The sequence below is a fragment of the Callospermophilus lateralis genome, unplaced genomic scaffold, assembly GCF_048772815.1.
Source record: "Callospermophilus lateralis isolate mCalLat2 unplaced genomic scaffold, mCalLat2.hap1 Scaffold_84, whole genome shotgun sequence".
NCBI lineage: Eukaryota > Metazoa > Chordata > Mammalia > Rodentia > Sciuridae > Callospermophilus > Callospermophilus lateralis.
Window position 1 is genome coordinate 1,518,231 of NW_027516477.1, and position 288,358 is coordinate 1,806,588.

The following is a 288,358-nucleotide window of genomic DNA, read 5'->3' on the forward strand; positions in this document are numbered from 1 at the left end:
TACATCCCCAGCCTATTATAATAGAGTGAATTATATTGACATTGAAATATCAACCAAACCTTGCAGTCCTGGAATAAATGTAATTTAGACTTGGTACACTTATCTTGTTTAAGCACTGTTGGATTTGTTTTGTTAATATTGTGTGTCTTAGGGCTGAGAATGTAGCTCAGTTTGTAGAGTGCTTGCTTCACATGCACAAGAACCAGGTTCAATCCCCAGCACCACACAAAAAAAAATTGTGTGTCTTAGTCTTTTAGCTACTACTAATAACAGTACCACAGACTGCACAAGTTATAAAGAAAAGAGGCTTATTCTGACCCCCAATTCTCTAGCCCCAAAGGTCAAGAAGCTGCATTTAGTGTCAACCTTCTTGCCCATAGAACCCAGAGGCAGTGCAGGGGTATCACATGGCAAGAGATGGAGAATGCAGGTGTGTGTGTTCTGGTCTATCTCCTTACAAAGCCACCAAGGGGCTCCATGTTGATGGCTTTATCTAACTCCTTGCTTCTCAAAGACCCCAACTCTAAACAGCACAGTTAGATTGCATTTCCACCTCCTTCATACTGTCTGATGAGGACTAAAAATCAGCATGACTTTTAAAAGGGACCAACTGTATTCAAACCACAGCATTATGTTAAAAATTAAAAATAGCTATTCATAAAAATAAATTTGTTCAGTGGCTTTCTTTTCTTGTAATATTTTGTTTGGTTTGGTTTGGTTTGGTCTGGCTTTGGAATCAAAATGGAGCACAAAGAATTGGCCCATAGAGCTAGGATTTGTCACAGAGTAGAACATGCCAAGAAAACAGGCAATTAAAGAAAATGTAAAGAAGGAAACACACACACATACACACACACACACACACACACACACACACACACACACACCATAGCCCAAACTTAGCCAAAAAGTTTGACCCAGTAAGGGATATGCCAGAGGCAAGAATCTGCAGAGCATGGCATATTATAATGTTGCTATCTTGTTCGAGGACAGTGTACCCATCCTAGCTTTCACGCAGGATAAAAGGTCTCTAGAGAAAATGAAATAAATGACACAAAGAGGAAATCACGATGCTCGAGATTCTGATGAAGTAAATGGGGATAAAATCTGCTTCTGGGGGTCATCAGGAGAAGAGTATCACATAGGGCAGAGGAATGTGGCAGAGCTCATCCCTGGGACCTACCATCAGGAGAAGAATTCTCATCACAGGAAGTATCTGAAGGCTCCAAGGAAAAGCAGAACCCTTTGCTCCATGAAGCAGTGATGAGAACACAGAGGAGACCCGGGCTGAGATGCAGAGTCTGGAGAATAAGGTACCACTGGCCTGATCTCACAAGCTGGGCTTGCCTGCTAGAGGGGTAGCTGTGATGTGACTTTCATATGCTGTCTCAGTTGAGCCATGGTGTCCAGATATGTGGCCACACATCCCAGATGTTTCCATGACAGTGTTTTCAGTTGATATTAGCATTTAGATGGCTGGACACTGGATAGAGCAGATTGACCTCCATAATGTGGGTGAACTTCATCTAATTAGTTGAAGGCCTGAACAGAAGACTGGCACCCCCCTCCCCTGGCTGTGACAGCACACTTTCCTTCACACTTGAACTGCAACATCAGCTCATTCCTCATTTTCAGCCGTTGACCCACCTTGCAGATTTTGGACCTAACAACTTCCATAATCCACATAGCCAATTCCTTGAAATAAATCTTCCCTAAATATACAGTCCTTCCTCAATATCCACAGGGATTTAATTCCAGACTTGTATGAATATCAAAATCCACAGATGCTGCAATCCCCCATATGAAATAGCATAGTACTTGCATGCAACCTATATAAATATCCTCCTTTATACTTTAAAATCTCTGGATTGCTTAAAATACTGTCTATAATATGAATACTTTATGAATAATAATAACAGATATATTGTATTCTTTAGGGAACAGTCAGCTTGGTTCAATCTGTGGTTGCAGAATCAATGGGTATAGGGGATCTATTGTAAAAATATACTCTATTGTTTATGTTTCTCCAAAGAACCCTAATACAGAAGCTAACAAACTTTCAGAGGAAGAGTCTTGATATTTTTTGAGTGGATAAAATGTGACTCACAGAGTAGAAACTGGTTTCACAGCACTGTAATCAGTTAGATTATTGCTCCCTTCCTATAAAAGAAGTATATGGGTTTTCTCATTGTCAGATGATCTTCTCAAGTATTTTGGGGGAGAAGAATATGTTCCTGATTCACTGGTCTTTGGCCTGGCTGTGTGACATATTTTGGGCAAAAAGATGTCAGAATTCAAGCATTTGATGTATCCAACAAGACACCACTTGCAGTTGCATGGTTGGGCTTGGCTGCTGCTTCAATCCAGACCCCAGAACAATAAAATAGTTGGAAAAAATTTAAACAGAGCCCACATCCTAGAGCCAAATCCAACTTAGGCCAGCTGAGTCCAGCAAAACTTCAGATGATTTGCAGCACTTAATTTGCCTGAGCAAAACAACAAAAATTTACATTGTAAGTCATGAGATATTGGTGAGGTTTATTATCACAGAAAAAGTTACCAAAATCGGCTGGGTGCAGTGGTGCACGCCTGTAATTCCAGTGGCTTCCAAGGCTGAGGCAGGAGGATTTCAAGTTCAAAACCAGCCTCAACAATGGCAAGGTACTAAGCAACTCAGTGACACTCTGTCTCTAAATAAAATACAAAACAGGACTGGGGATGAGTGGTGGAGTGCTCCTGAGTCCAATCCCCAGTACCCACCTCCCCGCCCCCCCAAAAAAAACTTACCAAAATTGCACTTTGCATTTGTAGCTGAGCATTAACATACACTATCACTTTGATTTTATTTTCAAAATAATACTAGTCTTTTAAACTTTCTGCTCTGTACTATTAGGGGTACATATTTTCTGCTCCTCATATTTCCATAAAAGGTAGGAATTTGTCTCTATATACCTCAGGAAGAAAATTTTCAAGGAGACTTAGTACTTGATTGGTGAATTCATCCTAGAGTCACATAAGATTAGCCCTGGCAAGGTCAAAATACAGGAAAGAAAATATCAACAGTAATCCCTGATTATCTGATGAGACAGGGGAAACATCTTTGAAAACATGAGTTTAGGGAAGGGCTTTACCAATTTGTGAAGTCTTAAAGAGATTTCTTTAAGAAACCCAATTTGCTTTATGGAGACTTCCAGTTGATATATTAATCCCATCCAGAAATATTCCCACAGACACATCCAGAAATAATGTTTAATCAAACAGCGGAACACCTCACAACTCAGCAAGTCAACATGTAAAATTAACCACTACAAGTCCCCTCGCCAACTTGGCAACCATCTCCTTAAACCTCACTTAATCTCTAAATAACAACAATAACGAGGCCCTCATTCCACCTAACGTGATAAAATTATCTTGCAAAAAAACTGAAAACACTCTAGCCTCTAATTCTAAAGAGGAGGTAAAAATCCTTGAGTTAAAACTTCTTTATATCCCACAGTTTACTTTCATGCTAATTCAACTATACTTAAATATTGTGATAATAAGTAATACATTTTGTGTTATAGGATAAAGAAGTAAAAATGGGGAAAAAAGCAGAGATATTGTGTATATGTCAAATATCTTTATTTTCCTCCCTTTATGGCACACACACCTACACACAAATACATATTCATACAAAAAGAGAAAGAGTATTCAAAGCATTTATCCTCACCAGCTCTGAAATACAAAAATTTTCCAGATCATATCTGCAAGGCCAAACCTCTACCCTGAACTTTTTTGTTTTGTTTTGTTTTTTGATACCAGGGATTGAACTCAGGGGTGCTGGACCACTGAGTCACATCCCAGCCCTATTTTTTGTGTTTTTTTTTGTTAGAGACAGGGTCTTACTGAGTTGCTTAGCACCTTGCCATTGAACTCGTGATCCTCCTGCCTCAGCCTCCCAAAACACTGGGATCATAAGTGTGCACCACAGTGCCCAGCTTCCCCTAAACTTTTAATGAATCTCTTCACATGGAGATTCAGTATGTATCAGACTCAATATGTTCAAATAGAGCTTCTGATAGTTGCTCTGCCCAAAACCTGTTCTTCTGGAAGATTTACCACAGGTCAGTAAGTTTGATGTGTCTTAGGAAGGGATAGAAAACCCATGTGGTTGGAATGAGCTGATAGGAAAGACATAGTTTGGAGACATTGAGAATTGGAGTTTCAGATCACAGTAATAATATATATATATATATATATATATATATATATATATATATATATATATATATATATATATAATAAATTGAGTAGTGAATTTTTTGGTTTCCCAATACATATAAAAATTATGTCCCCACTATACTGTAGTCTATTAAGTATGCAATAGCAAGTATGTCTGAAAAGCAATGGATGTGCCTTAATAAAATATGCTTTATTGGCACAAAATGCTAACGATTATCTGAGCTGTTGGGAAAATGGCGACAATGGACTTGTTTAATGCAGAGTTGCCACAAATCTTCAATCTGTGAAAAGAAATAAATAAAACAATATCTGGGAAACACAGTTAAGCAAAGCAAGTAAATAAAGTAAAATAAGGGGAGGGGAGGGGAGGGGGGATAGTAAAGGATAGGAAAGGCAGCAGAATACAACAGACACTAATATGGCAATATATAAATCAATGGAAGTGTAACTGATGTGATTCTGCAATCTGTATACGGGGTAAAAATGGGAGTTCATAATCCACTTGAATCAAAGTGTGAAATATGATATATCAAGAACTATGTAATGTTTTGAACAACCAACAATTAAAAAAAAGAAAGTAAAATAAGGCATGCTTGTATGAGATAAGATTGGGAGAGTAAGTTGGGGCCAGGTCATGCCAAGCCTCTTAAGCCAGAATGAGACATTTACATTTAACTTATGCACAATGGGAAGCTCTCAAAGGGATTTAAGCAAGGTTTGGTAACCTGATTTAAATTACAACAAGTTCTAATTACCTGATTTAGATTACTACAACTTCTAATCATCAAAAATGATTAAAATTTCACCAGATAGTAAAATTTAAGAGAGCCTTTTTGGAGCTGGAGATGTGGCTCAAGCGGTAACGCGCTTGCCTGGCATGAGCAGAGCTCTAGGTTCTATCCTCAGCACCACATAAAAATAGAATAAAAAGATATTGTGTCCACTGAAAACTGAAAAATAGATATTAAAAAAATTCTCTCTCTCTCTCTCTCACTAAAAAAAAGAGAGAGCCTTTTCAACATAAAATAGGCAGAAAACATGTCACTTCTGAGATGTCTATTTTCTGTACCCCACCTTCATTGGATCTCTAATTAATATATTTTTTAAAATGGAGGTGATGAGCTTTAAATTCCACTTATGGAGAACAGATAGATTGGACATTCATCCAGCCAGGGGCACTCAAGAGCAGTATCTCTAAGTGGTACCTCAGCCGTAGGCTGTTTCCTGTGTTTCCAGTTCCATAAATATGATTTCATGAATGCAAAGGAAATTCATTTATTATTAATAATTGAGCTGATACAATCAACCTTGTAAAAGATGAATGAATCATCTCTTTATTAACTTGAAAATAAGAAAACTGTCTGTGGTTCTTTTGGTTGGAAGCACAAAAACCAACATAAGATGAACTCAACCAAAACATTTTAAAAATTATTATGAACTCCCAGCAGTCTGTCACAGAGCCTAATGCCAGGAATGCTGTCGAAGCCCAGGAAAAGAAAAGAAGTGGAAAATGCTGTCCAGGATGTCTGTGTCTCTAATGTATGCTGCTCCCTGTGCACATTTCATTATTATCTATCTCTGTGAAAGGACTTCCTCTGGTTCTCTGATCCGTGTGGTATGTGCCTCCTCCAGGTCCTAGGCTGACTGACTAGACAATCAGCTACTTGGAGAAACTAATCTACTTTTGGTCACAGTTCTCAATTCCTGGAAAGGACTAATTGATCCAGCTTGGGACAGATGTTCCAATTAACTGTCATCGGGAGGAAGGACTGTGTTGTTTAAAAATGTTTGTGAAGCTCTCTCCATGCACATAGTTGGGATAGTTTTTAGTGGAAAAAAGGCTTAGGAGGCTATTAAAAATAAGCATCAAAAATATAGCTAATTAGTAGTGAAAATATAATTAGGAACAATCTCACATTTCCTGATTAGCACAGAAAATATGTTTAGAGGTTTTTAAGAAAGCCAAATGATAACCAGAAAGACTTTAGTGAGCCTTGCAGCAGTGCAATTGATTTCTTCAAACAATCTTCCTGTGTTTGTCCTGCTACATGTGCTGGAAATATACCATCCTGATCTCTGAGTGCTCTAATACAAACCACGTCTGTTTCCTATTAGTGTCGCAGTTGGCTGAGTTTGGGTGAGAGACTCTGTTCTACCCTCCCATTCAGAAATCAGGCTCTTCCATGGTTGGACTCAGCCTCCCTCATGTATACCTGGGATTTTCTCCAGTCAGTCAGCAGGCAGGGAGAGAGTTCATGGTGAAGGGAAGCCTCTGCCAAGGATGATAAATTCTTATTAGACTTTCTAACACTCTGTCAGACTTCCACCAGATCTTGCTTTCAGTGTGGGAATCGCTTTGTGTTGTTGTTTAGATATGAGGTGGCCCCAGAAGCTCTGGGTGAGACATTGCAAGAAAGTGTATAGGTGAAATGATTGGGTAATGAGAGTTTGAACCTGGTCAGTGCAGTGATCCCCGATAGGGATTAACTGGGTGATAACTGTAAGCAGCGAGGGTGTGGCTGGAGGAGGTGGGTCATCAGGATTACTTTTGGGTATATATTTTGTGCATGATAAGAGGAGTGTCTCCTTCTTCTTCTTCTTCTTCTTCTTCTTCTTCTTCTTCTTCTTCTTCTTCTTCTTCTTTCTCTCTCTCTCTCTCTCTCTCTCTCTCTCTCTCTCTCTCTCTCCCATGTTCCCAGTGGCTTTCCTCTACCACACTCTTCCACCATGATGTTCTGCCTCCTCTTGGGCCCTGAGAAATGGAGTTGGCCATCTGTGGACTGAGACCTCTGAAACCGTGAGCCCCAAATAAACTTCCCCTCCTTTAAAATTGTTCTTGTCAGGTCTTTTGGTCATAACAGTCGGGGGGGGATTAGCTAAAACATTCGGTCTCTGGCACAAGCATTTTTAAGGTTGGCTCCCAGGAGTAGTCTTACTGGGTTGGGATTCTACAAAACAAATTTTATTGTAGAAATTAGGAAGAAACTAAAGTTATTTTTGTGAAATTCTAACCCTATTCTGCTCTATTAAGCATAAAGGGACTTTTCAATTGAGAAACTGATGTGACTCCATTTTTAAAAATAAATAAATAACAGCAGCTTCTACCTCAAGGCCTGTCTAAGGAAGGGGGCGTGACCCTTGTCCTTGGAAAGACCCACAGAGCACTCCTAAGCACATACCCACCCTGCTGAGTTGTTTGTCTGTAAATAACAGGAGAGATCTGAGGCACCAGGTGTCCCTGACTCAGTAAGGCTAGGTAAGGGCCCAAAGCAACCCCCTAGCAGCCACCAATCAACATGAGACAGAGAAAGTACCTGGGATGCCAGATGACCCCCCAGTAGTCTATGGTGGTTGATAACATGTTGGGAAACCATGTAGTTTAGCATGTACACCCCTTGTGGCCTAAACCAATCAGTTCAAATGAATCCCCCTCTTGTACTAACCTATCACCCCTACCCAACTTGTTCCTGCCATTGAATGTGCTAATCAATGTTGAGAGTTATTGTTTGATTTTCCTTTGGTATGGAATGATATGCTGTGTGATGTTATGACGCATAGTGTCTCCCCAAAACCTATAAAATATCACTGAACAAAGGACCGGGACTCACTCCCTGGGACCGCTGTGTCGGGAATGGTTGTGAGTCCAGGCTGGAGCTTGCAATGAAGACTCGTGTGATTGCATCGGATTTGGCTCCTGGAGGTCTATTGGGGTCCCACAAATCTGGCATAACACAATGACTCAATCAAGGCAGTTTAGTTTGCCCATGGATTAGAGGTACAGAATCTTAGTCCTTAGGGAAAATCAGGAAGACTTGTGAGAGCTGATCGTTTAAAGGCAAAGTATGTTTGAGGAAACAGGATAGATCTCATAATGTCTGTTAAGACTTGTTTCTCTTTTAAAAAACAATGTTTCTCTACCTATTTTCCCATTCATTAAACTATTTGAGCTACAGTGGAATAGCTAGTTGGGAGGTGGAAACACTCTCCAGTATCATTAGTAGCCATAGGATCCCACAACTAATATGGAAGACTCTAGCACCCTCTGTTAGTAGTTGGTTAGATTTGATCAGTGCATGTTGCATGCATGTATTGAAATTTCACACTGAAGACCATTAATAAGTACAATTAATACACATTAATCAAAATGAATTTTTTTTTCCTAAAAAAGTGTAAGAGTGGCAGAACTGACTTTTAGTTTCAAGCTAGAGCAGGAAATAGGAAGAAAGTTCCCCACCTAGAGGAGATAGCTATGTTACACATGTGGTTGCATTTACAGGCAGGTTCTCTTTTACCTAATCCTGTGTAAAATAAAAGACATACCTGTTATGGGCCAGGCTATACAGGCAATGACCAAACAGACTGCATGTAAGAAATGCTTCTCCCATAGGAAAGTCCCACCTCTGTGCCCATTAATAGTTACCTAGCACAACATACTTGGCAACACAAATGAGCAATTCTTATCTAATGTGAAATTGTTCTCTTTGGTTTCCATTTTTCTTGGGCAATGTACCTTGTCAGAGATTGATTGTGTAGACATTAATAACCATTCTCTAACGTGTACTGAACTAGGGTCATTTTGACCCACTTCCCTTCTGCTTGCTTGCTGCTGTGCCAACCTGGAAAGTCCCGTGGGAAATACCAAGGTGCCCACTGCATTGTCTCGCTAACTGCCCAATTCAGTTTCTGTGCCTGCTTGCTTGCTGCTGTGTCAACCCAGATATGGTTTTTGTCTTTAGATATCCTAAAATGCTCAGGCTCAGGCTGTTCCTTGCAGAGACAGTTATGGGTCCTGTGGGGGGCAGTCACTGACTGGCCAGCTAAATAAAGACTCTTCAATTTGGTACAAAACTGAGACTTGGTGTGTGTTCTGAGTGACCTGTCCCACCACAATTCCTGCTTCCCTGTTGGCGGAAAGAGCACATCACACAAAACAGCAACTGTCGAGATTGTGAGATCTGATTTATTATGCAGTGTAATCCTCAGCATAGCGTAAGTTTGGACTTAGCCTCTGAGTCTAGAGTGGCTGATTTTTACAGTTAAACCTTTATTGTCTCCTTAGTGTCATTCTGTACCTTAGGTTTACAGGTCTCCATTAATAAGATAAAAATGGTACTTTTTGATTGGTATATGACACAACTGTAGCTCTCCCCATCTTCTGTCCACCTCTCTCCTGCCTTTTTCCAGGAACCAAGCACAGTTTTCTTTGGATGCATTTCTGAGATTCCTTTGGTTAAACGACAACTATGTTGGCAGGTTGTCCTGGGGTAGACGACAGAAGTATTTCCTGGGAACCATCAGAAGGTGAAATATCTTTCTCTGATGTTATGAAAAGGTTCAGGACTACAGATGGCCGCTGTGCTACCCTCTTGAAATGGCAAACTGCCCTTTTCGAGGACAGGCAGAGAAGTGTGGGCTCACTGTTATGATCAGCTGAAACTTGAGATGAAGATTTCAAAAAGTCTCTGTCTCGTCCCCCACCCCAGTTCCAAAGATTTTTCTCCACACGCTTCCTTTAAAATGTTCCCTCTGTCTTTTTCATTCCTGTAATGAGCAGATGAAGATCTTGCCTTAGCAAGGCCTGTGCTTTTGGTCAGAGCGGCCAGCCTGAGGATTCCAGGCAGGTGAGGAAGGGGCAGGCAAGGTCAGAAGCGATGCCAAGAGAAGGTCTTCTTTCCCAGCAGGGAAATCAACAACTATATCTCAGGACAGGTGGCGGGGAGCATGCTTGACCCCAAGAACAAGGTGTCTCCACAGCACTCAGACTCCTGAGAGACTGAGGTCCAGTGTGACCACCAGGATAATCAGGGGCCCGGGGAACAAGCAGGGGCAACTGGGGCCAGTGGGAGCCAGGTCAAGCATCAAGGCCCAGATACTGTCCTGTAAAGAGAAGTGGAACATGTAGTAAGGAGCGGGGAGAGGCCTTGAATTATTCCATTCAAGCTAAATTGACTAAGGAAGTAGACTGGTGCTCAGAACAGGAAAGAGCTCAGCTACATGGATATCCCACACCGGTGGATGTCACCTGGGTCAGAATCTGGTGTAGTGACCCAGGGGCCAATTGAACCAGTTCCCATGTGAGGCACAAACTGTACAGTGGTTCCTCTGTATCCACAGAAAATTGGTGCTAGGACCCTCAAGGACAGCAAAAAAAAAAAAAAAAAAAAAAAAAAAGATGCTCTAAACCCGTAGGTAAAATGACATTGTAAAAATTTTCATGGAACTGAAGCACATCCTCCCAAATATTCTAACTCATCTCTAAGTCACTTATAATACCTACCACAATGTAAATGCCACATAAATAACTGTTATGCTAAATTGTTTAGGGAGTAATGATAAGAAAATCCTGTACATGTTCAGGACTGATGTGATTTCTTTTTTCAGTAGAGTAATTGAATCCTTTATTCTATTTTGAAAGAACATCAATATGGAATAAATAGCCAAAATGTACCAGAAATAAAGTTGGTGACACATCAAATATGCATTTTTCAATTCACAATTGGTTGAAGCCACAGATGCAGAAGCCACGGAAACAGAGGGCTAACTGTGTTCATGTCTTACACAAAAGTCTTTGAGGGACAGTGTCTATTTTACCGATGAAAACCCAGAAGTTCAAAGTAGTTTAGTGACTGCATAAAATTTAACAATTTCAAAGTAGCAGCAGCAAATGTAAGCGTTGGCCTATTGCCACTAAATCTGTCCTTTTCTAGGCATTAACTGTTCCCCGTATTTCTTGGTTAAATATCAGCTCTTCCCTAGCTGCAGCTTTATAGCTAAGCCAAAGAGACCTTCACGGTGGGTCCCCTCTCTAATTCCGCTTGTGTCTCTCTTGAGTCAGCCACCCAGAGACCCAGAGGCTACACTACAGGGCTTCCTCCTGCATACTCCCTATAGGGGTCTATTTCAGATCTTATTCTCTCCAATAAGACTCCCAAGGAGGGACTGGGGTTATGGCTCAGTGGTAGAGTGCTGGTCTTGCATGTTTGAGACCCTGGGTTCGATTCTCAGCACCACATAAAAATAAATAAGCAAAATAAAGGTATTGTGTCCAACTACAACTAGAAAATAAAAATATTTTAAAAAATTAAAAGAAAGACTCCCAAGAACATCCTCAAAGTGCCCTTGCCCATAGCCTCACTGCCACTGGAAATAAAATCTGGGGAGTAACAATAAAAAGAATGAGGTGGGAGCATCTGCCATGGTTCAGACTTTAGCCTTTGAGGACTGAAGAGAACTAACCCTGAATTGAGAGGAAAGCTGGGTCGTTATGGTTCTGCTATATGATTTGAAAACAATTTTGATGATTTTGAAAAGTGGCGTATATCCTTTCACACTTTTGTTCACACTTAATATAAAGATGTTCATCCAATAATTTTCAAGACACATTCAAACTGTATTCTTTATTATATACCAGCCCAATTCCTCTAGAAAAAAAAATAAAAACCAAAATCAAAACAACAACAACAAAAAACATATCAGAAAGCCTCAGTCCTATCCCCAGAAATAGTCACAGGGTAAGGAAGAACTATGAGCAGCTCTGTGGCACAGGCAGAGCCACCCTTGTCCCCAGACTTCACCCCACCAACCCTTCTTCCTCCATTGTCCTCCACAGCAGCCCTACAGGACTTACCTGAGCAGATCACAGCCACATCTTCTTTATGGGTACAGTCATGATACCCCCAAAACCTGTGCTTGCACTGCTCCAGGGACTCCTCCTGCCCCGAACAATGAACGTCATCCAGCCAGATGCGGCCAACCCCAGGGCCGTAGGTTTTCCGGGCTTTGAAGGGTAGAGTGAGGGGTTCCCCACAGCTCAGTTGCTTGCACACCACTAGGTCCTCCTTTTCTCCCCAGCCATCGTCACAGACAGAGCCCCACATGCCCTTGTGCAGCACTTCCAGTCTCCCATAGCACTGATTATCTCTTCCTACCAGCCTCAGGTCAAAGGCATCTGCAGGGTGGAGGAGGAAGTTGGAGATTGAAGAGAAAAAGGGAAAAGAGAAAAAAATAAGATCATGGGTTGGGGTCCTGGCTCTGCGGTAAAGCATTCTCCTAGCACGTGCAAGGCCCTGGGTTGGACCCTCGGCATCACATAAAAATAAATAAATAAAATAAAGGTGTTATGTTCAGCTACAACTAAAAGTTAAATATTAAAAAAAAAAAATCATCTGCGTCCTCCCCAACCAAACCCCATCAGGACATCTGAAATCCTCCACGTGTTTCTGTGACTGCAGTTGCTCTCCACCACTCCATCAGCTTTCAACCCCTGTGGCCAGGTATGTTCCTTCAGCTAGGATCTTTTTGCTTCCTCCACCTATTTTATAAATCTAATATTTATGAATGGCTTTCTGGTAGTTTTTAAAAATCGAAGAACAGATACAGAGTAATGTGCTGTGCTCTATCATATGGAATTCAGTATGATAACAGTTCATATTAATATAGGACATAATATCACTTAAAACATTTTAAGCATTTCACATTCAAAGAAGTTATTTTAAAAAAAAAAAAACTTTCTTTTTTTTTGGGGGGGGTGGTATTGGGGATTGAACCCAGTAGTGCTCTACAATGGAGCTACATTCGGAGTCCTTTTTACTTTTTATTTTGAGACAGGGTTTTGCCCAGGCTGGCCTTGAACTTGGGATCATCCTGCCTCCGCCTTTCAGGTAGATGGGATTCCAGGTGTGCACCACCGTGACAGCACTGAAAGGCAGTTATGGTAATTGCCATTTTAAAAGAAGATAATTGACAGTCAGCACAGTAGGTTGGCGGTGATCCTCTGGTGCAGGAGTAGTTCTCGTGAATAATGCTGAATAGAATTCCATTTAACCTCACCCATGACCTTGGTCTCTGGATGTAGGAGCATCACCTTCCATTACCTTCACATTCCACCCATGCGTCCTCGTCATGGGTGCAATTGTGCTTCTCCCAAGGCCCAGAGGGGCAATCCTGAAGGGCTGCTTCTCTTCTCGAGCAGAACATCTCCCTCTCCCAGATGGGACCTTGGCTCTGGGCAGCCTTGTTACAGTGCCTATGGGTCTGCAGGGCCCTGCCGCACCCCAGTTGCCGGCACACCACCTTCGCAGCCCGGAGGTCCCAGCCCATTTTGCACATGGTGCTCCACTGGCCCTCATACTGCACCTCCACTCGCTCCTTGCAAGGCCCAGGGCCATTGACCAGCTACATACTTTCTGGGACTGGAGACAAATCTGGGTCTGTGGAGCAAAAACAGGAAGGGTCTACTCCCTGCAAGCACATGGTTGTCTCAGAAAAGGGGGCTCACTGCCCAGGGGCTGTTTCTGGTGTTCAGTACCCTGTGCACTGGAGTGCGAGACACTGACCAAGAGATGCTCATGGAGAAGTGAGGGAGCGGATCAAGGAAGCGCATGCTCATCCCAGGGCGAGTCATTATCGTGGGATTTTACTCTTTCAAATTGTTTTCCCGTTCAACTCCTCACTGCTCTTCACAAGAGGCAGAGGCAAAATATATATATATATATATATATATATATATATATATATATATATATATATGAATGAGACATTTATATCATATTATATGTATAGTATAATTATATGTAAAACTTATATTATTATAATGATGTTACATAAATAAAAATATATAAGTATATTTATAATTATAATATATTATAAATATAAATATAAATGTTTTTACATGTTATAAATTCATTATGTATTATATATTAAAATATAGCATGTGTATTTTGGTATTGGGCATTGAACCCAGGGGCACTCTACCACTGAGCTACATCCACAGTCCTTTTTATATATAATAAATATAGTATATATTTTAATACATAATTACAATGTATCATATATTATCATAATTACACACAAAATATTTAATACATTATTATACATATATCTATGTATAAATAATGAATTTACATTAAATATTATATCAGACATTATAAATAAAATATGCATATTACATAATTACTACACATGATATAATCCATTTATGTCATAATTAATATATAATAAATATTGATCATTTTATATAATATGGAATTATAATAATATATAATGTATATAATGTGTGTATTCTATGTCATTATAACTATATTATATATGTTGTTTGTATATTAAATATATGGAGTGAACAATTCTGAGAAAGATACCAGGAGAGAAGAAAAATCAGGGATCTGGGGCGGGTGGAGAAGAGGGAAAAGAAGAGAAGAGAGAAGAGGGAGGGAGGAAGAGAGAGAGAGAGAGAGAGAGAGAGAGAGAGAGAGAGAGAGAGAGAGAAATCGAGAGCGAGCATGTGCGATGAGCAATAGCTGTGGACCTTACAGTTACTGCTAACTGCCCTGGTGTGTGTGAGGGAGAGAGAGAGAGAGAGGGAGGGAGGGAGAGAGAGCGCGCTAGCGCGAGAGAGCGAGTGAGCAAGCGAGCAGAAAAGAGGTGGAGAGGGGCGGAATAAGAAAGAGAGAGGAGGAAAGGAGAGAAGGCAGGAAGAAGGCAAGGGACGATACAACCATGCTGTGCTGTATGAGAAGAACCAAACAGGTGGAAAAAAATGATGAGGACCAAAAGATTGAACAAGATGGAATCAAACCAGAAGACAAAGCTCATAAGGCCGCGACCAAAATTCAGGCTAGCTTCCGTGGACACATAACAAGGAAAAAGCTCAAAGGAGAGAAGAAGGGCGATGCCCAAGCTGCTGAGGCCGAAGCTAATGAGAAGAAGGAGGAAGCCCCCGCTGCCGACGGGGTGGGGAAGAAGGAGGGAGAAGGCCCGGCTGCCGAAGGGGCCCCAGCCAAGGCTGACGAGGCCTGCAAAGCAGGAGACACCCCTTCCCAGGAGAAGAAAGCGGAGGGCGCCCCCGATGCTGCCCCCGAGCAGGCGGCCACCCAGGCGCCTGCCCCCTCGGAGGAGAAGGCCGGCTCTGCTGAGACAGAAAGTGCCACTAAAGCTTCCACTGACAACTCGCCGTCCTCCAAGGCCGAAGACGTGCCCGCCAAGGAGGAGCCTAAACAAGCCGATGTGCCTGCTGCTGTCACTGCTGCTGCTGCCACCACCCCTGCTGCAGAGGATGCTGCCGTCAAGGCAACAGCCCAGCCTCCGACGGAGACTGCTGAGAGCAGCCAAGCTGAAGAGAAGATAGAAGCTGTAGATGAAACCAAACCTAAGGAAAGTGCCCGGCAGGATGAGGGTAAAGAAGAAGAACGTGAGGCTGACCAGGAACATGCCTGAACTTTAAGAAATGGCTTTCCACGTCCCCACCCTCCCCTCTCCTGAGCCCTGTCTCTCCTGCCCTCTCTCAACTCCACTCTGAAATTTCCCTTCCTGTCCTGCTCACGTCTGTGAGTCTGTCCTCTCCCGCCCACTAGCCCTCTTCCTCTCTGTGTGGCAAACATTTAAAAAAAAAAAAAAAAAAAAGCAGGAAAGATCCCAAGTCAAACAGTGTGGCTTAAAAATTTTTTGTTTCTTGGTGTTGTTATGGCGCGTTTTTGGTAATGATGATCCAATCATTTTGGGAAATTCTTGCACTGTATCCCAGTTTTTTGATCTGGTGCGTGTGGCCCTGTGGGAGTTCACTTTCCTCTCTATCTCTCTGTTCCAAGTGTGTGTGCAATGTTCCATTCATCTGAGGAGTCCAAAGTATTGAGTGAATTCAAAACCATTTTGTTTTCCTCCTTTTCAATGTGATGGAATGAACAAAAAGGAAAAAAATTCAAAAACCCAGTTTGTTTTTAAAATAAATAAATAAAGCAAATGTTCCAATTAGCGTAACTTGCAGCTCTAAGGCTCCTTTTTCAATCTGAATATTAATAAATCATGAGAGTAATCAAAAAAAATATATGTATTATCTATTTATATATAAATGTATATGTATCATTTCTATATGTACACACATATCTGCATATATGTGTGTATATACATACATTATACAGGTAATTAGATACATAAGCATATATACATAAAAGGTTAAAAAAAATCTTTGTTTTTAAGTAGGAAGGTGGCATGTTCTTTATTTTATTTATTCATTTTATGTAGTGGTGATGATTCACCCCAGTGCCTCACGTTCGAGGCAAGTGCTCCACCCCTGAGCCCCAGCCTCAGCCCAGTAAAAAGCATTTGGATTCAATGTTGACATTAACCAAGTATTCCAGATTAGTGCTTCCAACCCTCACCAATCCTCAGTCTTTCTAACTTATAGTATTAAGGCAAAAAGTGATTGTTTCTCTGATAAATTCTGTGGGGAGACAGAGAAGGAGGAGACATAGACTCGCCTCTCATAAATCACAGGAGGAGAAAAGATACACAGAGACACAGAAAATATTAAAAGTACATAGAAAGCAAATATTTGCTCTCTCTGTGTATGGAAATAAAGGAATATAGATCCATGAATGTGTCTATCAGTCTATCATCTCTCTTAAATTGTGTTGCTTTCCTCTGAGCATGCCCTGTCTACCTGACCAGAGGTAGACTTCTTGAGAACTGGAACTATCAAAAAAGCACAGATTACATCTTGGGGGCTCATTTCTTCACCCACGACCTCAGGCACAGCCCCAGATATAAGATACACCAGTCAACAAGGATTTAGTGGTTGCTGGATCTGTGCATATTTTTTTCATTTCTAAAAATAAGAGAAATACCTTCTCATTTCTATTTAAACTTAAAAATAAAAAAAGCACTAATACAACCAAGTAATAGTAACATTCTAAGTGAGGATGATCTATCTCCAGAGTTGATGGTTAAGGAAGTGTGGGTGAGACGAGAGGACAGGGAGGCAGTTACCGCTGTGTGGAAGTCCATGACAGGGAATAAAATCCAACAAGAGTGGCCAGGGCGGGGTATGGGCATCGGGCAGAGGGCCCTGGAGCCTTGCCCTATTTACTCTGGCAAATTGCCCTGGCATCCTCGTCGTTTGAGCAGCTGTAAACATCTTCGTCTTGGTCACATTGAGCCAGGCTGTCTTCCATTCCACTGCACCTGACCCCTTGAATGAGGACTTCTTGCCCTTTTTCTGTGTATGGCCCATATAAACGACCACTGGGGGTTTTCTTGGCTGCTCCACAGCCCAGCTCCCGGCACACCACAGCCACATCATTCAGGTCCCAGCCATCATCACACACGGTGCCCCACTGGCCGTTCCGTTCTACCTCCACTCTCCCTTCGCAGCCGTGGGGACCCCCCACCAGCCGCACTCTAGATGTCTCTGCAAAGAGACGGGATGTTAGCTGGAGATCCGGGAGGAGTGCAGAGGATGCTCAGGGACACTTCCACCCTGGACAGAAGGTGTGGGGAGTAGGGGACTAGAAAAGAGGGGTCAGAAGGGAAGGGGAGGGAGAGGCACTTCGGGACCCCATTTCTGAGTTCTGATTCTACCACATCTTTAATTGCACCCTACCAAGAAATTCCCCTTCAAGGACCCAGACATGACTGTAGCCTTGAAGATTAAGGGAAAGATCAGTCAAAGAGCCGGCAGAGTTTTTAGACTCTGATGGTCAGAACCAGAATAATCCATAGAGATCATCATGTCCACCCCTGTATCCCACAGAGGAGGGAAAGGATGCTCATGGAAGTGATGATCCAGGGGTCACACTGTCCAATAGTGAAAGCCCAGGACAGATCAGCTCCAAGTACTTAACTAGAGGATTTCAGGGGTCCAGGTGGGAGAAAGGCACCTCCGGACAAGTTCTGAGAAATTAGAACTCTGGGTATGGAAAAGATGAAGAGAAATTCTTTCCCTTCCACCACCACACAGAAGTAGAGGAGAAATGGCTGTGTCGAGTGACGAGGGAAGAATGCATCAGACATTAAATATTTGCTAAGCACCTACCATGTTTGGGGTATTGTTTTATGAACTCAGAGAACAGTGATGAACAAGAAAGAGAGGACTTCTATCCTCAAAGAGCTAATATTTAGAGGCTTAAAACAATCTCACCAAGTCTACGGTAGCCTCAAAGCAAGAGAGCAGAGAGCTGAATTTGCCACAGATTTGTGTAATGGGACCATTAACTGAGAGACATGTCTGGGGTTCTAGATAATGTCACATTTGGACTTGTGGTCTGTGCCCTAATGGAATATGAACAGCTTAATAAGGGCCAATGTGGGTGACATGACTCCTTAGGATTTCCCACTTCCTGTCTTAACTCTACACAAACTCCCCCAGAACATGAAATCAACCCAGAGGAGTGGTTAAGTGAGAAAACTCCAATTTGACTGATTTTTAAACTACAGTGAGAAGTTTGTGTCTGGTTTATTGATTTGTTTTTGCTTCATTTCCTTAATTGGTGGTGGAGGAAGGGATATAAAGAATGAAGATTAGCTGGAAACGGTGGCACACACCTGTAAGCCCAGTATTTTGGGATACAGAGGCAGGAGGATTTTTTTTTTGAGAGAGAGAGAGAGAGAGAGAGAGAGAGAGAGAGAGAGAGAATTTTAATATTTATTTAGTTTTCGGCGGACACAAAATCTTTGTTTGTATGTGGTGCTGAGGATCGAACCCGGGCCGCACGCATGCCAGGTGGGCTCCCTACTGCTTGAGCCACATCCCCAGCCCAATTTCAAAATTTTGAAAAGGCTGGGCACAGTAGCCCATGCCTATAATCCAGGCAGCTTGGGAGGCTGAGGCAGGAGGATTGTAGGTTCAAAGCCAGCCTCAGCAATTTACAAGACCCTTAACAACTTAGTGAGACCCTCTCTCAAAATAAAAACTAAAAAGGGCTGAAGATGTGGCTCAGTGGTAAAGCACCCCAGCGTTCAATGCCCCAGTACCAAAAAGAAAAATTAAACAAGGATGGAGATGTATCTCAGTGACACAGCACTCCTGGGTTCAATCCCTAGTACTGAAAAAAGAAACTAGAGATAGAATTTAAAATCATTTTTAAAAGTTAAAAAAAAGGTTTATACTTTTTACACATTTGAATTTAAAGCTTACTTATCTGAATAAAATATAATTCAAGAGAGTCACCCAGAAATGGCTTTTGGGTCATTGGATTTAGATTAGAGTTTGGATTGTTATTATTGTGTACTCTGGAAAGAAGCTGCCTTCAGAATTATACACAGGTTATCATTTTATTTTGGATTGTAAAATTCTCACTTTCAATGAATTTTTATTTTTTTCCTTCTTTTTTGGGGGAGTGAGGTACTAGGGATTGAACTCAGGGCTACTCGACCACTGAGCAACATCCCCAGCCGTATTTTGTATTTTAATTAGAGACAGGGTCTCCCTGAGTTGCTTAGTGCCTCACATTTGCTGAGGTTGACTTTGAACTCTCAATCCTCCTGTCTTAGCCTCCCAAGCCAATGGGATTGCAGGCATCCACCACCACGCCTGGCCTGAATTTTCAGTTTCTATGAAATAGACAAGAGCAGTTCCCAGGAAAGAAGAAATAAGCAGTGATTGCAATAGTAATAACAACAACCACCACAACAAAAGAAATTCAGCTGGAGGAAATAGAAGAGCTGGGAAAAGATGTGAAAAGAAAGAGTTGAGGGCTCCCCAGAGTGGCGTGCCGACACCAGCCTGCTTTATCTGCACAGAGCTTGAGAGAGACCCAGGGGTGGAGAGCAACATCCCTGGGAAGGGGGAGGCTGTGACAAAAACAGTTGTCCTCCCACACTGGCAGTGAGGGACAGCCCTGAAGACCAAGAAAAAAGAGCAAGTAATTTAAGTTTCTGGACAAGATCCCGGAAGGGGAACTCTAAGGAATCAAATTGCATCCATCAGGGCAGAGGATCTGCCACACCAGTAGCAGATTTTGTAGCTGCCTCTCTCTGGCAAAGGCACCACCATCCAGTGAAAGCATAGACTGGAGGAACGGTGGAAAAGCAGCTGATAATCCACAAACAACCTCCTTGGCTTTGGACGGTCACAGCCTTCCACTCCTGCATACTTATTCCACGCTCCCTTGCTCTCCTTGGGTGCACAAGGGTGTATCGCCCAGATTCCTCCAGGAGGCAGCCGGTAGAGGCCGAGCTCCATCCTGCCCTCTACTGGTGAAGTCATGAACTTCACAGAAGCTGACGCATTTCTAATTCAAAAGTGCCAGGAAGACTAGGAGGAGGACCTGGATTTGCTGTAACCCATCAGGGCACAAGAAGTTCATTCTGGAGTTACACCCCAGCCAGTGAAATGCCTCTGGGCTTTTTTTTTTTTTTTTGAAATGAAGCTGTCTCATTTTTTGGATGCTGGCCAAGCTTCTCTGGCCACAGAGGCCAAGTGGGGAGAGAGGTTCCTTGGCTGGATAAAAACCATTCAAACCATTCTGTGCTCTGGAATGGAAATCCACCCACAGAAGACTGACAGAGTGGGATGGGAAACCTGAAAAGAAAGGCACTCGGCCTGTTTGGGACCATAGTCTCTTTTCATAGCCCAGGAACCTTCAAAATCTCCCCTCTCCTAATCCTAGAGGCCTCCTGTCAGGACTCTTCCCCCCACCCCACCCCTTTGAAGTCTTACCTAAGAGGCCAGGTCCAGCGCAAATGACTGAGGGGAGAAAAAAAGAGGAGGTGAGTGAGATCATTGAGTAAATTTTAAAAAAAGGAACTCTTTAGGGCTTTATTTTTTAAAAATAGAACTCTCTAGAAGGCCCTTGCCAAACTTAGGGCAATAGATAGAGAACCTCCAAAATCCATCCAACTGTCACCTTCTCGTCCTGGGTCACAGTGTCCTTTGATGACCGCCCTCAGAGAACACTGGACACTGACTAGAAACCAGAGACCAATTCTGTCACAGTTGGCCCGGCCCTCTCCCACTACAGTGGCATTGCTTTCAGCCCAGGTGAGGATAGGAGGGTCATAACTGCTGAAGTAGAAGTGTGGTAATGCAGAAAGGATTTCTTGGTTCTGCATAAAGGAGCAGGGGGGGGGGGCAGGGGGGCTGGAAAGATGCCCTGGTGGGGAAAGTCAAGGTAGCAGAGGGTCAGTGCAGAGAGTGGAGGGGAGTGGCAGGATCTGCCAGTGTTCAAGGACACCACCACTGTTCAGACTGGAGTTGGCAAACTCCTTCTGTCAAAGGCCAGATACTAAATATTTCAGGCTTTGTGGCCATAGGGTCTCTGACACAGCTATTTAGCTCTATCTTTATTTTTTTTTAAATTTTTATTGTTGGTTGTTCAAAACATTACATAGTTCTTGACATATCATATATCACACTTTGATTCAAGTGGGTTATGAGCTCCCATTTTTACCCCGTATACAGATTGCAGAATCACATTGGTTACACATCCACTGATTTACATATTGACATACTAGTGTCTGTTGTATTCTGCTGCCTTTCCTATCCTCTATTATCCCCCCTCCCCTAGCTCTATATAATATGAGAGTATCCATGTCCATGTGGATACATGAACACAGTTGTGTTCTGATACACCTTGATTTATGGAGACACAGATTTAAATTTCATGTAATTTTCATGTGTCATGAAATATTAGATTTTTTTAAAGAAATTTTCCCCCACTGTTAAAAAATACAAAAGCCATTCTCAACTTGTAGGCTGTAGTTTACTGACACCTGATTATAGATTAACAGGTCAGAAGCAACTCAATGTTGAGTTTGGAATCTCCACATTTAAGTATCCAGTACATCTTTGGAACATCGGGCTTCTTCCTATAAGATCTCTGTATAATTGGATCCTTTTGTCCATTAGGCTCCCTCCTAGTGCTGTAAAGAATCGTGAACCCTGTGACCTTCAGTAGTCCGTGAGACCTTGGTATTTGCTACTGTAGAACTCACCTGCCACCCCCTTATATGTTTCTGAAAGAGTGACTGAATGTCTTTGGAACTGCATCCTATGGCTTTCCCGGCAAATCCAAATATTTTAGTGGTTAACCTGCAATATTTTCTTCTCTTAGTTTCTAGACTCTTTCTCATGAATCCCATGCCCTCCATCTTTCTCACATGGCTTCTCTCAGACTCAGTGAAGTCTTGTCTACAACTCTGGGAGACTCAAGGCAATATTGTACATATGTGATGAGCTGTTGCATAACCTCCCCCACAAAATTACACATGGAAAGGAAAGTGTCAAGCCTGGTGCATAGGTGCAAATGGTGGGTAGCCAGTGAGAACTGGGAGCTCCTCTGCAGGGTGAATAGATGCAACAGCAGCTGCAGACCAGAAAGAATCCATGGGACTGCAGATGAGCGTAGGAGAGCCAGCAATGCACCCTGAGAGGCAGCATCAGCTGTAGGGTGCAGTGGGAAATGCAGGGATGCTAAATATGGCAAGTGCCCTACACGGGACACCCAAGTGCTACATTGAAAGACTGTATGGGATTCAGCAATGCCTAGGCCATCAAGGCAATAAAAATGAATGTGATCAACTAGGATAGAGGTTTATCTGATGCTGTTAGATGCCCTGTAATAGTTACCTTATGAAACACCTCCTTTAAAAGAAAAAAAAAAACTCTGAGAAACATAACATTAGTCTTACTGTATAGATTAGGGAGATTTCAGAGATATATGGTAATCTGCAAATTCATAAAGCTAAGAAATTAAAGAGCCGGGAGGGTTGAGGATGCAGCTCAGTGGCAGAGTGCTTGCCCAGCATGCCTAACACCCTGGTTCATAGTCCCAGTACAAGGAAGGAAGAAAGGAATCCAGGGGCCAGGATTAAAACCTCCAGATCATTATGCCAATTTGTAGACTCGCCTAGGCAACAGGAAATTGGAGAAAATGAGAGAAACATTATGTGAAGCACCTTTCAGAGGAAATTAGACAAAATAGCCAATGAAAAGTAATTGTCTTACATCAGTACCTTCTTTCCTTGCTCTACCTGTTGCTACTTAGCATCTCATTAATTTGTCTTCTTATAATAGTATATTTGGGGGAAACAATGGAAAAGAGGAATGGGGAAAAATGTCATAAATCTGTTGGCATAACTATGGGGCAATAGAAAAAATATGGCAATTAAAATATATTATAAATTGGGTATGGATTACGGGGTTTTTAGGGCTTAGAATAGTTGCCAGGTATAGAAAGAAAGGAGAAAGCCATCCTTCAAAGATACTTGAATCTGGGCAGAGAAAAGATTCTCCTAATGAAATTTCCAGAAAAACCCTAAAATCTAAACCTACAGAAGCAAAGGTACTCACCAAGGATCAAGAAGAGTAGCGGAGCCATCACTCGGGTTGAAGTTGACGAACAGAAACAAGGCTGGTAATAAGCCCCCAGACAGCAGTGCTCAGTTTGGGCCACAAGTGTGCTCAGAGTAGGAAGAGAGGCAGGTCCCCTGTGCTGCAAGAGCCGTATCAGATGACCAGAAGCCAGTGGACTCAAGGGTCAGAAATGATAGAGCTGGACTTGCTGAATTCAGCATGTTCTAGATGAAGGAATGTGGCTATAACTGTCAAAAAAAAAAAAAAAAAGATGCTGAAACAAACAAACCAGTCTGTCATGTCCTGGTTCTGCTGCAAGTCTAGCTCCAACCATCTCTGCTCCTGCCGCTTGCCCTTCCACAGAAAAAGGAAAGTGCCCGAGTGTGGCCCTCTCTCATTAGAAGGTCAGGTAATGCTTAGTCTCTAAGGATGATTTTGGGGTGAAGTAGGAGAATTTAGATTTATTTCATAAATAATATGGAAGCCGGAGGTCATAGAATAAATGCAGAGATCCCCCTGAAGCCATAGTAGAGTCAAAGTGGTGATGTCCACCTGCAGAGTTGGCTTTCTTACCTTCCCACCAGCTTCCCCACGCTGGCCAGAGGGTCCAACAGGTCTGCTCTGCCTCTGTGCTTGTGCCCATCTTTCAAAACTGAGTGGCAACAGGTCCCTGTGGTGATGGGCATCCTGATAACTGAACTTGGCTCAAGTGTTCTTTTTTTTTTAACTTTATTTTGTTTATTTAATTTGTTTAAGTGGTGCTGAGGATGGAACCCAGTGCCTCACACAGGCTAGCTAGGCAAGCGCTCTACCACTGGGCCACAACCCAGCCCCTCAAGTGTTCTTTACATCTATGATGGACAGAGATTGAGTAGCAAGACCCTCAGTGTTGCCAGGGCCCCTCTGCCTTGTTGTATTATTAAGCCGAGCTTGAAAAGTGATTCAACTCCATTAGTTAAACATTCAACATCACATGCTAACACAACCCCTGCTATTTCAAGCAGAGTCATTGTCCCTCTACAGTACAATATCTTAGGTTCTTTATAATACTCAGGTCACTTGACACAATGCTTGGTTTGTTGCAGGCATTCATTTTTAAGCCTGTATTTCTTATTTACTTCTCTTATGTTGAAGAAAAAGTTTGGAGCAGCCGTGAGTGCCCGGTGACATGCTGGGTAGGGGGAGTATATCAATGAATGAGGTATAGTTTAGCACACCAAAAGAAAAAGGATTATTAATTGCAATCACACATAAAAACTACTGTGAGACTGGAAAGTATAAGATGCTTTGCAGACACAGTGGGAAAAATGATTATCTCTGCTTGGAGCTAATTGGAGAAGAGTTCACTAAGAGCAGGAATTAAAGGTGAGTAGAGTGGATAGTGAGAATATATATATATATATATATATATATATATATATATATATATATATATATATACACATACACATATGAATGCAATGCATATGCAGATAAATGCAGCATTATCCATTTAAGGAATGACAAGTGGTTTGGAATGAATGGATCACATACTGCTGGTTTAGTGGTGTTATGGAAGATCTATTATGAATGGGTTTGTAAATGCTAATTACTAACATTCTTCCCTCTCTAGTTTCTGTAGCGATGCAGTAGCAGATGCAGAATTTAGAAGAAGTTCAAAATAGTGGCAACTGGAACCCAAGATCCTATGCATTCAGCTCCATCCTTTAGGAGCCTGATGTGGACAACTGACTTCACACTTGAAGGATGAAAGCCTTCATATGACCTGTGAGCCCACAAGCCCACTGGGGAGCATAGGTCTCATGATACAGAAATATATTTCTCCCCCTCTCGCTTGGACAATTGAGTGAAAGAAGTGGGAGGGGAAGATAAAGCACTTTGCCCCAATAAAATATTTTACAGGGGTTGGGGATATAGCTCAGTTGGTAGAGTGCTTGCCTTGCATGCACAGGGCCCTAGGTTCGATCCCCAACACCAAATATATATATATTATTTATTTATTTATTTTACAAGAACATTAAGAAAGGGAAACGAAGCCTCTGCAGCTGGAAAGGACATGATCCCAGAGGACATAAAGCCACTAAAGGGTGTTAGGCATGTGATGTGGCTATACAGCATGTAGGAGGATGTGGGATGGAGGTAGACCCTAGTGAGTCACAGAGACCCAGGAGGAGAGCACTCAGTACCAGTCCAAAGGTGCAGAGGAGAACTCAATCAGAAGGTATGAGACTTGCCTGACTGTCGCGGTGTCTGGCGGTGAAATGGGCAGTAAGTCGCTTCATGTGAGCCAGGGAGGCTGTATTAGGCTAGTAACCAGGGGAGTGGAGGAGAATGAAGATGGAAGATTGAGAAGCCAAGGGGTTAAGGGAATGGAGAAGAGCTTCTCAGTAAGATATTTGCCCAGAGAAGGGTGCTGGGTGAGGGGACACAGACTGACTGGGGGAGCTCAAAGCTGTGTGGTGTGGATAATTATGACAGCAACTGAAGCCACTCTCTCTGATACTATCATGAAGGCAAGCTCCACGTCCCGCTGGACTGGCATCAAGGTGAAATCCCTCCGGCAAATAATGGTGTCCATTGTTAGTGGGCTTCATAAGAACAGTGGAGAACATCTGAGTTGTTCCTCTGAACAGTCCCTGTGCTAGGCGTGCCCTAAATGGTTGACAGTTCCATGAATGCATAAAGAGTGACCAGGTGGTGAGCATTGGTGAGCCCACAGATGTTCCAGAAATGCCAACTGTGGGCCCTGCTCCTGCTGTGTTCTATGGTCTGCTGGGACTGACATCCTGAGATGTTTATCAGGATAACTGGGCGTCTCCTGGAGGAGTTTTCTATGAGCAATGATCCAGAAACATGATTTTGGTGGTTTGGGTTGTTCTTTCCTGTGTTCATGAACCCCAATGAACAACAGCACTGATTTCCTTCTGTTTCTCTCATTTGTTAACCTGTCGCCTTCCCCATAGTGACCATAAGAGCTAAAAATTATGAGGAATAGATCTGGGACTTAGGATTCAGAGAAATTGAAGAGTCTTCAGGCAATTAGAATAAATGTGTTCTGTGGAATTACTGAGGAGAAAATACCACTTATGTATGGAAATCACCCGGAAACATTTTTTTTTTTTAACTAATCATGAGAGAAAAAAAAAATGAAGACAGAATAGGTTGTCACTGTCACCATAGTTTTTTGCAACTGTACATGTTGCAGTCACATGCATGGCCTGTTAATAGGCACTCCATTACTTATGGATGGTTGATTATTATTAATATTAATATTCTACACCATCAAATTTAAGGGCTGTTTATTGCAAAAGATTCTAATCAATCCTAAGAAGTGCTAATGACTTCTTAAAATGCCAGCAGTGACCCTGTCATTCTGGATGCCCTTGTGGATGCTGAGGACAGACAGGATAGCACTGTGGTCTCCACCAGGGGCACAGGAAACTCATTACTGTCTCCTATTTGACAGGTGTTTGCAATGAGAGGTCCAGGAGGAAGGAGGACAGGTGACAGTAGTACAAAGAGTAGAGTCTTCAGGGAGGAAAACCTATCAGCCTGGCTGCCCACTCTGCATCCAGCTAGCTGTCTATGTCCTGCTGGCATGAAAACTGGCCTTCACTGTCCTCATGTCCCCAGTGTATTCAATTCTGGAACTTCAAGCTGTACTTTTCTGGACTTAACTGGAATCATCCCTAAACAGAAGCATTAAGCACAGAGGCCAAGCGCCTGGATGTTAGAGGTGGGCAGACCCAATTCCAGTTCACTTCAGTCACTTACCAGCTGTGTGACCTCCAACAAGATACTCTGACCCATTCTTGGAATTTTTGTTGAGTAGGATTCATACTTTTTTTTTTTTTTGCTAAGATGATCGGTTTTCATTTCTGTCTTTTACTAAATATACATTTAACTAATTTAATCTTGCTTAATCCACCTTTGTGTTCCTCTTTTCACTGGAAATTCAAAAGTGATAGCAAAGCAAAGAGTTTATACATTGGCACCTCAGAGAAGCACCAAGCAGGCAAGGCTGCCCCCCTTCCAAAGTGAGTTGGCCTTGCACAGGCCCTGCAAGCTCCAGGGCAGGGCTGCCCTGCTCCTGAATTTAGACTGCATGAAAGATAAAGCCCAAATTAACAGTCCACATTCTGATCATGTCAGAACAAATGGCTCAGTGTAGGGCCATGGGAAGAGAGGAAACAGGAGCTTTCTGAGAAGTTGGCCTCCGACTGGGAGGTGTCCCTGAGGTTACTGGACCTCACTGCACTATACTGCTTCAGCCTGGAGGGGGTAGGGGTTGTACCAGTGGTGACATGAAAGTCCCCTAAGGAGTCAGATGCACCGTTCACCCCGGTGCTTCCTCCCTAGCCTTGGGAATAATGAGCCGTGAAACTCCAGTCCCTCCTCACCCAGGGGTTGATGGTTTCCTTCATCTGCATGACCAAGTGGACGGTGTCTGTGTATCCAGCCCTGAGTCCTCTTCTTCAGGGTCTGCAGATCCCCTTCTGGGTCTGCATCAGTCCTGTTGCCTGTGACCTGGGCAGGAACAGCTTCCCTTTCAACTCCTCACTCTGCTTTTATTAACCAAAACGTGGTTGGAAATGGAAGAGAAGACAGAGATGGGAAGGATGTCTGAAAGCATGTAGGCGAGGAGGAATTCAAGACAATGAAAGACTAAATTTCCTGTTGCTCTGGGGCTTGGAATTCAAGCAGTGAAGTGCTGCGTCTCAGCAAAGGGTGAAAGACAGGATTCAATGGGGTTCCGTATTGGACAGTCTCCTAGAGACTCAGGAATTAGGGTCCTTGAACAAAGAACCAAGCCAAGTGTTGTGGCAGCATTCCAGCAGCGCTGGTTCATCACAGAGGGGAGGGACCACACACACACACACACACACACACACACACATACACACACACAGAAACACAATGAACAAATTCTGCTGGAAAAACCTATAGAACAGAAAAGCAGCCTCAGCTGATCCAGAACTGAACTGATCCACAGGCTACCCAGTGAGCTGGTATTTGAAAAGCAGCCTGCCTTTCTCAGTTGGCAAGTGCAGAACTGGGGCAGGAGCCATGCGGAGGAGGCAGGAGCCTGGGAGATCACAGCACACGTGGCCATGTTGTCTCAGCAAGCCCCTACTGTGCGGCCTGTGGTGTACCTAGAACATGAGTGAAACAGGCACAGAGAAGATTGCCCCATGGGGATTCAAGTCAGAGATACCAAGAGGAGTGCAACTCACTTCCTTTGAATCTGGGGCCATTCAATGATCAACTGAAGAGAGTGAGGAAACTGAGCAGGTGGGCGTGAATACCCTTGGGGATGAAGCCAGGAAGGATTGTATTCATGGCAGCGGAATGTTCCAGACCCTTGGAGGATTGGCTCCCTTGCTCTGGCAGTAGAACTCTTGGGAGGCTTCTGAGATCCAGACTTTCATCAGAGATGAGCCTCTGCCTGCTCCCAATCCAGATCTGCTGATCCCATCTCTCTAGACTAGATACTACCCAGCCTTGTTAGAGCTCAGTCCCAGCTGCTGAAGCTCCCCACTCTGACCTCTGCAGCAGCCCCCCGGGAGCGCACCCACCAGGTTGGTCGGGACCAAACTCCAATAGACAGTACTTTTCATGTGACTTCCTAATGGAGAGAATTTTTTCGTTTTCATTGAGAATCGTGTGTGTGAATTTTTTCGTTTTCATTGAGAATCGCACATGTTGATTGATCTGTGGATATAAAAGCCTGTAGGACAAGGAGAAAGGACAGCAGCCTGTGAAAGTCCTGCCAGCTTTATTCTCAGAACTCTCAAAGCTGGTAATAAGATTTTCAATGAAGCAATATTAATTTAACCATAGCTACTGATTATCTCCTAGGCATCAGGCACTGTCCTTAGCTCTAGGAAGGAGGAGCATATGAGTTCAAAATAAATTAATGACAATCTTTTCTTTTAAGACCCAAGTACCATATTTTCAATGTTGCAATATAAATTTATGAATTTTAAGAAAATTTTTATCCCAGATGAGAAGACAGTGTTCACTGTGGGCTTGCTCTCTGACTTTCAGATCAGAGCTCTGCAGATGTGGCAAAAATGGTGAAGCTTTTGATAGTGAATCAGGCTTCTGCCTTTTCTTTCATGAATAACTGGTGTGCACGGTCCCCACTGCTAGCTCCAACCTGGAAAAAGTAAGTGTGTGGTAAGAAAGTTTTGTTTCTAGACCCTCACTGAGTTATGTCTCCCCCAAAAGATATGCTAAAGTCCTCACTCCTGACCCACAGGCTTGCAAAAGTAATTAAGATATCATTAGAGTGGAGCCTAATTGATAAGAATGGTGTCCTTATGAGAAGGGGACACGTAATACAGATAGCAGGGGAAAACACCAGGTGACAATGAGGCAGAGACTGGAGTGGTACATTTATTTATAAGCCAAGAAACTCTTGGAGACAGCAGATACTGGAAGAAGCCAGAAAGGATCCTCTAATCCAGATACAAATGGCTCTGTCAATACCTTGATCTTGGACTTCTCTGGGGAGGCTGCCAGCATCTTGCCAGGGGGTCCTTCTTCCTGCCCAGGAGGGTGTAAGCCACTGGAGAAAATAAATCAGAAATAATTAGTGAAGAAAAGAAAGACACAGAGTCAGAAAAATAGTTTTAAAGCAGAGCCCCTGATAGACTCAGCCCAGCAGGAACTGGGGTTGGACAATTAGAAAATGGCTCCTGTGGTTTATTTAAGGGGTTATATCAAAGGCAGAGATAAAGTTTCAGCAGTGAAGTCTTGCTTTGTGATGTGTTGCAGTCAGCAGGTTGATGGAAATCTTGGCAGATCACACCCATCACTGAGGGGCTATGTGGCTACAGCAGGTCACCCCATCTCCAGCGCTGTGTGGGACCAGGCAGAGCTGAACAGAAATTCACATGTACGTGGGACTGCCACAGGAAGTTCCCAAACACCAGATGTTTCTATTCAGTAGGCTGTGGTGCCAATATAGGGTAACTAAGAATAGCAACATGATTTACATGTTCCTGCAACTTAACAGAACAACGACTGCTAGGGAAATCTTGGGGGAACTTTCTACTCAAAGAAATAAAACATTTTTATCTTTTCAGGGAAGGATGATTTGAATTGTAGATGCACATGAATTAGTATTGATGTTTTTGTGGTGGCTGGTAACAACAGGGCAGTCTTTTTCCCCAGTTGTATGGAGAATATTATGAAGGCTCTAGGCTGCTCACCTTGCATAATTCAGCCAGCAAGTGGACCTCAGATCTGACCACATCCCGTCCAAATTTGGAGGCTTTGATAATAATGTCTTGAGTTGGTAATGTCCATTTACCAACTGAAAAATGCATTCTACTGAGTCCCACCTAGAGAGACACACAGCAAAGTTGGAGCCACATTCAGGGCAGGATCCAGCTATGGAGGCTCAGATCCGAAAACCTGTGTCCCCAAGGACTGGTTGGGCTCCCACCCACTCCAGTAGACTTCCTTCTTTGGCTTTTCTGTTTCTTCTAGGGTAAATCTGGAACATAAAATGATCAATAAATCATTGTCACAGTGAAGCAGATAGTAATGGAAATAGCAAATATTTGTCAAGTCCTTAACAGGTGACTGACATTGTTCTAAAAGCTGTGCATGAATCAACGCACTTAAACTTCACAATACAGGTTGCATATCCCTTACCTAAAATGCTTAGGACCCGAAGTGTTTCAGATTTTGGATTTGTTTGCACTTTAAAATATTTGCATATACATAATGAGAGATCTCAGGGATATAACTCAAGTTTAAACACAAAATTCTTTTCTGAAAATATACCCTATACTAATTAATATCCTGAAGGTAATTTTATACAATATTGTTAGTGTGCCTACATTTTGGGCTAAAACCTGTGACAGGTTGAAGCCAAAATGCAGGCACACAAACAATCTGTCACTTGAAAACAGGTGCAGAATTTCCTACACGTAGCATCATGTCACAGCTCAAACAGTTTTGGACTTTGGAGCATTACAGATTTGGGAATTTTGGATTAGATGTGTTTAACTTGTTATTCTCATCTTTATTATTTTAAGGTAAGTAAAATTACTGAAATGACCAAGAGAATTTCTAGCCTTCTAACAGGCCCAGAGGGAAGATCCTTCCATATATTCAGGATTGGAGAAGAAAACTTAGAAATCAACTGGTCCGAAGCATGTACAGCTAGAGGAATGAGAAGTTGTGCTCCGTTTGTGTACTCTATGTCAAAATACATTCTACTGTAAAATTAATTAATTAATTTTAAAAATTTATCTTTCCATGTGAAGAAGAACAAGGTTCATTATTCAATGAAGGAAAATACTGTTGATATTTGGAGGGTGGAAGAAGAAGAGAGAAAAAAAAAATGTAAGGGATTTTTGAGGTAAAGAGTTCTCCCCATTGCCCATTTCTAACTCTTCTGCACCCCTTGAAGGGAACCTGATTGTGGCTTCTAGCCTGTGACTCATGGATTAAGCATTCTTGGTTTAATTCAAGTCCTTTATCTCCAAAGGGAAACTGGTCCAGAGACATGTAGTGACTTGGCAGATGTCACACAGTGATATGGTGGCACAGTTCTGGAGCCCTAGATCTTGATTCTCTCCAGCACATCATGGTAGTAATCACCCACAACTTGGTACACAACACACAACCACAAATGGATCTACCTGGCTTTGCCTTAACTGCTCAGTAAACAGCCAAATTCTAACATAGAGGGAAAGTGGAGCATTGGTACAGATTTTTGAGAAAGTGACCACAAATATCCACTTTTGACCCTCTCCTCTGTGTGTATTTCAGTCTTGCTTGCTTTTACACTGCTTCCTCTAAGACATTATGCAAAATATTAACAGCTATTTTATGGAAATATTTATTTTACTGTGTACTCTGGGACAAGTTAGAAAATCTCAACGGGAGCCCAGTTTTCTCACTTGAAAAATAACAGGTATAAAGAACAAGAAAAACTCAAGCAAAACTCACTCTGCTAAGGTCTGTTGACCTCTTTCCACCAGTCGTATTGTTCACATAGATAACCCACACATAGTTCATGGAACATAAATTAAGCACTTTTTATTCTAACAAACTCTAGGGGAACAAAGTCCAGAGTGTAGAATCTTCTTGATCACTCATTCAACCTCTATTTATGATTAAAACAAAACAGAACAACTCTCAATAAACTACAAATGAAAGACCTATCCTTAAGTTAATAAAGAATAACAATGTGATCCTGTATTAACGTATGCAGATCAAGAAAGAATCAAAGAATTCTACCTACTTGCCTTTATGGTATTGTATCATCTGCACTTTAACATTGTATCATCTGCGCTTTAACACTGCAATATCATAAGACAAAAATGATAAAGGACATAAAAACTGAAAAAAAAAGCAAAAGTATTGTTATTTGAAGACAACATGGTTATGTTCACAGGAAGTCTAACCTTCTAAAATGAATAATTTAGCAAGGTTGGAGGACCCAAGACCAAAATACAAAATCATATGGATCTCAAAATATTAGGAAAGATATTGAAGATAATATTTCATAACAACATCATCATAATAACATCAAATACCAAGTATCTAGGAAACAATCTCATGAAATATGTACAAAACCTCTACTTTAATTTCTCAGAGAAATTAAAGACCTAAATTATAAAGAGTTATTCTATACTCATGGATGGGTAGACTCAACAATGTTAAAAATGTCTATTCTCTCTAAATTTATCAAGATTCATTTCAATCCCTATTGAAATTTCAGCATGCTTTTTTGAACATATCAAACAGTGAGTTCTAAAATTTATATAAGTTTAAAGGCTTACAATATCCAAAATAATTTTTTGAGAAAAGATGACAGTATGAGTTATTGTTGCAAGGATCAACAAATATATCAATGGAACATAATAGAGAGTTCAGAAATACCATCAGTTGATTATAAAAAAAAGGTGTGAACTCAATGCATTAAGGAGAAGAGAGATTTCTTAACAAAGAATGTTAGGTCAACTGAATATCTGAATGGAAAACAGGAACCTTGGTCTCTTTCTCACTTAATATCATCAACATCATCATAAAAATAGTAGCAATGACATTAGAGCTATGAAGAGGAAACTAAAGTTCAGGAAGGTTAACAGGAAGGTTGCCTGCATCACTTCCCCACTATTACCCCAACCAAATTTCTAAGAACTGACCAACAGTACTATGCCATCCCATCACTGCGTGATGGAGAAGAAACAGTTATGAAGACACTCAAGCCAGTCAATTTGTGATACGTATGAAGGTCTAACAAAAGGTTGAGATGAACAGATGGATTCTGAGAAACATGTACTTCAATTATGTAAGCTATATATGTTTCCCATTATGATGTCTGAACAGTTCATAACAATTAAGATGCAGATTTTTTTGGCCATTAACACAACATTTTGTAAATTGTGTAAAAATAACAATAATAATAGTAATTGAGATGGATCACAGACCTAAGCACACAGTTCCATAAAGCTTCTAGAAGAAAACATAGGAAAATGTCCTGGTGACCTAAAGGTAATCAGAGATTTCTTAAATAGGAAAAAAAAGCTCTAATAATTTACAATAATTTGATAAATTAGACTTCATTACAAAATTTTCCATGTTAAAAAAGAAGACAATTTAGAAAAAATAGAGAAGCCATAATAGGGAAAAAGATTGTTCCTAGACTATATAAAGATTTCCTACAAAACAAGAATAAGAAATGAGCAATCCAATTAAAACTGAGCAAAACTTTGAACAAACACTTTACAAAAGAATATATATGATAGTCAATAATGAAAAGGTTCTTAATATCATTAGTCATCAGGGAAATGTGAATTAAAGTCATAATGAAATATTCATCATACCCACCAGAATATCTTTAATTAAAAAGACTGAAAACAGTGTTGGTGAAGATATGCAGCAACTGGAATGCTCAGGCATTGCTTAATGGTAATAAAGTGGTACATTCACTTTGAAGGATTCTCTAGCATTTATAAAGTCAAAGATGCATCTACTCTGTGACCCAAAAATCCCCTTCCCAAATATTTATCCCAGATAAATACATTTTGTCTTCAAAAATACTTGTACATGCATGACCAATGTAATTTTGCAACCTGTGCACTCAGAAAAATGAGAAATTATATCCCATCTGATTCAAATGTATGATATGTCAAGATCATTGTACTGTCATGTGTAACTAATTAAAACAGATTAAAAAAATATTTGTACAAGGTGGAGTTGTACCACTGATGTAGAATGTTTTAGGTTCAATCCTCAGTACATCAAAATAAATAAATAAAATAAAGTGAATAATAAAATAAAAAAAATAAAATATGGCATCCAGCTACAACTAAAAAAAAAATACTTGTACAAGAATGTCTACAATGACTTTATTCATCATAGCCCCAAACTAGAAACTACCCAAATGCTTAACAAGATATAAATAAACTGTAATAAATTCATACAGCGATGAAGTATCCAGCAACTTAAAAAATGTAATGACTGATATATGCAAAAACATGGATATTTCTCACATTTTTTTTATCCATTGAAATAAACCAGAACAAATCAGAATATGCTATATGGTTTGATTTATATGATATCCAACATCAGGTGAAATTGATTTATAGTATCAGAAAGAGTATAAAAACCAGAAGGAAGTTGTTCTAGGGTGAGGAATGTGTACAGGACAGAAAGAATATAAGAGAACTTCTTGGTGTGAGGTACGAGTACTCTGTCAGAGGGTGAATAGGCACCTTGTGGTCAAGATAGATCCAAGTGTAGACAGATTATGGATGTGTGTACATGTGTGTGCATGTGAAATAATGGGTCAACTCCATAATGATTAATTGATCATCCAACTTATGCACTAGGTACTTCTGAGATACATTAATGAATAACAGACAAAACCCCTTTGCTAATGGAGATCACATGACAGAGAGCAAATAATCAAATTCATTCCCTGCATCATTTTTTGAAACAGGTAACAACTAGACATAATCTTTATTTTCGTCAGAAGAGGGAAGGTTAATTTTCTTACACCTGTGCAATGAAACAGTATTCTGTGCCAGGTGTGGTGGCACACACCTGTAATCCCAGTGGCTCAGGAGGCTAAAGCAGGAGGATCCCGAGTTCAAAGCCAGCCTCTGTAATGGTGAGGTGCTAAGCAACTCAGTGAGACTCTGTCTCTAAATAAGATACAAAAATGGGCTGGGGATGTGCCTTGGTAGCTGAGTGCTCCTGAGTCCAACCCCTGGTACCAAAAAAAAAAAAAAAGACATAAAGAATAGTATTCTACTATAAAAATGAATACATAATTTGTATACCAAATTAGAATGATCTCTAAGAGCTACTGTTTAAAGAAAACAAGATGCACTACAATGTCTATGGATTTTGCCCAGAGATTTTTTCAATTAACGTAACATGTTACCGTTTTATAAAGGTAAGAGAAGCAAATGTGTGTACTTAGCTGCTTATGCATAAAAATTCTTCAAAATGTTATCTAAGCAATTAGTAAGACAGGTTGCTCCCAAAGATGGGAACTAAATAGTTCAAGATAAGAGTGCATGCCATCTTATCCATTTTTAATTAAAAACTATATAAATATGTAACTTATTAGCAAATAAATATAATTTAAATTGTTTGAAGTTTTTCACAATCGTAGAAACACACACACACACACATATTTCTGAATCATCTTTAAATCTTTCATAGCTAGCTGGTAGGATGATATGTTTGTTTCTAAACTTGGCTCTGCCTAAGTTCAAAGATTGGTGAGAGTACACTGCCCTCTGCTGGTATACACAAAACCTTTTATTTTCCCTTGAAGGAGAAAGCCTAGCTGTTGACCTACTCAGGCAAGGCTTATGCAGGGTAATTTTTTCCTGTTCCTGGGTCATCCATATAGAAGCATCCTGCAGAGCACAACACCAAGGAGACAATTCCATTGAGCATAACCCAACCCACCCAGGAGATGCACAGGGGACAGATTGCACCAAAGTATGTAGTGTCCCAAGGCTGCCCCTAGAGTGCAGGAGGGGGATAAAAAGATCTGAGAGTAAGTTCTAGTTCCACCTGAATCTTCCACATATACCTCCTACAACTTGGGCCCAAATTCTTTGTAAGGCTTGGAGTCCAAGCTCTCCTAACTGAACATGTATGCTTAAAATTATATTTTAGTTTCAATTCAATCAGCCTTTTGATAGGCCTGACATACTGGCCAAATTCTCTCAATAGATAAAGATGTTGGGTGAGTCAAATAGTTTAAATGTGTCATGGCCAATGACTTAGGAAAATAAACAGAGTTTCATGGATTCACTCAGCATTTATTGAACACTTACTAGGTACCCTCAATTATGCCAAGATGTGGCAATTCTATGGAGAGTGTGATGAGGTCCTGCCTCTAATGAGACAGGCACCTAAACAGAGTTGTTAGATCACATAAAGGGTGGAGACCTACCTATCTCAAGCTCTGCTTATGTGTACCAAGACTAAAGAGCTTGTAGGTATCTGTGGAGAAGCTGGATTGTATACAGAATTTGAAGAATCTCTTGGTTGAGAAGTCAACCTGCCCTTACTGGTGGGATTCAGTTTCTCAGCATTTCGATGGAGTGATTGGACAGAAGTCTGTTTCCATATGTCATTCCTCTTTGGGACCTACATAATTCCCTCTGCGGGCTCATCTTCCATCCTCTCACCTCCACAAAATTAATTACTGCATGTAAAAAACCATGAAGTAATCAGTAAGGATGTAGAAAATGTGAGCAACTCAACCAATAAACTTGATATAATAGAATTTATGTAACACTGCACTTAGCAAATGCAGGATGCCTTTTTCAAGCGTATACAGAGTATATTCAAGTTACATTCACTTTATGGCCTATAAAATGGGCATCAAAGGATTTTAATCATCATAAAGAAAATTCTCTGACCACAAAGGAATTAAATTAGAAATCAAGAGTGAAAATATCAATGAAAAATTCATGATATTTTGGAATTAAGTTCACACTTTTTTAATAAGCCATAGATCAAAGAAAAAAATCTCAAGGGGAATTAGATATTAAAAGCACAACATGTCAAAATTTGTGGATAGCAGCTACCGCGGAGCTGAGAGGAAATTTTCATAGCTTGAAATGCTTAAGCAGAAAGATCTATAATTCAATATCTCTACTTACATCTTAACCTAGAAAAAGTTCACATAAAGTCAAAATAACAGAATGAAGGAAATAATAAGGGTAAAAGCTGATGATAAGATCTCTGTTGAGGTCACCTCATCCTCTATGCATCCTTGTGCACAAGGTCACCTTCAAGATGGTCCCATCTGGTTCACAATGACCACAGGAAACATGTATCTTTCCTGCCAAACTCTGAATGAACCGGCTATTCCTAATGCAGCACTGTGCTTTCATGCTGTTATTACAGAGAACTCCAGCCATTTGCTCATGTTCATACAATTTCAGATGTGAGTCAGATAGCAGTTCCAAGGCCTTTTCAACTCCAGAAAGAACACGTTCATCTTTGTAGACAAAGAGATTTTCTGCAGCCTCCGTCATTTAGTCTGAGGAGAGATGGTGGAGGAAAATGGAACACATAAAAACCTCTTAAAAGGAGTTCTTTACTACTAATCCATTTTTAGCAAATTCTTGGCCTTATCTTAGACGTCTAGAAGTTCACGAGGGCAGAAAGCGATTTCCCAATCTCTGAGCATTTCCTACATAATTGGTCTGTGACTTATTTTCCTTCACATGTGGACCAAAAATTATTTTCCTAGGTCTGTCAAAACTTCAATACTATGCATGGTAAAATCATGGTTGACAGTTTATGCAAGCAAAGTAGATGTTATTAGTTGTATAGTAAGGAAAATCGAGAAGAAAATTATATCACTTCCCCCCCACAACAAAAGGCAAAATAAGTATTCCTTGGACATTTTGCTTCTCCTTAATGTTCTCATTTACAATGTGGTAGAAAATAAGCCTTGACCTTCACCCTGACTCAGGTAGATAGATGATAGGTAGGTAGAAGGAAGGATGGAGAGAGAGAGATAGATAAAGAGAAAGAGAGAGAGAATGAATGAATGTGTGGTAAGTATATTTTTCATCAGCTCTGTCACCTATTAAAGATTTCAAAAATGACCACAAATTTTTTTGCCCAGACATCATGGGTAATTTGTCTTGAAACCTTCTCCCTTTGAGGAATGGCATTTTTCTCTACCCTCAGAATCTGGGCTGCCTTTATTATTTGCTTTGGCCAATGAATGGTAGCAAACATGCTGCTGTGAGCAGAGTCTTGGAAAGTACTTGCATATTTACAGCTGCTCTGGGGAGCTCTGTTGTGTGGAAATACCATCGAGTTGGCTGATGGATGATGAGAGATCTGTGGCTCACCACTCTTGCCCCACCCCCCTTGACAGTCAGCCAACTCATGAGAATCAGAGGTAACTATCTGTCCTACAGCCAACTGCAGAGTGAGCCCAGCTAAGACAAGAACGGTTCTGCTACGCCCGGTCCAAGCTGCTGACCTATGAAATTATGGACTAAATAAACAATGGTTGTTGCAAGAGTTAATAAACAGTGATTATTTCAAAGTGATTGGCTCCATGCCGATAGATAACTGATAAGTCAGGTTTACATGCCCTTAATAAGTGCAATATTTTCAAGCATATTAAAGAAGGATGAATTCTTTATTACACTAAAAATTACAAGGAGACTATAAATAATTTTTTTCCTGTCACCTAAACTATAGCATTGCCAAGATTCTGCCTTTCCCTAATGATTATTTATCTTGGCAAAAGTCAGGGTTTATTTATACCTGTCTTTACATGGAACCTAACACCATGATTGACAGACAGTTGCTAACCTGCAAATACACTGCTATTATTTGGATGTAGTCTGTTCCTGTCAAAACATGTAATTTGGTTGCTAATGTACAGTTCTGGGGATCGGTGTTTAAGAGGTTCTTAGGCCTCTAAGAGTAATCAATGTTTTCCTTGTGAGATTGTATTAGTTCTCACTGAAATGGATCAGTTTTCTCAAGAGCAAGTTGTTATAAAGCAAGGTCCTCTCTTTAACCACCCCTTGCCATTCTGTCATGCCCTTTGCCCATGTGACGGTATCTGACATGTTAAGACACAGAATGAAGGCTTCACCAGATGATCTTGAACTTTCTCTCCAGAACCATGAACTTTTTTCTTTATAAATCACCTAGCCTTAGATATTCTGTTATAACAACAGAACACAGACTAAGTAAGACACATAATATTGACTAAATTTATAGTGTATGAGTAAAAAATGAAAAAAGACTATTTTAAGTGTGGAAATAACTAGGAAGGTCGAACACAGTCTTAGTCATTTGTATTTATAGGCTCTACTTCCATTCTATCTTTATCTTTTTAATAATGGATGCAAAACACTGAGGACTCCTCCACAGAGTTGGGGCCTTTAACTCATATGATTTCATCTTTTTACTCCATTCCATTCTCCTTCTAGAAGATAGCAATGTGCTCTGAAAATAGCAGTAAATGTCGTGACCTAAGGGAAGTGACAATTCCAGCCCACACAGTGTGGAAGGAGAATGGCCATCCATCATACAGGAGATGATCAGAAGAATCCATAATAATGGAATTCCAAGAAAGTTGTAATGAAAAGTAATTGGTCAAACTAATTAAGAAGAATTCAACATTTTCTAAGAGAGGAAACACTAAATTAAGCACCAAAAAGCAACTAAATCTTATACTTAGATGCTAGGTAAGATGTATATTTGTGTTCCCGTATATACATCTCATCACAGAACATGGATTTAGCCACTTTTAATGAATTCCTTCACTGCAGGGGCAAGATATTGCCAATAAGACATGACAATACCCTGGTACATTTCTCAATCCCAGAGCAGATCCATATTTACTTTTTCTCTCCCTCTCTCTCATAAGCCCCTGAATTAAATAGTTTACTCTGGAGTAACCAGAGCAGGAGCTTTACTTCATATGAAAATGATAATCTTATAGAAGGTCTAAATTTAGAACAAAGCCTGTCAAACAATCCATATTGGAGCACAGGGAGTGGCTTAAGCAATCGAGATTAATAAATAATCTAAATACACCATGACCAAGCAAGCAAGGCTTATACGAGAGATTTGAAGATGGTTTATTTTGAAAAATAGATTAATGTGATTTGGCATAGAAATAGAATTAAAAGAGATAAATGTGATTTACCTTCATAGATGATGAAAAAAAGCCATTGAGGAAACAATATCCATTCTGCACAAAATCTCTTGAGAAAATAGGAAATCATGGGTAATTTTTTAACATGTTAAAAATATTTACCTAAATCCAAAATGTAATGAGGAAGCATTAAGAGCAGCCCCACTAAAATCAGGAAGAGTGCCTTGCTCAATGCAAGGCAGGACAGGGAGCAGCGGAAACACACCTGTAATCCAGGTGACCTGGGAGTCTGAAACAGGAGTATTGCAAGTTCAAGGCCAGTCAGTCTGGGCAGCATAGCAAGAGTCGGTTTAAAAAAATAAAATAAATTAAAAGGGCTGGGAATGTAGGTTAGTGGTAAAGCACTCCCAGATTCACACTCCAGTACACACACATACACATACACAGAGAGAGAGAGAGAGAGAGAGAGAGAGAGAGAGAGAGGAGAGAAGGAGAGAAAATTAATTTAGAAGAACCTGAAGGAGAGTACCTGAGATCCCCAATCCACACCCTGTATTTTGAAGAGACAGAGGACAGTGAGGAAGGAGGTGTCAGGGGTGGGCATGTCCCCACATTCCTAGTGGCTTCTGAGGCAGCGTCTCAGTGACTGAGGCCCCTCCCTAGAGACTGGGCACAGCCCCAGCCTGTTCTGCACCGGGGTGAGATGCAGGTGAGGACCCTCCCTGGGACTGCTCCTGCCATCCAAGAAGGACTGAAGGAGGGACCGTGAGAGAAGAACTGTGGAGGAAAAGGAAGGAAGGTGGGTAAAAAGTAAGAACCGAGAGTCAAGAACCACAGAGCAAGGAGACCGTCTGGGAGAGGGAAGTGAGAATGGAGATAGAAGGGCAGAGGAGCAGGGGACTGGAGAGGCCCAGGGAGGTGAAGGCCAGGGGGCCCGGAGGCTGGGCCTCTGCAGCACAGGGTGGAGGGTCTCCGGCCTCATTTAAAGGGTCTTGAGCTTTTAGGTCAAAGAAAAGGAGCGGAATCTTTGGGAAATGGAGGGTTTATGAGAGGATTAGTACTGGGTGTCGGAATCAATGTAGAAGGCAACCGAGGTCAGGGTTCAGCCTCTCCCACAAGCTAAGGCTGGTCCAGGTTCCACTGAGCCACTCCCTCCAGCAAGCAGGCCCCAGGGGCTGGACCCCTGCCTCGGAGGACCCAGGTCAGTTACCCCTTCACGTCCTGCTTTTAAACAGACCTCAATGCAAAGAGATCTGGGAAGCGCTGGGCAGTGGTGAGAGCATCCTCTACCCTGGGACTGAAAGAGCCAGGAGGAAATCCAAGTCTTCTGATACCAGGCAGGTGCTCCTAGGAACACTTCACTGCTTCAAGTTTAATGAGCTTTTATGTTCCCTTAGCCCTGCCCCCTCCTTCTCCATTAAAACGGAAGGAAGGAAGGAAGGAAGGAAGGGAGGAAAAAGATCCAGGTGTAGATATTATTATCCTTCCAGAATCCAGAACCATCATCACAGGTGACTCTGCAGGTTTCTCTGGCACTTCCAGGTGGTCTGTCTGAGCCCGTGAGCCAGGTGAGCAACCCGGATAGGGACAGGCCTGGGCTCTGTCGAATGCTCTCCACAAGGCACCTGGCTCTCCTCTAGTGCCTCTGTGAACGTCGGAGTTGACAGACACTTTACAAGCCCAGGTGTGTCCCCAGGCCCCAGGACTGCACCTTCCATACAAACCTCAGGCCACACATGAGCATCTGTAGGTCCCAGGGAGCAGAGAGTTTTACTCACATAGGAACTTTCTAACAGCACATAACTGTGTCCCCCATTACCACAGGTACCCAAGATAAAGCTGGATAACCACCTGGCAGCCACGTTCCACAGGGCTCTCCATAATACATAGGATCCTTTTCAACTCTGGTGCATGGCAAAAGTGGACTTGAGTACGTGGAAAGACAACCACACTTTTGGTTAAGAAGTCTCATCATTGAGTTAGGTTGATATCAAAGTTCATAAGACGGAAAAGGAAAGACTCTTGCTTACAGTGTAAATGCTGAATAAATACCATGTGGCAAATGTTCAGAGATTGCCGAAGGACGGGAAATCATCACATTTTCACCCTCATGGTAAAGATGGGCTTAGGCAACCAGCAGAGTGAATGTGTGAGGCAGAGCATGAGGCTTGTTGGTCTTAAAGTATCTCCCCTGAAACGACTTATCAGGGGAAATGACATCACCTGAACTGGATGATGAAAATCGACATTGTTGGAGGAGCACTTGGGCATCATGGGCCTCAGCATGGAGAAGAGCATCACCTTCATAGTTTTCTGGCTGAGAATTCATACGAAACATCAGATTCAAATTAAGACATATCCTGGGGGCTGGGGTTGTGGCTCAGCGGTAGAGTGCTCGCCTGGCACATGCAGGGCGCTGGGTTTGATCCTCAGTGCCACATAAAAATATAATAAAGATATCGTGTCCAACTACAACTAAAACAAAATGTTAAAAAGAACAATAAGACACATCCTCAAAAAAGAAAAGAAAATGGAGACAGGGGATAATAGTTTTTAAAATACCAATGATATGGAAAAACCAAACACTGTTGAAATGCTCCAGATTGAAGGAGCCATAACAGTTAGAGGAGTAAACGGCATCCTCCACTGGATCCAGGAGGGGAAACTTTAATAAAATACATGACTCAATAAATTAACAAAAGTGCAATAGTTGTGATAGATTTCACCATGATCATCTCTTTATTCCATTCCTAACTTCTTTTCCAGGAAGAGTGGCATTTCCCAGTTGATAAAAGAAAAACAAGGGCCCCGAGAAAAGGAAGCAGACACTCACACCCAGATAACATGGGACAAAATCATGTGGGTACACAAAATATTGGCAGGTCCTCATGAAGAGAGACATTGGGGTTGGGTAGGACAAAGAGGAGGGACTGGAATTTCACGGCTCAGTATTCCCAAGGCTGGGGAAGAAGCACCAGGGGTGAGCTGTGCATGTGACTCCTTAGGGGACTCTCATGTCACCACTGTTACAACACCCCTTCCCCCAGGCAGGGGCAGCAGAGTGCAGTGACGTCCAGTAACCTCAGGGACACTTCCCAGTCTGGGGCCAGCTTCCCAGAAGGCTCCTCTCTTCCCATGGCCCTACCCGGAACCACTTATTCTGACATGATCAGAATGTGAACTCTTAACCGGGGCTCTCTGAGACCTCTTTCATGAGTTTAGCACATGGGGCCTGTGCAAGGCCAAGTCACTTTGGTAGTGAGCCAGGCCACCCCTGCTTGGAGCTTCTCTGAGATGTCAACATATTAACTGGCTTTGCTGCCACTTTTGAATTTCCATCGAAAAGAGGAACACGAAGGTGGATTAAGCAAGATTAAATTAGTTCAATGTGTATTTAGTAAGAGGCAGAAATGGAAACTGATCATCATGGGAAAATGAAGTGTGAATCCTATGCAAAGAAATGAGGAGAAAGGGCCCAGGTGTCTTGTTGGAGGTCACACAGCTAGAGAGTGACTGAATCACAACTGAAATTGGGTCTTCCCACCTCCAGAGCTCAGGCTCTGGGCCTCTGAGCCTTAATGCTTCTGTTCAAGGATAATTCCAATTAAGTCCAGAATAGCACAGGGTGAAATTCCAGGGAAGAGCACCCCTGAACCATAGGGGCAGCTATTTAAAAGTTAATTTTAGGCATTGCCCTGACAGGATTAAGGAATGCCTAGATTGCTAACTGGTAAACATTACTTCTGGAGGTATCTGTGAGGGTATTTCCAGAGGAGACTCCTGTGAGCAGGTGGGCCGAGTTGGGAAGATCAGTCTTCAGTGTGGGTGAGCATCGTCCAGTCAGCTGGGGACCTAAATAGAACAAAAAAGGAAAGAAAGGATTTCTTCTCTTTCTTTCTGTCCCAGAGTTGGAATGCTCTCCTCCTGTCATAGGACATCAGAACTCTGGGCTTTCTGGCTTTGGGACTCCATCCTCCTGGGTTATCAGGCCTTTGGCGAAATCAACTTTCCTGGTTTTAGGGCCTTTCAACTTGGACTTGGATGTACGACCAGCGTTCCAGGGTCTCCAGCTTGCAGTCTGTCATGGAATTTCTCTACCCCCATAACGATGTGAACAAGGTTGTTTAATAAGCCCTCTGTCATCCATTTATCTATCTATCTATCATCTATCAGTCACCTACCTGTCACATCTCACCTCCATGCATCCTATTGATTCTGTCTCCTTGGAGACCTTGACAGACCAGCAGGACATAAACAGACAGATAAATACACACAGGCAGCCAGACTGACAGGGTTTCTTCCCGTGGACTCTACTCTTTGGGCTGCCATTGCCTGTCCTCTTTGGATCCCTCACTGCAGATACCTGAAGAATAGGAGAACATTACGGCTTTGTTGAAGGAGGTCACAGCTCAGATGTCCTGTGTGCTCCTCAGCATCCACGAGGGCCCCCTGACTGACAGGGTCGCTGTGGAAGTTGAAGTCTCCTTAGGATGTCTTTCCCATGAGTAATGAGATTTTTTTTTCAATAAGCAACTCTGATATTTAGTGATTTTTTTTAAAAAAATCATTAATAACAGCCAATTAATCATAAATAATGCAGAATCAATTAATAGGTCACGTGGCAACACTTCCTGGAAACCCTACCTCTCTCCCCCAGCCCATATTAGCCCATGTGGCCATAATGGATAAGGAGCACAGTCAAGAGATGCCATTTCTAGGGTTTCTAAAAATTTGTGGGGTTCTCTGGCTGTGAACACATTATTCGTTCATTCATTCATTCAGCAACTGTGTATTTCAGGCCAAGTGCTAGGAATATAAGTGGGGAGCATTTAAGATAGATGGTTTTCTCCTCCACAGCCTAGTAACTGACATATGAGATCCATAGAAATTTAGGTAAAAGGAAAGAGGCTTAGGGGGCTCTGTAAGTTCCACACTTCCTTTAGGTTACTGGAAGTAGGACAATCAAATGGGGAGGGGGGTGGTGATTGGGAGCATAACATCTCACTCAGGTGTGAGCCGGGGGAGCTCCTATCACCAGAAATTTGGGAACTAATCAAATATTGTTGTGGATGGGAGTTTACCTTGGTGCCAAATAATTTAGTGCCCGGCAGAGTGCCTCCCACACTGATGTGTGTCAGATAGCACTGTGGTCTTGGCAAGTGTCTACCTCCACACAGCTTGGGACACCGCCTCCCACTGAGTCCCATGCCATTTGTTCTAGCTAGCCAAGTCTCAGTGCTGTCCTCTGCTCACTTCCTTAAATTCTGCAACTTTCACCTTCACCCTCTCCCAGTCTCACGACCTGGGCTTGGTCCTTGGCCAGAACGGCTCTGTTTCTGAAATGTTGAATGCTGCCATCGAGACATCTGAACACAGCTTTTAATTCCTTGAACTTTCTAACACACTTTCTGCTTCCACCATTTATCAGCCCGAGTTTACTCATCTGTAAGCCTGAAACCATGATTGGCAACTCGAATCGCTCTCTCAACTGGATCCCAACTTATTGGACATTTGGTTGCATGACAAGTTGTCTTTTAGCTCTCTTTGTCTCAGTACAACACCAAGAAGACAATAAAGTGAACGTTTGCATCTGAACATTTTTACTGTTGCTATAAACCTTAAGGAGTCAACACCTGATACCATTCTTAGCCTTAAAATTGAAGCCAATGTTTTTTAAGACATTCAAATGTCAAGGCATCAATCCTAAGCAAGGGTATCTTTGGCATTTTCTATACTTAGATCTAGCTCCCATGCTAGCTCTAAAACTCCTTATAAGTGTAATCACACTCTATTATTAGAATTCACCTAAACCGCCTTGAAAAATTAGAACCACTTTCTTACATCTGCAGTGATCCTTCAGTCAGCAGAAATGTAAAAGTAAGTTTTCTAATATTAGACTTATCTAATCCAAAATCACATGAGAAAATCGATGATCCTGATAATCTCTCTTGGGGCTGGGGTGCATCTCAGTAGTGCAGTGCTACCTAGGATGAAAAGGACTGAGTTCTGTCCCCAGCACTGCCAATAATAATAATAATAATATAGCTTAGAATCTGTGTTAATGCCAATCCAAATGCTAATCTTAATTACCAGGCAATATACTGACCTCAAGGTTATTCTAGAAGATCCCTGTCGAATGAGATTTGTAATCAGATGCCCTGGGTAAAAATATATGAAAGTCTTCAACAATGACAACTTTCTTAGTATTCGGATAAGGTAATTGCTATCTCTGATCTCCATCTGACCTATTGACAAATAAGTAAATAGACATTAACCTTTCCAATTCAAGTTAATTTCAGCTATCTCTTAGTTTTTTGGCTTGATCCAGTGGTTTTCCTTCTCACTTATGAGGATGACTCCAAGATCAGGGGCATTTATGCAGTGCAAGAGGGCAATAAATTGGGGACCTGGTCTTCAGCAGTCATTTTCTATCCATGTCGGCTTCTGGATCATGGCGTCTGAACTGCAGCAAAATCACCCCTCCGTGCTGACATCCGTTAAGGGGTCCATATTCTCATAGGCCTCAGGTCATCCTCCATCAAATTGGCTTCCTTGTTCTCAATGTGGCCCCCACAGGAGATGCAATGGGGTTGCCATGGGCTCACTAAATAAAGGTTCCTGCAGGGAGGGATGCTATCTCTTTCGCTCACCATTTTTCCTCCAGTATATAGAATAATACTTGCAATATTTTTCTGATAAATGTTTGCTGACTAATGGACTCTTTGTTCTTTGATGTCCCTACAGCGCCACCTCTAACCTACTATGCCTTGGTCAAATGGAGAACTTCTGTCAGTCTGTCGCTGCCCAGAGCTCTAGAAAAGAAACAAGCATGAGCTTTGTATTTCCTACAACTTATCTGGAGGTTGTGTGGAGCCTACCAGCCACAGCTGTGTTCTCACTTAGTTCAGTTGGGCAGATGTTGGGTAACCACAGGTCATGTTGTAACTGAACCCCAATAATGTAGATCTCTGCTTTCTCATCAAAACCCTTTTTACGGGGCCTGGAGTTGTAGCTCAGGGGTAGAGTACTTGCTCAGCACATGGGAGGCCATGCATTGGATCCTCAGAACTGCATAAAAATAATAAAAAATAAAAATTAAAAAAAAATTTCATAAGGAAGCTCCTTGGAAAAGTACAGATAAGCAACCCTCAGAAGTATTGATCAGTAGCACAGATCTTTAAAGACTGACTCTAGAGGAGGTGGCAAAGGGGAGCGATGGTAAAATGTGATAGATATTGCAAGACACAGCACACAGCAAAACCTTCTAAAATTCGCTTTGAGAGATCTCTCTTACCAAAGATCCCTCATCATAACACTCTTTTGCTTCAAATCTCTTTTTTCCCCAAGTCTTCCGTTTCCTGATCTCACTCTAGATTTCCAATCCCAGTCTCCTCACTTCTCTTTTCCACCCTCCTACCTTCCAGAGTCTTCTATTGCTCGTCCTTATGTGTATTCAATTCTCCTCTCTTCCTTGGGAAGCCCCCAGAAGCTGTGTCTTCTGATCTAGAGGCGACAGTCATGCTGTGTCAATATCTATAACAGCTGTGCACCTGTCAGCTAACAATACGAAGGAAAATTGGGAAGTAATTAGTTGAATACAATCTATTAGCAAAGAGGTCTGGTAGAGAACAGGTGAGGGGTGGTCATAACATCCAACCAGACTTGGCATTTTGTTGAGATGTAATTTGTATCCAAGGACAGTGAACTGAAAACCCAGCTAACTTATAGGACATGGATTTGGGGTCTCTATTGGTATGAAAAGGTCTCAGCCAAAACCTCTTCTCTGTATGCAACATTGGTCCAAAGGCACAGGAAAGCCGTGGTGCTGGACAGGGTGTAAGAGATGGCTCGTTGCCTGCCAGTCAATCTCCCTGTCTTGTTGAGTAACATCAGGGAGCAGCAATGTGACCAGATTTCTCTACACCCCTTTGTAGACAGGGATAGCTACATGACTATGCTCTCAGCAACGGTATATAAATAGAAATTGATGGGTAGTACTTTTGAGAAAACCCCTTGAAGAAAATGGATTAGTTTAACGCAACCTAGACATTTTTTGGTTCTCCTTCCTTCTTCTGCCTGTAATGAGAATGTCATAGTGGCCACCTTGAGGCACTCTTTAGGATGGAATCTATGTACCAAGCATGACACAATAGAAAACTAAGAGGAGCCCAGAACATTGAGAGAAAAACTGATGTCAAATTCAGTAGAAGGTAGATCAAGTGGAAAGGACCTGCAAGACCAATTAGATTTTGTGAACCTCTCTGGAAAGATTTAATCTTGGCAGAAATAGATCTTTTTAGTTGAAAGAAAACGCATTTCTAACATTTCAAAGCCATCATTATTCTAGGTGTCTGTAACTACCAATTTAGCAAATGCCTGATATTTTGTGACTCTGAATTATATCAAAATGCAAAAATGTTTCCTTTAGTGATGAAGGGGCTCTAGTTCAATGAAGATAAAAGTAAGAATTGGGATATTGAAATAAAGAAAATACATGTCGTTTAATATTTTTCTACTGGAGAAATATTTTTGTATATTTAATATTTTGAGTACATAGTTAAGAATATTTGGCATATTTGAGTACTTAATAAATTAGTAATGAAATTCTAAGTCTAAAATGTCTAATAAACAAGTGATTTAGAATTGTGGGCCTGGGGGGAATAGCTTAGTGGTAGAGTGCCTAGTGTATGCAAGGCCTTGAGTTTAATCCCCAGCACCGAGGGGGGAAAAAAAAGAAAAGAATTCTCGGAGTTTTTTAAAAGAAAAAAAAGTAATATTTATTTAAGCTCCAATATATGTTTTACACGTGATTCTCCAAAAGTTCCCTAGTTAAGAAGAAATTTCCATTATACTTTAAGGAAAGAGACCCCAATACTCTAAACTGTTGGCATATTTCATGAAGAGAGCTTAGTTTCTTTAATATACCATGGGTTCAATCTGATATGGAAATGAGGACTCCTATTTTTTATTTTCCCTTTCAATTTATTTCTCATTTTCCCCTTCATTTAATAGTTTATGCAAGTTCTTATTTCTTTTCTGTTTGATATCACAAAGAATAGAATCCACAGAGTAACCAAATTCAATGGGGGCAGAAATCTTATCTCTGTATTTATACAAATGCCCAATGGTATGTATGACAACCGACTTGTTAGATGCTTTCAACAGCAGAAAGCGAAAGGACCCTTAGAGATATACATATCATAACGGAGTCAAAGCTCCAAAGCTCAGATAGGAAACTTCTTTGGGTAAACGTGGAGCAAACACTGCAAAGCAGCACAGTCTTCTCCCAGCCCATCTGAATGATGCTCCAAATATCTCTCTCACTATTGAAATCATCTATTCTCTTGACCAATTAAGTTTAAGTACACTAAACCAAGAGATACTTGCAGGGAAATTTTTTTCCAACAGAATTTTGATTTTTAAGCTGAAAATTATAAAAAGAATTTTACTCTTTGCAAACATCATGAGAAAAACTTAGTAGTCACTATATAAATGCAATTTCTTTGATTTGTGATTACCTAAGTACATGAAAAGATCTGTTAGACAATTTGCTGGTGAAGAAATCAAATATGGTGCATTAAATTTATAAATATACTGGGAAGCTGTCTAGGAAATTTAATTAACTAAGCTGTAAATATCCCCCTTTATAAGTACTTATTAAATGTTCACTAACATAAACTTAATTTTTAAGTATTGTGTTTTGTTTATTGCTGTTGTTAATCGACACATTGAAAACATTTATGCCATAAGCATCTGAAAATCCTGTATATTTGCCTGTGACACCCTCAAATACACTACAAAACTCACTTCACACTCTCCTTGGATTATATTGATCAGCTTAACTGAGCAATAAAAAGAAAATGAATTTTCTGTAAAAAGCAAGGATGGGGGAAAAGGATGAATACTTTGTGTATTAGTTTCTGTCTCTGCTAACTTCTTACACATTGAAATTATTGTCACTTTTCAAAATCAAACGGAATCACTTAGGGTCCCTTCAACTTCTAATTTTATCCTCATCTTTGATATGATCTTGTTCTTAGTGGGTCCACCTGACTCTTTCCTGCCTCATTTTGCTGTCATTTAGACTGACTTGGCCTAGAAATGTCTGCCAAATTTGCTTTAGACAACTTTAGCTTTTGGAAATTTGTAACAGTTTTGATGGAAAAACACACTAACTGGAATATCTGGCTGCTGTCACAGGAATGAGATCTGTTCTGTCCTCAGCAAGATGGCGTGTTCGCAGAGCTGAATTCCCAGTGTGGGCCAGCAGATGTCGCTCTTCTCCACACTTCTCACCCTCCCACATCTTGTGAAGTCCTGGATTTGTTACCAAGTCTGTGACACTGGTGGGTACATTGAAGGTGCCAACTGATTCTCGGAAGGTTTACTTCATCCCCAGTATTCCCATCTTGGCCAATCTGTCAACCTCAGGGGCAAACTCAGAACTGGGACCTTTTTCTTCCTTTTCTATTACACATTCGCTGAGCTTCTCCTGTTTAGGGTAACACATGACCCATAATTACAGACCCAAACTTTATTTATTGGTGCACCTCACAACAGCCACTCAGTCCCCAGAGGGACTGGTCTTAGTTGTTGGGTTGGGCCAAAGGGCTACTGTGTTGAAAATGCAGTCTGTTTTCACCCTTCAATCCACACAGAGGACTTCTATGACCCTAAAAGGTATAGGGGTTTCTCTCCAAAGGAAAGCAAGCAAGCAGTTCTGTAGCAGCAGACATCAGCTAAGTATCCTCTAATCCAATTTAGTTCAGATGCTGCCGACCTGGAGATACTGTCAGATCTCAAGGTTGAGCGTTCAGTCCCGAAGACTATCACACACACACACACACACACACACACACACACACACACACTAGAGATAACAATCACAACCCTCAGGTCACTTTATCTGTGCTTTGACTACTTGAATATAAATCAGGTTTTCCTCCTTGGGTTTGATTAATTTTCTTGAGGTGTTCACAGAATTCAGGGAACACTTAAATTTACTAGTTTTTTGTAAAGGATATTACAAAGGATACAGATAAAGAGATGCACAGTCAAGGTGTGAGATAAGAGGTGAACTACCATACCCTTCTTCAGGTGTGCCACTCGAGGAAACTCCATGTGCCTAGCTAAGCAGTAGTTCTCTGAACCTAGTTCTTTGAGGGTTTTACCTTGGCTTCCAAACATAAGCATGACTGACTTAATCATTGGCCATTAGCAATCACCTTAATCTTTAGCCCCTCTCCTGTCCCCTGAGGTTGGGATGTGGGACTGAATGTCTCAACCCTACAATCTTGGTTGGCTTGGTGTTTCAGGTGACCTGCCCACTGTGAAGATACCTAGGGGCTGCCAGGCAGCAAGCAACGCATTAGCCTATGAAAAGACACCATAACTTCAGAGATGTCAATGAGTGGTGTGTCAGGAAGTGAGGGTAAACACAAGTATATTTCACAGTATCACAGATCCCCAGAACCATCCTCCTTCTAAGAAAGATTGAATTCCTTACAAAATTGGATATCCATGGAAGTCAAGTTTAAACACAAAACATCTAACCTGCAGAGGGAGTTATTTCCCTTCATATCAATGAACTCACCTAACAATACAACCCCAGCTCTCCACCCACCACGCCCAGGTCCACCCTGCTCTGTGTCTTCCGTGGCTATTACCAACATCTCACAGTTTTCTCTACAATATCCCTTCAACTTTTCGAGGGTACATTAAAGACCATAACAGTGCAATGGGTACATATTTCTACTTATTTATATATAAATGAGAGGCCAAGGTAGTCATGGTGAAGGATATCTCTTTCCTAACTCTCCATAAAGGAAGAAATTTCATTGAATCATGAAAAGCAAATTTACTTGATATTCCTTTCCTTTTTTCTCTCTCTTAAAATTGCACTCAGCACAACAGCTATTCCTTCCAACACTTAAAAAAAGCTCTTTAAATAACCTAGTTCCCCTAGCTCTATTTTTTCCACCACCTCTTCTATCTCTAACCAGCTTCACTCTTTTGTTTAGATTTTTTTTTTTTCGCCATTACCTCTGTACCCTTTCTCAGGGAAATCAATCACTGCACTCTCAGCTCTGTTTCTAGTTCTCTTCCAATTATTGTCTTGATCAGTTCCAGACATTGAGCAGAGCAAGCAAAGGATTCTACTTAGAAAGAGGAACAAGAGGAGAGGCGTGTATACTTACATTTCAGTACTTTCCTAGGCACAATGCAGTTAAATCAACAAAAATAAGTGTAGAGGATAAAATGCAATGATCATAGGTCATTTGGAAACAAGAACATTGCTAGTGGCATCAAAAAAAATATTGTTTTCAGGAAAAAATAAAGTTTGCAATATATAAAAAGATTTGTTCCAATTCTTTCTGATTCAGTAATCTCATTTTAGACAGATACCCTCAAGAGGAAAATAAATGTCATAATGTACAAAGATATTTGAAACACTGTACAGTGACATGAGGTAACAGAGGATGTCTTAAATACCACATCAGAGTCACAGCCAAAATCATTATGAAACATACACATCAGGATGCAGCCCAGAATCTAAAGAAAAAAATAAATAAAGCATTTTCACTTTGTAAAATAGAGGCAAACAAGATCAATGGATAATAGAAGGAATAAGCTAGGACCCATTTATTCCCAACAGGTGTGACCCACCCAAGAGTCGTTTATAGATTTGTTTCAGCCTTGGTAGCTCCCTGTTCCCAATGAGGAGCCTTGAATTGCAAGTTTAAAACAGGCAAAGGAGAATAATCTAGAGCCAGATAAACTTGTCTCAATGAGTTGGACGTGTCAGGAGTAAGCAAAGGTAAGTAGTAGGTAGAAAATGAAGAAAAAAGAGAAAGGAGAACAATTTAGTCTCCCTGAGCTTCCAAGATCTGCAGTCCAGAAAGTTCACCTTCTCCCCAGATTCTGGTAACCAGTTATCGATACACAGTCTCAGGTCCCATGCCCCCCCACTACTTCAGCCTCAGAGAATCACCATCCTGCACTAGAATCAAAAGTTAAGGGCTGGGGGATGTACCTCAGTGGGAGAGCACTTGCCTAGCACAAGTGAGACTCTGGATTCCATGTAGGACATGGCGATAACTCAGGCTTTTAACTTAGGAGCTAATAGAAACAGACACTGTATACCAGCATCCAGCATTTAATCATTATTTCCCCTTGAAGGAAAGTCGGTGATAATTGCCTGAGAAGTAACTCTTTTAAGTGATCTAACTCATTCCTGGAAATCCCATTCACTAGTTACTGCTACTTCTCCTAACGTGGTTTCTGTCCCTGGATGACAGACTCAAAGGAGACTTACAGATCTTACAGTGCTTCTGTAAGATCTTCAGAACCACCTTCTGTCCCAGGAGTGAGGAAGGGAGAGGAGGGTTACTTGGCTTCCCCTTCAGGGCTGGCCTCTCAGCTCAGAAGTGTTTCTCTCCCTTTGGGAAGCCACGACAGCTTCGTTCTGAACCACAGAAGTTGTGCACTGATTCTGTACCAGATATTGACTTCCTGTGGATCTCCTCTGCACAGGCTGCACTGTTCTCTGCCAGTGATTGATTTGCACCATCTTTTTTTCTTCCTTTCTAGAGCCAGAGCCCTTCGCAAGCAGATCTGAAGAAGCACATGGAGCCTGATCGAAGCTGAGCTGTGATCCCTCTGCAAATCCACAAAGTGACGCTGCAATAAGACGGGACCTTCATACACTGACAGTGTTCATTCTTTCCACCAGCATGAGGCATTTGTGTATCCAGGGCTCTAGGATGCATGCATGATCTGACAGTAAACAGAAGAGAAAAGTCTTTGCCTATGGGAGACTTATATTCTAGTGGGAGAGACGACATAAATAAAATACATAGTGCTTCATGTACTGTTTGGTTTTTTTGAAAATTTGAAACAGCTGGTTTTAGTATTCATATTTTAAAAAACAACCCACACTGTAGTCAGAAATGATTTGTTTGATAAAGAATTATGAACTACCAATGTGTATATCTGCCATAGTGGCAACTGTACAAGAGTTCGTTTTCACAGAATAACAGGTCTTAAAATATGTGTACTCATCTGTAACTATAAAATTTTGAAATGTTAATTCCTGCAGCAGGAACTTATGATGTCATCCAATGTGATTTGCTATAAAAGGTTGTTGGACTTCCCATATTTATTCCAATTAAATGTACTGAAAATTCCAAATGTAATAGAAAAAAAATTCAATCACAAAGATGGATTTAAACATTTCTGAATAACACTTTATCCTAACTTGTGAGTATAGGAAATTTTGGTATGCTACTTATAGGATCTTCTTAGTGTTGCCTTTCCTTGGACTCCAATCATCCTAACAAATCTGTGTACAGGAGATCTGACTAGAGTATATAACACTTGAAAATAGCATTCCATTGTCCTAACATCTTGAAATATCTATATATAATCTTATTATATTGCTTAATCAAGAAATGCCAAGTTTAGGGATTTAGGATATGGAATGTTTGGTTAAGTACTTACCAGTTTCTCTAACTAGATTTCAACCTAGCCAGGAGTTGTATAATATTGGACCTGTGTGTTCTTTGCATAGGCATGAGGTATCATGACACATTACAATTTTTTCTTACAAAATTTTTTAGCATTTTGCTGAAAAACATGTTTTCTCTTAAGTTAATATATGGGAATGTTAGCATGTGTATTTGGAAGCAGACCAAAAACAAATTTTTAAAAGGAAGAAAAAAAAGAGTATTTTGAAAAAAAAAAACAAAACAGATTCTGGCTTTCTTTGAGTATTTATAAACTGCTGCTAAAATACTCTTGAATGTGGTATTTAGGAAGGTGCAAATCAGTAGCATCTATTTTTTTTTAATTTATAGCCCTTTCTAAATAAGATCACAAGAAACTGCCTTGTACTTTCCCTTCAAGTACTTTAGATACTTCAAGGTTTGATCTGAAGTGCAGGTAAAACTCTTTCATTCTCAAACTTACTAAACTAAAAGTTAACAATACATTGGATAGTGAGCAGAATACGAACACACAAGTACACTGTCCAAACAGGAGCGTTCTTGGGCCCAGAGATTAAAGAATTTGAAACAAGCATTTTCCTGACTTGAAAATCAGAGCTCTTCTTGAGGTGAGTAGGCTTTTAATACCTGAGCTAGAAATTAAATGCAGAAATATGAGAGAACACTATTGTGATCTTGAACATAAAAAAAAAAAACAGCTTAAGCATTACAAATAAGGTACCGTGATAAATGAGTTAGTGTAGCTTGGTTACCACACTAGGCTGCACACTAATCAATACAGCTGCTTGTAATTTCTAATCTTAAAGAGTTTGGCATCCTATTTAAATCCTCTATTACAATAAATTATGTAAACAGTGTTGTTCTATAACTCAGATTATAATGCCCATCTATAAAAATAATAGTTCTTTATATCAGATATGCTCAAAAGCCAAACAACTCCTTTTTTCTCTGTTTATCAAACCTGACAATTTTGAAAATACTTCTGGCATAAAAATGCTGAATACGTTTATCCAGAGTTTCAGGCCCATTTTCAGTAGGCATTTTCTCAAGAATGATGTGTTGTGCTGTATTCTCTAATCATATGGCCAAATACCCTGTTGTCTTAGATTTTTCAGGGGCAGGAATAATTAAAGAAAATGGGATGGAATCTTGCTATTCACTTTCAATACTAACTTGTGCTTACATTCACTATGTTCATTTTTACCATACATTAACAACAAAAATACTAAAGAGAATGAAGAGTGTTAGCTGAAAAATGGAAGTTAGTTGCAGTAGTCGGTACATGCCTGTAATCCTAGCTACTTGAGAGACTGAGACAGGAGCATCCCAAGTTCAAGGCCAGCCTGGGAAACTGTCTCAAAATAAAATAGAAAGGGCTGGAGATGTAGCTCAGTGACAGAGCACTTGCCTATTATGCCTATTTTCTGGGTTCAAGCCTTAGTACTGGGGGAAAAAGAAAAAGAAAAAAACAAAGAAATAATCAACCATAAAAATTTTAATCTTTTATTAAAACTCTGAAATAGTAACAAACTGCTCACCAAATTGAGGTAGAGGTAGACCCTAATGTTATTCCATGTGTCAGAATTTAGGTCTATCAAAATATATAATCTTGAAAATAGAGCTGACCACAGGGAGAAAATATTAAGAAACCATGAACAGAACTTCCAAGAATTATGTGATTACATGAAAAGACCAAATTTAAGATTAATCAGGATAGATGAAGGTGCAGAGATACAAACCAAAGGAATGCACGATCTTTTCAATGAAATAGTATCAGAAAAATTTCCAAATCTAAAGAATAGAATGGAAAAATCAAATACAAGAGGCTTACAGGTCCTGTAAGGACCCCAATTTGTGCAAAATTGCAACAGACCCACATCAAGGCAAATTATAATGAAAATACCTAGCATACAGAATAAAGATGGAATTTTAAATGCTGTGAGATAAAAGCATCAGATTACATCTAGGGGTAAACCAATATGGATCTCAGCTGATCTCTCAATCCAGAACCTCAAAGCTAGGTGGTCCTGAAAAAACACACCAAGCTCTGAAAGAAAATGGATGCCAACCAAGAATCCTATAACCATCAAAATTAATCTTCAGAATTGAAGATGAAATTAAAAACTTCCACAATAAGTAAAAATTAAAATAATTTGCAACCAAGAAGCCTGCACTTCAGAATACTCTCAACAAAGTATTCCGTGAAGATAAAATGGGAAAAAAAAAGTGAAAACCAGTGAAGGGATGAAGTATGCTAAAGGAATGGTCAATCAAAGGAGAAACTAATTCAAATTAAAAACTGGAAATAAACCAAAATGACCAGAAACACTAATCATATCTCAATAATAACCTTAAACATTAATGACCTAAACTCATCAATCAAAAGACACAGACTGGAAGATTGGATTAAAAACAAGACCCAACAATATGTTATCTCCAAGACAAAGATCTCATGGGCAAAGGCATTCACAGACTGAAGGTGAAGGGATGGAAAAACACATATCCCTCACACAGATCCCATAAACAAAAAGGGGTTTCTATTCTCATGTCAGATAAAGTGGACTTCAAGCCAAAGTTAATCAGAAGGGACAAAGAAGGACTCATCATACTGCTTAATGGAATTTCACATCAACAAGAGGTAACAATTATAAATATTTATACCCCAAACAAAGGAGCATCTACATATCTCAACAAAACCTTTTCAAATAAATGAATGAATCAAATAAATCACAACACAATAATACTGGGTGACTTTTAGCACCACTGTCATATTACTAGAGAGATTTTCCAAACAAAAACTTAACAAACTATGGAACTAAATAAGACGATCAATGATTTAGACTTAACAGACTTATATAAAATATTTCATACATCAGTGAGAAAATACACTTTCTTCTCATCAGCACATGGATCCTTCTCTAAAATATACCATACTTTATGCCAAAAAGCAACTCTTAACAAATAAAAAAAATACCCTGCTTCCTATCAGATTATTATGGAATAAAATTAGACATCAATGGCAGAATAAAAAATAGAAGCTCCAGTAATATCTGAAGACTAAATAATATGCTCTTGAATTACAAATGGGTAACAGAATAAATAAGGGATGAAATAAAAATACACCTAGAGGTAAATGAGAATTGTGATACAACATACCCAAATCTCTGAAACTCCGTGAAGGCAGTGCTAAGAGGAAACTTCGTTGTATTGCTCTCACTGATAAAAAAAATAGAAAGTCAACAATGAGACTTACCATTACATCACAAAGCCCTAGAAAAGAAAAACAAATCAACACCAAAGGCAATAGAAGACAGGAAATAAATAAAATCAGAGCTAAAATCACTGATATTAAAACAAAAGAAACAATTCAAAAAAATGACAAAACAAAAAGTGGGTTCTTTGAAAAAATAAATAAAATTGATAAACACTTAGTCATGCTCATGTACAGAAAGAGAGAGAAAACTCAAAACTACTAAAATTCATGATGAAAAAGGAAATATCGTGACAGACACTACTGAAATAGAGGAGGTAATTAGAAACAATTTAAAAAATGTATACTCCAAAAAATAGAAAATCTTGAAGGTAATGACAAATTTCTAGAGACGTATGACCTACCCAAACTGAACCAGGTGGGCACACAATTTAAACAGATCAGTCTCAGGCAATAAAATACAAGATGCCATCAAAAGCCTACAAATCAAGAAAAACCTAGGACCAGATGGATTCTCAGTTGAGTTCTACAAGGCCTTCAAAGAAGAATTAACCCTAATACTTTTCAAATTATTCCATGAAAAGAAGGGAATCGTTCCAAACTCATTCTAGGAAGCTAGTATCACTCTGATACCCAAATCAAACAAAGATACATCAAGGAAAAAAAACTTCAGACCAATATCCCTGATGAACATAGATGCAAATATTCTCAATAAAATTCTGGCAAATTGAATACAAAAATATATTTAAAAGATAGTGCACAATGATCAAGTGAGGTCCATCTCAGGGATGCAGAGTTGGTTCAACATATGGAAATCAATAAATGTAATTCATCACATTGGTAGACTTAATGACAAGAATCATGATCATCTCAATAGATGCAGAGAAAACATTTGACAAAAATACATAAATGGATATTCATGTTTAAAACACTAGAAAAACTAGCAATAGTGGAACCATACCTCAAAATTATAAAAAGCTATCTATGCCAAACCCAAGGCCAACATCATTCCAAATGGAGAAAATTTAAAAACATTCCCTCTAAAAACTGGAAAAAAACAAGGATATCCTCTTTCACCACTTTTATTCAACATTGTCCTTGAAATGCAGTCAGATCAGTCAGAAAGAAAAAAGAAATTAAAGGAATACAAATAGAAAAAAAAGAAAAACTATCACTATTCGCCAATGACATTATTCTATATCTAGAAGATCCAAAAATATTCCACCTGGAAACTTCCAAAACTAATAAATGAATTCAGCAAAGTACCAGGAAATAAAATTAACACCCATGAATCAAATGCATTCCTATACATCCGTGATGGATCCACTACAACAAGAGAAATTAGAACTACCCCATTCACAGTAGCCTGAAAAAAAATAAAATATTTGGGAATCAATCTAACAAAAGAAGTGAAAGACCTTTACAATTAAAATGACAGAAAACTAAAGAAAGAAATTGAGGAAGACCTTAGAAGATGGAAAGCTCTACCATGCCCCTGGATAGGCAGAATTAACATTGTCAAAATGGCCATACTACCAAAAGCACTATACAGATTTAATGCAATTCCTATTAAAATCCCCAATGACATTCCTCATAGAAATAGAAAAAGCAATCATGAAATTCATTTGGAAAAATAAGAGACCCAGAATAGCCAAAGAAATGAAGCAGGAGGCATCACAATACCAGACCTTAAATTATACTATAGCCATAGTAACAAAAAGGACATAGTATTGGCACCAAGACAGGTATGTAGACTGATGGTACAGAATAGAGGACACAGGCACAAACCCACATAAATACAGTTATCTCATACTACACAAAGGTGCCCAAAACATACATTGGAGAAAAGATAGCCTCTTCAACAAATGGTGCTGGGAGAACTGGAAACCCACATGTAGCAAAATGAAATTAAACCCCTCTCTCTCACCCTGCACAAAAATCAACTCAAAGTGGACCAAGGTCTCAAGCACTAGAGCAGAGACCCTGCACCTATAAGAAGAAAAAGTAGGCCCAGATCTCCACCATGTGGGCTTAGGAACTGACTTCTTTAACAAGACTCCTAAAGTTCAAGAAGTAAAATCAAGAATCAATAAATGGGATGGATTTAAACTAAAAAGCCTCTTCCCAGCAAAGGAAACAATCAATAACATGAAGAGAGAGCCTACATAAATGGGAGAAAATGTCTACCACACACACCTCAGAGAGAGCATTCATCTCCAGGATATATAAAGAATTCAAAAAAACAAATAATCCAATCAATAAATGGGCAAAGGAACTGAACAGACACTTCACAGAAGAAGAAATATAATCAATCAATAAACATATGAAAAAATGCTCATCGTCTCTAGCAGTTAGAGAAATGCAAATCAAAGCTACTTTAAGATTCCATATCACTCCAGTCAGAATGGCAATCTTCAAGAATACAAGCAACAATAAATGTTGGTGAGGACATGGGGACAAAGGTACACTCATATATTGCTGGTGGGACCTCAAATTTGTGCAACCACTATGAAAAATAGTATGGAGATTCCTAAGGAAACTTGGAATGCAACCACCATTTGACCCAGTCATCCCACTCCTAGGTTTATATCCAAAGGACTTAAAATCAGCATACTACAGTGACACAGCCACATCAATGTTTATAGCAGCTCAATTCACAATAGTTATACTATGGAACCAACGTAGGTGCCCTTCAACAAATGAATGGATAAAGAAACAGTAGCAAATATACACAATGGAATATTACTCAGCCTTAAAGAAGAATGAAATTATGGCAAATGGATGAAACTGGAGAATATTATGCAAAGTGAAATAAGCCAACCCCAAAGAACTAAAGGATGAATGTTTTCTCTGATAAGCGGATGCTAATTCACAACAAAGGGTGGGGTGTGGGAATAGAGTTATTTTGGACCAGAGAGGGGAGTGAAGGGAGGGGAAGGGGTATGGGAGTAGGAATAATAGTAGAATTAATCAGACACTATTACCCTATGTGCATATGTGATAACATTACCGTATAACTCTACATCATGTACAAACTGATGAATGAGAAGTTGTACTCCATTTATGTAGGATGTATCAAAATGCTTTCAACTGTCTTGTATGACTAATTAGAACAAATTAAAATACATATTCAAAAAAGTTTTTATGTCTTTCACTTTAACCTCTGTGTATTTTTTCATCTGATTATATAAACATGATTCAATCTGAAATGTATGTCATGAAAAATAATTAAAAGTTCATTTAAATGATACTTAAAATTCTTAATTACTAGCTTAAATATATTTATAAAAATCTACACAATATTTTAACTTCCTTATTTTTCTGTAACACATTTGTTTTTCCTCCAAGTGTAGAGAGAAAAAGGGTCTAGATGATGTAAACGTACACAGTATTGTAACAAAGACATCTGGAGCATAACCGTAGGCCATGAACAGGAGGTTTTAGCACAGTATCTAGATCTCCTCTTTGAAAGTTACATATGATCTTTGATTCACATCAAACTTTCTACAGAGTAACGAACTTCCCTTTTAGACTTCAATTCCATTAAACAGAAATCTATTTCCGTTTTGGACCACATACAAGGGCTATGTGATCAGAGGGTTAGGAAACATTAGGTAAGACCCAGTGAGTGGTAACATCTTTATGACGAGGTAATGGAATCCCCTGTTCAACCTGTAAAGCAGGTAAGTCAGTGAAAGTGTGACCTAGACATCCAGGAATGGCACCAGCACAACTGTGCAAGCAGATTTACCAGAAGCACTTTTCAGTTTGAAGAAATGTGTGAGAGACATGTTGCCTCTTTCCTCTTCCCCATTGGAAGCCCAGTTCTTCATGATCCTCTGGAATGATGACAAAATGACATGTTCCTGTTGATGGTGTACTATTAAAGTCCCTACAAAACATAACGGAGGTGCCACAGTACAGATCACATGTCTAATGTGAGCCAAGCTATTGCCATTTGAATGAGATGAATGTACCCACATTTTGGACACCCATAGAAATGGGTATTAGCAGCACATTTGTTTTTTGATTTTTACTCTAATTTGTTATATATGAGAGCAGAATGCATTACAATTCATATTACACATATAGAGCACGATTTTTCATATCTCTGGTTATTTACAAAGTGTATTCACACCATTTGAGTTCTTAGGGTAATGATGTCCATCTCATTCCACCATCTTTTTTATGTCCCTTTCCCCCTCCCTTTCCCTCCCTCCCCTTTGTCCCATTTAGAGTTCATCTAATCCTCCCATGCTTCCCTTCCTAACCCCACTATGAGTCAGCCTCTATACCAGAGAAAACATCCAGCATTTGGTTTTTTGGGACTGGCCGGCTTCACTTACCATTATCTTCTCTAACTTCATCCATTTACCTGCAAATGCCACGATTTTATTCTCTTTTAATGCTGAGTGATATTCCATTGTGTATATATATCACAGTTTCTTTATCCATCTACTGAAGGGCATCTAGGTTGGTTCCACAGTTTAGCTATTGTGAATTGAGCTGCAATAAACATTGATGTGGCTGTGTCCCTGCAGTAGGCAGCTTTTAAATCCTTTGGGCACAGACTGAAAAGTGGGATAGCTGGGTCAAATGGTGGTTCCATCCCCAGTTTTCCAAGGAATATTCACAATCCTTTCCATATTGGTTGCACTAATTTGCAGTCTCACCAGCAATATATGAGTGTGCCTTTTTCCCCACACCCTCGCCAACACTTATTGTTGTTTGTCTTCATAATAGCTGCCATTCTGACTGGAGTGAGATGAAATTTTAGACTGGTTTTGATTTGCATTTCTCCAATTGCTAGAGATGTTGAACGTTTTTTCATATATTTCTTGATTGATTATATATCCTCTTCTGGTAACTATCTGTTCATGTCCTTGATCAATTTATTGATTGGGTTATTTGTTATTTTGGTGTTTGGCTTTTTGAGTTCTTTATATAACCTAGTGATTAGTGCTCTATCTGATGTGCGTGTGGCAAAAATTTGCTCCCAGGCTGTAGGCTCTCTATTCACCTCACTGATTGTTTCTCTTGCTGAAAACAAGCTTTTTAGTTTGAACCCATCCCATTTAGTAATTCTTGATTTTAATTCTTGCGCTATAGGAGTCTTATCATATATGATGGAGATTGGGGCCTACTTTTTCTTCTATTAGCCTCAGGGTCTCTGGTTTAATTCCTAGGTCCTTGATCCTCTTTGAGTTGATTTTTGTGCATGGTGAGAGATAAGGAATTAATTTTATTTTGTTGCATATTCCAGTTCTCCCAGCATTATTTGTTGAAGAGGCTATCATTTCTCCAATGTATGTTTTTGGCACCTTTGCCAACATAAGATGACTGTAATTATGTGGGTTAGTCTCTGTGTCCTTTATTCTGTTATATTGGTCTACCAGTCTGTTTTTTTGTGCCAATACCATGCTGTTTTTGTTACTATTGCTCTGCAGTATAATTTAAGGTCTGGTATAGTGATGCCACCTGCTTCACTCTTCTTGCTAAGGATTTCTGTAGCTATTCTGGGTCTCTTATTTTTCCAGATGAATTTCTGAACTGCTTTTTCTATTTCTTTCTTTGTGTGTGTGTGTGTGTGTGTGTGTGTGTGTGTGTGTGTTGCTGGGGGTTGAACCCAGAGCCTTGTGCATGAAAGGCAGATACTCTACCAATTAAGCTATATCCCCAGCCCCTGCTTTTTCTATTTCCATGAGGAATGTCATTGGGATTTTGATTGTAATTGCATTAAATCTGTATAGTGTCTTTGGAAGTATGGTCATTTTGATAATATTAATTCTGCCTATCCAAGACCAAGGTAGATCTTTCCATTTTCTAAAGTCTTCTTTAATTTCTATCTTTAGTGTTCCGTAGTTTTCATTGTAGAGGTCTTTCACCTCTTTTATTAGGTTGATTCCCAAGGTTTTTTTTTTTGAGGCTATAGTAAATTTGATATATTTTTATAAGTTGTATAGTTTTCCTTGTTTCCCTTTCAGAGGACTTGTCACTGATATACAGAAATGCCTTTGATTTATGGGTGTTGATTTTGTATCTTGCTACTTTGCTGAATTCACTTACTAGTTCTAGAAATTTTCTAGGGAAATTTTTTGGATCTTCTAGGTATAGAATCATATTGTTGGAAAACAGTGCTAATTTAAGTTCTTTTCCTATACTGTATCCCTTTAATTTCTTTCATCTAATTGCTCTGGTCAGTGTTTCAAGAATGATGTTAAGTGGAAGTGGTAAAAGAGGGCATCCTTGTCTTGTTCCAGTTTTTAGAGGAAACACTTTCAATTTTTCTCCATTTAGAATGATGTTGGCCTGGGGCTTAGCATAGATAGCTTTTACAATGTTGAGATATGTTCTTGATATCCCTAGTTTTTCCAGGGTTTTGAACATGAATGGGGTGCTGTATTTTGTCAAATGATTTTTCTGCATCTATTGAGATGATCATATGGTTCTTATCTTTAAGTCTATTGGTATGATGAATTACATTTATTGATTTCCGAATGTTGAACCAACCTTGCATCCCTGGGATGGATCTCACTTGATCATGGTGCGGAATCTTTTTGATGTTTTTGTATTCGATTTGCGAGAATTTTATTGAAAAATTTTGCATCTATGTTCATTAGAGAGATTGGTCTGAAGTTTTCTTTCTTGGATGTGTCTTTGCCTAGTTTTGGAATCAGAGTGACATTGGCCTCATTGAATGAGTTTGGAAGTGCTCCAGAGCACAGGGCCACAGCATGGGTAGGGACAGCCTCCCAGGCAGTGCAGACGAGCATCCTCTCTCACTTTCTTGGGGGTAGAGATGCCCAAGGTCAAAAGTGCATGTACCAGGCCCGGCCTCCACTGGACACTCTTCCCCACTCCCTGCTGGACCCAAAGGCAGCCCGTTGCCTGGAGTGCAGGGAAGTTCAAAGGCAGTCGGATGTCAGCAAGGGACGGGAGTGGACGGCCCATTCACACCCATCTCAGTCCAAGTAGAAGATGGTGGAGAGCGAGACAATGGCCAAGGTCCACCACTCTCTGGCTCTGCAGCTCCAGGCTTGGCTTCCTTGTACCTGCAGAAGAAAAAGAGCCGGAGGGAACCCCAAATTCAAGGTCGGGGTGCACTGAGAAGCTGGCCATCGTGATGTGGCGTGGCAACTGAGGCGGGTTGCATGCCACCTACCTGCAGCACCGCGCGCCCTGCCAGGCAACACCCTGCAGCACAGCTCCCGCCACCTTTCTGCTCTTTTTAGTGGTGGCTGCCTGAGCCTGGACCTGGAGGGCATTGGTATCAATCCTGCGGAGGGCCCTGACCCAGGCGGCTAGCTCCGGTAGCTCTGGGTATTACAGTGGCTGCCTGGGGCCAGCGCCAAGGACAAGCTCAGCCTGGGCTCGCAGCGCACATAGCTGAGGAGACCAGCAGCCAAGCAGCCACCTGGTGTCCAGTGGAGACAGAGAAGACTCCTACTGTTTAATATTATTTTAAGAGACAATAAGTACAGTCGGCTCCAGAGACTGAGGCAGGAGGAACACAAGTTCAAAGCCAGCCTCAGCAACTTAGCGAGGCCCTGTCTCAAAATAAAATATTAAAAAAGGACTGGGAATGTGGCTCAGTGGCTAAGCACCCCTGTGTCCAATCCCTGGAAAGGAAGGAAGGAAGGAGGGAGGGAAGGAAAGAAGGAAGGGAGGGAGGGAGGAAGGAGATGAAGAGGGTTTGCAAGTCCACAGAGTGCATCAGGCAAGACAAGATGATATAGGCAGGACCTCACAGACCATTGTGAAAACTTCTGGGCTTTTACGCTAATACTAGTATTTTTGAAGAGGTTGGAACACAAGACTAATGCATTTTCTCTCAATCCACCTTCGACTGCTTGAGTTTAGTCTTAGAGCAGTGAACATGTGATTATACAACTGTTCTGTTAAGCAATTTGAAACTAAAGATCAAAAGCCTTAAAATGGTCAATGCCCACCACTCATAAAAAAATAACAAAAATCATATTTTTGAATAGAAAAAAAATAATGGTAATATAGCTCAGAATAAGATTAACAAAAAATTGCAGAACCTATGCAAACAGTTTTCAAATTCTAAAGAGTTAGATGAAAGGAGATTTAAATAACAGCAAACCCCATTCTCAGCCTCAACGGTATAAATTTTATGTATTTATTTTTCACACATATTATTTATATAGTTGCTTGTTATTTATTATGTATTACCTATGCCTATGAATTTAATGTTATTCTTATAAAGATGAACAAATTGGACTTTTATACTAAACAATCTCATTCTAAAGTTTGTATGAAGAAATAAACTTGTAAGGATGATCAGGAAAACTCTGTAGAAGCCCTAAAGCATACAAGTCCTATGATGTGTGAGAGTGTATTTAAAACATGGGCTGTCTGATCTTACCACTCTCATTCAATGACATGTTCAGTTCTAAACATTGCAACAAGCCTGTAACAAAAGGCATGCAGGTGGGAAAAGAAGAAATAAACCGCCCCTGTTTGCAGATGACATAATTAACTACTTAGAAAATTCTCTGGAATCTACTAAAAAAAACTCTTAGAACTAACAAGTGGATTTAGAAAGATGAAGAGATACAAGATGACACAAAATCAATTGCATTTCTATGTACTGAAAACAAAAAAAAGTGGAATCACAATATAAAAACACAAACCATTCATAATAGCTTCAAAGGAAATGAAATAGTTAGGCATCAATCTAATAAAGCATACCTGATCTGTATGCTAAAAACTACAAAATTCTGGTGAAAGAAATCAAAGCCAACTAAGTATTTGGAGAGATATGCTGTATAAATTGGAAGGCCCAACATAGTGAAATTTCAATTCTTACTACATTAATCCATGGGCTCACAAGTTACTATCCAAATTCCAGCTAGGTCTCTTAAATTTTATTTTTTTAACTGATACATAAAATCATAAACGTTATACATATTAATGGAGCAACATGATGTTTTAATACATGTTTACGCTGTGTCATGTTTAAACCGGGTAAAACACACCTATTTTCTCAAACATTTATCATTTCCTTATTGGCAAAATTTTAAAATTTCTTCCTTCTGTTTTTTTTGGAATTATAGTACATTATTGTTACATACAGTACATTGTTTCTCTGCCTTTTGGCTGAGATGGAGTTCAGCAATTTTTTTTTTTTTTTTTTTTTTGTAGACCAAGCATTGATTCGGGAAGATTCAAAAATAGTGTTGAAGGAAAATGAAGTAGAAGGAATCACTCTTTCCAATGTTAAGCACTACTTTATAACTACAGTAAACAAGACTGTGTGGTATTGGCAGAGGGACAGATGACATACAGATAGTGGAACAGAATAGAGAACCCAGAAATAGAACAACACACAGCATTCAATTAACATGTGATAAAGAAGAAAAGACAATCCAGTGGGGAGAAATGATCTTTTAAACCAATGATGGGGCAACTGCACATCATGGGCAAAACCAAACCCCAAAACCCTTATGTCACTCAAAGAATCATGGACTTACATAAGGTAACCCATAAAATTTCTAAGAGAAAATTGAGAATAAAACCTTTATGACCTACAACTAGGCAAAGAATCCTTAGATGAGACAATAAAAGCACAATTCACAAAGGGGAAGATAGACAAATTAGACTTCATAATAATTTTAAACATTTTCTTTCCAAAGATTCCATTAAGAAGATTAAAATAGGGGCCAAGCCGCAGAGGGGGCCGCCACCGCCTCCTGCCTCCTCCTGGTCTCCTCCCCCTCCCTGGTCTGACGCTGCCTCCTCTGGAAGGGTGTTTGGAGGGCAGCGGCCGCCCCAAGCCGGAGCCCCGCAGCGCTTCTTATGATCAGCTCGGTGTAGTGTGTGTCTCCTCCTACCGCGGGCGCAAGTCGGGGAACAAGCCTCCGTCCAAAACATGTCTGAAGGAGGAGATGGCCAAGGGCGAGGCGTCGGAGAAGATCATCATCAACGTGGGCGGCACGTAACATGAGACCTACTGCAGCACCCTGCGCACTCTGCCTGGCACCCGCCTCGCCTGGCTGGCTGATCCCGACGGCAGGGGCAGGCCGGAGTCCGATGGGGCGGTGCGGGCAGCAGCGGCAGCAGCAGCGGCGGAGGATGTGAATTCTTCTTCCATCTGCACCCCAGCGTTTTCGCCTACGTGCTCAACTACTACCGCACTGCAAGCTGCACTGCCCCGCCAACGTGTGCGGGCCGCTCTTTGAGGAGGAGCTCACCTTTTGGGGCATAGACGAGACCGACATGGAGCCCTGCTGCTAGATGACCTACCGCCAGCATCGCGACGCTGAGGAGGCGCTTGACATCTTCGAAAGCCCAGACGGGTGTGGTGGTGGAGCGGGGCCCAGTGACGAGGTCGGCGATGATGAGCGGTAGCTAGCCCTGCAGCGCCTGGGGCCGCACGCGGGAGGCGGAGGTCCTGGCGCCGGTTCCGGGGGCTGCCGCGGCTGGCAACCACGCATGTGGGCACTCTTTGAGGATCCCTACTCCTTCCGGGCGGCCAGGGTGGTAGCATTCGCCTCCCTCTTCTTCATCCTGGTCTCCATCACCACCTTCTGCCTGGAGACTCAGGAGGCCTTCAACATCGACCGCAACGTGACGGAGCTCCACTGGGTGGGGAATATCACCAGTGTGCGCTTCCGGCGGGAGGTGGAGACTGAGCCCATCCTCACCTACATCGAGGGCGTGTGCGTCCTGTGGTTCACACTGGAGTTCCTGGTGCGCATCGTGTGCTGCCCCGACCCGCTGGACTTTGTCAAGAACCTGCTTAACATCATTGACTTTGTGGCCATCCTGCCCTTCTACCTGGAGGTGGGACTGAGCGGTCTGTCGTCCAAGGCAGCCCGCGACGTGTTGGGTTTCCTGCGCGTTGTGCGCTTTGTGTGCATCCTGCGAATCTTCAAGCTCACGCGCCACTTCGTGGGGCTTGCGCGTGCTGGGCCACACGCTCCGCGCCAGCACCAACGAGTTCTTGCTGCTCATCATCTTCCTGGCCCTGGGCGTGCTCATCTTTGCCACCATGATCTACTATGCAGAGCGCATCGGTGCCAGGCCCTCTGACCCACGGGGCAATGACCACACTCACTTCAAGAATAGCCCCATCTGCTTCTGGTGGGCTGTGGTCACCATGACAACACTGGGCTACGGCGACATGTACCCCAAGACGTGGTCTGTCATGCTGGTGGGGGCGCTGTGTGCCCTGGCCGGAGTGCTCATCATCGCCATGCCTGTGCCGGTCATCGTCAACAACTTCGGCATGTACTACTCCCTGGCTATGGCCAAGCAGAAGCTGCCCAAGAAAGGGAAGAAGCATGTGCCACAGCCACCCCAGCTCGAGTCACCCATTTACTGCAAGTCCGAGGAGACCTCGCCCTGGGACAGCACCTACAGCGATACCAGCCCCCCTGCCCGGGAAGAGGGTGTGGTGGAGAGGAAACGGGCGGACTCTAAGAAGAATGGTGACGCCAAAGCAGTGCTGTCGGACGAGGAGGGAGCTGGCCTCACCCAGCCCCTGGCCTCTGCCCCTACCCCTGAGGAGCGCCAGGCCCTGCGTCACTCTGGCACACGGGACAGAAACAAGAAGGCAGCTGCCTGCTTCCTGCTCAGTGCTGGGGACTATGCCTGTGCCTATGGCAGTGTCCGGAAAGAAGGCAATGTTGAGCCGAAAGCGTGCATCCCAGTGTCTCACACCTGTGCTCTTTAAACACAGAGACCTGCCAAGACGCCCTCTCGTCCAACTATGCCCAGGCTGAAGTCCTCACCCTCTCTTAAAGCGGCACCAACGTGAGAGAGACAGGCAGACAGACAGAAAGCCAGAGGCTTAGGGAAACTCTGGAACCCAGGCACGAATCTTTCACTGGGAAAGACTCAGATATCCTTGTTTGCACAAGACTGGTGGAAAACCTCCCATGCGACCCTCGGGGCCCAGAGCCATCTGGGCCTGATGTTCTGTTCTACTGTACATTGAAGAGATATATATGCACATATAGTATCTATATTCATACATACTATACTCTTATGTGTAGTGCATGTGCTATTGGTGGTCTGTCTTCTTTGTAGGCTGTCTCCCTGAACCCTCTCCCCACCCCTAGTTTCCTATCCTCTTTCCCACAAAGATTCCTTGTTTCTTCTGACTGTGTGTGGGGAATGTCACAGGAAAAGTGCACCTGAGAACCACCCATCTACCTGGGTTGTCCCAGGACACTCTCTGGGGGTGTTTACCCTGTCAACAGGTGGTCTGTTGAAGTCTGTAGGCGGCCAGACTGCCCCCCAGGGTCACTGCTCCACTAGCCCACCCCCACCCCAGGTTGGGGTTCTACCTCCCACCCCACACCCCAGTTCTGGGGGGACTTCCAGGGGCTCCTCTGCAGCCTCTTCCACTCCTTCCAACACCCCATCTGTGTCTTTGATAGAGGGGGGCATTTTGTCACTTTCATTTTTGATTTATTTGTTCTGTCTCCTTCATCCATTTGTTTTCAAAGATGCTGCTGGGCAGACGGGCAGGAAAGGGGTCTGTCTGCTCATCTGGCTCAGGGGTCTGAGAAGGGGACACCTCGGGCAAGAGGAGACCAGTTGCAATACTGTACTTCCTGGCCAGTGGCCAGAGGATGCGTGCAATAGCAAAGGCCAGGTGACCCCTTCAGCCTTGGCCTCGGCCCTCCCCCCTGACCCTCCCTGGTGTTGGTTAAGTCCTTCTCTCAAGCTGTCTCCTCATGTGCGTCTGAGGCACGCCTAGGCCGGGCCCTGCTGCCCTGTCTGCATGCCTTCAACTGTCATGCTGTGCTCGAACCTCAATAAAGACATCGGAGTGTCCTGTTGCTCCTCTAAAAAAAAAAAAAAAAAAAAGATTAAAATACAAACTACAGACTGGGAAAAATGCCTTCACATCACATTTCCAGTCAAGGACTAGCATCTATAATATATATATATATATATATATATATATATATATATATATATATATATTTATATTTAAAACTCCAAAATTAAACATTAAAAAATGAAAAATTCAGTTTAAAGATGGACAACATAGGCTACATCCAAAAGGATGTACAAATGGTAAATAAGTACATGAAATCATCAGCCACAGGAGGAATGCCCGTTAAAACCACCAACATCACCGCACACCTACTAAAATGAGTCACGTTTAAAGGAAAGTAATAGGGACACTAAATGCCAGTGAAAATATGGAGAAATAATATCACTTGTAAATTATGGCGGTAAAATAAGTGGTACATTCACTCTAGAAAATAGTTTATTAATCTTTAAACTATATCCATTAAAAACAGACTTGCCCTATAATCCAGCATTTGCAATTTTAGGCAAAGAAGTGAAAACTTATTTTTGAGCAGAAAGTTGTATATAAATGTTTATAGACACTTATTCATAAGAACCCAAACCCCCAAACTACCTGAACGTCCTTCAATGGGTGAATGGTTAAACAAATTGGTCCAGGGCTGGGGTTGTAGCTCAGGTGTAGAGCGCTTGCCTAGCACATGTGAGGCACTGGATTCGATTTGCAGCATCACATAAAAATAAATAAATAAATAAAGATATTGTGTAAAAAGAACTGGTACATTCTGTGATAAGAAGGAACAAACTAGTTTATAAACAAAAGCTTGGATAAACATTTAAAAATTATACTGAATGAAAAAAAACAGTATCAAAAGGATGTATACTACATGATTCCACTTATACAATATTTTTGAAATAGCATAATCTTAAAACAAAGAACAGGTAGGTTAATGGTTTCCAGGAACTAGGTAACAGGGATGGAGATGGTAGTTGTGATTAGAAAAGAATAATATCAGAGACCCTTGTGGCAAAAGTACTGTTAGGTATCTTGACGTGGTAGTTACCCAAAGCTAATAATTGCATAGACAAACACACACACACACACACACACACGTACAAATAGATGCACATATAATGGGTGAGTCTTAGCATGTTCTGTAGATTATACCAATACAAATCTCCTGGTTTTCACACACACTGAAGTTGTGACAAAGTATCTGACAAGAACCATTGAGAGGAGGAGAACTTTATTTTGACTCGTGGTTTCAGAGGTTCAGTCTATTATCAGCAACTTTATGGCTCTAGGCCTGAGATGAGGCACAACATCCTGGCAGAAGAGCATGGTAAGGAAAGCAGCTTAGAACATGATGACCAGGAGGTGGGGGTAGGGGGACAGGGAAGACGCACCCTTCCAGGGCACACTCCCCAGGGACCTACCCCTTCCAGCTATGCCCCAGCTGTTTGCAGTTAAGAGCCAGATGGTCCACTCAAACCAGGAGGCACTGGTTGGTTTATGGCTCTCATACCCTAATCCCTGTACCTTTGATTATTCCTGCATTAACACAGGAGACTTTGTGGGACACTTCATATCCAAACTATAACGCTACATTAAAAAAAAAAAAACTATTACAATTAAAAGTTTGGGAATAGAACATGAATAAAAACATCAATGAAACCAAACAGAAATTCCAGAAATATGCCTTAATGTAAACCATGAATCAGCATAGGACAAAAGCAACCTGTCAATTTAGTGGAGAGAAAACAAGATAAATTCATGATCAAATTCAGAATACTCTCTTACTAGCCATATTAGGTGTCTATAAATCTTTCAAATCTCTAGTCTGAAGATGAAAAGTAAAAATGACCGACAATGACTACAATTATAATAAGTCACTAAGCAATACACAAAATAAAAAGATGTAAATTATTATGAAATTATAAATTGGTGGGGAGTAAACGTCTAGAGTATTTGTATTCAATCAAAGCTAGGATATTATCAGCTTTAAAGATCTATGACAACTATGAGGGTTTTTTAACCGTAAGTTCCACAACCACCACAATAAAAAAAAAAAAATTACTGCAGATACACAAGTGAGAGAGAGAGGAAACAAAGGTTAGCATTATAGGAAACCACCCAACCATGAAAGCAAACAACAAAAGAGGAAAAACGTACAAAAGCCCAATAAGACAATTAGAAAACTACTCACAAAATAACAGAAGTAAATTCTTACATACAATAATAACCTTGAATTATAATTTCCAATTAAAAGACATAAAGATACACACACACACACACACACACACAACCTCACACAAAATGAGGCCTAACTATGTACTTCCTTCAAGAGACTAAAGGCAGGGGATGGAAATAGGAAAGACAGTGGAATGAATTGCACATACCTTTCCTGTGCAAATATATGAATACACAACCAGTGTAACTCACATCATGGGCAACCATAAGAATGGGATCCAAATTGGAATGGGCTGCACTCTATGTATGTATAATATGTCAAAACACACCCTACTGTCACGGATACCTAAAAACAGTGAATAGGAAATAAGAAACTAACTTCACCTGAAAAAATATACATAGACTGAAAATGAAGGACTGAGAAAAGACATTCTATGGAGATGAAAGTCAAAAAAGAGCAGAAGTGGTTATATTTATATCACACAAACTAGACTTAACGTAAAACACTGCCAGAAGAGAAAGATGATTATATAATGATAAAAAGGTCAATTCAGCAAAAGTATCTGGAATCTATATGCACCCAACATTGGAGCACCCAAAATATAAAGCAAATATTATTGTATCTAAAGGAAGAGACAAAAAAAAAAAGAAAGATCAAGGAAGAGTCAGACTGTAATACAATGATAGTGGGAGACTTCCACACACACTTTCAGCCATCAGAAGATCATACAGACAGAAAATCGACAAAGGAATATCATTTTTAAGTGCACTGTATGCCATCTGGATTGAACAGATATGTATGAAACATTTTCACAAAAGCAGCAGAAAACACGTTCTTCTTTTGGACACGTGACATTCCTCAAGGTGGACCATATGGTAGGCCACAAAGCAAGTCTCAACAAATTTAAGATACAAAATAATTTCAATATATTTTCTACACACAATGATATGGAACTAAAATGCATTCCAGGATAAACTCAAAAACTCTGCAAATTTTATAAAGAAAATTTTAGGGGATTAAAAAAGAAAAATTTAAATTCCTTGAGACAAATAAAAATGAAAACATAACATAGAAAATCCTATGGGATACAACCAAAGTAGTTTTAAAAGGGAAGTTTGTTTGTTTGGTTTTGGTTTGTTTGTTTTATAGTACCAGGGATTGAACTCAGCAGCACTTGACCACTGAGCCACATCCCCAGCCCTATTTTGTATTTTATATAGAGACAGAGTCTCCTTAAGTTGCTTAGAGCCTCGCTAAATTGTGGAGGCTGGTTTTGAACTTGTGATCCTCCTGCCTCAGTCTCCTGAGCCACTGGGATTACAAGTGTATACAGCCGAGGGACGCAATGAATGCCTACATAAAAAAGGAAGAAAGACCGAGTGCAGTGGTGCATGCCTGTAATTCCAGTGACTCAGGAGGCTGAGGCAGGAGAATCATAAGTTCAAAGCCAGCCTCAGCAACTTAGCAAGGCTCTCAGCAACTTAGTGAGACCCTGCCTCAAAATAAAAATAAATAAAAATTAAAAAGGTCTGGGGATATGGCTCAGTGGTTAAGCACTCCTGGGTTTAACTGGTGGTGGGGGAAAAATAAAAAAGGAAGAAAGATAGCAAATAAATAATCTGACATTGGACATCAAGAAATTGGAAAAACTAAGCCTAACCTAAAATTAGTAGATGGAAGGAAATCATAAATACCAAAGAAGAAATAAATACTGAAAGTATACAAATGATCAATAAAACAAAGAGTTGTTTTTTTATAAAATAAAATAACAATTTTTTGAACAGTACTGGGGATGGAACCCAGGGACACGCTACCCATGAGCTACATCCCTGATTCTTTTTAAAATTTTGAGACAGGCTCTTGCTAAATTTCCCAGTGTAGCCTTGAATTGTGATATGCCTGCCTCAGCCTCGTGAGTCACTGAGATTACAGATGTGCACCACTGTGCCTGCCTAATGTCAATAATTATTTAATTAGACTAAAGAAAAAAGAGAGGAAGAAATGAAAAATGAGACATTTCAACTAATGCCTCAGAAATACAAAGAATCATAAGAAACTGAGATATTGGAAAATCTAGAAGAAATGACTAAATTTTGGGGTACATATAAATTAGCAAGACTAAACTATGAATAAATATAAAACCAGAACAGATCAAAATGAGTAAGAAAATGGAATCAGTACTAAAGAATCTCCCATTAAAGAAAACCCAAGACTTCTACCAAGCCTTTAAAGAAAACTCAATACCAATTTTTCTCAAACTATTCCAAAAAAAAGTTAAAGAGGAAGGAAATTTACCCGTTCTCCAAGGCTGGTGTTATCTGATACAAAAACCAAGCAAATGCACAACAACAAAAGAAAACTACAGACCAATGTCCCTGATTTAAAAAAATGCAAAAATTGTCCACAAATAGTCAACAGAACCAAGAGATTATTCACCACGACCAAGTGTGATTCATCTCAGGGGTGCTAGGATGGTTCAACACACACAAATCAATTACATTAACAAGTGAAGCACAATAATCATATGATCATTTCAATAGATGAGAAAATGCATCTTTGCAAAATCCAACATCCCCTCATGACAAAGATTCTCAGCAGGTTAGGTATAAAAGAAATGTACATCAGCACACCAAAGGCCACATATGAAAACCCTCTCACTTAAAGGAGAAAAGTGGAGTGATTTTCCTTTAAGATCTAGAACAAGACAAGGATGTCCACTTTCACCAATTCAATTCAACATATTACTGGAAGTCCTAGCCAAAGCAATTAGGCAAGAGAAATACATAAAAGCCATCCAAGCTGGAAATTAAGATGTCAAACTGTCACTTTTGCAGAAGGCAATCTTATACATAGAAAATCCTAAAGACTTTCAAAAAAAAAACAATAGAATAAATGAACTCAGTAAAGTTGCAGGATACAAAACAAAGTATACAAAAATCAGAAGCATTTCTGTATGTCATCTGAAATAGAAATCCCTTTAACAATAGTTGCAAAAAAAATATTTGAATAAGTTTAACCAAGGAGGTGAAAGGTCTCTACAATGAAAACTATAAAGCATTGATTTAAAAAAAATGAAGAAATCACAAATAAATGGAAATATATCCTGTGTTCATGGATTGGAAGAAGTACTATTGTTAAAATTCCATACTATCCAAAGTAATCTACAGATTTAATGCAATCGCTGTGAAAATACCAATGATGTTATTCACAGAAATAGAAAAAAAATCCTAAAATTTATATCACAAATATATATATATATATATAAATATATATATAATGACAAAAGACCCTGAATAGCCAAAGAAATCTTGAACAAAAAGATCAAACTTGGAAACATCACAATGTATGATTTCAAAATATACTACAAAGCTGTAGCAATCAACAATTGCATAGGACTGGAATAAAAATGGATGCATAGACCGAGTTAACTGAATAGAGAGCCCAGAAATCACTCTGTACATTTAGTCAACTGAGGAGAATGGAGAGAAGGAGGAAGAAGAAGCCGGAGGAGGAGGAGGACAAGTGTTGATTAGGATCTGAGGAAAGTGGAGCCCTGCACTCTGTTGATGGTAGTGCGGCACAGCACAGTGGGAAACCATATGGGCAGTTCCTCAAAGTTAAACACAGACTTACCATATTGTGCAGAGATTCCATTTCTGGGTATTTATCCAAAAGAATTGGAAGTAAGGACTCAAAGAGATATCTGGACACCCTAGTCACAGCAACATCATTCACAAGGGCAAAAGCAAAAGCAACCTAAGCATTCATCAACACAAGAATGGATAAATAAAATGCACACACACACACGCGCACACACATTAGTTTTAAAAAGGAGGAAATTTTGACATTTGCTCCATGAATCTCAAAGACACTATGCTGAGTGAAATAAGCCAGCCACAAAAATACAACCATTGTTTGATTCTACTTGTATGAAGTACCTCGAGTAGTAAAATTAATGAAGACATGAAGTCTGACATAATGGAGACATAAAGTTGGAAACAAATGGGTTTTTTTCACAATATAGCAGCGGGGAGAATTGGAAATTACTATTTAATGGGTATAGAGTTTTAGTTGGGGGAATGGGAAAGTTCTGGAAATGGAAGGTGGTGACCATCACACAACAATGCGAATGTACTTACCGCCATGGAACCATGTACTTAATATGTTAAAATGGTGATGTTTACATTATGTATATTCTTACCACGATAAAACGTTTTTATAAAGGGAAATGGAATTAAGTCAATACACAGAAAAATGGAGGGGAAAAGAGGAACGGGAGGGTCACTTCATTACCGCTGGCCAGGAATGGAAGTCCAGATCCCTCACATGGTCTGCACTGATATAGAGGGCACTGAGGGTCTTTCGGACAGCCAGCAGGGATGAAAGTTCCTGTTCCAAGTTCGTCATTTTGTGACTGCATCCCTATAAGGAATGGGGTGGTGTCACCACTCTGTAATGAGGGTGGCAGTCTAGGACTTCCACTGTCTTTCCTGGCATGGGTGGGGATGGGGTCACAGTTATGTTCTGTGATGTTTGCCTGGAATAGAGTAGTTATTGTCCTAAAGTGTTCTGTCTTGCTAGGCTGACCCTCTTTCTTGCCCTCTGAGCAGAGGACACAGGCTTTTATCTGAACCCATGGTGTTAGAGGTTGCTTGGCTCCTTCGGGTCCCAGTCTAGGATACGTGAGGCCACAAGAACATCCAGGAAGCTCACACAGTGCCATTTTGGATGATACTTGTCTGCCTTCTTCTCTTTCTCCTCCTCCTAATATTCAGATTATTCTCTCAGAACTGGGAAATAATGTGTGTGGGACACATTCATCATCCTTCAATTGGGCAGTACAGTGTCTAGTAACATACCAGATGACCAGTTCAAATTTTTGCCAACCCCCAAGAAAAATGTAGATCCGCAGTGAGAGAGGTTCCCACCCACCCTACTCAGACACCTGGAGCTTGTCATTGATTTACCCTCTCAGGTCAAAGTCTGCCCTTTGAGCATTTTCCCCAACTTTCTTTCCTTTGAAAAATCTCCTCAAAGGACTCCAAACTCACCAAAAGGGTGTTGGTATATAAGTAAAGGTGTTGGTATATATAGTCTTCTCTGGGCATGGTGACACATGCCTATAATCCCAAGGGCTTGGGTGGTTCAAAGCCAGCCTTAGCAATGTAGTTAGGTACTAAGCATCTTGGTGAGGCCCTGTCTCAAAAGTTAAAGGGAAAAAAAAGGACTGAGGATGTGACTCAGTGATTAAACATCCCTGAACTTAATTCCTGGTTAAAAAAAAAAAGAGTTGAGTAAACTTCAATATTTAATTCCCGGAGGCCCTGAACTCATCCTTGTAATGGAGTCAGGTCGGATTTTAATGACAGAGGGCACCAAAAATTATAGTAACTTGGTCGTAGTAACACACGACATGGCTTCCTGAAATCTTGACTTGTGCATTTGCCCATGGTCCTGCTGATCATGGGAAAGGGAGACTTATGTCCTCTATCAGTTGACCTTGCTTTGATTTTACCTGGGTCCAGACTGACTTAATAATACACCACATTGGGACCATGGGGTGTAATCCAGTGGTCGAGAATGTGCTTTGCACGAGTACAGCCCTGAGTTTGATCTTCAACACATACAGAAAGGAGAGGAAAGGAAAGGAAGGGATAGTTACATTGAGGATTTCCTATATAGATGCTGTTTTTGTTGTTGTTGTTGTTTTGTTTTTAAAGAACTAGAGGGCGGATTCCCAGGCAGCTGCAACTTGCTGATGTGTTCCTATTTTCTTTCCCTGGTAGCAGAAAGATGGCTGTGAACATTAGTTAAGATCCGTGAACTTTGCCTTGGGTATCTCTATTCTAAGGAGTGGTCTTGGATACTCACTCTTTCAAAATGACCTCAATTTCCTAGGTAGTTTCTACATGACACTTATTCTGTATTCTGAATCAGAGCTTTCGTGTTTATACCTGTATGCTATCCTGATCATCTTTAACCAGGAAAAAAGAGGAGTCCCTATTAGTGCATGGGGGCTTCAGAAAATTGAGGGTTTGGACTATTACTATGAATACGATCCTGTAGTCAGCATCTCAACCATGAATCTCTCCATATGCACTTTAGGCCAATAGGCAGACCCAGAGTACAGCCAGGAGAAGACGCTCATCAGGGCAACCATCTGCTATTCACATGTACCACCTACTCCAGGTTGACCCTTCACAGCTTGTGCCAAACCTAAAGACACCATTCTACTTCACTCTGAAAATCTTTATCTGTCCGTGTCAGTAACTTGGGTTTGGTGGGGCGCAGGGCACCACTGTAGAATATGCACCTTTGGAAACCAAATACATCAATCAGGAAGTCTGTTGCCTAGGATATTGTTAGAGACCCTGGGAATGATTTATTTTCTAATCAAATGTGCTGTGATTCTGCAAGAGGGATGGTTTCCCATTCATTTGTATCTGCTCTCTGGAGCTTCCTAGTTCCTCTGCTCACAGACACGACAGGCCTTCCCAACATCACTCACCCTCAAGGAGAACTTCCCCTTACCTTCCTGCGTCTTCTCATTCTCCTGGACATCTTCTTCAGACTGGAGACACGAAAGCAATGCAGGTGTGTGTGGAGAAAATTTCTCAGAGGGGCAAGACTAAATATCTGAGAAGTCCTGCTCAGGCGAGTCTCTGAGTCTTCCCTACCACCCGTGTGTATATCGTTACGTGAATTCCCCTCTCTCAGTTCTTTTGAACCCCGGGATATTACGGTGGCATAAGTCAGAAAGCTACCAGACAACTGTGCCATGGCTGCTCCCTGCCTATTTCCTCTTGCCAAAGGCTGTAGGGATGAGTTTTCCTAAGTCAGAAGTGCTAGGTGGACATATGAATCCCTACCTCCCACATCTGCTCACTCTCCTGGGGGAACAAAATCTGGGAGGACGACAGGACATCTACAGAGGAAAGACGCATAGGCAGCTGCGGCATGTTGAAAGTCCATTTTCTGCAGATGAACAAATGCTCCAAAACTCTCTCTGTTTTCCCCAGCGGGGGGCTCCTCTCCAGTAGGAATGAAGGATACTCCGGGGAACAAGAGCCACAGCAGCTCTGAAAGGTGAGAGATGCTGTGCTCTCTTGCTTGGTGAATGAATTGGCAAAAGCATATCATTTTCCCCTCATGGTTTAAATCTAATGTAATTAACCAAGAGAAGAGCCTACTTTTATCCACTGCTAAGAAAGTTATGTTTTTCAGAAATCTGTCCTTTGAAAACGTAATGGATCATCTCTGTCCTGCCCAGCCTTTGCGGCTAGATAGCAACAGATGAGGAGCTCTTAATCTGATATCCCCGAAAACTTTGAACCTCCAAAATTGCCTCTAAAAAACTCTTAACCTTTGTGTATGTCTGTTTGTGGGGAATAATGTGTCTCTGTATTACATCAAGACCTCAAAGGACCATATAATAACAAAGAGCCATTTTTCTAAAGAGTCACCAAATTTGCAGCCCGTCCACTGCCGGACGGGGTCATGTCTTACAGTTAAAACCCTGGGGTCTATAGAATGTTCCAGTGGTATCCCTTCTTTCCTGACTACAGTCCTACCACTCATTCCCTTCTTGGTCACATAATCGAGTTTTTCTCAAACACAGCTTTGATTTGAACCACTTTCATCTTTCTGTCTCTGATGAAAAGCTCACTCAGCACATTCACTGTCCACTCTTCTAGAGGGCAAAACTTCAAAGGGGTCACAAGATAGCGCACATATGGATGCAATTTCTTGAGCCCCCTCTCATCTCCCATGCATAGAGCAAGACAGAGTCTGTCCTCTGGGCTTCCCACTGCCCCTGGGCCCCACAGAAACACATCAGAGAGAAAGGCCTGCACCTCGTAGCTTGGACAGGCTCTGGTCTGCTTCACCTCTTATGCTTATGTATTTATCTCAGGGCAGAAGGCCTTGGAGGAGCGGTCACATCACACAACTAAAGAGAACTATTTGGGGGAATTTGAGTCTGAAATCACCAGTAAAAAGTATGAATTTGTCTGGTTTATGCTTCTGTTGGCATAAACAGTGCTGCTGACCCAGGATGACTGATTGAGACACCCTTTTGGGCCTGACCTAAATATCTTCTTAATCGTACCTCAGCACCCCTCACACTGATGGCCTTGGGGGGAGTTGGGCAGATTCCAACATGAGGGGGAAAAAAAAGGCTCTTGCTGGGCAAGTAATCCTGGTGCTGGTGAAACAGGTTTTTGCCCGTCAAGGTCTATGGTGGTCATTCTCCTCCTGAGCTGCCCAGCCCACCCCACCCCAGATGCATTCTCTGCCCTTCTCAGCTGCTCTCATGCATCTGGCAGGACCTGGTGCGTGGTTGGACTCTATCCACAAGAGACACCAAAAGGGGGTCAGACATCAGGAAGAGAGTCAGAGTGTCTGTGTCCCTGTCCCGCTCTCTCTGGGAGCAGCTGCACCCTCCGCAGTCACAGCGCCCCCTACAGTCCTTCCTCAGTGGTCAGTTTTCACTGGGTTTTTGTAACCGTCCCTCCTCCTCCGGCTTCTTTAGCACTGAGGGTTGTAACGACTTCACACGGTCGCTGGTCTCTGCATGGTTCATTGTTCTGAGCCTATTACTGTAGTACTGCCTACATTTCTCTTGACTGCCCTTTTGTTAAAACTCTTTACTTCTTTCTTTACTTCTTCTTCCTTCCACCACCACTACTACTATTCTCCTCCTCCTCCTCCTCCTCCTCCTCCTCTTCTTCTTCTCCTCCCCTCCTTCCTTCCTTCTCTCTTATTTGGGGCTGGGGATTGAACTTCATGCACAAAAAGCTATACTACCAGCTCCGAGTTCCTCCTTTTAACTAAGGTGGATTCTCTTTCCAGCCTGATACAAGAGCTCTCTTCCGAAATTTATTCTTAAACTTTGGAGTGTAAGAAGACAGACCTGATCTCTCCCATTCCTATGTGTGTTGAGGTCTTTCAGATCACTGTACTGCTAAAGCCTCAAGTAGCCATAGGGTGGTATGACTTCTTCCTTCCTATGTGTATCTGGCTGAAACATTTCATGAAGACATGTAACTTGGGTTGAGCAGAATTTATATCTTTCTGGGACCCCAGACAATACATAATGCCATCTTGCACCATCCTAATCCCATCACCATCTCTAACAAATTCCTATTCGTCTTTCATGTGGTCTGGCTGGAGCTCTGCAGAATAGCATCAGTGTTGGCATGGTATCATAATAATGAAGACAGCATTAAAAAATGTGCATCTTAAGTAGCAAAAAGAAGGTTTCTTTTTGAAAGAGACCAAGCAAGTGTTTTGATTATTAGCAAGTCCAGAACTGAGCATTTGCAGACAGAGCTGAAAGAAGTAGAAAGCGTACCTATAGCAAGAAGACATCTAGCCTTTTAAGAAACACTTTTATCAATTCACACACATCTGAGCAACTCTGTCAAGGAGAAGAATATTCACTTTCTCAGCACTCATGGAGTTTGGGTGGGGACAAAGCTAGCTACTTCCTTTTTTTCTTCTTGATGAAATCCCTGCTGAACTACAGGGCCAAACCCCAGCTTTATCCAGACAGACAGCTGCTCTGCAGACCCGAGCTGCCCCTGACAGTATCTGGGAGAACATCTTGCCTCCAACCTCATGCTGCTGTGGCTACAGCTTCTGTTCCTTGGTGAGTAGGCTGCTAGAGCAGGACCAGGTTGGACCCAGGGGAGAACTCTCTGTTCTGGGGCACAACTCTCTCTGGTGCAATGAGTAGGAATAGATTTCAGGTTCTGACTCAGTACTAGCAGACATTATGCAACTAGGTATTAAGAAAAGCAGGGTCTCAGGAAGTCAAAAGGACCTTGCATCCCTTTACCAAATACCAAATACATCATTTCTGCTTTGATCTCTAGGGAAATTGGAAGGCTTCTTTAAAAGAACTACAAAGAAATTTTCTATTGGGGTGAATTCCATTTCCAGCCCACATGGATCCTACCTCCCCCATCCCCACTCCCACTCCATGCTATCACATTTTGGGCTAAATTCTCACCTCCCTGAACTTTTGGATAGGTTTCATATCTTGCTGATCATAGATGAGATGATGGCTTTTGTTGTAAATACGGCCCGTATAGAGACATGAACATGAAACTAGGTCCAGAATTGGGATGGAGGGAGAAGCAGTGTTGATGAATATGAAAGGCACCCCCTTTTCCTTTGTGACCTTTCCTGGGCTCCGTGTGACTCCCAGGTAGGCAACGTGTCCCAGACCAAAATAGTCAGGAAACAAAAAAAAGGTAGGAGAGGAGCAATAAATATTAAAACTTCTCAGGATATAACCAATAAAATGACAAGCTTTTGGTCACGGGTATGGACAATGCTTATGAACTGGGATAGTAAAATGAATATTGGGTTCCCAGGGGTATTGTTTGTCAGTGGGGGAAGGAGGAAAAAGAAATAGGTGGAATGAGGGAGGGGTGTACGGGAAGGAGGTGGGGAGAGACAGAAGGAAAGAGTGAGATCATGGGGAAGTGCTCAGAGGGTTGTAGCTTTTTTAAAAGTGTGAGGATCTCGGTGATGTGCACTGATCTCTCCGACTCTGTTCCCCACAGCTCCCGCCAGTGTCCAGTCCGGTGAGTTACTCTTTGTTTTCTTAGATCTCTGGGAATTAGATTCACTCTACCAGGCCTGGGAGGGGTGGCCTGTCCTAGTCTCTTAGCTGAGGGCTGCAGGGATCTGGGCCAAGACTAAGGTGGAGAGAAGGAGGATGCAGTGCCTCTCTCTCCTCCCCCTCGTCCAGCTACAGCAGGACCCTCCAATGCCACATTCATCTCTGCTTGGCTGCCTCCTTATTCCATGGACAAGAAGACCCTGCCCTGAGTTTGACAAAGTAACACATGATTTTCCCTTTCCTGTTGAGCCCTGAGATAGGAAAGAAGATAACTGTGAAGGGAAAGCAAAACACGCACTGTGTGGTTGGGAAAACTTCTTCCTGGTTCCGGCTGTAGGGGCTCAAAGTTCCCACCAGAATCCCTGGAAACAGTGAGGGGAAGCGTATTTACAATAGAGTAGAAACAAGGGGCCAAGGAGGCTTTTTGCAGAAAACAAGAATGCCCCTGCATCTTCTAATTGGATTGTAAACTCTTCCATGCCTAACCTGATTTTCCTTAGAATTCTAATATAGTGACATAAAGAGAAAAAATCTGGTTTTATCTGAGACTGCTAAAGCACATTTTCTCCTTTATTCATGCCTTTGAGAACACATCCATTCTCTAATAAGCAGCGGGGTGAGGCTTGTGCAGCGAGGCTTGTAACTTTAAGCAAGAAGGTCCTTAAATTCGTCTCTGGAGCAGCCTCGTGGGATCCAACAAATTTCCTGAAATTATGATAGAATGTGTATATATGTACAGTTGTGCCTGCATCTAGGGAAGGGGTCTGTAGGTAAAATGTCAAAACTCAATGACAGGGGTGGGGCTGTAGCTCAGTGATAGAGCGCTTGCCTTGCATGCATGAGGCCCTAGGTTCGATCCCCAGCACTACATAAAAAAATGAATAAATAAATTAAAATAAAGATACTGTTTCCATCTATAACTAAAAATAAAAATAAAAAAAAAACCCTCAATGACCAATAACCAGGTATCTTAACGGTTAAAAACTTATTGCAGTTCAGGAAAACCTGGTTTTAGCATTTCCCCCTGTCTCTTGCCCTATCATTACTACCAACTTGGTCACATAAATATTACTCCTTAAATATTTCTTTAATCAAGCTGATTATATCTCTATCATCATCACTGAAAAATCTTTCCCACTGTCAATTTGGAGGAAGAACATATTTGGACTCCCATACTCCTCTCTCTTTATCTATGCTGTCCCCCTGCCACCCACCCCCATTCCCTATTCTACTGGCAGAACTTTCAAAGTGGTTAAATGATGTACAGAAGTTGTCCTTGAACTCGTTTGATCACTTTGCACTATTCAGAACAAAAAAAAATTGAGCCTGTGTCTTAAATATATTTAATAGATACATGGAAATAGTGAACCTGGTAAAGATGTGCAAACCCAGAAAATTTAAAAGATGAGAAGATCTATTATCTACGATGGAAGTTCAAAGTGTTTTCTCTCAATTTGGAGACTGTGACCGAGACCTTGCTGTGAGAGGATGATCTCTCTTCGGAGACAGGACCCTGGGCAGGGTCCCGCTACCCCTCCTCCGTAACCTCATACCAGAGCACTGAGCTCAGCACACAGCCTGCACAGCACTTGCATGCCATGTCTCCTCCCTGCAGCAGAATAGCCCAATGTTCAGGTGTGGGATTAGGTGTGTTTATTTTTTTATCAGAACAACAAACATTTTCCCTGGAATCCCACGATTCCAAATTGACATTTGAACCCACATTTTTAGTTCTGTTGCCAACTGAAATGTCCCCCCAAAGCCCAGGTCTACAGGGCTGGGTCTCAGAACAGCATGGTGTCTGGCTCTCCTTCCCTTCTTCAGGAAATGGTCTACAGGCTCCTCCGACTGTTCTTCCTTTTCCTGCTGGGGGCAGAGCCAAAGCACCAAAGCTGCTTATTATTTCCCTAATGAGTACTATCTCCCAAGGGGAGACTATGACCCAACATGTGGAAGGGCCCACTTCCCTTCTCATAGAGATCATCCAGACCCATTCATGAAAACGATTCTCAGAGTCTCTGAAGAAAGCATTGCAGAGGGAACTCGGGAGATTAAAGATGTAGGTCCCCGGGCCAGTGTCTCAGTGACCCGGTTTGCTTCATGCAGGGAGAATATCAGAGAGAAGGCCTTTGGGTTGATGGTACCACTAAACAGAGTCTCCAAGGAATGAAACACGCAGAGAGAGTTAATTATGGCTCCTGTAGGGACCCGCAGTCACTTGGAAGGAGATGCTAGTGGGATCATTTCAAATCCATATTTATTCCAAGTGTTTATTGCTGGGAAGAATGGCATCAAAACCTGTTAACAGACAGAAAACTAACAAGATGTTTGTTGGACAGACTGCCAGGGAGGTGGAGCTCAACTTTACTTAGCGGGGAGGCTCAGAGAGCCAGCAGGACCCAAGGCAACTGCAGATGCTCAGACTGACTCACAATAGAGCTCTGTCCCTTCCCCTTATAAGCAGAAGGGAAGGCACCAGGGCAGGGGGCAGCCTTGTCACTGGGTCCCTTTGCTTCTTTTGTAGGCTGGCTGAGTATCAGCATACCACACAATGTCTATGAAGGAGACCAGGTGGTTATAAGATGCTCTGGGGAAACAAATGACAGGATAAATAGACTAACATACTACAAGGATGGCTTTCAAATATCCACTTACCATAATGCCACAAGCTACACCATTTCAAATGCAAGACGCAGTGACAGCGGCTCCTATTTCTGTAAGGCAGAGAGGACATTATTCCCTCCTATAGGTGTGACAGAAGAGACAAGAACTACGTGGCTCATTGTCCAAGGTGAGGCCCTCACTCTTGGAGTGGATGAATCTGGGAAGGATTAGGTGTTTGGTGGGAAAGGGGGGGCAGGAAGAGAAGACCACACATGGAGGGAGATATGGTGGGTGGGCTGAGAGTCCTTGAATCTGGGTCTGTGTGTTGGGTTCTTTGGGGCCACTTCTCATCAGGAACTCCACAGTCCACAGATAATGGGTAGTCTCTGTGTCATCTCTCCCTCCAGAGCTGTTTCTGACCCCTGAACTGAGAGCCAGACCCCTGCGACCCACAGAGGGCTGCTCCATGATGCTGTCGTGTAACACCCAGCTGCCTTCAGCGAAGTCATCGACCCGACTTCGATACTCATTCATCAGAGATGGCCACACCCTGAGGTCAGGCTGGACCTCAGCAAGGGTTAAGATCCCAGCAACACAGAAAAAAGACTCGGGGCATTATTGGTGTGAGGCCAGGACAGCGTCTCGTCGTGTCTCCAAGCAGAGCCACCCATCCTATATAGAAGTGCAGAGTGAGCATCGACAGGCTGGGGCGCCTGGGCTGGGTCAGGCAGGGATGAGTCAAGCAGGGAAGAATGGGGCACAGCCTGGACCACGGGCTCTCTTCTCAGTTGTGCTCCCCAATCCCTATGGATGAGGGGGCTACCGTGATCCACCTGGGCTCTTCTCTAATAATCTCTGCAGGGATATCATTTCCCCATAACTTTGCTTTACCTGTCAGAGAAGCAGTGATAATAATAATCCCTCTCTGGAGCATTTATCATGAAATGAGCACTCACCAGCAAACCAAGAAGTAAATAAAAAATCATGGTGTTTTGTTTGCAAGAAGTGACCCAACTAGGATGCATGTTTAATGGAGCAATGAAGGCACTAAGTAACAATAATAATTAATAATGAAAGAAATGATTACAACAACCCCCGGCACTTATAAAAGGATCACTGTACGTTTTGCTCAGTTCTAGGAGAATCTCTCTGATGGTCATAAATATCTGCAACAGGGAAGACTTATGCACATTCACCATGTAGAAGGCACTTTTCAGAGCATTTTAACATTTAATAATTATAGCAGCCCTATGAAACAGTACTGTGATGAGTGACTGTAATGTATGCACTATTATTATCCCCATTTTGCGAATGAGAAAACTAATGCCTAGAGTCATTACAAGACTAACTGAAGGGAATCCAGAGCTGCAACTTGATCCTGGTGGCTCTGGTTCCAAGTGTCTGCACTTTTAATCCTCTTGCACCACTTTCTACCTAACAATGGCCGAGATGTTGAGATATTGCCGAACAGCTTCATAGCGAGAAGTGCTTTCTATCTGCATCTCATTTAATCTTCATGAGAACTCTGCGAGGTTAGGATGATTACCCACATGTTTATGTTTGAGAAAAACGAGGATTGGAGGTATTGACTTTCCCAGATCACACGGTGAATGAGTGGCAGAGTTGAACTGTAACTTGCGTCTGCCTGTCTCCCAAGGCTGTATGATCTGCCACCACTCCTACTGCCCCCATGCACCAGGAGGTCAGGAGAGAGCACGTCATTGTAGACACTGGACATTAGTAAGGATATGCGATTGTTACTGACTGGAACATTACAGGGTGGTCCTGTATAACATCCTTCAATATATTATCTTCCCACTTTAAAAACAAACAAACAAAAAAAAAACTCAGGCAAGTGGAGTGGACTCTCCTCTGCCTAAACATTGCATTCAAATATTACTTGCCATAATGCTCCAAAGGTGGTACTGGACTCCACCACTGCCCTGCCTTCCCCACACTGTCTCCTCTTGTGTTCCCGCAGGGGTCCCTGTGTCTCAGGTTTCCATGAAGACCCAGCCCCCAGGGGTTCAGGCAGTTGAGGGGGAGATGCTGGTCCTTGTCTGCTCCATGACTAAAGGCACAGGGGTCACCACATTCTCCTGGCACAGAGAGGACACATCGGAGAGTCTGGGGAGGAAGACGCAGTGTTCCCAGAGAGCAGAGCTGGAGATCCCAGTCGTCTGGGGGAGCCACGGCGGGGGATTCTACTGCACAGCCGACAACAGCTACAGCTACGGCCCCTTGCAGAGCCAGGTGGTGGACATCACTGTGAGGGGTGAGGAGCGTTCTTGCAATCAGCCAGCCAGCGACTCCCAACGGGGGTGGGTTTCCTCCTGCAGCAGAGGGTGCTCTAAAGGAAATGACAAGGCTCGGGGCAGAAGGTGCATGGGAGGGCCATCGTTGTGAGGGTGAAGGGGGCAGTGCCAGCCGCGGAGGCACTGAAGGAGGCTGAGAAGGTGGTCAGGAGGCAGGTTCCCTGGCGTGCTCAGAGGCATGTGTCCAGAAGTCTCCATCCGAGCTCACCTGAGCTCCGTGGGGGAACTGTCTCTGTGAAGTTAGATCAGGAGGGGCCACCTTGAGAAAGGCTCAGGAGGGGAAATTCTGGAGGACCCTCCAGTGAGAGTGAGGGGTGCTGTGATTCCCACCTCCCTCTCCAATGGCACCTCTGCCTCTGCAGTTCCAGTGTCACATCCCATCCTCACGTTCGGTGCCCCTGGGACCCGGGCCTTCATAGGACCTGTGATGGAGCTTCACTGTGGGGACAGGAGAGAATCTCCCCCCATCCTGTACTGGTTTTATTATGAGGACGTCACCCTGGGGAACAGCTCAGCCCCTTTTGGAGGGGGAGCCTCCTTCAACTTCTCCCTGACTGCAGAACATTCTGGATCCTACTTCTGTAAGGCTGACAATGGCCTGGGCGCCCGGCACAGTGAGCTGATGCAACTCAGTGTCACAGGTAGGACCAGCAACGACTTGTGCCCCCTTTCCATTGGATTTCCCCTCCCTCCAGTCAATCAGAGGTCTACCCGAAGTCTCTCAGCTCCCCAGGCCCTCCAACAGGTCTTAACGACGTCACTGGTCCAAAGCTTACAAACGCCTACTATCTGTTTCCCTTTCACCTGGATAACAAAATATGCACAAAACAGATTTGCAAGACACTGTACTGGGGTCAGCTCAGTGTAAGGAGAGGGGTGGGTGAGCATGGAAAAGAGAGGAAGGCATTGCTGAGAAAAAAATCAAGGAAAGACCTTGCACACCCAGAGCTTCCAGTGAACAATTAGATACAACCAACTCTTGTAAATACCTAAGGAAAACGTGGGAAAACCAGGAGTGGAGCACTTCCTGGGGTTTAAATTTTTACTAGGATCACCTCATTTATTTGTTGGTAGAGGCTGAACCCAGCTAAGCCTGCACTCTACCGCTGAGCTACCTGCCAGCTCCTTTGCATCCTCATTAAAAGTGAGTTTTCTACTTTTAAGGACAGGTTAGCCTCAGAAGAACAATTTCAGGAGTTTCCACAGTTTCTATATCCTGCAGCGATTTAAAACAATGTTGGAATTATCTGCAACTTAAAGAGTCTTTGGAATTAACCCCAACAACTTTCTAAAGCCTGCTAGATTCTTATCTTCCTTGTTCAATCTTTTTTTATTAGTCATTTCAAATTTTCCAACGCTTTAAAACACAATTTAAGCCAGAAGTGATGGTGCCCCTTGTAATCCCAAAACTCAACAGGCTGAGGCAGGAGGATCACAAGTTCGAGGTCAGCCTCCACCACTTAGCAAGGCCCTGAGCCACTTAGCGAAAACTTGTCTCAAAAGAAAAAAAAAGGGGGGGGGGCTGGGGATGTGGCTCTAGTGGTTTAGCACACTCCCGGATTCAATCCCTGGTACCAAAAAAAAAGGAGAGGTGGGGGCTGTCAATTCCCAAATGCACCTATAACTTTTCTGTTTGCAGATACTCCTCCAAAAGTCCGCTTGATGAATGGTCCCCACCACTGTGAAGGGCGGGTGGAGATGAAACAGGAAGGTCACTGGGGTACTGTGTGTGATGATGGCTGGGACATGAAGGAAGTGGCTGTGGTGTGTTGGGAACTGGGCTGCCGAGCAGGCAAACACACACCCGCAGGTGTGTTGTACCAACCGGGGGCAGAAGAGGCCCAGCCTGTGCACCTTCAGGAAGCCCAGTGCAATGGGACAGAAAGGACACTGGCTGAATGTGACCAGACCAAGACCTTCAACTGTGGACACAAGGAGGATGCAGGGGCTGCGTGTGAAGGTGGGTGATGGCCGATGGGAATCGTGGGCCAACCAGCTTCTGCCATAGGCTGCTCCCACCCACTCGCTATCGCCCCTTGCCCCTTCAAAACATGCACCCACTCTTGCGTTGTGTGAGATCAGGGCCAAACCATCAGTTCACATTAGGTTTCCCCAGAGTCATAAAGGCCTCTCCTAGGTCTCCGATGATTACTGCCTTTCTGTCATCTTATTAATAACACAAACCATTCGTATTTTTATCGCCATGGATTGGGGCACAAGGCCCAGAAAATAATTATGAAATCCTGGAGTTACATGGTCTGGGTGATTGTCATCAAGGTGACCCCACTTCCTTTTTGTATAATCTCTTCTGTTCTTCTGAGCTCTCTCCTAAACAAGCCTATTCGTCAAAATCAAGCCCTGGATTCTAGTGGGAGAGAATGGGGGTGGGGGGACATGTTGGAAAGACCCCAGGTCTGCCAACTTAGTCACGCCACCAACCACAAAGGACAAAGCTCATTGAGGGTGAAAATAAAATGAGACCTCTGACGGTGCCAACACATCCATACAGCCAGGGAGACTGCTCTCTCCAGTCTCAGCTCCCAGCCTCCAGGGAACCCTACAAGCCAGAAGTAGAGAAATAGACTTTTAGAGGTTCTCAGTGAGAAGAACCTAAAGGTTCCAGCGGCCCCTGCCCACTCTGAGGAACTGGTAAAGGCTGCAGTTAGTTCGGGGAAACGGAGTCAGTATTGGGCTCTGAAAAGGACCTAGAACGTGGAGTCCACAGTGCAGAGCCTGAAGCCCGCATTCCCCACACACCAGCCCTGGAAGCAGCCAGCTTCTCTGAGGCTCATTCTCCTTGTCACAAAGTGGGATCATGTCTAATCCAACTTCCCTGCCCAGGGGGGGTAAAATCCACACTCAAAGACGTGGTGTGCAGGACCGAATCTGGAAAGTTCAAATCTGGCTAATTCAGAGCGGTCAGGAGGAGGGAGGAGGTCCGAGGTTGGAGCTGACCTCCGCCATCCTGGGTCTCACTTCTTCTTGGGAGATCCCTTGAGTTTTTTCTGGAATATCTGACCTGGATCTCCCCCTCCTGATCCGCTGGTCTCCTTGTCTCCACCGCGTTCTTGCCTAGTTGGGCCTCACAGGCCTGGTTGGTCCCACAGCTCCGGTAGCTTGTTCTGTTCCCTTGGGCAGAGGCATCAGCCTGAGATGGACAAACAAGGAATAAAACTGGGGTGGGCTGGGCCCCCAAGTCTGATAGAGACACACATCAGCCACATTTCTAATCTTCAGAAGGAACTGCTGTTCTGATCCTTCCAAAAGGTTTTTGTAAGTACGTGGCTATATATGAATGAATACATACTGCAATTGATTGTTCTGCTGACTGCACATTGTTTTATATCACTTACTAGATGTAGCACTGTGGATACTGGGGAAGACTCCCTAGAGCCAGCACCGATGTGGACTCAGGGTGCTCCGTGAAGCAGGCGTGGTGGTGCAGGTCTGTAATCCCAGCGGCTCCGAAGGCTGAGGCAAGAGGATCGCAAGTTCAAAGCCGGCCTCAGCAAAAGTGAGGCCCTAAGCAACTCAGTGAGACCCTGTCTCTAAGTAAAATACAAAATAGCTGGGGATGTGGCTCAGTGGGCAAGTGCCCATGAGTTCAATCCCCAGTTCAAAAAAAAAAAAAAGAGAGAAAGTTTCCCTGAGCATGACCCTTGTCATTTGGAGTTTTTTTCTGTTTTGTTTTGTTTTTTGTTTTTTTTTTGTTGTTGTTGTTTTGTTTTTTTTGGTTCCATGAGCTTAAATGAAATACTTTTTTGTCTGATTGACAATTTTTTACTCTCTCTCTCTCTATGTGGGGATTTTTTCCTCTACTAAGAAAACCAGTTATTCAAAACTGCTGGGATTGTACTTCTGTCTTTCTCCGTGTTTAGATCAACTAGTTTGTATGTCTTCAAGAAGTAAAAATTCTACCTTGTTGTGTACCTTTCTGAAATGCAGATTCAGGATTTAAGTACTGCTCAGAGCTATGGAAAAGATAATCAGATCAACCATCTAGCTTTTACACACTGGCAAATGATCAATCTAAATAAAACTGCCAAACCTTTAAGGATCTTCTCGTCCATTTTTTGGAATGCTGATGTACATGTGTACTGATGTTGGTGATTTGTCTGTGGCTTATAGATAATGACAGCTCCCATAAATTAAAAACTGTTCAATTAGCCCAAATGCCTTTTGATTCTCATGACATAAGTAAATATTTAACAAGTTAAACTCGTTGGTGAAATCAAAGTAAGGATAGCTTTAAGGTCACTCGCACATGAGCTGTGGACCTGCCAATCAACCAGGGAAATATTTGTCTCTGTTAAACGTTTAACATACAACGTTCACTGCTTTCTATATACAGCAACTTTTAGGGTTTTGGCAATAAATACATAAATAATTTTTTTTAGTTTAGCAATGAAATGTTAAGAGAAGAAAGTCCACAGATATAGAAAAGACACACTCATGCGCATGTATACACTTACATACACACATACACTATGTATTTACGTGCTTTCTTGAAGAACCATTTTAGTTTAAAAAAAATTTTGATTTTACACTAAATTTAGTGTAAAAATTTTTGCATTAAAGTTTTTTTTTTCTTCTTTTTTAGTTATATGTGACAGTAGAATGCATTTTGACATATCATATACCTCCGATTCTTGTGGTTGGACATGACATGGAATTACACTGGTCATGTATTCATATATGAACATAGGAAAAATATGTCTGATTCATTCTGTCATTCCCATTTCTATCCTCCTCCCTTCTCCTCATTCCCCCCTGTCTAATCCTGTTAACATATACTCCCCTGTCCCATTGTGGGTCTAGCATCCACATATTAGAGAGAACATTCAACCTTTCACTTTGGGGGATTGGCTTATTTCACTTAGTATGATAGCCTCCAGTTCCATCCATTTACCAGCAAATGCCATATTTCATTCTTATTCATGGTTGAGTAGTATTCCATTGTGTATATGTACCACTGAAGTTTTGGGTTTTGCTCTTAAACTGTCCTCTCAAGAAAGCAAATCTCGGGGCTCGGGATGTGGCTCAAGCAATAGCGCACTTGCCTGGCATGCGTGTGGCCTGGGTTCAATTCTTAGCACCACATACAAACAAACATGTTGTGTCTGCCGAAAACTAAAAAATAAATATTAAAAAGTTCTCTCTCTCTCAAAAAAAAAAAAAAAAAAAAAAAGCAAATCTTGATCCCAAGAGGCTTTTTATTCTAATTTTTCTTTTTTTTTTGAGCATGCAAATGTAAAGGACAGAAAAGGCTACTTGCTCATCCTATAAGCCCTCTACACTTTGATGTTAGTGTTTAGTAATGTTTACTAATATTTACATCTCAAAAATATTTGAGTGAATTGTTTCATTTAGAAATTATTAATTAAATTTTGCATCTGTGTATATGGAGAGAAGAAAAATAGCATACTTTTTTTCAGATTAGACATCTGTATTGACAAATAATTTATAGAACATATTATGTGCTCAGTTTTATGTGGTAGCTCTTATTTTTAGAAAAAAGTTCAAAAGTGATTTGGGTATTATAATTGGAATTATATTATAATTTTATTACTATCATTGTTTACTTTTAGGAGAAATTTGATATTTTTATACAAAGCAATCTTTAAATCCAAAAACAAGATTCGCTGTTCCACTTATGTTGTCTTTAACTAGATCACTCAGCAGTTATCTATTAATTAAACTCTCATGAATTTTACCTATTTCTTGTTGATTTTACTTTAGGATTTGTATACTCTTGAAGTTATCATTTGGAATATTTATTTCATTATATTTCCCAGTTGTCTATTTTAGCACATGGGATAAATATTGGGTCTCACCCTGGTTGATTCTTGTTCCCAAGTATTTCACAGAGTTATCATTTCTAATATTCTCAGTTAATTCTCTTAGGTTTTCTAAGTGTACGATCATATCTATGGAATATTCCACTTTCTTCTACCAATATATGTACACATGCTTCTTTCTCTTCCTAAATGCGTTGGCTGATCTTTTTTAGAACAATGTTGAATAATTGTGATGATAATAGGCACCCTTGCTTTATTCATAGATCTAACAGGATGACTTTGAGTTTCACCATTAACTGTGAGGCAGCCTTCTAAAGTAAGAGATGTGCTTATAATATCAAGAGATTATCTACTATAAAGAGCACTAAAAATTTTGTTTACTATGTATTTGGAAGTAGATATTGATTGGCGGGGTGAGGGGGTACTGGGGATTGAACCCAAGGGTGCTCTACAAATAAACTACATTCCTAGTCTTTTATTTTGAGGAAGGGTCTCACTAAGTTGCCCAGGCTGACCTGGAATTTGAGATCCTCCAGGCTTAGCCTCCTGAGTTGTTAGGATTAAAAGCCTGTGCAACCATGTCTGGCAAGATGCTGCATTTTTAAAACATCTTCCTGGTGTTATTTTTGCTCCTTTTTCATTTATTATGATGAATTATATTAACATATTTCCTAATAATAAGATTTGCAACCCAACCTGAGTGTGATGTGTATTAATATTCTGCTGAATCCTATTTGATATTATCTTATGTAAAAATTTTTCATAGATGCTCATAAAGAGGATTTATCTGCAATTTTTAAATTCTTTCTTTGAAAAAGCTTTGATAACAATGCTATATTGGTTTTTATTATGTTAGCAGGTTTCTTTCTCTATGATGAAAAAATTTAAATATGTCTACATTTTTTTTCTTGAAGATTAAAAAAAAATAGTTAATGTGATATCTGACCTGATATGCTTGGAGGTGTGGCTTCCTAATAATATTTTTGGTGTTTTTCATGACTATTATTCTACTTATTTAACTATCTCTTCTTACATAAAATTTGGTAATTTGTATTTTCCTAGAAAATGATCCATTCAAAGTAGGTTTTCAAACGCTGTATATTTCTTCATTCTCCCTTCCATCTTGATTAGGCTATTCAATGGTGTATCTATTTATTTTTCATGGAAAAGCCTTTGAGTTTATTCATATATTCTATTGTGAAGTTTTGGATTGTTTTATTCATTAGTATCTGCTTTTATCTTAATGGGTTTTGTTGATATTTTCTTCAGTTCTTGACACCAATGCCTATTTCATTCATTTCTAGTTTTTCCTCTTGTAACTCTTTCCAAGTGTTTAATGAATTTCCCTGGGAACAATTTTAGTCGTATCCCTCAGATTTGGATATGTAGTGTTTTTATTATCATTTTGGGGTCTCAATGTTTCTTTTTTTTATTTCTCTTTTGTCCTCGAAATTGATTTAAAGAGGTATTTTTAATTACCTGTTGATAAGATTTTTCCCGTAATTTTGTGATTTTTTAAAAAATAAAAACTAATTTGATTGCATTTGTAATCATCCCAGATCATCTTTCTGACCTAAAAGATGGCTGACTTGTGCAGATGATCCACGACTACTTAAAAGTAAGTGAGTCCTCTGTTCCTGGGATCCAGAGTTCAGTCTTCATCATACCATTCAAATCGAACGCTTCCTCATTCTTCATCCACTTGATCTGCTCCGTCTAAAGGTGTCATCTGTGATTGTCATTGTGCTGAGGTTTATTGCTCTTTGGTTTCCTGCCTGCCTAGGCATCGGGTACTTTGATGCCATAATATTTAATTCCAGAGATTTACGAGGCTTGGAGACCTACATTTTAACCGCTTCCACTTCGGTTCATTCAGTGCTGTTTTTCTTGACAGATCTTGTCCATCCCTTTACTTTTAATTTTCCAGAACCACTTTCTTTGAGATATGTCCCTTAAACATAATGTGTGGTTGACTTTGGGCTTTGTGCCAAACATAAAATTCCCTTTATTTTATCCCACGATGTCTTTTCCCTTCCTAACACTTTTTGGTTTTGTGTGTCTTGTTTTCCTTCCTTTTCATTTTGTAACCTTGTGCAGCGTTGATCCCTCAGTTCCTGGCTCACTGCCATTCTTGGTCCACGCCAATTTTTATCTCTCGTTTCCTTTATCTCCGTGTATCTTTATTCACTATTCCCTTTTCCTAGCATCTCAATCATTGTAATGTGTTTGATGTGTGTCCTTCACTTATGTCTCATTTCTAGGGAGCCTAAAACATCTATTTCCATATAGGATTGAGCTACACTTTGCACTATTTTTGATCTCCCTGTGTTCTGTGCACATCTAGGTTATTGCTTCTAACTTTGCACATTACTCCCCCATGTTTTCCTCATTCAGCCACCCAGCAGTGGACCCCTCACTTGCCCCCAACCTGTCACAACAATAACCACTGGCAAACTTCTGTGTCCCATCCTGGGTCTGTATGAGACTTTCCTTTCTCTCCTACCCTGGGGAAGGACTGGTAGAATGGGTCATGCCAGCTGGTCCCCAAAGTGGCTTCTACCCCCCAACAGAATGTGAACATTTCCTAACCCCAAATCCCAACTAGCCCTTGGCACCATTCAATGCTCTAATTTTGACAATCAGATGGGATAAAGAGAGACATAGAATGGGTGTTGGTTGCCATTTTTCTGATTATAAGCATCTTTGAAAATGCTTGTCATCTCTTGGGGCTTCCTCGTCTATGAAATAACTGCTTTATGTCCTCTCCCCATTTTACTAATAGAAGTTCCGTCTTTTCCTGGTTGATAACACAGGAGCTACTGTTTTCTCTAAATAAGTCCCTTGTTTTACACTTAGTAAACATCATCTCCCACTCTCATCATCAGCCAATTTTGTTCAGAGTGGCTTTTGCTGAGCAGACTTTTTTTTTAAATTTTTTTCTGAAATCAAATTTATTAGTTTTTTTTGTCCTTTAACTTGTGTTTTTAGTTTTGTTTAAGAATTTGTTTCTTCCAGGCTAACAGTGACTTGGGAGGCTCAGGCAGGAGGATTGCAAATTTGAGGCCAGCTTGGGTGACTTAGGGAAACTCAGTGTTAAAATAAAAATAAAAAAGGCTGTGGATGTAGCTCAGGGTAGAGTGCCCTTGGGTTCAATCCCCAGTGCTGTAAAAAAAAAAGAGAAGAATTCCTTTGTGACTCAAAGTCACCATGACATCTTCCCAGATTCTCTTCCTTTAACTTTATAGTTCTCTTGTTTATGTGTTTATCTTCTAGGGTCTAACCTTTATATTTGATTTTAGGCATATGTCCAATTTTTTCTCCATAAAGTAATCCAATTTTCCCAGTATCAAGTATCATCCATACATTTCCTGTTTCTTGAAGAATCACTTTACACTGGGCACGGTGGCTACATGCCTGCAATCCCAGTAACTCAGGAAGCTGAGGCAGAGGATGAAGGCCAGCCTGGACAACTTAGCAAGAGCCTCAACAAACTTAGCAAGACTCTGTCTCAAAATCAAAAATAAAGAGGACCTGGGATAGAGCTCAGCACCCCTGAGTTCAATCCCCAATACCAAAAAAGAAAAAAAAAATTGTTAGTGTTCATATATATGTAGGGTCTACTTATGACTCTCTGTTCTGCTCCACTGGTTTATTTGTTTGATCTGATACATACATTATTGACTTATGCACACATTGATTGTATTGCTTCTAATCTGTCTTAGCATCTAATAATAGAAGGCCCTTATTTGTTCTTTTATATCAGTTAACCTTGCCTCTGATAGATTTTTGTTATTCTATAAAAACTTTATAGTTAATATATTGCATGGTTCAGAAAAAAATCTAGACAAAATTTCCAGTGGAGTTTTACTGAATTTATCAATTAATTTGAAAGACGCAGACTGGTGATTCTTTCCATATCCCTGTTCAACCCCCCTATTTGGCCTGTGAAAAAGACAGATGTGTTCTGGAGAATGCAGCGGCCACTCCAGATGTGGTTTTGTTACATTCAATTCACTTCCTAGGAGCATCTGCTGTGTAGCTTTCGACCGGGAAAGTGCCTTTCCCCGCTTTTATTCCTGGTAGTTGAGACCACCAAAGGCCCTTGAAATTCACTTTCAGTCTCCTAACTTAAGAGTTGTGACAACTCTCCAACCCTCTGCCCTATCACGGACCTTACTTTCTCCACTCCATAGATATCCTAGCAGCCTATTCTATGAATGAAATCATGTTGATTCAATCTGAGAACAAAGAAGCAACTCTAGACACTGTAGCAAGACACATGCAAGCTGAAGGGCGGTGAACAAACTCCATCTTGGTGAAATTTTTGAAGGTCCAGGGTTTTTTTAGACACTTCGAAACATGACTTCCAAGACAAAGGACAAATTTTAGAGAAAAACCATTTCCTTCTCTGTATATAACTCTTTTCTTTTTGAAAAACAACTTCTGGCTTTGTTACAAGGCCCCAGTATAAACTGAACCATTGTCCATCAGCCACTAAGTTGCGTGAGTCCTTGGCTGCCTGTCATGAAGTGGTAATGACTTGACTTAGTAAACCAAAATTTTCTCATGCACAGCAAAACCATATTATCATCCATCTCCTGTGATAAAGACCAGAACAGGGGCCTGAGATTGTGGCTCAAATTCACCCAAGTGACCTCAGTTCAGTAGCCTGCGATGGACGGGGGCTACAGAGAGGATTTTAAAAAGCAAACTAATTAATCTGAGGGCCACACAGTCTATCTCTGCTGGAGACACTGCAGCTCTGTGACACCTGAATGTTTGAGTATGGAAGAAAAGATATTAACTACTCAGACATCCCTTAAGAATGAAAGGAGGTGTTTGGGTTTGAGTAAAATAAAACACAACCAATAACAACAAAATGCTCAAACTTTGACAAGTCACCACAGGCTCCAGTGGCCAAGTCCAACCATCGAAGAAACATCTCAGAACCTTAACAACTTTTAAACAAGGAAGACCTAAGTCTGGGACAAGCCAGGCTCAGTGGTACATGTCTATAATCTCAGGAACTCAGGAGACTGACATGGGAGGATCTCAAGTTCAAGGCCAGGCTGACCTCAGTGAGACCCTGTCTCAAAATCAAAAACAGAAAGCACTGTCAATGCAGCTCAGTAGTACAGTGTACCTAGGTTCAATTCCCAGTACAAAAGAAGGAGGAGCAGGAGGAGGAGGAGAAGGAGGAGGAGGAGGAGGAAGAGGAAGTTCAGGGCAAATTTAGCTCTCTTTATGGGGCTATAATGGGGGAGAAAAGGAGCTGCTTTGTGGAAAGAAGGCAGAATGACTCTAATGGGAGAAAGCTCTTCTTCTACAATGCCCTCCGACAACATCTTTGAAAGGGAGACGTAAGTCGTATTCATTGTACCCTGTAGTCTGTGTGTCCCAGGTTCTGGCGCTGAGGACATTTTATGCTTCTCACCAGAAACATGAGTCCTACTGTGCTGTAAAAAATGTCTGGATCTTCTCTAGAGCTCATCTGACCTCCTATCCTAAAAGCCAGATGCTAATAGTCCCTGAAGGAGAGTCCAAGAACCCGATCTTTCCAGAGATGAGGGATCCACCTTCATTTCTGCCTTGTCAGAAATGGCAGAGCTCGGGCTGAAGCAAGCTCATTGGCTTCCCATTCTGGATACAGGGGGTGGGAAGGCTCCAGGTGTACTGATGTCAGAGAGGGGACAGAAAGGTCACAGGGTGTGGGAAGAGCGTCGTCAACTATCTCAGATGCATGTAAATAGTGAGCGTCTGAGGGCCTGTCTGTCACACTGAGGGTGAGCAGAAACAAAAATATTTGTTTCTTCTTTTCTGTTTTGTTCCTAAAAATGGGGTACTCCTTGAAAGCAGCCAGGTCATATCAGCCATCCTGGTCTCCTCTGTTTTTCATTGGTGCACAAAACTGGGGCAGATATGACATTCTAGTAACCTTAAGATTTAAAATGTCTCCACATTCCTGTATCTTTGTCCTCCCAGTCAGTAAAACCACCATATATTTTCTGTAGTTATAGAGCGTTCATCAGTTAGCCATAGAGGTTGTGGGATAAGTAGGTAGGGTAAGTAGGATGATTCCTTCTGATACCAAGCTGATAATCAACTAGGAACCCCACTCTATAAACCTGGGACAACACAGGAAGAGACCAGAATAGGCTGGAACAGAGAAAACACTCCATCAAGAAAATAGTTAGTCTTGCTGGGTGGGTTGGTGCACGTCTGTAATCCCAGCAGATCAGGAGGCTGAAGCAGGAGGATCATGAGTTCAAAGCCTGCCTCAGAAAAAGTGAGGCCCTAAGCAACTCAGTGAGACCCTAAATAAAATACAAAATAGGGCTAGGGATGTGGCTCAGTGGTCAAGTGCCCCGAGTCCAATCCCAATCCCCCTCCCTAAAAAAAATTAAAAAAAAAATGAGGAAAGAAAAGAATTAGTCTTGAGATAAATTGGGAAAATAGGAGAAGAAAGATGAATTTGGGGTGCTCAATAGTAACCTTTAAATCAGGGTCAGCAACCTCCCTCATGTCTACTCAGTGAGCTCCCAGATGCATGCCTAGTGATGTCTCTGGAGTCACCCACCCTGACCTTCCTGAGTTCCCAAATGCTGGGAGCCATCAGCCAAGTAGGTATGACAAATTCCTTGCCAGCTTACTCCCATGCTGTCTAGTGGAAGGACTTCTGAAAGGTGACCTTGCTCAAGGACCAGGGCAGGATCCGTGTTTAGGGTGTTCCCCCTTTAGAATAGGGCAGTTTAGCATAATAGGAGAGTAGGGTGTTTCCCCTTTAGAATAGGGTGGTTTAGTAATAGGAGATTAGGGTGTTCCTCTTTTGGAATAGGGCGTATCCTGCTGCTGAGTTCCTCTTGAGTGCTTAGGGTCAGACAGTATTTTTTGAGAGACAGAAGCCCATGTGGTGTGGATTTAGGCAGGAGTGGATTTGGGCGGATTGGATTTGTGCAGAGAACCTGGATTCCCCCAGAACGTGTTTGTAGACGGCCGGTGTGAGTTCGGGAATAAAGAATTGCTGTTTGAATCTACAAGCTGTGTGGAGACTCGTGATTTGTGCCCAGCCGAGAGACTGCGGCACCCAAAGTGATCTGCATCGAGATGCCACATATTTCCTAATGAGGAGATAGGGGTTTTGCCTTCCTCCACAGAAATCCATTCAAAATGATTCTAATTTCAAGTAGCAGATTCTGTGGTTTCTCCCAGATCCCCTGTCGGCAGTAAAGGACTCACTTCTTTCCGATTTCTGGGGTTCTACCAGCAGATAGCCTTCAGTTATCACCCCTTTTTAGGCAAGTGTCTTGGCCACTTCATCCAAAGTCATCCTCCCTTTGCAGAGCAATATCAACACTAGGCTATAAAGGCAAGGCCCCGTCACCCCACCTCAGCACCACCTGGACAGATTATCCCAGAATGCAGGCTGTGTATGGGGTTGGCTGAGATGAGACCTTCATGATGAAAACTCAGCTTCGTTTTCTCCCCAAGAGCTTCGTCCTCTCCCTCTGACAGTTCTTGATTCTGAGATACCCTGGAATACACGTCCTACCTGTTCACTTCCATCTCCACACCTACCTCCCTGAAAACCCAACCCGCAACATCTTGTGCTCCCCCAGTGATCTCCATGTTGATGCTAATGGTCAAGTCCCAGACCAACGCCCTCCCCAGGGCAGGGTGAGTGCTCAGTGTCAAGGTCCCAGAGGAGGCCACATTCTTTCAGTATGGAGAGGGCAGGACAGGTGGGGAGAGGATGCATTTCCCAAAGAGAGAACTCAGGATCTGTGTTGTAAGAGAGACTGACCTTGGGAAGAGCTGTGGCCATATTTTCAGGGGGCAGAATATGTACCACTGTGGAAAAGCACATTTACATTCATTCACTCAACCAGTAATTCTCAAGCGAGGGCCAAAAGTATCTGTCAACAGATGAACAGATAAAGAAAATATTGCATATAACACAATGGATGTTTATTGATGTCGTGGTTTAGATGTGAGGTGTCCCCAAAAAACGTTCGTGAGAAATGATTAGATTATGAGAGCTGTCGTCTAATCAATGGGTTAATAATCAATAATTAATTAATGATGGACTAATTATTTGAAAGGACTGCTTTACTGGGTAGTAACTGGAGGCAGGCAGGGTATGTGGCTGAAGGAAGTAGGTAACAGAGGGTCTGCCTTTAGGGTTTGTGTTAGTCCCTGGCACCTTCTCTCTGCCTCCTGGCAGCCAGCCGTGAACTGAGCTGCGCTCTTCTGTGGCACCCTTCCACCACCGATGCTCTGCCACATCTCCAGCCCAGAGCAATGGAACCAGCTGACTGTAGACTGAACCTCTGAAACCATGAGCCAAAATGAACGTTCCCTAACACAATTTATTCAGCCATAAAAATAGAACTAAATCGTGTCATTGACAAGAAAATGGATAGAACTTGAGAGGCTTGTGTTAAGCCCAACAAACTAGACTCAGATAATCAAGAGTTTCACGTTTTCTCTCATATGTGGGAGCTAGAGAGAAAAAAGGAGTGTGTGTGTGTGTGTGTGTGTGTGTGTGTGTGTGTGTGTGTGAAAGAGAGAGAGAGAGAGAGAGAGAGAGAGAGAGAGAGAAAGGTCTCTCAGGAAAACAGAAGGACGACTAGGCTATATTAAAGTAAAAGAAAGGGATCAAGGGGAGGAAGAAGGAGAGAGGAAGGGTAAGTATTGGGGGGTCATTACATTTGTGTCTATATCACAGTCAATCCCACTTTTATGAATAATCACAATGCACCCATTGGTAAAATCAATTAAAATGCTTAAAGCTTCTGCAGTCACTTTCTGTCCTTCAGTTCTCAGCAAAAGAAACAGACTCACAAGACAATATAAACACTGAGGGATTCATCATAGGAAGGTGGCCTTGCACATTTGTGAGAACTGTTAAAGTCTATGGAAGACTAGTTCTCAGTGTGATGGGGCAGCCAAAGTCCACAGGCAGGCAACTGAAGGAAGAGAAGATACATGCACCTCTGAACATGAGCTGGAGCCCACATCAGTCACCTCCAGCTGACAAGCCATGATGAGCGTGTCCTGCAGAAGGTGACACCCTCCATCACTAAGCTAAACATGAAGAAGTCCAGGAGAAAGAAGGTGGGGAGAAGACTGTGGGAGATGGAGTTGCTTCCTACCACTAGCAGCAAATAAAGCTAGCTAAAATGAGAATGAGCTGCTACATTCTTGGGTGTGGATGACCCTCTAAGTAAGAAAAGAAAGTAGCTGCTACATCATCTCCACCTTCCAAATATTGTGCAAGATGTCTCCTGGGGTCCATGCTAACCTGGGACTATGCAGGACAGGGAGCTCTGGGAAACACAGTTCCAATCTAGAAAGTTGACACAATATCTGCTTAGCACATTTCTCATCCTTGCTCCTACTCTATCCCCTAAACTGGAAACATGATATCAAAATACCATGAATTTTGTTAGATAGACTTGGGTTCATCTCCAGCTCTACCAGATATACACCTTTAGGAAAATCAACTCATTTTGTAGAATCCCTCCGTTTCCTCTTTATAACATGAGCATGTTAATTCCCATGCGTCACTAGCAGCACAATCAATCTTGGAGGTTCCAGCAAGGGGCGATAGGGGGTTAGAAAACAAAGACTCACAGGTGCAGATTTTGAAGATAAATAGCTGGGGTCAGGTGGAGTGCTGCTCTCTGATGTAGAAGCAGATCTGAAGAGTTACTCTAGCAATCCTTATTTATACCTTTGTATTCAGGGAAGTCACAGAACTAGAAACATCTGTCGCTTTTCCACAGTGGCAATGTGCAATGTTAGGAACTTTCTTTAAAGCTCCAGCAAGTTCATTGTTTAAAGTTACTGTTGAGCAGGCAACAGCACTAGTAAGAGAGCTGGTGAAACATTGTGGCTGTCTAGCAGAAGAGTTCCTCTATTCTCAGGAACTTCGTGCCCCAGATCAAGGTCAAGACTGATAAGACTCCTGCATAGAGCTTCCTCACGCAGGGCTAAGCATCCTGTGCCCTTGCATGGGAACATTCCCAGGCACTAGGCACGCCACAGCCATAAGATCATCAGAGACCCCAGACTCAGACACTGCTCTTCCACTCTCTGTCATTGCTCTCCACATTCCCATTTTATTATTTTGTTGAACTTAAGTTGGACTTGAGTGTTATGACTTAAAATTCCCTTAATAAGCATGAGTCTCATTCCCTTCCTCCTTCATTCCTTTTTTCCTTCCTTCCTTCCTTCCTTCCTTCCTTCCTTCCTTCCTTCCTTCCTTCCTTCCTTTTTTTCAGTGCTGGGGATGAAACCCAGAAACCTAACACATGCTAGGCAAGCACTCTGCCCCTGAGCTACATCCCCAGTCTTTGTTAGTTTATTTTGATACAGGGTTTCACTAAGTTGCCCAGACTGGCCTCAAAACTGACAATCCTCCTGCCTCAGTCTTCTTAGTAGCTGGGATTACAGGCCTACACCAACACACCTAGCTTCCCTCTCTTTCCATGAATTACTTACTCTCCAAGAATCTAGCAAGGACTGAATAATACCTTTATCACTCAATCCACACCTGTCATCCTTCCCTCCTGAGGACTTCTCGGGACTTTGTCACATGTTGGTACACAATAAAAGAAGCATGTCCTTTCCCACTCAGGGGTGCTTCCCAAGCCATGGTCTTCTATATGCTATCCTCGAGTCAACCAAAGAACCCTTGCAATATGCCTGTGTCCCATAGACTCCCTTCCATGTGGACTTCACAATATGGCTGGGCCTTTTCTGCCCAAAGGAACATTCAGACACCCAGTCTGTATCCCCCAGCCTTTGGTGGATGATTTGCTTTTTAGATCATTGGTTCTCAACTTTGCTTTACATTGGAACCATCTGAGAAGTTATAAAAGAGTGCTGATTCTAGGGTCCCATGTAAAAATCCCCTGGGGGTCTGAGGTGATTCTAAGGGATCAAGATTTTGTACTTTGGATCAATCCCCATGTGATACTAATATTCAGCTAAAGTGAAAACCATGACTTTAGGTCTTACAGGACCCCACACATTCACTGTCCCATGATGGAACGTAGCCTTATTCATTATGATCAGTCTCTCTGCTGTTTATTTTCTTTGGACCTTGGAGAATGAATGGTATATATTTGATATTATAGAGCTGTCATAACGAAGTGCCACAGTTAGGTGGTTAAAACAATGCCCATTTAATTTCTCATAATCCAGAGGCTGAAAGTCCAAATTGAGGTATTAGCAAAACGGATTTGTTTGGGGGTCTCCTTCATTTGTCTTCTCCTGTGTCTTCACATGGTGTTTCCTTTGTGTGTGTTGTGTCCTACCTTAATCTCTTCTCATCAGCACATGGGTAGGATTGGATTAGAGCCCACGCTAATAGCCTCCTTTTAACTTAATCACCTCTTTAAAGACCTAATCTCCAAGTACATTCACATTCCAAGATCTAGAACTGTGAGTTAAGATTTCAGCACAGGAATTTTCGGAGTATGAAACTCAGCCCATTACTGGTCTCTTCTATTATCTCTTCTTTGGCCAATTTAAAGTTTACTCGTGGCCACTTCACATCTAACTACAGCAGTCTGACACAGGCCCCACTCCTTCCTTCTTTGCAGGGATAGACTTGGCCTGCCTCCTCATCTTCCTGGTGACCTTTCTTCCCGGTTCCCTGGATACTCTCAGGGCTCACTTCAGCTCTGCTGCCATGTTGGCTTCTTCTTGGTCTTCTTTGCATTGATTTTCCTCAGGGTCTTCTTCTCCCCTCCAATCTTCCTGCTCTCAAGGATCCCACCACTACCCCAGCTTTAACTATGGCTTCTCACCAAGTGATTAAAAACCTGTACCTTTTTTCTCCTGGACTCCAGTTTTTTTGTTTAAAAAAAACTTTATTAAGTTAAAATTAACAAATAGAACTTATCTGTATTTAAGGTACCTACCTGATGTTCTGATGTACATATAATTTGTGAGATGGCACCACAATCAAACTAGTGAACACATACATCACCTCCCATGGCTATCATTTTAGTTTTTTCCATAGTCTTCCTCCTCCTTTCCTCCTCATCTTCTTCTTCATAATTAGGACGCTTAAGATCCACCCACTTGGCAAATTCCAAGTACGTGATCCCATATTGTTAACTCCAGTCACCATGCCCCATCCTGAGCTTCGGGTTTAAAAGTCTTTTCTGCTACTAGAAGTTTCTATCTGGGCATTCTGAAGTTACTTCAGCTCAACCCATCTTAAACCAAAAACCTCCTCTTCCACAAAACTAGTTCCCCTTCTCCCTATCATAGACTTCAGCATTCTCTCACTTCCCTTTCCTTTGCTGCCAATGAAAGCATCTATCATCACTTCCCTATTCTAGAGTCTTATGATTTTCTTTCATCCCATTTCTACCCACTTTCCTACACCATCACCACTCGCAGAAAGGTGTTCCCATCAGTACGGAGCCCGAAGTTCTCCTTTAGTAGAGCAGAAAGCCCATCAGTAGTCTCTAGTGTCCAGAGTCCGTTAACTCTGAGCCCCCTGCAAACTACCCACCTAGGCTGCCGGTCTGGGCTGCTGAGTGCCGTGGGCTTACAGGACACAGTCTCTGGTCACTGAGACAAGACCCCTCACCCTGAATTAACATATGAACATGACCATTTCCACCCTGCATGCAAAAGCACACTTACATGTGTTTGGGGTGGGAATGATTTGAAACTCTGTCTTCCAGGTGACCAGATGTCTATACCGCACCCTTTAATCTTCTTGGGATTTCCTAGGCTGAGAACTTACACTCTATCACATAGTGGGCTTCAGGGAGGAAAGGCAAGAAAAATCGACCTCAAACACGCCTCCCTCCCCTGCCTACTTTTTTAAACACTGAGAGCTAAAAGTAAGCAATAAAGTATTGAATAGAGGAAAATTTGCCTGATTCTTAGTTTTTAGGAAGCCCACATTAGGTTAGGCTATTCTTTTGTCTCAGGTTGACCATAATGACCACTGGCTACTGTTCTTTTGGAACCACCCTGAATAGACCTGCACTCTCCTGGAGCAGAGGGAGGAGAGAGGGAAGGATTCTTAAAGAGATTCTTTTCCTCATAACTCTGCAAAGTTATGAGGAAACTCAGAGGAACAGTAATATTTTCAGTGCCAACATAGCGTTAATGTTTCTCTGAGATGTTCAGAACTGACTTGTCGAATACAAACACCTTGGAACAGCTGTTATTAAACCCATGTTGTAGAACATTCATGGCAATAAGGCAGAGTGAGAGAGAGGTGAGTCTGGCATAGTCTTTTACTTGGAGGGAATTTCAGAATCAGCTGTAAGATACATATATGTAGAGTCCTCTTTGAAGAATAATTGCAATGTTATGATGGAAGTATAGTCTCTCATTCTAGATGCTAAATTTTATTGAGATTTGTCATAGACTAAATGCTTGTGTTCCCCGCCCCCTAATTCCTATGTTGAAATTCTAACTCCCAAGTGATGGTATTCGGTGGGGCCACGGGGAAGGAATCATGAGGGGGTAGAGCCCTTGCACATGGGAATAGTGCCCTTATAAAGGAAACCCCAGAAAACACCCTTGCCCCTTACACTATGTGAGGACACAGCAAGAAGACCACTGTGCTCACCAAAAGGCGATCCTCACCAGACCTCAAATCTTCCAGGGCCTTGCTCTTAGACTTCCCAGATTCCAGAACTGTGAGAAATAAATATTTTTTTTTATTTACAAGTCACCCCATCTATAGTAGTTTGTTATAGCAGCATGAACTAAGACAAATATATATATAAAGTATCCAATAATACTTCCTTTAATGGCTTACTATGTGACCAAAGTGGACTGACAGATTTTACCAGCTTTATCACATTTAACCCTCAGAACAAACCCATAAGTAAGATAAAGGTTTTTTTTTTCATTTTCTTTTTTTTAAAGAGAGAGTGAGAGAAGAGAGAGAGAAAGAGAGAGAGAGAGAGAGAGAGAGAGAGAGAGAGAGAGAGAGAATTTTTTAATATTTATTTTTTAGTTAGCGGCGGACACAACATCTTTGTTTGTACGTGGTGCTGAGAATCGAACCCAGGCTGCACGCATGCCAGGCGAGCGCGCTACCACTTGAGCCACATCCCCAGCCCCCTTTTTTTCATTTTCTAAAGTAAGAAACAGGTAACCTGCTCAAAGTTTCCCCTCCAGATTCACTCAGGTCCGTTTGCCCCACTGGTAACTACTGCTGTCTATACCCTGCCCAAAAGGTGCGGAATAAGCAAGAGTTCAGTGGCTAGCATGAGGAGCAGGATGTCACCAGTCTGGATTGGAGGGAAAGAAAGCCACAGAAAAACAAGACGCTGTGTTCAGAAATCTGTGAGTCATCTGGTGTAAAGACGTTGGAAAGGCCTGGAGGAGACATGGAAAATGGGGACTTAACACTGAATGCTTTGGGAAGGAGTTTTTTGCTTTGTTGGTGACAGAGAGACACTGAAGGTTGGTGGGAATTTATGGAGATCCTGCCAGTGGATGTATGTAGGAGCATGTGAAGAATAAATGCACTGATGAAGGAGTTGGGGGCAGGGAGATGCACTTGCATCTGTACCCTCCCCCAAAGGTGCTTCTGAGTCCGAGAAACCTCCCCACAAAGGACCTTTCGAATTGCCAGGGGGATCTGAGGATGCTATTATCGTCACGGCAACCAGCCTCCACACTTTTTCCAAGCTTGGGCCATGCTGCGGGTCCACAAGCCCTGGGCAAGTCATTGCACGTGCACTCGTGCTTCACCAACCAGCATGGCACACAGAAGACTCGGTGACTTGAGAGTAGCCAGGCACCTGATTCAAGCTTTGGTACAGGTTAGCAAATGGTCAGCACCATGATCTCCTTTTCATAACTAGATAGAGCCAGAAATCCCAGCAAAATTGGCTTATACAGCCTGAATTTAACCAAAGCAATTGAGCTATCAGGTGCCTGAGGAATCTTGGGGAGAACCGGGACCTCTAATTTCACACATATCCTCCATGAAGGGGAAGTATCAGCTGCTTTTTCTTTATGCCAGTATCCCAAAGCCCATCTTGCTATCTCAGTTTGGGGGTCAGATGTTGTGCAAAGCTTTATGCTGCTTCATGAGGATGATTCAGAGAACAGTGTGGTTTTAACATCAGACAAGGGTCAGGCCAACCAACCGCATGCTCTGCAAACGGCCGCCGGAGCTGTCATTGCTCCTTCAAGCCTTTCTGTGTGCAACCAACGGGTCACTTGTGATTCAGAAACAAACTGTCCGTGTCACCCTCCGCTGGCTCTGACAGCCAGGACACAGGAGTCCTCTATTATAAAACTCTCCTCTCCCATCACTTGCCATTCTCAAGGGCTCCTGTGGCCACAAGACCTATTCGCTTGGCATCCGATCAAATGAAATAACCAGAAAAGATGATACCTCATGCAGGTCATAATTACATTTTGACAGAGAAGTAACAAGAAGATTCCAGACCCGTCGCTTGGTCCAGAGGAAAAGAATTTTTTTCAGGGGATCAATATCGAAGCTAGAAGGATTCTCAGAGACTGTGTTGAACAAGGGTTCACTTTTTCTTTGTGGGTGGGAAGACAAAGATAACTTCAAAAGGAGAATGAGAGACCACAGGGCTGCTGATGTGTGTGGAGAGGGGACAAGAAAGATGTAGAGAAGGCTTCTGAGTCCCAGAAACCTCCCCACAATGGACCTTTCAAATTGCCAGGCAAATCTGAGGATGCTATTATTGTCATGGTGACCAGACTGCAATAACCACCAGCCAGGACCTCTGATGGAGTCTGAATCCCTTTCCTCTGTAGATGAAGAAGCCAAGGGCAGAGAGACAGACCCAAGTTTACATTGTTTGTAGGAACAAAGCCAGAACTATCTCCTGCAACCTCTAAGCTTCCTATGACATTTGGAACGCTTTCCGTTTTCTAATTAAGTACACATGTCTTACCACCTAGGTTGCAATATCTGCAGGGACTGTTAGGTTTCTGTCTTCACACAGTTCTCAGCCCCTGACAAACCCCCTGAATTACAGCAGAATGCTCAACAACTATTTGTTGACAGACCCGAGTGTGAGCTTCTTAAGAACAAGAACCCTTTTATGAAAGCTTACGTGAGCACAAAGCTCATAAGCTGCCCCATTATTTATCTCCAACTCTCAGAATCATTCTGAGTCAGGGCTCACGTCATTTTTGCCTCCTTGTAGATAAAGGCAATGTAACCCAGAGAGGTTCAGTAAATTGCCCAGGAGCACACAGGGGCCGGAAGACTTGAAATTATAAACCAGGCTTTGTGTTTCAGACATTCTCGTATCACCAAATACAAGATATCATTCTCGTATCATTCATCTCTTATACCTCCTCAGAAGAGTACTGACCCACAGACAGCTCTCAGGACATATTTGTGAAAAACAAGTACTTGCCATCAGACAAGAACCCAAGTGTATTACTCTTCCAAAAGCAGGAAATCCCAGCTCTGAACAAGGCATCTGGACCCCCTCTGACAGACAGGGTCGGCTGGTGTGGATCTTTCTTACTCTGGCTAGGTCCTCCTCCTCCAGCCGTCTTTCTCAGCAAGCCCAGATCATCTGTTAGGAAAGAGCGCCCTCTGCTGATGCAATAAGGTCCTGCTGTCTGAATTCCATGTGTAAATGAGGAGAGACCCAGCCAGCTGCAGTGGGGGCGGCTAGAAAACCAGCCACTCTCAGCAGGAGCCACCTGGAAACTCTGTCTGGCTCCTGTTATTGATCCAGATTCATCTGGAGGTTGAACCAGATGGAGACCTGGGGCCATAGGTGAGAAGCATCCTCTACCCTCTGGCCAGTTGCCCATCTGCTCTTGTCTAAGGTTGCCCCCTTGACCATCCTCTGCCCTTTTCCTCTTCCTTCTTCAGCCTAGGATCCCTGGTGAAGGGTCCTACATGAATTAAGTCACCCATTTATCTATAAGGGTCATTGTTTCCTGATCTGTGATCTATCTGATCCTTTCTTTCAATGTATTTTTCCTCCTAGTACCTCTCCATTCCAACTTTCTGTCTGTCAATGTCCTGTTCTCTTTTCTTGCTGTCACAGTGGTCAAAATTCAGACTGAGATGATCCCAGGGTCCCCCTAGCCCAGTGTCCGTACCCCACTGGAGCTGCCATTGAGTGATGATTACCCTGGCTTCCTTGGGCTCAAGTTCCGGAACCAGACCCGAGAGGGGGGAGATGTGTGGGGGAGGCACATGGGGTGACACTGGAGGGGTCCCCTTACTCCCTCGACCCTACTGAGATTCTTAGGTCAATAATAATGACAGTAAGTGATATTGATGTCACTCATCTCAGCTGATTTCCCTCTCAAACATTTTTGTCAAAGTGGGATTAAAGAGGGGGTAGAAGAGGCTGGGGTTGTGGTTCAGTGGTTGAGCACTTGCCTCACGAGCGTGAGGCACTGGGTTTGATCCTCAGCACCACATGAAGATAAATAAATAAAAATAAAGATATTTTTAAAAAGAGAGTAAAGGGGCAGTGGTAAAGGAAGAAAAAGACTTGACAAATACAGTTGGACGTGGTGGTGTACCTCTGTAATTCCAGTGACTCTGGAGGCTGAGGCAGGAGGATCCCAAATTTGAGGCCAGTCTGGGCAACTTGGCAAGACTCTGTCTCAAAATTTAAAAATAAATAAGTAAAAAGGGCTTGGATGTAGCTCTATAATAAAGTACCCCTAGGTCCAATCCCCAGTTCAAAATAAAATGGACAAACATGGACAAGAATCTCCCCAGTAGCCATGGTCCAGATGCAGCCTGACTAATTCTGAACCTACTTGCCAGAGCAGGTGAGGAGGGGTCAATTGCACAATGGCATGTCCTTCCATGGGAAGCCAGTGGGTCTGTGATCACTGACATTCCAGTCCTGACCATCGGCATTAGGGGACTGAAAGAAGGAAAATACAATGTCTCCATGATGAAGAAGGCAGAGGCGAGTCACAGAGAGCTCATGTGTCCCCTAAATCTATCAATCTCAAGCTTTCTCCCGCATCCACACCCTGGGAGATTGTCACCTGTTACCTCTACTTGCTGTGCCCATCCTAATGTCCATGCTCATGGATATCAAGGGGATAGACCAGAGACTGGGTGCTGGGTGACTTTCCTCCAGGACTCCAAAACCCAAGACTGCTTTTCATATTCTATTTCCAGTCAGCAAACCGACGAAGCTTGTTCGAGGAAGCATCTTTCCCTTTCCTACTGCATCCCCAATGCTGCATTACAAATGCTCACTGGGCTTATCAGCATTCTTAGTTTCAGTATTAGTTCTTCCATGTAAGACTGCAGGTAAATCGAGGGCAGAAGCTTCATCTTGCTCTCTGCTACATCATCTGTAACTAGCACGTGGTTTGCCTCATTGTAGCTACTCAGTAATCATTGGTGCAAGAAATTAAAATGCTCAAAAAATAAGTGGGCCTTTTGGATTGGCTCTGACCTCCACTGGGAGCCCATCTAATCACACACCACATTACCTGAAGTTGAATGCAATTGTCCCTAAAGACAACTTTAGGGACACCCTATGTTCTGCCAAAAACACCCTAAGTTTCACCCTATGTTTTGCCAAAAAGATGCTAAAGATGAAATTAAATCTGCAAGAGATTTTGTGGTACTGGGAATTGAACCTAGGGAGCTCTACCACTGAGCTGGACTCTCAACCCCTTGTGTTTTTTAGTTTGAAACAGTCTTACTAAATTGCCAAAGCTGGCCTTGAACTTGTGATCCTCCTGCCTCAGCCTCCTATGTAGCTGGGATTATAGGCAATAACCCCCCCATGCCTGACTGCTGCAAGATTTCCCAACCCAATGGGAAGCTCCAATACAGATTGCTCATACAGGGGCCCCCTTTTTGAAGGAATGGCCATGCTGAAGGAACCCCTGCTGCCTGGCTGTGCTCAGTGGTCAAGACTGCCTAGGGAGGGTTTAGTTTGGGTTTAAATGTTGCAGCAGATCCTGACAGTGCTGCTACTGGAGGCTGTTGGCTAAGTACATTTGGCCATTGCAGGATGAAAATAAATTGATCCACTCAATAGAGACCCCAGCTGCTGCATTTGAACAGAGCTGAATGATCCACTTTGAGCAAACTCTCTTCAAGGAGTATGATGCTGGACTTCAGGTGATGTGGTGGGTCTGCTTGGATAAGCCCCTATAGCAGCCCAAAGCCCAGCCAATGGTGGAACTTACTTTTTTGAGCAAACACTTCATTTCTTGTACCAACAAGCTTATGAACATACATAGGCCCTCTTCCATCCTGGCTAAAATGCTGTTGTATGGACACCATTCATGGCAAGGTCTCTGTGATGAACCCACCAGTCCCACAGAAATGTCCTCCACTAGGGGATGATGACAGAGAGAAAAAGAGCAGCCTGCCCCTGGTGATCCTTCCTAACAGACCCTCAGGTGAGACAAGATCACAGAAAAAAGAGGTGGCCCTGGACCTAGCAACTCGTGCTCTAGGCTTGTCCCCACCCTGCATGGTTCATAAGCCATTTCTCATTATAGGCATGAGGATCTTCCCTGGAAACGAATGATAATTTTATGGCAGATTGATTAAAGCTTCCAAATTTCATAGCTAGACTTATGGATTAAAATAATATCTGACCAGCGGTTCCTAGCCTGATCTCTTACAGCTTCTCACTAAACACCTATAAAGCTTCGGGGTGGGGGAGGGGAGAATAATATCTAATAATGATACTAAAAATGATCACCCAAGCTGGGTATGGTGGTGCACCCCTGTAATCTCAGCGACTGCCAATCAGGGGCCAAACCCGGGCAACTTAGACCTCATCCCAAAATAAATAATAAAAAAGATAGGGGGTGTAGTTCAGTGATAGAGTGCCTCTCGGTTCAATTTCCAGCATCAATCAATCAATCAATACAAAAAGTAATCAACCTATTGTCAGAAAGCAAAAAGAATTTCCATGTAAGTTTATAAATTGAACTGGAGGGTGGGGGTGGGGAGGCACAGCAGGAAGACATCTTGGTTAAGTTGAGGAAAACAAAGCAGGTAACATCTCAAAATAAATAGAAAAGTCATTTTCCCACCCCACCCCACCCCATCCCATTCCCCACACCCAGTTCAGAAATCCCACATCTCTACCAGGTACCTGCACATGACTTCTGCACGCAGGTGCCACTTGGGAAATGAGAAGGGTGCCCTCCCCACACCCAAATCATCAGTCGCTTCACCAAAAGAGCTCTCGGGAAGGCTGACGTTAGATTTCTCTGTCCTTAATTTTCAATGGAAATATCAAGACAGTGTTAAGGGAAAACAGTGATCTCCTGAGACTGTGTGCTCAGCCTAACTGTTCTGTTCACTTGGGACCAAATAATAAAAAACAAATAACCAGAATGAAGGGGTTCAGAACATGCATATGCATCATGCGTGGGCTCGCCTTGAAACAGATCACTTGAAGGTATTCTCCAGTCCATAAAGAAAGAAAGCAAAATTAAAAATTAGAGAATGGAGATGCAATCCTTTGAAAAACTGATAGATGCTCTCTTACTTAGATTAGACTCAAAACCAGGAGAAGAGATTGAACATGTGCCCCCAGGTGCTCCACCAGCCTGAGGTGAGAATCAGACCCTTGGATTGGCCAAGAATGTCTGCTTTCCTACAGATTCTATTTTGCTTTTGCTTTCTGCCCCAACAAACCCATCTCCCTCCCCAACTGCCCTGAAGAAATAGAAAATGCAGTTTGCAGATAATCTCTTGCCAAATTGATAAAAGACTACAGAAAACAGAGTCTGTTCTATTCTAACTTTGATGGGCAAAGCCAAACAATTTGTATGGCTGGGACATCGAACTGAGATAATAATTAATCTGAAAACCTTTATTTTTTTTCCTGCTCATTTTTCCATCTCTCAAAAGCACAAATACACAAAAGAGCATAATGACCGTTTTCATTGCCAAAGAATAATATTAATGACTTTCCACATCTTGAAACCCAATCAGGAGAGCCTGAGTCATTTTTTTAATTAAACAAGCTCATAAACCACCAGGTGAGAAATACACATCACCCCCAAAAACCTTTATGTAAAATCTACCAACAGGATTCTATGAATGTTCCTTTGTTAGCTATGATTAAAATTCAGGACACATGGTATAAGATTATGCAACCATGCCATTTTTTGGAGGTTTATGAAAATAGAATAAAATCTAAACTAGAATTTTTTTTCTCTTGGTTTGGGATTTCAGGATGCTACTTTGGCTTTCTTTGTGTTTTGCTCTATATTTGTGTGTATTTCATGAGCTTGACTAGTTGGTGTGTGTGTGTGTGTGTGTGTGTGTGTGTGTGTGTGTGAGAGAGAGAGAGAGAGAGAGAGAGAGAGAGAGAGAGAGAGAGAGATCATGTACTACTTTCTGTTTGTTACCTCATCACAATTAAATTGAAATCTGTGCAGTTAGTGGACTGGTAGGAAATACATTAAAATATTATTTTGATGCTTTTCAACAGGGGGCGGGGGGGCCAAGGATGCTCTGTTTCCCCTCCCCCCCCCCGCTTTTCAGTATTTTCTGAATTTCTATAATTAGCATTTATTCTCTCTCTCTCTCTCTCTCTCTCTCTCTCTCTCTCTCTCTCTCTCTCTTCCTTGTGGTGCTGGGGATGAGCCCAGGGCCTCTTGCCTGCCAGGTAAGCAGCCTCCCACCAAGCCACACTCAGGTGCCTGTTTTGCTGTGTTACTTTTCTCTGTGCCTGCGTCCTCACAGATTCACAGGTCATTTCCCCACCTGGGTGCTCAAGATGAACTTCCTGGGGGAGAGGACACCTGAGCCGAGTCTTGAAGTATGAGTTGAGTTCCCTGGGCAAAGGTGGCACCACAGAGAATTTTGAATTCAGGGGATTGGCATGAGATTTAAGACCAGAGACTTGGTGGCTGGGGAAGGCTTCACACAGCTGTAATCCCAGAGATTCAGGAGGATGAGACCAGGGGAATTGCAAGTTCAGGGTCAACCTGGGCAACTTAGTGAGACCTTGTCTCAAAAGAAAACACAAAAAGGACTGGTGAAGTGACTCAGTGGGAGATCATCCATGGGTTCAGTCCCAAGTACCTAAAGAGAGAGAGAGAGAGAGAGAGAGAGAGAGAGAGAGAGAGAGACCTGAATACTTTAAAGGAGACACTAAGGAACCTTCCAAAGAACCCAGAAATAGAAGACCAATGCCAGACTTCAGGATGCTCAAAAATCATTACTTGAGAGTTTTTCTGATTCTTTTACAACAGGATTTGGAGGAAATATCTGATGAGAGTGTCTTCCAAGTGGGCTGAGAAAGATGTGAGATGAGGACGTTGCTTTACTAATCAGACTCCATTCTGTAAAGCAATGAGAAATTGTATTCCCTGGAGTTCCCAAGTGTGCTGATGATTGTGAAAAAAGTTGCAATAAGCCAGGCACAGTGGTGCACACCTGTAATCCCAGTGGCTCAGGAGGCTGAGGCAGGAGGATCACAAGTTTGAGGCCAGCCTCAGCAACTTAGGGAGGCCCTGTCTTAAAATTATATATATAAAGGGCTGGGGAATAGCTCAGTGGCAGAGCACCCAGGCTCAATCTCTAATACCAAGAGAGAAGGGGGAGGAGAGGGAGGGGAAGAGGAGGAGCAGGAGGAGGAGAAGGAGGAGAAGAGAGAGAGAGAGAGAGAGAGAGAGAGAGAGAGAGAGAGAGAGAGAGATCAGCAAGGAGGTGCCCCCACAGGAGGGAGACACCAGAAGGGCAGGAGAGCCCAGTGAACTGGGGGGGAGGAAAGTTGGTAAAAAGAGAGATGGTTCAGGAGAGTTCAGGGTTGATTCTCAACTCTCCTCCCAGTCAAGGAGAGACAGAAAGAGGAGCTCCAAACTGCACAGGAAGGACAGGTGCCTCCTAGTTAAACATTTGAAACATTTTCGATGGCAATTTTTTTCACAAGATTACTATTTTTCTTTAAATGTAACTTGGCCCACAGATTAGCTCAAATAGTCCTAATCTGCTCATGTTCTGCGTGGCTTTCTTTTACCTCACGCCCTAAGGATTTACAGTCTGGGCCACAAGCGCTTGCTAGGGTGACATGAGCACTCCAGGTGTGGTGAGCTGTGAAGAGGAACTGAGGGAGCAGGATGCTGTGGGAAGCCAGCCCAGGTGACAGGTTACAGCACAGTCAACCTGGCTGAGCTGTGACTGTGTGCACAGCTGTTCCTGGCCGGCCGACATTCTGTAGGGTTGGCTAACATGCCTTGGGCTACACAAACCATTTTTTGAGCACCTGCTAAATGTCAGAACTTGGATGCTCAATTCCATATGTCACATTCAGGCCTCAGATCAAGGGGCCCCGGCATGGTTAGGAGGCCACCAGGTGCTACCCTAGAGAAATTCCTGTTGAAAGGAAGGTTGCCAGTGTCACCAGCACCTGAGAATCCTTTCTAGGAACTCACATATCCCAGACTAAAATAGAGGGGTCTGAAAAACTTTCCTGGGGAAAAGGTCTAATTTTATGATATTTTGCTTACTTAAAACTAATGAATATAACCAAACAAGAAATAAGATGAATGAATGTTCAGGGTAATGTTGTCCGTAACTGAGAACTGGCGACAGTTCAATGTCCACTGATGGGGGACTTGTTAAGTATATTACTATATATATATATATACATACTTAGTGATATATTTAATAGAACCATAAACTGCTTGTAAAGATTTGTGCTGCTTGGGGTCCCAGCTAAGGGACATAGACATTTTCAAGTTCCCCCACCCTTTCTTAAGGCATCTGATAACAATAAGAAACTACAAACGTTAAAGAGGGGGTTGGGGCTGTAGCTTCAGGTAGAGCGCTTGCCCGACAGGTTGGAGGCCCTGGGTCCATCCCCAACTCTTAAAAAAAAAAAAAAAAGTTAAAGAAGACTCATTTTTTGCTGTTGTAGGCAATTCTAAAAGCTCTGGATTATGACATGGTCACTCACACAAGAGAGCAAGCAGGAGAAATGCATGAGGACAAATAAGATATATTTTTTTAAAAAGAGGCAGAGATAGACCTCAATATAATGACAAAGCAATATGCACAAGATATAGACTTTTTGCTTAGCAAGAAAAGCAAATGGTACAGTCATATGTGTGCAATGATTCCATCTGCTTAATAAAATTATATATATTGACTGCCTTTAAATTTCAGCTAATGCCCTAAAGGTGAAAACAGTAGGTGGTAAATATCTGTGCCTTTTTTTCAGTACTGGGGATTGAACCCAGGGGTATCTACAACTGAGCTACACCCCCAGTGCTTGTTCTTTTGAGACAGGGCTTGCTAAATTGCCCAGGCTAGCCTCACCTTGTGATCAGCCTCCCAGGTCACTGGATAGAAAGAACACCTATGCCGCTGTGCCCAGCTAAGGGTAGTTTGGGTTTTTTCTTTGACTTTGTTTCAATGCAGTGCTGGGGATTGAACCCTCATGCATACTAAGAAAGCATTCTACCAGTGATCTACATGCCCAGTCAATAACCTTCCATTCTCTTTTTTTTTTTTTTTTGGTGGGGGGGTGTGGGGGGGGTAAGTTACTGGAAATATAGCCCAAGGGCAATTTACCACTGAGCTACATCCCCAGCCACTTTTATTTTATATTTTGAGGCAGGGTCCCTCCAAGTTGCTTAGGGCCTCACTAAGTTGCTGAAGTTGGTCTTGAATTTACAATCCTCCTGCCTCAACCTCCAGAGTGGCTAGGATTACAAGCACACGCCCCTGTACCCCGCAATCCCTTTGTTCTTAAGGGAAGTGCCAAACACCACTTACTGAATTTTTGAAAAGATGGGAAAACTACCCTACAGGCCTCCCTAGTTCCAATCACAACTCTATAGAGGAGACTACGGACTTAAAGGGAAGCTTAGGTGACTCGTATGAGTCCTGGGATGTTTTTCTTTTCCTCCCAGGGAAGCAAGAATAATAGTGGATTTCCCCCTTAACCCAAGACCACAGAGGAAAATCCCCAAAGAGATAACACACAGAATTTGGAAGCACCTCTAGGAGAGGGAGGCTAGCTCCTTATTCTAACTGCCCCATTGCTGAACTGCAGAGACTCACAGCTACTCCATGCACCCCAATACAACACAGAGAGTTCTAAGCTAATAACTGCTGTTGTTTGCAGGTGACTGGAGCCGGATATGGGGAAGCACAAGAAGATGGTGCTCAGCAGTTGGGGAGGCTGCACACCTTCCACTGGATAGGGCAAAGATGTCTGAATTTCTTGGAAGTCCAGGGGGTGCTGTGGAAGGTGACCATTCTAGGGCTCTTCTGCCTGCTGGGGGAAGGGACCCCACCCATAAGAGGCTGTATTGCACCTAGTACACACAGGACTGGATTAAGGGTCACAAGAGGTCACCCTGCAAGAAATAGCAGGAAGGAGCCGCACTTCGACAGACCTCCTAATAACTCACTGCCATACTAGAGGGTGTGCAGGTCAACCACCGGAGCCAAGAGGGAACTACAAAGAGAAGCCACTAAATGAAAAGAACTTGATCCATCTTCCTCTACCCCTGGGGAAAGAGATGGAAGGGGAATGAGTGATCTGTTTCCCACAGCGGGTTTCTGAGCCACAGGTCAGGCCTAAGATTGGGGGATGAGAAGAGCTTTGAACTGGATATGAGATTTAAGTTTTAAATTGAACTGGACTGAACTATTTTTTCAGTGTCTGGAAGTGACCAGAAAGCTATTGTGTCTGCTTAAGCCAGTCTTCAGGGGCAAGTCAGGGGGATTCTACAGAACAGGATGAAGAGAGTACAGAAATAAAAGAAAAATGAAGCCGTTTCTTGTTTCAAGTTCAGCCCATTCAATAAGCCAGCGTGCGTGCATACGTGCGTGTGTGTGTGTGTGTGTGTGTGTGTGTGTGTGTGTAAAATAGCTATTTTCTATATCTACAAAAGAGTTCTAGAGAGACACAAAAGAAGAGTGGATATCTGCCACTGGAAGGGATCAGTGGAAAGACACTCTTGGTTTTCATCTTTTGTCATTCTACATGATCTAAATGCTTCACAAGTCTGTATTTCTGTCATGATTTAAAGAATTAATTCTCCAGTCAGGTGCCATGGCACACATCTGGGCCCAGTGACTCAGAAGGCTGAGGCAAAAGGATTGCAAGTTTGGGGTCAGCCTGGGCAAAACATAGGGGGACTCTATACCAAAATTAAAAAAAAAATACAAAGACCTGGGTTAGTAAAGTACCCCTCGTTTCAATCTTCAGTACCAGACAACCACAAAAAGGAACTAATTTTCTAAAAATGTGAGTGTTGACCACATGCCAAGCTGGAGTTCTGTGTCTTCCCTGAGCTAGTGTAGTCGGTTTTAGAAACAGAAGGATTTGTTCAGCTATGTGCTAATAAACCCCTGGTTGCGGGGTGAACCAAGGTCTTCATTCTCAGTGTTTGCAGATTTCCATGGTAATAGTATTCCACCACAATTGGTCCTTCCCTCCCTCCCTCCCTCCCTTTCTTTTCCTTCAGTACTGGTGATTAAACCCAAGGGTGCTCGGCCACTGAGCCCCAGCCCCAGCCCCCCCAGCCCCTTTATTATTATCATTAAAATTTGAAACAAGGTCTCAAAAAGTTGCTCCATCTGGCCTCAAATTTGTGGTCCTTCCCTCTTAGTCTCCTGGAGTAACTGGGATTTCAGGTCGGCACCCCTGCACCCAGGTCACCAAGACTGGTTTCCAGCGACTAACAATCTAACAACTAGCTCACAAAATACTGGATATTTAACCCTTTAACAACCATCTTGGCAAATATTAAACCATCACCTTCCGCTGACTCTGGCACAGCAGGAAAGCATGTATAGGGGGTGGTGGCCCCTGTCCTTTCTCTAGCAAGTCACCTCCAGTCTCTGTGAATGACCAGCTGACTGACAGGCCAGCCTCCACCTAGGATTAATGAAGGGTCACCAGTTTCGAGAGCAGAATGTCACAGCATTCTGGCAGGCTAGCATCCTCACCCCAACAAGCTACTTATTTGGCCCCAGTGGGAGGGTCTGGGGGGTGGTTGGGAGGACAAAAACAGGCAGCCGTATGTGTTGGAAAGAGGCAGAAGAGCTGTGGAGAACCAAACCTCAGACCTCAGTGACCTCCCAGAGCAAGGAGAAAGAAAATGTGGGCAGGTTACAAAGTCGAATGTTCTACATCAGCACAGTCTAATAAGGATAGAAACCATTACAACAGCCACAGGTTACAAACTGTGGGATAGTTTGTACTGAAAGTCTTTATATGGAACCTCTAATTTCCTCCTCAAAGTAATCAGACAAGGGAAGCCCTTCCTTATTTCTAATTTTGATCAGAATCTGGGACTCGGGCAAAACGAGAAGACCATCTAGCTAGCTACTGGTCAAACCAAGATTCAACCTGATACTGTATTCCAGAAAGCTAGATTTATTCACTGTTTTATTAAATTCATTGTTTTAATAAATCCCAGAAGAGTACGAAGCAAAATCTTCAAGAGTAAACTAAGATTCATCACTGCCTTCTGACCTGAATGCCAGGTCCGATTGTCCCCTTCCTGTCCCCATTCAGCAGAGGGATATTTGACCTGGCTCTCAGGGCTATGTGGGTAGCATAGAGTAAAGGAGTTTTCAAATTTGGCTATATGAGCTTTGGACATATCACTTTATCTCTCTTAGTCTTGGTTTCTCACTTACAAAAATAGAAAATTCAGTCAAGTGTTCTCTAAGAATGACAGACTAATATATCGTGCAGATAGACCCAGTCTCTTTATCTGTGCAAATATCTAGGAAAAACCCCAGGGAATGAGAATTTTTCTATGCAGACATCATCCCACAAATACGTATTGCTGTGTTTCAGGCGCTATTTGGAAAGGTGTTGGGGACATAGTTATTTCATACAAAACTTTGGTTCTTCAGCTGGGCGCAAAGGTGCACGCCTGTAATCCCAGCAGCTTGGGAGGCCAAGACAGGAGGATCATGAGTTCAAAGCCAGCCTCAGCAATGGTGAGATGCTAAGCAACTCAATGAGACCCTGTCTCTAAATAAAATAGAAAATAGAGCTGGGGATGTGGCTCAGTGGTCCAGTGGCCCTGAGTTCAATCCGCAGTACCACCCCTGACCCCCACCAAAAAAAGTTGGATTCTTCAAAAACCAGGAAATGAAGAACTGGTGGAGGAAGTCAGCAATCTCACACATATGCTGAGTACCTACCACATGCCAGGTATTGCACAAAGTCTAGAAGAATCACTCTAAAGTTGGGCTGTTTCAATAAAGGTCAGGCCATGGAATCAGACGGGCGTGGGTTGAAAACTCAGCTCTGTCCCTGGGTAATGCTGGTCATCTCTGAACTGTCTCCCAGGATGACCAAGACAAAGCCTATGCAGAGAGCTTAGCGCAGTCTCAGATACAAATCAACCCTCAATGGATGGCAGCTGTGCGTCATGTGAAGAAGGCAATGGCCCACTTTACAGAGACCCTGCAGTCACAGGTGTTCAGGGATGGGAAGAACCTGTGCGGCCACTTCAATGGGAGCCTATGAGGCAGCCTGGGAATATCACTTACGGGACTCGGCAACAGCCATATTCTGCCCAGGCCTGAGCACCGGAATGTTCCGCCTGGGGAGAAGGGAAGGAAAGGCCATCACTGCCAGGCCTCCCGGGGCTCCACAGGGAAAATACCCATTCAGAGTCCCTGATGCTCCAGCCAACTCAACAGCCCTGGCATCTGCCCTAGGTACACCTTTGAACTTGGAGGACAAGTTTTTGTATTTTATTTTATTATTTATTTATTTACTTACTTATTTATTTATTTATTTATTTATTTATTTATTTATTTATTTGATACCAGAGAACTTGGAGGACAAGTTTTTTTGTTTGTATTTTATTTTATTTTTTATTTATTTATTTTTTATTTTTTTGATACCAGAGATTGAACTCAGGGGCACTTGACCCTAGAGTCACATCACCAGCCCTATTTTGTTATTTTTATTTAGAGAAAAGTTCTCACTGAGTTGCTTAGTGCCTTGTTGTTGGTTTTTTTGTCTGTTTTTTTGTTTGTTTTGCTGAGGTTGGCTTTGAACTCACAATCCTCCTGCCTCAGCCTCCCAGGCGGCTGGGATCACAGGCATGCACCACCGAGCCCAACTTGTTTATTTATTTTTTTTGTGTGTTTTTTGTTTTGGTACTGGGGAATGGAACCCAGAAGCACCCTACCACCAAGATACATCCTCAGCCCTTTTTATTTTGTGTTGAAACAGAGTCTCCCTAAGTTGTCCAGGGAGGCCTAGAAGTTGCAATCCTCCTGCCTCAACCTTCAGAGCCACTGAGTTTATTGGCAGGTGCCACCACAGCTAGCTAATCACCCTATTTAGACATACCCTTGGTTCACAGATGAAAATTCTAAGACTGAGGAAGAAAAAGATTTGCCCAAAATAACACAGGTGTTAACCAAACCTACCGTGGATCATTGTCCAGACTCCTGACTCTCAATTCAAGGCCCTTAAGTTACATTGCACATCCACACAAATGTGTTGCCTTCCCAGGACACAAAATTACCAGCCTCTGGTGGAAGGATGTGACTCCATGTGTCTCCTAATTACTACCTGCCTCATTCTGGGTTCCAGACATCACTCCTGCAACGCTGGTGCACTCATAGGGCGGAGGCAAAGCCTGTATCTGCAAAGAGCAAAGTTGAAGGAGAAAGACCAACCTCAGTTTCCAACCAACAGCTGGAACAGATGCAGAGCCTTCAGTCAGGGGGTGTTGTGGGGCTGGGTGATGAGCACCTACCAGGAAAATTAATGTGGGTGTAGCTTGGCAGTCACAGAAAGTGAAGGGACAATGAATCCGCCCCCTGGTTTTCATGGTTTCAGGCTCAACTAACACTTACTGGAAGCTGACTATGAGTAGAATACTGGGGCCAGGGGGTTCACGTTTGTAACATCATCATTTCGCTTTCAAAATAGTCCTATGAGCTAGGTGAAGTTGCATTACATCTACATTTTAGATTAAAAAAAAAAAAACTCCCTGAAAACACAATTTGGTAACTGTAGCGTCAAAATGCTCTAGTCTTTGGGGTTTTGTTTGTTTGTTTGTTTTTGGTATCAGTGATTGAACCCACTGAGCCACATCCTCAGCCCTTTTTATTTTTTATTTTTATTTTATTTTATTTTTTATTTTTATTTAGAGACAGGGTTTTGATGAGTGGTTGAGGCTGGCTTTGAACTTGCCATCCTCCTGCCTCGGCCTCCCCAGCAGCTAGGATGACAGGCGGCTGGCCTTTTATCTTGCCTCCATATGCTGTTTTTGTGTTTCCTTCTGTGTGATTTCCCCTTCCTTTCCACTTGCTCTCCCTGCCCACTTCTCCTTTCTGGCCCCTTTCCCCAGCTCCCATTTACCATCTGCTTCTCTTTGCCACTAGCCCTGGCAACACAGGAGGGAGGGCAGAAGCCAGCTGCTGGTTATGGCTCTGCAGTGCTGTGGGACTCTTGGCCAGATAAGCCAGACTCTGGGGGACCTCACCAAGGGGTGCTAACGCCAGGGGTTTGTGTGGAAAGAAGAGCGTGGCATCTCTTTTCAGCGCAGACATGTGTATTTCACACTCTCTGTGAGATAAGCCGGTGCATTTTAATGCCCTTGAAGTAAATTCCAGGCTCAGCAGCCTTGCCCCCCAGATATTATGTCACCCATCTGCACTAATCTGTGGATTGATGAACCTCTCCGAGCCTCAGTTTCCTTATGGGCCACACGAGGTAGGATGGCTCACCAGGCAGGTCACTATGGAAGGGGCCCCGACAGCACCCAACCCACCAGATGGTCCACTTGCCCTGGAATGCAGAGGGGGTGTTATTCCCAGTAGCCTCCTCTATAGACTTCCAGACTCTGCTCACTTCTGCCAGACACAGGGGAGCTCCTAAGTGCTCCCGTTGGGGTCAACACCGAGGGACATCATGCCCACTGCTGCAGAGCTGTGGCTCTCTGGCTTAGAGTCCGAGGGTCAGGAGGGCACCCCGCTCATGGGGACCAAGCCCCTTTCCCCTTTTGGAATCAGTTTTCCCCTCTATCCCAAAAAGTGGCACTTTTCGTCGGCTTTCTTTCTTTCTCCCCCACCCCTCTCTGGTCTGGGGCCTATCCTATTAGTGACCTAATTTCAGGAGAAAGGGTGAGGGGTTGGAGCTAGGAGGGAGGGGTAGATGGCTTAAGGGAGTTAGAAACAGCGGGAGCGGCGGGAGGCTCTGCCAGCAGGTGGCAGCACTGCGCCGCTGGCCGCCGCGAGACTGAGCAGAGGGGCGGAGCTGTGAGTGCAGAGGATGGGCTCACCCTGTGGGAACCCCTGGAAAAGCTGGGACAGGGGCGCGCAGCGTAAGGAGCAGCAGGCAGACTGCTGGATGCGGGGGCTAGACTTGGAGTTCTTTCCCAGGATGCAGTCCATAGGATCTTTGCACAGCCTGTGGGGTCCAATCCTAATGTCAAACCTTGACACCTTCTATTTGGGTGACTTTGATACAAGGCAGTTCATGTCTCTGTGCCTCCATTTCCTCACCTGTAAAGGGAAGTTGTCTAATCAGCTCGGGCTGCCCTAACAGAGCCCCAGGAGCCAGGTGTCTTAAACCACGTTTATTCCTCACAGTTCTGCAGGGTGGGAATCTGAGATCAGGGTGCCAAGCATGGCTGGTGTCTGGGGAGACCTCTTTCTGGCTTTCAAGTGGCCACCTTCTTGCTGTGTCCTCACAAGCATAGGCTTGACCTCTGTGTGCAAGAGGAGGAAATAAGGGAGAAAGAGAACGAGAGAGAGAGAGAGAGAGAGAGAGAGAGAGAGAGAGAGACCTTCCCCTGATTTCGACATCACCCCTTCCTCTTGTAAGGACACCAGTCCTGTAAGATTAAGGGTCCATCCTTATAACCTCATAGTGTTATTCAGTTTTCTGTCACTGTAAAAAAAATACCTGATCCAGGTGCAGTGGTGGCACAATTCTGTAATCCCAGAAAATTGGGAGGCTGAGTCAGGAGGATGGCAAGTTTGAGGCCAGTCTGGGCAACTTAGACAGACCATCTCAAAAAAAAAAAAAAAAAGACTGAGAATCTCAAAAAACCAGGGACCTAATGTTTTCTCTGATAAGGTAGATGCTAATCCATGTGGAGGGGGTGGACATAGGATGAGTGGAGGAACTTTGGATGGGGCAAAGGGGAGGAGGGAGGGGGCAAAGTGGTAGGAAAGACAGTGGAATGAGACAGACATCATTACCCTAGGTATGTGTATGATTGCACAAATGGTGTGACTACGTATTACACAACCAAAGAAGTGGAAAATTATCCATTTGTGTACAATGAATTGAAGAGCTTTGTACTGTCGTGTATCAGATTAGAACTAATAAATATATTTTTAAAAATTCATCAGAAAAAAAGAGGATAGGAATATAGCTTAATATTAACTTCCCCTGGGTTCAATCCCAGTATCCACCCCCCAACCCCACACAAATACACAAATGAGTAATTAACTTATAAAGAGTACAGGGGGGCCATGTGGACACAGTAGCACATGCCTATAATACCAGCAGCTCGGGAGGCTGAGGCAAAAGGATCGTGGGTTCAAAGCCAGCCTCAGAAGTTCAGCAAGGCCCTAAGCAACTTAGCAAGACCCTGTCTCTAAATAAATTATGAAAAGGGCCAGGATGTGGCTCATGGTTACACACCCCTGGGTTTAATTCCCGGGGCGGGGGACAGGGGAGAAAGAGGAAGGTAGGGTTTTTTTGCTTTCTCACAGTTTTGGAGTCCAGGATTAATCGAGCCCATTGCTTCTGGATGTTTGGCCTGTGTTCATCATGGTGTGTGGCGAGACCACTCACCTGGTGGCTTGGAAGGGAAAGAGGAAGAGACTGCGGACCTGTGGCCCTCTTCAAGTGTGCATGCCTCCAGGGACCTGAAGACCTACCAGTCGGTCCTGCCTCTTAAAGTCTCTGCCATCTCCCAAGAAAACCATGGCTGGGAGCCAAATCTTTTTTTTCTTAATTATTTGTTTTAATTAGTTGCACCTGACAGCACAACGACCTTGACATATCATACATTCGAATCAGATGGGGTACGATTTCTCATTTTTCTGAGCATACAGTTTGCAGAATCACTGGGGGCCAAATCTTTACCATGAGCCTTTGGGGAACATTCCAGACCCAAACTATAAACATCACATGAACTTAATTACTTCCTTAAAGACCCTGGGTTCCAACAAAGTCCGCCCTCCATATCTGAGAGTTCTGCATCCCAAATTCGATCATGGATTGAAACCGACACATGCCTTGTAGTCAGACATCGCATGTTTACATCTGCTGAGAACATGGGCAGAATTTTGGTCATTATTTCTAAGCAATATGCCATATATTTACATATGATTTCCATGGTGTTGGGTATTATAAGCCACAGAGATGGTTTAAAGTATACAGGAGGATATGTAGGTTATATGCAAATTCTCCACCATTTTATACAGAGGCCTTGAGCATCTCCGGATTTGGGTGCCCACTGGGGGTTCTGGAACAAATTCTCCGGGGATGTAGAGGGACAATCACAAACAATCAGTCAAACTAGGATTTAGGGCTTCGACAAATGGATTTGGGAAGGCGACAATTCGGTCCATGATTAAAAAAAAAAAAAAAAATCACAAGAATGAATACTGCTCTGTGTGGTTGTTATGGGGGACACATGAACACATATAAATATGACAGAAAATCCTAGGGCTCCGGGAAGAAACTAGAGACCTCTTTGAAATTCTCTAAGGGGCACAGGGCCTTCAAGGAGGAACAAGAGCCCTGTGCGTGGGATGAACTTGCTCCTGTCCTTTCTCTTCTCCCAACTCAGGAAGACCCAGGGTTTTCCTCTCTGTGACAAGCTGCTTAGTAGCCTCTACTTTCTTGATGGAGACTGCTTGGGTGACACAGGACCTTCTAAGGACTTCCTGGAGAGAAGAGGCATCAGGTATAAGGTGGGGGGTGGTCAATCATCACCTGTCTCTTCCCTTGGAAAGGTAAAAACAGGGGAAACCACCTTGCTTAGGTCTTTCTACCATCTGGCAGTGATTGTTATTGATAGAAAGGGAGACCTCCTAGTGCTGGTCTTAACCTCCCAACCAGGCTAACGCCCTTCAGGCCAGGGCTCTGGGAAACACGGAATATGAGGTCTTCCTGGGTGTTTGCCTTGGCTCTTGCATTTGGACTCCCTACCCTGGTCCACTGATTCCTCAAACTCTATTCTCCTTCACCCCAACATGAGCTCCTCTATGCACTCAGTATCAGAATCTCAAAGAACTTTGAAGATGTGACAATATGCTTCCATTGTGTCTGGGGCCTGGGGCCAATGTAGGTGAAAGAAGGGAAGCCATGGTGACGTGTTAGTCAGATGTTCATTGCTGTGACCAAAATGTCTGACCAAAGCAACTTAGAAGGAAGAAGATTGATTTGGGCTCATGGTTTTGGAGGTTTCAGTCCATAATCAAGTGGCTCCACCCCTCTGGGCCTGAGGTGGGACAGGACATCCTGATGGGAGGTCATGGTGGAGGAAAGTTGCTCACCTGTGGAAAGTAAAGAGAGAGAGAGAAGAAATCAGGGATAGAGACAGTCCCCTGGACTGCACCCTGTGACCTACTTCTCCAGCCATGTCCCAACCTGCCTATAGCTTTGACCACTTCCCAGCAATCCATTGAAATTATTAGCCCATCAATAGGGATCGATCGATCCATTGACTGACGAGGTCAGAGCCTTCGTGACACAATCTTCTCACTTCTGAGCATCACCTGTTCTAGCTTTTGCAGAACATTCCAGATCCAAACCACAACTGGTGGGCTTCTGGGAACGCACTCTAATGACTGTCTTCATTATCGGCATTGTCATCATCATCAGTACAACAGCAGTTTATTTAACTAACTGTTGTGGTTTAGATGTGGTGCCCCCCAAAAGCTCATGTGTGAGACAATGCAAGAAGATTCAGAGGAGAAATGAACCTTGCCCTAGTCAGTGAATTCATCCCTGGTGGGATTAACTGAGTGGTGAGTGGAGGCAGGTGGAGTGTGGCTGGGGGAAGCGGTTCACTGGGGCCGTGGCTATGGGGTATACATTTTGGTTCTGGAGAGTGGAGTCTCTCACTCTCTGCTTTCTGATCTTCTCGTGAGCAGTTTCCCTCTGCCACACTCTTCTGCCAGGGTGTCCTGCCTCACCTCTAGACCTGAGGAATGGAGCCAGCCTTCTATGGACTAAGACTAAACTTTTGCTCCTCTTCGATTGTTCTGGTCGGGTCTTTCAGTGACAGCAGCAAAAAAGCTGAGTAAAAGGCTCACCAGGGACCAGGATCTGGGCTGGCTATGACAGGGGCCACTCTCAGTGACATCGGAGTCTTGGCCCTGAGAGGACATCTAGTCTAGTCCAAGAGGAATTCGTGGAAAGTGTCACATGCTTAATGCGTGCCTGGCACTTTGTAAGTTCTTCGGAGCTTCACAGAGGTGTCGATCATGGTTGGGTGGTGTGGGGAGGCCTGGGCCTGAGGAGGCCAATTCAGATGGAGGAGCCAGTGGGCAGAGGCACGGGGAACAGCTGACGAGCCCTGTCTGGGCCTGGATGTCTTCCCGAAGGTTAGGCCAGGAAACCAACCCTCCTGCCCTGCAGCCTCAGTCCAAGGTGGTGCAGAAGGCTCACACACCTTCCTGCACACAGAGGGCCCTTGGCCACCCCCTCCCTTCCCTGGCCTTCACATTCCAGTTCCCGGGGCTGCGTGCTCAAGTGAGATCATAAGTCACAGCACCATAAACCACTCCAGAGTGTGTAATAAGTGAATTATTTACCAATGACCCTGGCTAAATGTTCATAGGGATAAATGATTAAGCCTCAGATCTGTCAAAAAGTTCCCATAAATAAGTAATTCTGGGCCGCCTTAATGGGCTTTGTAAATTACTCATTCGTGCCACCGCTAGATCGCTCTCTGGGGTGAACTCCTCGGGCCTGCTGATTTACTGCCCAGGTCTGCACAGGGTGAGACAAATTCGGCTAGCCAGTTGGGCAGACTCCCCAGGTGCCAGGCCACCTGGCAGAGCTCCCAGGGATGGGATGACTGGGAACAGGTTACTCTCCAGCGTCACCTTGCAAGAATGTGTGGTCAGACGTGAGCCGACCTTGGCCTCCCGAAGTCTGTCCACCAGGATAACGCTGAGGTGCCCAGGGTTCTTTTCATTCCTTCAGTGGGCATGCACGTAGCACCCTTGTGTCCCAGGCTCTGTGCTTAATGCCCAAAACATGGAAGGGTGCTCACTCGAATGAAGGAGGTGCAATGTGGGCAGCACATACTTGAGTGCTATTTGCAGCCTTTAGAAGAATATCTAACTCAGCTGAAGAAATTCTATCACAGGACAGAGACGGGGGAGGGAGTGGCTGACAGACAAAAAAATCGTGAGCAACTCTAATGAACCCCTACAGGTAAATTCTGGTTTTGTGAACCTACAGGCTGAATTTTTATGTCCCCCTTCAATTCCCCCCAGTGTGATGGCACTTGAAGTTAGAGCCTTTGGAGGTGATTAGGCCGTGACAGGGGACCCTTCTGATTAGTGACCGTTATTTCACACATGAAAGAAATATGGATCGTTCCTCTCCCATGTGAAGATACAGCAAGAAGGCACCATCTAAGGGCCAGGAAGGGAGCCTTCACCAGAACCCAACCTGCTGGCTTCTTGATCCTGGATGTCTAGTCTCCAGAACAGTGAAAAATAAGTGTCTGCTATTGAAGTCACTCAGTCCGTGATGTTTGTTACAGCAGCTCCAATTGATTAAGACACTAGCTCTGCATCTGTGGGTCAGATTCCTAAACGTCTTTCCTTTTATTTTCTTCAGCTGTGGGAAATAAGGGTCATGACTATTTTTAGGGATTAAATTATATAATACATGTAAAACAAGTAGTGCCTTGGCTGGCCCATGATAAGTAAGCACTCAGTGACTGTCTTGGCTGCTGTATTACGCTCATTCTGACTATTAGTAGCAGTGGCCTCATAGTAGAGACTGAATATTGGAGATGGAATACTGAAGAGTAGGTCCCACCCACACCACACACGCACAAACACATTTACACGCTCCCCTTCACTGGGTGACTTGTTCCCCGGCCACGGCACCCTCCCCAGCACCCTGTCAGTACCACCGCACTGACACCTGTAGCCAGAAGCAGGGTTTGGTGGCAGGGGGTGGAAGAGGCCTGAGCTGGTACCATCCTGTCCTTTCTGTACATATGGACAGGTCAGCCACTCCAGGATTCAGACACCAATTACTTTTGTTCTTCCTTTTTTTGTGTGTGGGTGTACTGAGGATTGATCTCAAAGGTGCTTTGCTGCTGGTCTACATCCCCAGAACTTCTTATTTATTATTTTAAGACGGCATCTCACTAAGATACTGAGAGTCTCTCTAAGTGGCTGAGGTTGGCCTCAAGCTTGCAATGCTCCTGCCTCAGCCTCCCGAGTCTCTGGGATTATAGATGTGTGCCACCCGCGATCTTCCGTTACCAGTCTCACTGCAAAGACCCAAGTGTGGGACCAGAAAATCCTTTGAATTTCCTTTCTGTGTCCAGACCTTCGATTCTCTATTCTGCCCTCAGCCCACCTTACAGCCTTCCTGGGCCACCTCCTTGAATTGGTCCTGCATGCCCGTGACCTGGGTTCTGGTGGGGAGGAAGGGGAGGAGCGTTGGATGAGGCCTGGGCCTCCTCTGCCTTCCCAAGGGCCAGAATAGACATCTGTTCCTCTGGCTGTCACGTCAGCACAAAATGTGTGCCAAGGGACCAGGAGGACGCAGACCATGTAAAGTGGCTGGTTTTCTGTGAGTGTCTCCAGCTGACTCTGGGAGGCATGAACTCATTACAGAGGGGAGGGCTCCACACTGATGCTGACCACCGGGATTCCCTACCTCCTTCCCCAATGCACACGGGGAAGCAGGGGGCTAAGGAGCGGACCTTGTTTAGATGGCCAAGGCTACGGATCTGGGCCCACAGGTCAGGTCCCTGGCGGCTCTGCCTGAACAAGCCCAAGGCGGCTGGGAGGCTTTATGTTCCACTTTAAAAAAGAAGACATGATTTCCCATCTTTCATACTCGGACCAACTCACACTCATTCACAGCTTGGCAGGCTTTCAGCCCTGCGCGAGCATCCGTCAACTCCTCCTTCCACGGCAAGTCTCTACCCTGGGCACGGGGCTATGGAGGCAGAGGCAGGTGCTCAGACATATTGACTGTGCGTCCTGTGCCTCCTGGAAATGCACGAACCTTACAGGAGGTAAGACAGGGGTGTTGCCAAACCATAATGTGAAGCAACAGCGCCGAGTGTGGTGAGGATCCCCGGAAAATCGAAAGCTCTCGGGTGACAATGAGCAGATAAAGGGGAGGCTTGGGACACGGGGACTCTCCTTCCCCAGCGCTCCAGCCCCGTGGACGTGGTCAGAGCTCTGAAGATGGCCAGTGCTTCAGGGGGAGGTCAGGCTCCCGACTGCTGAGCAGAGGTGAACTGTACAGTGACCAATTTAGTGAGATGCCGTCTCATGCCCCATGAGACAGAGCATGCAGATGAGGAAACTGGGAGGGCTTTGGTTCCTCCTAATATCAAAACCAGTATTTGTTACTAGCTATTATGTGTCATGCCCTGAGTTAGGAACTTTCACTACTATTTTGTTTTCAAAGTAACCCTTCGGATGTGTTCCAGGCCAGCCTGGGCAACTTTCTGAGACACTCTCAGGATAAAACATGGAAAGGGCGGGGCTCATAGCTCAGTGGTAGAGCTAGCGTTTGTTGAGCATCTACTATGTGTCAAGCTCTACACATGTATCAATTTGTTTCATCCTCATGACACCATTATGAAACCAATGCTAGTACACCGGCCACTTTATGGTTGAGGAGTCTGAATCACCAGAGGTTCAATCAGTTGCCCAAGGTTAAATACAATGCAGTCTGAGAGTCATGTCCAGGCAGGCTAGTTCTAGAAGAGCAATGCTGAGTTCCTTGTGAGTCCCACACACAGCTGTTTCCAGCTTCTGTAATTTGATTTATATTCTTCCTTCAATCTCAAATACCATTCCCTTCTTGCTTTCCCTGGATACAAATCACTTTTTTTGGGGGGGTGGGTTGGGTACTGGGGATTGAACCCAGGAGTGCTTTAACACTGAGCTACATCCTCAGTCCTTTTCATTTTTTTCTTTTGAGACAGGAGTCTCACTAAATTACTAAGGGCCTCACTAAGTTGCTAAGGCTGGCCTCAAACTTGTGATCCTCCTGCCTCTGCCTTCCAAGTCCCAGGATTACAGGTGTGCACACCCATGCCCATAATCTTTCAGGACTTGGTTTAAATTTTATTTTTTTCAAACTCTGTCTTCCTTCCTTCCTTTCTTACTTCCTAAATTAGGCTAGGGCCTTAAAGTGTTTTTTAGGGTGTATTGCTTGGGCTGGGGATGTAGCTCACTGGAAAACACCTGACTAATGTGCACTGTGAAAACAGAAAAGAAAAGCAGATATTGCCACAGAACCCTGTGGGCATCTTGTGTCATCACTTCTGTTTATGTGTCTGTCTCCCTCCTAGACTTAAAGTGACTCAAGGACAGATCATACCATATTCACCAGTGTGTGCGTGCATGCATGTGTGTGCTTGCATGTGTGTGTGTGTGTGTGTGTGTGTGTGTGTGTGTGTGTGTTGTGTGTGTAGTACTGGGGATGGAACCCAGGGGTGCTCTGCCATTGAGCCACATTCCCAGCCCTGTTTTATTTTTTATTTTGAGACAAGGTGTCACTCAATGGCCTAGGCTGGCCTTGAACTTGAGATCCTTCTGCCTCAGCCTAAAGAGCTGCTGGGATTACAGGGACATGCCACCCTGCCTGACCCATACCTTATTCATATTATTTCTCCAATCTTAAAGAAGAAAGGGCGACCCTACCTGACCCTGTGGCTACCACCAGTGTCTTTCCTTTCTTCTATAATACTACTCCTCAATTGCTATTTCTAATGTCTTTCCTCACATTCATTCTTGAACCTCCTTAGCCAGGTCTTTGTCCCCGTTACTCCATGGAGAGGTTCATGTCAAGGTCACACATGGCCTCCTGCCGGTTCTCCTCCAGACCTACCTACAGCCTGTGACACAGTTGAACACTCTTTCCTCCTTCATATTTCTCCTTCCCTTGGTTTCTAGAACACTACTCTGAGCCAGGCATGGAGACACACACCTGGAATCCCAGCAATTTGAGAGGCTGAGGCAGGAGGATCCCAAGTTCAAGGCCAGCCTGGGCAATTGAGCAAGACCCTGTCTCAAAAAATAAAATGTGAAGCCAGGGGCCATGGTGCACTCCTGAAATCCCAGGTTCTCAGGAGGGTGAGGCAGGAGGGCTGAGAGTTCAAGGCCAGCCTTAGCCAGTTGCTGTAAGCAACTCGGCAGGAACCCGCCTCAAAATAAAAATCTAAAAAGGGCTTTGGATGTGGCTCGGTGGTTAAGCACCCTTGGGTTAAATCCCTGATACCAAAAATAAATAAATAAAAAGGGCTGGAGATGTAGCTCAATGGTAGAGCACCCGTGGGTCCAATCCCTAGTATTAAAACAAAAGCACACCCCAAAACCAAAAACTACACTCTCCCTTGGCCGGCTGGCTGCTCTCTTTCAAAGTGTCCTTTGTGAGTTCTCTCGTCTCCCTGACCTCTAATCGTTAGAGCGCCTCCAATTTCAATCCCCCCACCTCTTCCTTCCTCTATACACACTCATTCACGACTCAGGTGATCTCATCCAGCCTCATGGCCTTAAATACCATCTATATGCTAATGATCCCCAAATTTATACCTCCTGCTCAGAATATTCTTTCCTGAATTCTAGATTTCGTTATTCAACAGTTTAGTGACTTTCACCGCACGGGTGTCTAAGGACAACCCAAACTTGACACATCCAAGTCTAAGCCCCTGATCCTCCCTGTGCCCTGCCCACTCACCCACCCAAACCTGCTCCTTCTGGGCTCTTTTCTGTCTCCATAGGGGACCCTGGTCTGAGTCTTTCCTAATTGGTGGCAGGCAGGCTCCACAGTGCCCTCTCTGCTCCCACCTGTCCCCCTTTCAGTCCACTCATGTCACGGCAGAACGTCTTGGCTGCTGAAAACCTTAGTTTTCTCTCTGTGACCAAAGTACCTGTGGAGAGCAACTTGAAGGGGGAAAGACTCACTTTGGCTTATGGTTTACAAAACCTATGTCCATGGTTGGCTGGTTCCAAAGCAGAAAAATCATGGCGGAAGGGCATGGGAGAGAAGAGCTGCTCGGCTGGCTCCTGGCAGCCAGGAAGGGGGCAAGGGAGACCCGGAGGAGATGAATCTTTCAGGTGACAACACTTGCTTTCTCCAACTAGGTTTCCACCTCTCAACCACCCACCCAATTACCATTGGATCAATCCATTAGCTAGACTGAGGACACCAGAGCCCTCAGGACGCAGTCATCACCAACAATCCCACCTCTGAGTCTTGCTGCACTGGGGACCAAGCTTTCGATACATGGGCTTTGGAGGACATTCCAGATTCAAACCATGACACCCCTTTCTGTTGTATTTGTCTGACGTGTGAATTGTCCATGTCGCTCTGGGAAGGCAGGGGGCTTGTTTGTTTTTTTGTTTGGGTTTGGTTCGGTTTGGTTTGTTGGTCTGTGCTGTCACTGCGATTTCCCCAATGCCTGGTTCAATACTGCACACACAGTAGGCACTTGACAAATGCTGGTTGAATGAATGAAGGCCCTTTTCCGGTTCCAGTACCTTCACACTCTGTAAGCTCCCAGTCGGCTACACTGTGGTGTCTCCTTATTGGCACAAGCTCTGCAAAATTTCCAAAGCAAAATATATATATATATTCCTCCATTCACATGTAAATACAGAAACACAGCCCCGAGCCAAAGAGAAATTACTTTTGTGTTCTCCCACACGTGTGAATCGCCTAGGCTCGGCCCATCAATCAGAGATGGGAGCAGACAGCCAAGGAGAGGGAGGCTCACTTACAAACAGAAGCGGCGACTTGCAAACCGGCTACTTGATGAGCAAAGTCGTGGGAAATGCTCTCTTCAGGAGAGAGGCCATTTCTGGCTCACCTGGGAGGAAATTTCTGGTTTATTGTGTTTCTCTCAAAAGTTATGGCTTTCCAATCCTGCCAGAAGCCACCAAGGGAGCACTGCCGTTTCGAGCGGGGCTTCCAATTCTGAAAAATTAATTTTAAATAGAGACACATTACACCTCCCCGCAGAGCACTTATCGGGAAAGTGCTACTTAGACTCAGCTCAGCTGCCAGGTCTGCTCTGTCTGGGGTCCTGATGGTGGGTGGTCCCCAGCTCAGCCCCGCCGGTCCAGCCTGGCCAGGATCACCCCTCCTCCTCCCTCTCCAAGTCTCTCCACAGGGCTTTGCCTTCTCTTGCTCTTCGTTGGTCATTTATGCAGTTCTTGGATGTCTGGGGTTTTTTTTTCCTTTTTCTGACTTGTGCTGCATTAGGAAGGAGAGGTTACGAAGACACAATTAAGGTGCCAACATGTCGTTTATTAGAGTAGAAGAGCCTTCAAAGGCCACGCTCTTTGCAGGGCTGACACTGACTGAGTGCAGGTGCTGACCCGAGCACTGTGCGCAGGTAGGAGGCGGAACGCGCACACACTCAACGGTACCAAGAAGCGGCCTTGGGTGCAAAGCAAGCCAAGGGACAGTGTGCGGCAAGGACTGAGATCATGTCCTGTGAGCTGGGTTCAAGGCCCATCACAGCATGAAAACTGAGACCCTCAGGCCAAGGGTTCAGGACCTGATCCTGTTAGAGATGGCCCAGGGTCGACTCAGGCATTTGGAGACAGGAGACGGGGCTCTGGTACCAGGCCCTGGTGAGGAAGGGGTCAGAAGCAGCAGTTTGGCTGGCACTGGCTGGGAGCCCATGGGGGCAGGTTGGACACAACCTTTGCAAAGGTGCTCTGCAGACGTAATTTAAGTCCCAGACTGACTTTGGTCCAGCTGATTTGGAGTTTATCAAAAGGGCAGTTTAAGCCTAACGCAGTGTCGCACACCTGCAATCTCAGCAGCTCAGGAGGCTGAGGCAGGAGGATTGCAAGTCCAAAGCCAGCCTCAGCAAATTAGTGAGGCCCTAAGCTACTCAGTGAGACCCTGTCTCTAAATAAAATATTTTAAAAGGGGCGGGGCTGGGGATGTGGCTCAGTGGTTAAGGACCCCTGGGTTCAATCACCAGTACCCAAAATAAATAAATAAAAAAAATAAAGCAGGGATGGGGTGGGGGGGGTGAGAGGGTGGACCTGCTTAATTGGTTGGGAGCAGAAATGACCCCCTGCTGCCTGAAGGGGTGAGCACTCATGCTGTGCCCCCCCCATGAACATGGGTGGCTTCCAGGAGCCATGAGTCTCAGCCCTACAACCACATGGCACTGAATTCTACCCATGACCCCGCAAGCCCAGAAGAGGGCTCTGAGCTCCTGATGAGTGTCCCCAGCTGACATCTAGACCCCCTGGGCAACTTACTGCCCACCCATGACCATATTCTGACCCCCGGGTCTTTCCAAATTTCTCACCTACAAAACTGTGAGCAAATAAATCTGGGCTGTTTTTAAGCTACCGAATATGTGCCAGTCTGTTCCACAGCAGTAGATCACTACCACAAGGAGCAAGAGAGACGCCTTGCCGTGGTTTAGACAGGAAGGACCCCCTGAAAACTCACGTGGGAGGCAATGCAAGAACGTTCAGAGGGAAATGGTTGAGTCATGAGAGCCTGATCCTCCTGTAGGGATTCACTGGGTGGTAACTGGGTGCCTGGAGGAGACGGGTCATTGGAGATGTGCCTTTGGGATTTATATTTTGTTCCTGGGGAGCCAACCTCAGTCTCCCTCCCTCCCAATTCCCACGTCCTGAGCTGCTGTCCTCCGCCACACACTTGCGCCATGACACTGCGGTCCTGAAGAATGGAGTCGGCTGTCGCTGGACTGAGGCCTCTGAACCCAGGAGCCCCAAATAAACTTGTTTTCCTCTAAAATTGTTCTGATCTGGTCACAGCAGTGAAAAAGCTAACTGAAACATGACCCATGACGTCGACTTCTGATCTCAGCCCCCTTTCTTCCGGTGACACCTCTAACCCAAGAGGTCTCAAGCAGAAAAGCAGTAGGAAAGAAATGTGTCAGATTGGGAGCTTCTGTAGGGTCTTTTCATATAGCAGAACAACCGTCTCTCCCCCGACTCACACACAAGTAGAGACACATCTCCTGTGACCTTTGGGTCCTTTTGGCCTTCTTTCCTGCCTTCCCTCCAGATCCTGATCTCCCTGATGTTAGGAAGCCTTGGCTGATTAAAGTTTCCAGAATACTCCACTTGAGATGACAGGCATTGGAAACACCCCAAGTGCCCCTCTACAGGGGACTGGTTAAATAGATCCTGGTGCAACCACATAATGAAATACTATGCAGCTGGTAAAAAGAGAGAGAAGCCATCTATATAGCCAAGGAGAAATCTCCTGGATGTATTGTTGGGGGAAAGGGGAAATCAGTGAATACTACCATTTATATAAGAAAGGAGGAATCGCTAGGCACACATTGGCATGGACTTGTAGTTGCATAAAGGAGCAATGGGAATCTGTGTGTGGTGGCATACACCAGTAATCCTAGCAACTCAGGAGGCTGAGGCAGGAGGATCATCAGTTCAAAGCCAGCCTCAGCAGTTTAGGGAGGCCCTAAACAACTTAGAAAAACCCTGTTTCAAAACAAAGAAACAAACAAACAAAGGCTGGGGATGTACCTCAGTGGTAAAGCACTCCTGAGTTCAATTCCCAGAAGAAGAAGAGGAGGAGGAGGAGGAGGAGGAGGAGAAGGAGGAGGAGCCACTGCAATGAAAAGAAGGAGCAGAAGCTAATTAATGAGCAGTGCCCCGTGGGGATGGGGCTGTGGGAGGAGATAGGAGGAAGTAGACCTCGGTGAATCCATTTTTATATCACTTTTTTTGAAACTCTCAATCTATTCAAAATAAATTATTTAAAGGTACTGAAACATTTGAGGGAAGAAAGGGAAGAGATTCCCAAAGGAACCGAAGAACTAGGATTCTGCAATAGGTCGTTTCCAAATTGCTCAGAAAGAAGTCGGAGGTCCGGCCGTTTGGCCCTGGGAACTCAGTAGTGGATGTCCCTGAGCTAGGTTATATCTGCCAGGTCCCAGGGGCCTGGTGACCAGGTACTTCTGAGATGTCCTGAATGTTGAGGGAAGAGGGAGGGAGGTGTCAGGCTGTGTTGGCAGGTGACACAGTATCCAGTCTACAGTCATGGTGTCACTTGCAGGCTTGGTGACAGGCTGATCTAGACAGGGAAGGTGCTAGGGGCTGAACTGGGTTCCCCCAAATTCACACATTAAAGTCCTATTCCCAATACCTCAGAATCAACTGTATTTGGGGACAGGATGTCCAAGGAGGCCATCAAGTCCAATCAGGTCATGAGAGTGAGCATTAACCCAAGAGGACTAGTGTCCAAACAAGAGGGAATTGGGACACAGACCCCCCACAAACCTAAGACAACCGTGAAGACAGAGAAACAGAGTTGGTCACCTACAAGCCAAGGGCAGGGTCTCATAAGGGACCAACCCCCGGGACACTTGGATCTGGGACTTCCAGCCTCCAGAAGGTGAGAAAATGAGTCTGTGTTGTTTCTGGGTTTGGCCCTGCGCCCCCACCATTCCAGCGACTCTGGAGGTTGACGCAGCGAGACTGCAAGTCGGAGGCCAGCCTCGAATTTAGGAGACCCTGTCTCAGAATAAAAGTGAAAAGATCTGGGGGTGCAGCTGCTGGTAGAAACCCCTGGGCGCCATCCCGGTGGAGGAGGAGGAGGCGGGAGGGGAAGGGGGATTGCTGAGGCCACCAGCCCGTGGGGAGGCCCCAGGGTGGCACCTGGGGTGGCACCAGGGCAGCACTTTGAAGACAAGAACCAGCCACTTTTCCTATGGAGGGTTCCTTTCCCCCGGGGCCGGCCTTGGCCCTCAGTGTCCCTCTGTTCTGCTCCAGGAGCGAGGCTCTCTCTAGGGCTGGGGCACGACTGTCCCGCCTCCCCGCCGTCTGCCGCCCACTGTGTCCCCAGGGCCAGCGGCGACGGAGGAGGAAACTCCCTCCTCCCTGGAAAGTTCTGGGCTGCCTGCCCTGGAAGGGAAGAGAAGGGAAGGGGCGGCCCCCAGGTCCCCAGGTCCCCAGGCGGCTGCAAGGAGTCACGGGCGCCGCTCCCACACCCCCAAGGCAGCTGGGCACCCGCCCTCCCCTGCCCGCCTTTTGTGGCTCCAGTTGATTTTCCAGTTAATGAAACCGGGGAGGCCGAGCCCCTGCCCCGCCCCCCAGACGAGGGGATTCGGAAAGCACCCCCACCCCCCCGCCCGCGCCCCCCGCCCCCGCCCCAGGCTGCAGTGGGGTGACACCTGCCGAGAGTCCCTCTGACAGTCCTGGAGCCACTGCCAAAGGGCCTAGGCCCGGGCTGGTGCTGGGTGGTATGGGAGGGACTCTCCTGCGCCCGCAGGTCTCATCTTGCTTCTTACCTTGTCCCCGCTGTGCGTTTCCAGGAGAGTCACTCAACCCCTCTGAGCCCTGGGCGCAGCCCTGAGCTGTAGGACGAGCTGGAGGGGATCTGGGACTTGGCTCTTGGCTCTGAAGTCGGGGACAGTGAGGGAAACAGAGCTTGGGTTGTCTCCGGGCCTTGCAGCCTCCCAACTGAATAACCCTGGACAGTTCCCCGACATCTGAGGGACTTCATTCCCCCATCAGTAAGGAGGTAGGAGACGCGGAGTTGTGGAGGTCCATGAGAGGATTCAAGTGGTGCACTTGGAGTAGAGCTGGCATTTTTATTATTATCATTCAGCCTTGCCTTGATAAAACTCCCCATGTAGACAGAGGTTCGACCATAAAGGGAAAAAATACAAAATGTAAATGCAAAATCAGGTACACATTTTTATTTAAGAAGAAGAGAAAAGGAGTCCTAACAAGTTATAAATTTCCAAAAACAGGCAAATTGAAAATCATTAGCAATCCAGAAAAGTAACATAATTTTCAAAATGAACTGCTTGACACACTTATATGATATTTTTTCTACTTTTTTTTTTTTTTTTGGTTTGGTTTGGGCTGCATGCTTTTTGATCGATTCTTCATAATTATTTTGTAATTTTTTTTATAGAGAGCAGTAAGATCATTCAGTTTTCTTCTCGATCGGTTGACCACAATTCGTTTTGTTTTGTTTTGTTTGTTATTGATAGCTTTTATAAGTGTCTTTCAGCTTTACAATTGCTATTGGTAATACCATGCATAATTTTAGGATTGTCAAGTTTGGAAGAAAGAAGGGGGAGGGAGGAGGAGGAGGGAGGGAGAGAGAGAGAGAGAGAGAGGGAGGGAGGGGAGGGGGGAAGGAGGGAGGGAGGGAGGGGAGAGACTACAAGTTTTCTTCATAGTTGAGCTGAAGCTTTCAACGAAGTTGAGTCTTCTCATATAGTAACTGATCTTCAGTGGTGTTTCAAAAGACAAGAGTCATTAACCATTCTGTCCTAGTGGTGGTGGCCCATTATGAATTTTATGAGTGTTACCTTTATCAAATCACCGAGGAACTTAAAACCACTCTTTATTAACTGGATCATCAGAAAGCCCCACAGACCAGGGCAACCGTGGTGCAGGCCTATGATCCCATCATCTTGGGAGGCCGAGGCAGGGGAATTCTAAGTTCAAGGGTAGCCTCAGTGACTTTATTTGACTGAGACCCTGTTGCAAAATAAAAAATAAAATAAAATAAAAAGGGGCTGGGGATGTAGCTCAGTGGTTAAGTGCCCCTGGGCTCAATGTCCAAGAAAAGAAAGAAACAAGGGAGGGGGAGGGGGATGGGAGGGGAGGGGGAGGGGAGGGGGAGAGGGAGGGGAGGGGAGGGGAGGGGGAGGGGGAGGGGGAGGGGAGGGGAGGGGAGGGGAGGGGGAGGGAAGGGAGGGGAAAGTTGGGAGGGGATGTGGCTCAGTTGTAGAATGTCCTGGGTTTAATTCCCAATACCAAAAAATTAGAAGGGGAAAGAAAAATTTCCCAGAGCCTGTTGGATATGTCTCTCAATTCACTTGTTAATAATGTATAATGCTATCATATAAAAATATGTGGGCACCATGCAGGAGGTAGGATAAATAGATTATGAGAGCTAGGAACTAATTAGTGGACTAATCCACTTGATGGATGAGTCAGTTAAATGGATTACTGGGGTAACTGTGGGAGTGATTCATGGGGCGGCCTTAGGGATTATATATTTTGCTCCTGGCTCCTTGTGCCCTTCCCTCTGCTTCTTACCTGTCGGAGTTGGGTGACTGTCCTACACTGCCTGCCCCCCAGGATGCTATGCCTCACTCAGACCCCCAGCAACGGTGCAGGACAGAGACAGACTGAACCCTGAAACCAGGAGTCCATATAAACCTCCTCCTCTAACTTCTTGTTATTAGTATTTGACCACAGCGATGAAGAGCTCACACCATCAATTCTCAGGATTCTGGAATGAAGATTGTTTTTCTTTTCTTTTTTGGGGGGGACACTGGGGATGGGGAATGAACCCAGGGGAGCTCTACCACTATGTCAAACACTATGCAAAGAAAATCCTTACTGATCTAGATCCCCAGCCCTTTTCATTTTTATTTGAAATAGGGTTTCACTAAGTTGCCCAAGCTGGCCTCAAACTTACAACTCTCAGCCTTTAGAGACTGACCAAAAAATTTTTTTTCTTTCTTTTGTTGGTACTGGAGATGGAGCTGAGAGGCACTTTATCACTGAGCCACATCCCCATCCTTTTCATTTTTTATTTTGAAGCAGGGTCTCAATAAGTTTCTTAAGGCCTAATTTAGTAGCTGAGGCTTGAACTTGTGATCCTCGTGCCTCAGCCTCCTGAATTGCTGGGATCACAGGCATGAGCCACCACACCCTCCTGGAATAAAGATTCTTGAAGGAAGGCTGTCTCACCAAAGGCTGACTGCAGCTCTCCCTTTGCATGTGGAATAAGGAGTTGGACAAATTTGAGGTTGCGCATAGTCTGTTGGGAGGTAGAGTGGAGGATATCCCCCATAGCATCAGCATCATTTTAAGTCACTTTGGCAACGTGAGCAATAACAGACGATATCAGAATCATTAAATAATACTAACATTAAGTTTTCAATGAAGTCACTTTTCTCAGTAAATATTTTGGATGTATTATTATTATTATTATTATTTTGAGTGCTTTGAGCCACATGCGGGTGACTTAGTTCAGGATGAATTGGAAAGACCTAATTTTTCTCATTTACTCTGGTCTGCTTTCCTCACTGCTACCTGTCCCCTCTTCCCAGCCTTAGAAGAACCCAACAGATGCCAGCTCAGCTGAACTCCACCTACCCCACCCACCCACTTGGACAATGTTCCCTGAGGTGAGCCTTCCCTGAGTGTTCATCTGTTTTCTGGCACTGAGGCCGGAACTCGGGTCACCACAGAGCTATATCTGCAGCCTTTTTAACTTTTTTGAGACAGGATCTAGCTAAGTTATCCAGGCTGGCCTCCAACTTACAATCCTCCTGCCTCAGCCTCCTGGTAGTAGAACTGTAGGCTCCCACTGCTCCCCAGCTTTGCTGATGTATTTGAGGACACTCCCTACCTACTTTTGCTGTTCTCTCCTTTCAGAATCAAACAGAGGTGGTGCGGGCGGAGGTGGGTGTAAATGACCCAAGAAGATCCAGAGCAAAGGGGCGGAAAACGGAAAGGGGCTGCTGTTGTGAAGGACTGGGCTGGCAGGGGACTGTTGACCTCTGTCCCTTGGGCTGACTTGGAGCATTTCCCCCTATGGAAAGGAGGCAGGGGAGGGGAAGGCTCCAGAACATGCCTGAGGCTGCTGCTTTTCCAGCAGCATCCTTCACTTTGATAACACTCAACCCACCCGCCCACCCCCTCTGAGCAAGCCACTTGGAACAGCTCTAAAGAGGCAGATCAAATAGGCTGAGTGCAGTGTCTCCAGGAATAGAAGGAACACGGTGGTGTTTGACGTACTGGGTGAGAATCCTACCACCATAGTTGCTTGCTGTGTGCCCTTGGGCAAGCCACTTAACCTCTCTGTGCCTTAATTCCCCTACACAAAAGTGGAAATGATGGGGCTGGGGCTGGGGCTCAGTGGTGGAGCACTTGCCTAGCATGTGTGAGGCCCTGGGTTCAATTCTCAGCACCACATATAAACAAATAAAATAAAGACCCGTGGACAACTAAAAAATATTTTTTTAAAAGTGGAAATGATGATACCCACCCTGTAAGGACTGAAAAATAACACCTGTCATGACCCACGGAGCACCAGGCATGTTGTAGATGCTCGGGGAGGACTGAGTCCACATAGTTAGGGACCGATATTTGATTGAAAAACATTCTCATAGCCAGGCAGGGTGGCACACGCCTGTGATCCCAGCAGCTTGGGAGGCTGGGGAAGGAGGATCATGAGTTCAAAGCCAGCCTCAGTAATTTAGCAAGGCCCTGAGCAACTCAGCAAGACCCTGTCTCTAAATAAAATATAAAAAAGAGCTGGGGAATCTGGGGATGTGTCTCAGTGGTGAAGCTCCCCTGGGTTCAATCCTTGGTACCAAAAAAAAAAATTCTCTAGAACGTTCTTGGGGAGGGTCCTGAGAAGACTTTGAGGGGGTCCTAAGACGCATGGGGAGGCCTCTCCAAGTTTGAGGAGGAGAGAAGGCACATGTATGTGACTGTAGTAAACAGCTGACCCTCAGGAGGGGGCACCAATAGCATTGGAAGAGAGCCAAGGGGCACCCAGTCCTGTCGGCCGCTCAGGGAAATGGCACATCTGAATTTCGACTGGAGACTTGGAGCTGGAAGGTGAGTGACATGGAGGCTTTTCTTGCCTGAGTTCCCAGCTTCAGGGAAACAGATCTGTGGCAGTTTCTCTCCTCACCACCACTACGGGGGACTGGATCCAGGAGCACTTTACCACAGGGCCACATCCTCGTTTCTTTTCTTTTCTCTCTTTTTTTTTTGAAACAGGGTCTTGGTAAGTCAGCCATTCTGACCTTCAACTTGCAATCCTCCTGCCTCAGCCTCCTGGGTCCCTGCGATTCCAGGCGTGCTCCACCCCACCCAGCCTGGGGCAGGTTCTTGAATGCCCATTTTTGGAGCATGCCAATACCCCTCAGGCAGGGGCCTGGCCCTGCCACTCTGTTCCATATGATGGGCCAGGAATGTGGCCACTACAGAAGAAGGAAATGAGGGGGGCCGGTGGACAGGGGGAGTACTGGTGAGTTACACTGTTATAAATACACGTTAGGGCCCTGTGACTTGGCCATAAATCACCGCACTGCGCTCAGGTGATGTCACCCGACGCTTGGCTGTATTTATAGTTTTGTTCACTGTTCCCTGTGTTTTTTTTTTTTTGCACATTTGAGGTTATATGCATCACACACACACACACACACACACACACGCACACACCCACTCAAACACACACACACACACACACACACACACACACTCACTCTCACTCTCTCCCTCTCTCACCCTGCACAACAGAAGACAAACTTTTACCCCATTTCTGCTCTTCTTGCTCCAGCTCCTCGGAAGGATGATTTCCTGGAACTTATCAAATGTCTGCTGAGTGGGGAAGTTCCTCCCACAGTCTGATCATTATCTCTCTGACTTTGGATTCTGCAAGATGGAGCCCGGCACCCTCAATTCACCAGGAATCCTCTCTAGAACTCAGGATGGAAAACATGCCCCTCTCCTTGTGAACCCTAAGAGCCTCCTAGGTGCCAGGCACTTTAGCGGTAGCAGTGACCCATATGGGCACAGTCCCTGTCTGTACAAGGCTTGGGATCAAGCAGAAGAAACCGACGGGGAATAACTCTTATGTGTGACGGATGTTGTGGGTGGAAAGAGAGCGGGTCGAGGGGAACACTTTTGGAGGATCAGAGACGTTTCCGCTGAGAATTGCTGTTTCCTGTGGGGTCTGAGGGGTGAGCAGGACACAGCCCAGGGGCCAGGTGAAGGTTGGGCCCCCCGGATGGAGAACAAAGGAGCAGCATGTGCCAATGCCCCACCACTAGAGAATGTGGGCTGTCCCCACAACTCAGGACAGGACTGGTGGCAAGGAATGGAGGGGCCAAGAGGAGAAGTGGGAGGTGATGGGTCTGGAGGTGAGGCACGTGCACCCAGGCCGGCACCAGGAGCCCAGGGAAAGATGCTGGGTCTGGTCTGGTCCTAAGGGAGTGACAGGGGAATTCCCAGAAGGGGAGTGATGAGCTGGTGCAGGGATACACACCTGTGATCCCAGTGGCTTGGGAGGCTGAGGCAGGAGGATTGCAAATTTTGCAAATTGGAGGAGGCTAGCTTAGGCAATTTAGCAGGACCCTGTCTCAAAAAAAAAAAAAAAGAAAAGAAAGTCAGGGGAATGATGTCATCACATCTGGTCCAGGCAGGAGGTAACCCAGCCTGGGCCAGGAGAAAAGCCTCAGGATTTGGAGAATTGGGGAGGGGAAGCAGTGGAGAACAGACTGCAGGAGTGTGGTCTGAGCGGCAGGATACAGGGAGGGGGGTTCATTTTCTGGTGGGGCTGGGGGTCTGCATCCCAACCAGGCTGGGGCCATTCCCGACGGAGGAAGCCTGAAGCAGGCCAGAGGTTTCTGTCATGGTTCTGTCTTGGGTGGACGGCAGATTTTCTCCTCTGAGTTTGTTCAGTCCCTGAGCCTGGACGAAGGTTCTGCCTGGGCAGGACGTGGGGTGGAACTGGGGGAGAACTGAGAGCTCGGGGCTTGGGCCACTGCCTGGAGCAGGGACTTGGCTGTGTGGAGGCTGGAGAGAAGCACTGGACAGATGTTAGACCAGCATTCTCCATCTGTCCCTTTAGGAAGTGCCGTCTGAGCCGGCAGCCAGCCCTGCCTGGCAGCACTCCGGGCCTGTTCCCTGGCACAGCAGCCCGGGATCCAGTGGCAGCAGAGGGTCCACGGGCCTGGAGAGTGGCTGTGTGCAGAGAGATCCCCCCAGGCACCCGCAGGGGGTGGGCGCTGGAAAAGGGGTCCCTGACCCAGGGCCTCGGGAGGAGCCCTGGCTGTGATTCCTAGGGAGGAAGGGGCCCCAAGAGTTGGAAGAAGTGGTTCTCTCCTGATGTGGGGTATGGGCCGATGACTCAGGAGGCTGAGGCAGGAAGATGGCCAGGTGCAGATCAGCCTCAGCAACTTAGCAAAACCCCGTCTCAAGATATAAATAAGGAAACAGAGCTAGGAGTGCACCCAGGGGAGAGCACCCCGAGTTCCTCCCGGAACAGCAGGACAAAGGATAGAGGGGGGGCTGGGGCTCCGTGGGAGAGTGCTCACCTCACGCCTGGAATGCACTTTGTTCGAATCTCAGCACCACATCAAATAAAATAGGTGGATTGTGTCCATCTACAACTAAAAAAAGAAAGAAAGAATAAAGAAAGAAAGCAATAGTTCTTAAATAAAGAGCATTGATAGAATACCTCTAAAGGCCCTGATGAACCCCTCAATAAGGAATGAGCCCTGACTCTGTTACAGGGAGAGTGTCTCACAGTTCCACAGGGGATCAGAGCCGGTAAGAAGCTGAGGCCCAGAAAGGGCAACTGGGTTGTCCAAGGGACACTTCAAACTTTGACTGCAAGACCCTAATTCTCAGTTCTCTACTAGAAAAAATTGTTTGCTGCCTCCAAGATGAACTCTGTAGCAGTCCCTGTTCTATAGGCTTAAAAAACCTGGGCTAGGTGTGCTGGGGCATGCCTGTAATCCCAGTGTTTCAGGAGGTTGAAGCAGGAGGATGTCAAGGTGAAGGACAGCCTCAGCAATTTAGTAAGACCCTGTTTAAAAAAAAATCAAAAATAAATGGCTGGGTAAAGCCCCCCTGGGTTCAATCCTCAATAGAAAAACAGTAAGTCTAACGCTTACATTTCCATTCCTGAGAACCTTGTTCAACTTCACCCTTTCAACTGTCATGATGTTGGTGTCCTTTATACAATTTAAGGCCCTAACCCCAGCCACCTGCTAACTCTCATCTTGAGTTCAGAAGCCAACGTAAGTCACAAACCTACCTACCAACCCCAGTCCTGATAATGATGCCTGTAATGGCGGGTGGTCTGGGGTCTTCAGGAAGCACTGGAGAGCCACAAGACAATGGGTTTCAGGGTTGGGATCCAAACAACTAAAAATAAGGACCAAAGAAAGCTGAGGGACCTCATTTCCCCCTGCCTTCTGGTCACTGGATTCTTTCTGATTTTCAGAGACATACAGTAAAGGTCGAGTCTGAATAGCATCTCTTGCATACCGGCCATATCTAGGTATAAGCACTCCCTTTGCACTCTCTCTCTCTCTCTCTCTCTCTAATATATATATATATATATATATATATATATATATATATATATATATATATATATATATATATATAATGTTTGGGACCAGTTTGGGGTACGGGGGAGAAAGGGCAGAGTTAGCAGGGCATTTGGGCTTCTCGTGGTCTGAGAGCAAGGAGCCTGGGCTCTCGTCCTGGCTTTACCATAACGTGCTGGGTGACCTTTGGCACATCATTTGACCATCTCAAAGGGAGCTGGACTTGATGTTATGGGGGTCTCAGCCTGTTCTAAAGCTTGGCACCCGAGTCACTGATTTCTATTACTTTTCCCATCTTTTATCTAATTAAATCTGTTTCCCACTCTCCTCCCCCACGCACATGCATTCCCCAACTCAGTGCCTCTGCCTGGGTTCCCGAACATTAACCGCCTTCTCTGGCTGAACGGGTCTCCTCCATGGGCGGCTCATCAGAAGCAGAAACCTCCCAGCCCCTGCGAGTTGACAGTGAAATCCTCATCAAACCTAATGAGAGGCAACGGGTCCACTGAGCACCAAGCACCCCCTGTGTTGGAGCTAGAATGTGGGCACTGGAATGAGAGGGATGGAGCGGCCCACGGTTGTTCACAGGCCCTGCTGGTGGGTCAGGGTTTGTCTCTGTGAGCAGGAACAACGTAGAGGGGGCAAAGGTCCTGTGGGCTCCTGGTTTCAGAGGTCAGTCCATGATGGGTGGACTCCATTGCCCTGGAGTGGAGGTGAGGCACAACATCAAGGTCCGGCTCTGCTCATGACAGAGGAAGGGGACATGACCTCAGGGAGGATGCACCCCCCCAGGACAGGTCCCCAGTGACCCACCTGCTCCAGCCACGCCCCACCTGCCTGCGGTTACCACCTGGTAGTCATTCAAACTAGGATGGCCCCATTAGGCCACGGCTCCCATGGTCTAATCATTCCACCTCTGGATAATCCTTCATTAACAAAGGAGCTTTGGGGGGGACACCTCACATCCAGGCCATAACAGCTGTTCCACACAAATACATGCGGGTGTGTGTCTTTGCCTAGGTCATCCTTGCTAAGGCCCTGCTCAGAGCTCCTTCAACCATCCAAGTCATGTCTCCCTAAATATTTTGGACAGTCCTCCCCAGTGGACAGTTCCTCTTGGGGTCTAGCCTTTACTCCATCGGCATCAATAACAGCACCCCTTCTTCACATATCCTCCAAGCCCCCTCCAGGGAGTACCACGTCCTTGGACCACCTTCTCCTTCTTCAGGAGGCTGAGGCTGGCCCCTTCGCAACCCCACGGATGCCCAGGATGCCCAGTTTCTGCTGAGTCTCCTTCAGGCAGCCCCAGGTCTTACTGAACCAGGGAGCAGGGCTTCCTCAGAGTGTCTTTGCTCTGCACACAGGTGGGAGGGACTAGAGAAATGCCACCCCAACAGCGGAGGCCACTGGTCCTTGGCCAGACATGGAGCATGGTTGACAAACCGGACCCTCCTGCCTCAGCCTCCCGAGTTGCTGGGACTACAGGCCTGTGCTCTCAGCCAACAGGATCTTTCTTAAATGTTTCCCCACCTCCCAAGACTGCCGCCCTGGGACCAAGCCTCCAACCACTTGGACCCTTGGGTAGTGAAAACCTGTAGTTCCAGCAACTTGGGAGGCTGAGGCAGGAGGATTCCAAGCTTGAGGTCAGCCTGGGCAACTTAGTGAGGCTCTGTCTCAAAATAAAAAAAATAAAAAGGGGTTGGGGATGTGGCTCAGTGGTAAATCTTCCCTGGGTTCAAGTCTCAGTAGGCCCCCCGCCCCCCCCCCAAAAAAAAAGTGGGCCAGAGGTTGATTCTTCCTCCTGCACCTTAGCTCCCCTCACAGTGCAGATGGGTGTCTCTCCCCATTGCCATTATGATGACTTCTTGCTTCTGCCCTTATTCTTGTATCTCTCAGAAGCCAAGCATCTTAGGGGAAAAGAGAAGGTGAGAACAGGGATTGGTGTAGCAGCAGGAGGTTCAAGGCCTGATATCCAGAAGGACTTTATGCAGCCCCCTGAACGTGGAGATGGTGTGAGAAAGAGCTTATTTTTTTTTCTTGGACTGGAGATTGAACCCAGGGGTGCTCTGCCACTGAGCCCCATCCCCAGCCCTTTTTATTTTTTATTTGAGACAGGGCCTCCCTGAGTTGCCCAGGTTGTCCTCGACTGTTGGGAGGACTTTTGAAGAGGGGGAGCATCTCTCACCACTCCTCAGGGCCCAGCCTCTGCAGCAGAGGGGAGAGTTGAGGCTCTCCCCAGGTCTCCCCCACCTGAGAGGGACTTGCGGTTCCCTGTAGGGTCAGGATTATTTTCCAGGCTGGAACATAAGACCTGGGCCTTTCTCTTCTCTGTCTCTTTCTCTCCTCAGCAGCAGGGACACGATCCTCCACCCGCTCTGGGGGAAAGAGGACAATTTATAGAATTGTTCTGCGGCTCTTAGCCCTCATTGAGACAAAGAATTCATCTCTGTCTCTCAAGGTGGCTTCTGGTGCTGATGGTCATAAATTGCCTTCCCGCTCACTCCCTGACCTCTGGCTCTTTTTGCTTTTGTGCTCAAAAATTTATTATTTCTCTTAACTCCATATATAACCTTTGACTGTTTTTTTCTTTTTCTTTTTTTTTCCCCTAAGTGAAGAAGTATCCTTGGGGATGAGAACCTCCACTTCCACACCCGAGTGCTTCCTTCTAGGCTGGGCTCTGTGCTTGGGACCCAGAGAAATCCACAGGACTAATAATCAAAAGGTCCCTGCTTTGGGGAATTCCCAAACTAAAAAGAAATAAAATCAAATAAAATCATAAGTAGCATTTTTTGAGTGTTCATTGTGTACCTACCCCTATTCTAAGAACTGCACGTAAATTGACTTGCTCAGTCTTCATCATCATCCCGTGTATCAATCAGCTTTGCGCTACGGTAACTAAAAAACCTGAGATGGGATACTTACAAAGAGAAGAGGTTTACTTAGCTCACAGTTTTGAAGGTTCAAAGTTCAAGTTTTGGGATCTGGCGAGGGCTGCTGATGGTGCCATATCATGGTAGGAGTGTATAGGAAGGTGAGGGACCACATCTCCTAGAGAAGCCGGAGAGTTGGGGGGGACAGGCTTGCTCCTTTTATAACAACCCTCTGGTAAGAACTACCAATGGGACCCATAAGAACTACGGCACGCTCTCCAAATACCCAAGAATCTCTACTTTATTTTATTTTATTTTATTTTAAAAAGAGAGAGAGAGAACTTTATTATTTATTTTTTAGTTATCGGTGGACACAACATCTTTGTATGTGGTGCTGAGGATCGAACCCGGGCCACACGCATGCCAGGCGAGCACGCTCCTGCTTGAGCCACATCCCCAGCCCTCTACTTTATTTTATGTGTGTTACTGGGGATTGAACCTGGGGACTCTCTGCCACACTCGCTGCACTTTGTATTTATTATTTTGAGACAAGGTCTCACTAAGTTTCCCAGGCTGCCCTTGAAATTGTGATCCTCCTGCCTCAGCCTCCCGAGTTGCTGGGATTACCCGGCATGTGCTCTCGCCCAACAGGATCTTTCTTAAATGTTTCACCACCTCCCAAGACTGCCACCCTGGGACCGAGCCTCTAACCACTTGGACCCTTGGGGAACACCCAATCACAGTTCTCCATAAAGTAAGGACTATTATTATCCACGTCTTCGGATGAGGAAACCAATAATCAGAGAGGTTAAGTATATAAACTAAAGTCACTGGGCAATGGGGCGGAACCTGGATTCAGATCCTTGCCTGGATTCAGTGTCCTGTTTCTTGCTGTCAATCATCCTGCTAGCTCACTGATGAGGAGGAGGTAACCCAGCTTCTTCTACCCTTGGGGAGCTCCAGACAAGGGGCCATGGACAATCACTGCCTCCCAGAAGTCTCAGGTTTAACAGAGGAGCAGCTACCCTGTCCTGTGGAGCTATGTCTAATCTGATGGAAAAGACATGAGCTTTGTCTTCAGAGTACCTGCCTGACATTGGGGACTCCGTCCTGGGTGCTGCCATTGGTGAGAGTTTGGCAATTAGACTCCAGGAGACTCAGTTAATCCAATAAGATAACTGTGAGCACTAACACTGAAGAGTGGGGATGGAGCAGAGTTGGGGGAGTTCACTGGGTTTCTCTAGAAGGAAGGGGAATCATACAGGATGGCAATCGGCAGAAGAAATGCTAGTGGAGAGCAGAGGAGGGCAGGGGACCGTGGTGACCGTGGACAGGCTTGCCAAAGGCAGGAGACTGCTCCCTTCTGCGCCTCCCAATTCCCAGTTGCCCATTTGAATGACTTGTGGCTATGTTTATTTTATTTTATTTTGGTCCTGGGAATTGAGCCCAGGGGTGCTTTACCTGAGTGACCTCTCCCGCCTTTTTTGAAACAATGTCTGAATTGCTGAGGCTGGCTTCCAACTTGCAATCCTCCTATCTCGGCCTCCCAAGTTGCTGGCATTACAGGCATGCCACAGCCCCTGACCCTTTGGGTACGTTTAAAAATACTGGTGCTTAGCCAGACATGGGCCTGCAATCCCAGCGGCTCCGGAGGCTGAAGTAGGAGGATCACAAATTCAAAGGCAGCCTCAGCAACTATGAGGTGCTAAGCAACTCAGGGAGACCCTGTCTCTAAATAAAATACGAAATAGGGCTGGGGACGTGGCTCAGTGGTCGAGTGCCCCAACACCCTCAAAAAATACTGATGGTTGGACAACCCCCCCCCCAACAATCCATTTTATCAGGGCAAAGTCTCAATACTGCTTTTTTTGTTTGTTTGTATACTGAGGGAAGCCAAAAGTTTTGGTAATCCAGTGCTTCCTCCTGCTTAGAATAAGTATCAAGCCCAAATATCAGAAGTTGGGTGGCAGGCAATAAGCATTAAGCTAAGGATGTTCTCCTCCCTCACCAAGAGACCTTTCCTTCTTAACATGTCCCTATATCGACAACACCCAATCCCGCCTCTCTGGGCACCTTCATTCAGAGTGAAAATGGGAAAAGTCTGTCTCATTCATCCTTCCAGAACATACCTACCTCAGGACCTTTGCATTCGCTGTTACCACCTACCTGCTACATTCTTCCCTAGAATGCCCCAGTATCTGAATATCTCAGCATCTTCAGATGTGCTTAAATGTTACTGTAGCTTTCTTTGACTGCTTAGAAGAATAGCAATTCATCCCTTCCTACTTTCCCTCTCTATTTTCTATTCTGATTTATTTATATTCCTTAGCACTCATCATAACCTGGTGTATTATATATTTTTCTACAGCCTCTCTCTCCCCTCCAGAATAGAACACTAAAAGGGAGGGATTTTTATCTACGTTTTTTTTTCATTGTTGTATTCCCAAAGCCTAGGATTGTGATTAGAACATAGCAGGCACTGAAGAAATGTCTGTTGAATGCATGATTAATGGATGAATAAGTGAAAAACCCCTACATGTCTGTGTTGGTGTGTATCTGTGTCTGGGATTATATGCTTGTATTTCTGGGCTCAGAACAGTTCTATTTTTAAATTTTTAAATTGTGTTGGCCTCTGCGTATGTGCTTATGAACATATGGAGGATTCTCTGGGTCTGTGCATATCGTGCTGCTGAATATGAGCTTGTGCATTTCTCTGCTCGTGTCCTCTAGTTGTGTGTGGACGAGTGTGGACCTCTCAGCCGGGTGTCAGGATTCTCGGAGGAAAGAGCATGTGTAGCTGTGTTGCACCAGCAGAGGGCAAGAGAGCCATGCGCCCTAGCTCTGGGGCTGGATCCACAAATCTTGGCGGGGAGCGTTAGGGACCCAGGAGACCTAGAATCTGCAGGAAAAGAGGTGCAGAACTCTCTAGGCCAGCAGGATTGTAAAGTTGTGCAATTCCTGGGGCTCCTCTGTTATTTCCTGATTCATCCCTTAGACCGCCAGGCACTCCCAGCACCCTGTGAGCAGTATTTGGTTAAGGGTTGGCAGATGGGCTGATTGCCACACTGAGCCCTTTGGAGGAGACCTCTCCTGAATGTCCTCTTTACTCTCACCAGAAATCCCCTCCCTCCCAGTTCCTGCATCTCTCGACCCTGAAGGATCTCCATCTCCTGCGTGCTTGGAGATCTTCCCCCTGCTGCCCTGTCTTCTGGCCAGCCTTCCCGGAGAGGCGGGATGAGATAAGATCCGGAGGCCTCGGCCCTTCGAAGCCGTCGAGTTGGCTGGCTGTCCCTCAGGATGGGTAGATGCCCAAGATGAACAAAGGAAGAGTCCACTGCTCCTCTTGGCAGCCACTGAGGACTCCAACGCTTGGTCTGGCCCCCTCCCCTCGGTGGCTAACAGAACCCCACCACCCCACCCCTCGCCGCGCAGGGGTTCAAGGCCAGTCCAAGAAGACTCTGGGGCTCTGTAGGTGGGGAGAGGAATGTTCATCCCCCCACTGTCCCATTTAATGGTCCATTGAGAATTCTTGATTTGGAGAATCAAGGGTTCGATTCTGGTGTAGGATTTTTTTTTAAAGAGGTCTTTAAGCTTTTTAAGCCCCCCCCCCCCCCCACACACACACTCAAACACACACTCTCCCATGCCCTCCCTCATCACCACCCTCTTCTGGGCTGGAGGGTTGTCCTCAGTCCAAGTCCCCCCACCCCATCCACAGTTCAGATCCGTCGCCCGGGAGCCCAGATTGGGTCTGTAAGTGGGAGGGGCGCGGGAGGGCAGGGGTCCGGCGCGTCCCGGGGCTCCAGAGCGGCCGCCTGCCGCGCTCTGTCCCCCAGGTGCCTCTGTCCTCCATTCCTCTCTGCGTTCTCCTGCCATCTCTGTTCCAGCAAGGGGAGCCAGTGTGTGTGCGCGCGCGTTGGGGGGCAGGGGGCGGGCTGGTGGAGGGAGGCGCCGTCGAAGGGAGAGTAGACGTCAGGCGCAGGGAGGGAGGGAGACGGGGAGACTGGGAAGGAAGGGAAGGGGAGAGGAAGGGTGAGCGGCGCGGAGATCGAAAGAGACCATAGCATGAGCTGGGGAGCAGGGAGAATTGAGGCGGGGGGCGGGACTAGAAGAAGGACCCGGAGGAGAGAGAAAGAGGCGCGGAGGAAGGGAAGTGAGTTTGTGCGCGTGTGCAGGCGGGCGGGCTCCCTCCTCCCAGCCCGCTCTTCCGCTCGCTAGCTCGCTCGCTTGCCAACTCGGGCCCCAGCCGCCGGCGGGCGCACGGCGGGCGGGCAGCGTGCTGAGCCTCCTCGTCTGGATCCTCACTCTCTCCGACACTTTCTCCCAAGGTAAGCGCCCCCCCCCCAAGACCCCGGCCCGTCCCCGAAGCTCACCCCCACCCCGGGACCCCGGCCGCGCGCCGCTGGGGGAGCGGGAGAGCCGGGTGCCTGCGGCTGGGCGCCGGGTCCAGGCACCGCGAGTCCTGGGGGAGGGGGCGCGGAGTCACCCCGCTGGCTGGAAGGGTTGCGCGGGAGAATGGAGAACTGGGCCCGCTAGGGCTGGGGTCGGAGTGAAGCGGGGACCTGGGCGCTCAAATTCTTTCTTGGAGCCTCTGGCAGACCCACTTGCCCCTCTGAGGCTGGGGGTCCGCACCCCTGTATCCTGGCTAAAGAAAAAGCTGCAAACGGGTGGGGTTCCAGATTTGGGGGGTGCGCAAAAGCTGGGGACCCCGTTCCCCGAAGATGATGCTAAGGGATCCCCCGCCCTTGGGGTGGGGAGACTGGAGGCTGACCCGCGGTCCAGGCTGCCTGAGGCTGCCCCCTCCCCGCCCTCAAGGAGAGTGCTTGGGGCCTCTGGTGGGGTTTTGGAACCCCTGCCCCGAGAAAGAGGTTCTGGGCGGGAAGCGGAGTTCCGAATACTGCTTCAGGCCAGGTGGATGTGCAGGGGGCCCTGAAAGGGGTTTGGCACCCACTTGGGGGTCCGGAAAGTGTTCATATCTGGGGGCTTGTTTGGAAGTGGCTGGGAAGTGAGGGAGGTAGTGGAGACAGATGAGGTTGTTGTTAGTGTATCCTGAGCAGGGCTGGTGTGTGTGTGTGTGTGTGTGTGTGTGTGTGTGTGTACACCAAGGGTCCATACTCCAGCCAGAACTGGGGTCAGAGGGAAAGGGTTCTTGCCTCCTGGGTCTGACTCCAAGGGAGATTTAATCCTTCTGGGCTCCACCCCCCACCCCAAATGGGGCTGACACCCCGAGATCAACACACAAACACCGTTAAACAGTCACAGACGTTGAGACAGACTACTCGCCTACTGAGACAGACATAGCCACCAACGTCCCCCACCAGGAGACAGACACATACACAAAGACACAGACACATCTGAGGAAACAGATTCCTCCCCCTCCTAATGGCTCACATTTGCACATCCGTGTACTCCAGCATCCAAACTCACACACAGTTCATGTATGCAGGCGGGCATTACAAGGACATGGTGCCCACTTCCACACACATCAACCCCCGAGCAAACAAAGAAACTTGCACAGACAGTCACCTGGGCAGACACCTATGGAGTACACAAAATGGAGGAGGTGGTCTCTTTTGGGGAGGGGGCAGATCTGAGAAGAGGGAAGAAGGTTTGCATTGAGGAGCCTCAGGCATAGCCCAGCTCTCTGCTCCCTTCCTGGTTTGTGGGTGTGTTGTTGTGGGTGGGGTGTTTCACTGGACCCCTCCTCTCCTTGTCAGGCCCCTCCCCGGCTCTTAAGACAAGCCCAGCTGAGTTGGTGGGGGCTGGCCTAGCGGCATCTTTCCTCCCAGGGCACCTAGGCCCCCCCCACCCCATTCCCTTAAGGTATGGGAAGGCACACACATCTGGTTGTGTGGGAGTGGGAGGTGGTGTTGGGAGAAAGCGGGAGGCCTGGCCTCCGGGTTGGCAGGCCAGGCCAGCCACTTGGCAGAAAGATGGGAAGATGACTTAAGATGACTTAAGTTCTGACTTTGTTCAGCCAAACCTTGAGGGAGGGGGAGAAGGGGGAGGGCTGTGAGGTGGGGGAGGGGCGGCCAGGTCAGCTTTGGCCTGTGTTGGGGGCAAGCTGCTGTCTGTCCCTCTCCTCTCCAAGCCCTCCTGTGTCAGCAACATGGATCCAAACGGGCTGGAAGGAACAAAAGGCTCCAGTTAGCAAACAGGAGCTACCTGTGGATTCAGTCGGGGACAGGAATGGTCAGGAAGAAATGTGTGTGTGCCCAGTGGAAAGGGGGAGGGGGCTGGGGAACTCAGGAGCTCCTGCCATCTCCTGGCCTCCAACTGTGTGTGTGTGTGTGTGTGTGTGTGTGTGTGTGTGTGAGAGAGAGAGAGAGAGAGAGAGAGAGAGAGAGAGAGAGAGAGAGAAAGCTAGACCTCATGAAAGTGTGAAGAAGTATTTGGGGTAGGGGGAGGATACCAAAGAAAGGAATGGGAGGGAATAGTCCAGACGGAGAGGAAATCACTATTGAGTGTTCAGGGGGGTTTTGCAAGGGACTGGCCGGAGGCTGGGAGGGGGACAGCAAGGGTCTGGGGAGAAGGCAGCACAGGAGGGGCTTGCCAGGCCCCCCCTCCTTAGCCTCCATCCTTAGAAAGGAGTTCTGGACCCGGGACTCGTGCAGGGGGGAGGAAGTAGAGGAGGGGTGCTGTGGTAGGGCTGAGGGGTGGGGGGTTGGCCCAAGAAGGCACAGCACTGAGGGGAGCAGAGAGGAGGAGCCAGGAAGGGGAGATTCAGCCCAGGCCCAGAAATAAAAATCGCATTTTAAAGAATTTCAATGGGCTTCATCAATCTTCATTTTTCACTAAATAATTTTCTATATCTTATCTAAATGAAAACCATTATCCTTTCCCCCATTTTCCATCATGCGCCGGCTCCTCAGACTGATTGCGCCGAAAATTGAAATATTTATTCATTTTCTGGGAGATTTTCTCACTCCCTAGTCTCAGGGAGGAGAAATTGAAAAAGAAAGATTATAGCTAATCAGAGCAATGTGGGATGACAGGCCGGCTGGGGTGGGAGCTGCCTCCACCCCGGGAGGGTGGCTGTTGGGGGAGGGTGAAAAAAGTCTGTCCCTCTCATCCCCAGAGCTCCCCTTGGCATTCCTGGTATTGCTTTGGAGGGGAGTAAAGGGTAAAGGGGACAGGCCCCAGGGCCTCCTAAATTCCCAGTGTTGAACTCTCTGAGCACAGCTACATCCTGGCAGAGACAGCCTGCCTGGGAGGGGAATTGGGAACTGGCCCTCCCCTCCCATTCTGCACATGGATACACACACACTCCAGATGTCCCACTTCTGCCCAAAGCAGGGCACTGAGCTTGGGGAAGAGGCAGGGGGAGATGGGTAGAACCCCCTCCTTGACCTTGATTGGACTCCATCTTCTGTCCCCTAAGTGATACTCAGACCCAAAGGGAGGCCAAGTGTTGGTGCCACCGCCCGGGATCCAGATCAGCTAGTCAGGGGAGGAGGCGGGACCCAGACTTTCCCACCTTCTCCCTACCAGAGCTGGGTGCTCGGCCCTCCTGGCTCTACCTTTGGTTCTCCCATGGGGCAGGGGTGAGTGAAGAAGCCCCTGCCCTTAGCCCACCCATGCAGCGTGTCATATTGCCAGGAAGCCCCTCAAGCAGCCACCAACTCTTCATTTCTCTCTTATTGGATGGCTTCTGGCCCAGTGTCGTGCATAGGATAAATGCCCCTTAAATATCTAATCAATGGATTTATTTGATGACATTGCCGCAGTGTTGGAGGGAGGCAGGATTAAACGGTGATTGAATCACAGGCTCCCATCCAGCCCCCACCTGGGTAGTCATGCAAGCTTAACCAAGTCACGTGTGGTGCCTCAGTTGGTGCATCTATAAAGTGAGGACGGTCATGACGCCTCATAGGACTGTGGTGGCCATGAATTATGTTGACCCATGGAAAGTGCCTGGAACGGTATCTGGCACAGAAGAGAATGCTTCATGTGGCTTTGCATATTGATGCCAGTGGACAGGCAGTGGGACCCTCTGCACAGCCTTCTCTCCTCTTTAGGATTCTCTTTTTGTTCCCTAGCCCCAACTCCCCTGAGTCTTGGCCCTGGGCTTCAGTCAACCTCTGCTTTGTATATCATGGAAACAGTTGTGGGAGGCCCAAAGGAGAAAACTCAGCACCCCAGCCCCATGTTGAGGTCTCAGGAAGGGACTTGGAGAGAAGGCCCAGTAGAAGGGGGTTGGCATTCCAGTGAGAAGGAACCAGAGGTCTCTTGTGCAATGAAGAGGGTCACTAGCCCGTGCATTTCAGTCTGCAAATAATATGAATCATTTATTGAGCCCTCATGCTAATGACTAGTTATGCAATAGCTAATCTAATCTATCCAACATTCTTCCCCCCCAACATACTCTATAAATAACCCTATTTCATGGATGAAAAAAGCAATTCGTTTTTATTTTCTTATTTTTGGTCCTGGGTATTGAACCCAGGGGTGCTTTACCACTGAACTATATCCCCAACCCTTTTTATTTTTGTCTGGGGACAAGGTCTTGCTAAGTTGCAGAGGCTGGCCTTGAACTTGTAATCTTCCCTTGTCAGCCTCCCAAGAGACTGGAATTTCAGGCATGCACCCTCATACTCAGCTAAATCAGAGGATTCTTTGATGAATATGACAGGGCTACTAAATGACTTTTTAAAAAAAGGATTTGGGGGCTGGGGATGGGGCTCAGTGGTAGAGCGCTGGCTTAGCATGGATGAGGTACCGGGTTCGATTCTCAGCACCTTATATAAATAAATGAATAAGATGAAGATCCATCAATATCTAAAAAGAAAGGATTTTATTGGTGAATAAGGTTTGCAACCCAGTGTTTTTTTCTGATCCTAAACACAGCCTCACATGCAGGCCAGGGTGTTACAAGTCGCAGAGTAATCCTGTGCTCTCAAGGGTGACTTCTGGAGGCGCTCAGAGGCCTCCTGAGGCCTGGGGTGAAGCACTGGGTGGGGAGAATCTTAGGAAAAGGCCCTCACAAGTGTTGGCTTCCAAATGGGTCCCAGGCCTGGCACACAGGGAGGCCAGGGTCTAGGATGCCTTGTTCCAACCTGCTCCATTAGTCCACCTTGGCTTAGGGTAGTGAAAAGTTGTCATCCGGAGGTCAGCTCTCAGCTGGGGGTGGCCCATGCCTGTCATCCAAGTGGCTCAGAAGGCTGAGGCAGGAGGATCCCAAGTTCGTGGAGCCCGACCTCGGAGACTTAGTGAGATGCTATCTCCAAGTAATAAATAAAATGGGCAAGGGGTGTACCTCCGTGGTAAAGCCACCCTGGATTCGACCCCCATTACCCAGGAGGCCCCCCACCCCTGCGCCCCAGCTCTCCCCGCCCCCCATCCGGAGGCTCCCCAGGCCCCCTTCCTCCTGCTGTCCTTCCCTGTCTGTCCGTCTGTCTGTGGCTCGGCGGGAGTGAGATGCGCCCTGCTCCTGGAGCATTTGGTGCTTGATAATTTGTGTATTATAGCTAACTCTCGATAAAGATTCCCCTAATTGCTTGGCTCACCTCAGGTTCTATCATCAAAGCAAAGCAAGAGGCCCCCCTCTCGCCCTCCTTTTCTTTTTATTATCTCTTAATTAATCACTCTGGCTTTCACACTTAGCGGATAATTACAGTCTCCTGGGCATGCGGCTCATTTTCCTAACCTCCTGCTCCCAGCCAGCAGCAGAGGGAGTGGGGAGGGAGAGGGAGACCAGGGGAGAGTGGGCAGAGCCATGCTGGGGGGAGGGGGTGCCGGCAGCCAGGGGGTGAGGCCACGGGGGAGAAGAAGGGGACCTGGGAACCAGGACCCTGGGCCCGCCCTGCAGGGCCTGCCACTGGGTAGGAGGCCCCACGCAGGAGCCCAGTCTTCATCCCCCAGAGCCATGTGCGTCTGGCTCCCCCGGCCTGCCCTGGGGTACGGCAGGAGCAGCCCAGGTCACACAGCGCAGGAGGAGCTGGAGGGGGTCTCCAGGGGAGTTGGTGCACCCTGTGCCGGGAAGTGGGGCACAAAGAAGTGGGAGAGGCCGTTCAGGGGAACTTTTCTGCTGTGGGTAGAGCAGAACACACATCTGGGGCCTGAAGTCCTGGAAGAGAAGAGGGATGTTCACTGAGTAATTCAGAGGAAGGGGGAGGCCAGGCACTTAGGCCTCCCTTTCCCAGGCGGAGGCGATGCCAGGGGCTCCCCAATTCTGCTCATCACTCCCATTTTCCAGATGGGGAAGAGCTGCAGCTGCTGCTCAGGGAGAGGAATTGGTCCAAACCACACCAAATTGGACCCAGGCTTGTCGGATTGACTGGAAAAGGTTCTCTTCTTCTTTTTTCTTTTTTTCCATTTTGGAAATGGGCATTCAATCAGGAGTGCTTGGCCCCCCGAGCCCCACCCCAGCCCCTTTTATCTTTTATTATAAAACAGGGGGCTCCCTGAATCTCCCAGGCTGGACTCCCACTTGCAAACTGGGCCGGAAGAGAGGAGGGAAGGCTCTCCCAGGAGGAGAAATTACCAGGGAGGGGAGAGAGAAAAAACACCAAAAGGCATCCGTGGTGGAAAGCGAATTCCAGACATTTAAAATTCTTTTGGTTTTAATCATCTCGGAGGCTGAGCAGCACTGTGGGCTGGGGGAAGGGACCAAATGAAAACCAGGGCCATCTCCTGGACCCAGCTCCCGGGAACCTGAGTCTGACTGTGAAGTCCAAAGCCCTCCTTCGCCCCCTTCTCTGCCCAGACCCCCACGACCTCCCTCTGGCTGCTGACCGGCCTCTGACCGGCTGCACCCACTGGGGCTGGGAAGAGCCCTTCCCCACAACCCTCCTTGGGTCTCCTTTTACAGGCTCGGCATACCCTTGGTTGGAAAGCAGTGACCTTTGCACTTGCCAGCCAGATTGCAAGTTTCCCAAGGCCCCGGATTATGTTTTGTTCAAAACAAAAAACACCACCAACAAACAGCCTGTGGGCTGGGCCCTGCCCACAGGCGAGGCCTCTTTTCCTCATTAGTGAAGCAGAGGCCTTTAAAGTGTAGGGAGCTCAGCGGATCCTGGAAGGGCCTCCAGATGGAGGGGAGGTGTGTTCTGGAGGCCACCTCCTCGGGGTCCCCTCAGGGACTGCCCTGAGGAGGGGGTGCAGCCATGTCCCTGAGGCCTGGGGATGTTGGGGTCTCCTTGTCCCTTTGTCAGGGACAGCCCCTGACACTGGTGGCTAGAGATGGGGTGGGGGGCAGTGGGGTGTGTTCAGGCAGGGAGTCGGGGAATTTTGTTAGCTTGGGTGGCCAGGATCAGAGGGAAGCCATACTTGGGAACCTCCCCCAACAGCAAGGTTGCTATTGGTCTGATTTCCTCTGCAGCCAGCCCCGTTCTCATTCTCCACCACCAGCTCTTTGTCCCACTCCACACTCCTCCACCCTCTACTTTCCTAAAATTTTGATTCTTGGGGCCTTTGTGTTTTTTTTTTTTTTTCCTAAGGATTGAACCCAGGGGTGCTCAACCACTAAGCCGCATCCCCAGCCCCTTTTATTATTTTATTTTTTAAATATCGAGACAGTGTCTGGCTAAATTGCTGAGGCTGGCCTCCATCTTGTAGTCCTCCTGCCTCAGCCTCCCAGGCCACTGGGATTCCAGGCGTGCACCACCACGCCTGACCTTTATTGTTTTTGTTTTTGTTTATTTCATAGAGAATCTTCCACCTCCCTCCTCCAGCTTCCTTGGGGCTGATCTTGGGATCTTAGATGAGGATCTTAGGTTGATGGTAGGGTTGATTTCATCTCTTCTTGGAAGGCTGCTTCCTAGAGGAGTCTCGGACTCGTTCAGGGCCTCCGTCTATTTGGCTGCAGAAAAGGGAGCTCACTGGAGGATGCTGGTGATGCCAGAGGCCCAGGGTGATGTGCTCTTCAGCTTCTGAGTAAAAGGGCAAGGTCTGGAATTCAGACAACTTTGTGCAAATCCAGGAGCTGCTTCCTTCAGCCGGGGTGACTTTTGTGTCAGTCATTTCACCTCCTTGCAGAAGAACAGTGCCATCCACCTGGAGTGATGGAAAAGATTGCATAAAATAATCTGTAGAACCCTTGGCACTATGTCTGAGATGTTTGCAGTAGGTGGCATTTATTAGCTCCTACGGTTTCATTGAATCTTAACTACTTCTTTTAAAATTAAAAAAACTTATTTTATGGTACTGGAGGCTGAACCCAGTTGTGTTGTACCACTGAGCTGCATCCCTAGCCCTAAGTTGTTGAGGCCAGCCTCAAACTTGTGATCCTCCTGCCTCAGCCTCCCCAGCCTCTGGGATTATAGGCCTGCACCCCAATACCCAGCTCAAATATTTCATGGTGTAGAGTAATGAAAAGAGACCTGGATTTATAGTTAGGAGACCTGGGTTCAGATTCGGTCTTCTTAGTCCTGACTTTGATCTTGTGCAAGCCTCTTTTCCTAACTCTAACACGGAATTCATGAATTCTGTTGTGTGATATCCTGGCTCCTAGCCATCGGGAGTTGAGAATATGAGGTAAAGTGAAGTCCTTGTGGGTAGGGCCCCCTTCTGTGTCTTGGTCTTGCATCTCCTCCCCAGTGCCTGGTATCAGCACTCAGGAAATGTGTTAAATAAGTGATCGAGTATAAATACTAATCTGTGAACAAACAATGTGGGAATGACTTGCTTTAGGTGGGCACAACTAACCCTGTGGTAGGGTCTGTTTCTCCCCCTGGGCTGGGTAGCTGCATCCTGGACCTCTACCCACTGAAAACCAGAAGCACCTCCCATTCCAGGTGTGACAATAAACAACCTTCCAGCCAGGTGGCATGATGCACACCTGGAATCCCAGCTGCTCTGGAGGCTGAGGCAGGAGGATCCCAAGTTCACAGCGGATTTGGGCAACTTAGTGAAACCCTGTCTCAAAATAAAAATAAATAAATAAAAAGGACTTGGGGTGTGGCTCAGTGGTAGAGGGCCCCTGAGTCTGATTCCTGGTGCCTCAGAAAATAAAATATATAAATGAGAGGTTTATATCGTTGTGGAAATATTCAGTCTGCGAGTCCATTTTGGAAGTGATAAGGTCTCCATATGAGCCGTGCCTAACTTAGGAAAGTGAGTCTGGGCCAGAGAGACAGGAGGTGGCCAAGTCACCTGGGTAACCCACCAAGGAGGGTGAGTGGAGGCCCTGACCTCCCCGAGGAACACCTGGGGTTGTGGTCAGGGTCGGTCAGTGTACCTGGTGGACACCGGAGTCCTGGAGGGACCAGGTGCTGGCTGCTGCCCTCGCACGCCACCCCCCAGCCCTGCCATAGCGGCCAGCCACCTCCTGGGAGGGCCAGGGCACCTGAAAAGAGTTGGAAACTCACAGATTTAATCCAACCCCTCCCTGTTAGAGACAAAACCCAGGACCTTAGGGTGAGTGAGTCACTTGCCCAGAGCTGGGGTTAGAACTGGAGGCTCCCCCTTCGCCTCCTCCTCCCCAGCCAACCTCCTTCCCCACCCTCTGGAAATCTACTGCTGCCTCCCCCACCCCTTGCCCCCCATGGCACAGATCCTGACGTCCTCCGTGACAGGACAGGACCTAGAGGCAGATTTCTGTGATCCTAGTGACGCACTGAGGCAGGGGGATGGCAAGTTGGAGGGCAGCCTCAGCAACCCCGTGAGACCCGGCCTCAAAATAAAGACTCAAAGGAGGGCTGGGGTGGGGCTCAGTGGTCGAGCCCTTGGGGTCAAGCCCTAGTGTGTGTGTGGTGGGGGATGGGGGCAGGAACACTTCCTGGGGGCGCAGGGTCTGACTGAAGGAACCTGCTTGCCCTCTTACTGCTGGAGGAAGGGGGGCCCAGGGAGGAAGGGGGTGGTCTCCAGAGCATAAAGGGTGACGCTGCTCCCCAGGCTGTTGGCAGATGCCCTACCCTTTCCAGAGAGGCCCTTATCTGTCAACCTCTGGCCCCCTCCCTCCTCAGCACCCCCTCCCTCTCAACACCCCCTCCCTCCTCAGCACCCCCTCTCTTGCCGTCATGACAACCGGGGGATTAGGGCTTGGAAGTCCAGAGATGGGAGAGGGTTCAGAGAGGAGGCAGGTGGAAGGAGGTAATGAGAGAAGGAGGTGATGATGATAAGGAGCCGCTGGGCGCTGGGGGTGGGGGAGCCGAGGGCAGAGGGGAAGGTGGAAGGAAGAGAGGAAACCTCATCCCCTAGAAAGAGAGGGAAAGGTGGGGGTGGGGGTGGGGTGGGGGGGAGAAACCTCAACTTTTATTTAAAATCAGAGAGCAGTTGTAGGCCTGGAGTCATTGCCATGGCGACAGCAAAGAAAAGGTGATAGAGACCTGTGAAGCCTTGAAAACCCAATAGGGGTAAATGTTTAAAGCCAGGAACAAAAACCATTCAGAGATAATTAAGTAACAGGCTGCAGGTTCCATACTCCTGGCCATTGTCGGGGGACGGGCCCCGAGATGCCAGCCTCTCCCTCTCCTCCTCCACCCTCCACTCCTTCCCCAGCTCCTGAAGAGGATTTCAGCCCTGCACCTCATCGTATCTCCTCTCCTGGGGATTTCCCTGAAGCCCCAGCACCTCAGTCAGACAAGGCTGGACAAGCATTCTCTCCCGGCCCCTGTTTTTTTTTTTTTTTTTTGGTACTGGGGCTCTCCCCCAGGGGCACGCTACACTCAGCTACACACTCCCAGCCCTTTTTCTTTTTTTCTATTTTGAGATCACATCTTGCCACGTTGCCCAGACTGGCCTCTCACTTGCGATCCTCCTGCCTCAGCCTCCCCAGTTGCTGGGATTAGCAGGTTGATGCCACGGCACCAGGCTCTCTCCCTCCCTTCATCTTTGTAGGATGAAGAGGTCTTTGGTCAGATAAACGGGAGAGTTTCTGGACACCCCGAGTACATGGTGCTTGGGTTGTGAACTTGCTTCCTTCCTGGATTGTTCCAGGTGAGGCCAACCTCTGGGTCCAGCCTGTGTGGACTGGGCCCTCCAGCCGCTGGGCTGTGGGGTGCTTGGGGTGTTCCCCCAGGAGAGTGCCTGCTGGCCAGGCCTTCATTGTCTCTTGCCACCTGGCTTTTCTGTGACTGCCTCTCAGGATTTTTCCAGACTTCAAGATGCCAAAAACTGAGCTGATATTTATGGGGCTAGGTATCTCAGCAGTATTTCTATTTCTTTTCTTTTTCCTTCCTCCTTCCTTCCTTCCTTCCCCTCAATCCAGCAGACAGAGCTTTCTTCCTTCTTGGCCGAGTCTCCTGGGGCCCCTCGTCCAGCTCAGACAGTACAGTAGCCGGCTGGCCCCTTGCCCCATCTCCTTAGTGGAATAATCCTCTGGGTTCTCCCTTCCCCTGCCTTCAGGTGCCTCCCCAGAAATTGTGACTATCCGGAGGACTGTGATGTCCTCCTTCCTCTCATCTCAGGAGGCAGCTCTGAGCTGGGGGCTGAAATAGCTAAGTTGGAAGAGTCCTGTTTCATGTCCTCGCTCTCCCACCCACGGCCGCAGCCCACCTCCAGTCCATTCCTGTAGGAACTCTCAGTTTTATCCCTGGACCAAGCCAGACAGTCCGACGGTTTGAGCCCCCTCAAGAAGGGCTTTTCCTGAGCTGAGCATCTGGCCTAGTGCCACCAGCCTGCCCCGAGTGAGGAATGTTCTAAAGAGCAGCCCTGTGAAAACCCTTGGAGTATTTATGGTAGGGATGTCATCTAGGATATGGTTCAACACATCCTAGTGTCCTTTTATGAGGATCTGTGGGTGAAAGTTCTGGGGCAGTACTTTTCCTAAGTCATCCGGTGGTTTTTGTTTCATAGACACAATAAATTATGTCACATTTTTCTTTTTTTTGCATTGGGTGCCAGGAAGCTCAGGACTGGACGTTGCCATTGGCCTCTGAAGAGGCATGGGAGATCCTGTGGCGCGTGTTTCCTGGGTTAGGTTTCCCCCACCTCCATTCATTTCTCCTGTCTGTATTTGCTCTGGCTCTTTTTGTTTTATTTTGAGACAGGGTCTTGCCGAGTTGCTCAGGCTGAACTTGAACTTGCAATCCTCCTGCCTCAGCCTCCCGAGGAGCTGGGATCATAGGCCTGTGCCTCTGTGCCCGGCTTCATTGATATTTTCTATAACCGACCAAAGGTGTACAGGTGTGTGTTGCCTCAAATCTTTGATGAAGTCAGTAAACTCATTAAATGAGTTAAACTCCATGAAACTGGCAAATCATAAGACAGCAGTGAGAAAGTCAGCTACTATTTTAAGGAAACAAATATCACAAATTGTCTCTAATCTTCCTTTAGAGGCACCCGTAAAGATGCACCAGAGGCTGCAGAGAGCTGTCCAGATTAAAGGCGTCGGTAAATATAGTTAACACCCAGTTGACACAGCAGGAGGGGGAGCTTCCACAAGGATAACACCTGCCTCTGATTTTTTTTAACCTTCTGTTTTTTTTTTTTTTTTTTCAAATTTTCCATCAAACTTTGGAATGCATCCTGGTGATAATGATGATGATAATAATCAGATTTGCCTTGCTTATTAGAGTTGACTTGGACTGCTATGTAAATGAGTTTCTAATTCCCTGCTCCCACCAAGACTGACAACTGAGACATCCTCGGTGGCAAAGGGACTCAGCCTGCCCAGGATTAAGATTTTTCCATGGATAATCTCCAAAGTGAGGATCCTGTGTTTGAATAATTGAAATCTGACAGCGTTTCTATGGATCGGTCTTGCCTCGCCAGATGAGGGAGAGGCCGAGGTCTAGGGAGGACAGAAGGGGTTGGCTGACCAGAGGGGCTGATGCGGGGGACCTCTCTTGGTCACCCTGCCCTAGCTCAGGTGAGGTCAGCCCTGAATTCTTTATTTCTTTCCACTCTGTTGGTTTCCACTGGGCCTTTCTTTTGGTCCTGGAGGAAAAGGAAAAAAAAAAAAGAAGAAATAATTGCCACACAGCCCTGTTTTGTTTAACTCCACACGGTTTGAGTGCTTACTGTATGCTTGGCCCTTTTAGGTGCTATGATGTGCAGGACCCTTGAAGGTCTTCTTCCTGTGGGGGGGGGGATCCGAGGTCATTTCTTACTTCCAAGTTGGACAAGCTGCTCAGGGGAGTCCAGGAAGGGGGCATCTCTCCTCAACCTCCCTGCTCCTGTGGAGGCCTTTGCAGCCCTTCCTGAGTTTCTCTGTTACCCTTTTAACCCTCCCCCTTGAGGGCCGCCATTCTCCATTCATGTGTTCAACACTTCTCCCCTTGATTTCTTATTCATTATTTTTGGTACCTGGGATTGAACCCAGGGGTGCTTTACCACTGAGGCACATCCCCAGCCCTTTACATTTTGTGTTTTTGAGACAGGGTCTCTGTAAGTTACTCAGGGCCTTGCTAAGTTGCTGAGGCTGGCCTCAAACTTGGAATCCTCTCACCTCAGCCTCCCAAGTTGCTAGAATTACAGGTGTGAGCCACGATACCCGTTCTCCTTTATGTCTAGGTAAGAAAAAACAAAACCTAAGAAAGAATATAGTTCTGCATTGATTTTTTTTTTCTTTCTCTCCAAACAAACAACAGAAAACCTCTTTCTCAATTACTTACAAGGAGGGGGAGACACCCTCCCAATCTCTCTCTCTCTTTTTTTTTTTTTTACTGAGAAGACAAACGATCTTTCAGAATTACAGAGTAAAGGGAGAAAGGAAAAAAAAAGAAGAAGAAGACGAAGAAGAAGGGATTCCAGTTAAAAATCTTCATCAGGGTCAAAAACCTGAGAGGAAAGCTTTGTTTGAAAAGACTGTGAGGGGGGTGGGTGGTGAGGGACGGCACCCCCCAACCTCAGAAGGCACTGTCTTAAGAGCCGAGGGGGATCTCAGGTAGTGAACTTCCCACTGAAGCAGTGGGAGAGCTTTGATTTTCTTCTTAACAGAGTCTTGTTCTTCTGAGGCTGGGAGAACCGCCCAGAGGAAGGCTGGGGGCTGGAAGGCCAGGGAGCAGGAGACTGCCCTCTGAGTTCCATCCCGGGTCAGAATGGCCCAGAGTGTTTAGGGGTGGGGAACAGGACTGGAGGCCCCTATTTGGGGGTGGGGGACAGTACTGGAGGCCCCTGTTTGGGGGTGGGGGACAGGACTGGAGGCCCCTGTTTGGGGGTGGGGGACAGGCCTGGAGGCCCCTGTTTGGGGGTGGGGGACAGGCCTGGAGGCCCCTGTTTGGGGGTGGGGGACAGGCCTGGAGGCCCCTGTTTGGGGGTGGGGGACAGGCCTGGAGGCCCCTGTTTGGGGATGGGGGACAGGACTGGAGGCCCCTGTTTGGTGGTGGGGGACAGGACTGGAGGCCCCTGTTTGGGGGTGGGCCCCTGTTTGGGGGTGGAGGACAGGCCTGGAGGCCAGGCCATGTGCTACCCCACTTTCCAGCCTGGTCGCTGAGAGGGGAGAGGAGTGGAGGTGAGGCCCTGGGGGAGACCTGTGGGCAGGTGGGAGGCTTCCTGCCCTGCTGTCCTGGACCCCCTGGAAGTGAGTGAGGCGGCCCAAGCGCATGAGAGTGTAGGTGAAAACGGGGTTTATTGCAAAACATTCTAGTTTCTCTCTAGAAAATCTTCAGACATAAAAGTCCAATTCATTCCATGAACACAAAGCTTTTTAAGAGATGAAGAAAGAAGACACCTGTGCTCGTTCACATGCACTCAGGAATCCCCATTCCCATTGCTTTTTATTGCTTCACATGCATTTGAATTACGTCTGGTATCACTTTGTTTTACCCCAATGATTTTCAACCAGGGCCAAGTTTCTCTCAAGGAGACTTTCAGCTGTGTCTGGAGACACTGTTCCTGTAGCTGGGGGCTGCTATTGGCCCCTACTGGCTGGAGACCAGAGACACAGATAAACAACCCCTTACAACACAGCATCCCACAGCAGAGAATCATTTGGCCTAAATGTCAATAATTCAGTGCCTGAAAAGCTGCCTGGTCTGATGGATTTCTTCTAATATTTCCTGTGGGGTGGATCTGTGAGCAGGGAATGTTGCAGGTTAGTTTATTTAGGAATGCATTTATTTTGCTTTCATTTTTGAAATGTAATTTCACAGGAAATATAATTACTGGATGAATATGCCCAGGAACCGCCGTGTGGCCTCCATTGTTTCGGATGAAAAGTCAGCCGTACATAGTGGTCTTCTCCTGTATGGAACACGTGTGGGGCCAGGTTCTACCCAGTCAGCTGCTCTGGGACATTGGGCAGCCAAAATTCAGACTTGACTCTTGAGTAGAGGAAGAGTGAAAACCAAGGGAGGCGGTGGCACTGTCGAAGGGGTTGAGAATGGGCTAGCTCACCTTGGGCGGTGGTGCACACCTGTGATTCCAGCAACTCGGAGGCTGAAGCTGGAGGGTAACAAATTTGAGGCCAGCCTCAGCAACTTGGTGAGAGCCTGTCTCAAGACTGGGAATGTGGCTCAGCGGTGAGCGCCCCCTAGGTCCAATCCCCAGTACTGCCCCCCAAAGGCACTAGACTGAAGATGCAGACACAGGACTGGGGGGTTCAGGGAGGGCTGGAGTCCTGAGGGGAAGGTTAAAGGGGACGGCACCCCTTCCTCGGGTGCTGCTGGGACGCTCTGGTGGAGAACTATTTGTGGCAAGTGTTTTCAATCCTCGGCTGAGTTTTGTCCCCAGCACCTGGTATCGATGTGATGGCGATTGACAGGTCAAGAGAGAATAGGACCCAAATTGAATATGAGCCTGAGGAGGAGAAATTCGCCTCTATTATTGCTGTTGCAAAGTTACATGAGATTCATTTAGACGACTTGGGAGCATCCTCCTCATTCCTGTCCCCATATCTCTGGCTTGAAACCGAGGCACAGAGCCTCCACCCTGCTTTCTAGAAGTCCCCGGGTCAGGCACAGGCTTGAATCAAAGAAGTCAGGACGTGTGGGCCCAAGGGAAGGGAGGAGAGGGGCAAAAAGATGGAGGAACAAGGACCCAGGCTGGCTTGGCTCGTATGGTGTTGGAGGAGGGTAAACAAACCCCAAAAGCATCAAATCATCCCTGGAAGATTCTAGAAGGACCAGGTGGATTCAGGAAGGAGTGAACTCTGTGGTGTGTTATTATTATTATTTCTACACTCAGGCAGGCCGAGGAAGGCTGTGGGGCATTTGGCAGAGAGTTTGGGTGTTTGGAAGGGGTTATGGGGGGTGGCAGTGGGGGTGACTTTGTAGGGGACCGTTGTGATGGACGGTCAGGCTGCAGATGCGCCCAGGCAGAGCTTGGGATGCTGCTTTTCCCTGGTGCCACTGCACTTGGGTGGAGGGAGGCCGGCCAGGGTGGAAACTGCAGGCCTAATTGCTAGGTCTTTCAGCTCTTGGAGGGAGCAGGGGCAGGAAATTCCTCAAATTCCATTCTCCTAGGATCATTGCTGAGTGTTAACCACAGATCCAGGGGAAAAGGCCTCCTCTCCATCTTCTTTCCCCTTCAGTTTTCAAACAGCAGCCGACTTAGAAGGGTCTGCAGGGGCTGTCCCCTAAGAGAGAGGCCCCAAACACCACAGGGCCTGGGTGGAGAGAAAGCTCAGGTTCTGGGATCCCAGAGAAATGAGCCTGGAATCCAGTTCATTAGAGATTCAAAACACACTCTGTTGTGGACAGGGACAGGATTTTTAGCTCTCAGAAATAACAAGTGGAGATGAACTTGCTCCTGGAGAACTTAGGCGAGATCTGTCTTGTTGGGATGGAGGGAGACCACGCCAGGAGCACAGGGGAAGGGGTGCTGGGGTTGACCCGCATTTGCATTTGCTCTAAGGGGAAGCCAATCAGGTCTTTCTCCTCCTGTGTCACCAGGTCACGCCACCTCCCTGTTCCCTGGATGGTACAGAGCTCCATTTGGATCTGCCTTCCAGGTGCACCTCACAAGCCACAAGAAGGCAGTCTCCTCATTCTCCCTTCTTCCCCAAAATGACCTGTTTTTTTCCTTTGGGCTTGCAGAGCAAATGTTCTTCCCTGGACAGTAGATTCCACTTTAATCACAGGAACTTGTTTACTGCCATCTCCTGCAGGAGACCAACCCTCCTTAGGTCAGGGAATATGACTTCTTGTTTGTAAATTCCCTCTGACCTCTTTTCTTAGTGCACAGGAGGGTGACAGCCATGCTGTAAGCAGACTCATGCACACACACCCCCCCAACACCTGTTGAGTGAATATCTAAGTGCTTTGAGGGTGGATTATCCACTTGGTGGGTCCCCATAATGAGGTTTAATTCGAAGTCTGGTTCCTATTCCAACTCACTTCTTCACACTATCACTTAATACGTGCTCAGAGAATGCAAACACTTTTTTAATATTATCTTCCGTAGAACATAATTAGGTGCTGCTAAAAATTCATTATCATGCTTCCCGATGCCAAAAAGAAATGACTTTTGCATTATCCACACCACCGCTTTTCCTCAGTGGTGTGGTTAACCGAGGTGTGACCCTTTTCCCTGTCATTGATGACAGGGACCCCCCTGCAAAGGACATTTGGATTTATAGGTCTGAGGAGGAAGAAGCGGTGGCCCATGTCCTCTGACATCCTTTCTTCTCAGTTGCTAAGTGTCCTGGGATCTGCACAGATTGCAACCTGAAAGTGGCCTTTGGGCGATAGTGTCTAGGAAGGCTCTCAACCCAAACCTTAAAAATTCCGTCAAGAATGCTGGATCCCATAGTCACGGGTGGTGCATCCCTGGAAATTCCAGCCACTCAGAGGCTGAGGCAGGAAGATCACAAGTTCAAGGGCAATTTAGTGAGGCCCTGTCTCAAAATAAAATAAAAAGGGCTGAGAGTGTAATTCTGTGGAAGAGCACCCCTGGGTTCAGTCCGCAGGACTGGGGACAAAACAAGGTGGATCCCTGAACCAGAGAGGTTTTTCACTGCATTAAGAATGCAGATTCTCTATTTTTTTTAATGCAGAATCAGGCAGGCTGTCACTAATGTGACTCTGTTGGGTGTGATTTGGTCCCCTGGTGGAAGTATTGTAATGTTGTGGAAAGTGTCCTGTTTGAGCCATTATCCTTATCTTAGTTTCCTTCCTGACTCTGCTGCTAATGAGCTGTGTGACTTTGAACAAGTTGCTTAACCTTGCTGGGCTTTAGTAACTCCCAATGTGAGAAGGTTGGGCTAGCCAAAAGCTCTTTGTAGCTGTAGCTTTTTGTGTAAGTCTGTAATTGAGGTTGGAAAGAAATGTGCATATACATGATTTTTGAGTGAAACTATTTGCTGCCTATAATAGGTTACCATAGGTTATAATAACTTCTATAATAAGATACATTATAAAAATGTTTTCAACCCTTCTCCTCCTCCCTTTCCTGGAGAAAACTAAACTCTCCCCCCACCCCAAAGCCCCAGGCCCAGTGGGCTAGTCATCTGTAGATTAGGGACTTTTTTCTCTTGATATTGGTGATTGGAGCCCCAGGGTGCTCTATGACTGAGCCACACCCCCAGTCCTTTTAATTTTTTTTATTTTGAGACGGGGCCTAAGCTGCCCAGGCTGGCCTTGAACTTGGGATCCTCTTGCCTCAGTCTTCTGAGTCCCTCGGATTACAGGTGTGCACCGTTGTGCCCATAGGTGATGGATCCATTCTTTCCCCCATCTCTTTGTGGTTCACACCTGGTTCTTTACGGGCTCTTTGCAGGGGACTTTCCTTTTCTGTTCACTTGTAAGTCCCAGAGACAAATTGTTCTGTTGTTACCAGGATCTCAGATAAATATGATGCAGCCTGGGGCCTTAAATACTGGAGACCCAGGAAATAGCCCCGGGTGTGGCCAGGTGTGGCCTGGATGGCGCTGGTTTGTCCAGACTTCCTTAAAGACACTGACTGCAGCTGGGCTCTGAAGGAGGGGACAGGACTCTGAAGGAGGGGACAGGGCACGGGTTGCAGGGACAGGAAGAGTCCTCCAGGTGTGTGGGGGTGCCTTTGGGGTTGGTGAGGCTCGGGGGCTCAGTGGGTAGCTGTTACAGCTTTACGCACCTGGATTCTTAGTAGGCAGGTTCTCAAGACTTAGGTCAACATGATGGGATTTGAGAGGCTCCCCTCCAAAGTCTGGCCACATGGAACCGAGGAAGGCCAGATGCTGGAAGGAGTCTGAAGGGTCATCGTCATCCCCAGGAGGCCAGGGGTGTGCCGGGGTGTGGAGAGCATTTTATGTATCTGGAGGAGGGGGGTTTCAGAAGACATCCTTACAAGCTTTGACCTGTGCTGAACAACTACTGTGTGCTGGGGAGGGGGCAGATATGGGAGGGACCGTACAGGTGATCTAGTCCCAAGGAGGGATGCAGACACCCTGGCCCCAAGCCCCTCCACTGACCCTGCGCCAGCCTGGGCCAGAAGCCCTGGTTCAGGATTTCCGTTGTAATACTCCATTCCAGGGCCAGCTGTTCTCTTCTCTCTCTCCCTCACCCTCTCTTTTCTTTCTTCTAGGAACTGAACCCAGGGGTGCTCTACCATTGAGCTATAGCCCCAGTCTGTTTTCTTTGGAGATAGGTTCTTCCTAAATTTCCCGGGCTGCCCTTGAACTTGCGATCCTCCTGCTTGACCAGGGCCCTGATGTAGCTAAGTACCCCCCATGGACTTTGACCTCTGTTTTTCCCTGCTTTCTTTGTCTCTAGTGCCCAAGGGGCTCCACTGGGTAGAGGGACACATCCCCAGGATCCCTACTATGCGCGTGTCACATCCCAGGATCCCTACTATGCGTGTGTCGCCCTCCTAGGGTATAAAGTCAGGGATTGCTCCAAATCTGTTCCAGCCGTCCACATCCCAGGCTCTAAGATCAGACCCCGCACGCAGCCTGCAGAAGAATCGCACACTGACTTAACTGGAGAGGAGGCAGAGAGGACCCAAGTGTTCAGGCAATTGTCGCTTGACTAGGCTGCTCTAGCGCCCTCTGCAGTTCCTTTGACAAGTGTGAGGACATCTGCAGACCTTCTGCCCACGTGCCAGGGCCCCCAGCCTGCTTCTGATCTGTTTCTTTCTGGGGAACTCATCTGTGTGTGCTCCGAGGGTGTATGTGACAGGAGATCTTGGATTGGGTCCAGGAGGAGCAGGAAGGAGCTCGCAGCGACCACCCTAGAGGATGTTAGGGCCCGCAGGTGTCTTCTTAAGTTCCTTCTGGAAGCCTGTGTAGCCCCTGCCCTCCCTTCTGCACGGCCTGCAGCCAGGATGTGGGCCACCCAAATGCAAGGTTCCCCTGGGGTCTTGGAAAGGGCAAAAAGAGCAAGTTGTGTCCTGGGGATCTCCTGGGCCAGGCTGTGTCATCCTTGTCGGCAAAGACTCTTCCTCTGCCTCTGCTGGGGGGGAAGACTCTGTAGTCCTAGGTGGTCAGCAGCATGTCTTCATTTCAGTGAGCTTCGGTTGGCCAAGTGTTCCTAGGGAGCCAAGCACTGTTAGGTGCTGAGGTTGCCGGCCCTGCAAGGGCTCACATCTAAGCAAGTTTCCATTTAAGATCAACAACACTGGTCTCAAGTATAGCAGAGACTGACTGCAGAGAGAGGCACTTTGAGGCAGAGAACAGGAAACATGATAGTAATGGACATCCCTGACCCCCAGATCCTCCTTTGACCATCAATTCTCTGGGGAGCAGACAGGTTGCTACAATGGAGAGAACACAAGAAGAGGCATTAGAAGACTTGATGTTTACTCTTAGCTTTGCCATTAATGTACCGTGTGCCCTGGGAAAACCGCACACCCACTCTGGCTTCAGTGCCCTCACTTTAATAACTCTCTCTCTCTCTCTCTCTCTCTCTCTCTCTCTCTCTCTCTCTCTATTTATTTATTCACTTTTTAATTTTGCTGGGGGGAGGTACTGGGGATTGAACTCAGTGCCACTTGACCACTGAGCCATATGCCCTGATCTATTTTGTATTTTATTTAGAGACAGGGTCTCACTGAGTTGCTTAGCGCCTCACCATAGCTGAGGCTGGCTTTGGACTCACGATCCTCCTGTCTCAGCCTCCTGAGCTCCTGGGATGACAGGCGTGCGCCACTGCGCGCAGCTACTTTTTAATTTTGATACATTCATGTTCCCAAGCTGGTCTTGAATTTGGGATTCTCCTGCCTTGGCCTCCCAAATCACTGGGATTATATGCATGCATTGCCATGCCCAGGCCCTGATTCTAAATTGACATGCGATTAAATAGTTTCTTAGATCTCTTCTGGATTTAAGGTGGGGTCAACCCAGGAATGCTTCCTGGAAGAAGTACAGGTACACATTTTTTATTTTATTTTGTGATACTGGAGAGTGAACCCAGGGACACTCTGCCTCTGAGCCACATGCCCTGTTCTTATTATTTTTATTTTGAGACCGGCTCTTGCCAAATGCCAAGTCGGGCCTCAAACTTGCAATATTTCAAATTACAGGCGTGGACCACACACACCCAGCCAAGAGGTGTAATTATAGAAAGTGGGAAGGAAACAGTTTTGGAGGCTGGAGCTAGGCCCGTGGTGCACACCTATAATCCCAGCCACTCGGGAGGCTGAGGCAGGAAGATTGCAAGGTGGAGGCCAGTCTGGGTAATTTAATGAGACCCTGTACCAAAATAAAATGGGGTGTAGCTAGGGGTGTAGCCTAGTGGTAGGGCACTCCTGGGTTCAATTCTCAGTACTGGGGCAAAAAAAGTTATTTTGTTGGAAAGACATCCTGCTGTCTAATATTATCTTAGTACAATGGAGATAGGAAGTGAGGGAGGAAGGTAGGGAGATAGAGGTTGGGACTGGCATGGTGAGCAGCTGTGTTAGAATGGTGGCCCTGCAGGGTGGCCCTGGTTGCAGACTGCCTACTGGGCAGCAAAAGTTTTCAGAGGAGGACTGGCAACAGACCAGGCAAAGGCCAACTGGGTGCCCTCCCTATGGCAAGTCCCCCTCCCTCCAGCCCCATTGGGCCTGTCCTGACCTCAGAACTAGCCAGCTCACCACAGGCTGCATTTTTAAAAGGAGAGGGGGCGGCAGTGTGGCCAAGCCAAGTTGATTGGAACTTTTTGCCCTAAACTGCGGAAACCAGACCCAAAAAGAGGTGCTCCCTTTAGTCCTCAGCAGCAGCTGTGGGGAGCCCAGGTGTGGCTGGGATGCACCTATGGCCAGGATGACCCAGATGAGGCCTCCCTGAAGCCTGCGCTCTTGCCTCCTCTCCTCTGTGGAGGTGGCCTCTCCTTGGCCTTAACCCCTGAACTGTCATCTGTCCCTGGGCTTCACCTTGGGGACCCCCTGGTGGATCTTGAATGCAGCAGGGCACTTAGGCTGGGAGAGGTCAGACGCCTCCCCTCCTCCTCTCCCCCATTTTCTCCTCCCACCAGGAAAGGGAAGGGCTGGACGCGAGGACTGGTTTGGGGGTGGCAGAGAGCAGGTTAGGAAGGGGATACAGGTGGGAATGGGGAGGCGGTGAGGAGAGGGAAAGAGAAGCTCACAAAGAAGCAGAGTCGGAAGTAAATGGAGCAGAAGAAAGAGGTGGAGACGCTATGAATGAGGGTTGGGAAGCCAGGGACAGAGCCAGCTAAGGATGCCACCAGGAGAAGGTCACGGAGCCAAAGAAAGGAAACAAAGGAGCCGGAGGGCCCTGGAAAGGTGGCCCGGGAAAGAGGAGGAGAGGAGGGAGGGTGACGTGGGACTGAAGCCTATGGGGCCAGAGGGGTGAGGTGGGCGAGGGAGATGGGGGCGAAGGAGATGCTGAGGAGAGGGCGGGCGAAGGCACAAGAGGCATGCATGGCCGGTTTAATGAGGCTCTCTGCTCTCCCACTCCCCAGGAGCAGCGGCTGCTAATGAGGCCTCCATCCTCCCGGGCAGGAGGAGGTCAGGAGGGCCCCAGAAATGCCTTCACCAGGCAGAGCAGCGCGGGGGAGTGGGGTGGGGGCAGGCCTGGCCGGGCAGGGGCAGGAGGGGGTGCTGATGTGACAGGACAGCAGGGGGGGCCATGCCCTGCACCCCCACGCCTCTCCCTGGCCACCCACTCAACAGCACCAGGGTGGCTGTGGAGGAGGGCACCTATTTTGCCTCGTGCTTTGGCACTGCTTTCCTCCCGGGTAAATCATAAGAAAGCCGAGACCATGGGAGACGGGGCACAGGGAGGAAGGAGCTTCAGGCAGGGCTTTCCTCCACCCACACCATGATGGGGCCTTTACCCGTGTCCAGGGTCTGCTCCTGACACTTCACTTCCACATCTCAGAGGCCCAGAAGGCAAACGGGGCGGGGGGCAGGGAGCACTTCAGGCCCAGGTCTGTCCACCCTCCTCCATACCCCTGTCCTCTGGGTGACCAGGAGTGGTCTAGACCTACCTTCTCTCTGGATTTGCCTGTTTGGACTCCCTGAGCAATTCGCTCTACACAGAGGTAAAGGGAAGATGTCGGGTTAATAACCTAACAGGAGCTGGCGAGAGATGGGGGATCCTTAGATCCTTAGAGAAAAACCAGAGGAGGAGACACTGTGTGAAACTGGAAAGAGCATCCACTTGGAGACCATGTCCTTGGATAGAATCACTTACAGGTCGTGGGCAAGTTTCTGAGCCTAGTTCATGTCCTGACCCTGTGGAGGGCATCTTTTACTTTCTTTGTTCTCTTCTTTTTCCACTACTGGGGATTAAACCCAGGAGCGCTTGACCACTGAGCCACATCCCCAGCCCCCCTTTTCTTTTTTATTTTGAGACAGGCTCTCACCAAGTTGCCCAAGCTGGCCTGGAACTTGGGATCCTCCTTCCTCAGCCTTCGGAGTAGCTGAAATTCCAGGCATGGCCCACGGCGCCCGCTTTATTCAGGCATCTTTCTAAGTGATATTAATGCATTTGACCTTCACAGTGATCCTGGGAGATAAGTAATTATTCTCCCCAATTTAAAGCTAAATCACTAAAGTCTCATGGCTGAGATGTGCGGGGACAGCTGTGGTTGGAGTCAGACAGACTGGCCTGGAGACGGTGATCCTCACCCCACCCTCCAACAGACATGGGGATGATGTAACAGAGTGCCCAGGTGTGGGGAGAATTAGAGGAGCTGAAAGCCTTGGGTGCACTGTAGGTCCTCAATATGTTTGTGTCTTCTCCTGTCAAGTCAGTGGATGCTGAGTTGCCCCGTGAGTAGCATAGCCTCACAGCAAGGACAAATCACTTCCTATTAGGGTGTCTGGAGAAGACTTGACCTTCAGGAAGAAATAATACACTTATTATATAGAACTCAGTCCTCCGGGTAGGACGGGGGCAGCCCCAGGGAATGCACCATCATCCAGAGACTACAGAAAGGACAGGCACTGTTCCCCACATGGGTTCTACTAATGCTGTTTCTGCCGAGTCTCTCTCATGGGGCCTGCTCCCTCCTGCCTCCAAGTTTGGAACATTCCAGGTAGCCTGCCCTATCTTTTCACCAGCAACCCTTGACCTTCCTCTGAAAAACCAGCCACAGAGCTTCTGTGGTCACAACTTAATCATGACCACATGTCTTGCCTGCCTGCTCAGGTCTGCCGGAAGCCTGGGTCCTCGGGGGTACCCTTGTATGGTAATTTACACTAGCTGGTCTGTTACTTAAAGCCTCCCTAATGCTAGGGATTGTGTGGCTGTAGCTGTGTGGTGGGTCCCATCCAGAATAGCTAGACATAGGCCAATGCCACTTCAATGTAATTTAGGAAGAATCTGGGATATAGCTTTCCTCTTTATTTAATTTTCCTCTTTAGTTGTTTCCAATGCTGGATACAAACCTAATTTGTTTTCCCTCCCATTCCTGGATATTGAACCCAGGAGTGCTCTGCCATCGAGCTCCAGACTCAGCCCTTTTTCTTTTTTGAGTTGCGGTTCTGCTAAGTTGCTGAGGCTGGCCTTGAACTTGTGATCCTCTTGCCTCAGCCTCCCGAGTAGCTGGGATTTTCAGTGTGTGCCACCAAACCGGGCACAAATCTGACTTTTAATTGTATCCGCTTTTGCAAGAGTCTCTGGAGTGTTCATCCTGTTTGCTGACGATGTCTCAGGTCTTATGCAAGGCACAGAGGCTATAGCGAGCATGACGGTTTCTGTCATGGGGGATGGGAAGCCCAGGAGACATCTTCCTGGTGATAAACCCTGGGACACCACAGTTCTGGTTGTTGTTTGTTTATTTATTTCGTTTTGGTGCTGGGGATGGAATTCAGGGTGTTTTGTGTACCGGGCAAGTGCTCTACTACTGGGCTACACCCCAACCTCTATTTTTTTCCTTTTTAGACTGAGTAACTGAACATAGCATTTTTCCATTTGCAGGATTTCATAGTTCCTTTATTTAATTTTTACTAGAGTCCCATGAAGTGATACCATATCCACTTGATAGGTGGACAAACTGAGAGAGGCAAATTTTCTTGCCGTCAATCAATTAGAACTAGGTTGAGGTGGCATGCGACCCTGACCTTTCTCTGGGCATTAGTTCCACTGCCCAGTGCCGTCTGCTGAAGATTACCCTACCCTGAGGCCTCATTTCTTTTTAAGTTGGAATAAATGACCTTTATCTTTGTGGTCATCTGCTCCAACCTTTATTAAGCACATAATTGTGTCTGGCTCCATATGGGTACAGTAGGAGGCGATGCGTAAGGCCCAGCCTCTGCCTTCTGGGGCTGCCGTCCAAGCCAGAGGCACTGACATGGATAAGCCTGTGCAGGACGTGTGGCCTGCAGAACGAAAACAATGATGTGAATCGACAGCAAAGTATTTACAATACTGTGCAAGAACAGGGTACGTCTGTTTTAGAGATGGGACAGAATGAGTAACTCTTGCCAAGTTGCCTGGGTGGATCTCTGCAGCGCCGGATCATGGGAGTACATTTTCAGTGGCCGTTTTGAATTCTCTCTCCTTATTGCTACGACAAAAGTTTCTCTCTCTTTCTCTCTCTCCCTCTCTCTCTCTCTCTCTCTGTGCGCATGTACTTCTTTTTAAATACTTTTTCTTCAGGCACAATTAAGTTGGTTGTAAGGCAAGTGGTTATGGGAGTCCTATATTTAGATAATGATTGGGAGAATTTCAGCCCTCCTGTAGTAATACAGTGAAATTTATTCTCCTCCAATATTCATCAAGTTCATCTCTTAACACTGGGCTTTTATGAGATAGAATGAGCACATGTAATATAGGAGGGAGAGAAAGCATCAAGTCGCAACTCTGAAATCAGAGTGATATGAATTTTAATCCTCGACCTGCTAAGATTGAGTCACGTTCCTGACACTGGATGACTTATCTGGGCTTGCTGAGCCTCAGTTGCCTCATATGCAATTGGGGAAATTATCTCTACCTTGCAGGGCTGTTTGGAGAATCAAGTGAGATTGTGTGTGCAAAGCATTCCATCACATGATGGCTTCATGCATTCTTTGTTAGATTTTTAATTTTTTATTTTTCGGAGGCAAGGCACATGATACAAAATTTAAAAAAATGCAGAAAGGTTAAACAGTGAAAATAATTCTTCTAGCCACCATTTCTTTTCCCTTTATGTATTTTGGTCCTAATAAAATCCCTGTGTGCTGGGCAAGGTAGAGTTTATGGTCCTCATTTTTTTAGGTATAGAAATTGAAACCCAGAGAGGGTGAAGCATTGACCTGAGGTCACCCAGATGAACATGGTGAGATTAGAACTCAAGTCCTCTTACTGGGACCCCAGCTTTTTGGATTCTACATTGCACACTAGAAGCCATGGCTAAAGACCAGCCCCAAGTCTGTGGGGCCACAGGCTCTTGAGAATCCTATGAAAGTTACAAATTGCCTCATTTCTTACCCCTCACATGCAGATGCCATCCACACTCTTGCATATAATTTTTATCTGTCTGTCTGTCTGTCTATCTATCTATTTGGTGCTGGGGATTGAACCCAGGGGCGCTTAACCACTGAGTCACATCCCCAGCCCTTTTTACTTTTTATTTTGAGACAGGGTCTCACTGAGTTGCTGAGGGCTTCACTAAACTGCTGAGGCCGGCGGCTTTGAACTTGGAATCCTACTGCCTCAGCTGCCGAGACACTGGGATTACAGGCCTGCACCTCCGCACTCAGCTTGCATATAATTTGAGATGATTCTGCAACCACAAGAAGCCCCAGAAGCCATAGCATCCCAGGGACTTCTTTACATCCTGAATGGAGTTTTAACTTATGGGGCTTCTCTGGGGAGCAGTAACACATGCCCAGTGACCTGCAAACCAGTTCTGCTCCCCAAGAAGCTCAGGGTCCTGAGCCAAAAGTTCTGATTTCCACTCTCAGCCACAGTCTGTCTTTGCTTTGTGACCTTGCATGAGTCCTTCAGTGTCTCTGAGCATGACTTTCTGTGTTTATTACATGGGGTTGGTGTAGCCCGACCCGAAAGAGTTTTGAACTGACATGTATAAAGTCGTTTTGCAAACTGTGAAATTATATACAAATCTATGGTAATACTTCCCCCTGGAGGAGGTGAAGAATCCAGAAAAAAGTAGACTTGTTCTCACATTTCATTCGGCTTGGAGTGCCTTTGTGTGGTTGAGGGAGTCTGTATAGTCACGCACTGTGTGTGTGTGTGTGTGTGTGTGTGTGTGTGTGTGTGTGTGTTGTGGTCCTGGGGGTCAAACTTACGAGCTGTCTAACACAGAGTTACATTCCCAGCCCACTTTACTTTTTTATTTTGAGGCAGGGTCTTGCTAAGTTGCTGGAGCTGGCCTCAAACTTTCGATCCTCCTGCCTAAGCCTCCTGAGTCCCTGAGATCATAGGTGTGCGCCACTCAACCACCCCTGGCTGCACCCGTCCTGTGGATTGGGCATCCTGAACCAGAGTCCCCAGCCCTAGGTGTAAATGCTGAATCATGTACCCTCATCAAATCTCAAACTGCATCTGCTTATCCCAGTCCAAAGTGAGCAATAATCCCATTATTAAGACGCATCTCATTAAGACATCTCTAAGATGGAGCCAGAGAATAGCCCAATAGGAGCGAATCAGCTGTTTGGAAAGGCTTCCTTCCCCTCCCCCGTTCATTAATGGTTATGGGAGGTTTTATTCCCCCCAACAAAAGTGTTAATTAGACATCGCTCTGAACAGGGATATTACAAAAATGAATTAAATCCCAACCAATCAACAAGCTGACTCTGCGCTTCAGGTCCCCTGAACGGGAAGGAAATTGAAGGCTGTAATGGGGAGCAAATGGCAGGATGTCTTCCATAATATGGAATAATAGGTAGGAAGGTCTCCTCCGCTCCAGTGTCGCTTTGGTGACTGCAGACACCTTTATCCTCCTGCCTCTTCTGCTGGGGCTTATTTCTTTCTCCCTTTGCTGAGCGCGTGAGGGCACACACCCCTGGCCCAGGAGGCTTCCAGGGTGAGCATGACTCCCTTTGTGTGTCTGAGACTGACCTGACTCTCCAGGGATGCGTTTTGAGTCAGTCTGCCCTTTAGTCCTGGGGGCCGGGTGTGCTTGGAAAGAGATTCTGTGGACATGGAAGACCTGCAGATCCATGTCTCTCTGTCACTCTTCACCATTTATTGTGGACGAGGCCTTGAACTTTTTTGGGGGGAGGCATTGAGGATTGAATCCACAGGTCCTCTACCACTGAACTACATCCCCAGCCCTATTTTTTGTTTTGTTTGTTTTGATTGTAAGACAGGGTCTCACTAAGTGGCCCAGGCTGGTCTTGAACTTGGCTATCCTCATGCCTCAGCCTCCCCAGTGGCTGGGATGATAGGCATACCCCAGTGCACCCAGTTCACAGGCTGAAAAGCCTTTTGAAAACATTTAAACTGGAGCAGTGGTGCACACCTGTCATCCTAGTGATGCAGGAAGCTAAGGCACAAGGGTCACAGGTTTAGGGCCCGGGAAGATCCTGCATCAAAATAAAAAACAAAAAAGGACTGGGAATATGGCCCAGTGGCAGAATGCTCCTGGGTTCAGTCCACAGTACCCGAAAAAGAAAAGATCAAACATTCAAAAGAGAACAAAATTGGGCAAGATTAAGTATTAGGCACTTGGTATGGTATGTGATGGTAACTGGGGGATTGGGTCTGGGGAGAGCAGAGCACAGCTAGAATCTTATGGGGGGGGCACCGCTGTGGTGCCAGGTGCTGGGTGGGGAGGGAGATGAACTTGTGCTTGAAGCAGGAAGCAGCAGCCTGAGAGCAGAAGGGTGAGTTGGGGTGCCAGGGGGCTGGTTGTGTGGGGCTCCCTGAGGGTGGGGCTGACTTTCGCCTAAGCCTAAGCCTCAGCTCCTGGCACATCGAAGGTGCTACAATAAAAGTTGCATTTGATGTGAATGATCTGTAAGGAACTGGGGCCCCGTCCCCTTTTCTCTGAGATCAGCAGTAGGAACCAGAAGGGAATTGAATTGAGAGTTTTAGAATTATGTTCTTTAGGGAAAAAATGCAGAGGGTAGAAAGAAGGTTCATCTAAAGCCCCCCCCCCCTACCGGCACATTTGGAAAGAAATGTGCCCCATAGGCTGTCCTGTAAGTCCAGGCAGGCTGTCCTAGGAGTAAGAACTCACCTGTCCCAAAGTCCCTCTGATGGATTATCCCCAGTCTTCATAGATCATCTCCAGCTCCCCAGCTAGGATGGGGGAATCCCCCTTCCCTTTGAGAGCACCTCTCCACCTCCTTGAGCCTTATCAGAACAGGAAGTATTCCACCCGTGGCCACCACCTTCCCTCTTGACTATGGACAATGGAACTAACACTAGAGTTACAAGGCAAAGCTTTTAATTTTCTGTATTTTTTTGGTAACAGGGATTGAACCAGTGCTTAACCACCGAGCCACATCCCCAGCCCTTTTTAATATTTAGAGACAGGGTCTTCATGAGTTGCTTAGGGCCTCACTAAGTTGCGGAGGCTGGCTTTGAACTTGTGATCCTCCTGCCTCAGCCTCCTGAGCTGCTGGGATTACAGGCATACGTTCCTTCACCTGGCTGCAAGTTGAAGTTTTCATTCTCTTTGATTTTAGGTGCCTCAGTTTCCCACAGATTTCCTTTTCCCAGTTCCTTTTCTACTTTATATCCAAGTACTTGGCTTTCTTTATATTCTCCAAATGCCAGCTCTACTAGGATCCTAAGACAAATGTCCCAAATTGCAGGGAGTTTCTGTCCACTCTCTGTTACCATTATTCAGACTTCTACTTTGCAGTACAGTTAAGGGAAAAGAGAATGTGTGTCAGGGGTGTTAGTTTTCTATCACTGTTACAAAATACCTGAGATAATGAACTTTAAAAAGAGGAAAGGTAATTTTTAGATAACAGTTTTGGAGATTCCAGTCTTTGTATGGTGGGCTTCATTGCTTTTGGGCCTGTGGTGGGGCAGTGCATCATGGAAGGAGCCCATGAAGGGAGCTCATGGATGAGGAAGCCATTCTTCCATCCTCACGGCTGGGAAACAAAAAGAGAAAGAGAAACGGCTCGGGTTCCAGTATCCCTTTATAGGACAGGTCCCCAGCAACCTAACTTTCTTCCACTAGTTCCTACCTCTCAAAGGTTCTACCACTTCTCAGTAATGCCTGGAGCTAGGGACCAAGCCTCCAACATATGTCCTTTGGGGGACATTTCAGATCCAAACTATAGCCAGAGTCAGACGTCAGTTCAAGTTTATAAACTCTCACCAGCTGTGCCACCATAAGAAAATCACTAAACTTCTCTGAGACTTAATTTCGTAGGGCTGAATTTTTGTGGTTTGAAAAATAAAACAGACATGAAAGTAATTTGTGAATTCTAAGGTGTTCATCAACTGTGAGTGGGGTGTGTGTGTGTGTGTGTGTATGTGTGTGTGTTACTGGGATTGAACCCAGGGGCACTCTGCCCCTGAGCTACTTCCCCGGTCTTTTTCAACATTTTTATGTTGAGACAGGGTCTCAATAAGTTGCCTAGGCTGGCCTCAAATTTGCAATCCTCCTGCCCCACTCAGCCTCTTAAGTTCCTGGAATTATGGGCATATACCCCTACTCCTGTCCACATAAGTGATTTTTTTGCATTTTATTTAGAGACAGGGTCTCACAGAGTTGCTTAGGGCCTTACCAAGTTGCTGAGGCTGGCTTTGATCTCGTGATGCTCCTGCCTCAGCCTTCCAAGCCCCTGGGATGACAGGCGTGCGCCACCACACCCTGCCCACATAAGTGGTTTTTATTGCTTGCTATTTCTGTCAGTCCTGGTGTCAGTGACACAGTTAGTAGGGAGTGTGGAACAGGGATCCTTGTGGATGGTCTACAGTTCAGGTAGCTAGAGTGGACATGGTTTTGGATACGGGGGTACCCAGTAACTACTGAAGATTGTGCATTTACTTCTCATCCTAGAAGATATAAGGGAATATAATGTTTTTTTCTTAGTAAAGAAATTCAAGCATGCTCAGGAGATCAGCATTTAAATTCTCTGTTCTATATTTTCTACCTAGGAAACATCTGTATTAAACTGGCTGTGTGTGTCCCAGCACTTGCATTTATTTTGGGCCAGTTCCTCCCCTTGGCTTCTTTTCTTCCACCTCCCTGGGTCCGTTCACAGCTTGGAAGCTGGGAATTGAGGCAGGAGCTGGTAGGAGCCATCCCCCGCTGCCTCCTGGCTAGGTAGCTATGCAGACCCTTCCCGGCCTCTTTTAAGGGATCAATTACTCACCATCCACCAGTTTCTTTTTTCTTTTAGAAGGGAAACCTGTTCAGAACAGCTCCCCTGGGACTGGAGCCCCCCGGGCAGGAGTATCTCAGCGTAGGGAGGTCCAGATGCTGTGTGTTGACAGTCGTAAGTTTACACAGCGAACTGACAGCAGGAATTGCAGAGCTTCCTGCCCCATCTCGGGCATCCTCCCACCCTGAGTGGAGGGACCCGGGTATTAAGACTGAGACGAGAGCCCACGCTGCACACCAAGAGGGCGGAGCCATGGGAAGGAGAGAAAAGCAACAGGGAGAGAATTAATACACAGCACCAGATGCTGCTAGATATTCTACTTACTGTTGACCCATTTAATTTAATTCTCTTGGATCCCTGTTAAATAAGAATCACTGACATCATGAACCCTATTTTCTGGATGAGGTATTAAGACCCAGAGAAGCGAAGGAAAAACTGGGATTCAAACTCAGGCCTCTGACCTCAAACTACTGGCTCTTTTTATCCAGTTCATCATCTCTAAGACCTTTAGTGAACCTCCTTATTGAAGGAGACAGGCCATTTCCCCCTGCTAGATGCACATCGTGTAGATAATAACACTCATTGGACATTTGGAAGATTTTAGCCACAGTCTATATCTTAGTAGCAATAGTGCCAATTATTGGGGAGGAACATAGTTTTGTCCCTAAAAGAGACATTTTACCACTGGGTATGGTGGTGCACACACCTGTAATCCTAGCCACCTGGGAGGCTGGGGCAGGAGGATTGCAAGTTGAAGGCCAGCCTGAACAACTTTTCAAGACCCTATCTCAAAATAAAAGGACTGGGGATATAGCTCCGTGGTGAGTGCCCCTGGGTGGTGGGGGGAGATATTTTTCCACCTCAAAATCCCAGAAAATTAAAGGATGGTTTTATGCATTCACAGAATTTACTGTCAGCCCTCAGTTCTAAAGCAAATGACAAAGACCCAGTTTACCCTAAGCTTACCATTACATATTTAAACAGCCCTCAATACTTAACAAATGAAGACCACCAAGGCTTGGAGAGATACTTCCCTCAACTAGCACTCAAAACCTAGGAATATTCTAAAAGTACTATGGTTTGTTGGTTTTTAGATATAGAAGGGACCTTGTGCTTTGACTTGCAAGTCAGAGTCATGAGTCGCCTAGTCTATTCTGCAAGTGGTGCCCCCTGGATCACAGAATCAGAGAATGGAATTTCACACTGTTTATTTATTCATTCAATTTTTTATTATTTCTGACTTATTTTCTGTATTTGTTAATATCTTTGTTTATTAACTTATTTTTGAGTGGTGCTGAGGACCTAACCCACTGCCTCCCATGTGTGAGGCAAGCGCTCTACCACTCAGCTACAGCCCCAGCCCCTTATTTTCTGGTTTTGATCCATCCAGATGGATATTGATGAACCGGAGGCACCAAGTATGTGGATCAGCTGGTTTGGGAGGAGTAGGGGACAGTTTAGGGGCTTAGGGAGCTACTCTGGGATGAAGGATGTGCAGCTTCTTTAGAGACTGGGAGAGAGAGAGAGAGGCGAAGGTTGTTGGTTTTTTTTTTTTTTTTTTTTTTTTTTTTGTGTGTGTGTGTGTGTGTGTGGTGTCCGGATTGAACCTGGGACACTTAGCCACTGGGCCACATTCCCAGCCCTTTTTAAAAAATTTTATTTAGAGACAGGGTCTCACTGAGTTGCTTAGGTCCTTGCTAAGTTGCTGAGGCTGGCTTACAACTCATGATCCTCCTGCCTCAGCCTCCTAAGGTGCTGGGATTGCAGTTGTACACCATTGTGCCCGGCTTTGAAGGGACATATTGATGCTCAGCAATCGAAGTCTCTACTGAGTGACCTGTATTTACGAATGATGAAGGGGCTTGGAGAATGAAGGCAATCTGGAGAGCTCCTGGATCTCTCCAGGTGTAGGCAGGAAGGATGGTGAGCAGGGTCTATGGAGGGGATTCATGAGTTCACCGAGGGGGGGGGGCTAGGTTGGGGCATGAGTTGTCTCAGATGGGGCACAGCCCATGAAAGGGATGTGGCTTGATGGTGGGGGAGACTCCCACAGACCAGGGAGCCGAGCATAATCTCCGCCAACCGTTGGTGCCGGGTCCTCCATTCTAACTCAAGGGGTTGGATTGGAAATGTCTGGGCCTTCTACAGCTGCAGGAGGCTGAGGCCAGAGGATTTTAAGTTGGAGGCCAGCCTGGGCAACTAGTGAGACCCTGTCTCAAAACAAAATATAAAAAGGGCTGGGGATGTAGCTCAGTGGTAAGAAGCACCCCTGGGCTTAATCTCAAGTACTGGCAGGGGGGGGAAGGGGGGGAGAGAGAAGAAAGACTGTGCAGAGAACAAACCAAACCATGGGGACAGTCAACTGGAGAGAGTGGCCAGCAGCTGGGCTGGGCGACTTTGACTGTCTGAGGAATCTGGTGGGTCTGCCTTGAACTTCAGTGGGTCCTTGGCTGGGGTCCGTCTCAGCTGGGTCCCCTGCAGCTGTCCTGTGGTAGGGAAATTCCAGAGGGTGCCAGGGAGCCCACTGGTGCAAGGTCCCACAGACTGTGATTGGACCTTGGCCAAAGCTCCTCATGGCCCCCGGCCTCTGGTTCTGCATTTGTGGGAGGGGTCAGTCACACCAACTGTTCAGGAGATTGTGAGCATTAAGTGAATCACTGTCCGGAAAGCAGTTAGCAGAATGCCCAGCATTTACACGGGTCCAGTGAGGGACCATTGTTTTAATTGTCACCCATCATGTCCTGTCTGTCCTTTCTTTAATTCTTGGTACTGGTCTTCTCTGGGGCCTGCCCTGCTGTGATCCCCAGGGATCCAACTGGGATGAGGAGAAAGAGGGCTGTGCCCTGGCCTAGCTGGGGGGGGTGTCAGTCAGTGGGGGTGGGAGTGGCTAGAAAACAATAAGGAGCAAGACCCTGTAACTAGGGATAGGTGTCGGGATGTGAAGGAGACTGTCATCTCCTGGACCCCTTCTTTCTTTGTCTTCCTAGCCAGATGCAGAGGCACATGCCTGTAATCTCAGCACCTCAGGAGGCTGAGGCAGGAGGATCACAAGTTCAAGGCCAGCCTCAACAATTTAGCAAGGCCCTAAACAACTTTTGGAGACCCAGTCTCAAAATTTAAAAAAAATGAAAAGGAGGGGGATGTAGCTCAGTCGTCAAGCATTTCTAGGTTCAGTCCCCAGAACCACCCCAACTCTCTCTTCTTCTTTGAATGGATGGATACTTCTTGGTGTGGAGTAGGAAAAAAAATTGTTCTTAGGACACAGAGATCTCACAAACAGAAGACACACACATGGAGCTCCAAAGGGTCTGGGCAAAGTGAAAAATCCTAGGTCACGTGGAAGTGACCGTAGACTGGAATGCTAGCTGTGGGTCCCCTGCTTCAGGATTTAAAGGACATGGGAGGTCCTCCGTGAATAGTCACTGGCTGGAGTCAGATGGGGGGATGTGGATCATAGGGGGACAGCCTCCCACAGACTAGGAAGAACGGCTTTTTAGGGGCTTGGAGCTGTGGCAAGAAGAAAGGGCTGTTCCAGGGGATAGCAAGCTCCGGCCCCCGGGGAGGGCTCTGCCTGGCCACATGGTGGGCACGCTGGAAGGGGACTTCTGAATTGAGAGGGATGTTGGACAAGGTGACCTCCATTGTCCCTCGCAACACTGAGGCCCTGTCACTCTGTCACCAGCCCTCCCCAGGCCCCGCCTGCCTGGTGGCGGCTCCTGAATGCCTGGACTCTGCTGACAATGCCCGGGTCGGGCTTAGGGTGGAATTGTCCACGGAGAGGAGCCCTGGCCGGTAGGCAGTCAAAGAGGGGGAAAAAAATAAAAATCACTTGAAAACATCCTACCCTTTACTAACCCTGTGGCTCTGTCCTCATTTTATTTTTCTGTATCAAATTGCCAACAGTAAAATTGCTGGATGCACAGCGTGTGCTGGGAGCTTCCTTTATGGCCCTGCGTTCCCACCAGTTGGCTGGGGGAGAGGACAATTAGCAGCATTGGCTGGACACTCAGGCTGGGGACATGAGCAGCAAGGGCCGGGCGGGATGTGGAGCCCACCTCTCACCAGCAACAGCTCACCAGGCTCTCCCTTTGTCCCCCATCTCAGGGGACCTGGTGCCCGAGCACAGTCGGTCCCTTCCCTCCCCAGCGCTTGCTGACTCCTCTTGGGCCTGGGATGTGATACAGCCCAGTCCTGCCCAGTGCCCATCGTCTCTTTCCAAATGGCCTCCATGTTGCTAGCTGCGCCATGTGTTGGTCTCCCGGGGAGGTCCCAGAAGGCAGGGACGTGTCTGTCTTGTGCTTTATAGAGACCTGGGCTTGTCACCTCTGGGTGTTGTTGTTATGTTTCTCTTTGGATTTGTTTGGATGTGTTTGGTTTTCTGTTTTTTGGCAACGCCATCTCCTTGGGCCTGTTGATTTGCTTTGAAAGCAGAGCTCCGAAGAGAGGAGAGGGTTGGTGCACAAGAGATTCCCTGTTGAGAGCCGGAGACGCGGCCTCCCCTGAGTGCCGGTTCTCAGGACAGTTCCTCCGTCCCTGCTTACTTATGGGGAGTGAGGTCACCCTCAACTCCTTCCTTCTTTCCTTCCTTCCTTCACTCATCCATTCATGCGCTTGTTTGTTCAGTTAAGCACATTTACTGAGGCCCTTCTCTAAGCCTGGGGTCTGGAATTGGCCTCCAGAAGGGCAGACAGAAGAACCAGCCTCTACCTTGCCTCTAACAGGAGAAACAGACCTGTGAACTGAGAAATGCTGAGAAACCCAGCAAACAAGCCCTCATAGCAGAGTTGAGGGGCTGAAATGGAGAAGAAGGAGGAGCAGGGATTGGGCAGACCAGAGTTCAGATCCCAACTCCAGCTTCTCTGAGTTTTCTTCACATGCATGAGCTGAGGTTTAGTCAAATCTATCTTCTAAGATTGCTGGGAGGGAAAATTAAATTAGATAATACACCGTCCAAACTCTATAAACTCCAGAGTTGTAGATTCTCCTCTCTGTTGCCTGGGAGAACACAAAGGGAATGACTCACTTTGCCTGGGCAACTTAGGAGGGCTTCACAGTGGAGCTGGTTGTGAGCTTTGAGCTTATAACACAGGTAGAAGATGGTGAGGAAACTGGGCCTGGTGGTGCACCCCTGTAATCCCAGCTGCTCGGAGGCTGAGGCAGGAGGATGGCAAGATTGAGGCCAATCTAGGCAATTTAGAGAGACCCTTCTCAAAACAAAAAATAGACACTGGGGATGTGACTTAGTGGCAGAGGGTCCCTGAGTTCAATCCCTAGTATTGAAAAGGGAGAGAAAGAAAGTGACAGAAGGGGGGGGGAGAAAGAAAAGAAAATGGAGGGGAAAAGCCTTCCAGTAGGCGAGAACAGTCATTTTTTCACCATCAGCCCTGGTAAAGCAAAGGCCTGGCCTTTTCAGAGAGAAGTGCTGTGTGCCGGGGAGTGGGCAGCAGAAGATAAGGTGGCGCAGCAGTTGAGAACCTGGTTATGGAGGGAGTCCAGGTACAGATTTTGAATTTTATTGTCAACAGCAGAGGCAAAATGGAGGTTTTCACGTGGTAAGGGATGGAACCAATTTTGCGTTTTAGGATAATATCTCTGGGGGACAGTGTGGAAATGAGAGCGGCACAGGGGAAAGACAACAAAAGGGGGTGTAGATTGGGGAGAGGCTACACGCAGTCATTCAACAGATGTTTATTGAGCAGCTGTTATGTGCCAGGCACTCCACTGAGCATTTGGGGATACAAAGATGAATTAAATAGGATCCCTGGGGGAGGGAGATAAATAGAGAACACAATAAGCCATGGCAAGGCTCTGCCTGAGGGAGGCACAGGTCCTGCTGAGGCCGAAGGGAGGGTCAGCTCATGAAAGAGGTTGTGGAGGAGGCCGCTCATTCATCCACGCAGGGCGGGTGCACGTCGCACACCTTGAGGAGTGTCGTTCACACAAGTAACTGGGCAAGGTGGTCCTGGGGTTGATATTATCCAGGAGAGAAAGAGTACAGGATTGAACCAGGGGAGGGGCCGTTCAGGGGAGGAAGCTTTCAATTCCAAAAGGAGTCCAGAGTTGGAATTGACAGTCGGCTGGATGTGAGATTCGAGGGAGAGGAAGGGGTCCAGGTGCCCAAGGGCACAGTCCCTCTGGAAGGGAGCAAGGATGCAGGGTATCAGGGCAGAGCGATGCTGGCTGACCCTGAAGCAGGAGGGACCCCTGCCTGCTGGGCCTCCCTTCTCCTATCTTAGAACTGACCCAGCCGGGAAAGTGTCTCCCCACCAGCCAGATCCATCAGCCCCAGCTTGGGGTTTGAGATTTGGCTGCTGCTCTTGTGGGCACAGGTGGCTTGGATGGAATGGGAGGGAGTGGGTTTGGTGAGCTGGGGTGGGGGAGGAGGCTTAGGTAATTGGTCTGGTTCGCTCAGCTTTTTTCTTCTGGGGAAGGAGGTGAGGAGAATGAAGTGGACCTTAGACGTTCAAGGGCTTTAGCAGGCTCTCGGAGCACTTGTGGCAGAGCCCAGGGCTTTTAAAGCTTGAGGTGTTGGGGGAGACCTGGAGTATGGGCCAGAGAGGAAAAGGTCCATCCAGGGCCCTGATGTCAAAGGCAGGCCCAGGACTGTGACTTGAGGGTGGTGGTGTGGCCCTTCCCCAGCCCACCTGAGCCTGTGTGTGACTTGGAGAAAGAGTTGGGAACAGGACACAATTTCCACGTGAACATGTGGGTAAGGAGCCCGGGGGCCCAGCCTGGGAGTTCAGGGGATGGGGTGAGGGTGTCCTTTGTGCCCTTCTGCCACTTCGTGTTCCATCGGGAGGCAGCTAGACTATTCAGAAGGGATATTTAGCTGGTCCCACAAACACTTGTGTCTTTGGCCTCAGTCACAAGTCACAGTGGCCTGAAGTAGGGGCAGTTATTTCCCCCCCACCCTGTTCTGTAGGTGAGGACATGGACCCACCATCACGCTGTGCACACGGGCAGCTGGGCTCTGGTCTGTGTCCTTCACCCTCTATCGTGCACTCTCTTTGCGACATCTTTGGTGAAGGATGGTCATCATGGTGGGGGTCCCCAACCCAACACTGCACAAAAGCAGACATGGAGAGAAGCAGTGTGCAGAGTGGGCGAGTGGGCATGAGGTCCACGCTGGGAGGCTAAAGGAGGGAGGGGACAGACATGGTGGCCTACACCTGGAGGGACTCTGGAGGCTGAGGCCTTGGGATCATAAGATTGAGGCCAGCCTCCGTGGTGACCTGGTGAGACCCTGCCTCAAAATAAGAAATGAAAAGGGTTGGGGGTGTAGAGCAGTGGCAGAGCACACCTGGGTTCAAGCCCCAGCACAGTGAGGAAGGAAGGCAGTAAATAAATCAGGGCAGTGGGGAAAGAAAAAAATGGATGAAGAAAAGAACTCTTTAGAAATAAAAAAAAAAAAAAAAAAAAAAAAACTGTCATGCGTCATTGCTCCTGCTAGCATCTCTTCCCTCTTGTGGAGGGCGAGGATAAAAAGACCCTGGCTGTGGAATCCCTCCTCCATTCCTGCTCCAGGGTCCCCGGCCCCTCCCTTGCCTCCCTCTGCAGCCTCCCTTCCCCCAGCCTGTGGCCTCAGCCCCAGCCCTATCAGATATGGCCTCTGTCTCTCTGCCTGGCTGCTCCCTTTCAGGGGATAAAGGCCTCATTGTCTGGGAACACTGGCAGTTCAGGGGAGCCAGGGGGCAGCTTAGGGATCTCTCCCCTTCACCCGGTGGCCCCTGCTCCCCGTCACCTTCCCTGTCCTGGAGTGAGCTCGGGCCAGTGGAAGTGGCCTCCACTTTCCTGGGTTCCTGCTCAGGGGAGAGGGAGAAGGGGACTGGGAAAGTTGTCTTCTGGAGAGGCCCAGGGGAGCCAGCGGGCTGAGCCTGGGGGGAGCCCGCAGTGTCTCCCACATGCTCACCCCATCACTCCTGTCAGGGCTCGTGTGGCCGTGATGAGGGGCCGGGGTCCTAGCAGCCCTGTGCCCTTGGGTGGTGGCTTTTCCCATGGGGACGTCATGTGCTCCCTCAGGTGGTGGAGAGGCAGTAACTGTAGCTTAAGGTGAACTGAGAGCCTTGACGTTGGTGACAGAAAGGCTAATGCAATTTGATGTCACTTCATAATCGTAATTATTACTAATGGCCACCATTTACATCATATTCACTGTGGCTAAGCACTTCATATACTTCAGCTCATGTATCTTTTTTTTTCCCCCAGTGGAGAGATTGAACCCAGGGGTGTTCTACTATTGAGCCCCCGCCCTGCCCCTGTTTGATGTTGTTTTGAGAACCCAGTGCTTGGGCACAGTTGCCCAAGATGGCCTGGAACTTGTTATCCTCTTGCCTCAGGCTCCTGAGTCTCTGAGATTACAGGCCTGCACCACCACACCTGACTAGTGCATCTAATCCTAGAGACATATTTTATAGCTGAAGAAAAATTGGGGCTCATGTGTTACTTCACTTGTCCATGGTGACATTACCTTTGAGGTGATACATCAGTGAGAAGGTATAAATAAATGGCCGTGGCTCTTAAGAGCAGAAAGACATTTAACCTCACATTTAGTCCTGTTTCCCAGTTCTGCCCAATTACTAGCTTTGAGGCATTGGCAAATTACTTAATTTCTTTAAGCCTCCATCTTTCCATCCACTCGATGGGGTTAATAATGTGTATCTTAACAATAGGTGTTAGGATTCACGGATGGACTCTCCACGTGCTGTGGCACACACCTGTAATCCCAGGACTCGGGGCTGAAGCAGGAAGGTTGCAAGTTTGAGGCCAGCTTCTGCAACTTGGTGAGACCCTGTCTCAAAATGAAAAATAGAAAGGGCTGGGGATATATCTCAGTGGTTAGAGCACCCCTGGGTTCAATTCCCAGTTCCAAAACCAAACCAAACCAAACCAAAAAACTCAAAGAGAGGTGAGCTTGATGTCTTCAGCCTGCATTCATTCAGTTAGATTCGAGCTAGCTGCTGGTTCTTCCTCCCAGATGCACAAGAATGAGCAAGGTGGAGACCATACCTGCCTTTGTGCACCCAGCCTGTCTCTGCAACGCAGGATAAGTGCCATAGAGAGGATACATTGTACAAAAGACAGGTGTAAAAAAGTAACAGGCAAGAGGTGAACCCATTCTGCTTGACACCAGTGTTGGGCTAACTGTAAATTTTCCCTGGGAGAGGGGATGTTCTTCTGCTTCTGGTTTGAGTAATAGAATGACTTAGGAAAGTGCTATACTTAGTTACAATTTATGTTTTATTTTAATAAAGGATGCAGATCAGCAGCAATCAAACGGTCCTGAGGTCTGAGAGGGTTCACGGTGTGAAGCTTCTGTGGTCCTCTGACTGTGGAATTAAGACTGTCCACCCTCCCTGAATATCAACATATTCACCAACCAGGAACTTCCCCTCACCCTGGGATATCCAGAGTTTTTGTTGGGATTTCACTTCTGAATCATTGGCTTGTGATTGCATTCAGCTTTCTTCCTTCTTCCTCCCTTTGAGGTCAGCAGGTCAGGCTGATATTGACCCTCTCATCACCAGAAGAGGTTTGATTTTTCCAGCTTGGCTAACCCTTGGCTAACCCGTTCCGTCACCTCATTAGCCTAAACCCAGGTGTGGTCCAAGGTCTACCAAGAGGAACAAACCACTCCCATCACTTTGGAAATTCCAAGCATTTAGAACCTGTGTCCCAGGAACCAGGAGAAAGACATTCTTTATTGAAGGAATCATAGGGACTTCTGTCCTCTTCCTACACCACCCCCAGACTGAGGGTTGAACCCAGTGGGTGCTCTGCCACTGAGTTTCATCCCCAGCCTTAATTATTTACTTATTTGTTTTGTCACTAGGGATTGAACCAAGGGGAATTTTACCACTGAGCTAAGTCCCTAACCCTTTTTAATTATTATTATTTTTTATTTTGAGACCAGGTCTCGCTAAGTTGCTTAGGGCCTCGCTGAGTTGCTGAGGCTGGCCTTGAATTTGCCATCCTCATGCCTCAGCCTCCTGAGTTGCTGGGATTACAGGCATGAGCCACAGCAACCAGCTCATAAGGACTTCTTTAGCTTTGAATGGTGGATTTTGAGCAGAGGACTGACATGACGTAATTTCTATTTTAGCAGAATCCTCTGGCGGCTATGTCAAGAAGAGACTGTGTGAGGCAAGGGTAGGGGCAGGGAGACTCCTCCGGCTTCTCGCTACTATAGTTACCCATGCCCAAGATGATGGCAGGGGACCCCTAAGAGCTGTGGAAAGTGATGCAGCTCTGGAGTTGTTTTGAAGTTAGAAGCAACAGGATTTACTGATGGACTGAATGCAGAGTAAGAGGGACAGAGGAGTCAAGGATGACACTGAAGCTTTGTCTTAAGGTCCTGGAAGAAATGTCATTTATTGAAAGGACAGGACTTCAGGGGGGAGGATCAGGGACTGTTTTTTTTTTCTTTTTTCCCCAGTAGTGCTGCGGATGGGACCCAGAGTCTTACTCATGCTGACCACGTGCCCTGCCCATGAGCCACACCCCCTGTCCAGGAGCTCGGTTTTGAACATGTTAAGCATGAGCTGCCAATTAGATGCCCAAGTGGAGATGTTAAATAAGCAGGTTGACAGATGCAACGGGGGCTGGAGGGAGAGGTCAGAGCTGGGATAGAACATCAGAAGAGATGGCGTTTTAAAACCACGTGACTGGGTGAATCCACACAGGGGCAGAGGGAAGGCAGAACAGGGCCAAGCAAGAGCCCGGGAGGTGGGACACTCTAACAGAAGATGAAGGAGGCTGTGAACGAGGTCAAAAACCAGGAGAGCGTGGGCCCCGCAGGACCATGGGGGGAAAGTCCTTGCCAAGGCAGAGAAGGACTGTATCAGGTGTTGCTGTAGGAGACTCAGGGCTGGGTGACTGAGGGCTCACGGGTAGAATCTGGTGAAAGACCCTGGGTTCTATCCCCAGCGCTGCAAAAATATTTAAAATTTTTTTTTTCTTTAAAGATGTTGGATTTAGCAACTCAGAGGCCTATAGTGACCTTGACAAGAAAAGTTCTGGTGTTAGCTCATGAGCGATTGCAGGAGAAGGATTGTGCACATTACTCTGACTGAGTACTTTGGCTGTAAAGGAGAGCAGAGTACAGGGGCAAGGGTGGCTGGATATGGGGTCAAGAGAGGGATTTTTTTTTTATTTTTTAAGAGAGGAGAGGAGAAAACGCAGCTCATTTGTATGCAGATGCCCGTGGAAATATCAGTTTAAGAAACCAGGGATGTTTGGTTATGAATTGAGGAGACTCTGGGGGCATGTCATAACTCTTCACACATGCTTAAAGGACTGTCATGTGGAAGAGAATTAGATTCATTTTATGTGACTCCAGAGAAAAGAATGAGAACCAAAGGCCAGAAGCTACAGAAAAGGATTGTCACACAGCCTTAGTGGCAATTTTTGTGTGTCCGTCCATTCATTCATTCATTCATTCAGGAAGTCAGTGTTGATTGTCGGGTGTGGGACCAGCCCTGGCCTAGGCACCGGCACACGTTGTTATGAAAAAATCAGCTGCTTCTAGCAGCAGAAGAGGAAGAGAGGAGCGCGGAGCAGCAGTGTGATGTGGTGTGGAAATTGCTGACTAGGTTGGTGGGGAACGGGGTTCAGGAGAAGGTCAGGCTGGACGGGGAAGCCATAATGGTTGGCTGACAATCTTCCACCTTCTGATAACTGAGAGCCTGTTTGGCCCAAATAAATGAGGCTTAAAAAGGCACTTGGACCTCAGTTATCAGGTACATTTTCTGGATGACTAGGCCCTGTAGATACAGCCTTCTAAAAATGATGTCTGATAGATGGGTGGTGCTTTATCATTTCCAGAATACTTTTAATCCCCAGAGCAGGCCGGCAGGGTTGTTGCTGTGTCTGACATACAGCTGGGTTCACAGAGGCTCCAAGTGGTGAGACTTGCCTGAGGTTGAATGATCAGGATAAAGATGGAGCCAGGGGCGGGTGGGTGCATTCCTGCCATTCCAGCAATTTGAGAGGCAAAGGCAGGAGGATCACAAGTTCAAGGCCAGCCTCAGCAACTTAGCAAAACTCCATCTCAAAGTGAAAAGGACTTGGGATGTAGTTCAGGGGTGGAACTCCCTTGGGTTCAGTCTCCACCACCAAAGGGAGAGAAATGGGGCTGGGACTAGAATCAGATCCACAAGTTCTTGGTCCAGTGGACACACTCCTTCCCAGAGCTGCAGAAGGCTGACTCTTCATTGACCTGTTCTCTGCTCTGCCCATGCACAGAGGCGCTTTGGGGCCAGGGTTTGGGTCTCAGGTGAAATTTCCCTACCTCACACTCCTTTTAGCCAGTTCTCGTTTCCAGCAAGAATTGGCTGTAATCAAGTCAGATAGCTTCCTGTCTTTTGCCAGGGACTTTCTCTGCCCTCTGTCTTTCCTGCCCCTGCTTCACATTCGCTTACTTCAACAAGTTTTCTGAGAGACATGACTGTAATCCAGCAACTTGGGACATCCAGGCGGGGGTGTGTGTGTGTGTGTGGTAATTTTGAGGCCAGCCTAGGAAACTTAGAGAGACCCTGTCCCCAAATAAAAGATAAAAGGGGTCAAGGATGTAGCTCAGTGGTAGAGCACCCCTGGGTTCATTTTCTAGTATCAGAAAAAGAAAAAAAGAATAATAAGAAGAAAAAAAACAAGAAGTTTGCTTATGCCCAACAGTGGCTTAAAAGGATGGCAAATCCTGTCCTCCCTGTGCCCGCTGTCTTTGGGTCTCTCAGATATTGGTGAGCTCTGTCTAGTCCAAAAGATCAAGGGGAGCTAGACATCTAGAAACTGTAAATCAGAAGGGTGGAAAGAAGGAGAGGACAAGAATAATGATGATGATAATTAAAACTTACCTAATGCTAATGTCATCTGCATTTTACGAATGAAGAAACCGAAGAGCAGAGCTGTCAAGCACATTGCCCCAGGTTGCAGAGCAGAGAGGGCTGGCTGCGGGGACATGATCCACCCCCGGCGCTGCACGCAGGGCAGGAAGAACCAAGAACCGAGGCCAAGAAAGGCTTCCGTTCATCATAACTGTTCTGAGCCTTCAGTGTGCTGGGGCTGTTGGGGAAGAAATAGATGTAGCTCCTGCCCTCCGTGAACTCACAGCTATAGAATCCCGGAGCATCAAAGTGGGATGAGACTTTGGGGTGTCATCCAAAGTGGGACACAGGGAGGTGAAGTGAAAGGCCCACAGAAGAAAAGGGAACGCACACCTTCTTTTACACATTTACCAAAATAACCCGAAACACACAAGTGGGCAGTTCAAGGCAGGCCATTAACAACTGCTGTCAGCACCTTTTATGGTAAATACCGGTGCTGGGTGCTGGGTGCTGTTTCAGGAATGGAGTAAAGTCTTGGCCCCCCAGCTGGAGGGAAAATTGTAAGGGTAGGAGAGAGTGTGGTATTGACCAAGTGAGTGCAGAACCTTTGACGTGATTGAGAGAGAATGGGCTTGACTTGGAAAGCTAAGGCAGGAGGTTCACAAGTTGGAGGCCAGCCTGGGCCACTTGGGGAAGACCCTCTCTCAAAATAAAAAAATGAAAAGAACTGGGGATGTAGCTCAGTGACAGAGTGTTCCTGTAACATGCATGAGGTCCTGCATCTAACTCCAAGTACCTTGCACACACGTAAACACACACACACACAAAGAATTGAAAACCTAGTGTCCACTCATGGGATTTCAGTGCTTCAGAGTCAGAGGATGCACAAGTATCAGGGAGCACAGCTGGGCCCTTGGCCTGGGCTGGGGGTTTCAGGAAGGCTTGGGGTTCTAAGCCTGAACTGCACTTTGAAGGATGATGAGGGGGACTTCAAGGGACAGGGGAAGGGGTGCCTCCTGAGGCAGGGCACTGAGGTCAGACGCAGCTGGGTCGGGGTAGGAGTCTCTGATAGCCTGGGATTTCTCGAAGGTGAAGCATGCTCTGGAGACAACAGAAGAGGATGCTAAAGAGGTAAACAGCAGCCAGATTTAGCAGGACCTAACCTAATTTGTACTTCATCTGAAGACAATGGGGAGCCATTGAGGGGGTTTATGCTGGGTGGTGATATCATTAGATTTGTGCTTTAGGAAGATCGTGCTGGCAACTGTGTGAAGAATGGATTTAAGAGGAGCAAGCTGGAGGCAGGGGAACCAATTAGGAGGTTATTGCAAGAGTCCCAGAGAGCCATGAAGAAGACTTCAACCAAGGCCGTGGGGGTGGAGAGGAAGGGATAACTCGGGACCTATTTAGGAGGGATAGTCAGTGGTACCTACGATGACATGAGAGAGAGGAAAGAGTCGGGGGTGAGTCCCAGGTTTTATGAGGGTAAAGAGGTGGCAGGATGCTGGGTAGGAAGTCTAAGGCTATCAGAGCAGCCACAGCCTTGCAGTGAACTAAGGAGGGATACAGGAACAGTCCAAAACTTTTAGACTGGTTTCAACTAAAGATAAGAAATTCCTGGGAATCCCTGCCCCAGGGACCAAGGCTTTGGCAGTTCTTTGGGTTAAAAAAAAAAACAACAAAAATCAGTGTCTGGAGGTGGGGGCTGAAGGAGAGAGGGATGTGAATGTGAGTGTGTTTGCATGCCTACGTGTCAGGTGTGGTTGGAGGGTCAGGGTTCCTGGGTTCCAGGGACTCCTACTATATACATTTGAGATCCCCCACAGCAGTCCTGCCCTGCATCGGCAGTCTCCTAGTCAAACAGCGGATCAATCCAATCCCCTCCATGCCAGGATTCTGCAAGGGGTCGGGGAAAGGGCTTGCAGACTAACAGGAATACAGGAGAATATTGCCCATTACAGCAAGAAGTCACTTGCTTGAGAGGCCACTGAGCTGACTGTAGTTCAGTGTGTTAGGGGACCTTGATGGTGACAGGGAGCTTGAGGTCAGAGGGAAGATGGACGTGGCGCCTGATTAGAAGTCCAGAGAGACTGACTTATGCTTCTAGCTTGGCTGCTGACCAGCTCGGTGATTTTAGATGCCCCTCTCTGGGCCTCTGTGTTTCATCTGTGCAGCTAAAGGATTGGGTTAGATTGAGGGAATGTGTAGGTTGTTCCAACTCTAAACTTTCATGATTCTGAAGAGTGCGGTCGGATACCTGCTCTAAGGTGGGGTTGGGGGTGGGTCTAGTTTATCCCTCCCTGGTCTCATGTTCTGTACTTTCCCAAAGTCATATCTTTTCTGGATTCTTGATAATTTGAAATCCAGGGGTCCTCTTTCATGTCTACTCACTCTTTTCTCCTGAAGCACAGGGTGACAGGAGAACCCTTACTACTAGCTTCTGCTGCCTGCCCTTATCATCTACGATGACAGCTGGATAAACAAGCATCACCAGTGGTTCATGGTCATACAACAAATATCGATAGATGACAGAGTTGCCATTAATGAAACGGTGGCCAATACGTCACCACTGCCAACAACCAGCACACGGCCACACCCCCACAGTACTAGGCAGACTTTGGATTTTCCCTCCCGTGGGAGAGTAATACCCACTGTGTTCTCTCCCTCCTCCCTCTCCCTTCTCCTAACTCACTCATCTTTCTGGCTTACTCTTTTTTTCCTGGGAAGGGGGAAAGAGTAAAATTTTAAGAACTTCCCTTCAGTGGTGCCCCATCATCTACAGGATAAAGTGCAGACTCCTGAGAATGACCTTGGATGGCTGCCAGGCCAGGGGTCCTCGACCTCTGCCTGCCTTCCACGACGTCAGAATTCCTGCAAATGCTCTCACTTGCTATCTGGTTATCCAGACTGAAAGTGACCCCGCTTTCCCTCAGGTTCCGCAATCCTGTTGATTCTACCTCCTTTGTATATTTCATATCCATTTCATTTCTCTTCATTCACTTACTTTAACATCCTAATAATTTCTCTCCAGGAACACTGCAGCCTCTCCCTACTGTTCCCACCCTCTCCCAGCATGTCTCTCTCTCTCTTTCTCTCTCTCTCTCTCTCTCTCTCTCTCTCTCTCTCTCTCTCTCTCTTAATATTTTTAGTTGTAGATAGACATACTACCTTTTTAAATATTTATTTTTTTAGTTATAGATGGACACAATATTTTATTTTATGTGGTGCTGAGGACTGGACCCAGTGCCTCACTCATGCAAGGCGAGCGCTCTACCTCTGAGCCACAACCAGGGCCCCATAATACCTTTTTTTTTTTAAATTTTTAGGTGATGTTGGGGATTGAACCCAGTGCCTCACGTGTGCTAGCCAAGTGACCTACCACTGAGCTACAACCCCAGTACCAGCATGTTCTTTTTAATTGCTTCTCTAAATGCTGAGACAAAATCTGGACTCCTGATCCAGCATAGGAAACTCCTTAGGATCTGGCCCCAGCAACCCACTTTGTGCGTCTTTCCACCCTCTCCCTCTCTTGAATTCTAGCTGGTCAGAACAGCTGGTGGATGCCACAGTCCCCCGAACATCCCTGCCCCATCTTTGCTCACCTTGATCTTATGCTTGGAGGAGCCCCCTGCCCCCAACACTCCCCTAGCTGCTCAGGGAACCCTTCCCCCATTTCAAATCTCTAAGTGATGTCCCCTCTGTCCACCAAACTTGCATACGTTTTTTGTTGCACCGATAACCCTATGCTATATTTAAGTGTGGAAGTCTGTACTCACGTATAAATTCCTTCAGAGCAGCAGACATGTGGGATTCCACTTTCTGTCTCTGTCCCCAGGCACGGAGCCTGACACATAGTAAGGTAAATGTGCATTAAATATTGAGTCAGTGGCCGGGAAAAGTGGCACATGCCTGTAATCCCAGCTAAAGCAGGAGGATCACAGTTTCAAGACTTTCCTGTGCATCTTAACAAAACCCTGTCTCAAAATAAAATTAAAAGGGCTGGGGATGTAGCTCAGAGGTAGAGAATGCTCCTGGTTTTGATCCCCCGTATTACCAAAAACAAGTGTGTATGTATGTGTGTGTGTGTGTGTGTGTGTGTGTGTGCGTGTGTGTGCATGTACACATGTATACATATATTTGTAATATAAACATATATGATGAATAAATGATTGACATTCTGTCCTATAGACCTGCCACAATCTGATCCCAGTCCACCTGTCTTTTCTTATCTTTTGTAAACAATGAAAATGCAGCTCTTTATAATTGCCATGTACAAGTAGCTTGCAAGTGTATCTAAGGGGATTATCACCTTTAATCCTCACAACCCTGCCTTTCCACAAATACCCAGCGCTCGCTCCAGCCATGCCACACTATTTTCCAGACATACCCCACACTTCCCTGCCTTTGCCCTCCCTGTTCCTTGTGCCCAGGGGGGACACATCTGCTTCACTCCCACATTCACTTCCTTGCAAAATGCTCAGATTGACTTTCTTCTTTTTCTGTCATTGAAATTAATAATTTCTTTCCTACTCACCAAAGCTGATGATTGACCTGAGCATTCTTCTTCTTCCTCTCTTTTTCCCAGTACTGGGGATTTCACCCAATGGCTCTCTATCACTGAGCTATAGCCCCAGTTCTTTTATTTTTTGAGACAGGGCTTTGCTGACTTGCCCAGGCTAGCCTCAAACTTGCAGTCCTCTTGCCTTAGCCTCCTGAGTCTCTGGGATGACAGGTGTGTGCACCACTGGGACTGGCAAGGCTGGGCATTTCCTTTCATGAAAGATATGTATTATGAATACCTCCAGGGCAAGGCTTTATCTTATTAATACCCTTACTTTATGGTGTTTATCATGAACTCTGGCACATAGTAGGTCCGCAATGCTCATTCTGCTGATAGAACAGAACTGAACTAAATCAATCTTATATAAGTTCTTCCAGTTTTCTTCTGAAATCACAGGCCAAAGGATATCAAGGAAATGATGGGGTTGATCTGGAATGAGGGTGACGCGGTGACCAGAAGGGAGATTGCTTGAACTTGGTGGAGACGTACAGAAGTGATAAGCAAGACTTGGGCCGCCATGTTGCCTGTGGACATTCGTGGAAACATCGGTGTTACTATTATTTAATTTTTGATTGTCTTAGCATCCTGAGCCCTGAGTGGTGTGCTGATGGTCAACCTCATCCTGTCCTGGGGACTCATCATGCCAGTTTCTCAAAATCGATCCCAGAGTCCCCTCCCTGGCCTTAAAGAATTCGTCCCCTCTTGGGAGTTGGAAGACATCTTCCAGATCTTCTATCCAGCCCATTCACTTTACAGACGAGGTCACATGGCCTAGGGAGGGGTGCTAGCTAACCCACTGTTTCCCTAGTAGTAACTGTCAGAGCTGGAGGCTGGCCCAGGTCCTCTGATACCAGTGGTCATGTTTTTGTGGCTATGATTGGTGGTGCTGAGGATGGAACCCAGGGCCTCCCACATGCTAGGAAGTGCCCTACCACTGAGCTCTACTCCCGGGACCAAGAGGAAATGTTCTTTGCTACTCTCCCACCAAGTTGCCATTAGAGTTCCTCATATCTGTCTTCATCAATTTCGTTCAATTCCACAAATGTTTATTTTATCAAGTATCTACTCCTGCAGAGGGACCTGTGCTGGGGGATATTGAAATAATAGAGCCATAGGGAAATGGCAGTTGCGGCTCTTGACACGTTCTCTGCCTAACTGTGTCTGGAGGTGGGGACACTTCCTGTGCACCCAGGGACCTTCCTGTCATAGAGCATGTCCGAAGGTGTCTTCCAGGTCATCTCCGAGGGCATTCTTGCCACCCCCTTTCTTGAGCCATCCGTGATCAGTGTTTTGCCTCTGGTGAAACAGGGGAACTTGGTTGGTTGAAGGTGCGAGTGCTTGCAGCCCGCCCACCTGCCTTCCCCTCTGAATGGATGGAAGTGAAGAAACCCAGGGTTGCCAGCCTGCAACCCTGCAAGGGTGGCAAGAAAAGACACCAAGCCGAGGACGGGGAGGGGCCTCTCCTGAGCTTCTGAGCCTGACATTTGCTGTCACCACCAACAGCTGTTTGCAGCTCAGCGGCTCCACTTCCCTCGGTTCCCTCAGGCCCCTTTCCACTTCCTTCTGGAAGAGACACATCTTAAATCTTTTATTTTTGCAGCCCTAACAGAGCTGGGGATCCGGGAGAGATAAGAGAGATAAGGTCGGGGGGGGGGCACCTGAATCTGGGGTATCTTTGAGGCGAAGCTGAGGGGTACTCTTTTGTGGGTTGCCTCAGTTCCTCCAAACTCACAGGCAAGAGCACCAGCCCCCTCCCTGTGCCCTGGCCATCCTAGTGCCGTCTCGGGAATACCAACCCGCTGCTAATTTGTGGTGCCTTGCAAATACTTTATTGGCATCTCGTGGTGTTGAAAGTCATGTAATTATGAGCAGAATTTATATGTTGCCAGGGCTGCCTGGGCGCCCTCCCCGAGTCTCCTTCCAGGCACTGCAAATATTGAAGGCTGGCTTAGAAAAGAATCAAAACCTCCCCGCCTTTCTATCTGTGCACCCCGTAGATAAGGTTTTAATTGAAAATTGGTTCATCTGTTCCCCATGCCTAATTATAAGCTGCCTGTACTGCCTATGGGGCACACGGACAGAAGCCCAGCGCCCTCAAGGAAGATGTAGGGTTGGGGTCCCGGATGGGGACAGCAGTGACTTTGGCAGCTCTCTCTCTCTTCCGTATCCACCACCTGAGGCCTGGCTCTCCCTGGCCTCCCTCCTCCCTTCCTCTCTCTGGCTGGTGCTTCTCCAGTGAGAACAGGATGTAGCTCACTGACAGCTTCCTCCCCCCTCCCACCCACCAGGCAGGGAATGCACTCCCCCCTCCCCATCCTGCCCAGACTTTTCCTTCCAACCCCAATGGGCACAACCAGTTCCCCTCTGTCAGCACTCTTCCCCGGCCACTGTCCCACAGCACCTCTGGTCCTGCCTGGGAGTCACTCACCGCTACCTAGACACCTCTTCCCCATGCAGTGCTGTACCCTCTCCTTCAAAGAGTCCCTGTGGAGCAGTGATGGATCTTCTGGCCTCCTGCCTCCCTCCAGAGGTCTCGCCTCTCCCATGGGGCTGGAGCACCTTCGCCCTCTGCAACTCTTCCTCCTCACAGGGAGAAGCAGGTTCTGCACCTGGGGAAGTGCTTGGCAGCACCTGGGGAGGGGTCATGGGCTCTTTCCACCTCCTGCCAGGCACCCCTGAAGGCTGATGACCATGAGGGAGAGAGGCCGAGGTCAGGTGGGCTGCCTTGCCTGGGCAGAGCCCTTGTGCAGAAGAGGAACCCCCAGGATCTGCCCAGGTGGGTGTCCATGGTCTGCACCCTAAACTGCCCTCTCTTCTTGGCCCCGGTCACATGTCATTGCTGTCACATTTGGATCCAACAATAATTCCCCTGCTGGAGAGCTGGAGGAAGAATTCATTTTCCAGCTCCAGCAGGGCGGCTGTGAAATATGATTTCTAAAGTGTTAATAATGCATCACGTTTAGATAGCACTTTACATCTTCCAGAGCAGCTGGCTGGGCGGGGGGGCTGACGGCTTGGGGTTGGGGGCTGACGTCTGAGTCTCATCTCCGGACTTCTCTTCTGGAACACATGCTTACTCCTTGGTGCCTTAGTTTCTGTTCCTGGAAGAGGGAAAGGCATCATTCAGTCTTCGCTTTCTGCCTGAGAATGGAGGCGTCTCCCCTTCTACCAAACCTGTGTTTCTTATCCACAGTGAGAGCCACTGTTTCCCGAAAGCCTTCCTAGAGTGATCCGAGGAGAAGAGGAGATGTGTGATGGCTAAGATGATAACCCCAGGTCTCCCCATCATTCCCACCCCAAACCCTCTGCCCTTGACATTCCAGGATATCCAGATACTGCCCCCCCCACTCTTTGGAGCAGTTGGCCCCCTGAAAAGTAAAGAGTAAATTCTGTTTTCGTAGGTTAAAATCACATTAGTTTTCAGGTGACCTGGATTTCTAGTTTCTAGGAGTCCTGCTTCTGCCACCAATGCTCTGCAGTGTCGTTGGAACTCAGTGTCCTCATCTGAAAAACGAGGCCATTGAAGAGGTGGTCACCAAGGGCTTTCTCTAACCTTCTTTGATGACATTGCTACTTCAGACAATTCCTGAATGAATTATTAGGGAACAGAAGCAGCTCTTTGATAAGCATATAATTGCCTTCCCATTGATTGATTTCACAGGGCAAGTTGAGGGGATGCGTTTTTCTCAAGAAGTGTCTTGAGACCCCCAGAGATGGCTGGTGGTGTCTTCAGCTCTGTCTGCGACCTGTGGATCTGGCCCAGAGTGGATGCTCCCAGAGGGCCAGGCCTGGGGGCTCTGTAATTCTGTTTGCACTTTGTCCTGCCCCTCGGGCTAGATAGTAACGGGAAGCTTTTTGGTACTCTGGATGCGGCAGACTCTTCCTCCTTGCTCTCATCCCCTCTGACTTCCCTTGCTTCCTAGGAAGACAATTGCTCACCAAGTTTTCCCAACGGGCTGTGCTGCTACTGCTGTGGAGCTGACACTAGAGCTGATGAGTTATTAAAAATCCTTCATTATTATTCTGTACAGTCTCCCTCCCCCCTCCTTCCCTGCCCTGCCCCAGGCTTCCGAGGCCCATGGCTGTCAATGAGAAATGCCTGGAGGCCCCTAGCCAAGAGCAGAGGCAAGCTTTCCCACCCCCTCCCTCAAAGTGGCCCCCATAGATTTTGGCAACCGGCCGGAGGCGATGGGTCCCACTCAGGGCCAGTAATCGTGACACCGGGGTTCCTGATCCTATTTTCTGCAGGACTGGGATCAGAACTAGTGTGGGTACTCTGGGGCTCCAAGTTCTTTATAACAAGAAACAGTTGAAAGCCAGGAGGGATTTTCAGTCTCCAGGGATCTTGGTTAGGGAGACATCTCCTAGGTAGGCACGTTCCAGACGACATCTGGGACCTGCTGCTTCAATCCCTGGGGAAAGTGTGACAGGCTAACTCCATTATCCCGCTCCCTGAGCTGGGGGTCCAAACTCAGCTCATCCATCACACGTCCTCATAATCAGATTTGGCTGCAGCAAGAACAGAACATAATACTCGTCAGATCCTCTCCCAGGTGCAGAAGTGACAGGTCCTAAGAGATGTGGAGAACCAAGAGATGTGGAGAACCGTGTTCCTCGGAGATGTGAGAGGGTGGGCGGGGGCCTGGAGGCAGAGCTCCCTGCTCCAGAGTCGTGGGGCAATCAGAAAGAGGCTCCAGAGCAGCTCAGCACCCTGCACAGCACCCTCCCCACTCCACAGCCTTCCTGAGCACTCTGGAAAGCACCCCCTTCACCAAGGATCTGGGCAAGGGGTCAGGCTTTGGGTGGTAGATGTTGGGCTTTGGAGTCGGTTCACTTCTTTAGCAGATGTCTGCTCCAATTTGCCTCCTCAGGCTTAATTCATTCTTATTACTGTCTCAAGTATCAGGTTCCTTTGTCCTGGGGTTCATCACCTTGGACCAGCCCCCAAGCCCATGTTCAGCCTCAGTTTCTAGGACCCAGCCACTGGGAATGGGACAAAGGGGCAGAAAGCTTGGGTGACTGGGTGAGAGGCAGGTAGGAGCATCCATAATTAGTCTTTGAGAGTTCTGCAGCCTGGGTTGAGTTCTGCCTCCATGGGTTGAGTGGGCACCTTTTGTTTGTCTCTGCCCTAAGGAAATTCTAAGGTCTGCATCTATCCCCAAGTGTAGGAACAGAGAAAAACTGGGGTTAGATTTAGAGGTAATAAGATTGGAGTTAGGCCCAGTGGCCTTTAGGGTTAGGGTGGGGAATAGTCAGGGATTTGGGATTGGCTAATGCTAAGTATGAGGATGAGAGAGGCAGGTGGGGTTGGGCTGGAAGCAGAGATTCTTGGTAAGGACCAAGGTTAACGGTTTAGGTCACCATTTATTCCATATGCATCTGTGGATCACTTATTACTGGACCAGGCTCCGACGGGAATTTGCACGCTTTTCCTTCAAGAGGGCTAGAGTGATCATTAGGGTTACTCTGGGCTTGGACGTGGTGCTGGGGTTGTGTTTGCGGGGAAGGGGCGGGGGGGAGGTTGCTGTTTGCAGTTGGGATTGGAGTAGGGAAGCCGGTTAGTTGTGTGGAGCCATAAAGGCTGGTGTGCAGTTTCTGGGTAGGTTCTTTCCTCCGAGGCTCTGCTCCTCAATTCTCTCCTCCCAATGCTTACCCAAGCTTGTCCGTGCTGTCTAAGGCTTCCTGGACTTACTGGAATCTGTTTAATGACAGCGACCATCTGCCACCCCTCCTGGTGATCAGCCCCTCCCCTTCCTCGCTGGCTCCTCTTCTGCTTTTCCCAGCGGGGAGTCTGCATCCTGAACTCCTGGAGGAGGGGGGTGCTGAGACATCTGTCCTCTCTCACAGCTCAGATGGGGGCAGGCGTCTCTGACCTCACCCCTCCCTCTGCATCCTCTGTGGTCACTAGGATGCACCATTTGTGCCCTTCCAGCTCTCCTTCCCCTCCGCAGCTCTGGTTCTCTCACTCTTTCTTTCATGCATGGGGGACCTTCTGGCTTGGGTGGCTTGGGAGTCTTCACCATTCTCTGGGGAGCTGCCTCTCCTAGGTTCCCCTTTGGCCTTTCACGCAACACCTCCTTCCTGCTCCCCCTCCTTTCCCCTCTCACTCATTTCCTGGGTCCGGGAAGAAGCCCCCTGCTCTCTGTTTTGGGTGGGCTCTTCCTCCGCTGTTCTCTCCCTTCAGAGGATACCCTACCCCAGTCGGGCCTCCTCTGCTGCCTGTGGGTCAGAGGAAATTTCTCATCCTCTCCCGCTCCTCAGTTAGATGGGACAGGGCCCTGAGAGATCCTTGCCCGCCCCGTCAGGAGCAAGGGATTCTGTTAGGAACAGCCACTTGCATAGGCTGGGGACATGGAGGAATGCCTGAGTAGGGGCATGAGGCCCTGTCACTTCATTCAGGTAAAATAGCATGAGTCCCAGGTTGTCCCCAAGCCCAGAGTGTCAGGGGTGACAGGATGAAACACCAGGATCAAGAGTGGCATGGGGAGGGAAATTTCAAAGCTCTCCCATCCCCACCTTCCCTTTCTGAGAATTCTGTGCATAAACCCACTGAGGACCTGATTTCGGCAGGGTTCCCCGGGCCCTGCCCGCTCTTCAGCCTTTCCCAAGAGAACCCACCTCCCGTCCATCCACCAGAAAGATCGTGAGCTTGATTGACTCTGATGCCAGGAAAGGCCGGAGCTGCTCGTTGGAATGCACGTCACCCTGTCCCCCTCTCCGGGAGATAATCGAGGGGGAATATTGGCTCATCCAGGAAACGAGGTGCTAAATTTGTTGTGAGATTGGTGTCACAAGCAATCAAAGGGAGCCTCTCCGCATGGAGGGCTGGGCAGTGAAATGAGAAATCATTAGGCTATTGCAGAGACCAGGGACAGCAGAGGTGGGGGGAGAGGACACCTCCTCCCCACTGCCCCAGAGGAGCCGTGACATGGGGAGATCAGAAATGGAAGGAAGGAATCAGGGATGCAGAGAATGAGTGAGAAGGAAGGGCAGGCGGCTTCCTCAAGGTTTCCCCTGTCCCTGGGTGTCTGCATCCTCATGGCCACCGCCCCATTAAGCACCCCTCTGCAGCTTTGTGTGAAGCTTCTGGCTCTTCCTCTGATGTCTGGGCTGTACTGAGATGGAGATGTACTGACAGAGGACAAAGAGTCAGGTGAGCAAGGTTGGTGAAGTTTTGGGGTGAGTAGAACAGTTGGGAAAGACATGCACGAGAGGCTGACCAAGGCCCAGGCTGGAGTGAGGCTGGAATGCCTGGTTTGGATGGGAAAGGAAATCCAGACCCTCTTGGCTGCGGCCTGAACAAAGGTGATTTGAAGACTCGAGACGGGTGTGGGTCTGGTGGGAGAGAGCCGGGTGGCCAGCATAGGTACAAGAAAGTCGCTCTCCCTTTTGTCAACCTCTTGTCTCCTTACAGAAATAAGGTCACCAAATTGCACCTGGCTTTCATGTGCTCTGGGGTCTCAGAAACAGCCATCAAATCAGGGTGCATGATCTTGACCAAAAAGTCTCCATGGATTTTTGTCATGGCCTTGCAATTGGTCACTGCTACTCTGTCCCCAACCAACGTCCTAAGAACTTCTGAGGGTGCTTACGATGAATGGTTTGGGTCTTTCTGGTCCTCTTCTGCTCTGGGGGCAATTGTGTTCCAACTGGCAAGGGAACCAGGACCAGAAAACCAGGAAGGATCAGAAGATTCCAAAAGCCCAGAGTTCCCCATGTGGCTCCTCACCTCGGAGGCATCAAACCTGAAGCCCTACCTCTGGACCCTCCCTTCCCCGGGAAGGCCGCTGCTTCTGGAATGCCACCATATTGAGCCCCAGCTCTTACAGCCATTAATTATGAAGCCTCCACTTCCAGACTCCCTGAGCTCCCTGCTGCAAATTAACATTCCGTGCCCCTTGCATGGGTAGAATGAACCAAGTTAGATGGATCGATTCCGCAGCTGGTTGGAGCTGCTTTCACTTGACGCAGGATTGATCCTGGTGACCCCAACTTGGGGCTTCTAGAAGTGCCTTTGCGGGAAATCTTTTTAATGGAGATTAATTGGAAAAGCCTAGCATGTCCTGGATATAGGCAGAAAGTGTCCTGTTTTCCCTTTTTGATGACTACATAGCGATATTTGTGTATAGATGTGTCGTAACACTCGCATGCTTACCTAGGCAGGTGAGGACCGACCGGCACACACGTACCCCCCTGACCCTGCCATGCACACACCCACCCACCACCAGCAGCAGCCTTATTCCTTCTGATTCTTCTCAAACCTATCCCAGACCTTACCAGGTTGACACATGGCTTTTGCAAATGGCATCAGCCGCAGTCTCCACTTTTCTCTTTCTGAATATGGACTTCTCTATCACCACTGTCCCTCAATAGCTCAGAAATTTCTGGACAGCAGATACTGAGGAATGCCCAGAAAGAGAAAGTGTTGAATGTTTAAAGATGTCTGATCTTGTTTCCAATTTCTTGATATGCCCGAATCCCAGCCACTTCCAACTGCTCACTGGGCTTTCATGTCCCCATGTCTTAGCTCATGCTGTTCCCTTTGTCTGAAAAACCCTTCCCCCGGCTCTCTGGCTGTTGACGTCCTTCTTTTCTTCAAGGCTCGATGCAGTTCTCTTCAGTAAGTGTATATTGGTTGGACATTAATACACATAAATACGTAGACCAAGAAAAGCCACCAAGCGTATGGCTATAAAAAGAACAGACAAAGGCCATCCAGGTCTGGGTCCTAGCTGCAGGGATGACCGGTTTGGAAGACAGACATGTGACAAAGTGCAGTTTATTTGACCATTCAACAAACTCCATTAAGATGTCCATTCAACGAGCCTACATTCAAGTTGTAAGACCCTGTATCCACACTTACAAGATATTTGGGGCCAGGTGTGGTGGCACATACCTGTAATCCCAGTGCGGCAGGAGGTTCATGAGCTTGAGACTAACCTGGGCAATTTTGCAAGATCCTGTTTTATTTTTTTAAAGGCTTGTAGGGGGAGCTAGGGATGTAGCTCAGTGGTAGAATGATTTCAAAAGAGTATTGAGGGGGTTGGTGCTTCCATCAAGCCCACCCTGATTTCATCCTCAACATTGGTCACTACTGCATAGTATGACACCGTAGAGCTTTTTCATCACTTAACTGGTTATTAACTCATGTCCCCTGGTGGGACGTAAGAGCAGGGACCCAACCTCCTGTTAATCCTGCATGCCACATGCCCATCCCAGAGAGCCCAGTGTCTTGCCTACCAAGACACCACCAGACTGAGCTATTTCTAGGATCCCAAAGGCTGTGTTTCCTCAATTCCACAATGCTGCGCATACCCCGTGTCTTCAGAGAACATTTGTCCCTTCTCATCGGGATGACTCCTACTCATCTTCAGAGCCCAACACTGATATCACTTCCTCTAGGATTCTTTTCTTGACCCTGGGCACTTTTCTCCATCACGGTGCACATCACACTGTGTTGCTTGAATATTTGGGGATGCCTAATGGATGGTGGGAGGACGGCTTGCTGTGCTTGCCTTCACATTCCAGGGTCTGGGACGATGCCTTATACATAGTAAGCACTCCATATTTGTTCCATGAATTAATGTTCAATAAATTGAATTGACTTTCTCTGTTTTATCCATGAATCAGTGCAGATAACAGAATAAAAAGCATTTATTGGGCTGGGGATGTGGCTCAAGTGGTAGCACGCTCGCCTGGCATGCGTGCGGCCCGGGTTCGATCCTCAGCACCACATACAAACAAAGATGTTGTGTCCGCCAAAAAACTAAAAAATAAATATTAAAATTCTCTCTCTGTCTCTCTGCCTCTCTCCCTCTCTCTGCCTCTCTCCCTCTTTCATTAAAAAGAAATAAAAAAAATAAATAAGCATTTATTGAGCACTCATGGTGTGCAAAGCTCTATTGTGCCAGTCATTTTACAACTTGCACAACTAAGATCACATCTATTGCTGCCAGGAGTTTACCATTTAATCATCTCTAAAAGGAACCAGAATAAAATACGGGATAGCTACCAATGAGACTACAGGTCTACATAGGTACTATTGGGTTCAAGTCTCATCACTGACTTGTTGAAATTTCTTGGTTAGTTGCTGTGGGACACAGATTCTACTTACAAGTTTACCTTCAATTTCTAGTTAGATTGTGTTTTGACCAGTTATTTCCCCCTTCAAAATGCTTCTGTTGAGAATTCTCTCCTTTAAGCCTCAAGTAAGTCCACCTTGATTGAACGAACTGTCATGAATTGATTATTTGATTGGGCATATGTCCAAAGTAGGAAGAAAATGTGTGGATGTAAATAGAATCATAATGCACCATCATTGAAAGGGATCCTAAATATTATTAAGAGCCCTCTGGAGCGTGACTGCCAGGTGGTCATCCAGCTTTATGTTGGACACCCCATAGTAATTGTGGAGCACACACCTACACGCTATGAGAAAGTTCCTATGTGAGTAAAACTATCTGCTCTCTGGGATCTACTGTCACTAACATATGGCCTGTGGTTTGTATGGAAGGTGCAGTCCTGGGGCTTGGGGACACACCTGGGCTTGTAAAGTGTCTGTCAAGTTGGATGTTCACAGAGGCACTAGAGGAGAGCCAGGTGCCTTGTGGAGAGCATTCGTCAGAGCCCAGGCCTGTCCCCATCCGTGTTGCTCATCTGGCTCATTGGCTCAGACGGACCACCTGGAAGTGCCAGAGAAACCTGCAGAGTCACCTGTGATGATGGGTTCTAGATTCTAGAAGGAGAATAATATCTACACCTGGATCTTTTTTTGATGGAGAAGGTGGGAGTGGGGCTAGGGTAACATAAAAGCTCATTTAGAAGTAGAGATGTGTCCTTAGGAGCCTGGTATCAGAAGACCTGGATTTCCTCCTGGCTCTTTCAGTCCAGCATAGAGGATGCTCTCACCACTGCCCACCGCTTCCCGGATCTCTTTGCGTTGAGGCTGGTTTATTCAGGAGACTGCGCCTAAAAGTGCCAGGAGAGCTGTATGGCGGGGAGCTGGGCCCAGCCTGAGTTTCTTCCTGGGCTCCGAGCCTGTTGGAGGGGACTCCGAGGTACCATTCTGGCTCCACTCAGGCTGGACTTTGCAGCTCAGTTCATAATAGTGGTAACTAAGAACTTTTAAGCTGGAGGAGGGACACTTTCATAGCAAACTGGCGCTGTGTTAATAATGGAGCTGCAGGGAGGGGTTGTTCCCATCCGCTGAGGACGTGGCCAGAGGGTGTGGCCCTGGTGGAGGAGGGACAGGGGCCAGGCCTGGGAAAAATTATGTGCCCTGGGAGAGGCAGGAAAGCAGGACGTGAAGGGGTAACTGACCTGGGTCCTCCGAGGCAGGGGTCCAGCCCCTGGAGGCTGCTTCCTGGAGGGAGTGGCTCAGTGGAACCCGGATCAGCCTTAGCTTGTGGGTGAGGCCGGACCCTGACCTCGGTTGCCTTCTACATTGATTCCGACAGCCCAGTACTAATCCTCTCATAAACCCTCCATTTCCCAAGGATTCCGCTCCTTTTCTTTGACCTAAAAGCTCAAGACCCTTTAAATGAGGCTGGAGACCCTCCACCCTGTGCTGCAGAGGCCCAGCCTCCGGGCCCCCTGGCCTTCACCTCCCTGGGCCTCTCCAGTCCCCTGCTCCTCTGCCCTTCTATCTCCATTCTCACTTCCCTCTCCCAGACGGTCTCCTTGCTCTGTGGTTCTTGACTCTCGGTTCTTACTTTTTACCCACCTTCCTTCCTTTTCCTCCACAGTTCTTCTCTCACGGTCCCTCCTTCAGTCCTTCTTGGACGGTAGGATCAGTCCCAGGGAGGGTCCTCACCTGCATCTCGCCCCGGTGCAGAACAGTCTCTAGGGAGGGGCCTCAGTCACTTTGACTCTGCCTCAGAAGCCACTAGAAATGTGGGGACATGCCCACCCCAGACACCTCCTTCCTCACTGTCCTCTGTCTCCTCAAAATACAGGATGTGGATTGGGGATCTCAGGCGCTCTCCTTCAGGTCTTCCCCGCCCCTGCCCCCTCCTTTTGTACTGTGGATTGAACCCCCAGGGACACTCTATCCCTGAGCTGTATCCCCAGCCCTTTCATTTTTTATTTTGAGATAGGGTCTAGCTAATTTGCCCAGGCTGGCCTCAACTTGAAATCCTCCTGCCTCAGCCTCCCTATCTATCTGTCCCTTTCATACCTTAGTGCCCTTGGCTCATCCTTCCCTTTACTTCCTTACCTGACCTTAAAATGGTCTTTCGTAGCTCCTTTCTCATTCCTCCTTCCACCAGCTATTTTTAATCTATTTTGCTCTCTTACTCTCTAATATGCCTTCTTTCCACCCTTTCTCTGCTCTTTTTGTCTTTTATTTTGTGTGTGGTGGTGGGTGCCCTGCTGCTGAGCTCCAGCCCTGGCCCTCCTCTGGCTTTGCATCCCTTCCCCTGTCCTGCACCTCTCTGTGCGCTCTGAGACAGAAGGAGGCGCCGTGATGGGCTTCTCATCCGGCCGCTTCCATAGGGTGAGGCAGATGCAGGGTCTTGATGCAGGGGGCCAGATGAGCCCCTTCTTGCCTGCCCCCCCCCCCAGTCTCTGCCTCTCCTCATCTCTTGCAGCCTTCTCCATCTCTGTCCTAATTTCCATTCTCTTTCTTCTTCCTCTCGCCTCCTGGATGCGCTGAGTCCTGGGCTGCCCCCTGCCTGCCCCCCACCTCTCTTCCCTGGCCCACTGTGGCCAGATAGATTCCAGTTTTCTGCAGAACCGTCCGCCAGCCTGCCACCCTCTCCTGCTCGCTCGCGCCTGTCATACCTGCTGCAGCCAACCTCTCTTGGGTTCACCCTGCTACTATCCTTCTCATAAAACATTCTCAAGGTCCCTTGCCAGGACACATTTGCATAGAGCTGTCAGCTCAGGTCTGGACCAGCTGCCTGGGGGTTGGAGGCCCAAACGGGGCAGGTGGGAGTGCTTCCAGCCACACCTGCCACTCTTTCCGTTGGAGCTCAGTGTCCTTGTGAGTAGGCTGGCAGGTGGCTCCAGCGACCCAGGCTTGCCTGTCCTCTCTCCTCCACTCACCCGCCAGGAGCCAGTGGGGGGAGTGTGAGGAGCTCTAATGGGGACTTACAGAGGAAATCAGTGGCTTCTCTTTTTTGCTCGGATGCCCCATCCAGGACCTCTCTGCCACTGCCCTATTGTCACAAACCCACAGACCTCCCTCTTCTATCCTTGTCTGAAGGTGACAGGACATGGGACTGAGTCCTTAGGAGTATCCTGAAGTCTCCCCACCACCCCAGTATTAGAGATCGAACCCAGGGCCTCATTCATGCTGGGCAAGCACTCTATCAGTGAGCTACATCCCCACCTCTTTATTGTCTTAAATTAAGTTGCCAAGGCTGGCCTCAAACTTGCAGTCCTCCTGCGTCAGCCTCCCTAGTAGTAGCTGGGATTACCTGAGTGAACCACCCATCTTTGGGCATCAGAGCTGGGAAAGTCCTTGGGAGCCAAGTTATTCAGTGCCTCCCTGTGACAGTTTAAGGAAGCCGAGATCCAGAGGAGAGCTCCCTTCCCCAAAGTCACACAGCTGGTTGGTGACAGAGCCAGGACCAGATATGCCCGCACCTCCTGACTTCTGGCTCAGACACTCTCCCCCCCACACACACACCAGGGCTGAGCCAGCCCATCCCCCTTGCCTCTTTCAGGGCTCAGTTCCTTCCTCTTTGAGTGACTAATCTACTGGCCCAGGCTAGTCAACCCAGTTGCTCTGTCCCTGTGAACCCCAGCCAGCCCCTTGTCTGCTCAAATGCAAAGAAACCAGGCCAGACTGTGGCCACTTGTAAAATCCCATTTGGTCCCTGGAAAGAGTCCCCTTTGGCCGTCCTCCCTGTATCCCCGGCCTTAGAAATGGTCATCGGGGTGCTGTGGCCAAGCAGGTTGGGGTGAGGGAGGAGTAACTGGATCCTGTGCCTGGGGCTTGGGCTTCCAGAAAGGATGGAAGGGATTTTCCAGGGCATCTGAGCTCCCGGCTGCCTGGCGTCTTTTCCACTTGCACCATAAAATGAAGCCCAAGAGCTCTGGTGGGCAGGGGCGTGGGGTGAGGTTAGTCCTGGAATATCTGGACTTGCCTGGGGGTGCTGTTTGTCACTGGGGATTCTTCTTCTGATATACAAGGTGCCTCACCTCTACTCAGACAGTCCTCTGAGCCAGTCAATGGAGTTTCCTGACCCTTGAAGTCTTATCTGTCAAAGGAGACGCTTACAGCCTCTAAAGACAGTCGCATCAGATTGTTGACATAATAGCACTCTGGGCTGGGCCCTGTAGAAGGGGTCAGACCAGACCCCTCCTGCCTGGGCAGCTGGGAGGGCACAGACCTGCCCAGGGTTTCTGCCTTTCTGTCCTTAGTTACTCTGCCCAGTGCCAGCCCAGCTCTCCTTCTCCTCTTCTCTCCTCTCCTCTCCTCTCCTCTCCTCGCCTCTCCTCTCCTCTCCTCTCCTCCCTCCTTCTCTATCCAGAAGTGTCAATCTCTCCTCTCCTTCCCCCTTTGCTGGCCCAACCCAGAGAAGTGAAATCCTCTTTTCTCCATGAGAATCCAATGTGAGGGGCTCTCTGGCTGTTGTATTTTTCATGGAGCAGGAGAGGAGTGACTGGGGGTGTGGGGAGTCCAGTGGGGGTAGGGGAGCACAGAGATGTGAGAGGAGAGAGGGAGGGAAAGTGGAGTGTGGAGAGATTTAGTTCCATCTGAAAGCTGTCAGTGCGAATCAAAGGCTTCTCTTTGAACCAGCAGCAGGATCTGCAGTGGGGAGCTCAGGGACTGCTCCAGCCCAGGGGGTTCATTACTGCTCGTTTGATAAATACAGGGAGAAAGGGCCTGGCCTCCACCATCCTCCTCTCCTGCCGCCCTGCTCCCTGGATTCTCATGTGCCTGGCCCCACTCCCTTCTCCAGCCCTGAGCCTGGCAGGCAAGGCTCTGGGAACATGACTGCAGGGGCACCCGTGCCAGGACACAGAGTCAACGGTGCCTGTGGGCAGAGGCAGATGTAGACTTGAATGTAAAGGTGCAGGAGGTGCAGCTATGGGCATGTGAATGAATGTGTGTGTGTGGGTGTTGTGGTACACATATGCCCAAAGGAAGTGCGGGTCTAGCCGGGCACCGTAGAGCACCTGTAATCCCAGCTGCTGCTCCAGAGGCCCAGGTGGGAGGATTGTGAATTCAAGGCTAGCCTCGATGATTTAGAAAAACCCTGTCTCAAAATTAAAAATAAAAAGGGCTGGGGATATGGCTCAATGGTATAGCACCTCTGGGGGGTTTAATCTCCAGTTCAAAAAAAAAAAAGTGCATGACTGTGTGAAACTGTAAGCATTTCCATCCCATAATAGATTTAGAGGCTACTTCCTAGTTCTCAATTAAATATGGGATTTGAGGGCTGGGGATGTAGCTCAGTGGTAGGGCTCTTGTGTAGCATGCACGACACACTGGATTTGATACCCAGCATCACAAAAGCAAACAAACAAAATAAATAAATAAATAAAACAAATGAAATCTGACCTCTCAGTTCTCCCCAGGCTCAGTGGAAACAGGAGATGTGTTCAGGCACAAAGTTTAGCTTAGCTCTTACCCCAGTGCTGTGGGGGTGGAGGGGGAAGTTGGAGAGGAGAGCTGGAAGGCTACTGTCCCTTGAAGGTCAGTGTTGAGAGGGAGCAGAAGAAAGAAAGGAAAGGGGGAAGAGGGGCGCAGTGCCGCACGCCTGTCATCCCAGTGGCTCAGGAGGCTGAGACAGGAGGTTCAAATCCAGCCTCAACAACAGCAAGGTGGTAAGCAACTCAATGAGACCCTGTCTCTTAATAAAATACAAAATAAGGCTGGGGACGTGGCTCAGTGGTTGAGTGCCCCTGAGTTCAATCCCTGGTATGGAAGAAAGGAAAGGCCGGACAGAGCGTCCCTGCTCTCTGTGGCTCCCAGGGATGGGGTGGGATGGAGGGGGACAGAAACACTCGGCTGGGTAACTTTTCATCCAAGGCGAGCTGTGATAAGTGCTAGAACCAGAAGCCCAAACAGTGCTGTGGGAGAATGGAGGAGGAACTTCCAAGTCTGAGGCTAGAGGAGCTTTGTGTTACAGGGTGGGGCAGGAGGGCAGGAGTTCACCTGAAATGTCCTTTCTCCCCCTGGCACGCACCACGTCCCCATCTCTCCACCTGCCTTCTCTGTTTTGGCCCGGGTCTGTGTCACTTCACGGGCGTCTGTGCACACGGATCTCACGTGGTGCCCTGGGAGAGCACGTGCATTTTCCAGCCTGAGTTCTTTCCAACCCGGGGCTCCATTTCCTTCCTTTGGTCTCCTTTGCTCTCCCCCTGAGTGTCTGTGTTTCTCAGCATCATTTGCGCCTCTGTCGGCCTACCCCTTGGGCCGTGTGCAGGCATATGCCCTCCTGCCGGGGTGTGTGGACAGCTCCATTTTTCTCCTCCTGCCTTCGCATTGCCTACTTAAGAGTTCTGTGATGTTTCCTGAAGACAGGAGGGGAGGACATCAGAGCAGGCTGGAATTCACTTACAAACATGCACAGAAGCAGGAAGGCCCCCAGGTGAGGCCCTCGATTTGATGCTGTTTAACAGGAGGATGGTCTGTTTCCCTCTCTGTCTGCAGTCAGACCTTCTGTGGTCCCCCCACCTACCTTCTGCCCCACTGACGCTTCGCCCTATAGCCCACAGTTTCCCTGCATTGCTGTTGGGTGCTGTTTTTATTTCCTGGAGTGCATACAGGCACAGATTGGGAGTAAAAATTGAATCCGGGTCCAGGAAAGACCCTGCTCTGGAACAGATGGCACAAGGCAAGGTGCTCAGGACGTTGGGAATGTGTCTGGACGTGTGCATATGCCATGTGCTAAGCCATGGTTCCAGGTCCATGACACCTTCACACTCAAGGACATACAGTAGCGAGTGCCCCCTGAGGTAACCAGGCCCCTCTACCCTTCCTACCTGTCTGATACGGGCACCCTCTGTTCACTTTCCACATGTTCCCTTCTGCTCATTCACCCCCAAGACTTTCCTAGTGCTGCCTGAGCACTGTTCTTCCTCCCACTGCAGAGAGTGGGCTGTCTCCTCCTGTTTGTTTGCCCCCATTTCTGGGTGCCTCCCGGGGGGTGGGGGTTAGGGGGTGACAAATGCCTGATGTGAAGTGTGTGAGGTAGAGAGAACAGGACATGGTGAAGTCATTTTTGGGGCTTTCCCCTAATCATGAGCCAGCATGGGTACCACTTGGGGCATTTGGACTTCATCTCACTCACTATCTGGAGTACAGGGGCTGTTTGGGGACCAGAAACCCTGCTTGTGACGTGAAGGCTCAGATCTAGGTAACCTTTCCATGGACTTAGATTCTGGAACCACTTCATCTCCATCTTCTTTGGAATCTCTGCTGAGTCCCTTGTTTCCAGACTCCGTTGTCTCGTCAGGCCTAACCCAAGGGTAAGATTTACTTCCAAATCCCCAGAAAGACAGATAATCACCACCTTCTTCATCCTGTGCCTGCTCAGGTTTCCTGTGGCCCCTCCAGTTGTCTAACTTCTCAGGGTCATTAATGACAGTAGGTATTGTTCAGAGGGTACAGGCAGGGGACTGTATGGGCATGACATCTATCCCATATCTTGGAGTAGGCCTCATCTTTCCCGAACTTACTAAGGAGGAAATGAAGCTTAGCAGGTCAGTCACTTGGCCAAGGTCACCAGGTTAGGAAGCCCCAGAGGCACATTGTAAACCACATTCTCTTTCCTAGACTTGGCTCCTAGGATTTGAGCAGAAAGGGACAGTTGCAGTCTCGCTCAGACCTGTCATCGTGCAGGTGAGCAAGTGGAGGCCCGGATGAGGGAGTGTTGTGCCCAAGGACACTGGACTCCTCACTTGTGCACTTCCCACCTCTGTCCTGTCGCAGGGTCAACTGCCACATCACTCCAAGTGGACAAGGAGCTAGCTGCTCACTGTCCTCTGCAGATTTCAACAAGAGATCAGAGTGACCAGGCACCATGCAAAAAAACTAGGGATGTCAATTCCATCTCTGAGCCAGGGCTTACTGGCCACTCCACTCTTAAGCCCTTCACGGGGGCTCCAGGGGCCATGGGAAGAAGAACCGTGAGTGTGGAGAGTTTGCAGTGTGTAGCTGCTCTAGAGAAATGCTCAGGGATATGAATAAATTTGAATAATAGTGAGGGCAATGCCTGAATTAATAATGCTGGCTGCTCACCTGACCCACCCTTCCCCCAGGAACTCAGCACCTGACACCCTCATCCCTCAAAATGTGAAGGAACCTTCCTTCTTAAGGAGAAGTCAGGACGCAGAGGTGAGGAGCAGCTCACACATGTGGGAGAAGGACCCTGTTTCTCATTTCCTGGTCTGCGGTCGACCCAAAGGGCCGAACTGGCGCACTTAACCAAGAATAAAAAGGCTGCGTGAGATTATATTGTCCGATGGCCACCAACCTGCTTCTCAGCCACTAATCTGGATGGATGTCCAATGTCCAGGGACTCAGAGGGAGGTTATGTTATGCCAGATTTGTGGAACCCCAATAGACCTCCAGGAGCCGAATCCGATGCAATCACACAAGGGTCTTTATTGCAAGCTCCAGCCTGGACTCACAACCATTCCAGACACAGCAGTCCCAGGGAGTGAGTCCCGGTCCTTTGTTCAGTGAGATTTTATAGGTTTTGGGGGGGATACTCTATGCATCACTACGTCACACAGCAAATCATTCCATACTGTGGGAAAATCAAACAACAACTCTAAACATTGATTAGCACATTCACTGGCGGGAACAAGTTGAGTAGCGGTGATAGGTTAGTACAAGAGGGGGATTCCTTTGAACTGATTGCTTTTGGCCACGAGGGGTGTACATGCTGAACTACATGATTTCCCAACATGTTATCTACCACCATAAACTACTGGGAGGGTCATCTGGCATCCCAGGTATTTCCCTGTCTCATGCTGATTGGTGGTTGATAGGGGATTGGTATGGGTCCCCACCTAGCCTGACTGAGTCAGGGACACCTGGCTCAGCAGATCTCTCCTGTTATTTGTAGATAAACAACTCAGCAGGATGGGTATGTGCCTTGGAGTGCTCTGTGGACAAGGACAAGCGTCACGCCCCCTTCCTTGGACAGGCTTTGCTCTGGTGTAGAGGCTGGTTTCTCAAAAATGGAGTAACATCAGTTTCTCAGACAGAGCATGGCCCCAGCCTTGGGAGAGAGGTTCCCATTCCAGAAGAACAGATGAGACCCCCCCACACCTGTTCCCCTGGGTCTCCTGACACACAAGACCATGGGCATAAGCCCTGATAGCATGAGACGGGAAGCCCTGGGGGCAGTGCTGTACCAACAGGGCTGGGCCTGGAACTAGCTGGGATGGCCACGGAGCCCAAGGATGAGTTTAGGAAGCTTCCTGGAAGTGGGAAATGTGGAGCGGATTTGGGAAGATGGGAGAAAATGGGGCTAGAGGAGAAAAAAGAAGAGAGAGCGCATGGGCTAGGCCCGGGGTTCAACCCAGCAAAAAAAAATGGAGGGGATCAGATGGATTGTGGGACTGGGGTTTCAGTTGAGTGCAGAGCTCTTGCCTAGAACACTCAAGGCCCTAAGTGCATTCCCAGAACCGGAAACAAACAAACAGGAAAACTAGAGGTGTCAGCAGTGGCTTAGAGAGAGGTACTGAAATGGAGAGAGGGTGAGTTCCATTCCTCTACAAACCGAAGCAATGGTAGGTAGGTCAGAAAAAACTGGGGGAAGATGGGTTTGGAAAGGATTGGATTCGGGGATTTGGGACTCTGCAAAGACTTGGGGAGCTAGCAGGGACAGAAGAGGGAGGAGCCCCTGCGTTCTGGCGAAAGCTGATTTTGTCACCTTGGTGTGACCGATTGGGAGTATGACAGAGAAGCCTGAGACCTCTCCCTCTGCTGTCCTCTAGCCTCTCCGTCCCCTCCTGTGGTCTCCTTTCCCCCCAGCCCAGCTCCTCCAGCTCTGTGAGGTGCCCAGGGCTGTGGGGCCGACCAGTGATGGAGTGAGCCCAGCGATGGAGCTAGCGGGTGGGTGGGAGCAGTGGGGAAGAAGAAACCCGCAATCCAATTCCCTGCTCCATTTAGGTTCCACAATTAAAGGCAATTACTCTGCAGTTCTCTAATCAAATGCTCCCGGCTGAGATGCCAGCCGGGCAGCCATGTGTAGCTCCTGCAGCCGGAGGGAGAGGGGAACACAGTCACACGGCCTCTCGCCTCTCGTGGTGCAGAAGCTGAGTGTGTGCAGGTGTGTGTCGGTGTGTCCACCCTGGTGCCCCTGTACTTGGCCAAGGGGTAGATACATGGATCAGGGACAGTGTCCACTTTCTTGTGGATCTAGTCCCCACCCGGGGAGCTTCTGTGCCCACACATGGCAGGTGGACCCGCCTGCCCTGTGGAATCTACCCTTCTGCACTTGCTGCCTGGCACTGTTGCCCACATGTTGGCTCACGCCACGTGTCTAAGAAGAGTCATGGTGGTGTATTCATGTGTGCGGATGGGCCTAGTCCCAGGGACCTGGTCGGGGTGGAGGGGTGGACTGCAGTGTCTCCAGGGGCTTTCATTATCAATGCGTCCTGCATGAACTTGGGTGTGTGGAGGGGCAGTGGGTGGGGTCTTAGAGAGGAATAGCCCAGGACCTGCAGGACAGTGACCCCAGCCCTACTGTGAACTCACTGGGTGCCTGTGATCAGATCCTCTTTTCCCTGGACCTCCATGTCTGCCTCTGCAAAATGAGAGGGTTGGGCCAGACCCATCTCTAAGGCCTTTATGTAATACTGCACCACTGCTGTGATTGCTAAGCACCTCTGAAACCCGCTCCTGAAACTCACTCCCGTGGGCCACTGAGGGAGAGCAGAGTAGAGGGCAAGCTCGTGATGTCTTGGAAGGATCAGGTTGGTGCTGAAATAGGACAAGGGAAAGAAGGTCTCCCTCCCCGGCCTGAGGCTGTCTCCTGCCTGCCTTTTCTTGGGGTGGGTGGGTGTGGGAGCCCGAGAGGTGTGGCCTCTTGGTTGAAGACCCCCTGTTTCCTAATACAATGCCCACTTTGGCTTCCCAGGGACCCAGACCCACTTCAGCCAGGAGCCAGCTGACCAGACTGTGGTTGCCGGACAGCGGGTGGTGCTCCCCTGTGTGCTCCTCAACTACTCTGGGATTGTGCAATGGACCAAGGACGGGCTGGCCCTGGGTATGGGCCAGGGTCTCAAAGGTGAGTGGGACTGCGGGGCTCCCAGACAGCCCCATCTGTGCCCCTATTCCCACTCCCACCTTAGACTTGTGGACTCTCCTCTCTCCATCTCCTCCTGAGCTTTGTCCTGCCTGCTTTGCTGCATCTCTGACTATCCTCCCCACTGTGGAGGCTGGGGAAAGGCAACCCACAGCCTGGAGATCAAGGGAAACCAGAGACCTCTGATGAGATGGACACACAGACAGACACTGAGGTGCTGCATGCCGACAGGTCAAGCAGGAGATGCTGGGATAGTACCGTCACCTGTCTGCTGGCAAGCTCCAGCACTTCCTGTGTCCCTCAAGTGCATCACACAGGCTGCCTCTGCTCCCCCACCACCACCCCCAAACACACACACTGGGGCCATGTTTGCCAAAACCTCATTTTAACATCAGCCCGAGCACTTATTCAGTTATTCACTCAACAGGCGTTTATTAAGCACTGGCTATGAAGCCAGTGTTGAGAAAAACATAATGATTCAGTTAGAAGCAAACAAACCCCAAATCCTCCTATGTTCCCAAGCAAGTCAAGAGCCCGTGGAAGGGCCACCTGACAGAACAGGTGAGGAACCAGGCTAGCAGGTCTGTCTTCCTGCCTTCGCCACCTGCCGGCTGGGTGTTCTAGGAGAGTCACCTCCCTTCACTGAGCCTGGTTTACTGCAGCGTGAAACAGGCCTACCTGTCCTTTTTGAAGGTGTGCCTGCCTTCCAAGTGCACCTGTGGGTCTTACAGGCAGGAAGGGAGAGAAGGGGCCTTGTGTAGGCAGAGTGTTGGCTGTGGAGTACTCTCGTGGCCTAGGGAGGGGCTGTATGTGTTTCTGTTCTTCTTATTTTCGAGGGGGTTGAGATGACTTGCTGTGGATTCCAGGGAGGGGAAATTGGTGTGGAGCAATCTGTAGGAAGGGTTTGGTGCATCTATCGATGATGGAAAGAGAAACCAGGAGAGAGGAAGAGAGAGAAAAATCAATAGATATGGAGTGAGAAGAATTGATAGCCTCTGGACAGAGGGAGATTGTAGGAGGGGGTGGGTGGTGGGAGGCCAGGGGAAGGGGTGGGAGGCTGCAGGAGGGAGGATAAGGAAGAAGGAATCGAGAGGACCCCTGAATTCAGCCATCCTTTTTGTGAGGAAACAGGACTCTGCTTAGAGGTCCCTGCAGGGAGCTGGAAGACCCTGCCTGGCCCGCACCTCCCCTGGTGAGTGTGGGGTGGCAAGACCTGGGCCTGCCTTGGGCTTCCTGCTGCCTTGCCAAGTCCCACAGAGGTGCCCCCAGTGAGCTCATGTCTGTGGTGGGATGCCCTATAATCCCCTCTCCCCCTCCCTCCTTGCCCTGCGGCCTGCCTCTCCCCCTCTCCCTTTGCTATCATTATGAGAGACATTTGTCTGCAAACACCTTTCGAAATTTCATCTGCTCCTGCTCATCTCCTGCTTCTGCTCCCCCCCCACCCCCGTCGGCCCCTCCTGTTTTATGGCTCCCAGTCTCACCATGGGGGGTCCTGACATTCTGGAGTCTGGCACTCCATGATGTCATCTGTCAACGGTGGCCCAGGAGAGGGCAGAGCAAGACATCCTGCTGGAGATGAGATATGGGGAGAGGATGAGTCCTTGGGGACAGGGGGGTCCTGGACCCAGGGCTGGGTCTCATCCTCTCTGTTTCTGCAGCTTGGCCACAGTACCGGGTTGTGGGCTCTGTGGACGCCGGACAGTACAACCTGGAGATCACCGATGCCGAACTCTCTGAGGATGCTTCTTACGAGTGCCAGGCCACGGAGGCCGCCCTGCGCTCCCGGAGGGCCAAGTTCACTGTGCTCAGTAATGACCCAGGGCCCCTCGGTGCCCCACACCCTGTCTCTCCCGCTCTCCCATTCCCTGCCCTACTCTCTCCCTGGTTCTCTCTCTACAACTCCTTCCTTAAATGGCTTCCCAAATTCAAATGCAGATGAAGGCTTCTAATGGCCTCCATTGGATCAGTTCAGTCAAGTAAGGCTTCCTGGAGGAGTAGAATATTTAGGGGGCTGGTAGCCGGGCAGGTTGTGTGTTCTTCTGCTTCAACTTCTGCCCAGGCCACTCCAGGGACCCAGTCCCACCTCAGGACATAATGCCACTGAGACAGGGCTCTCCTGAAGGGAGAGGAAAAGTGTGGGGTGGTGGTCAGAGAGCTTCCCCCTCTTCCCTTCCACCTGTCTCGGTTGCTTCTGATCCCCAGCAATGGCCCCTCTAGCCATGGCTGCCTCCTCCCTCTCTCCCTTCTCTCAGATTCACCTGTGCCTCCTGGGTACCAGCGAGCTGGGCTGGAAGAGTAGGCCTGAGGCTGGGCCCCAGGGGGTGGGGGGCAGGGGTCCTGCTGCATCTGGCCCAGGCTGTAGCTTCAGGAGGGCTTGCCTCTTGGAAGACCTGCTCCCAGGGGGAGCCCACAGGGGAACAGAGCAGATGTCCCTCTGTGGTCACCCCTGAAGCCATGTGCATTATGAAGGGACTCTCCTGCATGGAAGCCCAGGAATGAGGCCAGCCCTGCAGTGCCTTTGCCCCTCTCCCCTGCCCCCCCCTTCTGTCTCCCCATGTCTGTGGTCTGGAGGTGCCTCGGCCTCCCTTCTGCCTGTCTCTGGCTTGGAACCTTTCTGCCTGAGACCCTCTGTTCCCATGTTATTGATTTTTGTCCCTATCTCGTTCCTTCCTCCAGATGGATCTGTGCCGCTCCCCTCTCTCTTCCCTCCCTGTAACCAGAAATCGTTGAAGTGGGGGGGCTTGGGAGGGGGGCTCAGGGTGCTTTCTTATTTTGAGAGGAGAGGAGTGAGATTGTGACAGGTTGTCTGGGTGGGCTGCTGGGAGGCCCGAGACCTGGGTCATTTGGATCCTAAAGAGGTCACGACCCCTGGGCATGGGGTTTCTCATCCATAATGTGGCACAGTGACGCCGGACTTTTTTAGCAATTGCCGCCTTGCTGCTCCCTGCACAGGGAGCTGTAAACGGTGAAGATGCGCCCGAGTGTGAGGCATTAGGATAGGCAGGCGAGGACCGAGGAACCCAGCAGCTGGTTTCTTCGGATGGAGAGGCCCCAGAGGACTAGGATTCAGGGCTGGTTGGTGACTTGCTTTTCCTCTCTAGGACTAAATCAGGAAGAATAGCCAGGAGCAGGGTGGGACCCCAGAGCAGGAATTAAAGCTAAGCACAGGATGCCAACGTGTCATCTTGCCACCCTGGACAGGACACTCCAAGGGAACCATGGTTTAGGGGAATCCTTCCTTCCTTCACCCTCCCTAACTACCTCTGTTTTGGACCCTGGAAAATGCTGCTTCTGCCCTGGACAACTCCCATCCTAATGAGGGGTCCTGATACTCTTTACTTCTCTCTCTAGCCCCAGGTCAGAGATGGAGAGTTAGAGATGAGGAAAATCCAACTAAGCAAGGGCTTCTAATGGCCTCCATTGGGTTGGTTCAGTCACCGAAGGCTTCCTGGAGGAGGAGAATATCAAAGGGAGCCCTAGATGCAGAAGTGCCTTGTTCAAAACCTTGTAGGTCAATGAGGGCACGCTGCCTGAGCAGGGACACTGGCTTATGGGAGGATGGGGTTAGTGTTGGGTGGGGTCTTGCTGGTCTGGCTTGAATGTATGATCAAAGCAGAGAAAGGCCCTAAGAGTCAGAGAGCTGGGCTGGGGATACAGCTCAGGGGGTAGAGTGTTAGCCTTGCATGCACAAGAGTTCTGAGCCCTGGCACCACCAGAAAAGAAGAGAGAGAGAGAGAGAGAGAGAGAGAGAGAGAGAGAGAGAGAGAGGGAGGGAGGGAGGATGCTGCCTGAGAGGTAGGATGTTTATTCTAGCTGCACCTTTCCCTCACTCTGCCCCATCCTGGTCTCTTTTTTGAGCCCTGAAATGCCTGGCAGAGGCACCACATAGAGCTAATAAGAAAGCCCGACATTTCTCTTTGCGGAACTGGGGATTGAACCAGGAGCACTCTACCCCTGAGCTACATCCCCAGCTCTTGTTGTTTGTTTGTTTTGAAGCAGGGTCTGACTAAATTTCCTAGGCGGGCTTTGAACTTGCCATCTTCCTGCCTCAGGCTCCTGAGCAGCTGGGATTACAAGGCATGTGCCACTGGGCCCCCCAGAAGGGATGATATTTCTTGCACCCCTCCTGCTACCCAGAGCCTTGGCTCCGGGCAGCCTGGGGCCCAGAGACCGGGCAGGCCACAAAGGAGGAGGGTGCAGTGCCCTGGGCCTGGGATCAGCCTTCCTGTACACAACAGCTTCATAAACCCCCCCTCAGCCCCACCCAGTGTGCCCCTTGCCCACCCCACCTCTCCAGGCCAGACATCTTCACAGAATGAACTCTTTCATTCGTCTTTACGGCAGGCTTTGAGAAGAGGACTCCTGCTCCCCGGCAGACGCAGACACAATATAGATCTGCAGACCAACAGCTCATTAGTCACAGCAATAACAACCAGAGTGCACTGCCATGGGCTTAGCTTTGGAGTCAGGCAGGCCTGGCCCGCATTCCAGCTGTGCCACCGAGTCCGCTCTCGTGGCTCTGAGTGCGTCGGTGTAAACTCCAGAGCCTCAACTCCTCCTGGGTAAATTAGGGTTAGTGATATTCCCATGAAAGGATTAGGGAAGGACACCTTGTGGCAAGGTAAAATAAAGTCACCTGCATGAGACACTTAGCTGACACAAGACCCACTTCCAAGGAAGGATGAAATTGTCGTCAATTGTATCACACTTTACAGGTGGCTTCTCTTCCTCCATCTCATTTTATCCCCACAACTGCAATTCTGAGGAGTTGGTATCAATGTTAGTTTTGAAATTTCACAAACAAGGGAACAGAGGGCGTGGACACTATGTGGGCACACAGATACACAGATTGAAGTCACAAATCCTCAGATCTCATTCATACGCATGAGCACAAGTGGACTCCTGCACCCTAACAGCTGGCGTCCTTTGCCCAGCTGGGGAGGGCAGAGATGAGCTCACAGAGAGTAGGCATAGAGTTTGAAAGGCTAGAAAAAGTGGGCTGGAGGGAGAAGTGACAGATGGGTAGTCCTTCCCTGAACAAAGGGAACTGAGAGCTCATGGGAGGAGCTCAGGAGCTCACCCCGGAGTGGCCCCGCATCTGGGTGTACGTGGCATCTCCACCTGTAGAAGCTCAGGGCTCTGGTCACCCAGGACCCTACTTCCTGGTATGACACCAAGATGTGACCTCAGAGGAACCCTGAGAGGCAGCCCCTTACTCATCTCTCTCCATGTTTCTCTGGTTCTCAAGCTGCTTCTCACCTGCATCCCTATCTGGCATTGGAACCAGATACACCAGGGTGCAAGAGGAGGAGCTGGGGGTCCAGGATGGTCAGCCAGGCGGGAGCCACTGCTCACGACTCGGGGAGGGAAGTAAAACTAACACATTTTAGATTTCACAAGTGAGTCACACAATACCGTCTACATACAGCATCTCACAGACATTCCAGCGAGTAGGGATTAAATCTCTAATGAAGAAACTAAGACTCACAGACTGCAGAGACTCACCCCAAATCACAGACAGGTGCCAGGATTTGAAACCACAGGAGCTTGGTTCTAAATTCCATTCTTTTCCCAGGATACCACGCAGCATGTGTGCGTTTAACAGAATGCTGGCACAGGCCACAAGTGGAAACCCCAACATAGAGAAGCTCATTTCATAAGTTCCAGGACAGCCCTTCCTCCCCAGTTCCATGGACCTCCCAGGGTCTCCTTTCAAGGGTCCCATTTGGAAAACTCCCTTAGAGTCCTCCTTGTCTTCCCCAAAGAAGCAGAGACACATCTTTTCTCATTTCAAGCTGATGATCATTGTGGGGACTAAAAAGATTACAATCAAAATCCTCCTGCCTTTATCCCATCTATTGTCCATTTATGAATTCAGCAAAAAAATCTCCCCCAAAGAACCTGCTAACTACCAAGCTCTGGACGTTGAGGGTTTAGAGTAAATAAAAAGAGCCCATGCCCCAAGGCAACTCACAATCTGATCACCTGAGCATTTAGAAGCCTGCAGAGATTGGAGATAGAGAGGCCCGACCACCACCACCACTTGCCAGCATCAGATATCTGACAATTGGATTCCTTAAGCATTTAGTAAAGGGCTGCTTTGGTCTAGGCACCTGAGACTATATATTGATGTTAGTAGGAGAGGGTCTCTGCTTTCCAAGGGATTTTGGTTGGGATCGGGTTAGATAATCATTGCAAGGAATTCAAATACAGATAAGAGGAGTATTTAGCCAGTGCTGAGAGCTATGGGACTGTCTGGGGAGTGGAGCATGGGAAACTTTGTGCATGCACTGAGACTCAAGCGGGATGCCAGGACCCCAACAGCAGCTGTGAGCTAAGGACCTACCATCATGAAAAAACAATGAGGTGCAAAGCTTCAGGGCCTGACTGGAGGGCCCCAGAGCAGGGGGCTGAGGGGCCTGGCACTCCTCATGTTCAGGACAGTTGCCCCAAGGCAGAAGAGCAGGCTGGGGCGGGGGGGAATGGATGCAAGAAGCCCTGTACCTTCCCTAGGTATGAGCTGTACTCCAGCCCCTAGAGCCCAGCCCTCTCCTGAGTTCAAAGCTACCACTCCATCTGTAGTATGTATCCATGACACCTGAGCCATCATGGGGGGGTGTAATAACAAAAAATGGTCCAGGCTAGGAAAGAATAGCCATGGCAGGGAGGCTGGGACCAGCACATGAACATAGCGTGGGGCAATACGGTTACTGTAAGTCAGGGGTGGGTGGCACCGCCCTGCAGAGAGGTGTGGATGTGGGTGCAGGGATGCCTCTGTGGGCAGAGGTCTTGGTCAGGAGGGCACTGTTGGCCACAGCCTCGGCTGACATTGCTTTGCTCTCCCCTGCAGTCCCCCCAGAGGACACCAGAATTGATGGAGGCCCTGTGATTCTGCTGCAGGTGGGCACCCCCCACAACCTCACATGCCGAGCCTTCAACGCCAAGCCTGCAGCCACCATCATCTGGTTCCAGGACGGGACGCAGCAGGAGGGCGCTGTGGCCAGCACGGTGAGACATTGGCCTGCCCCCTTGGCTCCCCTTGGCCCAGCCCTAGGTCACCTTTCCTTCCCTATGGGGATTTGACCATAGACTGGAGAGAACATAGATGTGAGGAGGGAAAACGGAGGCCTGGAGAGCTGGATTCCTGGGTTCACTGTGCCAGTTGGCTGAACAGCAGTGGAGGATAGTACTAGCCACTGTGATTGATGAAGCACCTCCTGTATGCTAGGTCCCTGGACAGTCTCCCTGTGAGCTCACAAAGGGGTGACCGATAATCAGAGAAGTTGTGTGCCTTGCCAAGGTCACCCAGCTGGTGAGCTGGGATTGGTACCTGGGTCTGACTGTGCAGTCACCTCTACCCACTTCCTTCAGCATCAGGTTGGCACATTATCCCAATCACAACAACCAAGAGGTTGGGGAAACGGGGGTTACCACGAATGTTTTATTGATAAGGAATCCAGACAGTAAGTGACTTGCCGAGATCACATGGCAGAATTGGTGGTAGAAGCCCGTCTGATGGGGCCTGACTGTAATTCTTGAGACTTGGGAGGCTGGGGAGGGAAGATCGCAAATTGGAGGCCAGCCTGGGAAACTTTGGGAGACTGTCTCAGTAAAAAAATGGAAAGGGCTGGGGTGAGCGCCATGGTAGAGCACCCTTGGGCTCAATCTCTGGTATCACAAAAAAAGAAAAAAAAAAATCTTTGTTTCTGGGGTTTCTTCTGCTAGCCATGGGGGAACATATATGCCCAGCCCTTTGCTGAGTGCTGCAGAAGATGCTTCTCAGGGTGGGGAGAGAGAACATTCCTCCAAGCATGAGCTTAGGGGATTCTGGCTTTAGCTCTACATGTAACACACTGTATGACCTTGAAAAATTCCTTCTACTTCTCTGTGATTTAGTAAGTGATCTTTTGGCCTCAGTAGTTCTTAACACTTTACCACCAAGAACTCAAGTTATTATTCTCCTAGAGGGTATATGTTTTAAAATAATTGGGCTGCTGGGATGTGGCTTAGAGGTAGAGCAGTTGCCTAGTGTGTGTGAAGCCCGGGGTTCAATCCCAGGAATGGGGGGGATGTGTGTGTGTATATATATATGCACAGATTATGAATATATATTTATATAAAATCTGTCAAGTCTATTTGTTAATGCGATTTCTTGTCCACCCCCTTCTCATATTCATTTAAGCCTGTGGCACTTTGAAGCAACATGAGTGTTACTGTACTGTCCCAGTCCCCCAAAGATGTGTGTATGATTGTCAAACTGCAGGACCTTTGGTTCATGGGAGCATTTCCCTTAGACAGTTGGCAATATAGAAAACAGCCTTGTGGGTTCTTGTGATCATATTTGGGGACCTCTGCTTGCGAGTCACTGAGCCAGTGTGAATCTTTGAGCCCATGAGTCCCTTCCCTAAACTCAAAAGGCATTTACAGGTCAGTGGGAAAGGCCTGGCGCTGAAACACACCCAGGGAGCCAGGTGGATATGCCTCGAGCCACATGTAGGGCAGCCTGACTGTGGGGACCAAGTTCAGGCTGAGAGTCCTGAAGCCTGAGGCTGGCCCTTGCAGGCTCTCTAGAAGAGGAAGGACTTGTACTGGGCTCAAAGAATTCCAAGAATGAAGCTCAATGCCATGGGGGAAACTATGCAACACAAAGAGGGAATTCTTATGCACGCTATGAACTTCAGTGATGATAAATCAATATTGGTTCCTCTGTTGTTTGTTTATTATTTGAGGGGCCAGGGATAGAGCCCAGGTGTATTCTCTCTCCAAGCTAAACCCCCAGTCATTTTTATTTTGAAACAGAGTTTCACTATGTTGCTGAGGTTGGCTTTGAACTCATTATTCTCCTGCTTTAGCCACCCAAGTCTTTGGGATTGTAGGCGTGTGCCACCACACCAGGTTATTGTAATAAATTTATCACACTAGTACGAGATGTCAATAATGAGGGAAACTGAGGTAGGGAGAATATATGGAAACTATTTTCTGCTGTAAAATAATAAAGTCTGTGGGTGCAGTGGTGCATGCCTATAATCCCAGCGGCTCCGGAGGCTGAGACAGGAGGCTCGTGAGTTCAAAGCCCAGCATCAGCAAAAGCGAGTTGCTAAATAACTCAGTGAGTGTCGGGACCCTACATCTAAATAAAACAAAATAGGGCTGGGGAGGTGGCTCAGTGGTTGAGTGCCCCTGAATTCAATTCCTGGTACCCCTAATAATAATAATAACGTCTGAAAAATTAAAAACAACAACATCACATGGTGGGGAAGAAGTTGGGAGTGAGGGAGAAAGCTGAACTTTAAAGCCTTCCACCTGCCCAAGCTCGACTCTGAGTGGGTCCCTTGAGAGCAGAGGGTTCTTAGCTTGACCGTGTCACCCACCCTCGGCCCTTCCCAGGAACTGCTAAAGGATGGGAAGAGGGAGACCACCATCAGCCAGCTGCTCATTAACCCCACAGACCTTTTCATCAGGCGCGTCTTCACCTGCCGCAGCATGAACGAGGCCATCCCCAGTGGCAAGGAGACTTCCATTGAGCTGGATGTGCATCGTGAGTGGGGTCCTGAGGAGGGGCAGTCGGGGCCTGTCAGGTGGGGAGAGGATGCAGGCGACCTTTTGAGAAGCCCAGAATAAGCATCCTATAGGGGCCCCAGAACAGTTGTTCCCTTCCCTGCCTTCAGTTTCGTGGTTGGAACTCGCGGCACTGAGGGCTGACAGAAGGGTCACCGTAGTTGCAGAATATAAAATACAGACCAACAGTCCTTTATCCACAGTTCCAAACTGAAGTGATTTAGGGTCAAAACCTGAACCCAGGTATTTAACTTAAGAGCCATATGCTCCTACTGGGTGTGGTGACACATACAGGCCTGTAATCCCAGCAGCTAGGGAGGCTGAGGCAGGAAGATCACAAGTTCAAGGCCAGCCTTGGCAACTGAGTGAGACCCTGCTTCAAAATAAAAATTTAAAAGATCTGGAGAATGAATGTAATTCAGTGATAGAACCAGCATCCTTGGATTTAATCCCCAGAACTCCAAAATAAATAATAAATAAAGTGGGTTATATGTCTCACCATGACGCATTGCTCAAATGCTATGGGGGATCTTGCATAGTAAAGAGTCTTTCTAAAAAATTTGAAAAATTCCAAATTCCAGTCCCAAGGGATTCAGATAAGGGATTTTGGATCTGGCCTTGCTTCTTGGAGTTGAGAATTAAATAAGTTAGAGTATAAGAACGCCTAGCATGGGGTACACTTACCTGGTAGGTGCTCAGTAAATTCCCTCTCTGCCCAGGGAAACATGGGGGTGCCAGCAGTAATTGGGGATGCTCCCACCCTGTCCCCTTGTAGTTAGACCAGTGAGCCGACACTGATGCCTAGTGGCCATGGTGTGTCATTACACCCATTAAATAGTTTGCCCCTTGGGTGCCATCCTTGGTGGTCAGTCACCCTTGCCAACCACCCTTCCACCAGTGTGGAGAAGATGAGGGAGATGGTTTATTTATTGGACCTACCATACTGCAAACCCAAATTCCCAGACCACACCAGAACATATGTGCCAGGGGGAGAATAAGAAATTCAAAAGACAGAAGAGACCCTGACTTCCTCTCCCCTGCTTTGCAGACCCTTCTACAGTGACCCTGTCCATTCAGCCGCAGATGGTACAGGAAGGCGAGCGTGTTGTCTTCCCATGCCAGGCCACAGCCAACCCCGGGATCCTGGGCTATAGGTGATAGGGTCAGGGCTGGGAGCGCTCTGGGAGAGATAGTGAGACCAGGAGGTGGGGGGTACTGTGAAGGCCAGTGTCCTCAGAGGTAGCAAAGAGAGAATGGCAAGTCCTGATCCCACTTCTGTGCTGCATCCTCCCCCAGGTGGGCCAAGGGGGGCTTCCTGATTGAAGATGCCCAGGAGAGCCACTACGAGACCAACATCGCCTACTCCTTCTTCACAGAGCCCGTGTCCTGTGAGGTCCACAACAAAGTGGGCAGTACCAACGTCAGCACTTTAGTAAACGTCCATTGTGAGTAGCTAAAAGGACAGGGACAGGGAGAGAGGGCCTTCACAGGGTGTAGTTATATTGCCTAAAAACCATTTTACATATAAACCTCACTAAAAGTGAATACAAGCAGTCTCAGAGTCTGGCCTGGGTAATCCAGGGTACACCCAGGCTTCCCTTCTTAGAGAGAAAGGCTATGCAATTAAAATCATGGCTCATTTTGCTAGGGCCTACCCTGTTCATCCCCTAAGAAGAACTAGAAAAAGGAACAAATATTTGAGAAATACAGCCAGTTCTGAATGTTACCAGCATTGGTTTCCTATGTGAAAGAAATTGAGCTGAAAATGACCTTTTTGGATTTGTCAGACTTTTCTTTACTTTCATTTCTTTGTCCTCCAAAGGTAAACTATTAATTTTTCATCCACCACCTGCCATTCAGTAGACAACATTTACTACACTCCTATTTCCTCTTAGTGTAGTTATTGTAGCAAATGGAAAATTTCTTTAATTGTCTTGTATTCTCTGTTTGTCAAATAATTATGGAACATGGGATCTTATTGAACATCTGGTCCCCTGAACTGGGTAGGGAGAGAACAAAAGCTTGTTTATTTTTTTTCCTCACAATGTTTTTGTTATCAGGAACTTCTCTTTATAGAAACCATCTTGGCATGTGAAGTTAAAGATGTTATAAGGATAAATCTAAGATTAGGATCCAGGTTCATTACTCCGATTTGGGCAGGTGGACACTTTCCATTAATGTTGGGACAGCAAAAGTATATCCAAATGGTCCACAGCCCAGCACGGAAGATCACTGGGTGAGAAGGGCAAACTAAGGTGTGACAGCAAATAGAGATTACTGAGACAGCATCTGTCTGGAAAGAGCAGCTGTCAGTTATAAAGTCTCCTGTAACAAATGGAAGATTGCATGTCAGATCTCTAGAAATATAGATGGACCATAATAAGATTGTCAGCCATTATCACATGGTTTGAAGAGAAAATAACAGATGCTAATAAAATGGGATGTGTGAGGCAGTGATAAAGAAACCTATTTTTTTTTTCTTGAGGACAAGGTTTTGTTTGAAGCCCACATTTGACTATAGTATCTTTTCCAAAAGTAGAGAAAGAGAGTGTGTGTGTGTTTATGAAAGCCACAAGTCTCCAGATGCAGATTGGCTCATAATTTACCAGTGTAATTTCACTTTGGGTTTTGTTCTTTTAGTAATGATTGAAGAATAAGTGATATGCACTTCCATTTAGTTTTTTTTTTTATTTTGCTTAGTTTTAAGTTATCTTCCTAGTGTATAAGACATATGAGACTCTTGACTAGAGCGTTTGGCAATTTTCTCTTTTTTTAGTACTCACAACTCATTGTGGGATAGCATGCCTGTTTCTTGAAAGATGATTGCAAAATAGGATGCCAGAAAAAAAGAAAATAAAAATAAGATCCTGGATTTATATGTTTTACTTTCCCTTTAGAGACTATGAATATAAGAAGTAATTAGCAAAAACATTGACTTTATCATTGTTTTGATTACATTTGTTTAAATATGCCTTCTTTTCATGTCTGTGCTTCTGTCATTCAGAATTGTTTTTGCAGCTATCACTTGGCCACCCATCTCTTCAAAAATGAAAAAGTGTTTATATATTACTTCATAATTTTTTTAAAAAAATTTTTAGTTGTTTATTTATTTGTATGTGGTGCTGAGAATCAAACCCAGTGCCTCACACAAGACAGGCAAGTGTGCTACCACTGAGCCATAACCCCAGTCCCATCATAAAAATTTTAATATGAAATCTAATATTATGTATTATTATTCTGCTAAATTTCATTTTCCAAATAAAATGAAACTTGACAGGATAAGCTTTCAAAACACATATTCCAATTTGCTCCTTTATAAAACATGATTACTATTTCTAAGAAGATGTGTATCAATCTAAGTAATAGCTTTTACATATTTTGAATCATAAAATCATGGCTTCAAAGTTGGTGGATTTGACATAAAGTTTAATACAGAGATGAGTTCAGAAGTGGTAGTTCTTTATAGCCAGTAGGAAGGGTTATTTCTGCCTCAGTTGGAGATTTGCCATATTAGGAGATAATGTGAAAAAGAGGTTTGTTTTAGGGGAAGACATGCTTTCAAAGATTTTCATCACATTACTCAGCACTTAATTCAGTTATCCCAACAAATAGCCATTGAACTTATTTAGCAAAGTTCTCCATAGCATCATTTTATATTGAATATGTGCTTTTAACTTTTTAATTTCCTGATAGCCACTTTGGGAATCCCGGTCTCAAATTGAAGCATATTGCCAGCAAAACAGTAAACAATTACTTTTGAAGATTTTCATGACCTGAAAGTGTTTTCTGGTTTTGTTTGGTTTTTCAAAAATTTTTTTCAGAGAAGTATATCAGAGAACTCCCTGGTAGAAATGGACTTCTTAGGTCAGAAAAGCAGAGTTATAGAAAATCCCACCGAAGCTCTTTCAGTTGCAGTTGAAGAAGGACTCACTTGGAGGGTACTCATGATTTCACTTTCTTGAAAGAATTTTTAATTTGAATTTGTTTCACCCCCCAAAACTGAGATTTGTTTTCCCATTTCTTGCTCAGAAAAAAGGATGTTTGCGCCTGGGCAGTCACGGTAGTCCCACTGCCTCCTCACAGACCTCTGCCACAAACATGGGTATGTATGCTCCTAGCCATGGTCACTGAGCTGATGGGCAGCTTGACATGACTTTAGTGACATGTAGTCACTAAGTGATGGGGCACATATATGTAGTGAAATTGAAGTCACTGCAAGCAAACCTTTGTATTCATTCATTTTATTTCTTTAGCCATCCATCGGTTTCACCACAAGATTTCCAGAGATGAAGCTCAGCGATTGATTATTCAGCAAGGACTTGTGGATGGGTAAGTGTGATACTTTTAGTGTTGAGTAGAATTTGGGTTTGGATTTTGGATTTGGTTTGGATTTTGCCAGTAAATAATAATCATTTATTCAGTGCACACCCAGTGTTTTTAATTTTGGCTTATCATAACACAGAAATGACTTTGTTCTGTAAGAGTGGCTATCACTGAATTCTAGCAATATCTGTATAATACCCAGTACACACACAGTGTTTGTGTATAAGTTAACAGAGAAGAGAATAGTATTACTTGTTCTTGACTAGGAGCACTAATGGTATCTATTCTGTGCCAATTCTAGCATTTTAGATATTAATTCATGAGTATCAATGTTTCAATTTGAACAAGTAATTAATATGATTCTAAAATATGATTTACATTATGACATTATCCTATACATTGTAATTCTTTTTAGGTGTAATGCAGGGTATATTAAGTAGAAAATTTTTTTCTGATGTTTTCAATGTTTGCTTTTATTTCTGTTTACATCCCTATTGCTTTTTCTCTAAATATTAACAGCTTAAAAATTAAAAGAGTACTTTTTGATGATTTTTTGTGTTATCTTTTAATGGGATACCATGGAGTACACAAAAGAAGCATAAAATATTTTATGAGAGATTTATAATCTGAAGGATTTTCTTCTCACATTACTCAGTTTCAGGTACTTTAATACTGCTAAGTTCCTTCCCAAATGCAGTATAATGAGAACATTTTATTGAGGATTGGATGAGAAATGAAACCATTGCCAGTTTAAACAACTGGAGAAAGAATCTTTTAACTTCAAAGGTTGACTTAAGATGATGACAAGAGTTTGAGGAGATTTAATACTGACATTTGGGTAAAAATGCATCTTCACATGGAAGATTATTAATAACAAGTCAGCATTTCATCAGAATCTAAATAATAAAGTATTTTAATATACTTCTCTGCTTGGAGCACAGTCATTTTTTGGATATAAATTTGAACAGTGATCAGAGTTACAATCCAGTGAGGTCAGGAAAAGAAAAAAATAAGAAAGAATGATTTAAATGTTTTAGAAGATTATAATTCCCTTTATTTATGAATGTGTAACCTGGAGAAAATAATTATACAGAGTAATCATGCCTGTTCCTATTATTTTGGTATTTCTTCGGAAAGTTGTGAAGGTGTCAGGTGTTCCACCAGATGGTAGTGGTGATCTGCTTGGGAGGGGGAAGAATTACTGCTTAATTTTTCTGTGAAATGCCCTTTGTCCTGTCTCCCAATGATGTAATGTCAGAGTCTCACAAATAAAATGGATAATTTCATCAGACATCTGTGATGCCTCAGATTTGGCTGCTTCTTTGCCCAGGCACAGTGAGATTAGTATTGAAGTCACCAGTGGGGACCACTTACACAGTGTGTTTGCCAGTAATTAATACAAAACTGGCTTTCCACTGCATTGCCAGTAATTAAGAATCCATACCCGGCAGCCTTTTTCTCTGAGACCATTAGACCATGTCTTCTTTTTGTAACCTGACATTAATAGAGGCTTTCCCACTGCATTCTTCAAGGTTAAAGTGCACTTTGGGTATATTTTTTTTAACTTGAAACATTTTTACTTAAACATTTAATAAACAATTTAAAGTTGGTTTTTAAGGATATAGCATTTCTTATTTTCTGTCGTGTAACAGTAGAAGCCAGAATCAAAAGAAGAAAGCAGACCAAGTGTAGAAAAGGGGGTAAAAATGATTTTACTCTAAATCATTATGTCTTTTATACACACACACACATACACACACACACACACACACACACACACACACACACACACACTCATCCCTTATTCATTCTCATCCCTTATTCTTTCTGGTAGTTTCATGGGAATACCCAATTTCCCAGTGGAAAAAGGACAACATGAATTGTTGATGCCAACGGAATATTTTGCTGGGTTTGTAAGCAAACAATGTCACAAATAGACTGTGTATTTATCATATTAAAATTACATTAGCACTGATGACAGTTTTGTAGTATGAGATTATGTTGTAACATATCATTCACCAAGTTGAATAATCATACCCACTGAATACACAGTTAAGGAGATTCCAGCTACAGCTTTTATGAGTACACATCCTGGGTTTGTTACATGCTATGTTTCTATGAAATCTGTAAGTGAATGTAGAAACATATTGAAATTCTTCCTCTCTCTTTTTAGAGTTTTCTTGGTAAGGGGTAGTCAGATTAACCCCAAAATTTTTGTCCTGTCAATGAGTCATGGACAAAAAATAAAGCACTTTCAAATTATACCACTAAGTAATCTGTGATTTCACATTCGTATATTAGATATGATCTTAATGCATAAGCTTTTGGAAACTTTGTTTTTCTGTTGTTCCTTTTATTAAATATAATGTGGGAGCTTGTGGTTTGACCAGAGTTAAGTTTGGCAGAAATGGTTTAATGAGCCTGAATTAATATAAGAAATACAGGAATTGTAAAAATTAAATTTATCTTTTTTCCATGAAATATGATTTAGCAATATTGTATTGACCCCATGCCACCTATTGTTAAAAGGCCACTAAAGATTCTTTTTTCTGAGTTCTAACCATTCCTTAAAAAAAACATTATTTTGAGACCCTTTCTCTTCTCTCAAAGACATTTTTTTGCTATTATTGTTTGCTAGTTTTTGTTCATTTTTTTAAAAATTATTTGTATAGAAACACAGGAACTGTGAGATTGGTGGACATTTAAATAATCCTGGGAACATTTTTAAAATATCTGTGACTCTGTTTTTGGCTGGCACAACTTTCTTTGGAGTTTTTTCCGTTTCTGCTGTTGTGTGTCAGCATGTGCACATATGTACATATGTGATGTGCATATTAGAATCAGGCAGAGTAAAACAGATTCAGTCTACTTTCAGGAAGGTCTTATTTAAATTACTAATGCTTTCCTTTGAATTGCCTCTTTTTGAAATCATTCAAAGGCCATATAGAGTACCAACCCTGCTTTTTTGATTATTTGATCAGTGTCCCCAGCAAGTATGAGCGTTTAATGCTAGAAGACTTCACCACCAAACAAAAAAAGTCAACTGACATTCCATTGGCATAATATATTATTGCTTCAGAATGAACTTGCTGATAAAAATATATGAATAGTCATTTTTAATATACTGAGGCATTAAGTAGACAATGTTTAGAAATAGAAATTAATTTCTCTACACAGAAGCATTAAAATCTCCTGTGTACTTTTACACTGAATAGTACAGATTTCTCTCTGTTCATTGACTCAAAATTGTTAAACTATCCTAACTAAACAGAACTCTGGGAGAATTAGATGCAGAGAAAGTGGAGGCATGTTTCTTATCCAAGGATCAGATGATACTTCTTTTAAATGTAAGTGAAATTAAAGAAGTGAGCATGCCACGCTGTTCTCTGCACAGTCCTTAGTATTATAAACTTGTCAATGTTGGCAAGAAGACATAGCTTGCAGTGGAACAACCATCATCCTTCTGGATTCGTTACCCTCTTTACCAGCTTGTTGCTTTTCCTATTGCAGGTGGAAGATGATGGTGAAATGTTCCACATTCTAGATGATGGCCACACTAGATTTATGGATCTAATCCAGCTGGTGGAGTTCTACCAACTCAAGAAGGGTGTTCCTCCTTGCAAGTTGAAACATTATTGTTCTAGGATTGCGCTATAGCTGATCCAGAAGTGACATGTTAAACTGTTGAAGAAAAAAGACTCAAGGGTGAAAAATATTAAAAAGAGAGCATAAATAAGGGTAAAAAATACTGTGGTGAAAGGAATATTTTACCTGCAAGTTATAAAAAATATTTCGTGCATTGCAAATAAGCAGAAACTTGGATTTGCATTATAATCGTAATTTAAAATTTGTAAGTTGAAATTAAACCTTAAGAAAAAATGATTTGGAGTGTTCTTTTGTGGTTTCATATATTACTGTGTTTTCTTCAAATATGAATACTTCAAACATTTATCTGCTCCTTTTAAAAATATGACAGCCCTAGAATTCTCAAACACCAAATATGAAGAAGAAATCAGGTTTCAGAATGACCATTTTGCAAACTGAATTCCAGTTATACTACTTTTTTAATATTAAGAAGCATGAAAAATCTTTAGTTATTAATTAAAAGAAACTATACATGACTTGTTAATAAAACTAAAAACAATTTTGAATTGTATGTTCTCTGGTTTCATTATAGCCAAAGGATCAAATCATACTTTGTGGTAGCAGCTTAAAATTGTTTTGAAGTAAATTGGTTTTTTATCTAGAAAACTTTCATTAAAGTCATTGAATCGTACCATAAAATCTATACTAGTATTGAACATATTAGTGGCACATTGTTAATTGCACCTTTTACATTTCTTAATAATTGGCTGAGATTATCTATTTTTAAGAAAATGATCAAATTATTGAAAAATTTTGATAATTTGCACACACTTTATGATATATAAAGTATGATAATATAACATTGTCACCTTAATATTTTATGTTTAACTCATGCTTTTTAGAACATTCATTATATCCTTTCATTAATAAGTCAGTAAACCAATTAAAATAGGTAGAAAGAAAGATTCAAGACCTATGAGGATCCTAATAGGTAAATCTTTGTTCTTCTCTTTGTGCCCCTTTTAGTTTTTTTAGCATGGCAACATCAATATGGAAGCAAAGATTTTGAAAACTTGAGACAGTAATCTGCCTGTTATGACTCCAAGACAATCTGGGATGTTTTTACTTTTTAGTTTTGTTTGTTTGGCTGGGTTTTGATGTTGTTGTTTTTGTTATTGTTGTTCTATGATTCTTGTTCCCAGTTTGGTGGGAAGAATAATCATTGTTCTTTAAAAAAAGAGGAAAAACAAAACATCAAGTAAACCTCAATGTTATACAAAATATTGCCCATCCCTCTAACTGAGCCTTGTAACAAGCTTCTTGGAAAGATAGTTTTTTTAATCAATATTTCAAAATTGCATAATTCACTTTTAGATGAAAAATTATACATTTTTGTTAACAAAGCATAGAACGCATTCATGAAATGTGAATAAAATCAATATTATTGAAAAAGAATTACTTATTGGATTTTTAATATTCACTTTACTTCTCAGTGCAAATCTAACTCCTAAAACAATAAAACTTAGAACATTAATCTACTATTATAAATTACTGGTTATGGGGCTGCGCTTGTGGCTCAGTGGTAAACTTCTTGCCTAGCATGTGTAAGGCACTGGGTTCGATTCTCATCACCACATATAAAAAAATAAATGATAAAGGTCCACCAATAACTAATAAAAAATTAAAAATAAATTAATAAATTACTGGTCAGGTGTCCACAAACCCTGAAAGACACAGGACTTGCTGGTGGAATAGTGGGAGGTAATCACACTTGCCCCTTTCAAACTTTCATCATGGGCCTGGGTATTTCTGATTTATTTCCAATTTATAGAAACACACTGTGTTATGAATTGGAATGCACTTTCTCATGATATCTCCATTTCAAACAAATATCATAAAATATAATATTTTAAATACTAAATTCTTATAATTTGATCAATTTGTGCTTGTATTTGTTATTTGTGTTTCTAACTTCATTGCTAATCTAAAATTACTATTGGGGAGCTCAGGTTTTATATGAAATTGCTTACTTTTATTTTAAATCAAAAGTCAAAATTATTGAGTAAAGGGTCATGGAGTGTTTTAGTCAGCTTTTTTACTGCTGCAACCAAAAGACCTGACAAGAGCAATTAGAGGAGGAAAAGTTTATTTGGGGGCTCACAGTTTCAGAGGTCTCAGTCCATAGACAGCTGACTCCATTCTTTGGTTTCTGAGATGAGGCACAACACCATGGCAGAAGTGTGTGGTGGAGGAAAGCCATGGCCACCAGAAAGCAGAGAGAGGGCAAGCTCTCCTCATCAGGGATAAAATATAAACCCTAAAGGCACATTCCCAGGTACCCACCTCCTCCAACCACACCTTACCTGACTATGGTTAATCCCTGTCAGTGGATTGATGCAGCAGATTAGTTGAAGACTCTCATAACCCAATCATTTCACTCTAAATTTCTTGCATTGTTTCACACATGAGCCTTTGGGAGACATCTAATATCTAAACCATAACACGGAGGGAAAGTATTGTTTTCTTAATTTCTTTTTAAAAGGGGTACTTGCCTCTGTGTGGCTGTGTGTGTGTGTGTATGTGTGTGTAAATTTATTATGACGTTAAATCTGAGAATTTCAGACACATTCACAGGCACTTCAGTGTTGAAATGCATTCCCCAGAACATGTAAATTACCTTTGGAATCCTTTCCATTGTGATTTAGCCATGTTATATTATTTTGCCCCAGTCAGGATGGGAATGATGACAGATTAGCTTGGTTTTCTTCTATTTCTTTTCATATGTGGGTGTTGGCATGCCTCACTCTCTCAGAAAGAAGGGAGTGCCGCCGCCATACAGTCCTTGATGTTCCTTTTTATTTCCATATATTGAAGAAATAGGTAATTATTTTGAAACATTTGGAAGAACTAATCAAACAAGACTAAAATTATTAGGGTGCTTTAATTTGGAATAATTACTTGTTACACCCGTCCTGATTTACATGAGTAGACTTTTGTTTTACTCTGTTTCAGGGTGTTCAGCATCAATTAATTCATGTGGTCTCTGTCTTTTGAATACCAAAAGGATAACTCTACTCATGGTGGTTGTATTCTGGTCGGCAGATCAGACTGTTCCCTGGATCCTAATTACCCTGAGGGGGAATGATTGTCATTGGCAAAGGTTACAGCTTGGCTTTCCAAGCTGGCTTTACTGATTTAAAGCTGTTCCACTGCAGGAATTCTCATGCTTTGTGGTGCCTTGGTTCCATTTGGTGGTCTAGTAAAGCCTATGGACCCCATTGATAGAATATTTTTAAATATATAAAGTAGATAGAATTTCAAAGCACATGAACTATATAGAGACATAACTATCAATGTGGTGGAAACCCTGCTTTGCTGTGCCTTGCTGTGTCTATTTCTGGTTGTATTGACTCCTGTCCATATACGTCTTACAATTTTCTGTCCTATATTAATTTGGGAATAGGTGGGTGATTCACAGTGTTACTCATAATACTAATGGGGCGCAGAGTAGTTTTTTGAAATGTAGGATTATTGTAACATTCACTGAACATTCCCTCAGTCAAACCTCCATGTTTACCTCTTGTAGAGTGTGTCACCTTGTGCCAGTCTTGGATCTCACACTTAGACCTTCTGGGACTTTTAGGAACGCTCATAATTGGGGTACTGCTTAGAATGTCTCTAACTGCATATTCCTCAGGTCACAAATTAGAGGAATTTTTTATACATTATTAAAAAGGATTTTAGTGATGGCCTAAAGAAAGTCCAACCTTTTGGTGGAGCACATCACAATAATAACCTAAAAGCTCATAGCAGAAATCCCCCAAATGAATTTCTCACTGTCATAAATATTTGTTTCTCAGTTGGAATATCAAGTGTTTAGTTTTTTTTTTGCCATGCCAATATTTTTTGTAAGTTGACAGCTCTGCTGTCACACTTTATAGATTTGAATTCTAGCCCATTCTGAGTAACTTCATAGTCTAGTCAAGGGGTGTTTTGGGTTTCTTTTTTCCCCTAGAGGGGACTACCCCCACCACTAAGCATTACTATTTCCATCATCACCACCACTTTTGAAGTTGTCTTGGCAATTAAATGGAATCATTCAAATAAAACACTCAGCACATTGTCTAGAATTCTAATGTATATTATTAATGCATTAGTCATTGTATGTTTAGGTCCTCCACCTTGCAATATTCTTCTTTCCATGCAACACAGTTTTTATGGTACCTCTCATCTACCCTTCCTGCAGGAGCAATACACTGTACTTTCCATGTTGTGCCTCTGTCCTTGTTTCAGTCATTGTGATGGGTCTGCTTTGATGAAAGTGCCCCTGAGCACTGCAACAGGGTCCTGCCATCCATTTGTGGGACTGAGTAGACAATCAAAGTGTGTCTACCTATACTAGATCCCACAGATGGCCATGTTTTTTTTTAACCTGTGGTTAAAAGGATAAAAGTATGATTTGGGATTCTTATATATTGTCTTACTTCCTCTCTCTAAAATAGTGGTTGATATGATGGGAAGTAGAGAAGGTTGAAGACTTTTTTTAGAGTAATTGCCTAGACAGTGTAGGGAAGCTGAAAGAACACTTTCTAGGTGATTGGTCCATCTTGGAGTAATTAGCAAACTTTTAGGTGAATGTGACCTCTTCTGATTTTTTTAAACTCTTATTTTTTTTATTTGTTCTTATTAGTTATCAATGACAGTATAATGCATTTTTACACATCATGCATAAATGTAGAACTTCTGATTCTTCTGGTTATACATGACTACACTGGTAGTGTAGTCATATATGCATATAGGGTAATAATGTCTGATTTATTATACTATCCTTCCAACCCCCATTACCCCTCCTGTCCCTTCACATCTCTCTGCCTAGTGCAGAGTACATCTAGTCTCCCTGCCCCCATTGTGAATTAGCATTCTCATATCAGTAAAAAATATTCAACCTTGTTTTTTAGGGATTGACTTATTTCACTTAGCATGATATTCTCTAGCTCCATCCATTTACCTGCAAATGCTATAATTCCCTTCTTCTTTAAGGCTGAGTAATACTCCATTGCATATATATGCCACCTTTCCTTATCCATTCATCTGTTGAAGGGCATCTAAGTTGTTTTTATAGCTTAGCTAATGTGAGCTACTATAAACATTGATGTGGTTGCTTCACTGTAGTATGCTGATATAAAGTCCTTTGGATATTAACCAAGGAGTGGGATAGCTGGGTCAAATAGTGGCTCCATTTCAAGTTTTCTTAGGAATCTAAATACTGATTTCCATACTGGCTGCACCAATTTACAGTCCCAACAGCAGTGTATGAGTGTATTTTTTCCCTACATCCTCACCAACATTTATTGTTGCTTGTATTCTTGATGATTGCCATTCTGAATGGAGTGAGATGAAATCTCAGTGTAGTTTTGATTTGTATTTCTCTAATTGCTAGAGATGTTGGACATTTTTTCATATATTTGTTGATCAGTTCTAATTTTTCTTCTGTGAAGTGTCTGTTCAATTCCTTAACCCATTTATTAATTGGGTTATTTTTGTTTATTTATTTATTTGTTTTTGGTGTTAAGATTTTTTTCCTAGAGATTAATGTTCTATCTGAGGTTCCTTGGTAAAGATTTTTTCCCAGTCTGTAGGCTCTATTCATATTGATAGTTTCCTTTGCTGTGAAGAAGTTTTTAGTTTGAACCCATCCTGTTTACTAATTCTTGATTCTACTTCTTGTGCTTTAGGAGTCTTGTGAAGGAAGTCAGTTCTTAAGAGGATATGGTGAAGATCTGGGCCTATTTTTTCTTCTGTTAGGCAAGGTCTCTGTTCTAGTGCCTAAGTCTTTGATCCACTTTGAATTAAGTTTTGTACAGAGTGAGAGATAGGGGTTGTATTTCATTTTGTTACATGTGGATTTCCAGTTTTCCCAGCACCATTTGTTGAAGAGGCTGTCTTTTCTCCAATAAATGTTTTTGGTGTCTTTGTCTAGTATGAGATAACTGTATTATGTGGGTTTGTCTCTGTGTCTTCTATTCTGTATGATTGGTCTACACATCTCTTTTGCTGCCAACACCATGCTGTTCTTGTTACTATTGCTCTGTAGTATAGTTTAAGGTCTGGTATTGTGATGCCTCTTGCTTCACTCTTCTTGGTAAGGATTGCTTTGGCTATTTGGATCTCTTAGTTTCCCAAATGAATTTCATGATTTTGTTTCTATTACTATGAAGAACATCATTGGCATTTTAACAGGAATTGCATTAAATTTGTATAGAACTTTATGTAGTATGGCCATTTTGAAGATACTAATTCTGCTTTTCCAGGAGCATTGGAGATCTTCCCATCTCCTAGGGTCTTTAATTTTTTCTTTAGTGTTCTGTAGTTTTCATTGTAGAGGTCTTTCACCACTTTTATTAGATTGATTCCCAATTATTTTATTTTTTGAGGCTATTGTGAATGGGGTAGTAATTTCTAATTTTGTAATTTCTCTTTCAGTAGATTCATCATTTATGTATATTTATGCATTTGATTTGTGGGTATTGATTTTATATCCTGCGACTTTGCTGAAATCATTTACTAGTTCTAGAATATTGTGCTGTATTTTGTCAAATGATTTTTCTGCATTTATTGACATGATCATATGCTTCTTATCTTTAAGTCTATTGATGTGATGAATTACATTTATTGATTCCAAATGTTGAACCAATGCTGCATCCCTGAGATGAACTCCACTTGATTGTGGGGCACTGTTTTTTAAATATGTTTTTGTATGCAATTAGTCAGAATTTTATTGAAAAATTTGGCATCTCTGTTCATCAGAGATATTGGTCTGGAATTTTCTTTCTTTGATATGTCTTTGTCTGGTTTTGTTATATCAGGATGATACTAACATCAAAGAATGAGTTTGGAAGAGTTCCCTCCTTTTCTTCTTGGAATAATTTGAGAAGCACTGGTGTTAATTCTTCATTGAAGGTCTTCTAGAACTCGGCTGAGAATCCATCTGGTCCTGGGCTTTTCTTTATTGGTAGACTTTTGATGGTGTCTTCTATTTCATTACTTGAAATTGACCTGTTTAAATTGTGTATGTCCTCCTGATTCAGTTTGGGTAGGTCATATTTCTCTAGAAATGTCTCAAATCTTCGAGACTTTCTATTTTATTAGAGTATAAGTTTTCAAAATAATTTCTAATTATCTTTTGTATTTCAATAATATCTGTCATGATATTTCCTATTTCATCACAAATTTTAGTAATTTGAGTTTTCTTTTTCTTTCTCTTTGTTTGCATTGCTAGGGGTTTATCAGTTTTTTCAAAACAACAACTTTCTGTTTTGTCAGTTTTTTGAATTGTTTCTTCTGTTTCAATTTCTTTGATTTCAGCTCTGATTTTAATTACTTTCTGTTTTCTACTGCTTTCAGTATTGATTGATTCCTCTTTTTCTAGGGCTTTGAAATGTAATGTCAGGTCATTTATTCATTGACTTTCTATTCTTTTAATGAATGAGCTCAATGCAATGAACTTTCCTCTGATTTCTTTTACTATCCATTCATCATTCAACAGTGTATTATTTAGTCTCTGTAGCTGATTTTATACTCACAGTAGAGCCAGATCCCTTTGCAGGCTCCTTTAATATTAGCAATCTGATTATGAGCTGAAAATGATGTTCTTGCCTTGTGTGCTTGTTATGTTCACTCCAGCATGTATTGAGTGCCTGTTATGTGAAAGACACTTTTAGAGATGCAAAATTGAATAACAGTACAGATGTGCAAGTGCCTATTCTAGAAGGCGGGCTGGGTAAGTGTTCTACTATAAACACAAAGTGAGAGGGACATTGGTTACACTTGCTGAAAGATGGGAGGAGGGAAGTGGCTTTCTGGAAGCCTGCAGGAGTTAGATTTACAAAGCATTGGAGAAAGGAGTGTGCAGTGTCATCAAAAGGATTGGGCAGTGCCAGCCAGAATGGAAAGGACAGAGATTGAATTTAAGAGTTTTTCAGCAAATGATAACTTCATTGTAACTGAAGTGTGTGGAACAGTATAACAGAAAGGAAAGTCAAGGCAAATAGAACACAGGCAAGCTCCTGCTGCATTAGGGGGAGTTCCAATGATAGGCAAAGCAGTTGATACTCCAGTTAAGTGAAGCCATAGCCAGGCACTTCAGTGTTTTGCCCTGCACACTTCACCTGCTTGAAATCATGGAGGGGCTTTATTTAAATTTTTATCTCTGCCCTGCACATCAGAATTTCTCAAAATTATGAATGAATGTGTAAATTTATTATATCTTAGAAGGAGTATTATGATCTGGAGTGAGAAGGGCAATCATGGTCTGATGAGTAAGGTGGAGAAGGAAAGCACAGGAGGAGAACCCAACAGAGAGTTATTGAATATTCTTGGCACTAATCAGAAGAGTCTGCTCCAGAGTTTGAGCATGGAGAGATATTTTGTATAGAAGAACTTGTCAGTGATATTACACGCCATTGGATGAGAGGCATGGGGAGGCAGCAAGAGAGGTATAGAAAACAGTTAGTACCTTTAGGGTCTAGGAGACTGGGAGAATGGATATTCATGTAGGTGAAAAATTTATTTTAACATCATGAGAATTCTTAGTGAAAGAATTGTTTTTACTTAGAACTTCTTTATATAAGAAGGTGAAGCCTTAAGGCAGATGCTGAAGGGAATAGTTAAGACCTGATACCTTGTTTTACATAGGAAGTTATAACTGGGGCATAAAGATGAAGAATGGAGACAGAAACAAAGAGCCCAATAACAGGTAGAAGGTTGAACCTGAGGAGAAAGATGTAAAGATGAACACTGAGAGATTAAAGACAGCTCTGGGTGAAGAGCTTGCTTTCTTTATGGTACTGGGGACTGACCCCAGAGATCCTTTATCATTGAGCTATATCCTAAGTTCTTTTTGGGGGAGACAGAGCTGAGCTAAATTGCTGAAGCTGGCCTTGAACTTAAAATCCTCCTGAATCAACCTCCCAAGGCAAAGAGCTTTCTAAGCAGTGGATAGAGCATGTGTAAAAAGCCCCAAGGCAAAAAATAACATGGCACATTTGAGGAACAAATAAAGATCAGCATCAGTGGGCATGGTGGGTAAAGATGGTAGTGAATATACAGGAAACATTCTAATCTTTTAGGCCATGGAAAGAAGTGTGAGCCTAATTCTAATGGTAATGGAATTCCATGAATGGCTTTTAAATGAACAAACAAAAGATAAAATAAGAATTGTATTCCTATAAGATCCTTCCTAAAGCTTTGTGGGTCATGGATTGGGACTAGATAAGAGTAGATGTTTCCCATAATACCATTTATAATAGTGAAAAATTTCAAACCAAATACTTATTAACAGGGATCATAATGAATTGATCATCTATCTGCTAACACTTATTAGGAAAAATTTCTACTACAATGAGAAAAAACATGTGTGGGTGTGTGCATGTAAAAGCTCTTTGGGAGGTTGATTCAGGAGGATTTTAAGTTCAAGGCCAGCTTGTATGTTTGTGTGTGTTCATGCTAGGAAAATCTGAACAAAATGATAGAAGTAGTTGGTCTGGCTCTCCCTATCACATAAAATTCATGGGTTGTGGAGGTGACTATAAATTGGTTTATTGACTATAACTTGCCGATACAGGATGAAATTATTTAAATTGTTTATTTTCTCTCCCTACTTTTCTAAATTTGACCACATTTGTTCGTAGGCTGTTAATGTGACCTGGCAATCTTTTTGGGTAAAATGCACATTTGTATTATTGCTGTCTTATCCTAACAATCCAGAGTTTGAGCCTGAGCATGTTACTTTTCTGCCAAAATATGAAGATTCATTAGTTTCCATTAATTCTCTATGGATAATGAACATGCATCTTGGCCTATTCATTAAGGAAAATAATCTAAATTTAGACTTTCTCCCTAGTCTGCGATCCTGGTAATTCAAAGGAGCCTAATAATTTTTGTACAAAGAGACCTATTTTTAACTTCTGAAACCAGGCTTTTCCCAGCTTTTCACCTGGGAGGCTTGGTGAAAATTACAAATTGGCTTTAGCATCAAACTCCCCAGTCGTCTTCCAGCACCATTACCCTAGATGAACATGCATCCTACACAGGTACTGGTGAGGCTGAGGGTTATTTGAACATGTTTTAAGAAAGGATATTACTTTCTTCTTGCTGCACATTGTAATGTTTAACACTTTTCTATAGGAGGAGGAAGTTTCTTATCTGGAATTGCAATCTACTTGGTTAATTTTTAGTCTCTTTAGAAAAAAAAAAACAATTGTTTTCCTCCCCTCTAAGTTCTAGATGCTGTCTCTTCAGTTCTTGTCATCTTATAGCTCCATCCCTTTAATACCTTTTCCTTAGTTTCTCATTGAAAATAGCTTAGCCTTTGTGCTTTCTTGCCCTTGTGTCTCTTACCTCCTCAGTGCTTTTCAGAATTGTCGTTACTCCATGTCACAATTATTAACTGAAATGTTATTAAATTACAGCTTTGGAGTAAGTACCCAAATTCATTGTGAAATAACTTAAATCATCCATGAAGCTTCTGGTTAATTGAGAGCTTTGTTGTGAGATTTAGAGGGATGATGATGGTGATGGTGATGGTGATGATGATGATGATTGTTTAAATATTGCAAGAATGCTGAATGCAGCATTGAGTTCTCACCGACACCCACAATTTTCCCCAAAACTTGTAGAATATGTTTTCTTAAAACAAATCACATAGTACATCTTCATTACAGAAAAATTAGGCAACATTGGGAAAAACATCAACTGTAGTTTCATCACCAGCAGACGATGTGATATTGCTAACATATTAAAATATACAGTGAAAATATATTCTGTACTGTCATTGAACATTTCATACTAGTTATCCCCCATCTATTTAATCTCATCTTTGGGGTGCACCTGATTTTTACTTATAAGCAATCATAAACTATTCCTGTTTTCTATGCACTGCCTGGAAAATCTGTGGAAATATTATTGTAAGTTTTAATTGATTAGATGATGAAAAATTGTAAGTGGCATAGTATGAAATACAGTAATTCTGAAGAGTTTGTCCCCCTGATAAACTTGAACCTGTTCTCTAGGTTATCAGTAATAAGGAATTCAAAACAGCATGCAATCTGCATTGTGCATGAGATTCCAATATTGGAATACTGAAGATAATAGGGACTATCAGTGCTGTGTTCCTAAAAATGTGGTTTGCCAACCAAATGCACCAAAATTATCTTTTGAAGATTCTTCTACAGTTATACAAAGGGGCTCAGAAATCTGCATTTGTGTAAGCATTCCATCTTCTCCCTGGTAAAGATTCAAATGATGATTAAATTCCAAGTAGCAGAATAAGAGAGCAATAGGAACACTACAACATCAAGAAACAGGTAACAGTAGGGCAAAACCTTAGGGAGGCCTCATCCACACCCAGGGTAGGAATGGAGAGACAATCAGATAACCTTTCTAGAAGGTTCATAGTTAGAACCATAGAAAGATAGGAGAAACAAGAAAGCTCTAGCTATAAATTCCCAGCTTGCTGGTAAGAATTTGAATGGGTCATGAAGATCAGGTGGGTAGATTACAGCCCTACCCACACCAAAAGCATATAGGTTTTGAAGTTGAACTGTGTTTTGCTGGAATTTCAGCTCTATTGCTTATTGCCACTGAACCTTTTGCAGCCTATGTACTCTTTAAGATTCATGTCCTTTCATCTGTTAAATGAAGAGGAAAATAGGGCAGAGTTTGTCACTCTCTACACTGCTGACATGTTGGATTGGATTTCTTTGTTGTGGGAGCTGTCCAGTACATTGAAGGATGTTTAGCAGCATCCCTGACCTACGCCTCTTATATGCCAATAGCACCACCATTCCCCAAAGTTCTGACAACCAGAATGGTTCCAGATATTGATGAATGTCCATGAAAGCAAAATGGTGCTAGAAGAAAACCACTACAAAAATGTTTTAGTAGGAATACTGAGGTCTACATAAAGAATTCAGAATTGTATCTGACATGCAATTATCAATAGATAAGTAGATATTACTGCTGGGAGCCATCAGCCAAGTAGGTATGACAAATTCCTTGCCAGCTTACTCCCATGCTGTCTAGTGGAAGTACTTCTGAAAGGTGACCTTGCTCAAGGACCAGGGCAGGATCCGTGTTTAGGGTGTTCCCCCTTTAGAATAGGGTGGTTTAGCATAATAGGAGATTAGGGTGTTCCCCCTTTAGAATAGGGCGTATCCTGCTGCTGAGTTCCTCTTGAGTGCTTAGGGTCAGACAGTATATTTTGGGAGACAGAAGCCCATGCGGAGTGGATTTGGGCAGAGTAGTGGATTTGGGAGAGAGTGGATTAGGGCAGAGTGTGGATTTGGGAAGAGAACGTGGATTCCCCCAGAACGTGTTTGTAGACGGCCGGTGTGAGTTCGGGAATAAAGAATTGCTGTTTGAATCTACAAGCTGTGTGGAGACTCGTGATTTTTGCCCAGCTGAGAGACTGCGGCATTTGGTGGCCCGTACGGGGAACGCCTGAAGCTTGGGGGTAAGTGAAATTGCTCGCCCCTGAGGGAAGGCGAAAGAATGGGTGACCATTTCAAAAAACAATGTGTTCTCCTTTTGATTTATTTTGTTTTTGTTTCAAGCTGCCTATCCCTAGAAATTTCTCAGGCAAACTGGAAAAAATGGTTGACTAAAGGTTTGAAGTTTGTCGGCCCTGAGGAAGAGAAAATTGATACAACGATTTTATATTCCGTTTTTGCTTCATTCAGTTTCGGTTTTGTTTTGTTATCTTATTGGGTTGCATTATCTTTATAGTAGATTAAAACAAACTGAAAAGATGTTAAGTAAATTGTTAGAGGTTCAAAACATGGAGAAAGACATTTTATTTCATTTTATTTTATTTTTTTTGTTCTATCCAAACTTTTATTTTTTATTTATTTATTTATTTTTTTTTTAATTAATTTTTATTGTAGGTTGTTCAAAACATTACATAGTTCTTGATATATCATATTTCACACTTTGATTCAAGTGGGATATGAACTCCCATTTTTACCCCACATACAGATTGCAGAATCACTTCAGTTGCACAACCATTGATTTACATATTGCCATTCTGGAGTCTGTTGTATTCTGCTGCCTTTCCTATCCTCTACTATCCCCCCTCCCCCCTCCCCTCCCCTCTTCTCTCTCTACCCCCTCTACTGTAATTCATTTCTCCCCCTTATATTTTCCCTCCTTTCCCCTCACTTCCTCTTGTATGTAATTTTGTATACCCCTGAGGGTCTCCTTCCATTTACATGCAATTTCCCTTCTCTCTCCCTTTCCCTCCCACCTCTCATCCCTGTTTAATGTTAATCTTCTTCTCATGCTCTTCTTCCCTACTCTGTTCTTAGTTACTCTCCTTATATCAAAGAAGACATTTGGCATTTGTTTTTAAGGGATTGGCTAGCTTCACTTAGCATAATCTGCTCTAATGCCATCCATTTCCCTCCAAATTCTATGATTTTGTCATTTCTTAATGCAGAGTAATACTCCATTGTGTATAAATGCCACATTTTTTTTTATCCATTCGTCTATTGAAGGGCATCTAGGTTGGTTCCACAGTCTTGCTATTGTGAATTGTGCTGCTATGAACATGGATGTAGCAGTGTCCCTATAGTGTGCTCTTTTTAGGTCTTTAGGGAATAGACCGAGTAGTGGAATAGCTGGATCAAATGGTGGTTCCATTCCGAGCTTTCCAAGAAATCTCCATACTGCTTTCCAAATTGGCCGCACCAATTTGCAGTCCCACCAGCAATGTACAAGAGTACCCTTTTCCCCACATCCTCGCCAGCACTTGTTGCTGTTTGACTTCCTAATGGCTGCCAATCTTACTGGAGTGAGATGGTATCTTAGGGTGGTTTTGATTTGCATTTCTCTGACTGCTAGAGATGGTGAGCATTTTTTCATATACTTGTTGATTGATTGTATGTCCTCCTCTGAGAAATTTCTGTTCAGGTCCTTGGCCCATTTGTTGATTGGGTTATTCATTATCTCATTGTCTAATTTTTTTAGTTCTTTGTATATTCTGGATATTAGGGCTCTGTCTGAAGTGTGAGGAGTAAAGATTTGTTCCCAGGACGTAGGCTCCCTATTTACCTCTCTTATTGTTTTTTTTGCTGAGAAAAAACTTTTTAGTTTGAGTAAGTCCCATTTGTTGATTCTAGTTATTAACTGTTGTGCTATGGATGTCCTATTGAGGAATTTGGAGCCCGACCCCACAGTATGTAGATCATAGCCAACTTTTTCTTCTATCAGACGCCATGTCTCTGATTTGATATCAAGTTCCTTGATCCACTTTGAGTTAACTTTTGTGCATGGCGAGAGAAAGGGATTCAGTTTCATTTTGTTGCATATGGATTTCCAGTTTTCCCAACACCATTTGTTGAAGATGCTATCCTTCTTCCATTTCATGCTTTTAGCCCCTTTATCAAATATAAGATAGTTGTAGTTTTGTGGATTGGTTTCTGTGTCCTCTATTCTGTACCAGAGAAAGACATTTTAGATCAAGCAAAAGAGAAGGTCTCTCTAGCTAGTCAGACAGAGGAAGAAAATTTAAAGGAAAGGGGGTTATTAGGAAAAAGGCCACAACAGGAGGCTGTTACTAACTCCGTTTTATCACAAGAGGGTTTAATTCAACCAACAGCCCCACTGATAGAGACAGCTGAATGGCCCTCAAACCCCGTAGTTGATAAATGGGATCCTGAGACAGGACCTCAAAGATTAGCATGCCCTGTACTTGAACAGGTAGGAGGGCAACGAATTCACCGTGCTTTAGATTTTAAAACAGTGAAGCAATTAAAGGAGGCTATAACAACCTATGGTCCCCAAGCTCCCTTCACGGTGAGCATGGTCGAGTCCATTACTAACTTGGACATGACGCCAGCAGATTGGGCTAGCATGTGTAAATCTGTGCTAAATGGAGGACAATATTTGTTATGGAAGGTTGCCAATGAGGAATTTTGCGCAGAGACAGCTAGGCGAAATGCAGCAGCCAATTACCCTCAAAGAAATTTAAAAATGTTACTAGGGAAAGGACCTTATGAGGGTCAACGGGAACAAATTGAATATGATCCTGCTATATATGCACAAATTGCTGCAGACGCAGTTAGGGCATGGAAGACTTTACAAGGACATGGAGATTTACAAGGTCAGCTATCTAAGGTAATACAGAGAGCTAATGAACCTTACGCTGACTTTGTAGATAGGCTAATTCAAATGGCTGCTAAAATATTTGGGGATACGGAACAAGCAATGCCATTAATAAAACAACTGGCTTATGACCAAGCAAATTGTTGCTGCAGAGAGGTTATTAGACCATGGAGACATGAAGATTTAAACACATATATTAAATTATGTAGAGATATTAATAAACAAGGGCAAGTCTTGGCAGCTGCAGTACAACAGGCTTTAGATGCCAAGCCAAAAACATGCTATGATTGTGAACAAACAGGACATTTTAAAAGGAGTTGCCCCATAGGAGGAGGGTTTAACAAAACTAGGTATCAAAGAAATAGAATACCGGGTATTTGCCCACGATGCCATAGAGGGAGACATTGGGCTAATGAATGCCGTTCTCAAACTACCATAGAGGGTACTCCCTTATCGAAAAATGGACAAGGACCAGGTATTTACCCACGATATCGTGGAAAAAGGCATCAGGCTCCATTGCCAAAAAACGGACAGCCAAACCCAATGCTCCGGGGCCCACAACCACAAATATACGGGGCAATGGAGGAACCCAGCAACACCATCAGAGTAGTGCCCAGGACACATTGTCCATTAAATCCCTCATTAGACAAACCCGAAGGAGCGCAGGGTTGGACATCTGCACCTCGGCCAGAGCAGTACTAACTCCAGAGATGGAAATTCAAATCATTCCTACAGGAATAAAAGGACCTCTTCCCCAAGGGACAGTAGGCTTATTATTGGGACGTAGTTCATCTACATTAAAAGGACTTATGATAAGTCCTGGGGTAATTGATCCTGATTATGTAGGTGAAATAAAAATTATAGCTAGTTCTCCAAGAGGTATATCAGTAATTTCACCTGGAGACAAAATAGCACAGTTGTTAATAATACCCAGCCTACATAATAAATTTCCTAGTCATAGTGTAAAAAGAGGTTCCAGGGGATTAGGCTCCACAAGTGTAGATTGGGCTATGTTGTCTTTAAATTTAGATTCTCGCCCAATGTTAAAACTAAATATTCAAGGACACGACTTTAATGGGCTACTGGACACAGGTGCAGACCTTAGCATCATATCTAGTAAAGAATGGCCAAAACATTGGCCATTACAACAAGCCACTCAAACGCTTCGAGGCCTAGGAGTGACTACTAATCCCCATAGAAGTGCAATGGTATTAGATTGGAAGGATCCTGAAGGTTGTGAGGGAACTATACAGCCATATGTATTGGATCATCTTCCTATAAATTTATGGGGATGAAATGTCCTAGATCAATTAGGTTTGACGTTAACAAATAACATCAATCCTAATGCGCCCACTACTAAGGCTAGACAAGGTTTTAGGAAAGAAAAAAGATTAGGAAAACAAGGACAAGGTATAGCAGCACCAATTCAAATAGATCAAGGAACAGACAGACATGGGTTGGATTTTCAGAAAGGGCCACTGAGACAATAAAAATTACTTGGAAATCAGAAAGACCAATGTAGGTTCCTCAGTGGCCCCTGACTAAAGAAAAGATACAAGTAGCCCATGATCTGGTCAAACAAGAATTAGCGGAAGGACATATACAACCTTCCATATCTCCCCATAATACTTCCATTTTTGTCATTAAAAAGAAATCTGGTAAATGGAGATTATTGCAAGATTTAAGAGCCATTAATAATGAAAGGGTTATTATGGGACTTGCTCAATCAGGGATTCCTCAATTGTCTGCTTTGCCAAAAACCTGGCATGTTTTAGCCATAGATATTAAAGATTGCTTTTTTTCAATTCCAATTCATCCCGAGGATAGTCCACGTTTTGCATTTACTATCCCTGCATTAAATCATGAAGGTCCTGATCAGAGATATGAATGGAAAGTACTCCCTCAAGGGATGGCTAACAGTCCAACTATGTGTCAAATATATGTTAATAAAGCAATCCAGCCACTTAGAAATCAAAATCCTGAACTACAAATTTTTCACTATATGGATGATGTATTATTGGCACATAAAGATAAAAACATATTGCTGGAATGTTATGCCACACTTACAAACTTATTAAAAAATTATAATCTAGAGATAGCAATAGATAAAGTACAATTAAATTTTCCAATTAATTATTTAGGAGTTCTTTTATCCTCAACCATGGTCCGTCCACCAAAAATTCAAATACGAGTAGATCAACTCAAGTCACTTAACGACTTTCAAAAGTTATTGCGAGACATAAATTGGATAAGGCCTTATCTAGGCATACCAACAGGAGAATTGGGACCTTTATTTGATATTCTAAAAGGTCCATCAGATCCAAACTCACCTCGCATGTTAACTCCTGAAGCAAGAAAGGCATTGAAAATTATTGAAACATATATGGAAAATATACATTTGGATAGAATTGATATAAGTTTGCCTTTATTATTTATTGTACTACCAACAAAAAATATTCCTACAGGAGTATTTTGGCAAGAAGGTCCATTATTGTGGATACATTTATCTTATTCTCCTAACACTATTCTTACTAGGTATCCTGAGGCTGTAGGACAATTAATACTCAAAGGAATAAAAGAAGCGAAAGGAGTATTTGGAATTTCTCCCAATAAAATTATTACTCCATATACTATGGATCAAATTGATGAGTTAGCTAATGAGTTAAATACTTGGGCAATAATCATGTGTAAATCTAATGTTGCATTTGATAATCACTTACCATCTAATCCTTTGTTGTCTTTTTGGTCTAAGCATCCTGTAGTTTTTCCAAAAATGACAAGAAAAACCCCTATCATGAATGCTCCAAATATATTCACTGATGGGTCAAATAATGGTACAGCAGCAATAGTTACCCCTGATCAAACTTTTACATTTTTAGTACCCAAACAATCAGCTCAAAAGGTAGAGCTTAATGCAGTATTACAAGCCTTTTTAATGTTTAAAGATTCTGTATTTAATTTATTTTCTGATAGTCAGTATGTAGTTAATGCTATAGTATCTCTTGAAGATGCTGGTAGGATTTCCCCTTCTTCTACTGTTTTCTCTTTGTTTTCCACTATACAAAATCTAATCTGGGACAGAAAAGATCCATTCTTTATAGGACATATTAGAGCACATACAGGATTGCCTAGAGCCCTTTGTTTGGGCAATGATTTAGCAGATAAAACTACACATGACATACATATTTTCTCTACACTAGAAGAAGCTACGAATTTTCATAAAACATTCCATGTTAATGCTAATACTTTACAAAAGCGTTTTAAAATAACTAAGGAACAAGCCAGACATATAATAAAACAATGTCAAAATTGTGTGACCTTTTTACCACAAGTTAATCTTGGAGTCAATCCTAGAGGACTGATACCTAACCATATTTGGCAGTTGGACGTCACACACTTGCCAGAATTTGGAAAATTAAAATATTTACATGTTACAGTTGATACTTCTTCCGGATTTTTGATGGGCTCCCTTCATGCCGGAGAAAAAACTAAAGATGTTATAGCTCATTGCTTACAAAATTTTGCCACTGTGGGCATTCCTAAACAGTTAAAAACTGATAACGGTCCTGGCTATACCTCTACCTCTTTTAAACAATTTTGCTCATCATTTGGTATTACTCATATAACAGGAATTCCATACAATCCACAGGGACAAGGCATAGTTGAAAGAGCTCATCAAACTATTAAAACGTACTTATTAAAGCAAAAAGAGGGAATTAAAAAGGGATATATATCCCCCAAAGATAAACTTAAAATAACGCTTTTTACTCTAAACTCCCATGCTGTCTAGTGGAAGTACTTCTGAAAGGTGACCTTGCTCAAGGACCAGGGCAGGATCCGTGTTTAGGGTGTTCCCCCTTTAGAATAGGGTGGTTTAGCATAATAGGAGATTAGGGTGTTCCCCCTTTAGAATAGGGCGTATCCTGCTGCTGAGTTCCTCTTGAGTGCTTAGGGTCAGACAGTATATTTTGGGAGACAGAAGCCCATGCGGAGTGGATTTGGGCAGAGTAGTGGATTTGGGCAGAGTAGTGGATTTGGGAGAGAGTGGATTAGGGCAGAGTGTGGATTTGGGAAGAGAACGTGGATTCCCCCAGAACGTGTTTGTAGACGGCCGGTGTGAGTTCGGGAATAAAGAATTGCTGTTTGAATCTACAAGCTGTGTGGAGACTCGTGATTTTTGCCCAGCCGAGAGACTGCGGCATATTACTTTTGTCCATTGGTAAAAATCTGAGTGGCATTTTTATTATATACTAAATAAGGTAGATATGAGAAGATTGCAATCACTCTCTCAGTTATGTGTGAATATTCTTAGTTCAGAGTTTCAACTGGCTCTGTTATTTTTTTTTTTTTTGAACAGGGGGAAGCAGGTTAAAAAAAGCCACTGTTTTTTTGTGTTATCATTCTTAGTTCGTGCACAGTATGCAGATACACTGACAGTTTACCTGGTAGAGATTTGCATGATAGCAGCTGCATGATTAATTGATTAAACACTGCAGTGTTGATAGCATATTCTGGAGGAACAATTACAAGTTCCCCAATGTAATAGATGTCTTGATGTTGCTTAGCTGTCCATGATATACTTATTTAGAAAGATATTCGTGACACTTATATGTGGGCTTTTTCCTCTAAAGTTGCTTCTTCACCATAGAATTACTTGTTTTTTGACATAATTTAAATAAGAGGAATGGTGTTCATTTCTGTTTATTATGTACATTAATGTCTTTATCTTGTTTGTTATTACTTGATAGCATATACAATCATATAATCATTCAAAATGCAATTCTGGCTTCTCCTTGAATTTAGCAATTAAAAACAAACCACACAACATGATCCGCTGTGTTTGGCTTCACATCAAACTCCCACCAGTTCTTTGGTAAAGGCAAACTGCAGGCTACTAATAAGAATAGGCATGACTAACCAAGGTAATTTCTTCCTGCATTAATCTTAAAGCCTTTAAGAGTTATTAAGGTTTTATTTCTATGGTTCCAGATTTAAATGTTGAATTTTGCAGAAAGCATTAAAAGTTACACAAGGGAGATTAAATTGAAACAAAAGACACATCTGTCATTAAAGTAATATTAAAGAGAATGGAGGAAAATGTATAGTTTCAGCTCTAAAAATGTTTTAAAAAAGTGTGTGTACAAATCTCTCTCTCTCTCTCTCTCTCTCTCTCTCTCTCTCTCTCTCTGTGTGTGTGTGTGTGTGTGTGTGTGTGTGTGTGTGTGTTTTAAAGATTTTGGCTAAGAAGAGCTACCTTTCAACTTGCACTGGAAATATTTGGGTTTGATAATCTCATTGAATATGTTTATGTTTAGAGTGAAATTGGGAGAGCAACTTATGAAACATCTATCTGACAGGTATTGTTAGGCAAGCACTTTGGGCAAATGGTATTAAAAATATCATTGGGTCATAATGTATTAGAATAGATTTTTTTCCAAAAATGTAAAGTAATTTGAAGATCCAAATAAAAACAAAGTTGTTTTTATTCCATCTAAATCTGTATCATGATCTTCAAGGCCACTGGCAGTTGCTATTCACCAACTTTTCCATTCTTATTTCCTCAATAAGTTTATTAGTTTCAAATATAAATTTTTATGCATTCCTCCTTGTTATGGTTTGGATGTGAAGGGTCCCCCAAAAGCTCATGTGTGAGACAATGTAAGAAGGTTTGGCAGAGAAATGATTGGGTCATAGCCTTCACCTGATTAGTGAATCAATCCCTATTGGGATTAACTAATAACTGGAGGCAGAGAGGATGCGCCTGGAGGAAGTGGGTCATTGGGGGTGTGATTATAAGATATATATTTTGTATCTGGAGTATAGAGTCTCTCTCTCTGCTTTCTAATATTCATATGAGCTGCTTCCCTATACCACATTCTTCCACCATGTTTTTCAGCCTCAACTTGAGTCTCAAGAAATGGAGCCAACCTTTTTTGGATTAAGACCTCTGAAACTGTGAGCCCCTAAATAAACCTTTTCTCTTTTAAAATTGTGGTTATCCGTTCCTTTAGTGACAGGAGCAAAAAAGCTGACCAAAACTTTCCCTTTTCTCTTCAGACATTCATTTTTATCACTTTTTTGATGTTCTATATGAAAACCTATCCTTCCATTCCTCTTTCTTTGTCATGCCTATGCATGTTGCTAAGTCTTTATTTCATGTTCTCTGCTTTCATAGATGAATACTTTATTACATTATTTTGTACTGGTTTATAAATTGCTTATGAATTTGATGCTGAAAGCATGTGTTTTGTATTATTTGAATGTTAATAATTATATATAAAATTTAACAGTAGTTTCTTTTTTTTTTTTATAAGCCATGCAAGTAGATTGTTGTATCATGGAAAGAATAGACTGTCTTTGACTTTTATTTTTCTCAAAGTAACTACCAAGGTATTTTGACTATATAGAAAGTATCTGTTGGATGAATTAATGCATATTATATTTAACTATTTTAAAGTTAAGTTTTATGAAGGATTTTTCACTTAAATGCTTAAAATTATATGATGAATTTGCATAATAACCAATAACACCACCAAAAATATCATTTCTGTAGAATGGTGGCCTTCTTTAATCTAGTTTAATTTTTATTTAGTAGGTAGACTATCTGAATGGATAAATTATGAGCTTGGTATAATCTCAGTGATCAAGCCAGAAAAATATTTGATATTTATTCCTTCCCTGTATTTGTGATACCCCTCCCTCATTGGTTAGATATTGTCAATAAAATACACTAATCTAATACAAACATCGTGGTAAATGGTTGCCCTTGATTTTCAAAGAGGGTCAATATATAGCATGTTGGAGTTTAGCTCATGTTTTGGAGGTTTGCACATGGGCATAAGACTCTGATTTTATTGTTCCTTAACTGGGAGAATTCAGATTAGTAACACACCCCAGTTTTGTTTATTTCTTAATTGAGATTAATAATTTTATCTGTGTCAAAGCACTTAACTCATTTGACATATTTTCTATGGCATATACAAATTGCTAGTAAATGTTATCTATAATTGCTAGCATTCTTGAGCCTTTAAAGGAATTCTAGTTAATTTAACATATAAATCTACGAAATTTATATTATTCAAATTTATATTAATTCATATATACCAATAATTGAACCCAGGGGCATTTAACCACTGAGCCACTTTTCCAGGCTGTTTTTGTATTTTATTTAGAGACAGTGTCTCACTAAATTGCTCAGAACCTTGCTATTGCTAAGGCTGGCTTTGAACTCACAATTCTCCTACCTCAGCCTTCTAAGCCAACAAGATTACAGGCATGGGCCACCATTCCCAACTTAATCCACATATTTTATTGTACACTGTAAAGAAATGTATGTATATCCTTCTATTCTACCTTGTCAAATCCATCCCCACAATGGCCCTGACACCAGTTTCTTTAATCACATTTTTTTTCTAAATAGAGAAGAAAATTCTTTTGAGTTTTCAGTTTGGATAATTTTGATGTCATAGATATTTTGTTTTTATTTCCAGGAAAGCTCTAATGATCCTCTCTTTGAACATAGCTCTAAACATCCTTAAAAATTACTTATGATTTTAGTCATACACCTCCTAAAATAACTTTTTTTCTTTCAGTAAGTGAAATGGTGAAAAATAATACTGAGGGGAAACTGCTTATTTTATTCTTATGTAACACAATGCCATTTTCACAGATATTTCTTCTTAAATCATAAACATAAAATTCACATGAAGAACAAATTGGAGATTTCTTTAATTAGTTCTTGTTTTTATTTTAACTTATAATCCTTTTTATCAGAAGACTGGAGAAAAATAAATTTATGGAAATGAGTTACATAAAATTAATATTTTAAAACATATTCTATTAGCTCAAATCAAACTAGTACAAGAGCCTTTCCTTGGTCAAAATCAGTCTTGAAGTATGGCTGTGCTAGGGCAAACTAAAAGTGCCTACTCTAAATTAATTAATCTCCCAAAGAAAAATGTATTATGCTTATAATTGAAATTATTATTTCTAATACCACCATTAATGCTAATTGAATCTTAAATTTGTGTTGGAATCATTTATTTGAAGACACTATATCTCTTAAAAATTTATGTCAAGTACAGCCTATAAAGGTTAATCTATAGTCTTGACACCATTTCTTAGGCATTAGCAACTTGGAGAAGGTCAGATTATGAATCAATGCAAAAATAAAAGCCTATATTTTATGGATTGAGAAAGATAACCTATTTTACAGAAAGATAGGGATTGACAATTTAGCTTAAGGGTTTTATTTTTTAAATATAAAAGAATCAATAGCTCTGTTAACGGTATCACCCTTAAAAAAAAAAAAAACTCATTTTGCTAAATCAGAATTTTCATTTTAAATAATTTCTTCTACTCTACCTATAGTGAATTCTTGGAGTAAGTAAACTCCTCTGATCAATCCATTTTTTTGTGGTCTCCTCCTGGTCTCTTTCACATCTTTTCTTGCATAGAAATTTGGCATCACTATCTACATAGTTGCTCTGTTTAGAAATCTCTTGGGAGGGTTCCTCTTGATACCGCCTTTTTCCTCCATTAGCTATATCCAGTCAATCTTCAGCTTCTCTTTTCTCATAAATAACTGCTGAAGGGATAGAAATCATCTAGATCTCTCTATTCTCCCTCTAGTGGAAACAATAGCTGCATAACCATTATGAGTAAACCATGTCAAATTGGCACTGATGTCAGACAGAATATCTATATTGATGATCTATTTAATCCCATCTAAAATTTTTTACTCTATTTTTTAAAATCCATTTATTTCATACTGCAATCAGAGAAATCTTCCCCCAAATAATATTTTTGTAAACCCGAGATCAGTTCCAAATTCCTTTTTGTAACCTACAAGATCCTGAAGGATCTGGTCTGTAGTGATTTCTTCAGTACCTGTTTTTGAAACTTTCTACTCTTATAATATTGCTTGTCTTATCTCTGGACTTTGTACATATTGTTTCTTCTACAAGGATTTTTTTCATTGCTTATTTTTATTTATTTATTTATATATATATATTTTTTTGAATTTTTCTTGAAGTGTGAGGGATTGGACTCAGTTGTCCATGTTAGGCAAGCATGCATAACATTCATTGTTTTTTAGACTGGCTTAATTAAAATTCATCTTTTTAAAAATTAGTTTATTTAATTTATTTTTATGTGTTGCTAAAGATCAAACACAGTGATTTACCACTGAGCTATAGCCCCAGCCTCCCAATTCATCTTGTATTTTAAGATAATCAACACTTTCTCTAACTTCCCATCATCACCCACCCCAGGTCAGAGATAGGAATTCACTCAGGCACTTCTGTAGCATGTTTATTTTAATATCATGCTTGTTTTTTCTCTCTATTCAGTATGCACCAGTATTCAGTTTTGACTGAAACTTGGGCTTCCAGTGCCAAGGCATGGAATATGCTCACAACATTCTTCGGTGAGTTACTTCATCTCTTAACTTAGTCTAAGTTTCCACATATCAAAGATGAGGATAATCTCTATAGATTTGTAGTAAAATGCTACTCTTTTTTTAAGTTTTAATTAATTAATTAATTAATCTACTAACTTTTGGTACCAGGCATTGAACCTAGGGGCACTAGGGGCACTTAACCACTGAGTCACATCCCCAGCCCTTTTTGTTTTTTGAGACAAAGTTTCACTAAGTTATATAGGGACTCATTAAATTGTGGAGGTGATTTGAATGTGAGATTCTCCTGTTTTAGCCTTCTGAGTCACTAAGATTACAAGCATGTGTCACCACACCCATCAGGCTATTCTGATTCTAGACTATTGTACTTCCCTTCATAATCCGCCAGTATTTATTTCCTTTTATTTGAGAGCTTTATTATGTTACTGATAGAGAAAAGGTTTAATGAATGATATCCATAGGACAGAGAGAAGGAGAAATGAAATGGTGTCACTTATGCAACCCTAGAGGGTTGCATAAACTCATTTCTGGGACTAGGATTAAGTGACTATAGAGAGGCAATAGTGGTCAAATGCTTCAGCATAGACTGTCCCTGGGTAATAAAGGAAAACAGAGTTGGGAGGGAGGGTCTTCTGCTCTTTGCACGGCACCCAGAATTTTGTGACTCTCAGAGGATTGGGACCTTGAGTTTGCTAGGCTCAGGTAATAGGAATTTATTGTGAGGCTATACCTGGGAGTTCGGAAGGCAGCATTTATCTCATAGGAATATAAAAGAAGTATTCATAACAAGCCAGTCTTCACACAGATCAGAACTAGATTCAGGGATATTGATGGGACTTTGGTTTTTAGATCTTCATTTCTATGTTCTCCTGTTAATGGCACTCTAAGACATTCTTGGGGGTTTTGTTTATTTATTTTGGTCTCCTCCATTCTCCTCTTGAAGGCAGCAAATTTTCTTATTTTCTACTATGTGTTTTCTTTTTTTTATGTCCAAGCTATTACTCACTCAAAGCATCTATTAGAGCTGAAGCTATCTTTATTATTTATGAGAAGACAAAATTAAGTAAGAAGCCAACTCATCATTATCATTTGACTTTGATATTAATTTCTGATCCTATGCTTCGGAAAGGCTTATCATACTTACACTTATTCAGTCAGTTCATTCATTTACAAATATTCATTATGAATCTCCTATATTTCAGGTGCTTTTCTTTGTATCAATAATACTGCCTAGATACCATACACACAAAAGTCTCTGTCCTCCAGGTGCATGCATTCTAGCAACATTCAAATTGCTGTTGTTAGTATTTGAAATAGAAAAGAGCCTGGGACTGTGGTGGAATTTAAGTGGTTACCAATGTGATATCACTTTGAGATCCAAATTTGTTTCTCCCTATACATAATCTGCTATTGTGATATCATTTTGAAAGTGATCAGCAAGGTAATGGATGAGAATATGAAAGTCTATTTTGAGGTTTTCTTGAGACTGTCTCAGCATTCATTCTGCTCATTGATTGTTCATAGCCTTTTTGCATAACCTGCAAGTACACTATATATTTATTTCTCAGGTCTTTTTCTGCATCAGACCACTTGCTCCTGTGTCCCACACTCAGACAAGACCACTCTGTTTTCATAGGTCATGGATGGTTTGTCTGAAAAGTGAATTGACGGACTGAAGAGTATTTATGAGTTCATATATATCATGTCTAGGTAATATATTTGTATTTTAACAGTGGACATCCTAACCAACTTTTACCCCCTAAAAAACACCCATGTTGATAATGCCAAACTTGTTATTCAGGCTAATGGAGAAAAATTTTGGTCAATAGGTAGATTTGTAATTGCTTCTGAATTTCCATAATCTATGTGGCCATTTGCAAAATACTCTCTTAAAACTCCAACCAAAAGAGAAATGAGCCAGAATTATTATGTGTTTTAGGCCAACTGTTGCATATGCCCTTCACCCTCTTTAAAAGAAAATGTTGTTAATCTAAAAATATTGTGAGATTATTTCCAAATTAAGCTCATTAACAACTTGAAATGCAGTATGGTATGAGTGTCTCTTGTGTTTAACATTATAAAGAAGGAGTCTTGGGTAAGACCTCTAAGCAGGGCAGGAACCATCATAAGTAAATAGCTGTTTAAGCACAGAGATGCAATCCAATTACATTGCTGCATTATTTATCACCAGGCTGTTACGCTCTTCCCTTTAGCAATGTTTTATTTTAAATATCAGTACATTTATTGCCTTGGACCCCAAGACTCACCACTCTGGGAGTTATTGGTTTCGACAAGGGCAGAGAGTACTTTAGAAATAATAGTAGTCTTAAATCTTCATGTTTCCCAGCTGTCATTCTCCTGTCATAGTCCTCTTTAAAAGGGCTTGGTCTTCTCCTTTCATTACATATGCATAATTTCCATTAGTGTTATTCACATGCTCCATTTTAGAGCTGTTTTGGCCACTCTGGTGTAGAGAATCAGATGTGACTGTCTTACAATTACTGTCCTTGATGGAGTCTGCCTGCAAACGGGATATTCTGTCAAGGTATAGATAGGTAACAGCGGACATGCCTGCTCGCAAACGAGAGGCTCCTTCAAGGTTTAGATAAGGTAACAGCGGACATGCTTGAAAACGAGGTGTTTGTTGTCCTTGGGAGGACTTGCCTGCAAACGGGATGTTCTGCCAAGTGGGCTAGGAGGGCGCTGAGAAAATTTTTATTATCTGTTCTTAACAAAGAGCAGAGCTCAACATACTCCGGGCCAAAAGTAGATTAGCCATGAGAAGCGGGTCACTTCTGATTAGAAAGTAAAACTTCTGTATGCTATGTTTAATTAGCTGAAAGACCTGATTTATTGATGTTGGAAGGCTGCCTTCTTTGTTCACAATACTATAAAAAGATTGCTTGTACACAATAAAGGACTTTTTTTCTGCTGCTGCTTCGCTTGCTATGCTTCTTCTTCTTCTTTCTTTTCCCATGCTGACCTGCAGGTGAATTACTGCTACATCTGGTTAAATGGGTGTTTGAGCAGTTTTTAATGTATTATATGCACTTATTTTTTAAATGAGTATTATATGTCCAATTGACTAGAATAAATACAAAGTCCATCAGGTGAATACAGATTTATAATTATTTTTGAAGCATGTATTATTTACTCAACCAACCATGATAGCCCTTTTGGAGTCATTCCAGCTGGGAGGGAAATACATGTATATGTCAATACCAAATAAACCTTCATGAAATATTTTAGTGAGGTTCTCTCAGCTCAGCTTAAAGCTTATCTGACTAATAATTTCCTTTTAACCTCTCTTTTCACAAACAAATTCTCAAAATCTTTTTCACTATTTTCACCGTGCATTCTCATCATTTGTAAGCCAGATGAAAGTGACCCAATCCCTCATTCAATTCAAATAAGTGCAACAAATTCAGGAAGATATATTGTACATACAGAGAATTAGGCTCTGTTATGGAAGTAGAAAGTATATGCACACTTCTTTCAAGTCAGATACAATTGAGCTAAAGAATGATTTTTATTAAAAATTATCCAAAGTATCTAAAAATTAGTAAAACTGGGCAGACTCAAAAGAAATTAAGCATTCTTCTCTCCTCTTTCCAAACAAGTAGACTCCACTCTGCTCCTATAGAATTAAGCATTTTAGGTGTCTTCTCTGGGTTTATAGAGTTATCTTACAATTGTTTCCCAGGCCATTAACTTATTTTCTAATTTGAAGTATTTTCACTGTTTACAATAAAAATGCATTGCCCATATATTAGGACACTGGAATTAATTTTCCTTAGCATTTAATCTCAAGGGAAATTTATCATGCAGTTTTAAACAATGCATTCAGACCCTATGCCAAATGACAGATGTCTGTTCTAGACCATAGCATAAACCATATCTTGTTGTAGAGTTGGAATCCATATTAGCTTTGAGATGAAAATATATTACTCTTTGTCAGAAAACTGTAGCATATAGAACTTTTTTTGGGGTGGGCAGGGTACCAGGAATTGAACTCAGGGGCACTCAACCACTAAGCCACATCCCCCCCAGCCCTATTTTGATTTTATTTAGAGACAGGGTTTCACTGAGTAGTGATTAGAGCCTTGCTTTTGCTGAGGCTGGCTTTGAACTCATGACCCTCCTGCCTCAGCCTCTGAAGCTCTGGGATTACAGGCGTGCACCACCATGCCCAGCAGTAAACTGTAGCATATAGAACTTTAATTTATGATTGAATGAAATTTGAGTGTCAAAATTTCAAAAATACTTTATAAAGACCTTGCTTATATTTAGTAACTCAAAAAAATGAATGCATTTTCATACAGTACCTGTTTGATAACTTCTTCTGTGCTGGTGACCCTGGTAGCAGAAACTGGTGATGTTTGCAACTACAAACCTGTTTGACCTGAGGTCCAAGGTTCTTGCTAGCATAGTCTTTCCATGTGACAGAATTTGGAGCCCAGGTGTACTGCTGCCTGCTGCTGTTTTGCATTGGTTGCCAAGGGGGGAGGGTGGCATTATGATTCACAGATGTTCTTATGAGTCTACATGAAGAGAAAATCAGTTGTAACAATATGGTTGAGAAACTAGATAGTGATGGGTGGGATGCAATCTCTTTATTTGAAAGAAAAGCATAAATCCCACTATCATAAAATGCATTCTTGAGAAATTATGATGAAGTAAGCTTACTTTATATCATAAAAAATTCCACATTGAAAGTCTTTTATCTGTTGTCATGTGAGTGTCTGTGTGGGTGCTGGAATCCAGGACCTTGATGCTAAAGCACATGCTCTACTGTTTTTTGAAATTCTTAATAATATATAAATTGTCAGCTTTTAACTGTATTTATATCTGTGACTTAATGCTATCCTATGTGTGATAGCAAAAGCTGTTTAACTTAGTCCTGCTACATATTTTATACCATTCTTTATCTTTGGGATTTTCCTGTTATTCAGGTTTCTTATTCAGGTCTGTCCCTCCTTCATAAACACCTACATTTTTCTTTCTGTCTCATTCTGTCCTTCCATAAATACTGATTACACATTTGCTACATGTTCCTCTCTGAATTAAACTTGGAATGAAATACAGTTCAAATCTTTCAAACCTTTATCATTTATAAGGACTATTCCATATAACATATAATAATCCAGTCTAATAAGGGAATAAACATTGTTAACCAAAAAATGCCAGTAGGACAATGTTAGCTGGGGGTCATTGGTGGCTACAACTTTAAAAATTGTGTTTGATGTGGCATATCTACATGTGTGTTAACCTTTAGTAGACTACCTTTTAAGCAAGAATCTTTCTTAAATTTAGGAAAATCCCTTCCTTGAAAGAATCAAAATTATTCTATTAAAAATTATTGGAGAGTTCCCCAATGTCCTTCTGAGTGAATACCTTAGTTAAATATATGTATTTTACAGAATAAAAAGATAGAGTTAATAAATTCCATACAATAAAATTATATATATATATATATATATATATATATATATATATATATATATATATATATATATATAAAATAGCTTGACCTCAAGATGGAAAGTACTCTCAGTGTCCTAACAAAACCTAACCTAACAAAGCATAATTTACCAAAGAATAAAAATTTGCATGATACTGTAAAAGGATTGCAAAATATATTTGCATGCCATTTCCTCCCACTTTATTTCAATGACTTTTAAAATTATGAGAATGTAGGAAAAGTATCTTGAGAGAAGAGCATACATCATTTTTACTAACATTCCATATCATCAGTGTATTTTGTTTTTAAGCTAGCATATTTTCTTTACTATTTTATAAGCAACTTTCTTCCATTTCTGTTGTCTTGTGCCATAGTGCAATGTCCTTTGTGAATGGGACACATTCTCTTACACATATAGGTCCCCACAGGAAAATCATGTAGATTAATTGACCTGGAGCATTAATAGCTACACTTAAAGAACTCTATAAACTATCAGAGAGGTGAGTTGCAATGTGACATCAACCATGGTGTTATTTATTTATTTATTTCTGTTTTTGCTTGTATTTTGAAATTGTTTTCTATTACCTGATTATTTTTCACTTAAAAAACAATATTTCTGAAAGCTTTTATTAGCAATAAATTATCTCCATATTTAGTAATCTCTTAAAATAAGAAAGCATTTCATTAGTTAGAATGATCTCTACATTTTTCTGAACTGTGTATTAGAAAGGCAACAAATGAATATCTTTCTTCACATGCCTCCTATGCTACTATTATATTGAAAATAATGAAGTAAATAAAAAGCATCAACATTCAAAAAGTGATTTGGTTGCAATTTGGAAAAAGAATTTAGACAAAATTGTGGCTTTTAATGTTCATTGATATTAACATTGTCTCATTCTGTCCTCTTTTTTTCCTTGTTACACAAAAGGGTGTTTCATTGAGAAAATACCTAAGACCTAACCAACTGAAAGTATGCTTTACAAAAAAATAAAATTAAAAAATGTGAATAATATATGATTGCAAAAATATTTCCACTGCACTTTCTTCTTACTTCCTTTAAAATGCAGGTGTTGTGGTGTACATGTTTCTATATTGTTTTTTGAAAGCACAGATCTTTTAAAGATTTTATTCTCCTCTGAAACATTTCTAAGTGCTTATGTGTTGCAATATTCAAAGCCTACTAACCTGATTCAAAGAAAAAGAAATTTGTTTGGTAAAGCAGATATATCCTCACAAAGTCACTATTTGAGAATTAGAAACACATTTCTGTTTACAAAAAAGAGGAAAATGCATTTTAAGGAGCTAAAGTATTCTGCCTCTCGCTCTTTCTCAGAAACCCCTGAAATCGACACTGCAGCTGAGGGGATTTCATGTTAGAAAACTATCCTAAATACTCACTGACAGAAGGACCTTGTGAAGGGATACAGACCTGTCTGCTCTCTCACACATGCCACCACATGCTTGCTCAGGTTCTGCATTGTTTAAAATACTGTGCAAGAGGCCCTTAATCAAATTCTTGAAATACCATGTAGTTAAGATGAATGCAGATTCATGCACATACAGGTATTTCCTGATAGTTTTATGTGTATTAGAAAATGTAGAATCACTGTTGGCATATTTGTGGGTTAAATAAACATTCTGGTGAGTATTGTGATTGATCTAGGCCCCAAAACATGAGCTTAAAAAACGAATGGGGGTGCTTTAACTGGGTAGGGTTGGTTTGGCAGGTGCTGTCTTAATTTTCTTGCATGGTAAAATGAAGTGCTGAGAAGAAACCAGTGATATAAAGAAATAGAATTCCTACATATCTTTATTGGATATGACACAATATAGTCAAAGAATGCATATAATTAAGTTATGTAGCTCAAAGCATCTTTGAAGTAGGGATACTGGTGATTTTTTTATTTTATGTGATTGCTTAGAGATTAGTTCTCTATTTGCTCCTAAAGAATACACTTAAACACTCAATCAATGAATAACCTACAGCAGTTTGATGTAGATTCAATAGTGGGGAATGGTGCATTGTACCAGGATAGTCAGATATACCCATAGGGAGTGTCAGTGGTCAAAATGCTTCCATTGCCAGCAGGTAGTCTGAAAATGGTCTAGAAATTCAATACAGCATTGACCCTACATAGTATACATGATCCACAGTCAGTTTCTCAAGCATACTTGAAGTTTTAAAAAGAGCCATTAAAAAAGCCAGGATTTTTTTTAAATCAATTTTTAAATAAGATTTTTTGTTGTGTGAAATACTTTTTAATGTATTAGTTCAAATAAGTTAATCAGCAAAATCTAATCATGTTTGTTGGAGGTTAAATGCATTTAAAATTACTGTATTAAAAAATAATTTCTAATATTTAAAGTTGCATAATATTTCTATTTGTGTATGTATAGTTAAATGCTCATCTACTTCACTTGCCTAAAATCTGATTAATGAACAACAAATAACCATCCATGAACACACACTTTGTGATGTCTGTCTTATTTCTATTACATTGTTTTTTTCCTTATTGTATTATTGGATTAAGAGCAAGTTAAGTGGCAAGATTTCTAAGTAAAAAGCTAAAAGCCATTTACCAAATGTCACACAAAAAATGTTTGCTTTTTACTACATTATGAGAATTGCCAGTATATTTTCATCTAAACACATATCAACATTATACTTTTTAATTATTAGATGGTTTTATTTGTTTAGTTATTCCAGATTGCTTGAAGATGACAACTTTGCTAGCCTAAAATTGGAATGAGATTAGAACTTAGATTTTCTACCAACAGAAAAAAAATAACACAAAATGACAATATAAAAATTTCTTGTCATCCTCATTCACAGAGTTTTTTTTATTCACAGTTTTAATGCATTAAAAGATGTGCATTTAAATGGAACCTAATTAGATAAATTCTAGCACCTAATTTGCATGTTTTAGGTTTCTAATTTTCAAAATTTTAAGGGTAGCTTCATTGGTATTTTAAGGACTACAAGTATACTTAAACATACTATAGTAAATATTATACATACATATGTATAAAGATACTTTCAATGTTTCATAGATAGATGTATATATGAGACAAATTCATTGAATGTTAGAAGCTGATTCTAAAATTTAAGTTTGGTATTTATGCTAATTTGGTCAAATTATATGGATGAATATATCTATAACAAACATGATATACTATGACGTTGAGAATAAAATGCTCTGATAAGCTTTGCACAGCATCTGGTTGATATTTTGATGCAATTTGTTTTTTATATTTAAACAATACTTGATGATAATGTGAATGTTAAATTTTTTTTTCCATATTGATTGAAATGCTTACTTTTTAAAGATATAAGCTACTACTTTGGGGATGTTGTATTAAATCTCATGATTTATTATTTAATAATTTATCAAGACCTTCATAAAATCTGCATAAGAAAATGCTGTCTATTTAACTATAAGTGTAGAAATAGTGGTTTTACACAGTTAATTAATCCACACTGAATTAATTTTAAAGATTCATTGGTTGTTCTATTGGACTTTCTTCAATGTTAAGATAAAGGCTATATTATTCTATAAAACAACTTAGTTGATTTAATATGCTTACGAAAGATGTGAATGTTTTCAGTGAAAAATGTTAATGCTTGCATATTTTGAACATATGCAAAGTGCCTGGAAGTGGGATCATTAGATGGGGAACAAATGCTAACTCTTTCTTTCTATTCCACATTCTATATTCATTGTAAAGATTCTAAGGTTTTGTGCCTTTCTATGAGAGAATACTACATTTTCTAATTTAGGCAAACCAGCTGGGTAATTACAGTGTACATTGAAAATAACACAGGCTATAGAAAGAAAATTTGCATAAGAACTGAGCTCAAGAGGTTTAAGGACTAAGGGTCTTAGAAAAATTTCACTTCTAGACTGGCTCACAATCATAACCTGATAGTAATGGTCTTGAAGCTGGGTTTTTAGTTTGAAACTACATAGGTTCCAAGAGGACATAGTTGTGACTTTGGCTTGCTCATAGTTGTTTTTCTAGCTCCAAGCACATAACAGGTTCCCTGTAAATATTGGCTACATGAATGGACAAAGAGATATAATTTTCTTTTATTTCCATCTTCTAATTTATTTGAAACTTGATTTAATTATCTTGTGATTAAAAACATAGAACTTTCTATTTCAAATATAAATATTTGAATAAATTTTCTGAGTACTGTTTTTTTTTCTGTGATTGAAGCTAAATATTCTAAATCTTCAAACTCCTCATGTCAAGGAATCCCTAATCTGCATTTCTTATTCTCTGAATATCCTTGCTGAGTGGCATTATACCTAGCACAATATTCCTTCCTCAACTCTAGAATCTATGGGAGCTCAATGATGTGAATTTATGAATCTTCATTTTTTAGAAATAACTTTGTGTATTTCTAAGCAAAAATCTTTATCATGATGTTTGGAAGGAACCTCTGAAAGAACTTTTCATATGCCTAGAAATTAGTGCATGTTCTATCTTCACTGATGCAAATATTTACTAAAAAGAATGGAAAAGAAAATAACCTTTCTTCGTTTTTGTTCCCCTTTTATAAAACCTAAAAGCATTTTGTTTTCCAGAGCTCTATAAAAGTTCAGCACATAAAAGGTTATGAGCCTGACTTTTTTCTGTCGTGTATATCTTTGAAAAAATAGGTTTATGAAGAGTCATACATCATGTAGCCAGACATATGGGAATAGTTAAAAAATTAAGGTAAATAGACAAATTGAACTGCTTTAAATCATTTTTCTGGTTTCAGTTATATGAAAGAGCTTATGAACAAAAGCTGACATTAAGCAATCACAGTGGGCTCTTCTATATGTTTTGGACAGTGGTAAAGACTTTAGTGTCAGAGAGTGTTGCATCACCAATAGCTACATCAATTTGATTTGTGTCCAGATTTCAAAAATGTTACCTTGTCAAACCATAACCTTTCCCAAGTCTTTCATTTGTCATTGTTTTGTAGATTATATCATTTATTTTACATTACCTGTATCAGAAAACATGGATCATGGATTATAGGATTTTTTTATTACATACTGTATTTGTTTTTATTTTTTTAAGTAAATTAATACCATAGGCATTTGTGTTCAAAGAGACTAAACAAATATTTTGGAAGGAAGTTTGATTTCATGTAACAAACATTACTGTCACTTTACCTAAGGAAACCTTCGGTTCTTTTTTTTTTTTTTGCTTTGGAAAAAGATATTTCAGAACCATTAGGAGAAGATTTTTAATATTGAGTAAATATAATGAACTTTTCAGGGTATCTAATACACTAATATCCTGTGGAGAAAAGCTAGCTGTTGAACTTTAAGGTAGTTCCTAGGTATTTGCACAGTGGCATGGTGACAAGCCCCTACTCTTATGAAAACTGCTATGGGATCTTTAATGTCCACACAGGAGAGGAAGAATTTGCGATTTTGTGGTCTCATTTGAAAGACCCCTACATAGTAAACTGCATGGAACTCAATTTATCTACCTCAGAAAGGAGAAAAGGTTTTGTGGTGCCTGTAACCTATAAATCTAAGAAATTCTGTGAATATATGCCTTCATATTCATGCAGCACCAATCTCCTTAAAAATAATAAAAATAACAAAGTCTATGATCATCAGGTTGATGTCCATAAAAATCCACTAACTCTTCATCATTATCACAGCTGTCAAGTTAAAGTACAAATGTTCGTCGGTGAGCTCACCTGCCCTGGTCGCTGTGCAGAGGTCGGTGAAGATCTTTTACATACCTCTTTGTTGGTTTGCCTTTTGTAGAGTATGTGCTTGATTTCAGTACCACAGATGGTAAAAGTGTCATTTAAGAAGACTATGAATATTTGCGCACAGATAGGTGAGCCCAACTTATAACACATCCAGCTAACAGCCTTTTCCACAGTCTGAGTAATGTGAGTGATGGAAATTAAAACAACAACAACAAAAAAAAAACTTCTAGGAAATGTTGACCAAGTATTTTCTTGATCATGATCTTATTCTACATGAGCTAGCACTTGCATTTATGCCTCTCCTAGAGACTGATCCTTTATAAATGCATAATGTTTTCTTATCATTTGAAATATTCTAATTGTTACTAGAAATATGTATTAGAAATAATCTAGTGAAATTTGCTGAAACTCCTTAGGATATCAATGTATGAACTATTTCTCCTCGGAAAATTGGGGTATAAAGGAGGAAAACACCATCAGGTATATTTTGATGAAATTCTAGCATTTTTGTGGATTGGAAATCTCTGTGGAATTGGGTACCTCCAGCAATTTTATCGTCAGTCTTTCCTTATTTTCTCTCCAAGCACAAAACTATTTTGGTTTGACACTTTTGATTCAGTTAAAAGCTGAGATTTCTATTGTTTTTTAGATCAGGTTAGCTAAATTGCTGCTAAATACTGAATACAATATGTTCCTTCATCAAAATATTATTATAAATTCATGCTTTGTTATTCCTTCATTTTTTATAACATTAGCCCATCAACTCAGAAATACATATACATCCTTTAATATTGAATATACATCTTCCTTGCATCTGTTCTTTTGGACAATGTAATCCTATTTCAAAATGCCTCCATACCAAGTGTTTTGCACATCTCCTTTAATTTTTCTCGAGGGGGACGATTTTACCCTGATGTACTCAAGCCTGTAATGGGATGAAGACTGAAGAATCCCCTCCCTTCCCCTGACCTCCTGTGGTTATTTATAAAGGCTTCAGTGGTTATTGCCTTTCTTTTTTTTAATTTTTTTTAATTTTTTTTTATTTTTTTAATTAATTTTTATTGTAGGTTGTTCAAAACATTACATAGTTCTTGATATATTCTATTTCACACTTTGATTCAAGTGGGATATGAACTCCCATTTTTACCCCACATACAGATTGCAGAATCACATCAGTTGCACAACCATTGATTTACATATTGCCATTCTGGTGTCTGTTGTATTCTGCTGCCTTTCCTATCCTCTACTATCCCCTCTCCCCCATCCCCTCCCCTCTTCTCTCTCTACCCCCTCTACTGTAATTCATTTCTCCCCCCTTATATTTTTCCTCCTTTCCCCTCACTTCCTCTTGTATGTAATTTTGTATATCCCTGAGGGTCTCCTTCCATTTACATGCAATTTCCCTTCTCTCTCCCTTTCCCTCCCACCTCTCATCCCTGTTTAATGTTAATCTTCTTCTCATGCTCTTCGTCCCTACTCTGTTCTTAGTTACTCTCCTTATATCAAAGAAGACATTTGACATTTGTTTTTGAGGGATTGGCTAGCTTCACTTAGCATAATCTGCTCTAATGCCATCCATTTCCCTCCAAATTCTATGATTTTGTCATTTCTTAATGCAGAGTAATACTCCATTGTGTATAAATGCCACATTTTTTTTATCCATTCATCTATTGAAGGACATCTAGGTTGGTTCCACAGTCTTGCTATTGTGAATTGTGCTGCTATGAACATGGATGTAGCAGTGTCCCTATAGTGTGCTCTTTTTAGGTCTTTAGGGAATAGACCGAGTAGGGGAATAGCTGGATCAAATGGTGGTTCCATTCCGAGCTTTCCAAGAAATCTCCATACTGCTTTCCAAATTGGCCGCACCAATTTGCAGTCCCACCAGCAATGTACAAGAGTACCCTTTTCCCCACATCCTCGCCAGCACTTGTTGTTTGACTTCCTAATGGCTGCCAATCTTACTGGAGTGAGATGGTATCTTAGGGTGGTTTTCATTTGCATTTCTCTGACTGCTAGAGATGGTGAGCATTTTTTCATATACTTGTTGATTGATTGTATGTCCTCCTCTGAGAAATTTCTGTTCAGGTCCTTGGCCCATTTGTTGATTGGGTTATTTGTTATCTTATTGTCTAATTTTTTGAGTTCTTTGTATATTCTGGATATTAGGGCTCTGTCTGAAGTGTGAGGAGTAAAGATTTGTTCCCAGGACGTAGGCTCCCTATTTACCTCTCTTATTTTTTCTTTTGCTGAGAAAAAACTTTTTAGTTTGAGTAAGTCCCATTTGTTGATTCTAGTTATTAACACTTGTGCTATGGGTGTCCTATTGAGGAATTTGGAGCCCAACCCCACAGTATGTAGATCATAGCCAACTTTTTCTTCTATCAGACGCCATGTCTCTGATTTGATATCCAGTTCCTTGATCCGCTTTGAGTTAACTTTTGTGCATGGCAAGAGAAAGGGATTCAGTTTCATTTTGTTGCATATGGATTTCCAGTTTTCCCAACACCATTTGTTGAAGATGTTATCCTTCTTCCATTGCATGCTTTTAGACCCTTTATTGAATATAAGATAGTTGTAGTTTTGTGGATTGGTTTCTGTGTCCTCTATTCTGTACCATTGGTCCACCCGCCTGTTTTGGTACCAGTACCATGCTGTTTTTGTTACTATTGCTCTGTAGTATAGTTTGAAGTCTGGAATAGCTATACCACCTGATTCACACATCCTGCTTAGCATTGTTTTTGCAATTCTGGGTCTTTTATTTTTCCATATGAATTTCATGATTGCTTTCTCTATTTCTACAAGAAATGACGTTGGGATTTTGATTGGCATTGCATTAAACCTGTAGAGAACTTTTGGTAATATCGCCATTTTGATGATGTTAGTTCTACCTATCCATGAACAGGGTATATTTTTCCATCTTCTAAGATCTTCTTCTATTTCTCTCTTTAGGGTTCTGTAGTTTTCATTGTATAAGTCTTTCACCTCTTTTGTTAGGTTGATTCCCAAGTATTTTATTTTTTTTGACGATACTGTGAATGGGGTGGTTGTCCTCATTTCCATTTCAGAGGATTTGTCGCTGATATACAGGAATGCCTTTGATTTATGCGTGTTGATTTTATATCCTGCCACTTTGCTGAATTCATTTATTAGCTCTAATAGTTTCTTTGTAGACCCTTTTGGGTCTGCTAGGTATAGAATCATGTCATCTGCAAATAGTGATAATTTAAGTTCTTCTTTTCCTATTTTTATGCCTTTAATTTCTTTCGTCTGTCTAATTGCTCTGGCCAGTGATTCGAGAACTATGTTGAACAGAAGTGGTGAGAGAGGGCATCCCTGTCTTGTTCCAGATTTTAGAGGAAATGCCTTCAGTTTTTCTCCACTCAGAATGATGCTAGCCTGAGGCTTAGCATAAATTGCTTTTACAATATTGAGGTATGTTCCTGTTATCCCTAGTTTTTCTAGAGTTTTGAACATAAAGGGATGCTGTACTTTGTCGAATGCTTTTTCTGCATCTATCGAGATGATCATATGGTTCTTATTTTTAAGCTTATTGATGTGGTGAATAACATTTATTGATTTCCGTATATTGAACCAACCTTGCATCCCAGGGATAAATCCTACCTGATCCTGGTGCACAATTTTTTTGATATGTTTTTGTATCCGGTTTTCCAGAAGTTTATTGAGGATTTTTGCATCTAGGTTCATTAGAGATATTGGTCTGTAGTTTTCTTTCTTTGAAGTGTCTTTGTCTGGTTTAGGAATCAGGGTGATGTTGGCCTCATAGAATGAATTTGGAAGTTCTCCCTCTTTTTCTATTTCCTAAAATAGCTTGAAAAGTATTGGTATTAGTTCCTCTTTAAAGGTTTTGTAAAACTCTGCTGTATACCCATCCGGTCCTGGGCTTTTCTTAGTTGGTAGTCTTTTGATGGTTTCTTCTATTTCCTCAATTGATATTGGTCTGTTTAGGTTGTCAATATCCTCCTGACTCAATTAGGGCAAATCATATGACTTAAGAAATTTATCTATGCCTTCACTATCTTCTATTTTATTGGAGTATAAGGATTCAAAATAATTTCTGATAATCTTCTGTATTTCTGAAGTGTCTATTGTGATATTGCCTTTTTCATCCCGTATGCTAGTAATTTGAGTTCTCTCTCTTCTTCTCTTCGTTAGCGTGGCTAAGGGTCTGTCAATTTTATTTATTTTTTCAAAGAACCAACTTTTAGTTTTGTCAATTTTTTCAATTGTTTCTTTTGTTTTGATTTCATTAATTTCAGCTCTGATTTTAATTATTTCTTGTCTTCTACTTCTTTTGCTGTTGTTTTGATCTTCTTTTTCTAGGATTTTGAGTTGAAGTATTAGATCATTTATTTGTTGGTTTTTTCTTTTTTTAAGGAATGAACTCCAAGCAATAAATTTTCCTCTCAGAACTGCTTTCAATGTGTCCCATAGATTCCGATATGTTGTGTCTGTGTTTTCATTTATCTCTAAGAATTTTTTAATTTCCTCCTTGATGTCTTCTATAACCCATTGATCATTCAGTAACCTATTGTTCATTCTCCAAGTGATGCATGATTTTTCCTTACTTCTTTTATCGTTGATTTTCAATTTCATTCCATTATGATCAGATAAGATGCATGGTATTATCTCTACTACTTTATATTGTCTAAGAGTTGCCCTGTGACCTAATATATGATCTATTTTTGAGAAGGATCCATGTGCTGCTGAGAAAAAAGTGTAACTGCTTGATCTTGGGTGGTATATTCTATATATGTCAATTAAGTCTAGGTTATTAATTATGTTATTGAGTTCTACAGTTTCCTTATTCAACTTTTGTTTGGAAGATCTGTCCAGTGGTGAGAGAGGTGTGTTGAAGTCTCCCATGATTATTGTATGGTGGTCTATTAGACTCTTGAACTTGAGAAGAGTTTGTTTGATGAACATAGCTGCACCATTGTTTGGGGCATATATATTTATGATTGTTATGTCTTGTTGGTGTATGGTTCCCTTGAGCAGTATGTAGTGTCCCTCTTCATCCCTTTTGATTAACTTTGGCTTGAAATCTATTTTATTTGATATGAGTATGGACACTCCTGCTTGTTTCCGAAGTCCATATGAGTGATATATTTTTTCCCAACCTTTCACCTTCAGTCTATGTATGTCTTTTCCTATCAAATGCGTCTCCTGAAGGCAGCATATTGTTGGGTCTTGTTTTGTGATCCATTCTACTAGCCTGTGTCTCTTAATTGGTGAGTTTAAGCCATTAACATTTAGGGTTATTGTTGAGATATGGGTTGTTCTTCCAGCCATATTTGTTTATTTATGTTACTAAACATGGTTTGTTTTCCTCTTTGATTATCCCCCCCCCTTTACTGTACTACCTCCCGCTGTTGGTTTTCATTGATATTTTCCATTTCCTCTTCCTGTAATATTTTGCCGAGGATGTTTTGAAGAAATGGTTTTCTAGCTGCAAATTCTTTTAACTTTTGTTTATCATGGAAGGTTTTAATTTCATCTTCCATCCTGAAGCTTAATTTTGCTGGATACACAATTGGTTATTGCCTTTCTTAGTAGACCTTCCCTGCAGGCATGATCAGACTCAAGCAGGCAGCTATTTCCCTTTAATTTTCCACAGCAAGCCAGTAATGCTTATGATTATTGTGAAGTCAGGAAAAGTTTAGTTTCATCAAGTGACATGTAGTGATACAATTAGTTACTTAAGCACTTCTCATAAAATGTTCCACCATAGAACCTAGTTTGTCAGATGCAGTAAATATTAGCATCTCATATAAAACCAGTAAAGTGGCCTCATGGAAAGCACAGCTGACAGCTCTCAACATGAGCAGAATGATCACTCTCAATTGTAATGGATTCTGTAAGTACTGAACACAAACCCCCAGGCAATTCAAGAAAATAGGATGATGAAGGACTGCAAACTAATATGTTACACATCTTCATTGATTAGACATTGTTTAACCATTATTTTCCTGAATGACAAACACCTAGTGGTAAAGTAAATGAGGCTTGTGATTTTTTAAATCTTATAGATGACTTCTTTATTCAGCTGATTGTGAGCTAATGCTAAGCCAGGAGGCAGCCACAGTTTGAGAATCCAGACTGGTGTTTGCTTTTTTTTCTTCTTTTTTTTAAATAAATCCTCTCTGGCAGACTTCCTGGATTTCTGGCATGTTTCTATTAGAGACAGATTTAACTAAATTTAAAAATTATCATTCAACTTCTAAAATATGGAACATGTACCTGTGGCACAACTACACTTAAAGGAAAGATTATTTTATGGACTTGGTATTTACAAGCATATTGATCAGTGTTTAATGAACTTTTAATTTAATTCTCTCTCCTCTTCAGTGCCTTATTGGCAATTATAGACAATTTTAGAATGAGCTGAATAGGAGTTTGTGTCTGTGGCTTATGTAAGCATACTGCTTTAGAAATAAATGAAATATGAATTATGGGAGAAAGAAAATGTATAATTTAATATTTGGTTCATATACAGGGAAATATTATGCACAATATCAGATTCATGTAGTAAAATCTGACAGAAGTATAGTAAAATTTCTTAAATCTATTTCAAAACATTTCTAATAATAAGCCAAATGTAAAAATTCTATGTTGGATTTTCAGGTAATTTTTTCTCTACTACAATGAGAAAAAGAAAAAGAAAAGACAGTTACTGAAGTAAACTGGATTATTACTACATAAAACCAAATTACAATGAGACTAGCATCGTTTTCTTTCTAGAGTATTCTATGCATGTTGAAGATTTGTGGGAAACATTATTTATAAGCATAAATAATTTTGTTGTTCTGGCATTCTTCATAATAATAATCATGAAGACTTTTGTTGTTCCAGAAAGCTTAATAATTTGCTCTCCATTGGAATTTGATTGTAAATTAGCACTAATTAATGTTCACTTAAGTGTTACAGATGTGTGATATATCTAGTTAGTTACCAAATGAGTAACTGTAGAACATTTGTTATGTGAAAGTATATGAATTAAGATTAATGATTAGAGTGTCATTTTTAAAAATAAGAGAAATTCATTATCATTTCCAGTGTTGCAAGTCAATTTTAAAATGTACATAATTTAGGAAAAAAGAAATTAGTAACCTTGTGATTAAAATTAATACAGAGATGCATTCAATACCAGTCTTATTAGTTATTGAGTTATTAGAGACATAATTGTAAAATTTCATTGTCTTTAGCCCTCTAATGCAATCCTAACTCTAGGTTAATAAATCAAATATGTTCTTTATGAACATTGACAGCTTTATCATAATGAATATATTAATATACTTTTCCCCAAATAATTTTTGTTTGTCTCACCTAAGATAGTGGGCCTTTGTGTACATACATATTAACTCAAGGCTTTTAGTTAAAGATTTGATGTACACTCTGGGATTTTAATTATGAGGCAGAGAGAAATATGCAAAATTTATTTCTAAATTTCAAATTTTGACTATTGAAAAGCTAGTCTTTGTTTAAGAAATCTGGCTGCACTCTAAAGAAAACACATGTTATGCTTTAATAGAGGAAGAATATCTAGTGAAAATATACAGGTCTGCAACACTTATGAAAGAAACTAAGCATAACCTTGACTCACTGAATTGCCCTTAATTTAAAGTACATCAGTGGACACATGCTAATTTTAAGTTGCCTCCTTCGTATTATTTTTGAGGGCTGATAAAAGTTTCTCATTTGCTTTATATGGTGCTCAGAACTTATGAAAGGGAGTGTTGATTGGCTAGTGAAGCATGAAGAAAGAACAAATGGAAAACCGTTCAACATCCATATATCCCAGGGGAGCTGAAACTCCAGAAATAAGTCTAATGGTGTGCTGTTTCCTTGTCCATCTGTGTGCAGGTGAGAGTGCCAAGGCAGGGGTCTGTGTGTAAATTTAAAAACGAGAAGCCTGGGGTGTTACAGAAGCAAGAATGATTGATATTTCCACTTCAGCTCCATTTTGGGGAAATAAAAGCACCTCCTTTGGTGTTGGCTTAGTTTGTGTGTGTGTGTGTGTGTGCATGTGCGTGTGCTCATACACGTGCATGTGCATTTCTGTGGAGCTGAGCAGGCTCCACTTTCTTCAAGCATATTTAATATCTTTACATTTTTAAATGAAAATGTAGCTGTCGATTTTAAACTGATTTGGATGGACAGCAATAAAGTGCAAACCTCACTTCAAATTATAATTTTCAGTGAGGATTTCTTTTTTTTTTTTTTTATTGGTTATTCAAAACATTACAAAGATTGCAGAATCACACCGGTTACACATCCACATTTTTACATAATACCATAATAGTAACTGTTGTATTCTGTTACCTTTCCTATCCTCTACTATCCCCCCTCCTCTCCCCTCCATCTTCTCTTTCTACCCCATCTACTGTATTTCATTTCTCTCCTTATTTTTTCCCCATTCCCCTCACAAACTCTTATATGTAATTTTGTATAACAATGAGGGTCTCCTTCCATTTCCAAGAAATTTCCCTTTTCTCTCCCTTTCCCTCCCACTTCATGACTCTGCTTATTGTTAATCTTTTCCTCCTGCTCTTCCTCCCTGCTCTGTTCTTGGTTGCTCTCATTATATCAAAGAAAACATTTGGCATTTGTTTTTTAGGGATTGGCTAGCTTCACTTAGCGTTATCTGCTCTAGTGTCATCCATTTCCCTGCAAATTCCATGATTTTGTCATTTCTTAGTGCTGCGTAGTACTCCATTGTGTATAAATGCCACATTTTTTTTATCCATTCATCTATTGAGGGGCATCGGGGTTGGTTCCACAGTCTAGCTATTGTGAATTGTGCTGCTATGAACATCGATGTGGCAGTATCCCTGTAGTACGCTCTTTTGAGGTCTTCAGGGAATAGTCCGAGAAGGGCAATAGCTGGGTCAAATGGTGGTTCCATTCCCAGCTTTCCCAGGAATCTCCATACTGCTTTCCATATTGGCCTCACCATTTTGCAGTCCCACCAGCAATGTATAAGAGTACCCTTTTCCTCACATCCTCGCCAGCACTTGTTATTGTTCGACTTCATAATGGCTGCCAATCTTACTGGAGTGAGGTGGTATCTTAGGGTGGTTTTGATTTGCATTTCTCTGACTGCTAGAGATGGTGAGCATTTTTTCATGAACTTGTTGATTGATTGTATGTCCTCCTCTGAGAAGTGTCTGTTCAGGTCTTTGGCCCATTTGTTGATTGGGTTATTTGTTTTCTTATTGTTTAATTTTTTGAGTTCTTTGTATACTCTGGATATTAGGGCTCTATCTGAAGTGTGAGGAGTAAAAATTTGTTCCCATGATGTAGGCTCCCTATTTACCTCTCTTATTGTTTCTCTTGCTGAGAAAAAACTTTTTAGTTTAAGTAAGTCCCATTTGTTGATTCTTGTTTTTAACTCTTGTGCTATGGGTGTCCTATTAAGGAATTTGGAGCCCGACCCCACAATATGTAGATCGGAGC

General features: G+C 44.3%; 2 protein-coding genes and 2 pseudogenes across 2 annotated transcripts; 3 read left to right on the plus strand and 1 right to left on the minus strand.

Moving 5' to 3' along the window:
* Nucleotides 1-10,072: 10,072 nt before the first annotated feature.
* Nucleotides 10,073-30,545, minus strand: LOC143641070 (CD5 antigen-like; annotated as a pseudogene).
* On the plus strand, nucleotides 14,716-15,432 carry LOC143641105 (neuromodulin-like). Its single transcript, XM_077108505.1, has one exon. The coding sequence runs from the start codon at nucleotides 14,716-14,718 to the stop codon at nucleotides 15,430-15,432; it is 717 nt and encodes a 238-aa protein (XP_076964620.1).
* A 5,150-nt stretch (nucleotides 30,546-35,695) lies between the features above and the next one.
* LOC143385882 (voltage-gated potassium channel KCNC4 pseudogene) lies at nucleotides 35,696-70,046 on the plus strand (annotated as a pseudogene).
* A 2,197-nt stretch (nucleotides 70,047-72,243) lies between these two features.
* Nucleotides 72,244-243,187, plus strand: LOC143641071 (uncharacterized). Its single transcript, XM_077108493.1, has 15 exons — nucleotides 72,244-72,274; nucleotides 83,695-83,715; nucleotides 86,278-86,544; nucleotides 86,765-87,046; nucleotides 88,339-88,632; nucleotides 89,035-89,313; nucleotides 90,312-90,632; nucleotides 224,374-224,454; nucleotides 225,482-225,631; nucleotides 227,308-227,457; nucleotides 232,500-232,657; nucleotides 235,037-235,187; nucleotides 236,256-236,361; nucleotides 236,504-236,627; nucleotides 243,041-243,187. Exons 1-15 carry the CDS (start codon nucleotides 72,244-72,246, stop codon nucleotides 243,185-243,187), a joined length of 2,562 nt encoding a protein of 853 aa, XP_076964608.1.
* The last annotated feature ends 45,171 nt before the right edge of the window (nucleotides 243,188-288,358 follow it).

Excerpts from the sequence above, each read along its gene's own strand:
- LOC143641105 (XM_077108505.1), top strand. The coding sequence starts at position 14,716 with ATGCTGTGCTGTATGAGAAGAACCAAACAGGTGGAAAAAAATGATGAG.
- LOC143641071 (XM_077108493.1), top strand. The coding sequence starts at position 72,244 with ATGAGGCACAACATCCTGGCAGAAGAGCATG. Across the intron at positions 224,455-225,481 it reads CCCAGCGATGGAGCTAGCGG|GGACCCAGACCCACTTCAGC; the intron begins GTGGGTGGGAGC and ends TTGGCTTCCCAG. Across the intron at positions 236,362-236,503 it reads CCCGGGATCCTGGGCTATAG|GTGGGCCAAGGGGGGCTTCC; the intron begins GTGATAGGGTCA and ends ATCCTCCCCCAG.